This window comes from Dipteris shenzhenensis, chromosome 20 (genome assembly GCF_047967505.1).
Source record: "Dipteris shenzhenensis isolate YYH24624 ecotype China chromosome 20, Dip_SZ_1.0, whole genome shotgun sequence".
In the NCBI taxonomy this organism is placed as follows: domain Eukaryota; kingdom Viridiplantae; phylum Streptophyta; class Polypodiopsida; order Gleicheniales; family Dipteridaceae; genus Dipteris; species Dipteris shenzhenensis.
In genome coordinates, this window is record NC_141615.1 from 30,324,527 (window position 1) to 30,547,984 (window position 223,458).

At 45.1% G+C, this 223,458-nt stretch overlaps 2 protein-coding genes and 1 pseudogene across 5 annotated transcripts; all 3 read left to right on the plus strand.

Annotated features, from left to right (window-relative positions):
• The first annotated feature begins 2,156 nt into the window (after positions 1–2,156).
• Positions 2,157–3,129, plus strand: LOC147889523 (elongation factor 1-alpha-like; annotated as a pseudogene).
• Positions 3,130–12,973: 9,844 nt separating this feature from the next.
• On the plus strand, positions 12,974–30,005 carry LOC147889524 (transmembrane 9 superfamily member 7-like). The gene is made up of 7 exons (XM_087391212.1): positions 12,974–13,299; positions 13,874–14,038; positions 14,197–14,309; positions 14,612–14,717; positions 14,799–14,911; positions 28,140–28,290; positions 28,390–30,005. The coding sequence occupies exons 1-7, from the start codon at positions 13,195–13,197 to the stop codon at positions 29,545–29,547; spliced, it is 1,911 nt and encodes a 636-aa protein (XP_087247338.1). The 5' UTR covers positions 12,974–13,194; the 3' UTR covers positions 29,548–30,005.
• A 12,740-nt stretch (positions 30,006–42,745) lies between these two features.
• RAD51D (DNA repair RAD51-like protein) lies at positions 42,746–201,541 on the plus strand. 4 transcript variants are annotated; one of them, XM_087391945.1, is made up of 11 exons: positions 42,746–42,866; positions 64,778–64,857; positions 64,983–65,098; positions 72,923–73,004; positions 84,566–84,697; positions 84,799–84,915; positions 137,469–137,568; positions 145,455–145,525; positions 187,829–187,978; positions 201,129–201,214; positions 201,353–201,541. In XM_087391945.1, exons 1-11 carry the CDS (start codon positions 42,785–42,787, stop codon positions 201,372–201,374), a joined length of 1,038 nt encoding a protein of 345 aa, XP_087248071.1. In that variant the 5' UTR covers positions 42,746–42,784; the 3' UTR covers positions 201,375–201,541. The 4 variants fall into 4 exon arrangements, 3 of the variants coding, with proteins under 3 accessions (XP_087248071.1, XP_087248072.1, XP_087248073.1); XM_087391946.1 differs by having other exon boundaries at positions 201,132–201,214; XR_015542943.1 differs by lacking the exon at positions 201,353–201,541 and having other exon boundaries at positions 187,851–187,978; positions 201,132–201,209.
• Positions 201,542–223,458: the final 21,917 nt, after the last annotated feature.

Sequence of the window (223,458 nt, forward strand, 5' to 3'; positions counted from 1 at the left end):
GAGATGGAAGTTCAACTTTGGGAGGAAGGAAGAGATGGAAGGTTAATGGAATGAAAGGAGGAGATGGAAGGTCTCAGAGCCATGGGTTAAGACTTAGCCAAAATTTCAAAAGCCAATCCAAGTATGCAAGGTGAATTCATTAGCAATTTAAGAATCAAAGATTTACCTTCAAATGGGGAGTGGTTGAGGACTTTGCCCATGCAAAGCACGGGCTCAGTACTCATTATTATTATTCATCGTGTTACGTGCATTGATTCAATGCATGCAACAAGATGAATTTTTTTGCAGTTGTGTCAAAGCAAAGTTCCTTATTGAGGCCTCCCTTGAAATGCTTTTGCAAGAAACACCCATTGCCTATGTACTTGGTACATATTGCCACTTCTTAATATTTTATTTCTCCTTGGGCTTTGGGATTTAGAAAAATCTCCCCTAGCTTGTTGCTATAGAAAGTTCAAGTGCCCTATAGCCTCTTGAAAAAGTTACATGGAATGCACACATTTAAAAGATTTGCATGGCTTAGATTTTAGTGTTGTGAGATTATGGTCCCTTAAATGGCTTTTTTGAATAGCACAATACCTTGAGAGATGGTCACAAATCAAATCCACTAATCGTCACTGATGGCTCTCTATATTTCATAGTCCTTGGTATGTATTTGTTTATTCATTCATTGCTCTCTCGCTATACTTCACAGTTTCATTTTTGCCATGGAGCATGTAACTACTACTTCAAAATAGAACTTGGATCCTATGGTTTGATGAAATTTTCCTAAAGGAAAAAAAAGAATGAGAAAAAATATGATGAGACATGACACAGGGTCCATCAGGACCCGATCCTCCCTACAAATGTCAGGGGTAATGTTTTGTTACTGTCTTAATGTTGTGCAAAGATTTGTGTCTTTTGGTAATTGAAACCCAACAAATACATGAACAAGATTACACTCACAAAAGCTCATAATTTATCCTTGGTTGCAACCTATATAATATTGTGTCATGGACTACAACAGTATGAATTATCATCATTTGATCTTGTATCCAACTTAGCTATCTCTACGGCTGATTCCAAATCTCACCTCGCATCGAGTACATGCATCAAAAGAGAGGAATGTTGTAAGAATTCAGATTCACACAACGTCGAGAATATTAGAGTCCAATAGTATTGCAAAGAAGTCTAGAATATTACCTGAATATCAATAGTCGTATTTTTATGGCAATTTGAGAAATCAATATCATGCACGCACTAGTCACACAGGTTTCTTTGACAATCTGAAAGCATTAAAAATTATATCCAAAATAGAAGGCAAAAATCCACTATTTGGATGAAGGCAGAAGAAGAAGCTTTCTCAGTAAAAAGAATGATAAAAAATATGCAAAGAACAAGAACAAACAATAGCTAATACCTAGAATGCCACGAACTACGGGTTGGACGCGATCACCACCGCACATTATCGAATGTAAGTTTGCAAGATAATTGGCAAAATAGCTCTTTTGGCAGCATATAGTTTTGCAGAATAGCTTTTTTGGCAAAACAACTTTTTCAACAGAGCATATTTTTTGGCAATTATATATAGAATTTGTGCCTTTTTTGGCAATTATATATAGATTCGCAAAATAGCTTTTTTGTATCACTCCTTTTGGGAGGCAACAGCCTTTTTAGGAGGCCAAAATCCCTTTTCCAGAGGCAAACAACCCTTTTCGAAGACAAGCAAAAGTCCTTCTTTTAGTAATGGCTTTTATGATTACAAAATAGCTTTTTGGATAGTTTAAAGTTTTTTGAATAAATTAGCTTTCTTGGTTTTTCAAAAATAGCTTCTTAGAAAATAGCTTTTTGGATAGCAGTTTTTCAAGCAACAACCTTGTTAGTAACACCTTTTGGGCAAGAGGATAGTTTCTGTACTTATTCCCTTTGAGTCTTTCTGGAGCTCAAAAACACACATACGGGGAATGCAACTCATAAATACTCTTATGATAACCCTACTAGATTCTCCATATCCTAGTCATGCAACTTTCCAAGTGGGGCTTAAGTCCCTCGTGCCACTAACTTGGTTAGAGGCCTTTTGTGGCTGTGCTGAGTGTTTTCCAACGAGCTAGTTAGTATAATGCATTCATATCCCTGTGTTGGCTTTTATCCTCAATGCTAATTCGTGATCTATTGTAGCCATGGTTAAGGAAAAAACTCATATCAACATCATCTTTATTGGTCACGTCGACTCCATTAAGTCAACTACCACTGGTCATCTCATCTACATCCTCGACGGTACCGACAAGCATACCATAGAGCGGTATGAGAAGGAAGCAACTGATATGAACAAAAGGCCCTTCAACAAGGACCCGTTTCCATGCAGGCAGGTGTTGTGTGGGTGTCAACACGGAATGGCGGAACGAGTCCACGAATTCTTGGTGGATCCAATTTTTGAACAGGATGCTCAAATGGCCACCTCATGTGGAAACTCACTCACCTCGATGTGCTTACTTGAATGCGAGAATTTAGCCCTGCATGGAAATAGGATGCAAGCATGCCTCCGTGCTAGAGAAACTCAAGGCCGAATGTGAGCTCGGTATTACCATTGATATATCGCTCTTTTCAAGTTCGAGTATTACCATTGATATATCGCTCTTTCCAAGTTCGAGACTTCGAAGAATTATTGCATTGTGATTGATGCCTCAGGTCATCATGATTTCGTTAAAAATATGATCATAGGAACACCACAGGTATGGCTTGCGTTGTCTCATATGTCTCAGGGACTTCATCTTTGTATATTGCAATGCACTTAAGCTGTTAATCCACAGGCTGATTGTGCGGTTCTAACTATCCAACAGCCACGTTGAGGCTGATATCTTGAAGGATGGGCAAAGCTATGAGCATGCCTTATTGGCCTCCACTTTGAGTACACTTTGTTTCATTTCCAAGGAGAGTTTGTTTGGGAAGGCAATAGTTTCTTGCTTGCAGATTTCCTTCGACTCATTTGAGACTTTTGGTGAAGCTACAATGCATCTATTTCAAATTGTAAGATGCAAAAAAGTGACGTGCAGCTCACATTTTGACAAAGCCGTAGATGATTTGGAGTCAAAGCCTAGGATTAGATTGGCAGTCAGGACAAAAGTGCCACCTCCCATGCCACCCCAATGCTGACGAGCGCAGCTCCAAGGTAACTGGTGATGGAAGCAATGACGGAACACGCCAATTGAAGGTGAGTTCCTATAGCATGCATAGGGACATGTCGCCTTCAGCAGTTGAGGAGACTCTGAGAGAGCTAAAACATTAGCTCTATAGTACGATCCACAACAAGGAGAGGAAAGAGCAATTATCACAGAAGCTATGTATGAAAGCACAACATTGGCTCTGTAGTATGATACAACTACTACACTCGGACATGTCCGTATAGTAGAAATAAAAAAAGCTCACGCAGATCTAGGCACTAAACATCGATTTCCAGCATCCTCAACAAGTGTTCAAAGAACACCATCTCTCATGGTATCATAAGGACTCCATGGTGATCAAACCCAAATTCATCTTTAGTTTTCTGCAAGAGCACACGGAACAAAGCATGATTGATGTAATCAGCTTTGATGACGAACCTCTTTCGTTCTTTGCACAGATATAAAGCAAGATGACCTACACGCACAGTAGGAGGAGGAGATAAGGACTTGGCAAGGTCACTCAAAGCATGGAGATCAGCAAAATGGTTTTAGCGCTCCTTCTTTGTGGGGTAGCTTCTACCACTTGGTAAGGACACAACCTAACGATTTTTGCTGGAGGTTGTGGATTTTGATTGAATTCATGGGGGAGGAGGGAAAGGGATATATGCATAAAAGAATCTGAAAAGCTAGGAGACTAACAATATCCAGTGTTGGCTCTTGTTGCTGCTTGAGCTCACCTCAATCAATCCATTCAATCTTCATCTCTATGTTGCTAGGCAAGGAGAAAACTGTGATCAGGGATTGGGACAGAGCTCCAATCTGAAAGAAGAGTGCAAGTACGATGAAGATTAGTGATCCTAGAAGCTAGCTATGGCGGAGAAGGGGTAGGGAGAGGCCATGGGGAGGCCTTTCCCTCATATGAAAGTGGCGAGCAGTAAATTTGCATGTCACTTTCATATGAGGGAGAGGCCAACCCATGGCTTCTCCCGATCGTCAAAGTCATGGGGCAAGGAGTTGACACATCAACAATTAAAAGGTTGATGTGATGGGCAAGTTAGGAAGATTTTGACACTTTAGCATTTAGGAAAGTGCTTTGGTATGATGTGATGGGTGGGTAGGTAACCTTGTGACACATCACCCAACTCATAGAGCCCACCATTTTCCATGATTTAGGGAGACTTGGTCCAATGGTTGAGATCTCATCTCCAAACCCCCATGACTTTGACGGGAAGAGAGAGAGCAAGAAGCCAAGCCCCAACCCCCAAAGCGAGGGGAGGGCATTCGGGCACTTCCCAACAAAAGCTAGAAACAACCCAACCTACATTTTTGCTAGATTCAATCGATTTGTGGTTGAGGAGATCGGTGGCTTGTTGCTCCAAATCTAGAGATGGTAGTCATTAGGAAGCTTGATGAACGACGTTTGAGGGGAGAGATCGAAGAAATGAACAAAAGCTGAACCCAAGACCCATGCAATTACCAAGCAAAAGCAAGTAGAAGCACCAAAAATAGCACCACACATCAACAACAATAGACAACGTGCACATTAGTAAAGCACCAATAATAGAACCATGCAAAAAATTCTCCCTTTTCTCGTGAAATAAACCACATCTTAGACCTAGTCAACTGTATTTTTTTCACACAAAAAATATGACATGGATTTTTACACAATCGCACTGTCTCTGCCGAGACAGTGCAATAAAAGAAAATCCATGATCATTTTCTTGGATTGGGGTTCACCTCCTGAGTGGCTCTTGTAGTTTGGCTTCACAATCATCCCACAGAGCTCATCATGTCAATACTTGGGTTGCTTAATAGGATTGGCAATCTCTATGCAACAGAGACTAGATTGGTGCTTAAACAAAACTAGGTCCAAGTTTTACAAATGAATTAATAAACAGCTCTCTACTTTAGGCAGGGTTACTATGCTCTAGCATTTTTTCACTCCAATGTTGGTTTACTCCTCCATCTTAAGGTGGTTCTATTACTTTAGGTGTTCATCCTAAGATACTTGCCACCTATTCTTGGGGGTGCCATGTTACCAAGTCAGTGTTGTCTAGTGTTTTGGGGTATTTGAAGCAATCCTCTGCGGCTTGATGTAAGTGGAGGTGAATTTTTGCAAAGCGTGTTTGGAGCAATCCTCTATGGCTTAAATGTAAGTGGAGGGGAATTTTTGCTGGGTGTGTTTGGAGCGATCCTCTGTGGCTTGATGATGGAATTTTTAATGGCGTTGTTTGGAGCAACCCTCTGCATCTTGATGTAAGTGGAGGGAGAATTCTGATGGGGGTCCTCAAAGCGATCCTTTGCAGCTTGATGCAAGTGGAGGAGAATTTTTGTTGGAGGTATTTGGATCGATCTTCTGCAGCTTCATGTAAGTGGAGGGAAATTTTCGCTGGGGTTGGTTGGAGTGATCCTCTATGGCTTGATGTAAGTGAAGGGGAGTTTTGGCTGGGGGTGTTTGGAGAAATCCTTTGTGGCTTGATATAAGTGGAGGGGAATTTTTGTTGGTGACTCAGAAGGATTCTCTGGCTTGATGTCAGTGGAGGGAAATTTTCTATGGTGACCCACAAGGGTTCTCTCCGACCTTGCTTGCATGTTGGCCCTTTTTTAGGGCAGTAGTGTTCTTATCGATCTGGATAGCATAGAATCAGCTCTGGTTTATATGGTGAACCAGATTATGGCCACTAAACTAGGCAAATAGTACAAGGGTTGAAGGTTTGACTTTAGGATATCAACATGTCGTCATCAGGGGTAAAGTGATGTTACAAATTCTTACCTTATAATACTTGATTTACTTCACTATTTGCATGGTGTATTTCAAATTTAAAGGCAAATGTTTCAATAAGCATTTGATGTATAAATGAATCAGTAGGAGAGACAGGATATCCATAGTTTTCCATTATATTTGGTATATTTGGATACAATTTTGAGAATATATTGACTTTAAAGGATTCACTTTTTGAATGTTTTTTATCATTTTTTTCTTGATGTTCCAAACATTTGGATGTGTGGAACCTTGATTTTGCATTAAACTTGAAAAGTTTTCATGGACTTCCTTCAATTCTTTGACTAAAGGGTTTTGATTTCAATCTTTGGGTATTCTCTTCAAGTACATCCACAAATGGGATATGCAATTGAAGAATTTCATCCACCCTTGGTTCTTTCAAGATAAGCCTCAATTGATGCACCATCAACTATACTTACAACTTTTTTCACCTTGGAATCTTCTCTAATGAGGTTTTCTTTTGCAAACTAGATAATAAACAATATCCACACCAACAATAACAATTTCATCAATGCGACATAAAGGAACATCAAATTTCGCATCATTATTCTTAGCAACCTTGATTCCTTCTCTAGATTTGTTGGAAAAGTTTTGAGCTCAGGGTGATTATCACAAGGTCATGCACTCGTGAATTTATAAAGCCAAGGACACACTTGTAATATAAAGGAACATGAAATTTCACGTCATTATTGTTTGCAACCTTGATTAAGTTTTTGGCCGAACTGATTGTTGCAAGACTGTGAGCTCATAAATTTATAAACCCATATATGTAACAACCTTGGATCCTAGGAAATCCAAGGCTTCCAACATGCACACGTGCCTTAAGGAGAGACCACATTTTCCAAGGGACTTAAGCTTGAATGACACAGTGAGAAAATGATTTTTCATTTTAAATACCATAATGTTTGGTGAAAATGTGGATTTTTAAAATGCTTCACAAAGTCTTTTTTCACACAAAACCATTGACCTCAAGACATCATTGCTTTTGTGGGAAAAAAGGGGGAAAAAAGGACCACATGCCACCTTGGCATTAAAATTTCCATTTTCAACAAAACTACCACAGTGTTAAGGTGTTAACATGTTGCCCAAAGTTGGGCTATAGAAGCTTGGAAGGAGGTGCACACCATGTTGCAAAATATTATTGGATGTGCAAGAGTAGGGTGGATTGAATCTTGGGCAACTGTCCATCCCCTCTCCATCCCCTACAGAAGTCTTGAGCCTTGAATGCAATTAGCAAAAGACGAGAGTTCAACCAATAGGTCACAAAAAACGTGCTAACTGATGTCGGACGCATTCGTGGATTTCTTGAGTCCATCCCTCAATGTGTAAAGCATACTCCCCATACCTCAAGCGGATGGGCAGGCATGAGGCACCCGATGTATGAACAATAGGCTATAGTAAACCTGCTAATAGATGCAGATCCCATTTGTGGTTTTCCTAGTCCATACCGACACTCTCTAATACACGCCTCCCATCCCTCAAGTCGTCCCATGGCGTGCATGACCAATAGGCTATAGCAAATGTGATGACTTATATAGGGCCCATTTGTGGATTTCCTAGTTGATCCCATGATTCTATTAAACATACCTCACATCCCTCAAGCCATCCACTGGGTGCACATCCACCCATGCCTCTCATAAGGGTTTATGCAATATACATGAATCTAAGGTTTTCTTGAACACTGCTTTACTAGTCCACCTCATTTGAGGATGCCTAGTGGCAAAGAGTCTCTAGAGAAGGGTGCAAAATATTATCCAAATCTCGGGTCTTATGGCTCGGTTTTCCATTTATGCTAACTCATGGATGACCTTGATAGGTGATACAAAAGGCCTTCCCTCTACAATGGCTGCGTGTTGGCCTTAGTTGCCGGTGTCACTTTTGATAGCTCTTTGGATGGGACGGAATCAAATAGTTTTTGGTAACAAGCCTGCTTCAGGATTTTATCAGAGTTTTCTTCTTGGACTCCTTAGGGGGTATTTGTGTGATTTGAAGCAATCACAAAGGTCAAAGTCCCAGTGATCAGTCAGAATTTATCTTTGGTTCACTCCATGAGGGAGAAGTAATGGTTTTGTTGCCTCAGCAGCGTTGGCCAAGGGCAGTTTGCCCAATAGGATGGGCCCCCTTTTTTTGGTTGTAATGACTATTGCCCTTCTCGATAATACAAGCCGGCATCTTTTGTGAAAAAAAAGTTTGAAATTTTCTTAGTTTGTACCTTTCTAAGGTTCTTTCTTAAGTTCCTTGGTCTCTATCTTAAGTTTCTAAGTTTCTTGGTCTGTATCTTAAGCTTCTAAATTTCTAAAGTTCCTGAGTTTCTAGGTTTTTAAGCTTTCACAATTTCTATGTGGTTTTCAATGCTCATCTTGAAGGAAGTCTCTACTCCTCATGTGAAAAAAGCCACTCCATGAATGAGTAAATACCTTTAGAGTAGAGCTTATCTATGACAATGTCTATGCTCCTTCTACAAAACAACTTACTTCAACTAGCATAGCTTGGACTTATAATTTCTTTCCTTCAAAACGTTTAAAATATTTGTTCCCGCTATCTTGCATGGTCTCGATTTTCTAATTACTTATTAACCTTAACTTTTCTCTATTTCTTTTTAAAGCTTCTGTAAGCATGTGGTTTTGATTAAATTTTTATTGCAATCTCGATAGCAAGGGAGGGGTGTTTATCACACCTCTCTTCCCAACTAAGTCAACATTGTTTCTCACCCTTGTTTCTTGTGGGATGGTGGCAGGTACCTAGACATACCTCTTCAGTAAAAACTTGATCACACTATGTGCTTTGAAGCTCCTTATCCTTTACAAACTCTTTTTAATTTTTTGAACATATTTAAAAAACTATTTTTGCAAAATTATGTAGATGGATGGATGGATCAATAGATAAATAGATAGATGAATGGATAGATGGATGGATATAGATAGATAGATAGATAGATAGAGAGAGAGAGAGAGAGAGAGAGAGAGAGAGAGAGAGAGAGAGAGAGAGAGAGAGAGAGAGAGAGAGGGGGGGGAGAGGGAGAGGGAGAGGAGGAGAGAGAGAGAGAGAGAGAGAGAGAGAGAGAGAGAGAGAGAGAGAGAGAGAGAGAGAGAGAGAGAGAGAGAGAGGAATCACATGAGAGTTGGTCGGGCAAGGATATCTAGCTTGAGGGCAGTGGGTGCTTGTCTTGCTATGATCTGGTTGCAAACACATAAGTAACAAAGATGAGAAAAATTTGCCAAATCAAGGAAGTGAGATAACAGACACAAAAGTTGCATAACCAAACAACATCAATTCAGGATTGTTAGAGGAGCTTGAGACAATTGTGAGCTGATTACCTAGTATAACAAAAAAGGGGGATGGTGCAAGCCATGGTGCTTTCCACGATGTAAATAAACCTAGGTCTTTGTTTTGAATGCATGGAATCATTACGGGAGCCACTACAATCTCACACCTTGCAAATGAAAGAATGCTTATGGTATTGAGAAATCCACTCCACTAACTGCAACATAAAAAAGTAAAAGATGATGAGAAACATGAAACGTATTAGCTACATAAAATAGCATGTTCCTCATCCTAATTCTTGACCATAAATTGTTGAGAGCATTAGAAATTTATAATTATGTCCATAACATTAAGTAGGAGAGCAAACATCACAAATGTAGAAAACATAGGCTTCTATATAATGAGAGACGGTTTGTTACAGCCTGTTATATGATTGCCCTATTTTGACTTCCTTGCAGTTCAAGTGCAATAAGAGTCCTGCTTCTAAAAAAGTTTGTTGGGACAATTGCAATTTCACATGCATAACATCAAATAAGCTCTTTCATGTTGTGTTTCAGGGGCTTAAAGAAATATTTGTGTACATATGCACACACAAAGAAGGTAAACATTGATTCCTTAAGGCATACTACAGTTGCTATTGGCAACATGTTCATAACCTCTTTCCAATAGCTAGGGATTGAAAGTGGCTCTCCATCAGAAAATGGAGATAATGGCTTGGTTGATAGCTCCAAGAAAAGCGTGGGGCTTGATGGTCCATGTAGGAGGGGGTGAGAAGAAATGACAAAAAGAGTGCGATAAAGGTTAACGTTAGGCATGGACACAACTTGAATGAGATAGAGAAACACAATTTGATATCAAATTCACTAGGGCAACATGGGTTGATCAGATGTCACGAATTTAATCATTGTACGGAGAATAATATCCAATGGTAGCATTGATATGTGGCGAGTGCAACTGTTAACAAATGAATTGAATTGAACACCAGGGAGATGCTCTCAACATCAAGGGCCGAGGTCAGTGGTGGAAGAGATGTGTAAGAATTCCATGAGCTGAAAAACGTTAGATCGAAGAGATGTGCAAGCATTCCATGAAATAAAAAAACAGTTGACCAGACTACCATTTGACACATGGAAGATCTAACAACCATGCCATGTCATCTACCAGCTCGCGACATAGTCGATTGCAATGTTTGATCACGTTTCCAACAAGTTGTCTGATAAATTATCATACCATGCCAAAGCTGGTTCCTTTATAATCGGAGTGTCGAGCAAGAACCTAGGAAGCTTTTAGATTCAACACTACTTTGTAATGATTCCACCTAAGGAGAGAAGAGCTATGAGCATTCCAACAACTGGAAAACGATAGCCAACAAGATTACCATTCAAAAAGTGGAACATTTGACATCTCACACTTGCTGGTCGTGCCATCTTGCCATGTCATTTGCTTGCCTCATCACATCAAGGATACGGTTTGATTGCGCTTCTACAAGTCACTACATTGTCTAGTAAACATTCTAACTATCAAACCAAAATAACCACTGCATACCACAAGTGTGGAAAATGAATAAAGCTGTCATGCAGTAGGTTGGCCATTGCAGAAGGTAGTTGTAATACGTGGCAAAGTTATTGTGTCACTAGTAAAACCACAGTTAAGACCCTCCAGCTAGACATTGATGGACGAGAAAGTGCTCCGATCACACGTTTGTGGTCGAAAAGTGCCCAGAGAGCGGCTTGTATCTCACAAAGTTAGTTGAAGATGTTCACATGCTACAAATTGCACAAGATATGAACATTAGTATAACAAACAACATTTCGAGCTCTTCTATTTGTAGGATCTTTTTGCCAACAACTTGAACGTGTAAGAAAAGTAATGTATTTTAAGACAACGATGGTAGCAGGTCACTCTGCTTCCCATGACCTCCCATAGCACTTTTCCTCCAACCTTCAAGCTACAAGTGAAAGGTATAAGGAGGAACTTCCTAGAAAAGTGAGCTCTGCTCACGGTCTAACTTCGATCGTTACAATTTGTTGGTTTTCTTTGATGCTCAATGAATCAAATGGTTTGGCACTTTTGGCAAATCTGAGCCTATGGGTTGTTTTTGCATGTTGTTGGTCAAGTTGACTAGGTTAGGGAGAATGGTTAGTTCTAATTATGTGTTATTCGTTAGGATCATGTTTAGCCCTAATTGTCAACACAGAGTTGAAGTTGTCCTTTAGCAATAGCATTGCCACATATTTATTGTCTAGCCCTACATGGAACTTGCATTCATCGAAGAAGCTTACATCAGATCTCTTTGGATTTTAGAAATACCGTCAACCACTTTGAAATAGAATGGAGAACTCCTCAAGGGATATGTCCTCCCAGAAGACACACCTATGACATAACTGAACATCAAATTTCACATTATTATTCTTAGCAACATTGATTTCTTCTCTCCATTTGTTGAAAAAGTCTTGTGCTGAGGTGATTATTGCAAGAATGTGCACTCATGAATTTATAAAGACAAGGACATGCTTGCGACATAAAGGAACATCAAATTTCACATCATCATTCTTAGCAACCTTGATTCATTCTCTCAATTTTTTGAGAAAGTTTGGCTAAGGTGATTGTTGCAAGAGTGTGCCAACTGAAGTTGGATGTAATAACCTTGCTTTTTGAAACACAAGTTTTGACATCGTGCTCTTTTCATACCAAAAAGCAAAAACATAATCTAAGGCTTTAAAGCCTTTGGATCATAGGAAATCCTTGGGTTCCAACATGCACACGCGAGAGGCTAGCTTTTCCTTTAATGGATTGTGGACTTACGCCTTAATGACATGGTGAGAAAAGGGTTTTTCACGTTAAAATATCATAATGTTTGGTGAAGATGTGGAATTTGCAAATGCTTCAGAAAGTCCTTTTCCCCACAAAACCGTTGACCTGGTTATGTAGGAAAAAAGGGGGGGACCACACACCATGAAATTTCCCATTTCCCACAAAACTACCACTTTGTTATTTACATATCGTTTGCCCAATGTTGAGCCTTCGGAGTATGAGAGGGTGGATGGCACGTTGCAAAGTATTATTGGATGTTCAAAACCATGGTGGACAAAATCTAAGTCCCTCGTCCATCCTCGCCCAAGTCTTGAACCAGGGACCCCAGCAGAAAAGATGTGAGTTCAATGAACAAGTTATAACAAACCTGCTGACAGATATAAGAACCATTCATGGATTTCCTCGGTCTGTGCATCAGAGCTAGAGTAGATGGGTAGGCATGGATGAGAAAAAAGATAATAGCAAACCTACTTACAGATGTAGGACTGGAATTCTTGGTCCATCCACGTGCCATCCACTTCCCCTCCCAATCCGGAGAAGACGGGTGGGCATGGATGGACCCCATGAGCAAAAAGACAGGGGCAAACCTACTGATAGACGTAGGACCCGTTCGTGGACACCCGCCAGACATCTCATGGAGAACTCGTTCCCCCCACCTTATTTATTCGGCACCACCTCAAGTGTGGACCTTGTGAACCAAACAAACCTCAGACAGCGGAGGAGGCACAAGGACCCTGACGGACGCAGGCATGCGGGGAGTGCCTCCAACCCCGAGGCCGCCAGCTGGCCACCAACCACGCAAAAAATCGATAAATGGGTGGTGACAGGTGTTCGATGTAGAGGGGTGCGATACCGATACCGATACGGGGTGTGGGCGAGGGCGACAAAGCAAGCCGTGGGGTGGGTGTGAAAGGCAGGCAAAAAGGCGATCCGTCTAAGAAGGGTTTATGAAATATATAAAATATAAATGGATGCAAGGTTTTCTTGAAAAGGGTTTGACGATGTTGCAGTTTTGTTGAAGCAAATAGTAGAAGAAGAAGAACCGAAGGATTAGAAGTAGTGTTGGGCTGCAGAGCAGTGGAGATCAGTTTGCTTCGTATCCATCGATCTCTCCCTGCTCCTCCCATCTTTCCATGGATCCCTAGATCGCTCCCCCTTTCATCTTCAACACCATTTCATCTCCTGCTCTCCCCAACCATGGCCTCTCCTTCCCTTTTTTCCCTCTTCTTCCTCTCCTTCCTGCTCGCTTCTGCCTCCCATGGCTTCTACCTCCCTGGCGTCGCTCCCCGCGATTTTAGCGAGGTGCACTCTTCGTCTCTCATCTTCATTTCATCTTGAAAACCTTTCATTGGTGAATTCGCTGCACGTTTTGTCTCTTTGGCTGTGTTTACCTGTTTTGGGGATCCAGTCTCCCAGCTTCGTCACAAGCCTCTTGTTGCCCGAGGAGAATGCTGTGTGTCAAAAACTCTACTTCTCGTAGCTGGTGCCATTGTCTCCAATAGTTGATCGTCAAGTGGACAATAATTAGTAGATCTGCCACACCCGGGGTCTGCAGATCTATTAAATAGACAATCCGGCCTGTTGCCGTGATAAATCTTTGAATTCTGAGTATCTATTTCGGAATGGACGCCTCTAACCCTTGTATGCTCTAGCAACCACTCAGTGTATCGATCTCAATCCTGCCCGTTTGAGTTATCGAGATTATGAAACGTAGACGCCTTTGCGCACATATCTTCAAAAGCTCATATTCTCTCCTGCTTTCAGAATGGGTTGATATTGCAGTCTAACTTTGCTGGATCATTTGTGGAGCTGCAGAATTTTTGGTTGGACTGCAAGAGTAACTCGTTGAGTTTCTGGTCTGCCTGTGTGGATGCAGGGGGATGAGCTCCAGGTCAAGGTGAACAAGTTGACATCCGTCAAAACACAGCTGCCCTATGAATATTATTCTCTAGGTTTTTGTTCTCCTGAGAAGACTGAAAACATTGCTGAAAATCTAGGGGAGGTTTTGAGGGGTGACCGCATTGAGAATTCTCCATATGTGGTAAGCCAAAAAGCTTTTCACACCAATCTGGATCCAGAGATGTCATTTTGGGCTTAATCCCTTTCCTACTTTTTGTCCAGTGGTTGCAGTATAAGTGCGCAAAATGATCGGGTGTATCTAGATGTTAGTGACCAGTTTGCTTTATAATGACATGGCAGTTCCTTATGAGGGATGATAAGCTTTGTAATTTTGCTTGCAAAATTGACAAGCTGGAGCCTGATACTGCAAAGAATTTCAGAGAAAAAATTGATGAGGATTACCGTATAAACATGTGAGCTACATCTGCCATTCTTTTTCTATTGTGAAATTTATGAGTCAATAATATCTACTAAAGCTGATGTTAACGATTTTGATGAAGATTGATGCAGAGTAATCAATTTTCAATCAAATCATAGGCTGCTGCACATAAACCTAAATCATCCGTGAAATGTAATCTGTTGGTCTGGATATCTTTTGTGCACATGGACTTTTGTGATGTTATGGTTTATCCAGATTTTGGGCAACTGTGCGTTATAGCTTGTGAGAGCTCTTTTGGGTCTTATATAAAGATGACATGATCAATGTGATTGTCAGGATTTTGGATAATCTGCCTGTAGCAAGAGTATTGACAGAGAAGCAGGATGGTGTAAATTATTATGATCGAGGTTTTCCCATTGGCTTCAAAGAACCAGCTGCAGATGTAGGTTCCAAGGGTTAAGTCTTCCATTTGCAACGACATCAGGCATTTCTGTTTGTGCTGACAGTTTTTTTGCTATTGCAGGGAGCTGAAGAAAGGCACTTTATTTTCAACCATCTTTCCTTCACAGTTTTATACCATATGGACAGTGATAGCAGGGCTTCCCGTGTTGTTGGTTTTCAGGTCACTCCTTTCAGGTATCTGTTTACAGATAGGCTGTCTTTTGTGCCATGTTCACATGGATTTAGTCTGAGTTTAAAACAAGCACTTTGAAGTAATGCTACTCTGTACTAGACAACCTTTTGGAACTATGCAAAATAGCATGTGGATTCACAAGAAGAGATCACTTTTACCCACAAACTGAAAATGTAGTAAAATTAAATATATAGAAAAGCAGTCTGGTTTCCCTATGGGAAAAGGGTTTCTATCTGCAGTTTTGAGTGCTTTTGCAATGAAGAAGCTCAAATAGACATTCCTTAAGCAATGCATGGTTATGCATTGTCAGTTGGGGCGGATGGAGCTTAAGGGGCCTTTGATATATGTTTGTTCTGCAATGCTCAATGTTGCAGCAAAAGGGATCTCAGATAGCTACCTTCTCACTGCTTTGTGTAGGTTTTGGCGTATGAAAAGGTATCCTGGATACATTGAAGCTAGCTTACGTTTTTTTTTCCCCCCAGAAATAGACTTCTATTAAGAAAAACCTGCGAGAGTAAGCGCAAAGCGGAATACATCATGAAATCGTGAGGATAAATAAAACCCCCTCAAAGTGAGGTGGAAAACAACCAAGGCTGAGGCTGAAAGTGCCACCTCAACCTTGTGGGAGTCTCAGAGAAGAAAGGAGAATCCTTCCATTCCTTGAAGAAAGAAGCCCTCCTAGCTGAGGCTGCACGGGAGTCTCCCTGCATACTCATCCATACGGCCATCAAAGTATGTACGGTGTCTGTCTAGATACTAGCTAAAGTGTGCGAGGGATGAACCTGAGTACCCTCCATAGCCTCTGTGCATTTGGCTCTCCAGATCTGCCAGGATGCTATGCTCGCTAAAATCTCCCAAGAAGTATCCACAGAGGCATGTACATATGTAAAAGGAAGGTGTGGTACCACATCCAACGAAAAGGACTCAATCTGATGACGTCGAACCAAAATGGCCCGAGAGGAGTGAAGTCTCTCATAGAATACCTGAGGCCCTGTAAGAGAGCCAAGCCACTGAGCCCCATGTCATAAAGAGTGGGCAGTGGGCAAAGTGACTGAAAATCCTAGCTACTCCCATCCAAATCATCCTTGCCTATCTGCAATCCCATAAACAATGCTGAATAGTCTCCAAAGCAGAGAGGCAACGAGGCCATAGTGATATCAAATGTCTCCCAATGAGGAACTCTGGAAGGTCTCCAACCTCTACTACTGAGCTGAAATCTCCTAGCATTACTAACCGTGTAATGAAAGAAGGGGATGCTCGGCTCTCGATGCCCTGCGTCAATCCACTCCCACTCTCCAAGGTCCCACTACAAATACCTAATGGGAACTCCCCCGTAGAGCCAAAGCCTCTAAGACCCGGTGGAGAGTAGCCGGGGGTTTGGGTTGAGGAACCAGTTTGAATCTGATCCCTGCACCAAAAGACCTACAACCTTGATAGGCTGAAAAGCAGACTCAAGCAAGATGTCATGTGTGGATCTGAGCAATCTGCCACCATCCTGCACACTAAAAACTAAAGCATCCTCCTGTGTATCTCGAAAGGCCAAAGCCTGAAGCGGAACACCGCCTCTCGTAAAAGTACCTGCCCAAGTGGAGCAAGTGAGTGGCATATCATCTGTCTACCTAATCCTCTGGAAGGGCTGCCTCAATCTGCAAGATCCTCCCTGCATCCCTCTGAGATGTCCTGTCAACTGAGACTTGGTCTCCTCTGGAAGCCTGCGGAAAGCTTTCCAAGACCCCAAAGATGATGCAAGTCCCCTCTCCCACCTGGGCCACCGCATGTAGAGTGAGGCACCAAGTGGTCTGCCATGATCATCAAAAATATTGTCATTCCACATGATGGGTTGCCTATCAATCTCTTCACGAGAGGGAGGAGGAATCCTCCGAAGAGTGCTCCTGAAACTGGCCCATGTTTTAGCTATGTTGGACTTCTGAAATATTCATGTTGGTCCACCACAACTCCGTCCTCTTGTTGGTCTCTTCCTCATTAAGAGGGGCCACAAAGTTTTTGCGAGAGCAATGGCAATTACGCCAAAATGTACTTTCTAAAATTTTTTTGGGTAAACTCTCGTGCCTTTGCCTCATCATGTTTATCACAAAGCGACCCATTGGTGAGAAACCGCACTAGAGAGGAGTCCAGGTTGTGCCTTGAAAAGCCTCTCCAAAACCATGTAGATGTATATGAAGGGGGTCTTGTCTAGCTTTAAAGTCTCCAAGTCACTGTTTGCCCTTTACATAGTTAACAAATTTGGCTTCTACGTGATAATGTTGTCAAGCTTCCTTGTTATCTCCATAGCTACCCTTCACCCAATCTAACTCTCCCACATACTCAATTAGGTGCTCCAAGCAATGGGTTGAATAAGGAGCATAGTTCAATGAAACATTTCAGTACTATGAAATGTGAAACGTTTCAAAAAACCAGGGGGGGATTCAAAAAGTTCAGTTTGTATTTTTGGTTTCAAAAATGCAAATTTTATGCCCTCATACATTTAGTATGCTAAAACTATGCAAAACAAGTTAAAAACTCACAAAAGAACTTCATACAATGCCTATAATGCCAACTATCATTGATTTTGAAAGTATTCAGAAGTGTAGACAGAAATCACTATTCATCATTTAGAGAAATGATAAATCATGAAGTCTATACTCTAGAGACAAGATTTAAAGTGTGGATAGTAGTAAGTACTTACAAAATCAATAATATATAGAGTGTAGACTCTATACTAGAATCTAGAGACTAGTTTAAAAAGCTCAAGCCTGAAACGTTAAATTTCAGATTTCAGTAAAGTAGACACAAAGTGAAAGCTCAAGTTTTAAACTTTAAATTTCAGATTTCAGACTTCAGAACTGTAGACAGAAATCAGTAAATTAACAGAAATGATGAAATCTAGACTCTAGAGACGAAGTTTAAAGTGCAAGTTGACTGGATAGTACTCACAAATTCATTTAACATACAGAGTCTAGACTCTAGGCTGGAATCTAGATTACAAAGGTCAAGCCTTAACTTTAATTCAAACTTTACTGAAATCTAAAATATTAAGTAGCAAGTTTGAAGCCCATATATGAAGTAGCATCAAGATTCAAAAGTCTGAACATTGAAGTCATTAAGCAACTCAGCAATGAGTACTCAATGACTCATGGCTAATTAGTAATGATTGAATGTTACTCCGCAAGATCTAAAGCTGCTTGGGAATCTTCTAGTCTATTCTGTTTCTTGGTGTGTATAGTTGAGAACACACTGCAATTTATTTCAGAGGTGCTAGATGATGTTGGGTGCGGGGAGCAATGGAACGGAGATGGGATGCAAGGGAGCAAACAACAAGCTGAGGAAACGAGGAGTACTTTCAAATGGATAATGAGAAAGTACAAGTGGTGGCTAATATAGGCCCCAAAATCAACCAGAAGTTTGATCAAAACAGAAGGCTGTTTTTTACAGTCCAGCCAAGGTAAAGGGACATGCTCTGCAAAAACCACATCTCTACTGACAATCACCTTGCTTGTGCTAGGCTGAAACAACCTATATCCTTTGGGTCTTTGAGGGATTTAGAATCTCAAGGGAGCTATGCTGTCAAAAAATTGCAAGGGCTCTATGCTTCCTTGTCAAAAATTTACCATTGCTCCGTACTTTGTCAATCACCAAGGACATCCAGGGAAGCTTCTCTATGTCCTCTAAAAGAAGGTCCAAACTATGTGCAGCACACGGAGTCCAAAAAATTTGTTGATAGTCACTCTCTAGAAGTGCACCCATGCGTTGACAATTATTTGCATTGCCTGTGACAACTTGTACTAGATTCTCAGGCCCCACATACTCTACTACCTTCTTGGTGTGGCTGTAAATGTAGACACCTGTATGGGAGTCATTTGATGAATCAATAGATCTAAAAAATAGTACCCACACAAGATGAGACAAGGATATCAATGAGAGGGCATCTCCTCATGGTTGACTACCTATCACACAAAATAGAGCATCCATATTTATCCCACGATGCCTTAATAGGATGCAGCTCTTTCCAACTTCCAATACCTCTGGTTTCAGCTCGCGAGTGCGTAATGTCTCTGGAGATGGAGGCCTAAATGAAGGTTCAGCCTCTGCCAATGCCTGCACAAACTCCTGAAAAGCTGGAGTACGAGCCAGGTTAAAGGAAAGATCACACTAGAAAAAGAGCTTGGGAGTTGCCCAACGATAGATGCAAACAAAGTTGTGACCTAATAGGCTCGTAGAGTCCGTGGCCTGGGTGGTACCCTCAATGAATTTGGGAACCTTGGAGTCCCCACAAATTGCACTGGTGCACGTCTAGCGGAAACACTAGCAATAGAAAAAGCAGCACCTTGTGTAGGTGGTGAAAGTAGAGGAGGGGGTCCACATGCGATTTCACAATGGGACTCCAAGGAGAAGATCCAGGACCTGCTGTGGGATGTAGGCTCAACTCTTGCTCTCTTTGATGGCACACTTGGTGTGCGTCCCGAAGAAAGAATGACATCATCTGGAACTTCTCCTGCACACTGATTCACACCCTTTTCAAGAAGATGTGCTCTCATAGGAGGTGCACTGCCACAAAATGAGGCGCCACAGTGCTTGCACTTGCATTGCTTTGAGCCTGAGGTGCCTATTGTAGCTCCACGTTCACTTGCTCGCCTCATCTCTAACTGGCTGTTGTACTGTCCTTGGAATTGGAGTCACCTCTGCAGCACAATGAATTGTGATAGCTATTAGCAACCAATGCTTAGAGCAGCTAGCAAATAGGTAGCTACACCAATGAGCAGCATGCAGCTAGCTGCTGCATGCAACGACAGAGATGTACAAAAAGAAAGAAAAGAGAAGCGAGTGTACGCAGGGACCAAGGTTCAGCTATGGCAAACTGTCAACGGACAAAGCACTGTGTCAATAATGCGCTGACAATTAGTAATCGCTGAGAATTATTTCAAAGCTGCTTGTAATCGCTGTGGACAATGTTAGTTGGTGCTGTACTGTTCGTTGCTTGAAGTGGTGCTGTAGCCATGCGAATGAAACTGTCACTTGAAGCAGTCGTCGTAGGTAGCCTGCAAGTACTAGGTACTTGATAGTAGATTGTGTCTTGAACCCTTTGCAAGGTCGCTGGCGTCGGATTGGATGGTCTCTTGGAGTTGGACTAAAGGGAAGCGTCACTAGTGGTGCAGCTATGCTTGGTTGCAAGAGCTTGCTTAAGACTTTGCAATATCTATGTGCAGGGGTGGTGGCTGGCCTAGTTGAGCCTGCTAGGCCAGGCTTTGCAGGTAGCGGGTGATAACGAGAGCAGGGCTGTGCAAAGGTGCCGTCGGAAGCACTATTTCGTCTCCTGAAAGTACAAATATCAAATCTAGGTAATGTACCCTACCCATATTTCTTTGAACCTGAAACGTCTCTGTTTCCAAATGTTTCAGATTCAATGAAATGCGTTCCATGATAAGGAGTCCATACGATGGATGACAACTCTTCCTCCACCCATCCTTCCCATCGCCTTCCAATTTGAGGCATTGTCTGTGACTACTTGCACTATATAGTTCACCAATATCCAGAATGGCTTGCTTGAATGGTGGTAAATAAAATCTCCAGCTATCTTGGTACATGCAACTCAAACGTGCTTTGATACGTAGGGCACTGCCACCAAACTCGAAGTTGCAATAATTGCAATCATTTTCGTCACTCCAGAAGTGCCATATGAGCTCATTATGGTGACTTGAGAGTCTAAGTCTCATCTTGGATCAGCGGCATGTCCTGTTACCTGTACAAAGTAAGCCAAGGTAAAGGTATTAGGTAAGCCAAGATAGAGCCTACAGCTGTTATCACTAAACAGAAAACAGTAAACTGTTTGCTCGTTAAGAGTAAGCTGTTTAACAGTAAACTGTTTGCTCGCTAAGAGAAAACAGTAAACTGTTTGCTCTTTTAGAGTAAGCATACGGAACTAGTCCATGTTGCTGGATAGAGGCTGTATGGGGACACCTGTTGCATGGAAAGAATTGGGGGTTGGGGCGTTGGAGGATTCAAGGCAGTCTAGAATTGCGTTTTGAAAGGTTGGAAATGTTACAATGTTTGGTTCATACCCAAGCTCTTTTTTCTGCAATCATATAGGCAAGATATTATTGTCTTTTCATTCCCAGTTACGCGGATATGAGCAGATTCATTGCCTACCAAAGATCACATAGCCGCTACTAGACAAGGTTTGGATACCATATCAGAAACAAGGAGAGCTTACTTGTTACAGCCGATATCCTACAGCTTAAGACTTCTCCGAGATTACACAACTTAACTTGAGACAACAACTCACTCCGTGTGCATGCATGCAGATGTGCTTGTCTAGCTCCAGCTTTGTACTTGTACACCAACTTGGAACATAAGTACGATCCAATGCAGCACCGATCGTGAACATTTGTGCAATCCAATTACCATCAATAGGTTCACCTACCGAGGTCACCATCTCGTCAATTGCACAAATGCTAATGCGATCATCCATCTAAGAGATTACCATCTGGCCGCCCCTCTTAGAAATTGAGGACAAGATGGATGATACAAAGCACCTTTCTTCGAGGCTCTTCTGGCCACATATTGGCACGATTTGTAACTTTGTATTTGAAATCTTGTGCAATGAGATTCTGGTGGCTGTCCACATAGATACCCACGCATTTCGAGTGGCTGTATGTTGGAAATAGAGGATAGAATCACTCACACCTCACTCCCGATCTAGCTCATACAACTTTCAAAGAGACGGAGAAAGAGATAGTCAAAACTCAGATATGTTCTTCCACAATCGTGGGGAGACAAAAGCTCACTGGGTGAGCATGTACAAAGAGCCAAAGGTTGCTGTCAAGTGCTGAGCCACTTGTCTCCCTTTGCGCGCTTGCTTGTGTGCAAGGCAGTCTGTGTAGGTGATGGAGAGTAGTGGGGGAATGAAGCCCCTTTTATAGGAGGGCAAGGAGCCCTGGAAGTTGACTGACCAGGCCAGTCTGCTGCAGCCGACTGGACCGACCTGGTCAGGGCCCTTTTTGGGGCTGTAGGTGGGCCGACCAGACCTGGCTGGTCTGGCTATAAGTAGAACCCCTTTGGAGGCCTTTTGCTGCTGCTGGCTGGTCCTGGACCTGCTCCACGTGCCACCGTACCATGCTAGCACAATCTTCTATGTAGGCGCAGTCCTCCATGCAGCTAGGTAGCCATTGCCTCTTTCCCCCTACAGTCTCTTGTCCCTTGTCCCCTCAAAACGGGGGCTCACAGGTGGGGCAGTGTCTTTTCTGGGCCGATCCCCATGCGTCGTATGAGGTGTTACATCTGCTGCTTGGGAAGCACCTTTGTGAAGACATCTGAGATGTTGTTGGTCTGGCAGTATATCACCTCTATGACTTCTTCGTCGATGAGTTCTCGAACAAAGTGGTAGTGGACCTCGATGTGCTTCGTCTGTGCGTGGAACACGGGGTTGTGGGCTGTGGGCGATCACTATGCAACTCTGGTTGTCGCACATAACCGCAGTTGCATCTTCTTGGGCCACATTCATGTCCTCCAAGATCCGCCTGAGCCACAATGCTTCACATGCCGCTGTACAGGCAGCCCTGTACTCTGTCTCTGTAGTTGAAAGGGCGACAGTAGGTTGTTTCTTACTCAGCCATGACATAGCTCTTGATGAGAGTAAAACAATATCTAGAGGTCGATCTCTGGCTATCAATGTCACATGCCTAATCACTATCACAGAAACCTCCCAACTCAATGTCTCTGGTATAAGTGATGCCGTAGGTGCAGGTATCCTTTAAGTACCTTAGCACCCTCATACTTGCATCCCAATGAGCCTTCTTGGGTGTGGCGGAGAATTGACAGAGCAATCCAACTGCGAAGGAAATATCTGGTCGGGTATTGGTGAAGCTCCCCACCAAGCGTCGATATAGTGATGAATCAATCGGCTGAGATGGATTACGCACACTCAGCTTCAGACTAGTTTTCATGGGAGTCACTGTTGCTTTGCAATTTTCCATCTCAAAGCGTTTGAGCAGTGCCCTGCAATATTTCTTCTGTGAAATAAAGATACTGCTCTTTCCCTGCTTCACCTCAATCCCAAGAAAGTAGTGAAGTATGCCTAAGTTAGTCATCTCGAACTCCTCCATGAGAAGTCGCTTGACCTGAGCAATCTTCTTCGTATGATCCCCATTAATGATGAGGTCATCTACATATAGAATCAATACCAGCTGCAAATCCCTCTCTGTGTCGAGATAAAAATTTGATTTGGATGGACTACGCTGAAGCCCGATCTTCTGAAAGAAAACATCTATCTGTTGGTACCAAGCTCTGGCGGCCTGTTTCAACCTGTATAAGGCCTTCTTTAGTTTGCGGACTTTTGATGGGGGTTCTGGAATCTGAAATCCTGGTGGTTGTGCCACATATACCTTCTCCTCCAGGTTACCATTAAAAAATGCAAACTTGACGTCCATCTGAAAAATAAGCCAACTATGATGAGCAGCGAAGGCAATGACTGTCTGAATAGTCACCATCCTAGCTGTGGGGACGAAGGTCTCGTCGAAGTCAAGTCCTTCTGACTGTGCATAGCCTTTCACCACCAATCTTGCTTTGTACTTGTCCAAGCTCCCATCTGACTTGAACTTAAGCTTGTACACCCATTTAGTCCCGATGACCTTCCGCTTGGTTGGTTTGGGCACTAAATCCCAGGTGTCATTTTTCAAAATGGCATCCATCTTTGCTTGCATGGCTTTCTACTATTTTGGTATATCCTTCGCTTCCTGGAAGGAATGGGGCTCCGCAAGCTGAGCTACCAAAGCAAAGTTCATGGAGGGAGTTTTCATGTTTCGTTGATTTCGCCATGCTCCGGAACTGCTCTCGGGAATGTCTGTGACCCGAGAGTCTGCTAATGTCTTTAAATACCATTGAGGTAGCTTCTTCTCAGATGGAGGTGCTTTAGATGGAGTTGACTTGGGAGTTGGCTCTGGAATGGCATGCTCCTCCTCCTCCTCCTCCTCGGGGTCTTCAGTTGGGTCCACCTCTCGGATGGTGACTTTGAATGGGGGTAACGCCAGAAGTTCTATAACCTCTTTTACAGGTTGTGGCTTGGTCTCTTCAAAGATCACATTCCTACTGATAAGGATCTTTTTCTTGTCCGGGTCGAATAGGCGATAGGCCTTGGACTCTTCGCTGTATCCCACAAAGATACAACTCCGGCTATGGGGATCCAGCTTTGTCCGCTCATCTTTATGTACATGCACAAATGCTTTAGAACCGAAAACCCTTAGATGAGATATGATGGGCTTATTACCATAATAAGCTTCGTATGGAGTCTTTTCATCAACAGCCTTGGTCTTGGTTCTGTTGAGGATGTGAACGGCAGTGTTCACGACTTTACCCCAGTAGGCTTTCGTGTGATTCCTCCCTCGCAACATGGTCAACCCTATCTTTGTGATGGTCCTGTGCTTCCTCTCAGCAACTCCATTCTGCTGAGATGTGCGAGCTGTCTCTTAATCCCGTGCTTCTTGCAAAATCCATTGAACTCGGTACAAGTGAACTCTCCCTCTCTGTCGGTGCGGAAGGCTTTGATTACCTCCCCGCTCTCCTTCTCTACTTGGGCCTTCGAGTCTTTGAATTTCTCGAAAGCTTGAGATTTCTTGGCTAGGCAGAATACCCACGTCATGCGACTGAAATCATCCACTAATAAGAGAGAATACCGCGAACCAGCGAATTAATTTGTCGTCATGGGGCCGCAGATGTCGGTGTGAACCAACTCAAGTGGCTTCTTGGCCCGTGATGAGGCCTCCTGTGGGAACTTGTCCCTGTGTTGCTTGCCTTCCACGCAAGCCTTGCAGACACGATCATTGCCTGCAATCGGTGGAAGTCCATCTACCATCTTTTTCTTCTGCATCTTGGAGAGAGTGCCATAGTTGACGTGACCGAACCGCTCATGTCATAATCTGGATCTTCCATGATCCCCGTGCACCAATAGAGCATTGAGCTGATACAGCCCATGCTCCTCGACACCTTGAGCCACCACCTATCCGTTTGCCTTGGATGTGACATTGACCTTGCCGTTGTCGAATAAGACCGACATATTGTGCTTGTCCATTTGACTGACAGACAATAGGTTCTTGCACAAATTCGGTACCGTTGGAAAATAGAGGATAGAATCACTCACACCTCACTTCCTATCTAGCTCATACAACACTAAAAAAAAAACTGAAAGAGAGATAGGACAGAACTCAGATATATTCCTCCACAATCGTGGACAAACAAAAGCTCAAGGATGAGCGTGTACAAACAGCCCGAGATGCTGTCAATGATGCTGAGCCTATTCTTCTCCTGTGCGCTCAAGGCAGTCTGTGCAGGTGATGAGGAATGAGGAGGGAATGAGGGCTTTTTATAAGAGGGGCTAGGCCCCCTCAATGTGGCCGACCAGGGAGTCGGCTCCTTGCCCAATGCACCGAGCTGCCAGCCCATCAACCGACCAGACTGGTTGGCCTTTGCTGGATCTGGCCAGCTTGGGCCAGGCCTATATAAGGGCCCATGAGCAGGGCTCATGGGCTGCTGTTGCAGCTCCCAACGCCGCCCGTATGCAGGTCCAAGAGGCGCCTAGGATGCCGCTCCATCCTTTGCTGCTGCGCGGGTTCCTTGCCAGGTAGGTCTGCTGTCTTTTACCTTCCCCTACCCCCTATGGTCTTCTGCCCCCTTGTCCCCTCAAATCGGGGGCTCACAGGTGGGGCAGTGACCTTCTAACAGGTACATACAGTACACCGGAAATCAACTCCTCGTTTCCTGCAATCGTGATGAATGGAGTACTACCGACACCCTTCACAAGGCATGACCGGTTATCCCCAACAGTGACCTTGGAATGGGGATGCGTACTTTCCATGGTTTTGAACCACTCCTCCTTGTTGGACATGTGCTTTGAAGCTCCATTGTCCACATACCAACCTTCCTCTCCTTCACTGACTGCATAAGCGGAGAAGTACTCAGTGATGATGAAGAGAGCGCCGGTCGTGACGTTTGCCGATTCGGTCTTTGGCTCCTCCTTGGACTTGGACGTCTCCTTCTTGAGGTCTGCCTTCTTCTTGCGGCACTCTTTAGCAGAATGACCAAGCTTCTCACAGTAGAAGCACTTCTGCCTCTTTTCTTTGCATCCTCGATCTTGCTTTTGTTCTTAGTGTCTTTGAACTTACCCTTGTCGGGCTTGTCCCTTGCCACGAGAACCTTCTCATCTGATTGAGTTAACAACTTTTCCGGAGCCTCTTTCTGCAATAGTAAAGGCCCAAGCTCCTCGAAGGTGAGAGGCTTGGTCCTCTATCCTGTAGTGACCGTAGTCACTAAACTCTTAAAACAGTGCCAGTCGACTTGAATCTACCTTTTGACCAATTGCCGCGAGTTGGTCCCTTACTACCTTGACTTTTGCCAAATGGTCATGAACATTGTCTGCCTCAGTCATTTCCAGATTGTACTGTTGATGTTGGAGCATCAGAATTCGAGTTGTATTGTCAGTGTCATACAAATCCTTCAGGATAGCCCACGCCTCTACAGACGTCTCGGCTATTTGGATATGTGGAAGAACAGAGTCCGCTGTGGTCCTAATTATTAATGCTAGGGAGTGGGCATCTCTCTCTTCCTAATTCTCAAGCTCTTCACCATCCACTGGAATGACAATCTTCCCCTTGCTGTCCAGCAAGTATTCCAGTTTTGCCTCCACCCCCCTTGTTAGCTTCCACAACTTCCGGGCCACAAGATGGATCCGGATTTTCATCTTCCAGATCGGGTAGTTTGACCCGTCTAGCTTCCCTGACTCTCCGAAGTTCGGGATTGTGAATGAGAGGAATCTGGAGGAGGAGGATGGAAGAGAAGGGGCTGACGAGGCAACAGTAGAATCTTTATCCGCCATCCTTGCTGTAATAAAGAACAGTAAACTGAATTTACAGCGGAGAACTTGGCCACGCAGCAAACCTGAGTGTCGATTGGAGTTGCCTACTTGCTTAGGTACTCCGATCTAGAGCTGTGAAATTCCATGTTGGAAATAGAGGATAGAATCACTCACACCTCACTCCCGATCTAGCTCATATAACACTCAAAGAGATGGAGAAAGAGATGGTCAAAACTCAGATATATTCTTCCACAATCGTGGGCAGACAAAAGCTCACCGGGTGAGCATGTACAAACAGCCAAAGGTTGCTGTCAAGTGCTGAGCCACTTCTCTCCCTCTGTGTGCTTGCCTGTGTGCAAGGCAGTCTGTGTAGGTGATGGAGAATAGTGGGGGAATGAAGCCCTTTTTATAGGAGGGCAAGGAGCCCTGGAAGTTGACTGACCAGGCCAGTCTGCTGCAGCCGACTGGACCGACCTGGCTCCTAGACCTGGCCGACCCAGATTAGTGTTGAGCCAATCCAGAGCAGGCCGAAACGACTCCCTCATCTGCCTGACCAGACAGGGCTGACCTACCACCTCCCTACGTCTGCCCACCTAGTCTGCTTGCCTGCTGGTTTGGTCTGGTCTGGCACTAGGCTGAGAGCCTTTGCTTTGCTGGTGTGTATAAGACCCATCTACCAGGGCCGTATGCTGGGCTTACGTGCTGCCCCTCTATCAGGTTATTTTCCAGCCTTGTATGCAGCCTTAAACAAGGACCCACAACCTGACATATGCTGCCTGATCTGCTCCCTCGGGTCCCTAACATCTGCCCATGTGGCAGTCCGTATCACTGCCCACATGGCATATGTTGCTCTTTCTTCTCTATCAGATCTGCCCGTGTGGCAGCCTTCTTTTATGCCCATGTGGCTTCTCTCTGACCCCAAAAGCCTACTGCAGGTCATCCTCCTCCTGTGTCCTCATTTGCGGCCTCACAGGTGGGTTGGCGACTACTGTATATAAATTCGTGGCTGGTTTGGTTGCTGACTTTGGGTTGCATAAATCTTGCTGTGAGATGGTTTAGTTTTGGTTGACGCACACAAGATTTCAAACTCCCTCTTCCCTCAGTGAACTTGTGTTAGGTCATCTGAAGCTGTGTTTCGATTATGCAAACTCTTGTTATTTGGCTGTACTAAATAAAACTCATGCTGTCTGCATGACGAGTAAAAGAAGTAAATTTTCTTAATGGTACATTTCATAGCCTTTGTAACAATGACATGGAATTCAAGACTGAGCTTTGTTAATCTATTACTTGTGCTGCACTGAGCAACCAAGCATCCCTTGCATAAGTCGTGTGACAGCTAAATTACATTGACATATAAGAATCACAGTTGACCTTTCAAACTGTCCATGCAGTGTCAAGCACACATACGAAAAACCTTTTAACAAAGAGAAGCCGCTTATCACTTGCAATCCCGATACAAAGCAGGTAGTTACAGGCAATCAACCTCGCCAAGAAGTCAAAGACAATGAAGAAATTATTTTCACCTACGATGTGAATTTTCAGGTACATATACATTGACAAGTTGCAATCTATACCTTTTGTCACATTCTTGATCATGTGGATTTTCATGATTATTTTTAATCTCTTTTCTCTTTATTGCAGTCAAGCAATGTCAGATGGGCATCTCGCTGGGATACCTATCTATATATGTCAGATGATCAAATTCACTGGTTTTCTATCATCAACTCTCTTATGATTGTATTATTTCTGTCTGGGATGGTTGCAATGATAATGGTGCGCACCCTTTATCAAGATATTGCCAGGTACAATCAGCTGGAGACGCAGGAGGAGGCTCAAGAGGAGACAGGGTGGAAGTTGGTTCATGCAGATGTTTTCAGGCCACCATCTAGTCCTGGACTCCTCTGTGTGTATATTGGTAGTGGAGTTCAATTACTGGGAATGACAATTGTCACCATGATATTTGCTGCTCTTGGGTTCCTTTCTCCAGCCAATCGTGGAGGTTTGATGACAGCTATGTTGTTGCTCTGGGTGTTCATGGGTATATTTGCTGGGTACTCTTCCGCACGTCTATTGAAAATGTTCAAGGGCACAGACTGGAAAAAGAACACATTAAAAACAGCCTTCCTGTTTCCAGGTGTCATTTCTTGTATATTCTTCTTTTTGAATTGCCTCATCTGGGGGGAGAAGTCCTCTGGTGCTGTCCCATTTGGGACCATGTTTGCTCTTATCTTCTTGTGGTTTGGGATATCGGTGCCTCTGGTATTTGTTGGGAGCTATTTTGGTTATAAGAAAGCACCAATTGAGGATCCAGTTCGGACAAACAAGATTCCCAGACAAATACCTGTGCAGGCATGGTACATGCGCCCAGCCTTCTCCATCTTTATTGGAGGGATCCTTCCTTTCGGCGCTGTCTTCATCGAGCTGTTTTTCATATTAACATCAATTTGGCTGCACCAGTTCTACTATATTTTCGGTTTCCTATTCATAGTCTTCCTCATTTTAGTTGTCACTTGTGCGGAAATTACAATTGTCCTTTGCTACTTCCAACTATGTAGTGAGGACTACCACTGGTGGTGGCGGGCATATTTGACTTCAGGGTCATCGGCACTGTACCTGTTCCTTTATGCAACCTTCTACTTCTTCACAAAGCTTGACATCACGAAATTGGTATCTGGGATACTGTACTTTGGCTACATGATCATCATTTCCTATTCATTCTTCGTGCTCACAGGTGCAATAGGCTTTTATGCATGTTTCTGGTTTGTACGGACCATATATGCTTCTGTCAAGTTTGACTAAGGCTGTGTGAAACAACCAGATGTATCTGATCTTGGAGATGGAATACATTTCTCATTCAATTGGGCACTCATCTGGGTGCATGTAGTTGTGGCCTAAAAGTAACGCTCTTAGTTTGGGAAATGGACAAAAATTTCACTTATTACTTACTCAAAGGTGCACTCATGATAGAGGAACATATACTCACAGTGATCTGAAGTTAATGGGTGGGAACATTTCCCGTATACAAAAAAGCTTGCCAAGATCAAAGGGGTAGCTTTTAGGCTTGGCAATTTTTTGATTCGACTTCAAGCTGGGATGGAAATGATAACGTTTAATCCCTTTGTTTTTGTAAGGTGTAGCAGCTCTGGACATTTCATTTCAGGTTGTTATGTGATTATTGCAGGATGTTTGATGTGCAATAATCTTAAATATTCTTTTTGAGTTCTTGTCATCAACTTAGCCCTATGTAAATGCATGAGTCATTAATTTTATATATGACAAAAAAGAGAGATGTCTAGCTCTTCCAAGTTTGCCTTAATTTGGCAGCATATGTTTCCTGTAATATTATATGATTCCAAATCAGAGTTTGGAGGGCATGTATGAAGTGATTTTTTTCAGAGGGTCTTTCTACTTATTACTTGCCTGTCCGATAGTTTGGCATTTGTTTGCTAATGATTTCAACGCGATTTTATGGAGAGTTTGGAGGGTGGAGGAAATAGGTTTTCAAAATTTTATAACAAGGAAAGGATCAGATTTATTGTTTGGAAGAGAGAAAGAAAGAAAGAAAGAAAGGTGTATTAACGTCTTCAGGAGACCTCGTGGGTCTATGAGACAAGTTACAAGATATATGTAACCCATACAAGCCACTGTGGGCTGAAGCAAAGGGCTCACTAAGGTCCTTGCTGAGTGCTAAATGCTAAGAATGCAAAAAACCTAGTACAACTAGTACAAAACATAGTAGGAAAAAGAGGGCAATCGATTGCTCAGAAGTAGAGGTCCAAGTAAGTGTGGAGGCTCTATGTGGCCCGGCGTCCTTTCATGTGATGCAAAAAACTCACGTATTTGTGTCTGTTGGGCTCTCGCGGTGGTGGGGGGGTGTGCTTTCCTAGATCTCTGTATCCAATGGGTTACATCGAGAGTAATGCCTCGTCTTTGGTGGTCCCCTTCGAGGAGCGTTGAGATAGGTCAAGTGTCAATCGTGCATGCTTTGGTTGCCTTACGTGTTGTGTGGTCCCGTATCTCTCGTCCAACCATATCGTGGTGATGATGGGTCTCATTGTTGATCCATAGTGCTCTCGTCTCCTCGAGCTCCTCCCCCTCGATCTCATATGGTGTTGGCTCGGATGCGTAAAAATTAGGGATGCGGGTCTGGTGCTCGGTCTAGCTCGGTGTCTTGAGGCATCAGTTGTAGTTGATCTTTGGCTATGGCACAAGGGAATCTGTGTGTCTCCGCATCTCAATCAGGTAGAGCCAAATGTAGACCTGGTGAGAAAAATGTATTAGTCGTGAGTGGTTTGAAGCTGAGCCCCTCTCGAAAGAGACATGTGGTATTGCCCTTGGATCTCATAATAGGTCGAACAAACACATAGAAAATGCTCCTCTGTTTCGATCATCATGTATAGTCTACAGACCCGCTGCTCTCTAGGTATGTTGATTGCGCTCTCAGTCTCAATCCGTAGTTGATGGGATGAGACTCGTATGTGTCCAATAGCAATCCGTAAGGCATGTGAGACTCCTATCCTCCAGGTATTGGGGCTTGATGATGAGACCATGCTCCGAGAGACTCTAGCAAGCTTAGAATATTTGATATATTTGTCAGTACTAGGGAGTCTTGTTAGATTTACTAGGTAGATCCTTTGGGAGTAGGCTTGAGAATCTAGATACTACTGCAGAAGTTGGTCACATCGAGAACTTTAATCAAAGTTATTGAAAGCAACCAATGATGTTATTTCAATCTTGTTTCTAGATCTTTTTAGGCTTCCCAATGACTAAAGCCAGAGAAGTCAATGTCAGTTGTACGTGATGTCATCATTTACCTTTGTGTAATTGCACAGAAATAGTTGCATCATTTAAAGCCTCCCTTTTTTAAAAGTAATTCAATTGTTCTGAGGTTGGGGTTATCTAGTGGGAATGTGCTGTAGTTGGCTTGGTATTGCTCACGTTAGCACTTCATTAGGAAAAAAGAAAACTCATTTTGGGGCCTTTAGCTTGGAAGGAAAATAGCCTTCCACCAATCGGCGGAGGGTCAACGTAACGTTGAAAAAATACAATAAAGGAAGCAAAAAGAAATATTGTCAAGTTTGCATTCAATGAGGATACTTGAGCTACTTTATTATATTTGACACACAGTGTTGAATTCAGTACTTTTGACATCACCGATGCGTTCGGAGCGGGCAAAAACCCTTGGAACGACATTTGAAACACTGAAAACGGGCACCCAGAGGCTCGAAAAAGGCAAAAAAGGCTCCTTAAAAAAATGTACTAAAGAAAGCGATTTGATAGGTTGGTGGGGGGCCAACCTGTCAAATCGCTTTCTTTAGTATACTTTTTTGCGGGGCCTTTTTGGCCTTTTCCGTGCCTTTGAGTGCACGTTTCTAGTGTTTCAAATGTCATTTCGGGGTTTTGGCTCACTCTAGAAGCACCGGTGATGTCAGAAGTATCGAATTCTGCATCGTGTCAGTGGAGTTATGTCGTATTTTAGTGTTTGAGGAAAGAAAAATGAAGAAATTGTGAATTTCTCTCAGGGCCCCAAAATGAGCTCCCTTTTTTCCTAATGGCACTTTTGGTGAAACTGTTAGGGTTTGTTCTTGGATGTCCTTGTTGGTGAGATTGCGGAACTGGGACTACCTTTCTCTCCTTTGGTGTAGGCAAGTGGCATGTGGGATGCAAGGGGACTCGTACCGCTAGGAACTTTGTTGGGAAAGTAGATCATTCGATACTGGATAGTTAAATGTAGGTGTGATCCTTGGGAGGCATGCAGAACATCTTGGAGAGGGTAGAAAAATGCTTCATACCCTCTTTGCATGCATAGAGTAGCTTTCTTGGTTTAAATTACATCTCATGGTTAAAAGAATGGAAAAGAATTGTTGCATGTGTTGCTGTCAAAGACGAGCTACATGGAAAATTTCATGAGAAGAACAATCTTTGTTCATTATATCTGTCTGATGTTGCTTCCATCAAGAAACACTCTTGTATGTTTTATGAACTCCTGCATAGCTTGAAGAAGGAAGTGCTACACCATCATATGCCCCTGAAGTCCTTTTCCAAAGAAATTAAGCTTCATTCCTTTCAAGTGTCTGATTATGTCCTACATTGCTTGCTAAGGAGAGAGTGGAATACTTGCGTAAAACAGCTGGAGCCTAAATGTTGGTTACTCCAAAGGACATATTTTTACATCTTCAAAATTTCATTTCAGACGTAATGTTTTGGTTAAAAGGACATAACTTTGGTATGCCACGTTAATGAATGGGCCTATATAACAACATTCTCCTTCCCCTATATGCTTAGTATAAACTTTTAGCTTTTTATTAGCGGTAAAAATCCTTATTTCTTAGGATGAAGGGTGGCTCTGATGGAATATTGGGTGTTCTTACATAATTTTCACCTTGATTTGATTACCAAAAGTAGTTGTAGCAATTCTTGGTTGCATGGGTTCTCAATTCGTCATCTTTTTCACTAGTGATCATTTCAACAAGGTAGTAGTAAAGAGCAACTTCTCCTTTCCGGTAAGCAAATGAATCTATGCACTCAATAAAGTAAAACATTTATTCAGACACGTTTAGAAGATGATTTTGGACCAAAATCGAGGCTGATATGAGTACCTTGATCTTCACAAAAGCAGGCTCTTCAATAAGTTGGGAGTGTTGCAACCTTTTTTAGATAGGGTACACTAAGATGAAAACAATTCCTAGGAACTCTCAATGCACTGCAATTCTTCGTAAACTTGTGTGTTATACACTTGTTATGCACATGCTACTCATTTCATGCTAGTTCTTGTTATTGGACTTCACATACTTGTTGGTTATCTTTAGCAAATCTGATATGTTGGTCTTCATCAGTTAGAAAGATCCCTTTCCATAGTTTTCACCATGAAGCTGCACCATCTAGCTATGGTTGTGGCACCTTTGTGGTGGTAGTTGTAGGTGGCTTCTTTTACATTCCATAACTAGCAACATAGCTGACATTATATTGGAAGCTAGCTCCCATTGATGTTCTTTACACATTTGAATTAGTCCTTGACATCTTTTTGGTGCCATGGTTATTGAGGTTAGAATGAGATTAGTTAACATGTAAGATATATGTAACCACATATCTTGTGAATATTCTCTTGCATGTTACATGATTATAGTGTTTACTCATATTAATATCCAAAACCACATATCTTGTTAATGTTCTCTTGCATTCTATAGATAGTGCACATCAAAACACAACCATTAATTTCACTAGAATGAGTTACGACAAATTCTATAGATAGTGCACAACTATTAGTTTCACTAGAATGAGTTGCAACAAATTTGCTCAAGACCCAATGCTTCATTAGTTGTGTGAATGGGTAGGGGTATCAAGGGGATTTAAAAAAAAAGAAATACTAATTTTCAAGTAATTAAAGTATTGTTACTTTGTGTTTTTTAATAAATCCTATTTAGGTTATGATATTTATTTATTTAAGCCTTAGATTTTCACATCTTTCTTTATCATTTCAATTTTTCGAGATACTTCTTGTTCTTACCTAGTGTTTACTTATTCACTCCTGTTGCTAGTGAATTTCGATTTGTGCTAGAGCTGCCCAATTGCTCTTCTCATCACTTGATGCATTCGGCCATCTCCCACAGCTTCCAAGCGCTTGCTTATAGGTCCAAAACCTTCTCTCTCTACTTATGATTGCTTCTAGGAAGTGTGACCAAATTTGCCAGTGAAACATTGAATTGACTCCCTTTGAACGTGAGCTCTTTGTTGTTGTCCTCTTGTCACAACATATTTGCAATTTAGTTTTCGGCCACCTAGAACTTGTTACAAAACCAACACTTTGTCTGAGTATTAGTCAAATTGTTTTGATCACACATCTAGATTTCATAATCATTTGATATATGAATTCACCTTCTTTAGTTTTGTCTTGTCACACATAGAATTATAGTGAAAGTTCATCCATAACATCTATTGTTGCTATTTCGAAGTCCAAGAGTAGCCTAGACTAGTTGTGATTTGCACAAGAGCTTGCTCTTGCAATTGTAATTTCATTTGGACACTCTTCTTGGCTTATGTGTTGACCTAGGGCACATTTATATCAATTCTTAGTAAGCTGTTTGAAAGTTCAAGTGTTTCTAATTGCCGGATCTTCAATTTTTGCTATGCAACTTTTATAGATTTTGCTCCTGCGATGATTTCTCGCTTTGGTTGGAGATGCTTTTCCTGTTTGCTTCGATATTGATGTTACTAATTGTGGTAATGCGGCTATGTTCTTGGCATTTGACATAGTTGGAGGAGCTATTCATGCTTGGGTTCACCAAGGATCTTTCGGAACACTACTACATCAAGTCTATTTTTTTTGTTAGACATTTTGAGATGGCTAATGAAAGGCAAGCATCATTAAAAATAGAGAAATATTACAAGGTTTATCTTGAAAGGGGATAATCCTCTCAATCAGGCTATTGTTTCCCTATTTTCTCTATATACTCTGTGTGTGTGTGTGTAAATTTCCAAAAATCTAAGTTATTGCCTTTGCATTCAAAAGAGTAACATACTCTCTATGGTCGGGGGAAATTGTCCAACCCAATCAAATGGTTCGTCATTTGGGCTATCCTTTGGGTTGGTCGATTACAAGTCACCAACAAGCTGACTGGATATTAGCAAAATTGAACAAAAAGCTTGAATATTGGAAGCTGGCACGTGGCCTCTACATGTCAGGTTACGCATTGTTCAATCAATTCTGGTGGCCTATATTCAATTTTACTTACCTCTAATAATGTTCAAAAAGTTAGAACTTTCTTCTTTTATGTCCAATGTTTTGGAAACTTTTTGGTGTTCTAAACATGGCAAGAAGAGTTTGAGATTACTCTTGCTACATCTCTGTTCGCCAAAAATGTACGGGGGTTGAGTATCTCTAACATTTAGGTGCATATTCTTGCCCACATGGGAAAAATGATGTTGCAATTCTTGCAGGGTTCTCAGCCTTGGGATGCTATGATACGCCATTTACTTTTACAGCTCACCACTCCTTTTGGATATTGGTAGCCTACACACTGGGATTTTATTTTGGGTTGTGTTGATGGCAAGATCAAAGGCAGCCCTTCGGTCTCTCATATCTTACTGGATTGGAAGCATGTCCTCTCTCACTTGGAATGGCATAGTTGGGATTCATTGTAGGGAAACTCTCTGAGAGCAGAGAACATACATTGGTCAAAGGATTTTACCCCCCGTCGGTAGTACAAGAGCCTCAACGCTCTTATTTCCTTAGCTTGAAGGGGATCCACTCAGTTGCAGATGTCATTCATGATAATGAAATTCCCCTTACTTTTCCTTTGGCTGCTGCAAAATTTGGTCTTGGTATGCATTACAGATTCATATGGCAAACTATTATTGGGATGCTTCAGTCTTTTTAGCCCATTCCGCCTTTAGAGCTTGAGGACCATCTCAAGGACTGGACTCTTTCTATTCCAGGTCCATCTTCTTGCCCCTTGCAACTTTCACATATTACTATCTCTTGTTTATACAAGATGCTTTTGCCTCCACCATGGGTTCCCCACAAGGTGAATTAGCTTTGGCGAATGAATCACACTGTCAAGTGGTGGTGAAAGAGATTGACACAGATTTGGAATTCAAAAATTCCACTCTGACAATAGGTCTTTTGGTGGCGAGTTTTATTGGGATTAGCATGCAGGAATATCGCTTCGGCTATTTGTCACAGATGTTTGGCTCCACGAGAGTCAGTGCCTCATATTCTTTGGCATTGCTCCCATACTCATGATTTTTTGGGATTCCTTGGCTAGAATTTGAGAACCACATTTCCGAATGCGATCCAACTTTTTCACTTTTCTCCTTTTTTAGGCACTCTTTGCAGCAATCCTTTTATGATCGTCTACAAACTCAGTACATAGACTATGATGTATACTTGTCATATCTTGAAATCGTCGCTTGAGGTATTTTGAGCACCTCCCCCTTTTTGAGATAGTGGAATATAACGCAAAAGAGTTTTTTAAAAAAAATGTGTGTGTGTGTGTGTGAAGTATGGAATTCTTGTTGTTTAAGTGATATAATTGAATGGCCATTTGTTTTTATAAGTGTTAATTAAGCGAGAATATTTGGAAAGAAGCTTTCATTTTAGCATGACTGACAAGTATTAGAGCTCACTTTCTTTCCAAGAAGTTTTTTCTTGGTTGAACTTGGAAACATAGCCCTAGATTCCCTAGGATTTCATGTTTTCATTAATGCTTCATTCATGAATGTCATTTATGTTCCTAAATAGCATGAAAATTATGCCATGATGTTGTAACTGAAAAAACAGAGCCGTTATATTGGACAATATTACTATTGGTAGTGGGCCTACTTCTGGTGGTAATAGGCCTATCACCAATGGTAAAAGGCATATTATTGGTTATACAAGCCTATTATTGACGATAAAAGGCCTGCTAGTGGCGGTAGTAGGCCTATTACCGATGAGATTAGTTAATTTATTGGGGTTAGTATGCCTATTATCGATGATAATATGGCCACTATTGGTGGTAATATTTCTTATTTCCTTCTCATTTTTTATATACAAAATGCTTGCAAGAGTAGCAAGTGCTTTTCATTCGGCAAGATTGTAGTCCATAGCTTCTATACCTATCATGTAGGGTAAGGTGAACCACAATTGAGTCATGAGAGAATAAGTGTTCGTTGTTCTTGCAAAAGTGGTTGATTGCTCTAATATCTTGCATGTTGTGGTGAGTGTTTACCACAACTACAAGCCAATGAAGGCGATTGTCAACATGGAGTAATTAGTGAGGATTTTGACATTTTTTTTCTTGAAAAGCTTGATTGGATTCTTGTAGTCCATAGCTCTTGTATCTGGTATGCTAGGGTAAGTTGGACCACAATTGAGTCTGCAAGAATTAAAAAGAATGCTCTTGTACATAATGTGCTAGGGTAAGATAGACCACAATTAAGTTGCAAGGATTTAAGAGAGGAAGTCTATGATAGATGGAGTGTTCATTGTGCTTGCTATACATTGAGTGATGGGTGAGGTTGCTACGATTTGTATTTCTTTACCTTGAGAGGTTGGAGTGTGACTTGTCCATGCTCGTTGTGTGTGTGCATGTGTGTGTGTGCGTGTGTGTGTGTGTGCGTGCATGCGTGCACACATCCACGTGTGTGTGCCTATGTGCATGCATGCATGATCATGCACACTTGCCTATGTGGATCTCAATCTACCTTGTAACTTAACCTTGTGCAAATTATTCACATGTACTACTTAGGTAACTAGTCTTTTGAAAAAATGTTGTCTTTAGTCAAGCGCTATATTTCTTTGAATCAATCTTAGTTTTTATAAAAATGTTCAAATTCTTTCTTTAGTCAAGCGCTATATTTCATTGAGGAAATCATTAAATGTTTAATATTGTGCAAATGTTCATGTTTCATTGCATTAATGGAATTCTATAATTCTTAGTTGAATTTTATGTTTAAATATTGTAACGATGCAAAATGTGTAATGTTTGTTTGAATTTTTCTTTGTGTGATGCATGGATGTAATTGCATTATAATTCAATTCTATATCATATGAAAATGCAAGAATAGTATGTTATGCTGATGTGTTATGCATTATTGAATATATTAATGGATGGAAATGGTCATATTTCAATCTTCTTGTAGTTCTTTGAATCATAAGGTGGTGTATATAAAGCATATGCTTAAAGCTATTCTTCTTACATTTTACATGTCACATAATAGTGGCCATCTAGATATAAATTGTGAAGCCCTGAAACCTATATATTCACATGCCATAGAGTAATGGACATTTGGATACCAATACTAAACACCCACAACCATATGCAACTTATTAGCATCATCACGGGTTATCATGAGGATTACTGGCAATAGTGTGGTGACTAGCTGGAGGTAATTAGCCTACTGTGGTACTAAGCCTATTAACTATGGGAATCAACATTTTCCTAGTGGTAATTGTCCTACTACTGATGTTCATCCCATAACTACTAGCCGTAGTCATGACATTATCCTGGTGGTAATTGTCCTACTACTGATGGTAGTGCCATAACTACCAGCCGTAGTCATGACATTACGGGTGGTAGCCCACCACTTTCAAGGTAATTGTAACTAAAAGGTACACATGCATGATTGTCCCCCTCATTACGTGAGAATGTCATGCATGTATATAAATCACATCAAAAGGGCATGTGTTTATGTGAATAATAAATCTCTGGTTGTGGTAAACACAAGGAACCAAAGTTCCTACAAAGAAGTAGGAGTTCATGAGATAATGTTTGACAAGGAGAAGCCTGTTGATGTGGACAGTGAGGAACAAATGCTACCTAAGAATAGCCAGAAGAAATATTTCAATTACATTCTAGAGCCAATAGGGATTTAGGACAATTTTTTGACTCATTCAAGGATTATATTCAAAATAAATTTTACAATAGGAAGGCCTCTCCAAGACTCTTGGATGCCAACCAAGTAGTTTCAACCAAGGACGAAGAGAAGCCAAATTGAAAAGATGTACCAAAGGAAGGTTGAGACAATCTATTCCTCGAGGGTTGAAAGGTATTGAGACGATGTTCTATTAGGTGCAGCTCGAGGTTAACATTGGTTTATGAGGTGTAGCCAAGGTTGATGATGACTTTGAGATACTAGTATTGAAGCAAAACTTGTGACATAATCCTTGTACAAGGACTGTATCAACACACATACTTATTAAAGTTTTAGCATTGCTGCCTCCCTATAGATCCAAGAAATAACTCGAGTCTCATAATATTATGCAACTTTAGAAGGAAAATTTACAATTGAGTACCTCCAATTAGTGTTGTCAGTTGTTGCAAATCACTATTTTAGCAACGAGGCACTATGATGTGCCTTCATTTCCATTGATTAGCTTGTTGTTGATGTTGCTACCTATGATGACAACATAGACTGTAATGATGTTCCTCTTCACATATGCTTTGTGATTAAGTTTACGCCTTGTGAACCCTTGTTATCTAAAGTTGTGTTAATCTTGTACCAAGCCCATGGGGCTTTCTTGAAATCATATAGTGCCTTCTTCAATTAGCATAGCAAAATTTCAAAACCCTTGTGGCTACCTCATGTATACCACTTCTTGTAACTCTTTAGCTAGGAAAAAGACGTTGCCATTCATCTGGTACAAGTGTGATGCCATGCTTCATTAGGAGAGGGTATATAATGGATGTCCATCCCAATGAATAGTACAAATGTCTCCTTGAAGTTAATTCCCTCCTATTAAGCATACCCTTTGCAACCAATCTCACCTTACACTTATCTACACTTCTATCATCCTTATGCCAAGCCTTGTAGACCCATTTGTAGCCTATGAAATTATTTTCCTTCGGTAGCTCCACCAACTCCCAAGAACTGCCATTATATTTTTCTTCTTTGGCATGTAGCCAGTTAGGGATAGTGCTGCCTGTTCTTTCACCCACCACGTTATACCTATAAACCGCTTCTTGTCCTCTATGCTTCATGTCCTTTCCAACGTCTTCTACTTCATTAACTAACCAATTGGCCCATTTGAAGTTGATATGGTGAAGTGGATTTGTAGTTATTATGACCATGAGATCTACTTTGTGCTTGTGAATTTGTAGACTACCATGGGGATGCTCCCATTTTCTACTGAGACTACTCCTACTAATGCTAAGTCCAGATATTCTATTTTTTCTTTGAGAAGACTTTTTTTTTTCATTTTATGTCTTAAAAGACATGCAATATCCACGTGAAGATTTGATTACGCATGGTTCAACTATCACATAAGATAATTAGCATGAACACAACTTGTTTAGCTAGTACAATTGATAAATAAAAAATGAAAAATAGAAGAAAAGAAATTCTAGTTGTCTGGTAACCCTCCAACTGGAGCTTTTTTGAATTGAGCGGCTTTTAGCTTTCTCCTTCACTTCCTTCTGCAACAATAATGTAGACATTTATGCATCTAAGGAGCTCTTCACTTCCCCTGTGAGCTTGTCTTGGATTTGTCCCTTGAGCTTCTTATGCATCTCTTCCATTTGGATTGAAACCGGCCTTCAGTAGACCAAAGGGTAGTAGGCTATAATTGTCTTAGCATTCACACTATTTATAGCCACATTGCATCTTTTCCAACCACTTCCATTAGTTAAACATCACTTAGAAACGACCTTTTAGTTAAACATCACACTTAGAAACAACCTTTAAAAACACTAAAAGGGAGCTATAGTGCCCCCACTCAAAAACCAAATGCAAGAGACGCAGATTGGCCCCAAATGCTTTGGCACCCCTTTTGGTATTTATTTAATTCCTCCGATAATGGAAAATAATTTTACAACAAGGGTTCACTCCCTTGCACTCTGCTTCACACTGTCTAAGCCAATTCTTGGCTTCAAACTGCATCCAATCCCTAGTGCATACTAGAACCCATTTGCCAAGGCAAGGCTGAAGCATTCACCACTGTCTGTGTCCAAATGTGAGTGGCAATGCATTCCACAAGTCCCTGAAATGCTCAAGTGACCCCAAGGTGTGAATGAAATTACAACACTATCCCTTTGGCACTAATCTAGGCACACCCTCTGTGATTGGGTGTTTGCCAAACCTGAGTGGCCAGGGAGAAACTTTGAACAACCAAAAGAGCAACAACAAGCTAAAAAATGACAAATGAAGTAAAAAAGAAGGTCAGAACTATTATACCCACTGTCCATGGAAGAGAGGCGAGATATGCCCTTGCACCTATCCTTTATCCTGGTCCCCACCAGTAGCGTATAGAAGACCTTCAATCACAATGGAGTAAAAAAACAACCAATGGAGTTGAACCAGCTCTAGATGCCTTCAACCAGCTCCCAGTGCTATGTTCCAAGCTAGAACACCTCGAAGGGGCAATAGATTCACAAGGTAGGAGGATAGTTGGAGAAATTGACCAGATAGGGCGAGAGAATAGTCTGTTTAGCTGCAAAAATGCTTCGAAAAGAGTGCCCAGTAGGTCCATACAACAAGGAAGACTGCCTTGAGATGCGTACAACACAAAGAAAGGCCCCAAGAGCATGGAAACAAGGATGTACAATAGGAATCTTCCTTGATTTGTGTGCAAGCAGGTCATATAGCAACAAATGGAGGCATTCGAATGCGTTAAGCTATCCGTACAGTGAGGAATCTCCACCTTCGGAGGCATGAAAGAGAGAGAGAAAGCAAGAAAACCTCAAAATACGTGAGGGAGATAGAGAATGAAATCACAATCAGCCATACAACACGTTTAAAAGAGAGTAGGGGGGAAAGGAGAGGAGGAGGTGCATGGTCTTCTACCATTTGGCATAATTGGCCCCCCCCTTCATTAAAACTACACCAATGACACACTTAAATGCTCTAACCCACTCATTAATGGCACAATTTAGCTTCTCTTAAGGATCCCATGAAGACCATTGGTACTAAACCCATCCATCATGAACATGAGAGTGCCCTATCTCCACCATAAAGCCTATGCTTAGAGACGTTCACTTAAAACCACATTTGTTCTTAGGGTGAGCTCATACCACCCGTCCGGCTGTGGATGAAGAGAGGATGGTCCTAGGGTATATAGTTCACATGACTCGGCAGTCAAGTTATATAAAGAGGTGTGCCATTAAATTACACCAATGTTCGACCGTGGATGAAGAGAGGATGGTCGCAGGGTGTACAGTTCACATGACTCGGCGGTCAAGTCATATAAAGAGGCGTGCCATTAAATTACACCAATGTTGGATTGGTGGAGTGGATCTGTTAGCCCGTGTGGGTTCAACCCTCAATCGACGCTGTTGGTGGGTGAATCTATCCAGCTTAGAGTCGGGGCCCCCATTTCTTATTCGTCCAAGCACGACGACAAACGTTTGCATGCTTTTTTGTGGACGGCCGAGCGGGTGGTTTGAACCCCACCTTAGGGCCCATTCTCGTGCGTGGAGGTGCGGTGGGGGGTGTTGGGACCGAGTGTGCGTGGGAACAGCTTCTTAGTGAGCTTTAAAGTGAGATCAACTCCTAAAATCTCCATGTAAAATTGAGTAAAATGGCGGGAACTATCTTGTGAGCTCTGTGACGATGCATTCAAATGCCTCGGTTAAGCTCCCTCGGTTTGCCCTCACTCTCGCCAGCGGCTTTGTCTTTCCTCTCCAGTCTCGGTATCATTTCAGGTTTGTTCTTAGAATCCCGTCACTTGCGTTATGTTCTTATGCCTAGAAAGTTATCCATCTGAGGAAATTTAGCGACTTCCAATACCTTGTGATCTACTTAGATTGAAAGACTGTTTATATGTCATAGCGATCATAGCTCTTTTCCTCTTGTCCCAACTCTGCAAACCGTCTGAACTAGGTGCATTGCGTTAAATATGCTAATGACGGGCGTCACCGGTCACTAATAATGTAACGCTGTCATCGATTTTTGTACAAAGCGCAAGGTATTTAGTTCTTATCATCAGCCTTGGTGTTGCACCCATTGATGGTAAAACTCTGCAACTGGCACGGCCGAGACGTCACACCTCAATGCAGTCCTTTGAAAATGGAAAGTTGCGCTCTCGTCTCATTTCCTGCATGTTGGAATGAAAACCTAAGCAAAGAGCTCTGCAAGGTGCTCAAAGAGCAGATGAGGATGGTGTACCAAATGCACCAAGGCAAGCCATGGGGCCAATGAATGCCTGTCAAATACTATGAATTTTGAATGAGCAAAGGACCTTTGAGATTATCGGGGGAGTAGAAGTGATGACCATCTAGACTGATGGCATTGAAATCTCGATACTGAATTATTTGTGATGTATACCTACACGAAGCAATAGAAGTAGATGATGACGTTCCACAAGAATTGAGACTAGGTGATGGAGCTAAACATTTTTGGCCTGCCACATTTCGAGTGGTAGCCTTATTGACGGTGGGTGAGCTTGGCAAAGCGAAAATAATTTCTAATCCATTTTTTGTGCCCTTCTCTAATTTCCACGTTCCCTCTTTCACTCTTTCTATTTCAAGGCAAGGCCCCTCCCCTCCTTTCTCTCTCTTCTCCTTGCTGCACATCCAAGTCCTCTCTCTCTCTCTCTCTCTCTCTCTCTCTCTTCCAAGCTGTGCATATGAGGCAGGCCTTACAAATGCTTTATGAGCATTCATCTTGTTCTTTTATGCGGCTTATGGTAGAAAACTGTCGAGACTTACCTCACCGGGCTTTTAGCTGTCTTTTGTGTTTGTCATTGAAGAAGTGCACTTCTCTTGGTTGGATAAAATAAAGGGAATCAAATAAGTAAAAAAGGACTTGATAAAAAGGACTTGGTGTTCAGCAGAAGATGAAATAAAGAGAATCAAATAAGTAAAAAAGGACTTGATAGATTGAAATACAAGAAATTCAAAATAGAAGGAACATAGTAGAAAACGAACTATGATATAAAATAAAGAGGCACAAGCAAAAGCAATTGCCACATGCTGCAAATGAAACAATGAAAGGTGGGTAGAAATAGCAAGAAATGAGATACATGCAAGGGGTACTTCGGGTGCACATACCCATCCGGCTCATGCATATACACTTCTTCTAGCAAGTTATCATTCTTTATGCCCCGTTGGCGAGTTTGTTGTACCTCTCGCTTTGGTCATCAGCTTCGTCGTCTCTATGGGGCTTGTTGATCTGTGCTATTTGGCTGGAAAAACACAGTGATCCTACTTTGGGTGGAGTTTGGCTATACACCCTGATCTCACCTATGTTTCTTGAGCAGATGCTCCCCATGTCGGATAGCCTCATGAATGAAAGTCGCTACGCATCTTTGATAGCTTGATAGGGATCCCAAACCATCCCTGAAGAGACAATGATGGCGACACTAGTATATAGGGCGGAGTGCTCCTTCGACTTGATCTCTTGCTAATCACATAAAGTATAGATGTGACCCTCTCTAGGTGTGCCCTCAGCCTATCCACCCTCAATGCTAAGTTGGTGTGATGAGACATGAATTGCCTTATCAATATCCTCAAGCAGTGGAGGAGGTGGATCTGTGTATGTTTTGGTGAGTCAATGAAGCACTCTCCTTGTAGTAGAAGTTGAGGTTCAGAGAAAGCTCGCGGGGTGCCAGCCAGGTTCTGAATGAGTGTAGCTGTAAGAGATCTATCCATATAACCTGGTTGACCTTGGATATGTGGGAACAGCGGGGGCCTCAATGCTCTACTGGAAGGGGGTAATATGTCCATTTGCAGCTCCAAACTCTCAAACCATTCGTGTGAGGTCATCTCTGTTCACCTTGAGCTACCAAAGTCATGGATTGAAGATAGTGCCAACCATGGTAACCTATGTTGGTATAAGGTACAAGAGCCATACTCCTTGACATGGTAAAGGTTGGATGTCAAGCTGTAGTGGGGATGCTCCAAACTTGGTTGGGAATATCTGATGTGGGATTGACGGCTTGCTTTCATCTGGCATCGAGAGAACTTGAAGCATCTCCACTCGAGCTCAATCTGTCTCTGATAGGTCATGTTCCCAACAAGGGCTGCCATACGTGCTTGTTGGGCGGACCAAGGAGTCAACGAGAAGAGACTTGGCTCAAGGATCTCAAAAATGAGATGGGAATGGATAGTACTAGTGGATCTTCACTTTAGCCCATCTCAAGGATCTTGTCTTCCCCTTTGATGGATGCTATCGTGAAAGCTTGCGATAGCTTCAAGAGTACTCTTATGAGAGTTCCCCCTTCCTCTCGGGACGAGATTGATAGGCAATGTGCCATGTGGAATGGCAATATACTTGATGATCATGACATGCCAATTGGTACTTCTCATTATATGAAGTGACCTAGATGGGAGAGAGGTCTTGCTTCCTCTGTAAGTTCATGGAAGGATTTCAAACACCTTCCAGATGATTGGAGACTCCAATCACTAAGTCATTTCATAGGAAGTGCAGGGAGAATTCAGTAGATTGATGTAGCTTACCCTTTGATTTGGTTCTTCCATGTGACAGGCCTCACTCTCGGTCTACTTGGCGTCCTTTATGAGAACATGGATCCCACTTCAGATCAAAGGACTACAACAATCAATTGGAAATCCCTTGGTCTTTGATGCTCTTGCTGGGGGCAAGTGTTCAAGTCTATAGGCAATATACGTCTGCATATTCCATTTCAGCTTGTCATGGTCGTAGGTTATGTGGAGCAATGTTTTACACACACTGAGAAGGAGAGAAAGGAGAGAGAAAAGGCACAAGAGAACTGCAAGTGATCTGAGAGCTCGGGACACACAGCTCAACAGTTGGGTGAATAGGGAGCACGAGGGAGTGAAAGGATTGCTCCACTACCCTGCTCCTCAGGTGATGCTTGAAGAGACATGGAGGTGGGAGAATGCCAAGCTAACTAGGAACGGAATGGAAATATGGAAAGCATAATGGAAAGGCAAAATGAAAGCAAATGAAAGAACAAGTGCTAGGCAATGATAACCAAAATACTCACATGATATAAAGCTTGATGTTGACTGATGTAATAGACAATAGACAAGAACAACACTATATAGTGTGCCACTAGACTCTAGAAAGTCACAATGTCTATGGGATATCTCCCAATATGACACGTGGCATGTCTAGGACTCACTAGACTATAAAACCACACCTAGACCACCTAGAACACTCATTTTAGACTCACTTTGGCTTCATATTCCAACACCCCCCCATGAAGGCAAGGTGAGAGACTACTGGAATGGAAGCAAGAATAGAACATGACAATGACAGTCATCAAACTGTGCACCCTATGCAACTCAGAGGCTAAAGTCTGAGCGTGTTTAGAGGTTGATCCAAGCACTCTCATGGCTTGAGGCTCAACATGCTCAGAGGCTCATGTTTTAGCATTGCTACATGGCCAGGTCATAGGTCTAGGAATACACCACCATCTTGGAACTTGGCCAGGCTCGATAACGAGACCTATCAAAGCCAATACATATGGCTCCCACAGTACATCCCCCCTTGGCTTCATAACAGGACATGTTAGAAAAGCCACACACCAAAATAGGAAAACCAATACATCTTTTTAGGAGGACTATCCAAGGCAGAGGACCTTTAGACTCAATGAAAACCAAACACTCAATACATATCATTTTAGGGGGACTACCCAGGGCAGAGGACCCCAAAATACATCAAGTTGTAGGAATAATAAAAATAGATCTCTTTGAGTAAGAGATGTCCTCCAAGCAGCTGGCGGCACATATGAGTGCCCATTCCTGTGTGTCGATGAAGCACTACGCAGGAATGTCCCAATAAAGATGTCGGTAAAGTCCATGGGGCAGCTACATGGAGCACTCACATGGTGACTCTCAAAATGCCGGTCGGAGAATCACCAGATGTCGGAAAGAAGCCTCTATTTGGGTTAATTTTGCTTAAGGTAGCAAAATCCCCAAATAAAAAATACAAATAAATGATGATATTACATGGATTTTGGAATCCCCAAAAAGATTTACATAGCAAAGGCTTCAATTATGCCAAGGGAAGATAAGAAACATAAAAGCCCTAAAATTTTAGGGAGCTAACTCATCAAAGTATCCAGGAGATTGTGTGCAGCAAATAGGGATGACAACCTCGAAAATAATCCTTCTCCAAGCAAATTGTGACGTAGATTGTAGGCACAAGATAGCGAGAATGAATCAAGTTGTTGCAGAAGTCGTGGAGGTCATACTCCACCTAGGATCGAGACGGCTCCTCTAGAAGTGGCAGTTGCTTGTGGTGTTGAACAGCTAGACCAAGTTTAGGAGATTTGGAGCAGAACTACGTGGGCAGCAGCAGCAGTGTGGGTTGCTAGATGGCGGGCAGAGAGCTCAGATGGCAGATCGTACGGCAGATTGTACGGCAGATCGTACGACAGTTGCAGAGGTCAGGTTGTATGACAGATTGTACGCTGTAGGTACGGTGGTTGATGAAGGGGCTTCCGGGCTGACTAAAGGATTGGCTGTTGGTGAGGCATTTGGAGTGGAAGGGATAGTTGATAGTGTTAGATATGCTCAATGCCCCACCCTCTTGGTAACCACCAGTGGTCCAAGGTGCTGAAGTTGTAAGGCCCCCATATGAGGAGAAGCCATGTGTGAGCCCGGGACATTGGATGGATCCTGACTTGCATGTTAGATGAGGTCTATCAATGAGAATGTTGATGGTAGAAAGGTGATTGTGTGGGAGCCCTTATTCTTGCTAGGGCCTGGGGGCTAGTTGGCCCCCAGCTGGTGGTATAGGGAATATTTTTTGAATATTCCATGGTCGACTGGTTGGCTCCACTGACTAGGCCGACTAGTCGGCTCCACCGACTAGGTCGACTGGTCGACTCCACTGACTACGTTGATCCGACTACCGCCCTTATAGCTATAAAGAGGCGACCTCCCCAGTCCATTGTATCGGATCAGTTCAGATCAGATCAGATCTTCCAGCTAGTAGCTCTTCACCTAGTATCTGTCTAGATCGCCATCTAAGCTCCATTGTGGGAGCGCACGGGTGGATGGAGCCATCATCTGTACTACATCAGTATTGAAGGAAAAGGTTGTTCCTCTCCAGTTTGCTGTGTACTCTCTATTCTTTGTTCAGTTTTTGTTCCGTTGCGTTGTGTAATTTAACATGGTATCAGAGCCCAGGCGGCTCTAAGGATCGAAGAATAGAAGAGAGGCGAGGGCTTCAACAGCATACAGAGTGATGGCAACAGGAAGCGGCTCCACAGGAAGCGGCTCGGTACTCAGAACCACAAGGAACCCCCTGACCCAGCAAATCCGGGGAGTATGATATCTTCTAATGCTGACCTTCTACGAGCTTGGAAATGCAGGAACGCAGATGCTCTGTGTGCCTTGGTTACAAGTACTACTGATAGTGTTTTGACCTTGATTCAGCATACATCTAAGGCAACTATGGCCTGGAACATATTGAAGAGTCAATATGAGACGCGGAATCAGACAAGGATCCAGAACTTGGAGAATCAGCTCATAGGAGAGAAGTTTAATGAAGGAGAGACAGCGGAGGTGTTCATAACCCGAATCAAAAATCTGCGTGACCAGATGGTTGGTGTTGGGATACAAAAGACTAGTGAAGAGCTTGCTCGGCAGTGTCTCCGGATATGTCCACCAAGGTTTGATGGACTGGTAACAGCGCTTAACACTTAGGTGAGACCCCAACCATTGTCATTTGAGGAGTTCTGTGCTTTACTTATGGAGAAGGAATTGAGGCTTAAAGCTCGAGATGGAGGCGGGAATGGGGATGCTGCTTTCTCTGCCAGTGCGAAAGGCAAAGGTGGTTCCTCCACCAAAGGTGAGTCCTCTACTAGTGGTGATAAAAAGAAGAAGGGCGGCAAGAAGAAGTTTCAGGGAGAATGCTTCTACTGCAAAAAGAAGGGCCATATGATTGTAGATTATTGGGTCAAGAAAGCAGATGAAAAGAATGGTATCCAGAAGAAGACAGATAAGGGGAAAGAGACAGCTAACACAGCGGAAGCAGAGTTGGATCTATTTTCGGCCATTGAGAAAGAGTGTTCCTCAGTTCAAGAAGCTTCAATCATTGATTCATGGGTGTTGGATAATGGTGCCTCCTGTCACATGACCTGCAAGAAGGGTCTATATTGTTCCATGCAGCCTCTACAGGAATCCATCACCGTGACGGTTGGTTATAACGCAAAATGCCCTGTTGAGGATATAGGTACGGTTTCATTTGTTTATGTGAATGGAGATGTTAAGAAACTATCTAATGTGCTATATGTTCCATAAATCAAGAGAAATTTGCTATTTGTTGCTTCCATAATTGACCTTGACCATGAGGTGAGGTTCAATAAGACAGGAGCAAAAATTCTGGATAGTGCAGGCAATCTTGTTGGCACAGGAGTAAGGAGGAACAACCTGTATGAGCTAAGTGCTCTTACAGCCACCGCTGGAGTGGGCACAAGCAGACTTTGGCATAAAAGATTCGGCCACATCGGATTTGCAGTGCTGAAGGAGATGCAGAAGCAAGGTATGGTTACTCACTTACTTGCAGTCACATAAATCAAAGAATCGTGTGAAGCTTGCATGATGGGTAAGCAACAAAGAAAGACATTCCCACAAGAAAGCAAGAATAGAGCAAACGCTCCTCTAGAGTTGGTGCATGTTGACTTGTGCGGTAAGATGCCTACACAGGCCTTGGGGGGATCTTCCTATTTTTTATTGATTATCGACGACTACAGTAGGAAGATGTGGGTGTACTTTCTTCGCGAAAAGGCTCAAGCTTTTGATAAATTTAAAGAATGGCTACAGCTTGTTGAAAATGAAACAGGGAGAAAAGTGAAGAAAATCAGATCGGATGGTGGTGGTGAGTTTGTTTCTACAGAGTTTGGAGATTTTTGCAAGAGCAAAGAGATCAAGCAACAAACGACGACACCACATACGTCTAAGCGAAATTCGGTTGTTGAACGCCGAATGTGGTCCACGGTGGAGATGGGGAGGTGTATTTTGAAAGGTGTTGGACTGTCAAACTACTTTTGGGCTGAGGCTGTCAATACTGCGGTTTACATCCTTAATCGCAGCTATACAAAGGCACTCAAAGGTAACACACCACATGAGGCTTACAGTGGTAAGAAGCCATCTGTCTCCCACTTCAGAACGTTTAGGTGTGAATGCTATGTGCATGTACCAGACAAAGAGAGAAATAAGCTATAACCAAAAAGCACCAAATGTATCTTCTTAGGCTATTGTGATGAGAAGAAAGCCTATAAGTTGTATGACCAAGAGGCAAAGATCATAGCGAGCCACGATGTGGTGTTCAGGGAGCAGCCACATGCAGTGGAAGCAGAGAAGAGCTCTTCCACTTTATCATCAAGCGAAGAGGTAATTCACTATGGACCTGTCCCAAGAGCTATAAAGGAGGAGGAAATATCAGATGATGAAGGTATAAGTCACCAACCTGTTGTTACACCACCGGAAAAGCCATTGTCGCGATGGGTAAGGTAGCTCTACGACCATGATAACCAGATGCTTATGTCTGTTGAGCAGCACGCAGATGGACCAAGGCGGTCTCCGAGAATCGAGGAGCAAAGGAGGGCTTCTGCTCACATAGTCAATATGGCCTTAATGGCTGAGATTATTGCAGAAGTAAAGGAGCCTGCGAGTTTGGAGGAACTTGCAGACCGAGATTGGAAAAATGCCATGCAAGTAGAATATGACAGCATCATGAAGAATGAAACTTAGGAGCTGGTAGATCGACCACCTTATAGAAAGGTTATTGGCACCAAGTGGGTTTGGAAGGTAAAGTACAAGGTCGATGGGACTTTGGAAAAGTACAAAGCTAGATTGGTTGCGACGGCCCCTGCTGCTGCTCCCCGCTCCCTCCTGCTGCCCTCCTCTCTGCTCCCTCCCTTCCCTCCTTGCTGCTTCCTCCCTCCCCCCTACCCTCGACTCCCCTCCCTCTCTTCCGCTGCTGCAGCCCTCCCTGCGTGCTGCCTCCTCCCCCTTGCGTGCTGCCTCCCCCTTGCGCGCTTCCTCCTCCCCTCTGCGCGCTGCTTCCCCCCTGCGCACTGCCTCCTCCCTCCCCTCCCCCTTGCCTGCTGCTCCCCCCTGCGCTGCTGCAGCACCCCCCCCCGCTGTCTCTCCCTTGCGCGCTACCTCCTCCCCTCTGCGCGCTGCCTCCCCCCTGCGCGCTGCCTCCTCCCTCCCCTCCCCTCCCCCTTGCCTGCTGCTTCCCCCTGCGCTGCTGCCAGCCCCCCCCTGCGCTGCTTCAGCCCCCCCTCGCTGCTGCGAGCCCCTCCCCCTCCCTCTCCTCCACTCCTCCTCTCCTCTTTCCTCCCCTCCTCTTCCTTCTTCCTCTGCTGCCCCCTCTTCTTCCTCTCCTCTACTTGCTGATCCTTGCTCATTCCTCTCTTTCTCTCCTTCCTTTCACCCTCTCCCCTCATCTGGAGTACCCCTATTTTTGTTAGGGGTCTCCTGGGCTTCAGGAAAGCGGACAGAGTTCTTTTTTTGGTTTTGAATCGGCCTTTCCCACCTCGATTGACGAATGGGTTCCCATTCAGTCAATCCGTTACTGCCCACACCGGCTGCGAGAACCGTCACTTTCTCAAAAGATGAGCTGTAGCAGCTGCACAAGGATTTGGAGCATGAGTGTTCCACTACTCTCTTCGCACGCATCCATGGCGCCCACCCTTCTAGGTCACAAGCTAGAGATTGGATGCTTGCGGCACTTCCCGGAGCTCGCCCCCCACCTTAAGGATGTTCGTTTGTTGGGACGAGGTTTCTTTCAGGTGTGCCTACATTCCCCGGACGTGGCGAGAACCCCTGCTACAGGCTGGTTTTCTTTTTCTAGGCTTCAGGAGGATTTTTTTGTTTCCCTTTCAACTGGGCTTTGACCCAGTTGAAGACTTCGTACACCCTCTCCAGGACTGGCTCAACGGAACTCCTTTTTCGCTTTGGAGGACCTCTCTGAACTCCCAGATGATGATTTTGTACCTTCTACTGTCGGAGAGCTAGTTATTGGCATCCCTTGTGAGAGATCCTTCTCTCTTTCACCTGTGGACTTTCCTCCCCTTGGACCTCGTGTGTATGGCAGGAGGTCAGCTCTGGCGGAGGGTTTTTTTTCTGCCACTAGGTCGGGTAAGGTATTCCAACCCGCGTCCTTCCGCCGATGAGGATAGCCAGTTGGAATATACAGGGATTGGGCGGCATCCCTCATCGCCGTCGCAGACAGCTGATCAAGAATCAGCTCCATCCAGGTGTTTCAGGTGGTTCCCTAGACATTCTTTTTCTTCAGGAACACAAATTGAATGTCAGAGATTGCTCCAAGTCAGGTAAGTTGCTTTCAGGCCGGACTTTTTAGCTTTCTGCCTTGGGAACCAGAGGAGGTACATGCATATCAGTTTCAGATTCTATTCTCCCTCTGATCATTGGACACGGCACCATAACCCCCTCTAGGGCCTAGTGGGTTTTACTTCTGATTGACGGACGTAAGGTTGGTTTCCTCAACCTCTATGCTCTGAACAACAGAGGGGACCGTGTTCTGTTCCGGAAAGAGTTGCTCTCGTGGGCTGACATTGCAGATTCATGGATTATTGGAGGTGACTTCAACATGGTTGAGGAACCTTCTGATAAGCAAGGGAGCAGAGAAGGTGGTATTCATTCCCTCCAGAGAGCAGCTTGGGATGCCTTCTTATTGAGATTCAGTGACAGAGATGTTTGGTCAGATGATGCATTTCATATTCAGTCTCAGTCACTTTTGTTTTCATGGTCGAACCATAGGGTGCATATGCCTATCCATGCTCGGATTGACAGATTCTATGTGGATGACTGGGCTCTTGATAGAGGGGGGACAGTTTGCATTGTACCTGGTGTTTCCACTTCCGACCATTTTTCAGTAGTTCTGTCCATCTCAGAGGCCCATCTGAGAGGACGGTCTCACAGTATCAGGATCCTCGATGCCTTATACATGGATGTGACTCTCACAGAGGCAGTCTTGGAGATCTGGGTTTCTCACATGCAAGGGGGGTGGCCGGTCCTTCACATGTGGCCACAGCACTTGCCAGTATCAGCGACTTTTATCACTCCGTTGCTAGTGCTCGGCGAGGTGAGATACTCAGGCGGGAGGTTGGTATCCGCCGGCAGTTGGCAGCCTTGCAGAGGGAGGAGCAGAGACGACCATCAGATGCTTGGATACAGGAGCGCCTTGCTGCGGCAAGGGCTCACTTGCAGACATTGCTTGATCAGAGAGCAGAGTATGCCTTCCATGCACGGGAGTCATTTTGGATACAGATGGGAGGGAGAGTCAATAAACACTTTTTCTCTACACTTGGTCCCAGACATAGTAGAGAGAGTGTTAGGCAGCTTATTGACTCTGACGGCGTTTTGCAGTCTCATTCGAATACCGTCTTGCACTTAGCGACAGCTTTCTATGCCTCCCTTCTTTCCGCAGATCCTGACACAGGCCAGAGATGTGGCTAGAGAGGAAGTTTGGCAGAGGTTACCTGTGTTGGTCTCACCAGAGATGATATGCTTACTTGATGCACGCTTTACTAACACAGAATTCAAGTCGGCCCTCTCCGCCCTTCATAAGGGAAAAGGCCTTGGTTCCGATGGTATTACTCCTTCTTTCTTTATAGCCTTTTGGGATATGATAGGTGATCCTATTACTTCAGCCTTGCAGGGCATTTGGGACTCGGGTGAGATGCCTGGCTCACTGACCGAGGGACTCATACACCTTATCCCGAAAGGTGGCAACATGAATTTTGTATCCCATTGGAGACCCATCACTCTGTTGGGCACTTTATACAAAATCCTTGCCAAGGCTATCAACATCCGATTGCAGCCCCTTCTTCTAGACCTAATCCATGATACTCAGACAGGCTTTGTGCATGGCAGGAGCATATTTGACAATATCTTTTCCTTTTGGGAAGCCATTGAGTGGGCTATGTAGAGCGGGCAGAGGCTGGCAGTTCTACTCTTGGACTTTGAGAAAGCCTATGACAGAGTAGATTGGGGCTTTCTTGAGGGCACTCTTCTATGTTTTGGTTTTTCAGATGCATGGATTAGAGGGGTGGCCTCCCTTTATAGATCAGCTCACAGCCAGGTTTTGATTGGAGGGGTAAGGGGTGATAGATTTCAGATTTCCAGATCAGTTCGTCAGGGATGCCCTTTAGCCCTCTTCCTCTTTCTTTTTGTGGCAAAAGCTATGAGTATCTTCCTTAGATCTCAGGCTGAGCTTTTTGGGTTGAGATTGCCCTTGAGACAGGAGCAGGAGCTTCTTGACTGTGAGTTGATCAAATGGATGTTAAATTAACATTCTTGAATGGTGACCTCAAGGAGGAGGTGTACGTGGCTTAGCCACCTGGGTTTGAGGCCCCTTGTTTTGGGAACAAGGTATGTAAGCTGAAAAGGCTCTGTACGGGCTGAAACTGGCCCCAAGAGCATGGTACCAACGGATAGACAAATTCTTTCATAAATTAAACTTCAAAAGATGTGCCTCAGATGCTAACGTATATGTGTACAGGAAAGGTGGAAAAACTGCTATTATTGTTCTATGTGTGAATGATCTCCTTATTACAAGTGACTATGAAGACATGATCCAGCAGACTAGAAAGGCGTTGAGCACGTAGTTTGAGATGACAGACTTAGACTTGATGCACTACTGTTTGGGGATTGAAGTTTGGCAAGAGCCAGGCAAGATCTTCATCTCTCAGCAAAAATATGCAAGGGAGATCTTGAAGGCATTTGGTATGTCCGAGTGCAAGGAGATAGCTACACCTATGGAGGTAAATGCGAGGTTGTCTATGGAGGATGCCTCACCACCAGCAGACATCGGGAGGTATAGGAAGTTGGTCGGCAGTCTCATCTATCTGTGCAACACCAGATCAGACATCAGTTTTGTTGTTGGCGTTTTGAGCAGGTTCTCCAATAAGCCTCGGGAGAATCATTGGAATGTAGGGATGCGGGTGCTCAGGTATGTGAAGGGTACTCTTAATTATGGCATCACCTATGGTACGTACGGGCACTTCCTTGGCTGGTCATTGTGACTCAGGGGCTGGAGATGTTGATTCCAGAAAATCAGTTTCTGGATATTGTTTCTCTTTAGGTTCATGTATCTTCTCTTGGATCAGTAAGAAACAACCAATAGTGGCATTGTCTTCTACCGAGGGTGAGTACAAAGCAGCATGTTTTGTTGCATGTGAAGCAGTGTGGCTGAGGAGGATCTTATGACACATGGGAGTGCAAGAGGATGAGGCAACTGTGCTAAGGTGCGACAATCAAAGTTGCATGGCCATTGCTAAAAATTCAGTATTTCATGCGCGCATAAAACATATAGAGATTCAATATCACTATGTGCGTGATTTGATCGAGGACGGGATAGTGGAATTGGTCTACTGTCCAATAGAGCAAAATGGAGCAGATATCTTCATCAAGGGGAAGGATCAGCTTCAGGGTCATCTTTAGAGACTCGGCATTGGGTCGAGAAGGTAGTTCACCTACGGGTGGACATTGAGGGGGGATGTTAGATATGCTCAATGCCCCATCCTCCTGGTAACCACCAGTGGTCCAAGGTGCTCGAGTTATAAGGCCTCCATATGAGAAGAAGCCATGTGTGAGCCCGGGACATTGGATGGATCCTGACTTGCATGTCAGATGAGGTCTATCAATGAGACTGTTGATGGTAGAAAGGTGATTGTGTGGGAGCCCCTTATTCTTGCTAGGGCCTGGGAGCCAGTTGGCCCCCAGCTGGCGGTATAGGGAATATTTCTTGAATATTCCCTGGATGACTAGTCGGTTCCATCGACTAGGTTGACTGGTTGGCTCCATCGACTAGGTTGATTGGTCGACTCCACCGACTACGTTGATCCGACTACCGCCCTCATAGCTATAAAGAGGTGACCTCCCCAATCCATTGTATCAGATCAGTTCAGATCAGGTCAGATCTTCCAGCTAGTAGCTCTTCACCTAGTATTTGTCTAGATTGCCATATAAGCTCCATTGTGGGAGCGCACGGGTGGACGGAGCCATCATCTGTACTACATCAGTATTGAAGGAAAAGGTTGTTCCTCTCCAGTTTGCTATGTACTCTCTATTCTTTGTTCAGTTTCTGTTCTGCTGCGCCGTGTAATTTAATAGATAGTTGATGGCGAGGCTAAGGGTTTGGAGACTCTATCTAGGAGGAGAGAGGAGCTTCCATTTGCGGGCTACTCTCATCCTCTAGGTAGAGTGAGAAGAAGGGAAAAGTGGAAAGCTAGCTCTGATATCGTATGAAGAGACATGGAGGTGGGAGAATGCCAAGCTAACTAGGAACGGAATGGAAATATGGAAAGCATAATGGAAAGGCAAAATGGAAAGCAAATGAAAGAACAAGTGCTAGGCAATGATAACGAAAATACTCACATGCTTGATGTTGACTGATGTAATAGATAATAGACAAGTACAACACTATATAGTGTGCCACTAGACTCTAGAAAGTCACAATGTCTATGGGATATCTCCCAATATGACACGTGGCATGTCTAGGACTCACTAGACTATAAAACCACACCTAGACCACCTAGAACACTCATTTTAGACTCTTTTTGGCTTCATATTCCAACAATGTTGTGGGCTGGCTCTGCACCTTTGCTAGGCTCCACAAGATGCACTGCTGGAACGACTGCTCCAGCTCTAGAAGATGAGAAATGAGGGGAGGGGGGAGGCACATGTATAGCCCCCAGCCCCCCCTAGTCGGTTAGCCTGCTAGGGCACCGACCTGTTGCATATAGGGGGTCGACCCCAGTGTTGTAAGTGGGCCGACCCACCTCTAGGGCTGCCCACAGGCCTATAAGATGGGTTGGCAGCAGCCCTACTGCTCCCTGAAACAGGGCTGACCAGGTTGCTTCTGCCTCCAGATAAGGGGCTTACCCCTACTTGCATATGACGGCGGTTGGGCAAAAGCCCTCTAGGGCTGACCAGCCCCTCCTCTACATAGAGGCTGCTATGCAGCTCTATAAGGGGGCTGTCCTCCCCGCCTAATGGCCAACCAGGCTAGGTGATAGGGCCGACCCAACACCCTATACGAGGGGTTGTTGGAGCCTAGTCTCCTGCCCCAAAGGCACTTGCCAACACAAGTAGATCTACCCTCATGGGGGTGGGCACACCCACAACAAAAGCCCTTTCTCTACCTACGCTAGCCTCACTCACTGGGAGGGCTCACCCACAAGCAAGGCCCTCTCTCTCTACGGTGACATGAGGAGATGACCTCTAACATCCCTTGGATGGAACAAAGACGCCTGGGAGCTGGGTGTGTTGTTGGAACAGGTGGAGGAATCCATCGTGTGATGCTCCATTGCTGAAGACTGCCACAGGTAGTGCCGAAGAAGTCCCCTCGTGGCTCGAACCGCCTCAGCACGATTACTGGAAACCTGGAACTATTGCTTCCAGGCCATTGGTGCTAGGTACACTCCTCTGGTTTGGTACTGATACACTGGGTCAACTGGTTCAACAATCCAACTGTTGGTACTGGTACATGACTCCAACAGAGGATCTTGGAACAATAATCCAACTGATACTGCCTTCGGTGCAAGGTCTGCTTCTATGCATGGGCAGCTGCATTGTAGAGCTAGATAGCCCCTTCTGAAGCCCCCTTCAAGTGCAAACTGGTATACTATCGCCAGATCGATGAACTTTAGTGCTCCAATGGCAACGGGCATATAACAGCTCACAAGGATCAATCAATTGTGTGTGGGTTTCCGCACTGGCAATCTACTAACCCATCTGGATCTCCAACAACATCAGACAATCGCTGCAGCAGAACATTAGGAGACACCCTTTGGATCTGCTAGGTCATAACATCCAAACAAAATACAAACTAGAAACATACTACCACCTGAGTTAGCGGGAACAACTCCTCGTGGCTCGAGGTCCGCCTGAAAGCCTACCTCGATAAATGACTCCTTGCTCGCTCCACCTAATCGGCAGGTCTAGCTACCACAAACAAGCAAGCAATCCTCCATTTGGATCTGGAAAGCCTGCTGGCAGCTTCTCCCAAGTGCTACTAAAAGGTTCGAGTAATCGTGGTTGTAGCAGTCACACTATTGGCCAATTGGTTACTGGATCGCTTTGCGTTCCTTTGGCGACACTAACGCCAATAATGACCTTTTTGGCCACATCGGTTACACGTTCGGGATGCCTTGAGAGCTTCTCGTTTCTCAGGTGTCAACAGCTTTCTTTGTTTTTGATCAGCTGTCAAAGCCTCAGGCTGACTGTCATAGGTACGATCGAGTGCTCCTCATGGTCAAGCACCATGGGGACCAATTCCTCCCAGGTCAACTCATTCACCCTACCATTGGTGATCAGGGATGAATAGAAGGCGAATTTCATGAAGTCACTATCGAGTGTCAATCTATTAGCTCATGGAGGCTAGAAGAAGAAACATATAGCAGCATCACATAGCCAAGATGATCTAGATTAACTTTGCCAATCACACATCTAGTTGGGAAGGGCTATTATCCGGATGAACCGATCGGCAAAAGCGAGCCATCATTCGGATAAAACTCGGGTCTACTGACACATATGTATATAAATAATACATAGATAGATATGATATATAAGAAGATCGAAGCGGGGGGAACCGACTGGCAAATGTGAGCCATCACCTAGCTTCGATCTTTACTATACTATTACAAACATCAGTCAAGGCGAGGTGAATCTGACCGGTCGAAGGGGATCATCACTGATACACAAACATGCATCTCTCCCTCTCTCTCTTTCCCTCTCTCTTTTACTCTCCCTCTCTCTTTTCCTCTCCCTCTCTCTCTCTCTTTCCCTCTCTCTCTCTCCCTCTCTCTCTCTCTCTCTCTCTCAAACTGAGAGGATAATTGGGACAAGAGAGTTATGGCCATGTTTGCTGATGAAATCTACTTCCGTGCTTGGAGGATCTCTTGCTGAAGTTCTTGTAACTTGTTGATGTGTTCCCACATCGATGAAGATTTCTTGGGATCCAACTACCTCATCTTGACCTCCTGTGGAACCCTCTTCATGGGAGAGGTTCGGTTATACATGGACGCCAAATGCTCCTGTATACTTTTGGCCACTGTCATATGCTTCACATGATTAATCACTTGAGGAGTACAATTTAGGAAAAATGAATGATCTTACCCTAGCATTAACACAGTTCCATGGTTGGGATAGAGTCTCGGCCTCGTCTCGGCCTCCTTCCGAGCTAGGATGCCAAGGTCCTCTGCCAGGGGATCTGGTTGTGCAACATATATCAGGATGAAATCTGCCATGTCGTATGATTGTAACATAGATTCCATCATCACCGGGAACATGGGTAACACTGGAATTCTTGTCTTGTTCTCTGCCATCTCGGACAAAGTCGCCATGTCGGAGTGAAGAGGACGATGAACTGAAAGAGAGGTGGACACTGGATGGGATGGAAGGGACTGAGGGGGTTGAAGAAAGGATAAGGCGGAAGAAGAGGATGAAGGGGCTGACAGCCCAATGTACCTTTTCACCTCGCTTTCCATCCCTTGGAAACACCTCCTCTCTGATCTGAAAACACCCTTCATAGTCACCCCTTTGCTGGTCACCTGAACAGTCCACTCCTCGAATACGCTCCTCCTCAAAGACACCTCTGAACAGCACTCTAATCCTCCTCTCTGTGTGTTGGCTCAACACTCCCTCTGCCCCTCGGGTCTCCAGCCAATCGTGGCTCTGATACCATGTGAGAAGTGCACGGAAATGAACGGAAGAGAGAAAGAAAGCACGCCTCACACACACACACTGAGAAGGAGAGAGAAAAGGCACAAGAGAACTGCAAGTGATCTTTGGAGAAAACCCCGCTACAACTGGGGGAAAACCCCACAGGTAAATAGGGAGCATGGGGGAGTGAAAGGACTTCTCCACTACCTTGCTCCTCAGGTGATGCTGTGGGCTGGCTCTGCACCTCTGCTAGGTTCCACAAGATGCACTGTTGGAAGGACTACTCTGGCTCTAGAAGATGAGAAATGGAGGGAGGGGGAAGGCACATCTATAGCCCCCTTCCCCCCCATCCCCAGTCGGTCAGCCTGCTAGGGCACCAACCTGCTGCACATAGGGGGCCGACCCCACTGCTGTGATTGGGCCGACCCACCTCTAGGGCTGTCCACAGGCCTATAAGAGGGGCTGGCAGCAGCTCTACTGCTCCTTGACACAGGGCCGACCAGGCTGCCTCTGCTCTACGAGTCCAAGAACACTTCCAAGATTCTCACACTAAGAGACCAAATTAACCAAAGTTTTCGCAACATTAGTGAAATTAATCATGCTTATGTACTCATGATTAAAGATTATGTACAATCAACTTGCAGCAGGAGAGACCATGAATCCTGTAGAAATGGTTCAAGTCATATAACAACACACAAGCCTTTAGAGGTGGTACACGTCATTAGGGATGAGATAGTTGGAAAGTCATACTTGGCTTGCAAGCATATTTATTTTGTGTTTATGCGAGCCTTTGGCCTTGATCCAGAGCAGCATAGGTTTACCCATCAGCCTGTGTTGAAGATGCAAGAAGTGAGGCTTGCCCTCACAAGAGAGAGAACTTATTTGTAGAAGGCCATGACCATACCTGCATATGATGGCTGGGAAACCGCCCTCTAGGGCTGAGCTGCCCCTCCTCTACATAGAGGTTGCTACGTAGTTCTATAAGGGGACTACCCCCCCGCCTAATGGCCGACCAAGCCAAGTGATAGGCCTGACTCAACACCCTATACGAGGGGCTGTTGGGGCCTAGTATCCTGCCCCAAAGGCACGTGCCAACACAAGTAGATCTACCCTCACAGAGGCGGGAACACCCACAACAAAAGCCCTCTCTCTACCTACGCTAGCCTCACTCAATGGGCGGGCACACCCACAAGCAAGGCCCTCTCTCTCTACAGTGACATCAGGAGATGACCTCTAACAACTTAGAACCTAACCCAGATCAAATTCCCTTTGGTTCATGGAGTGTTTGGCTCTATGGAGGTGTCCCCATAAAGTATTTGCAATGGGACCTCAAGAAGTGGGAATGGATTGATTCAGGGCATTGAGAGAAGAGCCTCCCCTTCTTTCACTACATAGTTAGTAATGCTAGGAAGTTTCAGTCCACCAAAGCTCCTCATAGGGGAGTTCTCAGATTTCTACTGATTTGCAGAAATCCTTTTGAAAGAGACTCTGGAATCCCTCAAGAATAGAAAAATCACTCTTTTCTTTTGGCTTTCTATTTAGTGGAGGTCCGTGTTCATTGCAGACACCACTTGTGCTCGTTGCGTGTCTGTTGTGGAGTCTATTCAACACCGCCTATAAGATTGCAGACATGCAAGGGTCATCTCGGAGGGGATTGCTAGCTTATTGGCTCCTTTATGCTCTCCTTTCTTCATGACCTGGCGCTTAGTAGCTTGGCTTTACCTTTCGAGGCCTCAGGTGTTTTATGAGAGACATGACTCTTCTTGGGCTTTTTTGGTCCGACGACATTTGGCTGAGTCATGCTCTTTGGATGACTTTCTTGCCTACCCTGATAGACTTGCACGTGCCTTTGTGGATACATCATGGGAGGCATTGGCAAGCATATCAGTGTGGCATATTTGGAGATCTAGATGCACAAAGGCCTTGGATGACTCTCAGGTGTATCCTACACACACATTGGCTAGTATTTGGACAAATAATGTACACACCTTGGTGGCCATTTGTGTCACATGCATCGGCGACATCAACAAGTGCTAAGTAGATCATTGAATAGGTGGTTTTGTCGTATGCTGTGACCCCTATGTGAGCCCTAGTCCAAGGACAGTCAGGCACGAGCTATGTAGGTCAGTTTCTCAAAGCCTTAGATCACGTTCTTGTTCACTGGTACCTACCGGAGAACAGTAGGATATTGTTTGTCTTAGGGTTTAGGTAGGTCTAGCTCCTAGCCTAGGATAGGAGCCCCAAAGGGCCCCCCAAAGGCTGGCCTATGATGAAGAGGAGGTGCAGCCATGGTAGGAGCCCCCAAAGGCGTGCAACAAGCGAGGGAAAGGGGCTGGGGAAGGTGCCTTTTGTAGGTGGTCTTGGCCCTTACCAGGTTGGCTCCTAGGGCTGCTCAATTTGAGCCCTACTAGCAGCCAACCAGCCGACTGGCTGGTTGGTTTGTTTAGGCTTGTTAGGTGGGCCCTACAGCCCCTATCTAAGGGGGCCTCCATATTGGCATTCAGCCTCCAGCCTACCAGCAGTTTTTCAAGCCCTTGTGCAGCCTCAGCCAGCTCCAGTCAGTCTCCATACAGAAGCCCAAAGCTGCCGTACAGATCAGGCCCTAGAGGGTGAATTGGCAACACGACAGTTCGGGGTTTGGACAGCAACATCAGTGAGGTTTGGGGTTCTGTTTCAGCAGCTTTTCCTTCCAATTTTACAGCTCTTTATTCGCTCTTTCCACAGCTCTTTCTCTCAGTTCGCTCAGGTCTCATCTCTCAATTTCTCAACTCCATATCTCAGCTTTTCTGTCCTCAGTTTCACCTCCGTTCACCTCTCTCACTCACGCAATTCTACTGCATGCCCGTGGACAGCTCTAGCCACTTTGATAGCCTCCATAGGGCTCTACAATGTCAGTGTGGGCAGCATTGAAGCCTTGGTTGTGGCTGGACTGTTTCTCAGGCTTTGTGAGTTAGCTCACTGTGTTCAAGGCGTCAGCCGTTAAGTTGCATGCGGTGCACTCAAACCTTGCTGTCTCATAGAGTGCCATGACTGCTCAGATGATCTCCTGACCATACCCCAGCTGTTGCAAACGTCTGAGGTGAGCTCTTAGAATTGTGTCAAAGTCTTTGTAAATTTCCGTGCTGTGGCTTCCTTAATGATGCCTCTGAGTGAGTATGTGATCTAGAGTCCCGTGATCAGCCTGAAAGCCTGCCGATTCCTTGGCCTTGAGTCCCTGAAGCTCTACAAATCGGGTAGCCTCTGTGTCGAGTACTAATGCATAGATCTTGGACATGATATGCTCAATCACAATGGTCTGGGCTCATGGGGTCCCCTGCCTTCTGGATGGGAGTGATGGTGTCTAGGTGCGAGGGAAACCGGTGCAAATTGCTTCATTTAAAAGCTTTGCTATATCGGGGCCATAATATTTATTCCATATGCAATGGAATCAATATGCAGGCCGTTATGAAGCTTTAAAGCTGTGTGTTTGACACCAACGGTTGTGAAAAGTGTGCAGGACGTGGGCCCTGATGCGTGTGAGAAGTCGAGTGCTGGCTAGTTAGGAACGTCATAAAGTAGCGTGCATAGGAGTACCAGAGTGCAGTGTCTGTGAGAGGAGATGGGGCTCGTAGCTCGAGCAACTTCAGCCAAAAGTCTTTCTAAACAAAAGGCTTATTTTTCTCGTTCTAGCGAACAAAAGCTTGCTTCTTCTTGCACCAGACAACGGTACCTACTCACTTGGAAGATAATGCTTAGTCTCGAATTGGAGTTGATGGCATAAAGCCTTACACTCATCATCGTAGCAGCTGTTGGAAGATATTGAGCCAAGAGGCGGCGGGCAAGTTGGAGTGGTGGTGTGAAGGTGTGTAGGGCGGCTTCATGGGAGAGCAGGTGATTAGGGCAGTTCGGTCCTCTAGTAGTTGAAAGACTATGATAAAAATGTATGTAGTGACATGTAGTGTGGGTGAGCAGTGTTGTAAGATGGGGTATGGTTATACTAAAAAAGAGATAGGTGTGGTCTGCTCGTGGAGGTGGTGGCGAGAGAAAGAAATAGGTGATATGTGAGGTGAAAGCGGGGGATCCTATGAGATAGTCAACTACGTGGGAGCCCCCCCAACTGTGGGAAACAAGTGAAACCACCTGAGGAGGGCCATGGATCCCTACCATTATAAATGGCAAGATCATGTATCCTACTCATGTCGAAGAGTGCTGCATGACCATAGGATGTGGCTAGGGCTCCCATGTTTGCAGATATTCGGGACATCCTTGCATCATCAACATTTGGTAATAAGATAGACTTCTCCCAAAAATCCGGAATCGATACCTAATGTGTGCCCGTCCTCACGTTGTCCCCAAAAAGGAGAACTTCCCCGAGGCTCGAGAAATCCATGATGTCTGGGTATAGGGCTGCATATGGTGAAGTCTCAGCCTCCTTGCGAGGTCTCAAGCAAAGTGTGAGGTCAGTAACGTACTGCAATAAAGAGGTCCTCTTGAGAAGGGCCCTCGATCTGAATCCATGGAAATCCATAGAGAGCTGGGCTGTTGTGGGCTGCAAAAGGAGAAGGTACACAGTCTGGAGGAAGAGAAATAAGGTAGATGAAGGTACGTGCATGCAGGAGGGGGCAGTAGGCAATGGCATGGGGAAGTTTTCAATATCTTTGTTATTCTATCCAATCAACTTACGTCAATTTGTAAGCGTCATTTGTGCTTGAAGTATTTTCTAATACTTAGAAAGAGTGAGGTTCAGTTTGGAAAGTAGATGTGCAAAACTTAATTTGTGTCCATACATGGCTTTGAAAATGGCATGATGAATTTCACTTGCTGTGCATAAAATGGCTCATTATATGAAGGTAATCATCTGGAACTATAACTTGATGGAAATATTTTGGAGCACACTTTGGAAGTATCTATGGCCTTTTACTATATTAAATGATTTTCTTGTTATGCCTTTTCTGAACCAATACATTAGCTAACTTCCGTTTTTAAATTGCATGTTGAGCCAGTTGAGGATTTTCTGGTCCACGATTTGTACAACCTGGTTGCTTTGGCTGGACATCAGCAGGAATCAGATCAGTATAAGCAGGTAAGACCTTGGAGAACCTATTTAGGTTCGCACAGAGTCTGGACTGTTGGAAAGATTTTGTAAATTTATGTAGAACGTTGGATGATATCATCTCTGTATTTGAACATTTTAGGTGATGTGTGTAGGCTGTCGCAGACATCCTTTTATATTTGGAGGATAATCATGCAACATGGTGTAATGGTGTTGATTTGCTTGATATACTTCAGCTCACAATTTCCATTCTATCCACAGGCTGTGAAAGGTAATGATTTCCAAATTTAAAGGCTTGTTCCCTCTGCATGTAAGAGAAAGTTTTCAGCAAATTCAGCATCTTGAGTTGTTGCAGCATGTTCCCATCGAGGCCTTTTGTTGTCCATTGGTGGCTCTGCATCTAGTACAGAAGTTTGCTGAACTGGGCCTCTAAGTGGTATATCCTTTTTGTAAACCTCTTAAATGCCAACGAGCAATCTTACCAGCATCATTCCCCCTGCAGATGGAGTCATTCATAATAGAACGATAGGCAAAAGGACAAATTCAGAGATTGTTTCTTCACAAGTTATTCTTGGTTTACTGGCTGTCTCTTTAGCTTGAGATGGTCTAATTGATGGTATGAATTACCAAATGGAGATTCCTGGTTGGTTGCATACGACTGTTTGCATACAAATGTGGCCTCAAATAATGGATTGAACGCAGCTTTGAAATCTTACATGTTTTTCTTAAGTGGCATGTGTCCACATGATTGGCCTTTTTTTTTTCTAAATTTGCACTGACATGGGGGAATATTGAAAATACGATCACAATACGGACTTGTTTTTGGAACGTAAAAATAGAAGAAATGATACTGCATAGCTGCAAAAATGAAGGAGAAGGTTATCCTGACAGTGGTGATTCATTTCTGTACATGCTCAAGCAAGTGATTGTGAGCTCATCCTGTCGAGGTTAATGTGAGCTAAAGGTACAGCCTCGCCAAGCTGCATGCATTATTCTATATACTTGTACAAACACCTTTTTTTGCTTGCATGGAAGGTGCATACTTGGAAGGATCCCCCATATAATGCTCCTAGTCTGACTCGTTACCTAAAGAGGAGGGCTTTCGTGTGCAAATGCTGAAAGTGTGTGTAGAAACAATGCCTTTCTAATCTTGCCAGTGAGTCTCTGCTAGTGCTGAGCCATTTCCCTCTCAATATATCCACAGAGGATGCAGACTCGCTAATGTGCAGACCAAAGAGGGTGGTGGATAGGGGGGGGCATATCTTGAGTGTTGCATTCTTTTTTGCTCAAGTTCCTGGATCTCCAACTGCAGTGGTTTGATGGTGGCAGATGCTTGACCTCGCACTAGTTTCCTTTGTCAACGTGCAGCGGAATATGCAACGAAACAAAGAGCAGATCTGCTATTGGAGAGAACAGAGAATCATGGCGAGAGAGAGAGAGAGAGAGATTTTATTAGAGTCTTCGGAAGACCGATGGGTCTATGAGATTGAAAGAAAACCTGATACAAATCACAGTAAGGATGGAGCTACTGAAACGAGCATCATTACCCATGCTGAATCCTAAGTTTGATCATACATAATCAAATCAAATACATCTGGATGTAACAATGAAAAGAAAAGGATTGGAGTGGAGCGGAATCCTTCGTATGTCATGTCACCCTAGCTGGTGCATAGCCGGTGATGGGACGCTGGTGCCCGTCAAGGGGTGTTGTATGTCTTGGTCTCCTGGATGAGGCTCCACGCAAGACCAGAGCCACCGTGACTCCCGTGGGACGTATCTCGGGTTTAAACAATGACGGGAGGTCCCCTAGAGTGATCTGTGTGTCCCCTCGATGTATCGTGTGTCGTGTTGCGGTCGTTGGGTCGGGGTCTCTGTCATGTCTGCAGCTAGAGACTGGATGATCAATGTCACTTGATGGGAAGAACTCTGTGATCTTGCTTTGAGAGGTGTCTGATGATGTGGCCAAGCCCCGTCGCCTAAGTAAGTACTCTCTGTGTCGGACCCCCTCGTGAATGAAGGCCGCGAGGCATCTTTGATCTGGGTAGGTGAGGAATCTGGAAAGGAGCCCGGAGCTGTCTTCGAAGAGGCAGTGGTAGCGACCTCGGATCTCGTAGTACACTGGGCACCTGAAAATAAAATGCTCCTCCGACTCGACCTCTCGACAGTCGCACAATATGCATAAGCGATGCTCCCTAGGAATCCCCTCTGCTCTGCCGCTCTCTATGCGGAGGCGGTGTGATGATACCCGAAACTGTCCGATGGAGATCCGTAGTGAGTGAGGCATATGAAGCTCAATGTACGCCGGTGGTGTGATGAATCCCTCCTTTGAAATACGAAGACAGTAATCTCTGTAGAAACTCAGCTTCACTGGAAGCTCCCTCGGCTCCAACCAGGTCCTAAAGGTGTGTAGCTACAGGAGATCCTCACGAATGACCTAGTTGGTGTGTGGCCTGATCGGGATGGTGGGTGGGAGTATCGGAGGGGCATCTAAACTGTACTGAAAAGGAGGTATCCTATCGATGTGGAACCCGAGTCTCACAAACCATCTGTGAGTCCGTGCATACTAGCATTGCTCGTCTCCCTCTGTTGCCAACCTCATGGAGGAATCGAGAGCCAACCATGGCAACCTTTGTCTCCTTGACGTGCAGTCCCCATATGATCTAACCCGGTGTAGATATATAATGGTTTAAAAGGTTGCATCTAGCTGGAGTGGAGAAGCACCAAACTCGGCCTGAATGATGTGATGTGGTACAGACGGTTTCCCCCGGATCATCCGTCAGAGCATGAGGATCTGCAGGTGCTCCACCCGTGTCCACTCTATCTCTGACATGTCAGGCCTCCAACAAAGGCTGCCATACATACCGGCTGGTCGGACCAAGGAGTCAAAGAGAAGAGCCTTAGTCCAAGGGTCCTGGAAGTGGGAGTGGAAGCATTGTCTCTCTAGCCGAGCTAATGAGGCGTCCCCTACTCAGTCTGGCCTGCATAGCTGGTCTTATCATGAAGATCGGGCCGGAGAAGATAACCCCTAAGTAAGTGTATGAGGATACGATCTCAACTGGTGACCCACCGAAAGTAAAAGTAAACTGCTTCCGTTGCATGTTTGCTTGAGAGGTGTTAAAGATCATGACCTTGGTCTTGGTAAGGTTGAGCTCCAAATCATGGGATAAACAAAAAGCCTGCTGTGCATCCAGGTGTCACTGGAGCCCCTTGGGTGTGGACGACAAGAGTGCCACGTCATTTGCATAAAGAAGAATCCTGATGATGATCCCGGCAAGTGAGCAACCGGTCCCTCCGAATGCCCCCATGAAAGTCTCAAGCTCATCGATGTAGAGGCAAACAGGGTCGGTGATAAGGGACAACCCTGTTTGACTCCTATGGTACTCAAGATCTCATCTGTCCAACCTGCGCCTATCCGAACTCGGCCTGAGACTCTCATACAGTGCCATGACTGCCCAGATGATCTCCTGATGAAATCCCAGTGTCTGTAGGCATGTGATCAGACGAGCTCGAGGTACTGTGTCAAAGGCTTTGCGAAAATCCACAAAGCAGTAATATACCCTCTCTTTCCATGATCTGGCCTCCTCAATGACACTCCTGAGTGTGAGTATGTGATTCATAGTCCCATGGTCTCGCCTGAAACCGGCTTGACCCTCTGCTCTGAGCCCTCTCATCTCTGCGAATAGGCTGACCGACGCATCCAATACAGTTGCATACATCTTGGACATCACATGTCCAATCATGATAGTCCTGTAGTTACTCGGGTCCATGGAATCCCTTGCCTTGTGGATGGGGGTGATGGTGTTGAGTGTCCAGGTGCAGGGGAAGCCAAGGCAAACAGCGTCATTGAATAGCTTTGCTAGGATCGGGACTAACGTGTCGATCTTATATGCGATAAACTTAGTGCATAGCCCCTTGTGATCCTTAGCTTGGCCATTGTGCAGTTTCAATGTCGCGTCCTTGACTCCCCCTGTGGTGAACAACGAGCAAGTGGTGGGGCGACGTGTGTGTATGAGATCTGGAGTAAGCTGGTGTGGGACATCATAAAGATGGTGTGCATACGTGTGCCAGACTTTCGTGTCGGTGAGGGGTGATGGAGACCTACGCTCAAGGAATCTCCGCCAAAAATCCTTAGAGTTGTTGCTGTACAAGATGTCCAGCAGCTCCTCCTCATTTTGACGAAGAAATGCTTGCTTCTTCCGACATACAAGATGTCGGTACTTGCGTACCATGTCTGGTGTATTCGGGAGGTGACACATTTGGTTTCAAGTCGGAGCTGTCGACGATAAGCCTTGCACTCCGCATCATACCAATCGTTGCAGGGTACAGAACCAAGAGGTGGTGGTCTAGTGGATTGTGTAGTGTCGAGAAAGATTTGGAGGACAACCTCGTGGAGTGTGCGACTAATCAGGGCAGCATGGTCCTCTATGAGTGGTATGTGATCGATGTAGGTTAGGAGTCTGTTTAGGCATCCAGAGTAGGCCGGTGAGAGGCTATGATCAAAGTGTATGTCGTGGTAGGTGTCATGCTTCCTATGTGGTGTGGCTAAGCGTGGGGTGGCGATAGTGAAGAATAGGTATGTGTGATCAGCTCCTGGAGGGAGTGGTGCTACAGTGAAGTTGGTGATACATGAAGTGAAGGTAGGGGATCCCATGATGTAATCTACTACACTAGTGCCCCCCCCCCCCCGTCTGGGAAGCAAGTAAAGCTACCCGAGGAGGGTCATAGGTCAAGCCCGTTGTAGATGATGAGATCATGCATCCTGCCCAGATCAAGGAGCGCGTGCCCATATGGTGTAACAGGCTTGTGTCGGTCCGATGAGGTCCTAGTCATACCTGCTCCGTCTAGGTCCATGTCTGGTAGCATGATAGAGTTGTCTCGGAAGTCCAGGAGTGGTGCCTGGCGCATGCTCGTCCTGGCGTTGAAGTCCCCAACAAGGAGAACTTCCCCGCGGGCTGAAATGTCTGGGATATCCTCCTCTCGTGCCACTTTGGCGAAGTGGGATGTGTCTGGCGGGAAGTAGCATATTGCTATGAAAAGGTCACTGGTGTCAGTGTGTCGGATCCGGATCCACATGAATTGGGAGTGTGCGTCCTTCCTCTCAATGGAGATGGCTCCAGCGAGGGAAGACCTATACAATACTGCGACCCCGCCCGATTCTCGAACTCCTCCTGTATCCCTCGTCTCATCCCTGAAGGCTGACTCCCATGTGTAGCCACTGACTATTGGTAGTGGACGCTCTGGGCTCTGGTGTGTCTTCGTGTAAAAGACTGTCTCGTCTTATATAAGACTATGAGAAGTTCCTTGGGTCGGACCATAAGGTACCATTACAGTTCCAAATGGTGCAATCTAGGGTCTCGGAAACCTGAGTCTCATAGGCCCCCCGTCCCTCTAGGGGGTACGGGTGGGAGCCCGATGGATGCCGGTCAACAACCTACCATCTCGGACCACGGCCCATTTTCCCTCCTTGCGGGCAACATCCCGCTGCTGCAGTAGAACTCGTCGCTCCTCAATCTGTAGTGGTGTCAAATCCTCGTCCATGGACAGGGTGGGATGCTCTCGTAGAGTGGCTCGGCGTCGGAGTGTCGGTAGTCGAGCATGTGAATCTTTGAAGCGAATGACCAGGGACTGCTCTCGGTTGGGATCTCTCCCAACACGCCATGCTCCCTCTATGCCATGGTCGGGGACCCCCATGGTAGTGGTCACAAAGGTGATTGCCTCCTCCATGGGCGTCTTAGTGGTGCTGGTGCTATCTCGCGTGATCCCTTGTATCCGGATGTTGAGGGCCTTCGAAGCCCTCTGCTGCTGCTCCTGTATGGCGGCTGAAACAGTTGCCTTTGTGGGCTCCCGTTTCGCCACGTCCACCCATCTAGTCATCTCTGCTATAGCCGACTGTATCGTGGCTATTTGTGCCTCCATCTCTGTGACTGGGATTCCTCCAGGTGCTGCTCTGAGGGTCCCGAGCTCCTCTCGAAGCTGTGTGATGTCGTGCCTGAGTCCCTGGATAAGGGTGCCCTGCTCGTGTATAATGCGGGCCTGCTCCTGGGTGTATCGGGCCTGCTCCTGGGTGTAATGTGTCGGCTTTGCTTGACGGGCCCAGATGCTGTGTATCTCAGCCAATATAGGGAGTCCCAAGCGGGGATCTTCAGGAACACTCTTCGAAGGGTTCCGCCCTCTACCCTTGAAGAGATTGATAGGCAGCAGATCATTTGGAACGATAGTATACTTAATGAGCATGGTAGACCTCTGGGCACTTCCCATTATATGTAGTGGTCTGGATGGGAGAGAGGCCTCGTCTATACAGTAGGCACTTGGAAGGCTTTTATCAGGCTACCAAAGGATCAGAGGCTACAGTCCGTGAGTCACCTCAGAGGGGTAGCACGCAGGATTCAGCAGATAGATGCACCCATCCCGGTGGATTGGACAGTTGAGATGCCTATTACTTCCACCACTTGGATGGGAGCTTTTTCGAAGACAGCAGTTCCTCTACAGGTGATCGCTCTTCAAGGTCTCGGGGAAGATGCTCTGGTCTTTGACGTTGGGGATGGAGGTATACTCTCTAGATCCACGGATGATATTCTTCTAGAGGTTGCCTTTTAGCCTATCAGGATTGTTGGTTTTGTGGACCATGGAGCGGGCTTGCAGTGGTACTTAGACCCCGACCCTCTGCTCTTGGACCTAGGATCCTGGAGGTTGTGGTTATTTGGAGGTACATCTATCAGTTGCTTGCAGTGGGACCCAGGAGAGTGGGAGTGGATAGATCATGGGCACTGAGAGAGGGGGATTCCCTTCTTTTGTTTCACGGTTGGTAATGCCAGGAGATTTCAGCTGAGCAGTAGAGGTTGGATTCCCTCCAGAGCCCCCCATTGGGATAGCTTCTTCATCACCGCAGATTTGCGTAGGAATTTCTGGAGGAGGCTCTGGAAATCCCTCAGAAATAGAAAGATCACTCTTTTCTTTTGGCTTTCTATTCATGGAAGGATTGCAGTGAACCTGTGGAGATCACGATTTGGGGCTGATCCCACTTGCCCTCGCTGTCAATCTGCAGAGGAGTCAGTGCGACATTGCCTTTGGGACTGCAATCAAGCGAGAATTGTTTGGAAAGGAGTTGCTCGGATACTCAACATTTTTCATACTTCCCCTTTCTTCATGACTTGGGGCTCGGTCGCATGGTTATCCCTTACTGGGCCCTAGGTGTTTTATGAGGGTGAGCCTTCTTCTTGGGCACCCGCCGATAGGTGATAGAGCCTTGCTCTCTTCAGGATGTACCACATATTCCTTTCAAAGCTTCACATGTTTCAGTGGACACCTCTTGGGAGATTTTGGCTAGCATTTCCTCTTGGCACATTTGGAGAGCGAGATGCACAGAGGCCTTGGATGACACCCAGATACACCCATCACAGGTGTTCACGGGTATTTGGAGTGACACGGTTCACACTTTGATAGCCATATGGGCTAGCATGCAGGGCCCTTCACAGGCAGCCTCTTCTAGGAGGACTGTATTTCTTCGAGTTTGGAGAGGTTCTCCCTTTTTATTGGAGGTTGCTACCGGATTGAGATGGCACTATCAGCCCCAATCCTTTCTTTTTGGCCCTTAAGCTTTTCATGCATTGCATGGTGTATCCCGTATTCCCGTATGGAGCTTGCTCTAACAGTTTTCTTTAATACTTAATAGAAGTCTCTTTTTTGCAAAAAAAAAAAAAAAAATCTTGCCAAAATTTCTTACAGTCAAAAGAAATTGGGGAGGTCCCATAAAACAAGATGGCTTCCTATTGTGAGCAATATCTAAAAATAGGAACAGAGGTGGAAACCGATTTACCTCATACCATCTCTTTGAGAAGAAAGACCACAATCTCCCTCTTTGAGAAACCTAGCTGTTTGATCGTACCAAAAAAAGAAAAGAAAATGGATCTTGGAAAGGGAAGAATGGAAAAGAAATGCCTCTCCATATAATGCAGGAGCAGGTTGGCATCCCATGGAACAATGTGCTCCTGATGCTGTGATTGTAGGTTGGGAACACCATAAGTTCTCCTTTGTGTATTTATGGAGCATGATGGACTGTTTTAAGTTATACGATGCTCATATGGTCATATGCCAGTTTGGATGGCCTCCTGGAAGGTGGACTGCGGGATGGGACAGTCACGGAGCTAGTTGGCACATCAGCCTCTGGTAAATCCCAGGTATATATGCATTTCCATCTTTATTATTTTAAGCCGTGCCAGTCCTCTCTTTTTCTTATGCCATTGTCACTGAGGGGGTCAGTTTGTACATTTTCGCCTGCAAAATCATAATTTACCTTGTTTGGAGTTGGTTGTTGTTTTGGGGAAAGAGTAATTATGAAGATATTTGGTTTGTGGCCTGTTACTCATTGGCATGACTTGAAGATTTTTGTTCACTCATGATGCTCTCTGGCTTATAAAGGCTGATTGTCTGACCCGTCACATTATCTTACCTGCTAGTCTTTGCTGCATTCTGCTCAAGTGTTGGATTCCATTATCTAAAGTCCTTGTCTGCTCACCCTTCCCTCTGAGCTGGGCTTAATATACTAACTTCAATTAAATGCCGTTCAATGTCGCGTTCTTGTTTGCTCAGTGGAACAGGATTCTAACTGAAGGGATCATTTTTCTGACACCTTTTCCCATCATGCAAGTCGAATAACTGCAGTGTCTGTAATCGCTATTCACAGATGGAGCACACTTGGGGTTATTTAATCCATGAAGCGTGGCCATTTGCAAGAGGAACCTCATTTTACACTGCATGTCTTAGTATTTTAATACTCACTTGTGAAAGAAATGGAGAGGAGAAACCACATGGTTCAAGAAAAGCTGATGTGAACTGCACAAACTTGAAATTACAAGGAATGTGAGGGTCTGTAACAAACCCTAAGCGGTAATCGAGATTAAATCCTGGAGTGACATGTGGCAAGCCACATGCACATCGATCATTCATGAAGCTAGGAGAAACCGTACCAAGGTTGATTTCTTCATGGACAACATGATGCAAAGCATTGAAGTTGTCCCCCACCTTTTGTGTTGTCAGGCCTCCGCTTCCGTGCCTCATGCCGCCTCGCCTGCTCGCAGCTGTCCGCGCCCTCCCTGGTCATGGCTGGTTGTGGTTGCAGCTGGTTGCAGATTCCTTTCCCCCTTGCTTGTCGCTGCTGGTTGTGCCAGCTCTGCACCAGCTGGCTTCCAGCCTGCACTGAGCTGCAGCAAGGCTTGCCTTGGCTTCTATGTTTTCCCTTTGCTTGGTACCAGGACAGCAGTGGCTGTTGCTGCTGCCTCTACCCCCTTGCCCCTTCTTTGTCTTCCTTCCAGGCTGTTTTGCTGCAGAACCTTCCCTTTCCCCCCTCTTTCCATCCTCCTCTTTTTGTTACCTCCGTTTGCCCTTTTGCCTTTCCCCTTCAGGCTGGCTTAACAGCCAAGCCTTCCTTCCCACCCTCCGCCTTTCCCTGCTTTTCCCCCCCTTTCTTTGCTAGCTGGAGTGGCTCTCATTTTGATTGTTGATTGAAATATTGGTGGTGACCTTTCTAGTCTGGCTAGAGAGGCTTTTGTGGCAGCTCCCTCAACTCCCACGACCGTTTGCATTTCTGCCTCTCTAGAGGGCAAGCAGCAGGTGCAGATTGCGATGCAGTCCCTTATAGACAGAGCAATGGTGGGCTGGATTGTAGGCCTCATGCCCACTTCGAGTTAAGTTCAAGATTGGATCTAGTCGGGTTTGGCAATAGATAGAGGGTGATCAATGTAGGTGGTCACCATCTATGGGAGAGGTGTTTTCCCTTCTCTAGATGAGTCCCATCGTTCATTACCAAGGCCTTGAGGAGTAGAGACCTATCTTCCTTTGGGTCTACATCTGATTTTCTTCATACTATTGTACCATGGTTTCACAGTAGATGACATGGTTTTCTTCATACCATGGTACCATGGTTTCACAGTAGATTACATGGAGGCGACACAATATGTACTGAGATTTCCAGTGGCGCTACCCTTCCCAAGGCTTCCAAAGTAATATCTTTCCATTTAGCGTTCCATTGGAACTTGCTTCGGAACTGTGCTAGAGTCCCCTTGTACAACAACCTCGGTCTGTGCGAATGATGGTGTTCCACGGATTTGGTTTATCACAGAGTTGCTAGAGTCCATGCAGGAGATTCTTCTAGAGATGTTAGACAAGGGTGAATTCAAGCATGAGGCCAATGCCTCAGGTGCAGATAGATAGGTCACTTGGCGAGAGCTTGCCCCTGCAGTATAGGTCGCAGCTCCACCCACTTGCAACCTCACCGAAGTCAGCATCAAGAGAGTTCAGAGGATAGGCCTCCCTTAGCACAAGTTGTAGATCCCTTGCGTTGAGCCATTTTAGAGGGTTTGGACTAGCATGGAGTATGGTTATGGTCCACCCTCCTTGCCTCTAGAACCCCTCCTCCCTCCACCCCCACCCTTCATCGCCCCGTCACCTTATTCCTTTTCTTCTCCTCCCTACCCACTCATCCGCTGCCCCCGCCACCTTCTGCTGCTAGAGCAACGCCTCTGGTCACCACTCTCATGACCTGCTCTCCAGTCATCCCTTTCCCTCTCCCTCCTCCCTCCTCCATAGCTTCAACTTCCCCTTCCCCTCTCCGTGCTCTTTTGCATCATAGCATTCACTCGAGCCTAGGTCCTCTGGCTAAGCTTGGATTCCTCATCACAATTCTAGCTAGCTCCTTCACATCTGGCTAGAGCATGGCTCCCATAGTGCCAATATAAGAGACCACTCTACTCTGTGATGTGGGCAGATAGACCACGGGAGTGACGTTAGCACTTGTTAGACAACTAGCTTTGTCTTGGAGGCTACAGAGGAGAGAGAGACTTGGACAATCTATGCATGCTGATCAGCAGCAGCAACGATCCATCGCTGATTTTCGTCCTCTGTGATGCCATCCATCACTAGATCAAGAGCCATTGTCAGATGAGCTCATCTTGTATATCCTCAGCCGACCAGTCGAGTTGGTCCCCCATCTACAACATACATAGGTGCAATCATCCGGATGGATAGTTGATTTGTTGGACGATAACCAGTTTTAGCATATGGGTGACCGTTTTTAATACCCCTTAGCTTTAATTATATTTGGTCCTCTTCAGTCTCATAGACGCTTTGGGCTTTCATAGACATTGAAAAACTTTTTTGTGGTGGCCAAAGCCTCACCTAGAACAGCCCATCCCGCGAGAGTTCAGGCTATTGGGGCCTTGGAGCTATCTTGATATCCCAGATGATTACCCTATCACGTGGGAGGTATTAATCTCGATCTTGCAATCTTACAATAAAGGGGATATAGTTGATAGTTGGGATCCCTTCCCATCGGTTTTTCCGACTTTAACTTCGCGGTCACAAGAGAGGAGCAGTGGATCACCCTTCTCTTCGATTGTATGATGTGTGATTAGATGTTCCACATTTGGATCACCAATGGTTATATTGCCAATTTTCAGCTTGCTTTCTTGAGAGACATGCAAGACTTGGGTTTTGCAGTTGCTGAGGCTCAAGAAGTAGCTTTGACAAGTCATACATAGACCGTTGAACCAGTGCGTCAACAAGCTAGGAGAAGAGACCTCCTTCTTGATGCAATGGGCTATGAAGTTGGGCATTGAGTAAGTCATACCTTTGGCACATTGTCGCACGGGCACAAACTACTCCCCGTCCAATCCCCCACCGATGTCCAAGAAAACACAACTGTCACATTGGCTTCCACTCGTAGGAAGGCCTTGTTTGCCACACCCCCTCCCTTCCTCCCCCCTCCCCATGAGCTGGACCATGGCGAGGTTGAATGCGCATGGTCTACATGATGGTGCACATTACAGCTGACACTTCGCCAAGAGTTATAGCATGCTTTGGTGGGACAGTCAGTTGACATTCTTGTATTTCAAGAGCATGTGTTTTCAATTACGGATATTAGGTGACGGCACCATCAATTGAGGGAGGTTTGAAGATATGGTCTTCAGCTGTGGGCATGACATTTTAAAGCTCAGAGACTCTAGCCCTTGAGATGTTTGATTAGGGTGAGCTCATAGGAGGACCTGCGGTGTGTATTGGCTTGAGGATGGGAGACTCTAGGATTGGGATCCTAAACATGTATGCATCCTTTTGTTGGCAACAACGTACATCTTTCTGTAGGCGGTTTATCGAGAGTGTCCCCGATGTGGACACTTGTGTTTTTGAAGGAGACTTCAGGAGGACAAGCAAGGAGGAGCCTCTTTCTTGGCGATGTCGTTGTCAAAGCACATCACATGGGAGCAATTCATCTTCATGGTTAGTGGCCGGGATCATTGGCGAGAGGCAGAGTTCTCTAGACTCTTGAGTAGCCTCTGCTAGTCCTTCACACAATGGCGACATGATGGGCTACTCTAGAGACCAAACATATTTTACATGGGGGATTGGGCTATGCATAAAGGCGGAGCCATGGGCATCTTGGTAGGAAATGATGATGTCAATCTGGTCCTCGCTGGTGCTTCACTTGGAGCAGCCCCATTGAGGAGGATTGCCTCAGATTCTGTTGATTTCCGATACATTCCTATAAGAGGAGGCAGTCTAAGAGGCCATAGTAGAGATTAAGCAGTAGATGGACGATCCTGCATCGGACGATCGTGCGAGATGGGTAGCAGATGCGATCAACTGGAGTAGTGTTGAGCTACAATCGTAGGTATTTTAGAGATGACACTCTTATTCGTGAATGGGAGAGAGCATTGGGATGAGAATTGGCCTTCATAGAGTCACTCAAGAAGTAGTATCTTGCCTCGTAGTGGTTTGCAGTTAGATATGAGAGTGTGCCGCTTGACCTCCAGGCCACAGAGATCCACAAGGTAGGGTTTTCTTATCAGTCCTCCAGGGTTTGTCGGGTCCAGTGGGGGAATAGGAGGACTAGGCAGTTCCTCTAGGCCATTGGTCCACGATCGGCAAGAATCCAATTACAGCACGGCTACGAGATGAGAGTGGCCTAATGTGATCGGACCCCTAGGATGTTGTTGATTGGGTCCGTATTTTTGATTTTTGGTTGTTATGGAGGCAATTCTCCCTTTAACACTAGCGACCACAAGGTTTCCCTTTTCGTGACAAAGACCAGTGCTCCTTTCGTGAGAAGTCTTCGAAGATAGACTTTGCTTTGACCTCTAGAGAAAGCCCCTCATCAGAGCAGCGTTGCTGGTTAATGTTGAGGCTGTAGTGGAAGCTCTCTCTGTCTCATTCATTCGCCTTCACCTATAAGCTCTCTTCTCTATTTTGGCAGTCCGATTGCTTCTAGACCTCATGAATGTAGTTGCTCACAAGCTTCGACGCTAGCCCACTGAAGCAATGTCAACATCAAATGTAGGAAAGCGAGGCGGACACCACCGGAGGCTAGAAACAAAGGATTGGAAGGGAAGTGATAGATTGTAGTGCTGCATAAAAGAGAAGAAGGCGATCTTGGCTGGCGAGATGGAGCTCGATCTCTCTCACGGTTGGATGATGAATCCCTTTGGCAAGACCTTCGGTCCCTTTCTCACTTGGATCTCAAGAATTGCTTTTGTTCGTGGATGCAAATGAATTTGTAGCTCCCACCTCCACAACTTAATAGAGACCGTGGTACTTGAAGTTGCTACTGCCATCATCGTTACGAGGATATTTTTAAATTGCCGCTTTTCTTTGGATCTTCATCTAGCGGGTTGCTGTTCCTGTCGGTTGAAGACATCTGTCGACGAAGGACAAGATCTTGCAGCCTCAATCAAGCCGCCATACTCTGAATAGCTGATGTGGACGTCTCTAAAGAAGAAGTAAGGTTGTGCATAAATTGTGACAGGTAGAAGGGCGCGAAAGACAGAGTAAAAACACAATGGGGACAATCTGGGCTGTTGTTTCATGTGGGATATTTCATCTTTTCTTCTATATCAAGGGAATAATCACAACCAAATAGCCAGGCACAACTTCTTTGCGATCCGCTGTGACCTTTGTCGCCTTCACTCAACATGGCAACATCTCTATTCTTTCACGGGCAAGTTTTTGTACAAAATTTTCAAAACCCTTTGATGTGTGACATGTGGCAGTCCCGACCTGAGCTCCGGAGTTTGACCAAGGTCTGACCTAAGTTCCGACAGTTTGATTTTTGTCCGATCGATATGACTTTCAGGTTGAGTTTCGAAATCCGACTAGATTTCGACAATTCCAAATAGTTTCGGAATCCAGATGGCTTTGACACTTTGACATTCTCAGCTTCCTACTACTCCTTGTGACACTTTGTTTCTGACCATGCCTCGAATGTGTCACGATTCTGCATTGGCGAGTGTTCAACCACTCTTGGCTTGTTAAACAGATGCTGCTCGCTCACTTTTACACAGCCGGGGGTCCTCTCCACGCAGTTGGGACACGTACATGATTTATCTATGGTTTTATTTATTCATACTATATAGTTTTTGTTTCATGACATTGTATCTTATGGGTTGCTAGCCCTGGCGATCGGTCCTAAAATGGTGTATGCCTTAGACATTTGGATAAGGCATTGGACTCCATGTATGGGTTTGATGGATTTTATTCCGTTCAACGTGAGTGCCAGTGTTGATCGGGTCTGTACGACCATAATTATGCATAGAGGCATAGAGTTAGGCACATAGGATAGTAATCTTGGCATTTATGGAGAGGCAGCCCACTTGTGTGGAGGAACGTTGGAGATGGATGTTGTAAGAGTCTCCACCTCTATCATTTATGGCCTTTCTCATTTTCAGCACATTGTATATACCCAAATTTGGGATTTCTAGTGATATAGAGCTTTGTATTTAGTTTCTTCGACTTCTTTCCTTTCTCTTTTGATTTTTGTTTGTTAGGGAGGCAATATCCCTTTAACACCGGTAGAGAAGACCACTTCCTTCTAATGATAACTTTTCCAGGTTGAGAAGGAGCCCCCTCAGGTCCTTTCAATCGGGGAGGCAATGTGTGGGTGCACATTCCTTCAGTGATCACCTTGTGCATCAGCATTAAGTGGATGTCCCTTTCACAGATGAGGAGCTCTTGGGGGCCCTCAAGGCCCTCTTGCCACAGAAGTGCCTAGGTGAGGATGGCCTGACACCATCCTTTTTTCCGTGCTTTTGGGAGTTCATTCATGCTCCCATGTGGTTGGTCTTTCTGGTTATCTTTGATTCAAGATTGCTCCCTCAGTAGCTCAATCGGGATTGGACTTGTTTGATCTCATGGCCACCAATAGGAAGCTGATATGGGCTGATTTGGAGGCTGATTCGTGGAATAATAGAGTAGGAATAGACGTGTAACAGGTGGGCGGCCTTCTCAGGACAGATTTCGTGACTGAAGGAGGCGAGACGATGAAGCAAGATTTGTGATAGGAAGGCTTATATGTTGGTAGATGCTAATGCGCAGGTAGGGGTTGATTCTCTGGGTGACAGGTTGGAGGCTGGCAGAGGTTGATGTGCTAGACAAGGAAGGAGTAGGAGCTCAGGCTAGTAGTGAATCCTGGAAGAGGGTTGGCCCTTAAATTTTTGGGAGAGTTAGGACTAAGGGCTTTTCTAAAAATATGGAAGTTGGAGGGAGAAGCAGATAAGTTAGGTGCCCAAGGAGCTTGAGGAAGAAGTAGGAAATAAGCTAGGTGCCTAGGTAGCTTGAGGAAGAAGCAGGAGAGCTAGGCGCCAAGGTGGAGAACCAGATAAGAGCACTTTTCATAATTTAATAAATTTAACTTTATTCTAAACCACTCTACAACATTAATCAATTTAAGGCCTAGGACCCTAACTAATTCCAAAATTTAATTAACTCATAACTAGCCATAAACAACTTTGGCTTCCCTCAAATTGAAACCATTTTGTAGTTCTCGAGAGCTCTACAATCTAGCACTCAAGACTTTGGTTTTGAAGATCACTTCCACCTCACAAAAGCTATGTGATCTTGATGTGTCCTTATTAAACTAAGCATCACAACCTGACACACCAAGGCTCACCCCCAAGGCCATTGAAGGTGTTAGGAAAAGAGCTGTCGGGTATGGAAAACCCTTGTGGATGTGCGGAGCGTCATCAGTCTTGTACGACATGTTGATAATCTAATATTAGGTGGAGGGTGATCTATTAGGATGGTCATTCGACTCGTAACTTCTCGTAGGTGAAGTCCACCTCAAGTAATAGCTTCTGACATCTTGTCACTGGATGTGACTATCATGGATACTGGAGATCTATCACCATATTGCAGATGGTCCATAGTAATCTATTGAAGATGGCAACAATAAACCATTCTAAAGATTGTAGATCACATTGAAGGTGATAAAGTCATGTTGAAGCTGACTAGTCACATTGAAGGTGACAAGAGCTTTCATAGCTGATAGAGTCATAGTGAAGGTGACATGTGCTATACTGGGCATGCATGGTGATAAGCCATGAAAGAGTACTCTGGACTGCAGATGAGTGTGTACAAGATAGCGAAAGATGCCTGGCCGAGATGTGGAGTTCTGTAACTAGAGCTCACATTCAGTAACACACACATGTGATTAGTAAGAATGAGATTCCAGGAAAATAAATAGACAATAGTAATAATGTTTAAAAAATGTGGTAGCATAAAAGAGCCATGGTTACACCTTGCTTATAAGACACCCAAATCTGCAACACTGCCTCAGTGAGGTCTTGCTCTGCATAGAAGGCATCTGGAATCTTGATTCTGGCACTGACATGAATTAGGAAGGTATCGTCTAGGTTGCTCTCTCCAAAGAATGAATGTCGCCTCCTCTACTCCCCTTCTTGTCTAAAGGCAACCCATCATGTTGAAGTCACCTCCAATAACCCATGAATCTACAATGTGTTCCAAGAGAGAAGTTCCTTTCAGAAAAGGACGTGGTCCCCTCGATTGTTAGCGGCGTAGAGGTTGAGAAAACCAACCTAACGTCCCCCAATCAAAAGAATGATCCACTAAGCTTTGGAGGGAATGATGATACCATGTCCAACCACCAGGGAGAACAGAATCTGAAACTGAAATGCAAGTCCCACCTCTAGTGGCCAAAGTAGGTGACCAAAACGTCTGACCTGAAAGCAATTTACACGACTTTGCACAATCTCTGGCATCGAGCTTGTATTCCTAAATAAAAATAATATCAATGGAAACCCCTGTAACACGATGATGGAGCTGAATACGAATAAGCTGTGTGTGGTAGTGATGTTTTTTCAACTAACAATCCTCATCGGTTGGAGGAAGTAGAATGGAACACTGTATCCAGCCTAGTGGCCGAAATAAACCCCTGCATGGGGGAAGATCTTCTGCTTGAGGAGCGAGGGAGGGAACCAAGTGGAGGAAAATCCACGCGGGAAAGAACTCGTCCACTTGAGGAGGAATCACCTTGTCAAAAGGAATACCAATGATTGCCTCACCGCAGGTAAAGGGCACAAAATACTCCTCAAGAAAGTCCGCTAGATCTACTTAGATGAAAACAAAGTTCCTAAAGATCAGGTCTGGTGTTAGGATATGTAATAGGAACCCTCTGTCGAGGTCAAGGAGGAGCTGTACTAGAAGGCTGTTTAGGCCTCTTTTCTTCCCTGGGCAATCCTTGGCAAAATACCCAAAGGTCCTACAGATCTTGCATTGATCCTGTCTGCCTACGATCTTGACTCTCTACCGAAAGAAAGAACCATCAGGGTGATGGAGCATGATATGGTCTCATCGGATAAGTTAGATGCCACCCCAACTCTAGAAACTACATCTGATCTGATTGCCTCTGCTGCTGAAAAGGGTAACCGGGGAGAGGGGGCAAAGGTAGCTCCAATCGAGGTGAGGAGCCGATGATATACTGAATCTGATGAAAAGAGAGAAGAACTGGCTATCCTCTTCTATTGGGTCAAAACCCAACGTGAAAGGTCCCAAAAAAGTCCTCTTGGACCCCAAGTGCAATGGGCTGGCTTTAAGCACAGTGCTTGCAGCCTCTGGAGGATCAAAGACCACCTCAAAGAAACCGCATTCCAACAAACAAACATCTTTAAGGCATGGAATGAGGTTGGATGGTTAAGCTGCAAGCATTTAGTCTCTGGTTTGAAGCCGAGAGGGTGGGATCCATAGATGTGAGCGAAGAGGGTGGTGGAAAACTCAAATTCCACATCTTTTTGAAGCTGCAGCAACTTGTCTTTTGAAAAAGTGCATATTCTTGCTTCTGGTGGAAGTGGACAGGGGATGACTGAATGCACCATTCGCCAATCAAGGACGAGAGGCCGATGCAAACTAAGATTATAAGGCTCTGTTTCTCTAGAAAGCTGAAGGGAAGGGGGAGAGGGAAAAGAATGAAAGAGGAAGGGGAAAGGGGCTGAGAACAGAGAGAGAAGAAGCAGGTGTGGACTGAGAGAGAGCAGGAGACAAGCAGGGAGGGGAGGCAGGGAGGGGGCCTGGGGAGGCTAAGAGGAGGTGGGGAGGCAGGGAGGGGGCACGAGGAGGTTGAGAGGAGGCGGGGAGGTAGGGAGGGGGTGCGGGAAGACTGAGGAGGGGGAGGCAGGGAGGGGGGACGGGGGGGGAACAAGGCAGGTGGGGGGGATGAGAAGGGGATGGGGGGCAGGGAGGGGAGGCAGGAAGGCAGGGAAGGGGGGCGGCTGAGAGGAGGCGGGGGGCAAGGAGGGGAGGTGGGGGGCAGAAAGAGGGGGTGCGAGGGTTGAGAGGAGGCAGGAGTTGGGGGCTGAGGGGGAGGCGGAGGGCTGAGAGGGGAGGAGGGGCTGAGAAGTGGGGAGGGGGGCTGAGGGACTGAGGGGGAGATAGGGAGGACCTGCAGCTGGGCTTGCACAACCAGAGATTTTGATGGTGTGCCGCATCGCCTTGTGTATGCACCTTAGGAGTAGCTACCATATGGGAAGTGTGATGGCTGTACAAATTCATCCCAAAGGGATATAGGAACCTACAGGAGTGATCCAAGGGGGGTGGACTCCTTTCCCATTGGACGTGCAGATCTCTTTCTCTCTCCATTGGCTGGCCCTTTGTCTTCATCTCTCCTCGGATGCTCATCGTCCGTCCTCAAATTGTTGGTCTTGCTTAGTGCCTCGTGCTTGTACTTGCTCACCTGTGCTATGTCTGCAGTGTCGGCATGCACTGCTACCTTGGCCACTCCTTGTGGATGTGTCTTCTTGCATGGATGACTTGCCCCTCCTGCTATATGATCCCTCTCTAAGCTCAACCCTGTTTCTCTCTTGTAGTTCATGGTCTCCACCTGTGGTTTCCATGTGGTTGCTTGCCTGTCACCTGCTTTTGGTGGTTTTCCATCCACCATGCTTTTGGCATCCGCTTGGCTGCTTACGTGCCACCTACAGCTCACCGTGCCTTTGGCCGCCGATTGTCCACACGAAGATGGCCTGGCTTTTGGTGGCGATGTGTCATCTTGAAGGCTGCTGGTTTTCCGCACTTAGGCGGACCTGCCTTCGTCCATAGTCAACCCACAAGCCGCCGTATAGGTGACGTTACCTTGATGTGGTGGCAAGGCCTCCCTTCTCCCTGTAGCCATACAATAGGTAAACTATCAACGTCAACACAATAAGAAACTCAAGGCTTGTCTGCGTTTCGCCTAATTTTTTTGGATATTCAAGACATTTTTTTAAACCTTCTTGTCTCCCAAAGCATGTTTATTATTTCAAGTTGTAGATAACTGCATCTTATAAGATTACTTTTTTTGTTTGGTTGGACTCACTACATTAAATGGGACTCACTAAGATTACTTTTTTTGTTTGGTTGGACTCACTACATTAAATGGGATTGTGTTCTTCTTTCTAGGGTATTCTTATTATATATGCTGGTGCAGATATGCATGCAAACTGCTGCCAATGTTGTTTGTCATGGAGCGATGGTTGCTTACATAGATACGTGCAATTCTTTCTCGCCAATGCGCTTGTCTGATATGCTATGCAGTCTCATAAAGTCTGGAAAATCTCAGGTTAGGTGTTCTGATATGAGATTAAGTAGACCCTATTGCAAAGCTCATAATTGTGAATGTGCGACCTTTTTTTTTTCTAATTTGGTGTTTTTATAATGTAGGACCATTGGGACCCTGAAAAATCTTTGAAGTTTGTGCTCTGTTACAGAGTGTATGACATTCATTCATTGTTGGCATTGCTTCATCAAATAGACACAAGCTTCACTGCTTGTGCCAAGGTAGAGTTGCTCTCTTTACAACCCCCTCCTGCATGACACACACCCTGTGTGTCCGCCTCCGTCCTGAAATAAAGAAAGAAAAAGAGAAATAATAAAAGAAAACATGGATCAAAAAGGTCTTCTGTTGATCTTACATATGTAGAAACAGATTAGTGAAAAGGATGCTTCTTATTAAATAGGATACAAAATACAACATGTACACCTTTTCTGTGAAAGCAATTTGTCCTTTATTCGTTGCAACATTTGATTTGCACGTATGTCAAGGACTGTCCTCTTCTTTTTTTGGTCAGTGTTGCCTTTATGTGGGGATAAAATAGAACCTGTTCTCATCCATTCATAAGATGGTGCAAGGATATGCCATCTTGTGATTGAATAAGACGTATAATATGCAGCATATCCCCCCTCCCTCCCTCCCGCCCCCCTTCCAACCCCCCTCCCTTCAAAAAAAAAAAAACACGTGCACACTGCTCTGCCCACCACAAACATACACACGCATGCTGCACTTGCCCCAGGAAAGCTTGGAACAATAGTGTTTTGGGCCCATTTTCATCAATGTGAATATGAAATCCCTCCTTTGTGATTCTCTAGGCAGACCAGTAGCTCTATACGCAGGGACCGTTTGGGCAGTAGACTGATGAGTAGGTTGGATACAGGTCATTATGCTCTCATGCATATTTCAGTGGAAGAGATGCACTCCACATGATATCATAGTGGCAAAGTTTGTAGTGAAAACCTTGCACACAGATGCCTACTATTCCCTTGGATGGAGCCCTTTTACATGAGTTGGGGCAGATTTGGAATTTGATCAGAGACCGACTTTGGATTGCGCCGTCAGAGAGAGAGATTTGTGTCGGTGTCACTGGCACCCCCTCACTTCCATCCGATGTCTAGGTTGTCCATCATTTCATGAAATGTGAGAGGACTGAACGGCCGCAGATTTACCTCAGATGCAGATGGTCGTAGATCAGGTGTTCCTAGATTGTAGTTGCTTAGGGACTCCCTTCGGTTTATTTCCTCAGGGTCCCCTCCAGACATTGTGCTTATCCAGGAGCATAAGCTCTCCTAGGACAGGATTGATAGATGTAGATCCTTACTCAAAGGATAGAGCCGGACATATTGGAGCCCAGCGGATGGCACGAGGGGAGGAGTTTGCATTTCAGTTTCAGCCAGGTGGGCCTCAGAGATCACCCAAGAGGGTACACTAGTGGAAAGCAGGGCATGTTATGTTATTCTTCAGATTGAGAGCACAGCAGTTGGTGTTCTCAATGTGTATGCCCCCACGGATTCAGCCCATAGACGTGCTTTTTGGAGACAGCTCAGAGAGTCCCTTCCTCAGGCCGACACCTGGATTGTTGGAGGAGATTTCAACATGGTTGAATTCTCTGAAGACAAGTCGGGCCAGATAGAGGGTGGCCTTTCTGACAGGGAGAGAGTGGAGTGGGATAGTTTTGTTTTGCACGCTGGACTTCACGATGCAGCTCGATTGGATGACTTTCGTCACTTGGCTGACAGTCTTCAGTTCTCTTGGTCCGGGGTTTGCCATGGCTCTCTTTCTTTGGTCAGACTTGATAGGTTTTATGTTGGCCAATGGGGCCAGGCCAAAGGAGGACATATTGGGATCCGCCCGGGTTATGTTTTATCTGACCATGCTCCAGTCCTATTGCAGATTCTCCCTACCTCTCGTTTGGAGAGCACAGGCTCTGTGAGAGATCCGGACTTTGTTTTTCAGGACGCAGAGTTCGTGGAACGGTTGAGAGGGGCTTGGTTGTCAGAGGACACTCCTGTGGATCAGGGCTGGTTGATGTGGGTAGAGAGGGCTTTGGCTAGAGTCAGCCTGGCCTGCCAGTTGAGGGCAAAAGAGGAGAAGGAAAAGCTCAGAATCAGAGATCGGAACGCAAGAGCGGAGGTATCCAGACTTCAGAGATTGATTCAGAGTTTTCCTCATTCTCTTTTCATCAGAGGGCAGCTTTCGGAGGCTCAGGAGAGACTAGAGGAGATTTAGGGCAAAAGGGCCCAGTTCAGGTTTTACTCCCAGCAGACGTTCTGGATCTAGAAGGGGGATAGATGCTCTAGAGAGTTTTTTACGGCAGTGGGTCAGAGATACTCTTCGGACAGTCTTCGTAGACTTGTGGATGAGGTCGGGTATCTTCAGACGGACCCTCACCGTCTTGCTGTTATCACTTCCGATTTCTACTCCACTCTTTACACTGCCGATCCAGTCACCGAGGAGATGATCAGAGCCAAAGGGGAGATTTGGAGCCATGTCCCCCAGATGGTCTCAGACAGGATGAGTCATGTTTTAGATAGCCCACTATCACTCCTGGAGATCACGGACGCGTTACATGAGCTGCCCAGAGATAGATGCCCGGGGAAGGATGATTTGTCGCCAATTCTTTTGAGAGCTCTTTGGGATACGATTGGGTCTCATCTACTCTCTGCCTTTTCAGAGGCTCTCGATACAGGATCTTTGGGCGAGACATTATGCACAGGTTTGATTTGTCTCATCCCGAAAGGGGGTGACAAGACAGTCCTACGCAATTGGAGACCCATTACACTTCTAGGGACAGCCTACACGATCCTAGCGAAGACCTTGGCTCTTCGCTAAAAGTCTTTGCTGCCAGATATCATCAAAGCTACTCAGACAGGTTTTGTCCAAGATTGGAGTATCTTGGATAACATCTTCACCTTTTGGGAGGCCACTCACTGGGCGCAGGAGAGTCCGCAGGAGATTGCAGTTCTTCTTCTCGATTTTGAGAAGGCTTATGACAGGGTGGACTGGGGTTTCTTGGAGGGCACTATGAGGAGGCTAGGCTTCAGTGATAGATGGATTTCTTGGGTCTCCTCACTTTACTCTCACTCTTCTAGCAGGATGGTGGTCTGTGGAGGCAGAGGACCGGCTTTTCAGCTATCCAAATCAGTACGACAGGGATATCCGCTTGCACCTTACCTTTTCCTTTTCGTAGCGTAGGCTATGGGATACTTTATGCAGGCTACCAGTCATGGCACTTTGGCCTTCATCTGCCTATCCGGCAGGAGCAGGAGCTTCTGGACACTGAGTTTGCTAATGATACGGCACTGATAGTCAGAGGAGATGCATATAGTCTTGCTACTGCTGCGGATTCAATTGACAAGTTCTGCCTAGCTTCAGGGGGACTTGTCAATTGGAACAAATCAAAAGTCATCTGGACTGGAGCTCAGCAGGATACCCCAGCATTGGGAGGAGACAGAGGCTTTGTATGGATACCCAGAGGCACCTCCACGAGATATCTAGGCTTCCAGGTTGGCATTGAGGTGTCCCTGACGCAACAGTTTGCCCCAGTTCTAGGCTACGAACAAATCCACCTCTCACATGCTGTTTGAATAGCCGTGGGCCAGCTTTGGACGTCTTGCTACTAATTCTAGATCTAGACCGTACGAGAGTTTGTAGCGACACGCATGTCCAAGACTTGAGGCTATGTACTTTGTGTGACATGCATGAGAGAGAGAGAGAGAGAGAGAGAGAGAGAGAGAGAGAGAGAGAGAGAGAGAGAGAGTTTATTAAAGTTTTCGGAAGACCGATGGGTCTATGAGACTGTGAAAATCTTGATACAACAAGCTGTGGTAGTGGAGCTACTAAACGAGCATCCATACCAATGCAAAATGCAAAAATGCAGAATGGCAGTACTAAGTCCTAAGTACAACATAGTCATGTTGATGGTCGACCATATATCAATCTCAGCATCATCATCAATATCATCATCATCATTGGCAGCAACAAGTTATCAAGATGGATGAGGCAGTGGAGGCATGAAGTCGGCAATAGAGTGCTATCGGCCACTCAGAGGTGCGGTCCTGGCACGTCTCTTGGTTGTAGCTCTGCGTCTGACCAGGGCTACTACTACACAGGAGGCCTCGCGGGCCTATGGGACAAAGTACAGAATCAAGTAACTCATACAGACTACTGTGGGCCGGGGCAAAGGGCTTGCTAAGGCCCTTGCTGAGTACTAAAATGCTATACTAGTACAAAATAGTAAAAATGTAGCAAAATAGCATGAGGGTGGCATGAGAATATCAAGTGCTCAGAGCTAGAGTTCCAAGTGCATGAACTGGCTCCATGTATCCAGTATCCATGGTGGCTCTCTGATGAGATGCAAAGAGCTCACGTATCTGCATCTATCGGGTTGTCTCTCGTGGTGGTGGAGAGCGTGGTCTCCTCGATCTCTGGATCCGATTGGCTATGTCAAGGGTGACGCCTTGTCTCGGCCGATCTCCCCTGAGGAGAGCTGAAATAGGTTGAACCACGATCGTGTGCGCTGTGGTCCCTCATCCAGCAATGTTGCATCGGCTCTCTCCACGGATCCATATCTCTCATGTCGGCTAGCTCCTCCTCCTCTACCCCAGAGTGCCTTGGAGTTGAGTGAAATGCATAGAAATCCGTGACCTGTCTCTGCACTCAGTCTACCTCAGTGCCTTGTGGTGCGGTGGTTCCATCCTCTTGCTCTCTGATATGTCGTAGTAGCGTTTCCCTGTGTCGTCGCATCTCCATCAGGTAGAGCCCAATACAGACCTGGTCTTGGAAGTGGATCAGTCGTGAGACTGGGCCAAATATGTGCCCCTCTTGAAAAGGGCAGTGGTAGCACCCTCGGATCTCATAGTAGGCTGGGCAGACACATAGAAAGTGCTCCTTCGTCTCGACCACCCCCATCGTGCACAACCTGCAAGTCTGCTGCTCTCTAGGTATGCTTGGAGCTCTCCCTGCCTCGATCCTCAGCTGATGGGACGAGACCCGCATCTATTCGATGGCAATCCTCAGCGCGTGTGAGACTCCTCTGTCCTCGAGATACCGAGGTCTGATGATGAGCCCATTCTCCGATACTCTCAGAAAATGGTCATAGTAGAGCTGGGTCTTGGTGGGGAACTCTTGGTCCCCTCCCCAAGTGCGAGATGTGTGGAGCTGGAGGAGATCTAACTGTATGATGCGGTTAATCTCATCCCGTGGGATCAACTCGGGCGGTGCATCCATACTATACCGAAATGGGGGAAGCCGATCCATCTGAATGCCGTGATTGCCAAACCATGCAGTGATGCATGCAAGCCATGCTGTACCTACCCCGCTCTCTGCTAGTCGTATGAAGGACTCTAGTGCCAGCCTTGAAAGTCTCTCGCGAGGAAGGTCCCAAACTATGTGGAGGAATGTCGTTGTCTGAAAAATGGCATCAGGCTGGACTGTACTATCTGATGGGGGATCGAGGGCTTACTCCGAATCATCCTAGAGCCCATAATCACTTGTAGCCGCTCAAATCTCCTCCATTCTACTGCTGAAAGATCACACTCCCAAAAAGGTGCCGCATACATGGCAATCGGCCTTAGTAGAGTATCAAAAAGCCAACACTTCGTCGGTGGATCCTGGAAGTGCGCTTGGAAGCATTTTGTGCCCTCGTGTGAGTCATGCTCTGTTGGCTGCGTGGGTCATCGTGAAAACTGGCCTTGTGAAAACTGCACCCAAGTATGTGTAGGACTGCACAATCCATTGGCTGACTCTGATATGTAAAGCTTTGTCATTGAAGCACTGTGTAAGAGGTGTTGAAGATCATGACCTTGGTCTTACCAAGGTTAACCATCAGGTCTCTCTCAGCAGAAGACCTCTAGGGCATCTAGATGTCACTGTAGTCCCTCTGCCGAAGATGACATGAGGACTATGCCATCCGCGTATAGTAGAATCTGTATCATCAAGTCAGCTAGTGGTGCTCCCTCGATTCCTAGACGGTCTATGAAAGATGTAATCTCATCAATGTAGAGCCCGAAGAGAGTCGGTGCTCCAGTTTGCTTCTTGATTGGACGCACCTCCTCTCTCATCTGGAATGGAATGGTCGACAATTTTTGATGGGTAATTCTTTGCGAGCTGAAAGCATTCAGTGGTTGACAGTTTTTCAGTCTTCACTGGCTTTACAGGAACCTCGTCGTTCCTATTTTGTTTCTTTTAAGGGCATCACTTCTATTGCTGATGTTATTCATGATGATGGCTGTATGCTACCTTTTTCTTTGGTAGCTACATGGTATGGCTTGGGCTCTCATTATCGTGCTTTGTGGCAACAAATTGCTTATATACTTTCACCTTTTGTTTCGATTCCTCCTCAGGAACTTCAGGACAGGTTGGAGGATTGGACTTTGACTTCACCAGGGTCCTCTTCTCGCCCTTTGAGGCTATCTCAGATTACGGTGCCTGCATTGTACAAAATCCTTTTGCCTCAACCTTGGGTTTTAGAGAAAGGCAATTCTATTTGGCGAATGCATCGCACAGCCAAGTGGTGGAGAAAGAGATTAAAGCAGCTTTGGGCTTACAAAACTCCTCTTCGACAACATGCTTTCTTCTGGCGAGTGCTTCTCAGCATTTTTCCATCTGGACAGATGTTGGCCCGTAGACACATTGCTCTTGCTCATTGCCACAGATGCGTGAGTCCTCAAGAGACTGTGCCTCATTTATTCTGGTTTTGTCCATGTTCTCGTGAGTTCATTGATCTACTTCGTTAGCGCTTGTGAGCGAGATTCCTGACTAGTCTTTTTGGGAAGTTTTTCTGGCTCTTTGGTTTTCATCCACCCAGACTAGAGATTCATATTTTCTTTGTTTGGGTTCGCTATTGGGCACTTTGGACTTTATGGACAGACAGGAACTGTAAAGTCTTTGGTGATCCCATATTTTCCTTGTTTGGTTTTTGAAAGCGTTCTCTGTAGCAATCCTTCTTTGATTGCTTGTAGACGCACTGCATAGATCATGATGTATATTTAGCATACACTGAGATTTTCAGTTGATGTACTTTTGGCTGTCTCGTTTTGAGGTTGCTACTCTTGTAATATAATCAATCAAAAGTTTTCACTAAAAAAAAAAGAGAGTTGGGCATTCTTGCTTTACTGCGATCGTGTTCTCAACCCAGCCTGATAGGCTTCCTGGCACACGAACTCTCCCTTTGACAGACTCGTATAGGCTTACCACTCCCCAGATCAGAACTTTTGGAATCTGCATATCCTGTAGTCTTCTGATCATGCGGGATCGCGGGACAAGCATAGACTTTCTGGCGTCTCGACCTCGCCTCCTCAATGATAGTCCTTAGGGTGAAGATGTGGTCTAGTGTGGAGTGGTGTCTCCGGAAACCTGAGTGCCCTAGAGCACGTTGCCCATGTGTCTCTGTATGGCTGTTGATCTCCCTCTCCAGTATCGAGATCCATAGATCTTGGCCAGTGTGTGGCCAATCATGAGAGTGTGATAGTTCCCAGTATCCATGGGGAAACTTGCCTTGTGTATCGGTACTATGGTGGTGGTACTCCATGAGGGTGGGAAGCCATGACATATGGTGTGGTTGAACATTTGCGCTAAGACCGGAGCCAAAATCTCCTATCCATGATCGAAATGCTCAGTTCGTAGCCCCTCATGGTCCTGTGTTCTCCGGTTATGAAGCCAACTGAGTGCAGCCTGCACATTCTGTGCAGTGAACAAGTGGCAAGTGGTGGGCCTGTGCATTGTGGACATATCAGGTGGTGCTTGGATCGGTACATCATAAAGAGAGCATGCATAAGTGTGCCAAACACCGGGGTCTGTGATGGGGATAGGTGGCTTCCCCTCCGATAGAAGCCCCCAGCCAATGGTGGGATCCCCCCCTCGAAATGAACTGATCACCTCGTTCATTCTGTGAGTGAGGAAGGCCCGTTGCTTACGGCTTGTCAGTCGCCGTGAGATCCGCTGTGCCTTTCTTCTTGGGCACTCTTCTAGAGTGCCCAGTGTTCCGGTGTTTCTGATCAAGAGCCCAGTCACCCACATAGAATCTGTCAATCCGAGCATGGATAGGCATCTGCACCCTATGGTTCGACCATGAAAACAAAAGTGACTGAGACTGAACAAGAAATGCATCATCTGACCAAACATCTCTGCCACTGAACTTGAACAAGAAGGCATCCCAGGCTGCTCTCTCAAGGGAGTGGATACCACCTTCTCTACCCCCTTTCTTATCCGAAGGTGCCTCAACCATGTTGAAGTCACCTCCAATAATCCATGAATCCGCAATGTCAGCCCACGAGAGTAACTCTTTCCAAAACAAAACACGGTCCCCTCTGTTGTTCGGAGCATAAAGGTTGAGGAAACCAACCTTACGTCCGTCAATCAGAAGCAAAACCCACTGGGCCTTGGAGGGGGTTATGGTACCGTGTCCAATGACCAGAGGGAGAATAGATTCTGAAACTGAAATGCATGTACTACGACGACATCTACTTGAGCCTTCTTCTTGGGCACTCTCGGTCCGCCGGCAGGGTCCGCCGGCAGGTGATAGAGCCTTGCTCTCTACAGGATGTACCACTTACTCCCTTCAGAGCTTCTCATGTTTCAGTGGACACCTCTTGGGAGATTTTGGCTAGCATTTCCTCTTGGCATATTTGGAGAGCCAGATGTACTGAGGCCTTGGATGGCACCCAGATACACCCATTACAGGTGTTCACGGGTATTTGGTCTGACACGGTTCACACTTTGATAGCCATATGGGCTAGCATGCAAGGCCCTTCACGGGCGGCCTCTACTAGAAGGACTATATTTCTTCGAGTTTGGAGAGGTTCTCCCTTTTTCTCGGAGGTTTCTACCGAATTGAGATGGCACTATCAGCCTCAATCCTTTCTTTTTGGCTCTTGAGCTTTTCGTGCATTGCATGATGTATCCCGTATGGAGCTTGCTCTAACGGTTTTTCTTTAATACTTAATAGAAGTCTCTTTTTGCAAAAAAAAAAAACTAGATGTCGTCCATACTCTTTCACCTGTGGTGCATCTGCAGAGTGTCTCACTATCCCGAGCTCAGTTGCATCTAGTTTTGGTACTATGAGGGAATCCGATGCAAAGTCCAGTAGGCCCACCTGCCTGTTCCCTGTGCGTGCATTGAAGTCACCAAGAAGGAGGATGTGTCGCGCATGCTCCTCTCTCTGTGCCACTGATATGAGAGGTTTGGCCCCGCACACCAGTGTCTTTCCTCGTCTCCTTCCTATGAGATGACTCCCATGTATATCTTGTCACAGTGGGCAGTCCTCTCTCGCGGCTCTCATGTGTCTCAGACCATGTCTCTATGAGCGCAAGTCTCCGAGAAACCACCCAGATCAGACGAGAGTGTGCCATTGCAATTCCACACTGCAATTATCAGTCCACTTTGTGTCCCATTGGCCCGACACCGTCATACTTCACCCTCTTCTTTCTCTTCCTTTTCTTCCTTCTCCCCCTTGTCCGAATCTCCTCTTTCTCGGATGATCACCCTACCATCCCTGTATGCAACCCATTTGCCTGCTTCTCTCGCTGCCATGACGTATACCTTCCCTCCGGTGTTCCTGCTGTAGGAGGGTGAGGTCATCGTCCAAGTACATCTGGGTTCCTTTCAAGGTCACGCTCGTGCTCATGAGGGTCTTTCTATCCATGGCTGTTCGGAGCATCATCACAAGTGGCCTTTTGGGTGCATCGGGCTTGCCAACTCTCCAAGCTGTCTCACATTTTAGTTTCACACCCATTTTGGTGAACAAAGCTTTTGCATCTGCCATAGGAGTTTCTCCTACTGTGAGACCTCGGACTAAAACATTTAGGGCTTTACTGTTTCTCCTTTTATCCTCCTCTAGAGAATTTGAAATGAACTTTCTTGGGGACAGCAGTATCTTTCTTGACCACATCTCTCCATTCCAAGATTGCAGCCTCTCCTTTCTTGATCTTCTGGGTGAATTCAGCATGTGTACCCTTCATAGTGTCTTGCAAAAATGCCAAGTCTTTTCTGAGTTTTTCATTCTCAGATTTCAGTTCATCTATGATCTTGCATCCTTCTTCTGAAGTTCCCTTTGTCCCTTGAGCTGCTTCATTTGTTCCCTAATGATGTTCAGCTCCTCGTGTAGGGATGGCTGAAGCTCCCCTTCATCTCCGTGTGTATTTGCCTTCAGTTTTACATTCTCATCTTAGAGACTAATCACCTGAGCTTCCAGGCTCTCAATCTTGGATGTAAGAAGACGATTTTTCATGTCCATATCTTGCATCATATCCATCTGCATTTTACCAATTTGTTTTCCCCATTTTGCATGCATTTCTTCTTGGCATCCCTTCATGTTGTCATTCATTTGAGCACGTAGGTTTGAAAACTCATCCTTCTTGTATTCTTCCAATTTCTTTCGTAAGCATTCATTTTCAGCGTTTTGTAGCTTACATACCTCTTTGATAGTGGATAGACATGCTTTGGCATTCCCATCCTCTACTTTCTGTCCTTTGGTCCAAATTATGCTGTATTTCCTGTCTTTTTCCCCTCTGGTTTTTAGATCAGGTGAGCTTTCCATGGCCCCTTTTTCTGAATTTACTGATTTTTCTGCTCTTTTTTTGTTTTTGGCAGGCCCTTCTTGGTTGGACTTCCCACCACCTAAGGGATGCCCATAGCAACCCTTGAGCTGCCAAGAACACAGCAGCAAGGTGCTGAACGCTCTGGCGCAGGTTACAGCAGCTCACGATGAGCTCACGGGGGGCTAAGGGTCCTAGATTCGATCACACAAGGAGCTCACGGAGGGCATAGAGCCCTGGCGCAAATCGCAAACAGCACGGGGGCCTTGGGGCTTAATTTGCAGATTGCGGGGGACCTTGGGGTCCTGTTTGCAGGTTGCGGGGGGCCTTGGGGCTGATTCGTTGTAGGCGCGTATGTTGGAGCCAGCTCTCAGAGCTGGTTGGTTGCTGGCGGGGTTAGCTGAGTGTTGGCGGAGAACCGGATGGAGTGGAAGATGGGTGGCGGACATAGCTACGAGCGCTTGAAGGCTAGCGCGGGGGCCTGAGGGGTGGCGCGGGTGGCTGAGGACTGGCGCGGGTGGCTGAGGGATGGTGGGGGGGGGGGCTGAGGGGTGGCGGGAGGGGGGGCTGAGAGAGAAAGAAAGAAAGAAAGAAAGTTTATTCAAGTCTTCGGGAGACCGTGAAGGTCGATGAGACTAAAGATGACTGATACAATGAGCATAACGGTGGTGGTCTCAAAACGGGCCAACCAACCGTTTCTACAAAAAAAGAGGTTATGAAGGACTATGTGTCTAGTCCTGATACAAAAAATATGTGTCTACCTCCAAGTGATACAAAGAAGAAGAAGGGGGGGGGCACAAAAAAGTGGGGCAGAGGGGGGAGATACACTATACATGTGCAGGTGGTGATCGTCAGAGACCAATCATAGAGGGGCCGTCAAATGGAAAGTCGGAAAAAACCCTGCGATAGATGATTGGCCTCTGACGTCACGCGGCCTAGTCGAGCTCGGTTGTCGGGGGCGGCGGGTGGCCCTGTGGATGAGGGCAACTGTAACCCCAGTGGGGCGGGCCGAGAGCAGAGACGAGATGTCATGGACCTGGATGTGTGAATCTGTCCACTGACGCAACTGTCGTGACTTTGGCTCTCGCTCACGTCCGCGTCGTCGGCTAGACTGAGAAGAGGTATCCTGTGGTTGAAAGAAGTCAGTGATAGGCCGCTGGATATCCTCACACTGTGTGTGCTGCTCGTGTCGCCGTGCTCGGAGAGAAGTATCTTGGTGGCGGGTCATCTCATGTAAGAAAGCGGCAAGGCACCGCTGATCCGGGAATTGTAGCATGTGTGAGAGGGAGCCGAATCCGTTGCGGAAGAGGCAGTGGTATCGGCCTCGAATGGCATAATAGATAGGACATCTGAAAGCAAAATGCTCCTCCGACTCGATCTCCTGTAAGTCGCAAAGTGGGCAAAGGCGGTCCTCTCGTGGGATACCCTCTGCGCGTCCACTCTCGATCCGTAATCGGTGTGACGAGACCCTAAACTGAGAGAGAAAGAAAGAAAGAAAGAAAGTGTATTATTGTCCACTAGAGGCCAAAATGGGCCCATGGGACATCAAGAACTCTGCATACAAGATAGCACAAAATCAACGTGCCCCAAAGAAGAGGCATCGTCGAATATCATCTAAGTGCTACGCAATATAATGCTAGTGAAAGCACATAATGTCAAATCTGAGCCTAAATACAGAGTAAACTAGACCGCCCCCGGATGCAAAATGGGGGGGATGAGCACAATATGCCAATGCAAAGATACAAGTCTAGGTGTCAATGAGTCTGAGAACCAAAATAATACTGGAAATCCTGTCCATCGACTCTGCCTCCTGCTATGAGAGTACAAATCTGGGCAAAGGTGAGGTGAGCGGCTGGTGGGGCGAGATCTCCATGAGTAAGTCTCCTCCGAAATGCTGCCATCATCCTGGATCGTCTGGAGATGAAGCGGCGAGTACGTCCCCTATGTAACAAGATCCTGCGGCGTCTACAAACCATCTCATATGTACATCCACATGGTGGAGGCATGTGTCCTGTGTGGGCTCTGCCGTCCTCGTGCTCCTCCTGGTCTCTGTCCTCTGGTATGGCGTGTGTCTGAGCTCTATGAGACTGGGCTCTATCACTCTCCGCTCTGTGCTCTCTGAGGTAGTCTCGCCGAAGCATAGTGGCCTCCCTGACATAAAGGGCTAGGCAATGCTGATCCTCGTAGTCCATCACTCGTGAGAGAGGTCCAAAGCCATCCGTGAAGAGACAGTGGAATCTACCTCTGATCTCATAATATAGCGGGCATCTGCAAATGAAGTGCTCCTCTGACTCCACCTCTCCCATGGTGCAACAAGGGCAGATCCTGGTCCCTCGGCCTGGTCGCCGTCCATCCTCCATGCGTCGCATCCTACCAGCCTCTATCTCGAGCTGATGCGAAGAGACTCTAAGCTGGCCGAGGGCAATCCTCAGTGAGTGGGACATGTGGGTACCTGTATAGCCTGGTGGGATGACAAATCCATCCTCTGAGATCCGAAGGAAGTGGTCACGATATGTGGCCATCTTCACCGGAAGCTGCGTGGGATAAACCCAAGTGCGATACGTATGAAGCTGCAGCAAGTCTGCTCTCGTGACCTGGCTAAGCTCGTGGCGAGTCAACTCAAGATGAGGGGCATCTATGCTGTATCGGAACGGAGGCAGTCTATCCATGTCTAGTCCAAGGGATGTGAGCCACCTAGTGAGTCTGAAGTACCAGCAGTATCGGGTCCCTGATCGTGCCAACTCCATAGAAGATGCAAGTGCTAGCCATGGCAACCGAGCTCTGCCTGCTGCTGAGTCTCCAAACTCCCTGACCCTGTGCAGATACATGACTGATTGAAACGCTGCATCCAATGCAAGGGGAGTAGCTCCAAACTGTGCTAGTATGATCTCGTGCGGAACTGTAGCCTTGGCCCTAATGAGCCGAGAGAACATGATGATCTGTAACCTCTCTACTCGTCTCCAATCTGCAGCGCCGAGGTCTCCTGCCCAGAAAGGAGCTGCATACATCGCAGCTGGTCTCACCAATGTATCAAAAAGCAAGGATTTCGTATCGGGATGCTGAAAGTGGGACTGAAAGCACTGACGCTCAAGATGAGCCAACGAAGCATACCCTTTACTAATCCTATCTCGTGCTGCATATGTCATGGTGAAGACCGGTCCCCTGAAAACTGCCCCCAAATAAGTGTACTCTCTAACAAGCTCAATGGGCTGTCCGTCATAAGTGAAGTGAAACTCATCCATGCTGTAAATACGATCAGAGGTGTTGAAAACCATAACCTTGGTCTTGCCAAGGTTTACGGTCAACCCCCTATCATGGCAAAACCTGTGGAGTGTCTCAATATGTGCCTGGAGGCCCTGAGCAGTAGAGGAAATGAGAACCACATCGTCCGCATATAGGAGGATAGGAATGGAGGATCCTGAGAGAGTAGAGCCCACACCACCTGTCATCTGTACAAACATCTCTAGCTCATCAATGTATAATCCAAAGAGAGTGGGAGAGAGCGGGCAGCCCTGCTTCACCCCAATCGTGCTGCATACCTCCTCTGAGAGCCCCTCACGTGTCCGAGCTCGACCAGTGACCCTCTCATACAAAGCCATGATAGCCCACTGTATCTCTCCACTAAAGCCCATCTGGCGAATCCTCTGAAACAATCTGAATCGCGGAACTGTGTCAAATGCCTTCCTGAAGTCCACGAAGCAACAATAAAGCCGTTGCCTTCGTGACTTCGCCTCCTCCACCAGTGCCCTAAGTGTGAGGATGTGGTCAAGTGTCGAATGATCCCTACGGAATCCAGCCTGCCCTCTGGCTCTGAGTCCTGTCGTCTCGGCATGGTCATTTATACGGCTTTCCAAAACTGATGCAAAGATCTTGGCCAACATGGCCGATCATGATGGTCCTGTAATTCGACGGCTCCATAGGGTCCCCCGACTTGTGGATAGGTACTATGGTATTGCCTAACCAGGACTGTGGTAGGCCTGTACAAACAGACTCATTGAAGAGATGGGAAAGAACAAAATCTAAGGCATCAATCCCATGGATTACATACTCCGCTTGCAATCCATCATGATCCTTAGCTCTCCCGTTCTTCAATCGGTGGACTGCTGCACGGACACTCTCTGGTGTGAAAAGAATAGATGAAGCTGGCCTAGGGGAATGGGATAAATCGATGGCTGGCTGATCTGGAACATCGTATAGAGCTGAAGTATATGCCGACCAGACACGTGGATCTGTAAGGGGGCTCTGAGACTTCGAGCGGAGGAATTTTCGCCAGAATTCCTTGGAGTCACAGCTGAAAAGCAAGCTTCTCAGCTCCTCCTCATTCTGGGCTAGAAATTGGCGTTTCTTGCGCCTAACCAACCACTTGTAGTCTCTCTTGGTTTCGGTAAGGAGGGGAGACTTCTCCTTGGTCTCAAGGTGAAGTTTCCTGCGGAGTTCCTTACACTCCTCGTCATACCAACCGTTGCAAGGAACAAGGCCAACCGGTGGGGGACTAGACGAATGACACGTGGCAGGGAAGGACATGTGGGCAGCAGAAACGAGTGAAGAATGTACAAGTTCCCACCGGTCCTGCGTGGATGGTAGAGCATCTAAAATATGAGGACGGAGTAGGCGGCTGAGGTTCTGGCTATATACATCATCGAATTGGTGGTCGAAATGAACCTCATAATAGGATGTGCGGTCGTGATGACGAGGGGGGGGTGGGTCATGGGAGACATGAGTCAAAGTAAAGTGGATGAGTGCATGGTCGGCAGAGGGCATGAAGGGGCTAACAGTAAGGCTATGGATGGAAGGGACTAGAGTCGGGGGACCTATGATGTAGTCGATCACGCTAGTGCCACGCCCAGAAGCAGAAGAGAATGTAGGCATGGAAGACTGTGGCCACCTGGACAAGCCGTTATAAATGACCATACTGTGCGAGGTGAGGAGCTCCAGTAACTGACGTCCCTGATCTGTGGGCTGTACTGTGCAGTCTGATGAAGTCCGACAGAGGCTATCATTGTGAGATGCCGGAAGTATGACCGGATCCTCCATGAAGTCATAGGTGAGGGCCTGTTTGTTTGAGGTCCGCGCGTTGAAGTCCCCTAAGAGGATGACTTCTCCGCGATGTGAAAAATCTGCAATGTCCGCTGAGAGATCCTCAAATATGGACTGGCCTGGTCCAGTGGAAGAATAAAACGACTGCGCCGGGGGGAAGTAGCAAACTGCAATAAAGAGATCTCGCTGAGAGGCTCTGCGGTGGATGCGTACCCACAAGAATCGGGTATGTGAGTCCGCTCTCTCCACTGTGATGATCCGATCGAGATGCTCTCTGTATAAAATGGCCACTCCTCCAGATCCTCTCACTCCAAATGCTCGAGTGTGCTGTCTGAAGGCAGATCTCCATGTATATCCTGTCACTCGTGGCAAAGGTCTCTCTGGACTCTCGTGTGTCTCTGTGAAAAGGATGATATCTCTCCCAAAGAAAGCCCCCCGTAGATTGCCTGGCTGTGCTGTAAAAGAACCATTGCAGTTCCATACAGCGATGAGTAGACTATCTGACAGGTGGTGTGTCCCATGAGCCCTGTCCCGTCAGGCGGTCGGAGCAGGAGGTGGAGGTGGGGCCATATCTGCTGGTCTGTCATCCCTAGGCACTGTGGGAGCACGCCTCAAGGTGCCTGTGATGAGTCTGCCATCCCTGATCACTGCCCACTTGCCCTGAGCTCGGGCTGCGTCTCTCTGAGGCAAGAGCGCCTTGCGCTCCTCAACCTGTATCTGAGTCAGATCCTCGTCCATGGAAATCTGTGGGTGGTCTCTGAGTGTCCCTCTCCTCCTGAGGGCAGCTAGACGTGCCTGGGCATCTCTGAATCTGATAATGAGGGGCTGCTCTCTAGTACGATCTCTCCCGACTCTATATGCTCCTACTATGCCATGATCCTGTACTCCCAATGTCTGAGAGACAAAGGTCACAGCCTGTGTCATCGTGGACTCTGTCTCCGAGGGCAAGATACCACGAATGCGAATGTTGAGGGCCTTTGTGGCCCTCTGCTGTGACTCGGCCAATGTAGCTGATACAGTCGATCTCTGAGGCTGTGATGGCTGACGACGGACGACATCCACCCACTCTGTGGCTCTCTGGACCTCTGTCTGAAGGGAGGTCAAACGCTCCTCAACCGCTGCTACTGCTGTAGTGGGAGATGTGTCTATGTGCTGAACGCGAGTCTCGATCTGTTGCACTCGCTCTGTGTGTCCATGAATCTCTCCAGCAAGAGTCCTATGAGTCGCCTGTAAGACCTGAAGATCTGTTCTAATAGACAAGATCTCCCGATCCTGCTGTGTCCCTCGATCAGTAAGAGATGCAACCTGAGCTGTAAGGAGAGCAATGGTCTCGTCCTTCCTGTGAAGTATCTGAAGGGCATCTCGGAGGTGGGCCTGAAAGTGCTGAAGCTCTGGTAGGATGTGTTGGCAAGGACAAATAGTGCAAGGCATGGAAGGCGAAAGAGAGGGGGAAAGGGGGGAAACCGGTAAGGTGGGTAGCGGGGATGAGGGAGAAGGCTGGAGAGGGGGAGAGAATGCGGGTACCGAGGATGGAGAGGAGGGGAAGGCTAAAGTTGGAGAAGGGGTAGGAGAAGAAGTGACCTGAGAGGGGAGGGGTGAAAAAAACTGCGGGTACAAGGTGGCTATGGCTGGAAGATGAGATAATGAGGCTGAAACCGGTGTACCTGTGACTGGGAGTGCGGCAAGTGCGGGCACTGCGCTGGGCGGAAGATGAGATAGTGGAGCTGAAACCGGTGTACCTGCGACTGGGAGTGCGGCAAGTGCGGGTACTGCTCTGTCCTTTGAAGAGGATGCAAGTCCTCTTCTACTATAGTGCAGCATGTCGGTCGTGGAGGCCATTGATGTTGCTGCTGTTGCTCCTTCTGTAATATGCTCGACGACGTCGGCCATGTTTAATTACTGAAAACGGGAAACTGGCGGCATTGAGAAGCAGGAGATGGCGAGCGCTGCCAATGCGCGATGAGCGGGTGAGCGGGGTGGGGGGCCTGAGCGGCTGAGCTGCGAGGGGGAGGGTCTGAGCGGGGTGGGAGGAGCTGCGAGGGAGCTGCGAGGGGGAGAGAGGAGCCGCTGCGAGGGGGGGGAGGAGCTGTGAGAGGGGGGGGGGAGGAGCTGTGAGGGGGGGGGCGGGGAGCTGCGAGGGGGGGGAGGGGCTACGAGGGGGGGCTGCGAGGGTGCGAGGGGCTGCGAGGGGGGAGGGGTGAGCTGCGAGGGGGGGGTGAGGGGCTGCGAGGGGGGTAGGGGTGAGCTGCTAGGGGGGCAGCGAGGGGGGGGTGAGGGGCTGCGAGGGGCTGCGAGGGGGGGAGAGGGGAGCTGCGAGGGGGGGTGAGGGGCTGCGAGGGGGGGTGAGGGGCTGCGAGGGGGTGTGAGGGGCTGCGAGGGGGGGAGAGTGGAGCTGCGAGGGGGGGGTGAGCTGCGAGGGGGAGAGAGTGGAGCTGCGAGGGGGACTGCGAGGGGGGATGAGGGGCTGCGAGGGGGCGAGGGGCTGCTGTGAGGGGGAGAGTGGAGCTGCGAGGGGGTGAGGGGCTGCGAGGGGGTGAGAGAGAAAAGGAGAGAGAGAGAGAGAGAGAGAGAGAGAGAGAGAGAGACTATTAACGTCCATTGGAGACCAAAAGGTCTATGGGACAACAAGAAACCCTCTTGAACAACTTCTTTAGGGAGGGTGCATGGCAGCTCCCAAGGAGTGCAAAAGCAACCCCCATTTATTTAGAGTACCTACATAATAGTCTGAAAGAGTAATCAGCCATACATCAGTTTAAGATGGAGAGTCTTTTGTTTTTTGTTTTTTGTTTTTTTCAAGAAAGAGACCTCTATTTTGTAAGAGAAAAAACTCGCGAGAGCAAGCTCAAAGCGGAATACATAATGAAACTATGAGGATAAATAAACCCCCTCAAAATGAGGTGGAAAACAACCAAGGCTGAGGCTGAAAGTGCCACCTCAACCCTGTAAGAGTCTCAGAGAAGAAAGGAGAATCCTTCCATTCCCTAAAGAAAGAAGCCCTCCTAGCTGAGGCTGCACGGGAGTCTCCTTGCATACTCGTCCATACGGCCATCAAGGTATGTATGGTGTCTGTCCAGATACGAGCCAATGTGTGTGAGGGATGAACCTAAGTTCCCTCCAATGCCTCTGTGCATGTGGCTCTCCAGATATGCCAGGTTGCTATGCTCGCCAGTATCTCCCAAGAGGTATCCACAGAGGCATGTACAGCTGCAAAAGGAAGGTGTGGACTCAACCTTTTGACGTCGAATCGAAATGGCCTGAGAAGAGTCAACTCTCTCATAGAAGACTTGAGGCCTCGTAAGAGAAAGCCAAGCCACTGAGCCCCATGTCATTAAGAATGGGGAGTGCACAAAGTGACTGAAAATCTTGTCTACCCCCATCCAAATCATCCTCGCTTGTCTTCAATCCCATAAGCAATGTGAATAGTCTCCAAAGCAGAGAGGCAATGAGGGCAAGTAGGGTCGGCTCCGAATCTAGATCTCCAAATGTTCACTGCAATCCCACCATGGATAGAAAGCCAAAAGAAAAGAGTGATCTTTCTATTCTTGTGGGATTTCCAAAGTCTCTTCCAGAAGCACCTCTGCAAATTTGCAGTGATATCAAATGCCTCCCAATGAGGAACTCTGGAAGGTCTCCAACCTCTACTACTAAGTTGCAATCTCTTGGCATTACTGACCGTGTAGCGAAAGAAGGGGATGCTCTTCTCTGGATGCCCTGCGTCAATCCACTCCCACTCTCCAGGGTCCCAATGCAAGTACCTAATGGAAACTCCCTTGTAGAGCCAAAGTCTCCAAGATCCAGTCGAGAGAAGCCAGGGGTCTGGGTCAAGGAACCACTCTGAATCTGATCCATGCACCAAAAGACCTACAACCCTGATAGGTTGAAAGGAAGACTCAAGCAAGATGTCCTCTGTGGACCTGAACAATCTGCCACCATCATGCACATAAAAAACCAAGGCATCCTCATGTGCATCTCGAAAGGCCAAAACCTGAAGAGGAACACCCCCTCTTGTAAAAGCACCTGCCCAAGTGGAGCAAGTGAGTGGCATATCATCTGTGTCTACCCAATCCGCTGGAACGGCTGCCTCAATCTGCAAGATCCTCCCTGCACTCCCTTTGAGATGTCCTGTTAACTGAGATTTGGTCTCCTCTGGAAGCCTGCGGAAAGCTTTCCATGATGCTAGAGATGAGGCAGGTCCCCTCTTCCATCTGGACCACTGCATGTAGAGTGAAGCACCAAGTGGTCTGCCATGATCATCCAATATACTGTCATTCCACATGACCGGTTGCCTATCAATCTCTTCACGAGAGGAAGGAGAGTCCTCCCAAGAGTGCTCCTGAAGCTGGTCCATGCTTTTAGGATGGCAACCATGAGAGGGGACGAAGGAGACCTGAGGTGTGCTGCGGTGAGGATCCATCTAATACTGCCTATCCAGTCTTCTCGTGAAGAAGGTGTGCACGTTTGTATGCTGCTAATAAAAAATGCCTTCCACGGCTCTTGCCCTGACATAAGTCCGTGCACCACCATCTTACAGAGTAAAGCTACATTGTAAATCTGGATCAATAATATTGAGACCCCCTTCCTGTGTAGGGAGGATTAGGGTCTCCCAAGCCACCCTGGCTAAAGCATTTGCTGTGCCATCAAGCCCACTCCAAAAAAAATTTCTGACCGGTCTCTTGAGCTGAATGATGCAATCTCTAGAATGGCACTAGCAAGAACAAACAAACCAGGCCGTGGCCAAGAGGACTTGGTTGACCAGCACAACTCTAGAGGCTTGGTCCAGCTTGGCTGAGCTCCAAAAAAGGAGCTTCCTCCTGATGCTTTCCAAGACGGGAGCAAATTGCTACCTGGAGGAAATATCCAAGCCGACTTGGCAGCCAAAATATCCAACTGGCACACCCCTCTAAACCCAAGTGAAACCTATGTCAAGCCCCCAATCTGGAGTGTCCTCGTCATTGATCCTATGCCAATTTATATGCGCCCCTGTCGCCAAGCAAAAAAAATCAATGCTGTGCTGAAAGAAGTGAGCGTCTCTGGTGTGGCATCCAAGTAAACCGTCGTGTCATTTGCCAACGCAGTGTCAACAAGCTCCTCTTCCCGTTTGATGGGAAGTCTTAGCCCAAAGATGTCAGCTTGAGATCTAATATAGATACTCATAGCTTCAGCGACGAACAAAAAAAGAAAAGGAGCGAGGGGGCATCCTTGACGTACTGATCTGGAAATCTGAAATCTCTCACCCCTTACCCCACCAATAAGTACCTCGCTGTGGGCTGATCTGTACAAAGAGGAAACACCTCTGATCCAAGCATCTGTAAAGCCAAATCGTAGAAGGGTGACCTCCAAAAAACCCCAATCTACTCTGTCACAAGCTTTCTCAAAATCCAAGAGTAGAATGGCTAGATTTTGGACGCTCTGCATGGCCCACTCTGAAGCTTCCCAAAAGAAGAAAATGTTATAAAAGATGCTTCCGCCATGCACAAATCCCGTCTGAGTGTCATGAATAAGATCTGGGAGAAGGGGCTGCAATCGGAGGCTGATTGCCTTGGCCAGAATCTTGTAACATGCCCCCAAAAGTGTGATAGGCCTCCGCTAGGACACTAAATTTCTGTAACCTCCGTTCGGGATAAGGTGGATGAGACACTCTATAAGCGACCCGGGCATCTCGCCAAAGTCCCAAATGCCCTGCAGGGCTGATGTAATGTAGTCTCCAATCATATCCTAAAATGCAATGAAGAAAGGACTGAAGAGCAAGAACTTAAAGTGTTATGGTGAGGCCATCCGAACCTGGCCACTTGCCCTTGTGAAGGGCTGAAATTGCAGTCTTGAACTCTGTGTTGGTGAAAGGTGCATCAAGCAAAACATGCATATCCGGTTTCACCAACATAGGGATGCTCTGCCAAATAACCTGCCTAGCATCCTCTCTATCGTGTGTGTTAGGATCTGCAGTAAGAAGGGCGGCTTAAAAATCTGAAGCTATGCGCATGATGTCATCTGGTTTTGTTTGTAAAACCCATGTGAGTCAATAAGCTGGGATACACTCTCTCTACCATGTCTAGGGCCAAGATAGGGAAAACAGGAATAAAACCATATTGCGCAGGATGCAACCCATCATGTAAATAGCCTTTCATCCGATCAACAATCATTTTTGTACTAAATTTGTAAATGACTGGCATAAGCGTGATAGGTCTCCAATCAGCCAAAGATTCACAAATTTGCTGTTTTGGAAGGAGTTTAACAACACACGCACACACTTTTTTTTTTTGTGGGAAGAAATCTTTTATTGCTGTAAAATAATTACATTCATAGTTACTTCAAAAACGAAGTAGCTACGACTCAACTAAAGATCTCAGTATAAGCTGTATACACATCCTGATCAATCAAACGAGTCTGAAAACAATCGTAGAATGATTGTTGCAGAGAGCGTTTGAAAAAAAGAAAGGATGAAAATAGTGGATCACCAAAGACTCTATGATTTCTATCCATCCATAAAGTCCATAGGGTCCAATAGCGCATCCATACAAAAAATAAATCAAAACCCTGTCTCTGTGGATGAAAACCAAACAACCAGAAAAATCTGCCAAAAGTAACAGTAGGAAATCGCTGTCGAAGCCTCTGTCTGATGAGAGCAATGAGATCAGAAGTATTTGGGCAGAACCAAAAAATATGAAGCACTGATTCAGTAGAGAACTGGCATCTGTGACAAACAACTGAAGCAATATGTCTGTGTGCGAGTAACTGTCCGGATGGAGAAATGCCAAGGAGAACTCGCCATAGGAAAAGCTGTTGTCGAAGAGGGACTTTGTAATGCCAAAGGAGACGCAGCCTTTTTCTCCACCACTTCATTGGACGATCCATATGCCAAACAGTATTTGCTCTGTGGGAAATCCAAGGTGGAGGTAATAACACTTTATACAGTGATGACACTGTGATATGTGAGAGCTTCAAAGGACGGGCGTATAAGGAAGGAGAGCGTAAAATCCAATCCTCAAGCCGATTCTGAAGTTCCAAATGAGGTACCGGCAAGTACGGTTGGAGCATTGCTGAAATTCTATGCCATAAAGGGCGATAATGAGCTCCCAAGCCATATTTGCGAGCAGCCATAGAAAAAGATAAAATTGTGCCATCATCCTGAAGTACATCCGCCACAGATGAAATGCCTTTGAAGGAGAGAAAATAAGAACGTCGGGGTTCTTGTATGGCCAAAGGAGGGTGGAATACTTTAGACCAAAAAATATTCTCTACCCTCAAAGAGTTGCCCGAGAGAGAGTCCTGCCCCGTCCCTGCCATGCCATTCCAAGTGGGATAGAATGTGTTTCCAATCAAGAAGCAGACGAGAGACAAAAGGGCAGCCTCTGATCTTGCCTTGGATAGAGCCAAATAAAAAATCCCACTTAGTAGGCTGCCAATTCCCAAAGGCAGATGTATGAAGATGTAATAAGAGAGAGCGGATCATGAAAGCCCAAGGCTGATCTCCATGCATAAACTGTATCATCATTTTTCCTCTGTGAGCAAGTAAATGCATTTGAATATTGAGAATGTTCAGATCCCCGTGCATCTTTGGAGAACAGAGACGATGCATAGAGAGTAATCTGAGACTTTTCTTGCCATGTTTTGAATGCCAGAAAATTTCCATGATAGCTGACATAAATGAAACCAGATCTGCCTTAGTGAACATAGTGAGAGGCAGATAAAATTGTATGTATGCTATCAAAATGGATTGTGTAATTCACAAACAAACATGTAATGGCCAAGTTGCAAGCTTCCAATATTCAAGTTTTGCCCTTAACTTTACTAGCACCCAATCAGTTTGTTGTGAACGGGTGAGTCCCCAGCCTAGAGGATAACCAAGATGTCAAATGAATTGAGAAGCGGGGACAATTTCCCCAGGCCACAGAAGGTTGTGCCATTCCTGTGCATGTAACGGCAGCAATTTTGATTTCTGAAAATTTACCCGAAGGCCAGCAGCCAATCCATATGTAGAAAGATCATGCATAATCATGGACAGATCAGCCTGAGTATTTTTTGGAGTAAAGAATGAATCATCAGCATATGCCTGAGCAATCATGCTATGACTGCCAAGAATCTCCAAACCGTGCAACTGGTCAGTGTCGAAGAGGTGATCCAGATATTGAAGCAGTGGATGAGTGGCTATGGCAAAAAGTAAAGCACTCAGGGGACATCCTTGCCTGACAGAACAAGCAAGAGTCCAGGATGGAGAAATATCTCCTAAAAGTATGCAGGCAGCTTCACTATCTTGATATGGCCAAGTGATGAGTTGCTGCATTTTTGTGCCAAAACCCAATGCCTGCATAGTCGATGAAATAAAATCCCACTGAACAGTATCAAAGGCTTTGGCAATATCAACTTGCAATAACAAAACATCCTGCTGTGTGTATTTGGCATATTCAATTCCAATGTAGGCATTAGCAATGTTATCTGTGATATGCCTACGCGGGACAAAGCCATATTGAGCAGGATGCAACCCATCATGTAAAAACCCCTTTAGCCGATCAACAATCATTTTGGTAGTGACTCGGTAAATTACGGGCATAAGAGTGATAGGTCTCCAGTCTGCCAAAGACTCACAAATTTGTTTTTTGGGAAGGAGTTTAACAAGATCTCTCTTCCATGTGTCCGGCATTTTCTGATTTTGCCATGCAGCATTCACCATATATAGCAATGAATGCTTCAAAATAGGCCAATATTCTAGAAAAAACTCGACTGTTAAACCATCCCATCCTGGGGATTTCCATCTGCCACATGATTTGATCGCATCTGACAGTTCCCTCTCGGTAAAGGGTTCCTCCAATTCCAAAGCTTGAGTAGGGGAAATGATAGGAGAAACATGTTGCAACAGTAAATTTCGTGCAAGCAAAATCTGTTGCGAGGGAGGAGCTGCAGAGCCAAATTGCTGAGAGAAATGATGCACACAAACAGAAGCAAGCTGTGACCGTGAAGTAGTCCATGATCCATCAGGCATAAGCACCCTGCAAATTTCTGTTTTGATTCTCCTCTGATGTAAACTTTTGAAAAATTCTTTGGAAGAGCAACCTTTATCTGTAAAGGCTCTTTGTCTTGCTCTAGTCTCCCATTTTGCCAGTTTCCTGTGATCATTTAGTTTAAGACAATGTCTGGCCTGGCATAGTGTTGTTTGCTCATGCATGGACAACGAACGATGATGACTGAGTTCAGTGAGGTCTTGACAAGTGGATTTGGCCTGAGCAATGGTTTCCCTCAGAGTCTTCATGTAAGACTTGCCATAAGCTCTAATCACAACTTGCATTTTGGAAATAAAAGAATCCCAGGCATCATCAACATGAATATGGTTGCTAGAGGAAAGACAATGAGCTGCTTTAGTAACCATTGCGTTGAAATCAGCATGTTGCAAATAACTATTGTTTATGATTAGATGTCTCCTTTGTGGCAATCTATCATCTGGCATATTATGAAAAGATAACCGCAACCATAGTGGTGCATGGTCTGAATGCACAAAGGCATAGTCAATCCACATTTTGCATGTAAAATCCCCATTTTGTTGGGGAGCGACACTATACCATCGATCCAGACGTGCCTGATAAGCGGAAAGAGCATTATGTTGAAAAGTGTAGCCCGGTGACAAAGGCTACAATATCTTCCAAAGGTCAACCAGATCCAGATGCAAAAGTAGTTGAGACCATGCATGCCTTTCAGGAGATACCATATGGTCATGTCTGGAGGTGTTGTCTCCCTGTTGTGGAGCATTATTGAAATCCCCACATATGTAGGCATGATATCTCCACGGATATTGTTGCATGGCATCCCAAATTGGAGTTCTTTCTCTAGAGGACTGAGGTGCATAAACTGAAGCAAATTCAAACACCTCTCCTCTAATAATGCATTGGAGAACAAGCCATCTGCCTTTGTTGTCATTTAAAGCAATGACTGGTTGAAGCTCATGTTTGATCAGAAGGACAACCCCTGAGAAAGAGTGCTCTCCAGCATAGAAAATATCATATCCACAGTAGTGTCCTGTCTTGCCTGCATAAATATGTTGGTTGTGTTCTTGTAATGCCACTATGTCAGGCTGAAATCTGTTGATGTACAGCCACACAGATTTCCATTTCCTACTGTCACACATGCCCTGGACATTGAGTGTAAAACATTTGATGTGAGCAGTCATATGTACAGGTATTTATAGTAATGTAACAACTATGTACAGCAGCAAAATTTATGAGGTCAGCCTTGCATTTCTATCTCAGGGTCGAGGCCTCGCCCCTGAGAAGAAGTAGCCACCTGAGAAGTAGACAGCAAAGCAGCAACCTCTTCTTCAGGGAAGAGTGTTCTGCTGGCTGTTACTGCAGCCCATGTAATCCCAATTCCTGTATTTATCTCTGGGGTATTTCCGCTAGAAGATGCACCATTCCAAGTGCGGGGGGGTGGAATTCTTCGAGCAGAAATAACTTTTCTTGGACTCTGCCAGCCATCAGTTGAAGGTTGCTGTCCTTTGGTCGAGGATTGAATAGCAGGAGGTGAATGTGAAGTGAGATTCCCATTGGGAGCCACTGGAGCTTTGCCTTTATCCTGACTCCCAGAAGGCTGTCTACTGCTTTTATTTTTGTTGGCAACTGGAGTAGGAGCATCTTTGGTAGGCATTTGAACTGGCAAAGTGGTACGAGGCATTTTATGCTGATTCATTGGACACTGTGAAGCCATGTGTCCAAACTTTTTGCACTCAAAACAAGCCCCTGCAAATAAACCCCATTTGAGTTTATAAAAAGCACTTCCCATGTTCACATCATTCACCGTGATTTAATAAGAGTCCGGTGTGGGATTATCAGTATCCCAAAGAATGCAAAATCTGTTTGAGTTGCCATTTGGCCGTGGTGGGCAGACCACTTTACCTAAAGATGCTGCAATTTTAGGCAAAAATGAGGCCATACATTGTGGGAAATCGACAACTTCAACCCAAACCGGGCATCTGTGTCGGATTAAAGCCTGAAAGTCCCTTGTGGGAGACCATGGCAATACATGCACCATTTGCTGCCCAAAAAAGAGAGGTGAATGTTCCAAAAGCATTTGTCTGTGGATCTCATCCACCATGATAACCTCAAAAAAGCCCCTGGCTGCATAGTGTACTTTACGAACAAAAGAGCCAGCCAATGTGCGTGTCAACCAGTTGCCTATCTCTGCAGCAGGTGGTATCCGGCCTGGAAAAATAATGTGACTGCATTCTTGGCATATTCTCGACTGGATCCACAATTTCATCGACCTCAACCATGAGGCCAACTGAAGGAACCGAGTCTTTGCACTCTTTTCTCGTATCTGCAAATCCTTCATGCATGACATCATATACCAGTTGAGCCTCAAGAGTATCATGCATCGGGTCATGTTGACCCTCAACCTGCTTTTGCTTCTTGCAGGGAGCTGAGCGCTCCTTTTGAAACGTTTTTTCATATGAATATTCTGCCATGACTTTGTAAGAAAGGGAGCTTGGGAATGAACTACCTGTAAAAGGGTAGTGAAAGCCAAAAAAACCAGTCCCAAAGAAATATCCACAGGAAGCCCACAAGAGAGGAGAAGAAGAGTATAGCTAGTAAGGAGACAGCAGAGGGAAAGGTAAGATTTTGGCGGAAAACACAGGACTGTTAGGGAAGACACCGAAGCAAAAAACCCCAAAACTTGTACGGCAAGAGGTACTAGATTGTACGGACGACGATGAGCTGTGCTGAAGTATATACGGGCTGCACGGGGGGGAGTCTGACTGTACGGGAATATTGAGTTGGTACGGAATCGTACAGACGTACGGACGCCGTACGGCGACCATACAGTTGTACGGACGAGGCTGCGTAGGGTTCTTGGCGAGGACGAAATACAGGACGGCGTACACCTCACTGAAATCACACAAACATATCGCGAACAGTGCACACACACCGAGGGGATTGTACAATAGGTACGGAAGAGCAGCAGCAGATGCGAGCCTGTACGGAACAGCTGAGGCGGGCTGAAACCTGTACGGAACAGCTGTACGACCTGTACGGGTAGCTGTACAGGTGGTATGGGAGACTGCAAAGGTCGCGACGGTGGCTGGAGGGCACCGGACTCTAACAAGGTCGCGGGGATGGCACGGTCGTGCTCCTCAGCTCCTGCGCTTCCACATACACACACCCACACACACACACTCACACACGGCAAAACACACACACACACACACGAAATGTACACACATACACGCACGCACGCACACACACACACATTTTTTTTTTGGGTGAGAAGAAATATTTTATTGCTGTGAAATAATTACATTCATAGTTACTTCAAAAGTGGAGTAACTACTACTTAACTGAAAATCTCAGTATAAGCCATATATACATCATGATCAATCAAATGAGTCTGAAAGCAATCATAAAGTGATTGCCGCAGAGATTGTTTGAAAAAAACGAAAGATGGAAAAGTAGGATCACCAAAGACTCTATGATTTTTGTCCATCCATAGAGTCCAAAGTGCCCAATAGCGCACCGAAACAAAAAATAAATCAAAACCCTGTCTAGCGGGATGAAAACCAAATAACCAGAAGAACTTGCCAAAAGTAACAGTAGGAAATCTCGCTTGAAGCCCCTGACGAATGAGAGCGAGGAAATCACAAGTATGTGCACATTGCCAGAAAATGTGAAGCACAAATTCAGCAGAATGTAGACATCTGTGGCAAACAGCCGGGGCAATATGTCTATGTGCGAGTAACTGCCCAGATGGAAAAATGCCAAGTAGGACTCGCCAAAGGAAAAGCTGTTGCCGAAGAGGGACTAATGCCAAAGGAGACGCAGCCACTTTCTCCACTACTTTAGTGGGCGATCCATATGCCAAACAGAATTGGCTCTGTCGGAAACCCAAGGTGGAAGTAGCAACACTTTATACAGAGAAGGCATTGTGATATGTAAGAGCTTCAAAGGATGGGCTGAAGAAGATGAAGGATGGAGAGTCCAATCCTCAAGCCTATCCTGAAGTTCCAAACAAGGTACCGGCAAGAAAGGTTGAAGCATTTCTGAAATTTTATGCCATAAAGGACGATAATGAGCTCCCAAACCATACTTGCTAGCAGCCGCAGAAAAAGATAAAAGAGTGCCATCATCCTGAAGTACATCTGCCATAGAAGAAATACCTTTGAAAGATATAAAATAAGAACGCCTGGGTTCTTGTATAGCCAAAGGACGGTGGAATACTTTGGACCATTAACTATTCTCAGCCCTCAAGGAATTTCCCAACAAAGAATCCCTGCCATTCCATTCCAAGTGGGATAAAATATGCTTCCAATCAAGAAGCAAACGAGAGACAAAAGGGCAGCCTCTGATCTTGCCTTGAATAGAGCCAAATAGAAAATCCCACTGTGTAGGCTGCCAATGCCCAAAAGCAGAAGTATCAATATGCAACAAAAGAGAGCGGATCATGAATGCCCAAGGCTGCTCCCCTTGCATAAACTACAACATCATTTCCCCCCTGTGAGCAAGTATATGCATTTGAATATTGAGTATGTTCAAACCCCCGTGCATCTTTGGAGAACAGAGACGATGCATAGAGAGTAATCTGAGACTTTTCTTGCCATTTTTTGAACACCAGAAAATCTCCATGATAGCAGACATAAAGGAAACTAGATGTGCCTTAGTGAACATGATGAGAGGCAGATAGAATTGTATGTATGCTATCAAAATGGATTGTGTTATTCGCAAACGAACATGTAATGGCCAAGTTGCAAGCTTCCAATTTTCCAGTTTTGCCCTTAACTTTATAAGCACCCACCCAATCAGTTTGTTGAGAATGAGTAAGCCCCCAACCTAGAGGATAGCCAAGATGTTGAATCAGTTGAGAAGTTGGAATAATTTACCCAGGCCAGAAAAGACTATGCCAATCTTTAGCATGCAACGGCAATAATGGAAATTGACACGAAGACCAGCAGCCAAACCATATGTAGAAAGAGTCCGCATAATCATGGAGAGATCGCTCCAAGTATTTTTTGGGGTAAAGAAAGAATCATCAGCATATGCTTGGGCGATCATGCTACGGCTGCCTAGAATTTCCAATCCATGCAACATGCCAGTGAGCAAGCCCGTGAAGCCCATATTTATCACTAGAGGTGGTCCATATATTGAAGCATTGGATGAGTGGCTATGGCAAAAAGTAAAGCACTGAGGGGACATCCTTGCCAAACAGAACAACCAAGAGTCTAGGTTGTAGAAATATCCCCTGAAAGTATGCAGGCAGCTTTACTATCTTGATATAGCCAATTGATAACTAGATGCATTTTTAGCCAAATCCCAAGGCCTGCATAGTTGATGAAATAAAATCCCACTTAACAGTATCAAAAGCTTCGGCAATATCAACTTGCAATAGCAAAATATCCTGCTGCATATATTTGGCATATTCGATTCCAACATAAGCATTTGCAATGTTATCTGTGATATGCCTACGAGGAACAAAACCATATTGTGCAGGATGCAACCCATCATGTAAATATCCTTTTAACCGATCAACAATCATTTTGTTAGTAAATTTATAAATGACCGGCATAAGCGTGATAGGTCTCCAATCAGCCAAAGATTCACAAATTTACTTTTTTGGAAGAAGTTCAACAAGACCTCGCTTCCATGTATGTGGCATTTTCTCATTTTGCCAAGCAGAGTTCACCATATGCAGCAATGCATGCTTCAAAAGAGGCCAATATTCTAGAAAAAACTCAACTTTAAGACCATCCCATCCTGGAGATTTCCATCTACCACAAGATTTGATTGCATCTGACAATTCCCTCTCAGTAAAAGGCTCGTCGAATTCCAAAGTTTGAGTAGTGGAAATAATAGGAGGAACATGCTATAAAAGTGAATTTCTGGCAGACAAAACCTGCTGTGAGGGAGGATCTGCAGAACCAAACTTCTGAGAGAAATGATGTACACAAACAGAAGCAAGCTGTGACCGTGATGTAGTCCATGAACCATCAGGCAGAAGCACCCTACAAATGTTTGTTTTTAATCGCTTCTGATGCAAGCTTTTAAAAAATTGTTTGGAAGAGCAGCCTTTATCTGTAAAAGCTCTTTGTCTTGCTCTAGTCTCCCATTTAGCCAGTTTCCTGTCATCATTGATTTGAAGACAGTGTTTAGCTTGGCATAGGGTTGTTTGCTCATGCAATGACAATGGACGAAGATGACTGAGTTCAGTGAGGTCTTGACAAGTGAATTTGGCCTGACTGAGTTCAGATGTCGCCTTTGAAGCAGTCTATCATCTGGCATATCATAAAAGATAATCGCAACCATAAAGGTGCATGATCAGAATGCACAAAGGCATAGTCAATCCACATTTTGCAGGTAAAATCATGATTTTGTTGCGGAGCTACACTATACCAGCAATCCAGACGTGCCTGATAAGAGGAAAGGGCATTATATTGGAAAGTGTATCCTGGTGACAAAGGCTGCAATTCCTTCCAAAGATCAACCAAATCAAGGTGCATCAGTAATTGAGACCATGCATGCCTTTTAGGGGTTAACATATGAGTATGTCGTGATGTATTGTCACCCTGTTGCGGAGCATTATTGAAATCTCCACATGCAAAGGCATGATATCTCCATGGATATTGCTGCATGGCATCCCAAATTGCAGATCTATTCCGAGAAGATTGAGGTGGATAGACAGAAGCAGAGAATGACCTGTCTTTCCTGCATAGACATGTTGATTGTGTTCTTGTAGTGCCACTATATCAGGCTGAAATCTATTGATATACAGCCACACAGATTTCCATTTCCTACTGTCACACATCCCTTGAACATTAAGTGTAAAGCATTTGATATGAGCAGTCATATTTACAGATATTTATCAGAATTGGAATAGAGCGGCTCCTCTCCCCGTGAGCTGCTGCCCCCCCCCTTCTCCCTCTTTCAGCCAGCCCCCTCTCCCTCTCTCTCCCTCCTCCTCGCCCTTGCTGCCCGCCCTCTCCCTCCCCTTGCTTCTCCTTCTCTCCCTCCCCTTCGCCAGCCCCCTCTCCCTCCTCCCTCCCTTCCTCCTGCCCGCTCTCCCTCTCCCCCCCTGCCAGCCCTCCCGCCCCCTCCCTCTCCCTCCTTGCCCTCCGTCTCCCCACCCACTGCCCTCCCTCCCCCGCCCCCTCCCCCTCGCCCGCCCCCTCTCCCCCACCCTCTGCCCCCCCGTCCCGTCCCTCCCCCGCCCCCTTTCTCCCCCAGTCTCCGTCTCCTGCTGCCCCCCGCCCCCTCCTCCTTCCCCGCCCCTTCCCTCCCTTCCCCCTCCCCCGCCCTCCCTCTCCCCCCCTCCCGCTGCCCCCCCCGCCCCCTTCTCCTCCGCCCCCCCGCACCTCCTCTTTCGCCCCCCTCCTCCCTCCCCTACCCCACCCCCTCCCACCCCCGCCCCTTCCCCCACCCTTCCTCTAACGCCCCCGCCCCCTCCCTTTCTATCCTGCCCCCTCCCTTCCTCTCCCCCGCCCACCTTCTCCCTCCCCGCCTTCAACCCCCTTCCTCCCTCCTAACCCGGCCCCTCCCTCCCTCCTCAACCCCCCCTCTTTTCCTCTCCGTCGCCTACCCTCTCCTTCCCCGTCAGCCCTCTCCCTTCTATCCTATCTTAGCTTCCCTCCGCTTCTCCTCTCCGTCCCTCCCCCTCTCTCCTACCCTCTCCTTTTCTCCTTCTTCCTACGCCCATTTCAGGGCGTCCTGGGTAGTAGTTTCACGGACGGAGCTTTAACAGTGTTGGAATCGACCTTTTCACTTTGATTGGCAAATGGATCCCCATTCAGTCACAATCTCCGTCCACTTCGACCGGCCGCGAGAACCGTCATTTTTTCAGAAGACGAGTTGCAGCAGCTCAAGAAAGATGTGGAATTAGAGGGCTCCACATCACTTTTCGCCCGCATCTTTGGGTCACATCCTTCCAGATCAGAGGCTAGAGACCGGATGCTGGCGGCGTTACCAGGAGATCTCGCCCCACACCTCAGGGATATCCGACTTCTGGGACGTTGATTCTTCCAAGTGATTTTCGACTAGCACGAGTCCACAGCCCTTGTTCTCAAAGCTAATCCGTTGGCTTTGGGTTCGAGGAGGATTTTTCTTTTGCCCTACACCTTGGGCCTCGATCCGGTTGAGGAGGACAGTTAGGTCACATCACTATTCATCAAGTTTCCTGGTCTTCCTCAGGTTTACCATCGACTTCTTGCTACTATCGGAGCCTCTTTCGGAGTGGTCACTGATATTCCTCCCCTTCTTAGAATGCCTTCTTGCTCGGCAGAGGCAGTCAGAGCGGACGGGGTGCCTCGAGTTAGGGTCATTGTCTCTGACCCTAACATCTCAGATGACCACATCATGATTCAGCGTCTAGATGGCTCTCTCTTTCGATAGAGAATCGAGATTACAGGTAGACATGATCAGTGCAAGATTTGCAGGACCCTTGGGCACTTTGCTAGAGATTGCCCAAGGAAGAGAAAAAGACCCAAGAGGTCTTTTGGTGCGGCTCCTTCACGTACTACCCCGTCTGCACCTCCCCTGCGGCCTTTACCACGCTCTCCAGGACATCCAGGAGGAGCAGGGCGCCTTGCTTCCCGCACCTCAGGACCACCAAGAGCAGCAGGGCGCCCAAAGCCTGCAGCACTCCCAGTACCACGTTGGAGAGCGATCAGAGTGGCTCCTTTACCTCAGGAGGAGACCCTTGATCCGGTTCAGACAGATGCCATCCAGACTCTAGAGGTGGATACTGTTGCAGCCCTAGATACTACAGTTCCACATCAAGAGGGGACTTCAGATGCACAAGCCCCAGTCATTTTCGTTTTTGATCACGAGGGGGCTACCGATACTTCTCCCCTTCAGAGTGTTCATGCCACAGCTGAGGGAGTGTTTGCACAGATGAGGACTACAGATCCTTCTTCAGCCCAGCCACAGGCCTCCTTAGCTCCCAGCTCCAGATCTGCTGATAGAGGCCTGGTAGATCCTTCTTCTCCTTCCTCCACGAGTGTACATCTTCGTCGCACTCCTCAGCTAGACTTGCTTCTCAGGAACTCTTTTTCGACACTGGCTGATTCGGTGACTTTCATGGATGATGAGGAGTTTGTGCCCTTCACCTTAGGGGTCCCGGTCATTGGGATTCCTTTTGACAGGGCCTCCCCCTCAGCAGGTGTAGGGATCCTTTCACTTGTTGAGTTTCCTGCCCTTAGCAGGAGTGTTTCGGTCGAGGGGAAGCTGGTCTCCTCTACTAGGTCGGGTAAGCCTTTCCATCCAGCATCCTCCTGTTGATGAGGATAGTCAGCTGGAACATACAGGGCCTAGGCGGAGTTCCACACCATCGCCGTAGGCAGCTGATCTGGAATCAGCTTCATCCAGGTGTCACTGGAGGTGCTAAGGATATCCTTTTTATCCAGGAACACAAGTTGGATGCCAGTGATTGCTCTAAGTCTAGCAAACTGCTTTCTGGTCATACTTTTTGGTCACCTGCCTTGGGCACCAGGGGGGGCACTTCTATTTCAGTTTTGCAGTCAATTCTCCCCTTGGTTGTTGGAGACAGAGTCATTATTCCCTCTAGAGCTCAATGGATTATTCTCTTGATTGGAGGGTGTAAGTGTTAGAATTATTGTTGCTATAATTTAGCAGTGACCAATGTAATGTAATAAGTAGGTTAGGGGCACTTTTTCCTCACTTAGAGGTTTTTCCCCCTAACCACAGTTAGTTCACTAACTATGGTTAGTGAAGTGATAAGGTTTTGTCACTTAGACAAAACCCATCACTCAGTTCAGCTTTCAGCTCTCACTCTCTCTTGCTTCTTGCTCTCACTGTTGCTCTCTCTCCCATTCTCACATTTGGCATCAGAGCCTCGTTGAGCTCTTGCCTCCAGCTCCAGCCTAGCCCGCAAGCTTCAACCCCTTCCGTTCACCCTCCGTACAGATCGTCTGTACAATTTGTACGACTGATTCCGTACAGTCCTGAATATTACCTGCACTGCCATTCGTCATCGTCATCGTACAGCTCGTCGCCGTACAGTCTGCAGCTGTACAGCTCTGTACAGCCTGCAGCCCCGTACGTACCTGCGTCGTACTACTTGCTCCGCAGGTATCTTCGCCGTACAGACCGTACGGCTCCTGCACCAGATTCCGTACATCGTCGCCAACCTTCGTTCATACAACCCGCACGTGTATCCGCACGTGTGGCACCGTACAACTTGCGTCGACCGTACAGTACCTTTTGTACTTTCTGCATGCAGCCACCTTACAGGTCGTACAGTTGCATTTGACCTTTCCTGCAAGCACTCTTGAAGTTGCTCGTTTGGTAGGTACACTTTGTAGGAAGCCATTGATTGTCATAGCAATTCTTTGGACAGATTTGAGCACATTCTGTGAATGGGGCATTTTGTTAGATTTGGGGCTTTTGTCCATTTTTTGACACACATTGCAAGCAAATTGCAAGGATTGGCCAAGAAATTTGGGCTTTTGCAGGAGATTAGCTATTTGGGTGAAATTTGGCTCAATTTCAACTCGAAATTTGGGGTTTTTTTTTAGAAATTGCAGATTTGGGGCTTTAAGTAAATTTGCCCCTTTCTGGTTGCAATTTCAAGCCACAAATTGGGGCTTTTGTGTTGGGAGAGCAATTTGATAGATTGCAGTTCACACTGCCTTTCTGTGAGTGTTTTGAAGCACTCTTGGCAGGTTTTGGGAGAGATTGGATGCTCTGGCAGATTTTTTACAGAGACATTACAAAGATTTGAGTTGCATTTTTAGCCAGTGTTTGGCTGTGTTTTTTTGGGATTTGTGTACTCCATTCCCAACAAGGGAATTCAGATTTGCATTTGATGTATTTTCTTTCTCAGACATGGCCCAGCAAAATCAGAATGGTTTCGGTTTCAGTGGTCTCTCACAAGAGGACAAGCTGGATGGTACCAACTACTCCCTCTGGAGTTTTATGGTACGCAATATTCTCATTTCTCATAATTTGTGGGACTATGTAAGTGGGGATGAGTTCCGGCCAGCAATTGTGGCACCTAATACCCGTCCCCAACAAGGAGGAGGCAGAGGTCGTGCACAGGGTACAGCTGCAGCACAAGTTATTGTGCAGTTATACCTACCACTCCAGAGCAGAAGAGATGGGATTCACGTGATGCTTTAGCTTTGTGGTGTATTTCTCTTTCAGTGAAAAGATTCATCATTCCGCATATCCGGTCGTGTAAGACCTCAAAGGCAGCATGGGATATTTTGGAGAGCATGTATGCAGCTCGGAATGATGCCAGGGTGTCTTTTTTGAAAAGAGAATTGTCTCATACACATATGGAAGAGGGTGACTCCATGTCAGTGCACCTCACAAAGCTACAGGATTTACGAGAGCAGTTGTTGAATATTGATGAGATCATTCCTGATTTAGAGATGATTACCACTACTCTGAATTCTCTTCTTGAGTCTTATCTCAGCTTTCATACCTCGCTGAATTTGTCTTTGAGGGGGGGTGCAAATCCTCTCACTTTTCACGAGTTGATAGGACTTCTGCTGCAAGAAGAGCAGACCAGGAAAAACATGGCTTCACGAGCAGGTGAACATGCCATGCTCTCAAAATTCAAGCCCAAAGTAAAGGGACAGGCAAAGACTTCAGCAAATCAGCCTTCCAGTGGTTCAGGACAGCCTTCTCAAAAGGCTAAGGGTGATGCAAGTAAGATCAAGAAGAAGGGAATATGTCACTACTGCAAAAAGCCAGGTCACTACATTGGAGAATGCAAGAAAAGGCTTGCAAAAGAAAAGAAAAACAGCTCCGGTATGGCTGTCTCAGATTCAGCTCCTCATGCATCTGACAATGAGCAAGCTACAACCAACTTTGTGGAGCACGACTACGCCTTCTTGTCTTGCATTTCAGACTCTCAGTTGGCTGCTCGGGATAGTACAGCCACTTGTAATGATGACACTTATGCTTTTCTGACATGCAGTTATGATTCTTCCAAGGATGCATCAGCTTTCAGTGTCAATGAGACACATAATTCATGGTATTTTGACAGTGGTGCCTCAAAGCATATCACTTCCAGAAAGTGTCTCTTCACATCTCTGCATCCACCACTTGTTGGTAAAAAGGTTACATGTGCCAACAACTCCTCCTATTCAGTCCGTGGTACAGGAGAAGTTGAACTTACAGCCATTGATGGCTCAACATTCAGAATTTCTGATGTCTTGTATGTGCCTGGTATCACAAAAAATCTACTTTTAGTGTCCACTCTTAACAGAGCTGGATTTCAAGTCATTTTTGAAGATGACAAGTGTGCAGTCCGTGATAGAGAGCATGACTATGCTTTGAGATTGTCTTGCACTTTGTTGCGTGGTCTTTTTCAGCTTGACATGTATGTGAAAAGACCAGCACATGCTCTTGCAGTTTCCACTCCTACTGCGGCTATGCAGAATGCGGAGTTATGGCACGCGAGATATGGACACATGAATTATGGCAGCTTGATGACGCTTCAAAAACATGCCATGGTTGATGCATTGCCTCCTTGAAACACCTCCTCCCCATGCCTGTGAAGGGTGCATTCTTGGTAAAATGCACAGATCTCCTTTTAAGAAGGATGGATCAGTTAAAGCTGTTCGAAAATTACAGCTTATCCATAGTGATGTCTGTGGTCCCATGAGGACTCCATCATTGGGTGGACATCTTTACTTTGTCACTTTTATAGATGACTGCTCCAACTACACTTGGGTTTATGGGCTGAAATGCAAATCAGAAGTGTTTATGGTCTTCAAACACTTTGCAGCCATGGTTGAGAATGAATCTGGACTCAAGATACAGACATTACGCACAAATAGAGGAGGGGAGTACTCGTCTGCAGATTTTGATGCTTTTTTGAAAGACAAGGGCATTGTACATCAGCTTACAGTGAGGCTAACTCCTCAGCAAAATGGGAAAGCTGAGAGAAAAAATCGTACTCTTATGGAGATGGATAGATGTATGCTGAAAAGCAAAAAATTGCCTCACAAATTTTGGTTTGAAGGTCTCATGTGTGCCAATTATGTTTTAAATCGGGCACCCACAAAAGCTTTGAAGACCAAGACTCCCTATGAAGTTTGGCAAGGGAGAAAGCCTTCTATGGATCATTTCCGTGTCTTTGGATGCCTTGCTTATGCTCATGTGCCTGTTGAGTTTCGGCATAAGTTGTCTGATAAGGCAATCAAATGCATTTTTGTTGGGTACAGTGTAGAGAGCAAGGGCTATTGTCTCTACAATCCTGTCACACGCAAGATCATTGTCAGTAGAGATGTAATATTTTCAGAAAATTCAGCTCACACTCAAGCTGAATTTGATATGCCTTCTTCTTCCGGTGATGTCTTTGAGGGGTTACCACCCATTGCCTTGGGTTCCCCTGCTGATATATCTGATGAAAAATTTTCAGATACCTCCACATGCTCCGATTCAGCCACAAGATGTCATACCACCTCCACAAGCAGTGGAAGAGGTTGTTCAATAAGAAATTATGACACTAGGCAGTCCACAAGAGGCTGCTCTTCTTCTGAAAACTCAGAACGTTTATCCACCTTATTCCGCCGTAGATTGCATAGAGATAGAGTTCCATCACCACTAAGAGCAAGTAGCTGAGACGTGCTGGGAACATACTCCAAGTCTGAAATATAATCATCATGGACACTAAAACTATTGCAGCAAGTGTTCTGCCGGGTATCCCAAACCTTGATTGCCCCATCATCATCTCCTGAAGCAACAATATTTTCTGAAAGATTGACCAGGCGATTAATCGAGCTCCCGTGTGCATTAGCTAAACGAGCAATAGCCTAACCAGTCTCAACATTCGTCGCAAGGATTGAGCAGTCTGGGACTTGTGGAAGAGGCTGGAGATTATGACACTAGGCAGTCCACAAGTGGCAATTGTTTCTTTTTGGGTAAAGCTTGTATTTCTTGGTTGAGCAAGAAACAATCTACAGTGGCTACCTCTTTATGTGAAGCTGAGTATAGGGCAGCTTTCACAGCGACAGTTGAATTTGTTTGGCTGCGTCGTTTATTTGTTGATCTTCATCTTTCATTGGAGGGTCCTTCTCCAATTCTCACTGATAGTCAGAGTGCTATTGCAGTGGCAAAGAATCCTGTGTTTCATGCTTGCACGAAGCACATTGAGATTCACTATCACTACGTCAGAGAGAAGTTGCATGCAGGAGAGATCAGCATGATCTATGTATCAACACATGACAATGTTGCAGAGATTTTCACCAAAGCACTTCCACGTGAAAAGTTTGAGGCATTTCGCAGCCCTGAACTTATCTCCTTTTGGTGATTGATGATTTCCTTGTACATGACATTGGCACTGCAGGGGGGTGTTAGAATTATTGCTATAATTTAGCAGTGACCAATGTAATGTAATAAGTAGGCTAGGGGCACTTTTCCCTCACTTAGAGGTTTTTCCCCCTAACCACAGTTAGTTCACTAACTATGGTTAGTGAAGTGATAAGGTTTTGTCACTTAGACAAAACCCATCATTTAGTTCAGTTGTACTACACTCATCTATTTGCGACTAAGCTTTCAGCTCTCACTCTCTCCTGCTTCTTGCTCTCACGATGTGTCTTTCAGCTTAGGAGGTCTATCAGGCAGGGCTGCTCGCTACCTCGCAGCCCCCTCTCCCCCCCTCGCAGCTCCCTCTCCCCCTCGCAGCTCACCTCTCCCCCTCGCAGCTCCCCTCGCAGCCCCCTCTCCCCCCCTCGCAGCCCCTCGCAGCCCCCTCTCCCCCCCTCGCAGCCCTTCGCAGCCCCCCCTCGCAGCCCCTCGCAGCCCCCCCTCGCAGCTCCCTCCCCCCCTCGCAGCTCACCTCTCCCCCTCGCAGCTCCCCTCGCAGCCCCCTCTCCCCCCCTCGCAGCTCCCTCTCCCCCTCGCAGCTCACCTCTCCCCCTCGCAGCTCCCCTCGCAGCCCCCTCTCCCCCCCTCGCAGCCCCTCGCAGCCCCCTCTCCCCCCCTCGCAGCCCTTCGCAGCCCCCCCTCGCAGCTCCCTCCCCCCCCTCGCAGCCCCTCACACCCCCCCCTCGCAGCCCCTCACACCCCCCCCTCGCAGCTCCCCTCTCCCCCTCACAGCTCACCCCTCCCCCCCTCGCAGCCCCTTACCCCCTCGCAGCCCCTTACCCCCCCTTCGCAGCTCACCCCTTCCCTCGCAGCTCCTCCCCCCCCTCGCAGCTCACCCCTCCTCGCAGCTTACCCCCTCGCAGCCCAGCCGCTCAGGCCCCCCACTCCGCTCACCCGCTCATCGCGCATTGGCAGCGCTCGCCATCTCCCGCATGCCGCCGCTTTCCCGTTTCCCGTAATTAAACATGGCCGACATCGTCGAGCATGTTACAGAAGGAGCAACAGCAGCAACATCAGTGGCCTCCACGACCGACATGCTGCACTATAGTAGAAGAGGACTTGCATCCTCTTCAAAGGAGAGAGCAGTACCCGCACTTGCCGCACTCCCAGTCGCAGGTACACCGATTTCAGCTCCACTATCTCATCTTCCGCCCAGCGCAGTGCCCGCACTTGCCGCACTCCCAGTCACAGGTACACCGGTTTCAGCCCCATTATCTCATCTTCCACCCATAGCCACCTTGTACCCGCAGTTTTTTTCACCCCTCCCCTCTCAGATCCCTTCTTCTTCTACCCCTTCTCCAACTTTAGCCTTCCCCTCCTCTCCATCCTCGGTACCCGCTTTCTCTCCCCCTCTCCAGCCTTCTCCCTCATCCCCGCTACCCACCTTACCGGTTTCCCCCCTTTCTCCCTCTCTTTCTCCTTCCATGCCTTGCACTGTTTGTCCTTGCCAGCACATCCTGCCAGAGCTCCAGCACTTTCGGACCCACCTCCGAGATGCCCTTCAGATGCTTCACAGGAAGGACGAGACCATTGCTCTACTTACAGCTCAGGTTGCATCTCTTACTGATCGAGTGACACAGCAGGACCGGGAGATCTTGTCTATTAGAACAGATCTTCAGGTCTTACAGGCGACTCATAGGACTCTTGCTGGAGAGATTCATGGACACACAGAGCGAGTGCAACAGATTGAGACTCGCGTTCAGCACTTAGACACATCTCCCACTACAGCAGTAGCAGCGGTTGAGGAGCGTTTGACCTCCCTTCAGACAGAGGTCCAGAGAGCCACAGAGTGGGTAGATGTCGTCCGCCGCCAGCCATCACAGCCTCAGAGATCGACTGTATCAGCTACATTGGCCGAGTCACAGCAGAGGGCCACAAAGGCCCTCAACATTCGCATTCGTGGTATCTTGCCCTCGGAGACAGAGTCCATGATGACACAGGCTGTGACCTTTGTCTCTCAGACATTGGGAGTACAGGATCATGGCATAGTAGGAGCGTATAGAGTCGGGAGAGACCGTACTAGAGAGCAGCCCCTCATTATCAGATTCAGAGATGCCCAGGCACGTCTAGCTGCCCTCAGGAGGAGAGGGACACTCAGAGACCACCCACAGATTTCCATGGACGAGGATCTGACTCAGATACAGGTTGAGGAGCGCAAGGCGCTCATGCCTCAGAGAGACGCGGCCCGAGCTCGGGCAAGTGGGCAGTGATCAGGGATGGCAGACTCATCACAGGCACCTTGAGGCGTGCTCCCACAGTGCCTAGGGATGACAGACCAGCAGATATGGCCCCACCTCCACCTCCATCTCCTGCTCCGACCGCCTGACGGGACAGGGCTCATGGGACACACCACCTGTCAGATAGTCTACGCATCGCTGTATGGAACTGCAATGGTTCTTTTACAGCACAGCCAGGCAATCTACGGGGGGCTTTCTTTAGGAGAGATATCATCTTTTTCACAGAGACACACGAGAGTCCAGAGAGACCTTTGCCACGAGTGACAGGATATACATGGAGATCTGCCTTCAGACAGCACACTCGAGCATTTGGACTGAGAGGATCTGGAGGAGTCGCCATTTTGTACAGAGTGCATCTCGACCGGATCATCACAGTGGAGAGAGCGGACTCACATGCCCGATTCTTGTGGGTACGCATACACCGCAGAGCCCCTCAGCGAGATCTCTTTATTGCAGTTTGCTACTTCCCCCCGGCGCAGTCGTTTTATTCTTCCACTGGACCAGGCCAGTCCATATTTGAGGATCTCTCAGTGGACATTGCAGATTTTTCACATCGCGGAGAAGTCATCCTCTTAGGAGACTTCAACGCCAGGACCTCAAACAGACAGGCCCTCACTTATGACTTCATGGAGGATCCGGTCATACTTCCGGCATCTCACAATGATAGCCTCTGTCGGACTTCATCAGACTGCACAGTACAGCCCACAGATCAGGGACGTCAGTTACTGGAGCTCCTCACCTCGCACAGTATGGTCATTTATAACGGCTTGTCCAGGTGGCCACAGTCTTCCATGCCTACATTCTCTTCTGCTTCTGGGCGTGGCACTAGCGTGATCGACTACATCATAGGTCCCCCGACTCTAGTCCCGTCCATCCATAGCCTTACTGTTAGCCCCTTCATGCCCTCTGCCGACCATGCACTCATTCACTTTACTTTGACTCATGTCTCCCATGACCCACCCCCCCTTTGTCATCACGACCGCCAATCCTATTATGAGGTTCATTTTGACCACCAGTTCGATGAGGTATATAGCCAGAACCTCAGCCGCCTACTCCGTCCTCATCTATTAGATGCTCTACCATCCACGCAGGACCGGTGGGAACTTGTACATTCTTCACTCGTTTATGCCGCCCACATGTCCTTCCCTGCCACGTGTCATTCGTCTAGTCCCCCACCGGTTGGTCTTGTTCCTTGCAACGGTTGGTATGACGAGGAGTGTAAGGAACTCCGCAGGAAACTTCACCTTGAGACCAAGGAGAAGTCTCCCCTCCTTACCGAAACCAAGAGAGACTACAAGTGGTTGGTTAGGCGCAAGAAACGCCAATTTCTAGCCCAGAATGAGGAGAAGCTGAGAAGCTTGCTTTTCAGCTGTGACTCCAAGGAATTCTGGAGAAAATTCCTCCGCTCGAAGTCTCAGAGCCCCCTTACAGATCCACGTGTCTGGTCGGCATATACTTCAGCTCTATACGATGTTCCAGATCAGCCAGCCATCGATTTATCCCATTCCCCTAGGCCAGCTTCATCTATTCTTTTCACACCAGAGAGTGTCCGTGCAGCAGTCCACCGATTGAAGAACGGGAGAGCTAAGGATCATGATGGATTGCAAGCGGAGTATGTAATCCATGGGATTGATGCCTTAGATTCTGTTCTTTCCCGTCTCTTCAATGAGTCTGTTTGTACAGGCCTACCACAGTCCTGGTTAGGCAATACCATAGTACCTATCCACAAGTCGGGGGACCCTATGGAGCCGTCGAATTACAGGACCATCATGATCGGCCACGTTATGGCCAAGATCTTTGCATCAGTTTTGGAAAGCCGTATAAATGACCATGCCGAGACGACAGGACTCAGAGCCAGAGGGCAGGCTGGATTCCGTAGGGATCATTCGACACTTGACCACATCCTCACACTTAGGGCACTGGTGGAGGAGGCGAAGTCACGAAGGCAACGGCTTTATTGTTGCTTCGTGGACTTCAGGAAGGCATTTGACACAGTTCCGCGATTCAGATTGTTTCAGAGGATTCGCCAGATGGGCTTTAGTGGGAGATACAGTGGGCTATCATGGCTTTGTATGAGAGGGTCACTGGTCGGGCTCGGACACGTGAGGGGCTCTCAGAGGAGGTATGCAGCACGATTGGGGTGAAGCAGGGCTGCCCGCTCTCTCCTACTCTCTTTGGATTATATATTGATGAGCTAGAGATGTTTGTACAGATGACAGGCGGTGTGGGCTCTACTCTCTCAGGATCCTCCATTCCTATCCTCCTGTATGCGGACGATGTGGTTCTCATTTCCTCTACTGCTCAGGGCCTCCAGGCACATATTGAGACACTCCACAGGTTTTGCCAGGACAGGGGGTTGACCGTAAACCTTGGCAAGACCAAGGTTATGGTTTTCAACACCTCTGATCGTATTTACAGCACGGATGAGTTTTGCTTCACTTATGACGGACAGCCCATTGAGCTTGTTAGAGAGTACACTTATTTGGGGGCAGTTTTCAGGGGACCGGTCTTCACCATGACATATGCAGCACGAGATAGGATTAGTAAAGGGTATGCTTCGTTGGCTCATCTTGAGCGTCAGTGTTTTCAGTCCCACTTTCAGCATCCCGATACGAAATCCTTGCTTTTTGATACACTGGTGAGACCAGCTGCGATGTATGCAGCTCCTTTCTGGGCAGGAGACCTCGGCGTTGCAGATTGGAGACGAGTAGAGAGGTTACAGATCATCATGTTCTCTCGGCTCATTAGGGCCAAGGTTACAGTTCCGCACGAGATCATGCTAGCAGAGTTTGGAGCTACTCCCCTTGCATTGGATGCAGCATTTCAGTCGGTCATGTATCTGCACAGGGTCAGGGAGTTTGGAGACTCAGCAGCAGGCAGAGCTCGGTTGCCATGGTTAGCACTTGCATCTTCTATGGAGTTGGCACGATCAGGGACCCGATACTGCTGGTACTTCAGACTCACTAGGTGGCTCACATCCCTTGGACTAGACATGGATAGACTACCTCCGTTCCGATACAGCATAGATGCCCCTCATCTCGAGTTGACTCGCCACGAGCTTAGCCAGGTCACGAGAGCAGACTTGCTGCAGCTTCATACGTATCGCACTTGGATTTATCCCACGCAGCTTCCGGTGAAGATGGCCACATATCGTGACCACTTCCTTCGGATCTCAGAGGATGGATTTGTCATCCCACCAGGCTATACAGGTATCCACATGTCCCACTCACTGAGGATTGCCCTCGGCCAGCTTAGAGTCTCTTCGCATCAGCTCGAGATAGAGGCTGGTAGGATGCGACGCATGGAGGATGGACGGCGACCAGGACGAGAGACCAGGATCTGCCCTTGTTGCACCATGGGAGAGGTGGAGTCAGAGGAGCACTTCATTTGCAGATGCCCGCTATACTATGAGATCAGAGGTAGATTCCACTGTCTCTTCACGGATGGCTTTGGACCTCTCTCACGAGTGATGGACTACGAGGATCAGCATTGCCTAGCCCTTTATGTCAGGGAGGCCACTATGCTTCGGCGAGACTACCTCAGAGAGCATAGACCGGAGCGTGATAGAGCCCAGCCTCATAGAGCTCAGGCACACGCCATACCAGAGGACAGAGACCAGGAGGAGCACGAGGACGGCAGAGCTCACACAGGACACATTCCTCCACCATGTGGATGTACGTATGAGATGGTTTGTAGACGCCGCAGGATCTTGTTACATAGGGGACGTACTCGCCGCTTCATCTCCAGACGATCCAGGATGATGGCAGCATTTCGGAGGAGACTTACTCATGGAGATCTCGCCCCACCAGCCGCTCACCTCACCTTTGCCCAGATTTGTACTCTCATAGCAGGAGGCAGAGTCGATGGACAGGATTTCCAGTATTATTTTGGTTCTCAGACTCCATGACACCTGGACTTGTATCTTTGCATTGGCATATTGTGCTCATCCCCCCATTTTGCACCCGGGGGCGGTTTCCTTGCATCTAGTCTACTCTGTATTTAGGCTCAGATTTGACATTATGTACTTCCACTTGCATTTTATTGCGTAACACTTAGATGATATTCGACGATGCCTCTTATTTGGGGCACGTTGATTTTGTGCTATCTTGTATGCAGAGTTCTTGATGTCCCATGGGCCCATTTTGGCCTCTAGTGGACAATAATACACTTTCTTTCTTTCTTTCTTTCCCATTCTCACAGTAAGGTTGGTTTCCTTAACATGTATGCCTCCAACATTAGAGGGGAATGTGTCTTTATGTGGAAGGATCTACTCTCCTGGGCCCCCATTGCGGATTCATGGCTGATTGGAGGTGACTTTAACATGGTTGAGTTACCGTCAGACAAAAAAGTGGTAGAGAAGGAGGACTTCACTCTTTGGAGAGAGAAGCTTGGGATGCCTTCCTTTTTCACTACTGTGGCAGAGATACTTGGTTGGACGATGTCTTTCTTATTCAGCCATAGTCCCTCCTGTTCTCTTGGTCGAACAAGAGGCAGCAGATGCCTATTCATGCACGCATTGACAGATTCTATGTAGATGATTGGGCACCAGACAGAGGTGGATCAGTATGCATTGCTGCTGGGATTTCCACTTCAGATCACTTTCTTGTTGTGCTGGCTATCTTAGAGCCTCACTTGAGAGGTTGATCTGCCAGCATCAGGATTCCAGATGCCTTGTACACAAAGGAGGACCTTACAGAGGCAGCCCTGCAGATATGGGTTTCTCATGTCCAGGGTGAGCAGCCATTACCATCACAGGTAGCTGCTGCCCTTTCTGGTATTAGCGACTTCTACCTCTCAATTGCTCGTACCAAGAGACGAGATATTCTTAGATGTGAGATTGGTGTTCGCCAGCAGTTGGCAGCTTTGCGGAGGGAAGAGCAGAAACGCCTTCAGATGCTTGGATTTAGGAGCGCCTTGCTGCAACAAGGGCTCATCAGCAGGTTTTGTTTGATCAGAGAGCAGAGTATGCCTTTCATGCACGGGAGTCCTTCTGGATTCAATGGGTGGTAGAGTTAATAAACACTTTTTCTCTACTCTTGGCCCTAAACATAGTAGAGAGAGTGTATCCTAACTTATTGACTCACATGGGGTTTTACAGACAGATCCTGATGATGTCTTGCGCATAGTTTCATATTTTTATGCCGCCCTTCTTATTGCTGATCCTGAGACACGGGATAGAGAGGATGCTAGACAGATGATTTGGCAGAGCATCCCTTTGTTGGTGAAACCGGATATGCATGTTTTGCTTGATGTACCTTTCACCACCACAGAGTCCAAGACTGCACTTTGAGCCCTTCACAAGGGCAAGTGCCCAGGTTCGGATGGCCTTACCCCCTCTTTTTTGATTGCATTCTGGGATATGATTGGAGACTACATTACATCAGCCCTGTAGGGTATTTGGGACTTTGGTGAGATGCCTGGGTCGCTTACAGAAGGTCTCATCTACCTTATCCTGAAAGAAGGTTGCAGAAATCTAGTGTCCCAGTGGAGGCCTATCACACTTCTAGGGACTTGTTACAAAATTCTGGCCAAGGCACTCAGCCTCCGATTGTAGCCCCTTCTCCCAGATCTTATTCATGACACTCAGATGGGATTTGTGCATGGAAGAAGCATTTTTGATAACATTTTCTCTTTCTGGGAAGCCTCAGAGTGGGCATGCAAGAGTGGCCAGAATCTAGCCATTCTACTTTTGGATTTTGAGAAAGCTTATGATAGAGTAGATTGGGGTTTTTTGGAGGGCACCCTCCTACGTTTTGGCTTTACGGATGCTTGGATCAGAGGTGTTTCCTCCTTGTACAGATCAGCGCACAGCCAGGTACTTATTGGTGGGGTAAGGGGTGAGAGATTTCAGATTTCCAGATCAGTCCGTCAGGGATGTCCCCTTGCTCCTTTCCTTTTTTTGTTCATGGCCGAAGCTATGAGTATCTATGTTAGATCTCAAGCTGACATCTTTGGGCTGAAACTTCCCATTAGAAGGGAAGAGGAGTTACTTGACAATGAGTTGGCAGATGACACAGCAGTTTACTTGGATGCCACTCCACAGACGCTCACTTCTTTCAGGACAACATTGGATTTATTTTGCTTGGCGGCGGGGGCGTAGATAAATTGGCATAAATCCAATGGCTTTTGGATCAGTGATGAGGACACTCCAGTTTGGGGGCTTGACATAGGATTCACTTGGGTTCAGAGGGGTGTGCCTGTCAGGTATTTGGGCTGCCAGGTCTGGCTTGGATATTTCTTCGACGCATCGGGAGGAAGCTCCTTTTTTGGAGCTCAGCCAAGCTAGATCTTGACATAGGATTTTCTTAGGCTCAGAGGGGTGTGCCTGTCAGGTATTTGGGCTGCCAGGTCGGCTTGGATATTTCTTCCACGCAACAGTTTGCTCCTGTGTTAGAGAGGATCAGGAGGAAGCTGCTTTTTTGGAGCTCAACCAAGCTAGATCTTGCGTCTAGAGTTGTGGTGGTCAACCAGGTCCTCTTGGCCACGGCTTGGTTTGTTTGTTCTTGCTGGTGCTATTCTAGGGATTGCATCACGAGACCGATCAGAAATTTTCTTTGGAGTGGGCTTGATGGCACAGCAGATACCTTAGCCAGGGTGGCTAAGGAGACCCTCATCCTCCCTACATAGGAAGGGGGTCTCAATATTATTAATCCAGATTTACAGTGCAGAGCTTTACTTTGCAAGATGGTGGTGCGGGGACTTATGCCAGGGCAGAAGGCCTTTCTTATTAGCAACATACAGAGGTGCACATCTTTTTCAGGAGGAGACCGGATGAGCAGTATTAGGTGGATCTTCACCACAGCACACCTCAGATCACCTTCGTCCCCTCTCATGGTTGCCATTCTGAAAGCATGGGCTAGTTTCAGGAGCACTCATCGGAGGATTCCTCCTTCCTCTCGTGAAGAGATCGATAGGCAACCCATCATGTGGAATGATATTATTTTAGATGATCATGGCAGACCACTTGGTGCCTCACTCTACATGCAGTGGTCCAGGTGGGAGAGGGGACCTGCATCATCTTTGGGGTCTTCGAAAGCTTTCCACAGGCTTCTAGAGGAGACCAAGTGTCAGTTGACAGGACATCTCAGAGGGAGTGCAGGGAGGATCTTGCAGATTGAGTCTGTCCTTGCAGCGGAGTGGGTAGACACAGATGATATGCCACTCACTTGCTCCACTTGGGCACATACTTTTACGAGAGGTAGTTCCGCTTTAGGTTTTGGCCTTTCAAGATGCACAGGAGGATGCTTTAGTTTTTACTGTGTAGGATGGTGGCAGATTGCTCAGATCCATAGAGGACATCTTGCTTGAGTTTGCTTTTCAGCCTATCAGGGTTGTAGGTCTTTTGGCGCAGGGATCAGATTCAGAGTGGTTCCTCGACCCAGACCCCCGGCTGCTCTCCACCGGGTCTTGGAGGATTTGGCTCTACAGGGGAGTTCCCATTTAGGTATTTGCAGTGGGACCGTGGAGAGTGGTAGTGGATTAATGCAGGGCATCGAGAGAAGAGCATCCCCTTCTTTCGTTACACGGTCAGTAATGCCAGGAGATTTCAGCTCAGTTGTAGAGGTTGGAGACCTTCCATAGTTCCTCATTGGGAGACATTTGATATCACTGCGGATCTGCAAAGTTGCTTGTGGAGGAGACTCAGGAAATTCCACATGAATAGAAAGATCACTCTCTTCTTTTTGCTTTCTATCCATGGTGGGATTGCAGTGAACCTTTGGAGATCCAGGTTCGGAGCCGACCCTACTTGCCCTCGTTTCCTCTCTGCTTGACTATTCAACATTGTTTATGGGATTGCAGACAGGCGAGGATGATTTGGATGGGGGTAGCCAGGATTTTCAGTCATTTTGCCCGCTCGCCATTCTTTATGACATAAGGCTCCGTGGCTTGGCTTTCTCTTACAGGGCCTCAGGTATTCTATGAGAGACTTGACTTGTCTCGGGCCGTTTTGGTTCGACGTCATCAGATTGAGTCCTGTTCATTGGATGTTTGGATGTGGTGCCACACCTTCCTTTTACAGATGTACATGTCTCTGTGGATACTTCTTGGGAGATATTAGCGAGCATAGCATCCTGGCATATCTGGAGAGCCAGATGCACAGAGGTTATGGAGAGTACTCAGGTTCATCCGTCGCACACTTTGGCTAGTATTTGGACATACACCATACATACTTTGATGGCCGTATGGATGAGTATAGAGGGAGGCTCCCGTGCAGCCTCAGCTAGGAGGGCTTCTTTTTTCAGGGAATGGAAGGATTCTCCTTTCTTCTCTGAGACTCCTACAGGGTTGAGGTGGCACTTTCAGCCTCAGCCTTGGTTGTTTTCCACCTCACTTTGAGGGGGTTTTATTTATCGTCATGATTCCATGATGTTGCAACCTGTACCAGCTCAAGATTCCCTACCTACTTCAACTGCAGGGTCAGCGTGGGAGATCATTTCCAGCATTACCCTATGGCAGATATGGTGTTGGCGATGTTCTTTTGTCCTTGGGGGCCATTTATGCTCGGAGGCTGACACTCTCGCTTCCATTTGGACGGAGATTATCTTCACTCTCAGGAGTCACTGGGAGCGGTGTACAGGCACCTCGTTGGCAGCTCGTGGGAGACTTATATCCTTCATGAGGACATGGGATTGCTCCTTGTTTTTTCATTTGACCCCTTTTGGGATGTCGTGGCATTTTAGTCCACCACCATGGCTTTTTTGCCACATTCTTGAGTCTAGGGATAGAGTACTTTCTCTCCCACCTGTTGTATGATTTGTTTTGAATAGAATATATCACTCTTTATTTTAAAATTTCTTTTTGAGGTTTGTGAGCACCCAATCGGTTTGTTGGCAAGGAGTGACCATCCACACCAAGGGATAGCCTAGGTGGTGAACTAGTTCACGAGGCAAATCAGTTTCACCAGGCCGCAAAGTATGATGCCACTGGTCATTGGCATGTAATGGTTGGAGCTTAGATTTTTGGACATTCACCTGCAGGCCAGCAGCCAACCCATACAATGATAAAGCGAGCATGAATTGCGAAAGATTCTTTTCAGTTTTCTTAGGAGTGAAGGCGGAATCATCAGCATAAGTTTGCACAACGATGGCTTTCTTGCAATAATCTCTAAATCAAGCAAAGTAGCTATGACTATGAGGTGTCCATGTATTGAAGAATGGGATGAGTGACTATTGCATACAATAATGCAATAAAAGGGCATCCTTGTCGTACTAAACAATGGAGACAGCACTGCCCAGAAATAGCCCTAGATAGAATGCAGGCAGCTTTACTGCCAGAATATAGGAAAAAATAACTACATTTTTCCGCCAAAACCCAAACAATGCATGGTCTGCAAGATGAAGTCCCATTGAACAGTATTAAAAGCAATGCCTACTTGTAGCAAAAGTAGATCTTCTTGAGTCTACTTTTGCATCCCAATTCAGGCATTTGCAATATTGTCTGTGATGCGAGGAATAAATCCATCTTGGGCAAGATGTAGACCATCATGCAAAAAATCTTTGATAAGCCAACCGTCTTATAGATGACAGACATAAGAGTGATAGGTCTCCAATCAGCAAATGATTCACACAAGCAATTCTTTGGGAGCAACTTAACCAGGGCTTTTTTCCAAGCATCTGGCATTTGCTGATTTTCACCAAGCATCATTAATCATACACAAGAATACAGGCTTGAGGGCATACCAATAGGCAAGAAGAATTCCACACATTGAGGCCATCCCAGCCCGGAGACTTCCGTTTACCACATGATTTTATTGCATCGGTCAGCTCTCTTTCTGTGCAAGATGCCTCAAGCTGTTTAGCTTGTGCAGGAGAAACAATAGGACAAACATGCTGTAAAAACTCTTGTTGTGCCGACAGTACCTCCTGTGAATGAGAATCCAGATGCCCAAATTGTCGAGCAAAGTGAGTCACACAAGCCTGAGCTAGTGGCACGCGAGAGGAGGTCCAGCAACCATCAGGTGTCAGAACTTGACAAATGTTTTCAGATTGCCTCTTATAATGCAGACTTTTGAAAAACTCAGAGGAACAACACAATTATTACCTTCATTCTCCATGGGTACTTTATAACTTTAAGATATGGCAAAGAGATGAATGATGCAACCTTGTGTGTAATTCTGGTGAGGGCTGCCCTGTCTTCAGCCTGTATGTCATGTCCGTTGTGGGAGGTTCTAGCTGACATCCCCCCTTGCTTGTTTATTTATCGTAGTAAAATAAATCTCTATTACAAGAAGAAATAAGTGAGCTGCCTGTCACTGTATCATTTTGAACTGTACAAATTCCTCTTGTATGCATGAACAATAAAAAGATTAACAGTCCACTGCTCTAGTGACTAAGCTAATCCAGAACCAATATGGAATGTATCCCATGAGGAGACGCCTCCCAATGAGGATCTGATCAGTAGTCCATTGGGGAATGGGAGAATCCCTAAGCATTGCATTTGCATTTGGCTCTTTTCTAAGCAACTTGGTTTGCCAAACCTCTCATTGACAATTTGTACTGTTTTTCACTCAAATGTATAGGACACTGCTGAGTGCATGCCCTAGACATGTTGAAGATCTGACCTTGGTCTTGGGGGTGGATGTTTTAATCAGATTTTCACCAAAGGTGAGACTATGGAACATTGTGACAGCCACTAAGTAGGCCCTCAAGGATGACAATAAGGGCTTCCAACTCATTGATGTGAAGGGAAAATGAAAATGGGAAGGAAGGCAACTTGGCTTAACCATTATGGAGCTTCTTTCCTATGATGCTGACTATTGTGTGGTGAATTGCCTAGTGCGCAGACCCTGCGTATCATGTGCTATTGGCAGCATCATTTCACCTGCCAGGATTTTTGAAGATCTGAAGAATGCATGCTCTAGGAATCATGTAAAGGGCCTTCCAAAAGTCAGTGTGACTACACCTTCTAATGCGAACTTGCAACTCTTCAAGGATCATTATGAACTTGAGGACTTCGTCCATAGTGGAAGTTACTATGCAATGTCAAGTATATTTTGTAGCCTTGCATTTTGCCAAATTGGTCTCATCAATGCGGGTCTCTAGGGCGGGTCTCTAGGATAGGCCTTTGCTTCTTAACTGTCATGTGGCTGATTGAGTTGTGCTTTCAATGCACTCGATCCTAATCTTGTGGAATAGGTTGAATGATCTTGGACAGTCAGGTGTGTGTAGGGATGGGAGGGAAATGTTCAGTGACATGTGGAAGAAATGCTGTGATGATCTTTAGCTATTCATATGTAGAGAGTGCTCTTGAAGTTTGTGCAGTGTGCATGATGTCTAGTCATGATCAGCATGTCAGAATCATCAATTATTTATCAGCCTTTAAAATTTTGCAGAACTCTATAGTAAATATTGGTCAATTAAGAGCTCAAAAAGCTTATGTCTACCAATTATGATGGGATTTTATGGTATAAATCAACAATTTCTTGATACATCAGCATGAAGGAATCTGAAATGTGGGTGCCTGCCTTTTGAAGATATTGAGTATACATGCGCTCCAATATTGCCCTCATAATGGATGAGTTTACATTATGGATTTTTAGTGGACCCTTAAAGTCAGAGAGTGCATACTGCTTTTTGTCTGTGTATGCTGCAATCTTCATATCAGTATTATTGACCTTTTCAGTATAATTGTAGCAAATGAACTTACAAACATGTTTTGTTTGTTATTTCAGGGGGTAGATGAGAGTTCTGATCTAAAGAATGTGAGGCTTTTGATCTTAGACTCTGTCTCATCAGTGGTTGCTCCAGTTCTTAGTAACATTCAAGTGCAAGGCATGTAATTTTCCTGCCAGAATATAACTGCCGAAAGCTGGTCCACCTTTTACTTACCTCTGTCTTTGAAAATGGGCAAAGTCCTAAGTTGACACCCTGAGCGTACAATATCTCTTGGATTTAAGGAATACCATTAGTATACAAGCTTTAATCATTCTGATTTATGACTGATGCAGACTTTGCAGCTTTTGTCTGTTTTACAGTAAATGTATGTCTTCTCCAAAGTACCTGGAATAACTCATTGGATTTATTCTCAGAACACGAATTATTTGCATTCATGAAAGCACCATGTTTCACCTTTAAAGATACTGTTCCTTCATGAAGTAGTTGGCAACAATGACTAAGATTTCTAATGTCATCTACTATCCAGTCCTTTATTCATGAAGTAGTTGGCCACAATGACTAAGCTTTCTTTATTCTGTCCTTTTTTAATGTCATCTACTATCCAGTCTGGATTGTTTATATTGTCTGTAGGTCTTGTATCTTCCTTTAGTTGCTTCTTGTGCATGCTCAGTGTTTTGATGAATATGCATATGTATAATATCTGACATATACATATACATATACATGGATTCAGGAGCGCCTTGCTGCAGCAAGGGCTCAGCAGTAGTCACTTTTAGATCAGAGAGTAGAGTATGCCTTTCATGCTTGAGAGTCATTTTGGACTGAGACGGGAGGTAGGGTCAACAAGCAATTCTTCTCTACTCTTGGCCCCAAACATAGTAGGGAGAGCGTCTCACAGCTTGTTGGTTCAGGCGCAATTCTTCAGACACATCCAAATGCCGTCTTGCAGGTTGCCACCGATTTCTATGCCTCCCTTCTGACAGCAGATCCTGACACTCAGGCCACAGATGATGCTAGAGTGGTTATTTGGTGACACTTACTTGGGTTGGTGATAGGGGATATGACTGTCTCACTTGATGCACCCTTCACCAACGTAGAGCTCAAGACTGCTCTCTTTGCCCTTCACAAGGGCAGGTGTCCTAGTTTAGATGGACTTACCCCCTTATTTTTTATTACTTTTTGGGAATAGATTGGGAATCACATTACCTCAGCCCTGCAAGGTATATGGGACTCGGGTGAGATGCCAAACTCACTTACTCAGGGCCTCATTCATTTGATTCCGAAAGGGGGTTGTCCACATTGCAGTATGGACTATTTTATGAGGCTGGGGTTCAAATACAGTTGCATGGATATAGTGTCTTAGTGATGACTGATTAGCTTGCTGGGTACCTTGTACAAAATCCTAGCTAAAGCTATCAGCCTTCGTCTGTAGTCCTTTCTCCCAGATCTTATCCATGATACACAGCCGGGTTTTGTGCATGGCGGGAGCAGATCTTTGATAACATCTGCTCATTTTGGGGGGCTTTGGATTAGGCCATGCATAATGGCCACAGGCTGGCCATTCTACTCTTGGACTTTGAGAAGGCTTATGACAGGGTAGACTGGGGCTTTTTGGAGAGCACACTTACTCGCTTTGGTTTCTCAGATGCATGGATCAGTATCAGCCCTCTACAGATGAGCCCATAGTTAGGTTCTTATTGGTGGAGTCAGAGGGGACAGGTTTGAGATTACCAGATCAGTCCGTCAGGGACGTCCCTTAGCTCCCTTTTTATTCCTTTTTGTGGTTGAGGCTATGAGCTATTACATGAGAGCTCAAGCTGGGATTGTAGGGCTCAGGCTTCCTCTGAGGCAGGAGGATGAGCTCTTAGATAATGAGTTGGCAGATGATATGGCTGTTTTTTTGGATGCCACTCCACAGACACGGACTTCATTCAGGATGGCATTGGATTAGTTTTGCATTGCGACAGGTGCACACATTAATTGGAACAAATCCAATGGTTTTTGGATCAGTGATGAGGACACTCTAGTCTAGGGGAATGACATAGGGTTCACTTGGATTCAGAGGGGAGTCAATTTCAGGTATTTGGGATGCCAAGTTGGGGTAGGCATCTCTTCGGCACAGTAGCTCGCTCCCGTGTTGGAGAGTATCGGGAGGAAACTCATCTTTTGGAGTACAACCAAACTTGACCTTGCATCTAGAGTTGTGGTTGTGAATTAGGTATTATTGGTCACTGCCTAGTTCATTTACTCATGTTGGTGCAGATCTAGAGGTTGTCTCGCTCAGCTCATCAGACCTATCAGGAATTTCCTATGGAGCAGTTTAGATGGCACCTCAGATGTTGTAGCCAGGGTGGCTTGGGAGACCCTCATTCTCGCCACAAGAGGAGGAGGTCTCAATATTATTTACCCGAACTTGTAGTGTATGGCCTTGCTTTGCAAATTTGTAGTACGTGGATTGATGCCTAGACAGGAGCCCTGGAAATATTTTTTCTTGTGCAACATTCAATCTTCTACCCCTTGTCATGGGGGAGATTGGTTGGACAGCAGCAAATGGATCTTTATTTGAGCCCATCTCAAATCTCCCCCTTCCCCTCTCATGGCTGCTATTTTGAAAGCTTGGGGCTGCTTCAGAAACACACTTCGCAGAGTTCCACCCACCTCTCATGAAGAAATTCACAGGCAGCCAGTCATGTGGAATGACTCGATTTTGGATGACCATGGCAGGCCACTTGGAGTGTCACAGTATATGCAGTGGTCTAGATGGGAGAGGGGACCCGCTTCTACAGTAGGCGCTTGGCATGCCTTTATGAGACTTCCAAAGGATCAGAGACTTTTAGCAGTTGGTCACCTCAGAGGGAGTGCACTCAGGATACAGCAAATATAGGCAGCCATTCCGCGAGAGTGGATTGACATCGATGACATGCCGATCACAGAGTCCACTTGGTGGGGAGCGTTTTCAGGGACGGGCATTCCGTTACAGATTATTGCATTGCAGGATGCACATGAGGATACCCTTGTCTTTGATGTTCAGTCGGGAGGCAGACTTATCAGGTCTTCTGATGATATTCTTTTACAGGTTTCATAGAGTGGGGCAGGGACTCACAGTGGTATCCTGACCCGATCCTATTCTCCTTGCATTGGGTTCTTGGAGACTTTGGTTGTATGGTGGCTCCCCTATTAGGTTCTTGCAGTGGGACCCAAGGGAGTGGGAATGGATTGATGAGGGGCACCGAGAGAAGAGCTTCCCCTTCTTTCGCTACACAGTTAGAATTGCCCGAAGGTTTCAACTCAGCAGTAGAGGTTGGAGGCCCTCCAAAGTGCCCCATTGGGATAGTTTTCAGATTTCTGCAGTTGTGTGGAAAAATTTCTGGCGTAGGCTTTGGAAATCCCTCAAGAATTGAAAGATCACTCTTTTCTTTTAGCTTTCTATTCATGGAGGGATTGCAGTGAGCTTGTGGAGATCCAGGTTCGGGGCTGACCCTACTTATCCTTGTTATCACATGGCAAATGAATCAGTACAGCATTGCCTTTGGGAGTGCAGACAGGCGAGGACGATCTGAAAAGGTGTTGCTAGGATTTTCAGCACCTTTCTATATGACCTGGGGTTTAGTAGCTTGGTTATCTCTTACTGGCCCTCAGGTGTTTTTTGAGAGACATGATCCAGATCCCAGGTCCAGCTCTCATTGTACGATGACACTCAATGGAGTCTTGTTCCCCCAGGATGTTCCCTTCACTCCTTTTAGAGCTGCTCATGCCTCATTAGACACATCTTGGGTCATGCCTCATTAGACACATCTTGGGAGATTTTGGCTAGCATTGCAGCTTGGCATATGTGGAGAGCCAGGTGTACAAAGGCGATGGAGGGTATCCAGGTTCACCCTTCCCAGGCTATGGCCAGTATTTGGACCGACACAGTACATACTCTGATGGCCATATGGGTGAGCATGCAGGGAGTCTCCAGAGCAGCTACTGCCAGGAGAGTTACTTTTTTTAGAGTTTGGAGAGGATCTTCTTTCTTCTGTGAGTCTCCCTCATGGTTGAGATGGCATTTTTAGCATCTACCTTGGTTTTTTATTAGCTCATTTTGAGCTGTTTTTTCCTCATGAATTGCATGATGTACTCCCGCATTTGAGCTCACTCTCGTAGTTTTCATTCATACTTAATGAAGGAATTTTCTTGGGGGAAAAAAAAAATTCTGGACATTTGGCATTGTGAAGGGTAATAAGAGCAGTCCTGAACTCTATGTTGGTGAAAGGTGCATCAAGTAAGACTCTCATCTGTGGTTTCACCATATAGGTATACAATGCCAAATAGTTTCCCTAGCATCATCTTTGGTCAGGATTTGCGGTGAGTATGGAGGCATAAAAATTTGTAGCAATGTGCATAATGGTATTACAATCTGTTTGTAGAACCCCATCTGAGTCAATAAGTTGTCAAACACTTTCTCTACTATGTTTGGGGCCAAGAGTAGAGAAAAAGTGCTTATCGACTCTACCTATGATCTGAGTCCAGAATGACTCTCTGGCATGAAAGGCATACTCTGCTCTTTGATCTAACAATGTCTACTGATGAGCTCTTGTTGCAGCAAGGCGCTCTTAAATCAAGCATCTATAGGTCATTTTTGCTCTTCGCTCTAAAGAGTTGCTGATTGCTAGCGAATACTAACCCCTCGTCTGAGAATCTCACATCTCCTGATACGAGTAATTGTGTGATAAAAGTCGCTAATCTGAGCTGCAGCCACATGTGACGGGGACGGCTGTCCACCGGGCTGTCCACCGTGTATGTGAGAAACCCAAATCTTCAAAACGGCCTCCGTGAGGCTCTCTTTTGCATAAAAGGCAACTAGAATCCTGATACTGGTAGAGTGGCCTCTCGAATGAGGCTCCAAAACCATCAAAACAACTGAAAAGTGGTCTAAAGTGGACACGCCGGTGCTAATGCATATTGACCCATCCAGAGCCCAATCATTGACATAAAATCTATCAATCCATGCATGGATAGGCATCTGCACCCTCCTATTCGACCATGAAAACAGGAATGAATGTGACTGAGTGTGAAAAGCATCATCAAACCAAACATCTCTGTCATAGAACTGAAAAGAAAATGCATCCCAAGTTGCTCTCTCCAGGTGAGGGGGCGGAGAGGGGGAAAGAAGATGGCGGGAGTAGGGGGAGGAGAAAGGATGGAGAAGGGGGGAGGGCAGGCAGCGGGTGTAGAGGAGGGGGAAGGGGGCGAAGAAGGAAGGAGGAGGGGGTGGGTGAAAGGGCGAGGGAGAGGGGTGGAGAAGGAGGGGGCGGGTGAGGGAGGCAAGAGAGGTGCAGGGAGGGGGCTGGCTGAGGAGAGGGAGGACGGAGGGCTGAGGAGGGAGGAGGGGCTGAGAGGGGGCAGCAGAGGAGCTCGGGGAGAGGAGCCGTGAAGAGAGCATTTGGCCCCGGTCTTTTGGATTTGATTTAAACTCTTTGATGAATGCTATACGTTCACAGTATACTGCCCATTTTATTTCTTTCCTAGTAGCCTTGACCTTGGCTAATACTGTTTGCTTATTCTTCAATTGGGCTCGTGTAAGTTCCTCGGCTATCCATACATTGGTCCCTTTCAGCTTGGTAGATTGTCTAAGAAGTTTGATCTGCAAATTCTGTGAGCTAAGCGTAATAATAGCATTTTTCGGATATTAGTTGCTCCATCATCACCCTCATCGTCAACCTTCCATCAATGTTGGGCATGGCTGCTTTGACATGTTATAAAGTCTCACTGAAAGAATACTCGTCTTTGTACAGTCTTCAGGGAGTGCCCTATTCTAATCTTCAATGCATTCTCATGTCCAGCTTTGTGTTGCTTGATCTCTTCTTGAATATCAGCTTTACTTGCCTTTGTAGCAACCTCCATGGTCACTTCCTCCTTAATTGTTTATACCTCAATATGAACTAGGTCTTTAAATGTAGAGACTAGTTGAGGGGTAAGGGGAGAGGCCTTACAAGACTGCAGAACCTTCTCAATTACTGCCTGCTTCCCAGGTCCTTCAAGGACCTGAAGCCTAGCTGTCACATCTGCTAGTTGAATCGTCAACTCACTTACTTGTTGCTGTAGATAAAAAATCTTCTTATGGTGCCCAATAATGGGTCGATTCTGCATATAGAGAGGGTGCCATGGCTGCCACTGTAGCATATCGAGTCTTCCTTGTTGAGGTTGCTAGGGTTGAGGGGGATTTCGAAGAAGAGAGGTTTAGCAATTCCATGCTGGCCATATTTGCAGTTATCCCTGACTGAGACTACCCCCCTGGTAGGGCTGGGGGTTCAGGCCAGCTAGGGGTTAGGAAAGGGAAAAGACAACCCCCCTCCCAGCCCGCTGCTGCAACCTTAAAGCTCTTGTTGGAACTAAGGTGAGCTGAACCGCAGCGTGACCTACACACTTCAACGACCGATTGTTGTGAGAAGACGGGCTGTTAGGTGGAGCTAGGTGGCTGAGGTGGAGGTGGAGCTAGATAGGAGTTGGAACTAGGCGGCTGAGGTGGGAGGTGGAGCTAGGTGGCTGAGGCGGGAGGTGGAGCTAGGTGCGCATGATTTTTTTTTCTTTAAGTGAAAACTTTGAAGTCTTTATATTACATGATAGCTATTCGAAAAAAACTGGTAAGCCAAAAGATTACATCATGATCTATGTAGTGAGTTTGCAGACAATCAAAGAGCGATTGCTGCAAAGAATGACGGAAGAAAACAAAAGGTAGAAAGAACTGGATGACCAAAGACTATGATTTCTATCTTTCCAGAGAGTCCAGAGTGCCTAGTAGCGAACCTAGGTAAAGAACAAGTCAAAATCTGGCCGTCGAGGATAGATCCCAAACAACCAAAAAAGCCACTCTTTTCTTTAAAAAAAAAACAACCAAAAAAGCTTGCCAAAAGAAGCCTGAGGAAATCTGAGTCTCAATCTTTATCGAAGGATGCCCATGCCCAAGAAAGTCCGTATCTCGGGGCAGTACCCAAAAATATGAGATACAAATTCCCTTGGAGCTAAACGCCGACGACAAATAGCTGGAGAAATACGTCTGCGTGATAAAAGCTGTCCAGACAGAACAACCCCCAACAAAACACGCCTTAGAAAGGCCTATTGTCTTAGAGGGACCTTGGAGTGCCAAAACTTTTTCAATCTTTTTCTCCACCATTTGACTGGATGATGCAAACACCAAATATGATTAGCCATGTCTGATGCCCATGGTGGAGACAACAAAACTTTATATAAAGATGAGACTAATGTATGAGACACCTTCGAAGGACGAATGGACGAGTGTATTGGAGGAAGAGTCCAATTCTGATGCCTATCTTGAAGTTCCAAAGGGGGTACTGGCTGAAATGGCTGAAACATCCGAGTAATGATCTGCCATACAAGACGATAATGCATTCCTAAATTTTCCAGAAGCCAAAGGGAAAGATAAAAGAGTGCCATCATCATGAATGACATGTGCCACAGAGGAAATTCCTTTTGAATTAAGAAAATACGAGCGTTTGGGCTCCTGTAAAGCCAATGGCTGAGAAAAAACGCAAGACCTGTGGATGCTCTCAGCTCTCAAAGAATTACCTTGGAAGGAATCCCAGCCATGCCAAGCCAGATGTGAGAGAATATGTTTCCAATCCAAAAACATTTGAGTAACAATAGGGCAACCTTTGACCTTGCCTTCAATATTGCCCAACATAAAATCCCACTGAGAGGGTTGCCAATAGGACGCCGCGCGTGCGCACGGAGATAGAGAGAGAGAGAGAGAGAGAGAGAGAGAGAGAGAGAGAGAGAGAGAGACTCTTAATGTGGTTTGTGCATTTGGTCTCTTTGACATAGTGCTTTCTCTAGTTGCTGATTTGAAAGCTCCCAACATAACTTGGTTCAATATCCATGTGAATGTAAAAATGGTGGTATCTTACTTAGAAGTTAGGATTCATTAGCTTACAAAATTGAATTTTATAGTTGCCTATATATAATATTTGGTGCTTTGGATATATTGGAATATAATTATTATATTAGTTTGATGAGCATCTTTTACTTTGTTATCATTGTAGGGCATGCATTGATGATGAGCTGTGGGCAAATTTTACGAAAGATTGCAAATGACAATAGCATTTGTGTTATGGTAACAATGCTCTTACCTCTCAAGTGTTTTGCCAAGACACATTTTTTAGAGAGAAAGTTGAAGAAATTGCATTGGACTCATATCTGTTAATGAGTATCTAGAATCTTTGCTACAATGCGTCACTACGTTGGTTCCAAATAATTCTAAATATTGTACTGTAACAACAAAAAATGATATTTTGTTTTGAAACCTGTGGGAGGATTTGTGGGACCCGCAAGGTGACAAAAACTAGCCATGGAGACAAAGAACCAAGAAGCGTGACGGAGAAGTTGGTGGCGGGAGACGGCTCTTTGCGGCTACTCTCGTTGCCGCTTGTCAATCTTTTGATATCGACTACTTTATTTCATGTAATCATTAATGTGGATTTGACACTAATTAGACTAATTAGTGAAAATGATTGCAAATGTGATTATGAGTGAAGTGCATCATGGTAAATACCACGGGTATGAATTATAAATACCTTGGTATAGGGATAGAATGGTTTGGGAGATATATTATTTGCTTTGTAATTGGGAAAATAGAAATGAGTCATGTATTTTGAGTGGGCCAGATGACTGCATGGCCTCCATAATGTACTAAAATAATATGGAGATCACATGCTAAGCACATGGAGGGCATGTGGAGGAGTGTAGAAGAGTGTAAAGTCAAGAGGAATCCTTCTAGAATTCCAAGGTGGTATATGGAGGATGTTGACATATGGAAAAGAGAGGGTCCCTATGGGCCCCCAGGGGAAAGACTCTTGACTTTCTCAAATTTTAAAGAGTCATGAGGATCTTGTGACACTTGTCAAAATGTGCCCAAAAGGACATTTGATGGTGACCCATGTCCTTATGTCACCAAGGGGTGAAGGAATCTACTGGCTGAAAATGTAACAAGGTGAAGGAGGGTGAGAATTGCTCTATAAAAGAGACCTCTCTCCTCTCTCTCCACCATTTGGTTCTTCTCCTTGTAGTTATGCCATCACTTGTATCTAGCTTTGCCTATCTTTTCCCTTCTCCCTACAGCATTAGGCTCACTTTGTATCCTCTTCTTGCTTTTGATGTTTTGAATAAAGTTCATGCTTCCTTTTGCTCATCCTTTGTCCATCTCCTCTCTCCTCACTCTAAAGCTTAGTGTACCCACATGAGTGAGTTATTTCTAGATCTGTTTTAAGGGTATGCTCTACTTCCCTGGGCGACCTCAATTTGCCATGTATCTTGAAAGCTTCTTCTCTGCTGAAGGAATCGTTGCCCTTTCCATAACTGTACTCGGTATGGACAGTTTTGACAGTCTTCCGTAAAATGGTCATAACTTTCTACTCTGAGCTCTGTTTCGAATGAAACTTATATCAAAATCTTCATCTTTTCAAGATCTATCTATTGATGTATTCAGATTTAGTAGAATAAAAGTTATTGTTGTCTGAGTGGTCGGGTCTATTATTTGGAGCAGTTTTGAGAACCTTTCGTAAAACCGTCATAACTTTCTGTTCCAAGCTCCGTTTTGAATGAAACTGATACCTGAATCTTCGTCTTTTTGAGATCTATGTTTCGTCCCAACAGTCCCATTCAGCCAAATCAGCCCTATCAATTCACTCCTTTCACATCAGTTCACATTGTGTTGAGTCAAAAGATGTTCTTCTAACAACGGCTCGCCCTTACTTTTGGGGCTGACTGATCAGCTTAAATCAATGCTTCTCCTCAGCCTTTCTTATTCCCAATGCTAGAGTACAACCTCACCTTTGATGTCTATATCTTTGTTTTGATTTGAGAAGATAGAGAGTGAGTGTCTCTTTAAGCTTCATCTAATGCCCAAATCTCTTCTCTCTTCTTCAATTTGTGGATTGAGACGTGACCAAAACCAAACCCCTGGTTTTGTGTCACAGTACTACTATTCTTAAATAAATCTCCTTGGCATTAAGACCATTACGTCTTGATACTTAACGAAACTGATGCAAAAAATATGTTCTAGTGAAGGTTTACCTCATGTCTCAACAAGAGAAGCATAACTAAAATGGCAATCTTGTTTTAAAAGTCGTGGCATTAATTTCATGTAAGTTGTTGGGCACCAATCTCTTGGCAATGTATTGCTTCTCTTCATAGAACACATCCACTTCTTGATAAAATCATTTATTACATCTCTACTCCTTGAATTTTTAAGTTGTTTAAATAAGGATGTTTGCCAAGAGGATGCACATGTTTTCCTACTGCTCAGCTAGGTACTAGTCGGCTAAGGGTCTAGCATTTGAAGGTGGACCCCCATTGAAGGGATTACGGGCTCTAGTGTCCCACAAGTCAAGACGTAACTCTTTTTGAGAAATGTAAACACCATACCAACATGAGTAACCAAATATGGGACCAATAAAATGTATAGAATGCATACTGACCCAACAACTACTAAAGAGAATGTTTGTAGTAGCCTTGGGTGTGGTCCTATGAACATGAAAGAGTCAAAGAGATACAAGACTTTCCTGGCCTCAATACGTTAGCCCGAAATCATGAGTATCTAGAATCTATGTTACAATGCCTCATTACGCTAGCCCCGAATCATGATAATTATGGTACTGCCATTCTTAAATAAATCCCCTTGGCAATAAGACCATTATACCTTTGATATTTTTCTAGGTGATGCATAAAATATGTTCTAGTGAGGAGTTTTACTTCATGTCTCAACAAGAGAAGCATAACTAAAATGGCAATCTTGTTTTAAATGTCGTGGTATTGTATTCGTACAAGTTGTTGGGCACCAATCTCTTGGCAATATGTCACTCGTCTTCATAAAACACATATCCACTTGCTTGGTAATTAATTTATTTCACATCTTTATTTTTTGAGAATTGAAGTTCTTTAAATTAGCATGTTTGCCAAAAAGGGTGCTATGTTTTCCTACTGTTCAGTTAGGTACTACCCGGCTAGGGTCTAGCATTTGAGGGTGGTCCCCACTGAAGGGGTGTCCCAGAAGTCAAGACGTTACTCTATATGAGGAACGTAAAGACCCCACCCCACCCCACCCGAGTACCCAAACACGAGTCCAATCAAAATGCATAGAATGCATACCGATCCAACAACTATTAAAGAGGATGTTTGCAGTAGCCTTGGGTGTGGGCTTGTGATGAACATGAAGAGTCAAAGAGATACAAGACAAGACAACAAACTAAATAGGCCTAGTAGGCTATGTGAGAAGGCCAACCAAACCCAAACTAATCCTAGACTAGCCTTTTTTTTTTTTCCCAAAAAAGAGACTTCTATTAAGTAAGAAAGAAACTCGCCAGAGCAAGCTCTGTGCGGAAATACACCATGCTAAGCATGTAATAAAAACACCTCAGAGGAATGAGGTAGAAAGAAACCAAGGTTGAGGCTGAAAATGCCATCTCGACCCTGTAGAAGTCTCAGCAAAGAAGGGAGAGTCTCTTCAATCTCTGAGAAAAGTAACTCTCCTGGAGGAGGCTGCTCGAGATGATCCTTGCATGGTCGCCCAAATGGCCATCAGAGTGTGTATCGTATCTGTCTAAGTACTGGCCAAGATCTGAGAAGGGTGAACCTCAGAACCCTCCAAAGCCTCAGTGCACCTGGCTCTCCAAATGTGCCATGCTGCAATGCTAGCTAGGATCTCCCATGGAGAGTCGACCGAGGAGTGAGCAGCCTTGAAAAGAGTGGCCGGAACATCCTCTAGAGAGTACGACTCCACAAGGTGTCGTCGGACGTGAAGAGCCCAAGAGGAGTCAAGTCTCTCAAAAAATACATGGGGCCCTGAAAGAGTAAGCCAAGCCACTGATCCCCAGGCCATATAGAAAGGTAGGCGAACAAAAGTGCTGAAAAGTCTTGCAATCCCCTTCCATATGATTCTCACCTGTCTGCAATCCCATAGGCAGTGCTGTATTGTCTCCAAAGCAGAAAGGCAGCGAGGGCAAGAAGGGTCAGCTCCGAACTTGGATCTCCAATGGTTCACTGCTATCCCACCATGAATAAAAAGCCAAAAGAAGAGAGTGATTTTTCTATTCCGGTGGGATTTCCAGAGCCTCTGCCAAAAAATTCTCTGGAAGCCAGCAGAATTCTGAAAGTTCTCCCAATGAGGAGCTCTGGTAGGCTTCCAACCCCTAGACCTGAGCTGGAATTTCCTGGCATTATTGACCGTGTAATGAAAGAAGGGGATGCCCTTCTCTCGGTCCCCTTCATCTATCCATTCCCATTCCCCAGGGTCCCACTGCAAAAACTTAATTGGGACACCTCCATAGAGCCACAGCCTCCATGAGCCAAGGGCGAGGAGAAGCGGGTCAGGATCCAAGTACCACTGTGAAAGAGAGCCATGCTCCATGAAGCCCACTATCTTGACTAGCTGAAACGGTACCTCCAACAAGATATCGTCTGTGGATCTGGACAGCTTGCCCTCCGAAGAAACATCAAATACTAAGGCATCCTCATGTGGGTCAAGAAAAGCAATCACATGTAAAGGAACTCCCAATCTGGAAAATGCCCCCATCCAGGTGGAGCAAGTAATAGGCATGTCATCTGTGTCCACCCAATCCAAGGGCAAGGCTGCATCAATCTGTTGGACTCTCCCTGCACTCCCTCTGAGATGAAGAACCATCTGGGCCTGTTGGTCTGCAGGAAGCTTCCTGAAGGCTTTCGATGCTCCCACTGTAGATGCAGGGCCCCTCTCCCATCTTGGCCACTGCATGTAAGGAGAAGCTCCAAGTGCTCTGCCAAGCTCATCCAAAATCCTGTCATTCCACATGATAGGATGCCTTTCAATCTCTTCACGGGTGGATGGGGGAATCGTGCGAAGAGTACTCCTGAAGCTGGCCCATGCTTTCAAGATAGCAACCATAAGAGGGGAAGAGGGAGACCTGAGGTGGGCTGTGGTGAAAACCCATCTAGTACTGTGTGTCCAATCCTCTCCTGAGTGGGTGTGCGAGACTATATGCATCTGATTAAAAAATCCTTCCAAGGCTCTTGTCCTGGCATAAGCCCTCTCACAACGAACTTGCAGAGTAAAGCTCTGCAATGTAGATCTGGGTCGATGATATTCAAACCCCCTTCTCTTGTAGGAAGAATCAAGGTCTCCCAAGCCACCCTGGCTGTAGCATCAGTTGTGCCATCTAGACCACTCCATAAAAGTTTCGTACAGGCCTCTTAAGCTGAGTGATACAATCCCTAGAGTGGCACCAACAAGAGCATACAAACCATGCTGTGGCTAGAAGAACCTGGTTAACCACCACCACCCTGGAGGCCAAGTCAAGTTTGGCTGAGCTCTAGAAAAGGAGCTTTCTTCTGATGCTTTCCAACACCGGAGCAAACTGTTGTGAGGGAGAGATGCCCACCCCAACCTGGCAGCCCAAATATCTGACGGAGACGCCCCTCTGTACCCAAGTGAAAACCAATGGATTTATGCCAATTAATGTGTGCACCTGCAGCCGTGCAAAACAAATCCAAGGCTGTCCGGAAGGAAGTGAGTGTCCTGGGGGAGGCATCCAAAAAAACAGCCGTGTCATCTGCCAACTCACTATCCAGGAGCTCTTCTTCCCGGCAGATAGGAAGCCTCAGCCCATAAATATCAGCTTGAGATCTAATGTAGATACTCATAGCTTCCGCCACAAACAGAAAAAGAAACGGGGCAAGAGGACATCCCTGGCGGACGGGTCTGGAAATCTGAAACCTGTCCTCTCTTACCCCCCAATTGAGCAACTGGCTATGGGCTGATCTGTAGAGAGAGGATACTCCTCTAATCCATGCATCTGAAAAACCAAAGCGAGATAGAGTACCCTCTAAAAAATCCCAGTCTACTCTATCGTAAGCTTTCTCAAAGTCCAAGAGTAGAATGGCCAATCTCTGGCAGCTCTGCATGGCCCATTTTGAGGCCTCCCAAAATGAGAAAATATTATCAAAAATACTTCTGCCATACACAAACCCTGTCTGCGTGTCATGAATCAAATCTGGAAGAGAAACCTGTAGCCGCAGACTGATGGCTTTCGCCAGAATCTTGTAAAAAGTGCCCAAAAGAGTGATGGGTCTCCATTGAGACACAAGATTCCTATTACCCCCCTTTGGGATGAGATGAATGAGACCATCTGTAAGTGAGTCCGGCATCTCACCAGAGTCCCACATGCTCTGCAGGGCTGATGTAATGTGATCACCAATCTGCTCCCAAAAAGTATTAAAAAAGGAGGGGGTAAGTCCATCTGAACCTGGGCACTTGCCCTTGTGAAGGGCAAGTAATGCAGTCTTGAATTCTGCATTGGTGAAAGGTGCATCCAGAGAAACATACATCTCATCCTTCACCAATACAGGGATACACTACCAAATAACCTCTCTGGCATCATCAATGGCCTGTGTGCCTGGATCTGCAGTAAGAAGGGATGCAAAAAAATCTGAAGCTACACGCCTGACAACATCAGGATTTGACTGTAACACCCCGTCTGAGTCAACAAGCTGCGAAACACTATCTCTACTATGTCTGGGCCCATGAGTAGAGAAAAAGTGTTTGTTGACCCTGCCACCCATCTGAATCCAAAAGGATTTCCGTGCATGAAAGGCATACTCTGCTCTCTGATCCAACAATGTCTGCAAATGAGCCCTTGCTGTAGCAAGGCGCTCCTAAATCCAAGCATCTGTGGGTCTCTTCTGCTCTTCCCTCTGAAGGGACGCTAACTGCTGGCGTATACCAATCTCACATCTGAGAATCTCACGTCTCCTAGAATCAGCGATTGAATGATAATAGTCACTAATTTTGGATAAGGCTGCAGCTACCTGAGATGGATGGACAGCTCCATCCTATATGTGAGAAACCCAAATCTGTAAAATATCCTCCGTGAGGCTCTCCTCTGCATAAGCATCCGGAATCCTGACACTGGCAGAGCATCCTATCCGATGAGGCTTAAGAATCTGCAACACCACTGGAAAATGATCTGAGGTGGAAACCCCAGTAGAAATGCATACAGATCCTCCTCTGTCAAGTGCCCAATCGTCTACATAAAATCTGTCAATCCGTGCATGGATGGGCATGTGTATTCTCCTGTTCGACCAAGAGTACAGGAGTGACTGTGGCATAATATGAAAGGCATCATCCAACCAAGTGTCTCAGCCACTGAACTGAAAGAGGAAGGCATCCCAGGCTGCCCTCTCCAAAGAATGAATTCCACCCTGTCTGCCTCCCTTCTTGTCTGAAGGCAACTCAACCATGTTGAAGTCGCCACCCATGATCCAAGAATCTGCAATGGGGGCCTAAGAGAGTAACTCCTTCCAAAAGGAGATCCGCTCCCCTCTGTTGTTGGGAGCATAAAGATTGAGAAGACCAATCTTACGCCCTCCAATCAAAATAATGATCCATTGAGCTCTAGAAGGGGAGATAATACCATGACCAGCAACCAAGGGGAGAATAGAAAGGGAGACCGAAATGCAAGTACCTCCCGTTGTGCCCATAGCAGGCGACCAGAAGGTATGTCTTGAAAGCAGTTTGCCAGACTTAGAGCAATCACTGGCATGCAGCTTGTGTTCGTGGATAAGGATATCAATAGCACCTCCAGTGACGCCTGGATGAAGCAGCTGCCTACGGCGACGGTGTGGAACTCTGCCTAGGCCGTGTATGTTCCAGCTGACTATCCTCATTCACAAGAGGATGCTGGATGGAAAGGCTTACGCGACCTAGTAGAGGAGACCAGCTTCCCCTGGGCCGAAACACTCCTGCTGAGGGCAGGAAACTCAACAGGTGAAAGGATCCCCACACTTGCTGAAAGGGAGGCCCTGTCAGAAGGAATCCCAATGACCGGGACTGCTAAGGTGGAGGGCACAAACTCCTCATCATCCATGAAAGTCACCGAATCTGCCAGTGCCGAAAAAGAATTCCTGATAAGCAAGTCTGGCCGAGGAGTGCGAAGAAGACCTGCACTCGTGGAAGATGGAGGAGAAGGACCTGCCAGGCCTCTATCATCAGAACTGGAGCTGGGGGTTGAGGAGGCCTGTGGCTGGGGTGAAGAGGAATCGGGAGCCCTCATCTGCGCTTGCACTTTCTCGGTTGTCCTGACTGTGGCAGAAACAGTCTAGGGAAAGAAGTACCTGTAGTCCCCTCATGGTCAGAAACCAAGGGGTCAGAGACCAAAGTGACTGGGGCTGGTGGATCTGAAGGCCCCTCCTGATGTGGAACTGTAGTGTTTCCCAACAACTATACTCAATTTTCAACGCAAAATATAGCAAGTTTTGACATTGTGTCTGCATATCTTTTGAAGTTGCATCATGGAACTGGAACCACGCAATTATGCTAAATCAGAATCTCTTTTCCAAAGCATTAGCTGAGTTTTACTGATGTGTGAAAGCAGTGGTAATTGTGCAGGCATCTTTCCTCAGGATTGGAGTGCCCTTGGAGCGTGGAGCACTCTAGCTAGGCTATTGTTTGAGGCACTATTTATGGATGTAGACTTACTGCTCAGCCTTGAGCTTCATTTTCATGCCTTGTACATAGTTCATGCTAGTGTTTGAGTCCTTAGTTTAGTCTCGTGTTTGAAACTTATATCATTGTAATAAAGAGCTTTGATAAGGGTTGGACCGGGAGGGGGACCCGGGGGGGGGATGCCTTGGCCCCTTAATCTCGTGTTCATATTTTCTCAAGCAAGATTTTACATTTCAGTTTCTCTTCATTCAAATCTTTGAAGTAAAATGATATTCCACAATGTTACGCACTGAAATATTTTGTGGATCGACTGCTAATAAATGCTTAATCTCCCAAATTTGATATATATATATAAATATGTTTTTCAAGAAACTGACTTCTATTAAGCAAGAGAAAAAACCCGCGAGAGCAAGCTCTAAGCGGAATACATCATGAACTCATGAGGATAAATAAACCCCCTCAAAGTGAGGTGGAAAACAACCAAGGCTGAGGCTGAAAGTGCCACCTCAACCCTGTAGGAGTCTCAGAGAAGAAAGGAGAATATTTCCATTCCTTGAAGAAAGAAGCCCTCCTAGCTGAGGTTGCGCAGGAGTCTCCCTGCATACTCGTCCATACGGCCATCAAAGTATGTACGGTGTCTATCCAGATACTAGCCAATGTGTGCGAGGGATGAACCTGAGTTCCCTTCAATGCCTCTACGCATCTGGCTCTCCAGATATGCCAGGATCCTATGCTCGCTAGAATATCCCAAGAGGTATCCATAGAGGCATGTACAGCTGCAAAAGGATGGTGTGGTATCACATCCAACGAACAGGACTCAACTTGAAGATGTCGAATCAAAATGGCGCGAGAGGAGTAAAGTCTCTCATAGAATACCTGAGGCCTTATAAGAGAAAGCCAAGCCACTGAGCCCCATGTCATAAAGAATGGGGAGTAAGCAAAGTGACTGAAAATCCTGGCTACCCCCATCCAAATCATCCTCGCCTGTCTGCAATCCCATAAGCAATGCTGAATAGTCTCCGAAGCAGAGAGGCAACGAGAGCAAGTAGGGTCGGCTCCGAACCTGGATCTCCAAAGGTTCACTGCAATCTCACCATGGATAGAAAGCCAAAAGAAGAGAGTGATCTTTCTATTCCTGTGGGATTTCCAGAGTCTCTTCCAGAAGCACCTCTGCAAATCCGCAGTGATATCAAATGTCTCCCAATGAGGAAATCTGCAAGGTCTCCAACCTCTACTACTGAGCTGGAATCTCTTGGCATTACTGACCGTGTAACAAAAGAAGGGAATGCTCTTCTCTCGATGGCCTGCGTCAATTCACTTCCACTCTCTAGGATCCCACTGCAAATACCTAATGGAAACTCTCCCGTAGAGCCAAAGCCTCCAAGATCGGGTGGAGAGCAGCCGGGGGTGTGGATTGAGAAACCACTCTGAATCTGATCCCTGCACCAAAAGCCCTACAACCCTGATAGGTTGAAAAGCAGACTCAAGCAAGATGTCCTTTGTGGACTTGAGCAATCCGCCACCATCATGCACACTAAGAACTAAAGCATCCTCATGTGCATCTCGAAAGGCCAAAACCTAAAGAGGAACACCGCCTCTCGTAAAAGTACTTGCCCAAGTGGAGCAAGTGAGTGGCACATCATCTGTGTCTATCCAATCCGCTGGAAGGGCTGCCTCAATCTGCAAGATCCTCCTTGCACTTCCTCTGAGATGTCCTGTCAACTGAGATTTGGTCTCCTTTGGAAGCTTGCGGAAAGCTTTCCATGACCCCAAAGATGATGTGGGTCCCCTCTCCCACCTGGATCACTGCATGTAGAGTGAGGCGCCAAGTGGCCTGCCATGATCATCCAATATACTGTCATTCCACATAATCGGTTGCCTATCAATCTCTTCAGGAGAGGAAGGAGGAATCCGCCGAAGAGTGCTCGTGAAACTGGCCCATGCTTTCAGTATGGCAACCATGAGAGGGGACGAAGGTGATCTGAGGTGTGTTGTGGTGAAAATCCACCTAATATTGCTCATTTAGTCTCCTCCTGAAGAAGGTGTGCACGTCTGTATGCTGCTAATTAGAAATGCCTTTCACGGCTCTTGCCTTGGCATAAGTCCCCGCACCACCATCTTGTAGAGTAAAGCTCTGCACTGTAAATCTGGATCAATAATATTGAGACCCCTTTCCTATGTAGGGAGGATGAGGGTCTCCCAAGCCACACTGTCTAACGCATCTGCTATGCGATCAAGCCCACTCCAAAGAAAATTTCAGTGAATCCTATGTGAAGCCCCCAAACTGGAGTGTCCTCATCACTGATCCAAAAGCCATTGCATTTATGCCAATTTATCTGCGTCTCCATCGCCAAGGAAAATAAATCCAATGGTATCCTGAAAGAAGTGAGCGTCTGTGGTGTGGCATCCAAGTAAACTATTGTGTCATCTGCGAACTCAATGTCAAGCAGCTCGTCTTCCCTTCTCATGGGAGGTCTCAGCCTAAAGAAGCTAGCTTGAGATCTAACATAGATACTCATAGCTTTAGCCACGAACAAGAAAAGAAAAGAAGCAAGGGGACATCCCTGACGGACTCATTTGGAAATGTGAAATCTCTCACCCCTTACCCCACCAATAAGTACTTGGCTGTGGGCTGATCTGTACAAAGAGGAAACACCTTTGATGCAAGCAAGAGTAAACCCAAAACGTAGAAGGGTGCCCTCCAAAAAACCCCAATCTACTCTGTCATAAGCTTTCTCAAAATCCAAGAGTAGAATGGCTAGATTCTAGCCGCTCTGCATGGCCCACTCTGAAGCTTCCCAAAAAGAGAAAATGTTATCAAAAATACTTCTGCCGTGCACAAATCCCGTCTGAGTGTCATGAATAAGATCTAGGAGAAGGGGCTACAATTGGAGGCTGATTGCCTAGGGCAGAATCTTGTAACATGTCCCCAAAAGTGTGATAGACCTCCACTGGAACACTAAATTTCTGCAACCTCCTTTTGGGATAAGGTGGATGAGACCCTCTGTGAGCGCCCCGGGCATCTCACCAAAGTTCCAAATGCCCTGCAGGGCTGATGTAATGTAGTCTCCAATCATATCCTAAAATGCAATGAAAAAAGAAAGGGTGAGGCCATCCGAACCTGGGTACTTGCCCTTGTGAAGGGCTGAAAGTGCAGTTCTGAATTCTGTATTGGTGAAGGGTGCATGAAGCAAAACATGCATGTCGGTTTTACCACCAAGGGGATTCTCTGCCAAATAACTTATCTAGCATCCATTCTATCTCATGTGTCACCATGAATCCACAATGGGGGCCCAGGAGAGCAAATCCTTCCACATAATGACACGTTCTCCTCTAATGTTGGAGGCATACAGGTTAAGGAAACCAACCTTACGCCCTCCAATCAAGAGAATAATGTACTGAGCCCTAGAGGGAATAATGATTCCGTGTCCAATAAGTGAGGGGAGAACCGACTGCGAAACTGAAGTAGTGCCGCCGCTAGTGCCCAAGGCAGGCGACCAAAATGTATGGCCAGAAAGCAACTTGCTTGACTTGGCATAATCTCTAGAATCCAGTTTGTGCTCCTGAATAAATAAGATATCAATGGAACCCCCAGTAACACCTTGATGAAGCTGATCCCGGATCAACTGTCTACGGCGGCAATGTGGGACGCCACCTAGGCCTTGTATGTTCCAGCTAATAATCCTCATCGACGGGAGGATGTAGAGTGGAACACCTTACCCGACCTAGTGGCGGAAACAAACCCCTCAACAGGGGAAGACCTCTTGCTCAAGGAGCGAGGAATAGAACCAAGTAGCGGAAAATCAACAAGGGAAGAACCCTGCCACCTGACGAAGAAGCCCTGTCAACAGGATACCCAATCACTGGCTCACCAAAAGTAGAGGGCACAAACTCTTCCTTTGGGAAATCTGAAGCATCTGCCAAAGCTGAAAATGAGTTCCTGTGAATCAGGCCAGACACTGGAGTGCGAAGGATTCCTTCTGAGGGAAAAGGATCAATAGTGTAAACCATCCCCTTCCCCCTATCCAAGGGAGGAAGTGAGGACTGCTCTCGATCCTATGTTTGCCTAGCCGCAGAGACCTCTATGCCTTTAGGAGAGTGTCTGGCACCTCTAGTTCTAGGGAAGAAGCTGCAACCGGGTAGGAGGTCGTAGCTGAAGCGTCTCGGACTGTGTGAGGTGAGATTGGAGGGATAGCCCAAGGTGAAGCGGAGTCTCCTAGTGTATCCTTGTGAGCTGAAGGAGGAGTCTGCACATGAATCGAAACCCATTGGTATGCGTCGGGTGCCCCTGAGATAGAAGGTCGAGAGGCACCTGAGGTAGAAGATGGCGGTATCAAAGGAGTGCTTAGTGGAGAAGCACTCTGGTGAGTAGGAGCTATACCACCATCCTGAGGAGGACCACCATGTGGAGGTCGAGGAGCAAGTGCTAGACCTGCACCAGCCCCCTGTCGAGACCAAGGAGCAAGTGTTGGACCTGTACCACCCCCCTGTCGAGGCCGAGGAGCAGGTGTTGGACCTATACCACCCCCCTGTCGAGGCTGTGGGGTGGTAGCTGTACTAGAGGGCTTCTTGGGCCTTTTCTTCTTCCTTGGGCAATCCCTAGCAATGTGTTCGATGATCTTGCATATTTTGTACTGGTCCTGCCTGCCTGTAATCTCTACTCTCTAGCGAAAAAAGGAACCATCCGAGCACTGGATCAGAACATGGTCCATTGTGAGTTCTCCTAGAAGACGAACATCTAACAATCGTGGAGTGAGGTTTGGGGGGAGAGCTGCAAGCATCCAGTCTTTTGCTTGGGATCTAGAAGGGTGAGACCTGAAGATGCGTGCGAGCAACGTGGTAGAGCATTCAATCTCTACGTCCTTCTTGAGCTATTGCAACTCATTGATAGGAATTTTATGTGCGACTGGTATTTTTTGTATCAGATAAGAAATGCTATGTAAATCACAAATAAGAGCACTCACGTGTAGAAGGCAGTATCACTAATAGGCGCAAATGTAGCTAGCATGGATAGGATAGAAGATAGTAGTTAGAAAATATCATGACATTGGCCCTCTCTATTTTTTTTGGGATGATTTTTGTATTGAACATATATTTTAAAATAACTATGCGCTTGTATGAAGAACCCTGATTGTAGGAGATGATGACAATAACTTTGCGACCAAAGTGATGATTAGATGACCTATGGACCTTGGACGTTGGACCTTGCACTGGCACATGGAATGGGTGATGGAAGGAGTGGTCACCAAGTCACTAAAGAAGGACTGGTACTTTTCTCAAGGAGACTACAGGTAAGGAGTACTTTGCATGGCAATAACAAAAAGTAGAGGACCATAAAGGAAGGTGGAAAGTAAGAAAAAGGTCTAGTTCTCATTAGTTGATGGAAAGAGCCAATCAATGGCCAAGGTTTTGCATGGAAAAGGAAGGACGTGGGTTAATGGAACTACTAGTTGGATCTCTATATGAAGGGTGGTGGGATTGGTTCACAACCATCTTCGTGCTCATCTTGAAGGTGAAGAGGGCAGTTGGTCTGGTTTCATGAGCGTTTTGCTCAACTCAGTTATGATGGGGATTGCCCACATTAGTTGAAGTGTTGGTTCAGGGGTCACGAAGCTGACCATCTTGTGTTCCGGTTGATTTTTGTTGCTTAAATGCAAGAGTCGACAAGAGTAACTGATTTTTCTGTGTGAGTTTATTGTTTGCCACTAGATTGTTAAAAGGTTCAAAATGGTCGCGGTAATCTTAAATGATTACTCTTCTCAGCTTTAATACTGTGAGGATTTTTTTCCACCTAAGATCGTAAGAGCTTTCTGGCTGCGCCATAAGCAATAGTTCTATTTCCGCGAGGAAGGAAGTTGGTGACCAGAAGAGTCAGTCTTGCAGCAGATCTGCAAAAGAGCAAGGAGACTACGTGAGTGTGAGAAAACGAGGGCGGAGAGAGCAGTTCTTTGAGGAAAGATGTAGAAATGGAGGAGGCAAGTCACGATCGTTATTCTAGGACAGTAGTGTGCATGCTGAGCTTCTGAGTATACGTAAGGCTTGAGAAGGCTCATATTAACCAAACTGCGAAGCTATATGCATGATCACGGAGGTCTCTGGAGACAGACGTCATCGAGCTACGGCTCCTATATTTTCAGGATTAAGCTGCAGTGCAGCAGTGGATGTTTTTGATCGTGGGCTTCAACGCTTCTCATCACCAGAGCTTCCGTAAGAGGTCGCCTATCTTTTGGGCGCCTATTGACCACCACAACAAGTTTCTCCAGCTCTCCTCTCCAAGCCCGTCTGCCCGCTGTTCTTCAACTCTGCTCCTCCTTTCCTTCGTTTCTTCTTTTGCAGCTTCCTGTAGTTCTTTTCCTGCTGTCTTTGGCTTATGCGGACTCGCGGTGTTTTCTCTTGGGTGGCATGTGACCATTTCTGTGTGTGGATGGCGACAAATGTTTGTGGAGCAGTTGAATAGCGAAGAAGATTTGTAGAAGGAGGAGCTCTTCTCGTTTGATTTGTGAACCAAATCTGCAAAAGGAAGAGCTATTTGAATATGAAGAATCTGCACCAGCGACTGTATCTTTTTTGGGTTGTTTTTATTAACGAGAGCATTTTCTTTCTTGTAAAAAAACTGTTAGATACAAAGATTTGGCTTGTTGGTTAAGGCCACAATGAGATGAGGAATTTGGCGACCTGCAGTGAGTATTTTCTGCAATGCAATACGTAAATGAACTTTGTTGATCGTGAGGCAAAAATTTATGCATCGTGACTGGGTGTTATAAGTCTAGCTAGTGTATCAGGTTCAAAGCACGACCGTATGATTGAAAGAAAAATCGAAGTCCTGACTACATAAGATCCAAGGATGTTTTGATCATGGGCTAAAAAACGTAGAAGATGGTTAACAGTCCAGCTTGTCTGTTGTAGAGAAGTGATGTGAATGGGCCATATGTATTGAGGCAAACTCCCCTCCCTCTCCTCTTAGACAAGCTAGGACAAGTTAAATAATTAAGAGGCAAAGTGTCTGTCTTTGAGTGCCAACAACAGATCCAGTACATTTATAAGCACTTGTAGAGAGATTGGATAGTATTGGGAAACAACTGCTGACTCTTGATCCTCGAGGTCAAGCACCCCTAGGCACATGTGCGATAGGTTCTTCAATGTGTACTAGCATGCATTCTGTTTGTGCATCTATTTTTGTCTTACTATTTGGGAGGAGATATCCATTTGTTGTACAAGATTTATCCACTCATCCATAAGTAGAGCTATATTGACAAATCAAGGAAGGAAAATTCAACAAAGAGGTTGGCTAACATATGTATTGAGGCCATTGAGTTGTGGGTGCAAGCAATGTTATTGAGTCGGTTTTCAATGGTGAGAACTCCAAGAGGACAACATAGAAGATTCTTGAGGATAAATTCTCATATTACTTCCACTCCCTGCATGTTTGGAAAGACATTGGTAAGTTTGCTTGCTATATCAATGGCAATTGCTCCTTTTTACCAAGAATACCTATCGAGTTAGCGTGTAATTGATAGAGAGTGCTGAAACCTTCTCAACCATGGGCAAGGACCTAGCGGTGTTTTAAGGCAATAAGTTCAACATTTCAAGATACAAAATTGTTGCCATGGGTGGAATGGTCTATAAGAGAGTCTATGTGTGCCAGCTGGTGAATGCCACAGTCTGATGAGAAGTGGAACTGTGAACTCCGCACTCTCATCAAAGCGTCGTGGGCGATGTTGTCTTCTTGCATCAAGCCTTATCCCTTCGTTATGCCCCACGGGAATGCCTTCCTTAAATGCATCAACGTCTCTTGCACCCTCCATGTTCATCAGCACTCAACCTTCTTCCTCGTCTACCGTAGTGTCCTATTCGTTAGGTGCAGCAGCTTGCGCACAATGCCTCTACTCTTATCGCCATCCAATGCAGCAGCTTCTTGTCTCCTCCCATTAAGGTAGATAATAAAGTTGTTACGTTCATCACTCTAAAGCTATCCCCAAAAATCTCTGGAAGTGTTTTGACACACGCTTTGCTTATAATTTCATGATGTTGAAGCGGCTTTATAAGCTGAAAACTTATTGGAGGCACCTCGTTGTTTCTTTTGAGTGGAATGAATGGCGTGAACGTAATTCTACATGGGCTGAGAGACTTAAATCTATTTTTCAAAATGACATTTTTTGGGATGATGTTGGCATATTGCTTCATGTCACAAAGCCTATTCTCATTATGTTGAGGCTTCTTGATGGGTACGACCCTTGCATTGGGAAGGTGTTTGAATGGTTAGACATGATGATCGAGAAAATTCAAAGCTTAGACGATTTGTATGGTTGGAGGAAGGAGTTGTCAATAGTAGTTGTGACTTCTCAGCGGATGCAACATTATTCACCTTTTGAGGCTATAGCGTTTTTTTTAAATCTAGAAAATTATCAAGGGAAAGGGCAATAAACAGATATAGAGGTGGTGCAAGGATGAGAGATGATGTTAGGATGACTCGTCTCAAATGCGGATGATAGAAGTTTCCTCCGTTTGTTGGTGGGAGAACTATGGGGTAGCAGCTCCATTGTTGTAAAGATTGTAGATTAACATACTCAGCCAGGGTGCTAGCTCTTTGCCTGCTAAGCACTTTTGCAAAGCAATTTTTTTTTTCCCCAAGAAAGAGACTTATATTAAGTAAGAGAAAAAACCCAGAGCAAGCTCAAAGCGAAATACATCATGAAATCATGAGGATAAATAAACCCCCTCAATATGAGGTGGAATACAACCAAAGCTAGAATCCTTCCATTCCCTGAAGAAAGAAGCCCTCCTAGCTGAGGCTGCACGGGAGTCTCCCTGCATACTCGTCCATACGGCCATCAAGTTATGTATGGTGTCTATCCAGATAGTCTATCCAGATACTAGCCAATGTGTGCGAGGGATGAACCCGAGTTCCCTCCAATGTCTTTGTGCATCTGGCTCTCCAGATATGCCAGGTTGCCATGCTCGCCAAAATCTCCCAAGAGGTATCCACAGAGGCATGTACAGTTGCAAAAGGAAGGTGTGGTACCACATCCAGAGAACAGGACTCAACTCGATGACGTCGAATCGAAATGGCCCGAAAAGAGTCAAGTCTCTCATAGAAGACCTGAGGCCTCGTAAGAGAAAGCCAAGCCACTGAGCCCCATGTCATAAAGAATGGGGAGTGGGCAAAGTGACTAAAAATCTTGGCTACCCCTATCCAAATCATCCTCGCCTGTCTGCAATCCCATAAGCAATGCTGAATCGTCTCCAAAGTAGAGAGGCAACGAGGGCAAGTAGGGTCGGCTCCAAATCTGGATCTCCAAAGGTTCACTGTAATCCCACCATGGATAGAAAGCCAAAAGAAAAGAGTGATCTTTCTATTCGTGTGGGATTTCTAGAGTATCTTCCAGAAGCACTTTAGCAAATTTGCTGTAGAGCAATTTTGAAAACATTGCATCGAAAAAGGTTATTGCCTTGTTGGATGCACATGAGGATACCCTAGTCTTTGATGTTCATTCGGGAGGCAGACTTAACCAGATTTTGTGATGATATTCTTTTAGAGGTTGCCTTTGAGCCTATCAGGATTATAGGTTTCATGGAGTGGGGCATGGACTCACAGTGGTATCTTGACCTCGATCCTCTTCTCCTTGCGTTGGGGTCTTGGAGACAGTGGTTATATGGTGGTTCCCCTATTAGGTTCCTGCAGTGGGACCCAGGGGAGTGGGAATGGATTAATGAGGGGCACCAAGAGAAGAGCATCCCCTTCACTTGTTTTTACAGTCAGAAATGCTCGGAGATTTTAGCTCAGCAGTAGAGGTTGGAGGCCCTCCGAAGCCCCTCATTAGGATAGTTTTCAGATTTCTGCAGTTGTGCAGAAAACTTTAGGCATAGGCTTTGGAAATCCCTCAGGAATAGAAAGATAACTCTTTTCTTTTGGCTTTCTATTCATGGAGGGATTGCAGTGAACCTGTGGAGATCCAGTAGGTTCGGGGCTGCCACTACTTGTTCTCATTGCCACATAGCAGTTAGTCAGTATAGCATTCCCTTTGGGAGTGTAGACAGGCGAGGATGATTTGGAAAGGTGTTGCTAGGATTTTCAACATCTTTCATACCACACCTTTCTATATGACTTGGGGTTTAGTAGCATGGTTATCTCTTACTGGCCCTCAGGTGTTCTTCGAGGGACATGATCCAGATTCAGCTCTCATTGTACGGTGACACTCAGTGGAGTCTTGTTCCCTCCAGGATGTTCCCTTCACTCCTTTCAAAGTTGCTCATGCCTCAGTAGACACATCATGTGAGATTCTGGCTAGCATTGCAACTTGGCATATTTGGAGAGCTAGGTGTACAAAGGTGATGGAGGGTACCCAGGTTCACCCCTCTCAGGCTATGGCCAGTATTTGGACCGACACAATACACACTCTGATGGCCATCTGGGCGAGCATGTAGGAATCCTCTAGAGCAGCCATCACTGCCAGGAGAGTTACTTTTTTCAGAGTTTGGAGAGGATCTCCTTTGTTCTCTGAGTCTCCCTTAGGGTTGAGGTGGCATTTTCAGCCTCTACCTTGGTTTTTTATTAGCTCCTTTTGAGCTGTTTTTTCCCCTCATGCATAGCATGATGTATTCTCGCATTTGAGCTCGCTCTCATGGTTTTCATTCATACTATTTTCTTGAGAGAAAAAAAAGAGAGGAGCTTTAGAAGGCTCTTATGAATGTGTCATAGCCACTTGTCCCTTTTGCTGCTCCACCTCCACTTCTTCCTAATCCCCTTTTGCCTCAAGCTCTTGCATGCAATACACTCAAGCCCTAGGTATATGTAGGTTATGGCTGGTTCTAGGGATTGCCCCTTAAATGTGAAGGACATTTGCTTGTTTCTTGTTCTAATTACCATGACCTTTGTCTTTGCAATTGGACTTTCATCCTTGAGCCATCGGCGGTGAAAAGTGTGCAAGAAGTGGGACGGGGTAACTACGAGAGGTCAAGTGATTGGGTGAGGAATGCTGTGCAATGTGCATGCATAAGAGTGTGAGAGTGTGGTGTTTGTGAGAGAAGAGGGCTAATCGCTTGAGAAACTTCTACTAGAAGTCCTTAAAAGTGTTGCTAAGCGGAATGTCATTGACTCCTCATTTGGGAAAATAAAGGCCTACTTTTTTCGGTGGGCCAGGTGGTGATACTCGCGTATTATCTTTTGCCTCACTTGGAAGGTGATTCTTAGTCTTGAATTTGAGTTGATGGCATAGAGCATTATAGTCATTATTGTACTAGCTATTGTAAGATACCGAGCCAAGAGATGGCGGGGGAGTAGAGTGGGTGGTGTGTAAGGCGGGAGCCCCAGGAAGGGAGTGGGTGATCACATTGGCTCAATCTTCGAGAAGCGGGATGTCCTCAAGATCTATGAGTAAATAGGAAATGGGTGCGAAGTAGTCAAGGAGGAGGCTATGATCAAAGTGGATGTCATGATATGTAGTGGTGTGGGTGGTGTTGGGGTGTGCATATGGTAGCAAGAGATGGATATACTAAACATAAGATACGTGTGGTTAGCTCTTGGCGGGGATCGCATGAAGTTGTTAACTATACTGGGCGGTGAGAAAAATAAGTCTGATATGCGAGGCAAAGCTAGGGGATCGCATGAAGTAGTCAACTATACTGGAGCACCCTTGTGTGGAAGCAAGTGAATCCGCACAAGGGCCATCGATCTAGACGATTATAAATAACAAGATCATGTATCTTGCCCATGTCTAAGAAAGCGTGCCCGTAAGATTTGAGCAAGGTTCTCCCATCTACGGATACTCCAGATATCTCTGCCTCATCTAGAGCAATATCTGGCAATAAAATATAGTCATCTTGAAAATCCAAAAGTGATACCTAACACGTACCTGTCCTTGCGTTGAAGTCCCCAACAAGCAAGATTTTCTCGTGGCTCAATAAATCCATGATGTTCGGGTGGAGGGCTTTGTACAGTGGAGTCTCAGCCTTCTCTCATAGATCTCTAGCAAAGTGTGAGGCCTCGCAGGGGGGGTGGAGTATCATACTTTAATGAAGAGGTCATGTTGAGAGGGGCATCGGATTTGAAAAATCGGGTATGTGTGTCACTCCTCTCAATAGAGATCATCACGATGAGAGATGATCTATATATTATTGTCACTCTTGATAACTGTGCTCCACCCGTCTCCCGAGTCTCATCCCTATATGTTACCTCCCATGTGTATCCATTGACCATGGGCAAAGGGCGCTCTGGGCTCTCATGGGTCTCTGTGTAGATAGCTATACCTCATACTATGAAAGGCTCTGAAAAGTTCCGTGGATTTGACCATAAGGTACCATTACCATTACAATTCCAAAAAGTGCACATCAAGGTCTTGGTGCTCTAAATCTCATAGACCTCGTTTCCTTGTGTAGGGGGGCCACCAAAGGCCTGTCAAGGGCCCATCAGAAGCCGCCCATCTCGAACCACTGCCCATTTTCTCTCCTTGCGGGTTGTGTCCCGTTGTGGTACATCTCTCCTCTACTTGCAAAGGTGTGTGGGCCTCATCCAAATGGATCTTGGGGTGATCCCATAGAACTATACGCATGTGTAGTATTGCAAGGCAAGTGTGATCGTCTCCAAGTTGGATGATAAGTGGATCCTCTTGAGTGGGGTCCCATCCTATGTGCCATGGACCCTCAATCCCATGCTCCGAGGCTCCCAGGGTGGAAGCCACAAAGTCGATCACATCGTCTATGACAATGGTAGATGTCGAGGGATCCCCTAACTCTCTTCCAGAATGATAGCTGAAACATTGGCCTCCACAGGCTCTTGTTTTGTGATGATCAATCCATCTAGTGGTCTCCGCAATGACCTATTTCTTGGTGGCAATTTGTGCCTCCATTTGTGGTCCACTGCTAGGGGATGTCGCTATACGGCCGTAATCTCCTTACGGAGCTGTAGTAACTGACGACCGAGGCTATGTATAAAAAGATCCTTCTCTATCTCTCATGCACGTAGGCAATGAACCTTCATGACGAGCTGCTCCCAAGCCTCATGTGGAATTTGGTGTGCCTGTATGGGTAGTGTATGAACGGAGGCTAAGTGATAGGGGATAGGCGTAAAGGGGTGATGATGAGAGAAGACAAAGTGGTGGGGCACATTTGGAAGATGGTTGAGGTGAGCTTGGTTGTAGTGGGAAGGGTGTCTGGCTAAAATGAGCCCGACTATAGAGGAGAAGGGTGGGTGGCTAAGGGGAAGGGGTGACAGGGAGGACTGTAAGGATGCATAGGAGGGTATTGTTATTGTTGACATGTCGAGGCCAGTACTAATGCGGAGCCAATGCCAATGCTGATTGCAAAGTTGGTATCGATGATGATGATGATAATGCTGCTGCTGCCATGGATTATGACAATGACATCAGTGAGGCTAGGGTTGAAGCTGAGCCTACTGTGGCTGCAAGGTTCTGCACTGCTGTACTATTCGTCTGCAAACGGCTATGATTGTGGCGGTTTGTTGAAGTCATTAATCTGTCCTTTCAGCTGTTGTTTGAGCTACTAATTTTTGGGCTTCTCTTCCTTCTTCTTACCTTTTCTCCTTTTGCCATATCGTTTTGTTGTTTTTTTGCTGTTTTTCTGCAGGTTTCTTGATGAATTTACGGTGGGGAGAAGGGCACAAAGCCCTTTACAGCCTCCATCCCGGCGGACTTTGATAGGGTAGCAATGTGGCAATTCAGGAGGAGGAACTGAAAGGGGTAGGAACTGGGATGGAGGGGGGAGAGGCTGGAAATGCAGGAGTGGTAGGGAGTGGGATGGAGGGGGGAGAGGCTGGAAATGCAGGAGTGGTAGGGACTGCGATGGAGGGGAAGGCGGCTGGAAATGCAGGGGGGAGAGTAGTGAATTCAGGTGGGATAGCTAGGGGGGCGGGGGGGGGGGAAAACCAGTGAGGGGGATCTGGGAATAGAGCAGAATGGCAAGGTGGTTGGAGGGGGAGGGGGGAGGAATTGAGGGCTGAATGGCAAGGGGGGAGTGGAATGGCAGGGGGGTTTGAGAGAGGAATGGCAGGAGGGGGCTGGAGCGGAAAGGAAAGGGGGTGGCTTGAGGGGGTGCGGGGTGGATGGAAGGGCCGTGGAGCAGGTAGGATGGAGAGGTGCAGTGAGTCGGGGGGGGAGCAAGGAGCGGCATGGGAGAGCCAAGCGAGGGGTAGGAGAGCAGGCACGGGAGGAGAGCAATCAAAGATGAGAGAGAGAGAGATGTATTAACATATGCAGGATGCCTCACGGGCCCATGAGACGAAGCGCACACAAAAAGGATAAACACCAACATCAGTTATAGACTGAGAGTCTCTTGGAAGTGCACATACCACTCCCAAAGTTATATCCATTTGCGGAAATCTAGAAAGAAAGAAAGAAAGAAAGAAAATGACGTACATGAAACAACCGAAGAATCTGAGGTAAAATATTGTCCCAGTTTCTTCTAGAAGTATGCAGCATGTATCCATTTTCTCCTCTAGGGCAATAATTATATGATCGTATTAGTGAAGTAAGCTGCCCTTTTTATCTGCAAATGTTCATTTTGTTGTGGCAGCTTGTTCTCTTTCCTCTCCAATATGCTATGTTTGTCTAGTTTATCAAAAGGATTATGGTACTTGCCCTTGAGATTCGCAATTGAAGCCTTTTTTTGGAGAGGTGGGCATTCTTTTGTAAGAGATTACAAAGATATGGTGTTGTAGGCATAAAGTCAACCTGATGGTTGACCAGTAGTACTTGGGTACTATATATACCAAGTACTTGTATTGTTTCATTTGAATATTTCTATTGGAGCTTTCTTGTGTGTGCACTCTTGCTCACTTGTGTTCACAACCTATCTCCACTTTGTTCCTACATTTGGTATCAAAGCGCTTCCGTCTCTGGGAATAGAGCAGAATGGCAAGGTGGTTGGAGGGGGAGGGGGGAGGAATTGAGGGCTGAATGGCAAGGGGGGAGCGGAATGGCAGGGGGGTTTGAGAGAGGAATGGCAGGAGGGGGCTGGAGCGGAAAGGAAAGGGGGTGGCTTGAGGGGGTGCGGGGTGGATGGAAGGGCCGTGGAGCAGGTAGGATGGAGAGGCGCAGTGAGTCAGGGGGGGAGCAAGGAGCGGCATGGGAGAGCCAAGCGAGGGGTAGGAGAGCAGGCACAGGAGGAGAGCAATCAAAGATGAGAGAGAGACAGAGATGTATTAACATATGCAGGATGCCTCACGGGCCTATGAGACGAAGCGCACACAAAAAGGATAAACACCAACATCAGTTATAGACTGAGAGTCTCTTGGAAGTGCACATACCACTCCCAAAGTTATATCCATTTGCGGAAATCTAGAAAGAAAGAAAGAAAGAAAGAAAATGACGTACATGAAACAACTGAAGAATCTGAGGTAAAATATTGTCCCAGTTTCTTCTAGAAGTATGCAGCATGTATCCATTTTCTCCTCTAGGGCAATAATTATATGTTATCGTATTAGTGAAGCAAGCTGCCCTTTTTATCTGCAAATGTTCATTTTGTTGTGGCAGCTTGTTCTCTTTCCTCTCCAATATGCTATGTTTGTCTAGTTTATCAAAAGGATTATGGTACTTGCCCTTGAGATTCGCAATTGAAGCCTTTTTTTGGAGAGGTGGGCATTCTTTTGTAAGAGATTACAAAGATATGGTGTTATAGGCATAAAGTCAACCTGATGGTTGACCAGTAGTACTTGGGTACTATATATAAAAAGTACTTGTATTGTTTCATTTGAATATTTCTATTGGAGCTTTCATGTGTGTGCACTCTTGCTCACTTGTGTTCACAACCTATCTCCACTTTGTTCCTACATTTGGTATTAGAGCGCTTGCTTCGAGACTCCCGCAAGCTTGATGCTCCAATGCGCGTTCCTGGTTCTCACATTCAGCTCTCCAGCTTTCATTTGAGGTAGCTCCAACAGTCCAACAACTATTTTTTGACCTTTTGATGTCCGATTTCGACGTTTTTCAAAATTTTTGAGCTGCCTGCATACAAATAAGCTTGTCTCGCACCATTTTAGGCGGGAGGATTAAAAAAAAAAAAAAAAACAAATAAACAAACTTTTTTTTTGTTTTGTCCGTATCGTCCGTACGGATCCGTCCGTATCGTCCGTACGGATCCAGTTTTGTGATGGTGTCGAGAGTCTGTACAACTTGTTGGAACCTGATTTCAAGTCTGTACGACTTGTTAGAAGGCGATTTGAGCAGTGCTTGGTGTTTTTGCTCAGATCTAGACTCTTTTCAGCTCCAGCCTCTCCCGGGTTTGTTCCAGCAGCTCTAGGCGTCTCCATACTTCTCCAGGCTCTTCTTTACATGTGTATTGTATTCATAAGTACTCCTGACAGCTTCATTCAGCTCCAAACAGCTCACTTCAGCTCCTTTGTCATCTCCAGCTTGCCCACAGAGTCAGTGAACTGTTTTCGGGTGGTTTGGGCCAAGATGCACTTTTAGTAAGTATTTTGAGCTGTGTATTTCGCTTCGGGACTGTTTTTGCAGCCCATACTCTTGCACTGTCAGGTGCATTTGCAGATACTCTGCATTGTTGGGTGCATTTGCAATTACTCTACAATTGTGGATGCCTTTGAGCTTCGTTGGATGCATTTGAGCACTCATGGGTGTGCTATTTCAGATTTGGGTTGTGATTGCACTTCAGATTGCAGCAGAGTGCAGTGATTGGTTGATGCCATTTTTACAGTGATTGCATTGTGCAGTCAGTGGCATTTCAGAGTAGTCAGTCGTACTTTGCATTTGCAGCCAGTATTAGTTTGGGATTTGCAAGCACATTTGCGGCGAATTGCACTTTTGGAACTTGCAGTTCTTTTTGCAGGTACATTTGTAGCTTGTGGGTATCCTATTTTACGTCATGTTGACTCTTTCAGACAGTTTTGGCAATTTGTCCGAGGGTGACAACTTGGATGGACCAAACTATGTCTTGTGGTCATTCATGCTTAAGAACATCTTGGTTGGTAAGGACTTGTGGGATATTGTTAGTGGGGATGAGGTGAGGCCAGCATGCTTATCTATATCCAACACAGCTTCTTCGGGTCAAATTACAGGCAGACAGCAGACTGTTACAGCCTCTCCTGCTAGTCCCATAGCATTGACGGAGGAGCAGAAGAAGTTTGACCGCCACAGTGCCCAAGCAATGTTTTTGATTGCCACAAATGTGAAGAGGCACATTATGACGACTATCAAGTCATCCAAGGATGCAAAGGCAACATGGGAAATATTGGCAAACATGTATCATGTTAAGAATGAGGCAAGGGCCATTGCCTTGACAAATCAGCTCAAGGATCTCGAGATGCAGGAAGGCCGGGCCATCACTGATCATATTGCCAAGATCACTGATCTACGTTGATAGGATAAAATCTGTATATATTTTTCTCCACATAGATTGTGCATGAGGGTAGACACTGAACACATGATAGTGTTAATTTGCGGGTTGTGTGTGAATAAGCCAATGTAACTGGCTGCACATGTAAAAGACCTTTTTATTTTGAACTTGAAAGACTAAAAGTTTTTTTGCACGGACTTATTAGGGAAATGATGAAATGCAATGTGGTTGTACCAGACCTCCAGAGCAAGGGTGTCCGGTGTGTGGTCAAATGAAATGTTTTTGGGGTCATGTAAAGTCAAGTCATGAAGGGTTCTTTTATATTTTCCTGAGTCACTGTGGTCTTATATGTTATGGGAATTTGATGTGTTTTGGTGCCCATGTCAAGGGGCTTTTCATGTGTGTATATGGGGGAGCATGCAAGCTTTAATGTGCATGCTAATGTGTGTGGGAATTGTGTGACTAAAGGTCCAAAATGTGCATTTAATGTGATTTGGGGGAAATGTCTTGAGAGTGGTAAAATGTCACTAGTGAGGTGGCAGATTAGGCTGAGGTGGCTGGACTGATTGAGAAGGCATCGTGCTCATACATGTGGCTACGTAATAGAAGAGGGAAGCTTCTGGTTGATGAGCGAGCATGGTACGTGGAGTCTTGGGCTTGCAGATAAAGGAGAAGAGGCAGGAGATAGCGGAGGGAGGAGTCTGTGAAGAGCGGACGAGCTGTATGAAGAGCTGGTGCGATGGTGGGAGGCTCCTAGAGTGAAGAGGAGAGCAGCGCAAGGATCGCAGCGGTGTTGATTGAAGGGCTACATTGTAGAAGAGGGATTCCGTAGATGAAAGGGACTGTGAGCATGTGCATAAGCGAAGGGTGAGCGCCTATGAGCAGTATGGGCTGGTACGGAATCTGAAGCGTGGGCTTTGTACGGTCTACAGTACGAGATTGTACGGTGTAATTGTTGATTGGTACGGGCTGGTAGTACGGTGCCTTGATTGCAGGCTGAACGGGCACGTACGAGTTATTAAAGATGTCTTCTACGAGCTGTACGGAGGACAATCGTCATTAAATGCAGACTGTACGGATTACTGTGTGGTTGTACGGGCCTGCTGTCGTACGTATAATTGTACGGCTGCTTGTGCGGTGAATGTACTTACAGATTTATAGATGATGGTACCCGCCGGTTCCTCTTGTGAACAGCTGGTGAGCTTGGGGGTCTAGCTGGCCAATGAGCAGTGGGCTGTGGATCCGTGGTATTCTGAAGCTGATTGTTTTCTGAGTTTTTTTTTTGGGGGAAGTTCAGTTCTGAGTTCAGTCTGTCTCGGGCTGTGTAGGCTTTCCCCTCTTTTAAAGAGTCTGGGTGTGTTCTAGTCAGATTGTGTGGGAGGTTGACTTGTTACTTGTGTGGTCTGGATACCCGCTCTGAAAGTCGGTGCATAAGCTCTACCTTGAGAGCTACCACATTACAGTACTGATCCCGGGGAAGTCCTGAAGATACGATTTTGTCTCTAGAGTTGGATTCTGAAGAAGTGGATATGATTGTATGGGGTCAGCAGTAAAGTACTGAGTCATTTTGTGTTTGTCTGAGGTCAGTCCTGTGTTTCTTTTTTTTTAACATCATTGTGTTCGCGATCCTGCTAGGGACAGTCTTTGTTTTGGTCAGTGAAAGTCCACCCAAGTCAAGGAGTACTCAGTGATCTTGGAAAATGGCTCAAGATTTTGCAAGATTTTATGGTTTATCCAATGAAGACCCCGAAAAGTTTATTGAGAGTATGGAGTTCACAGCTCTTGTAAAAGACAGAAATGCACCCGAAGTGTTGCTGCAAATTTTATTTTTTTGCTTGATGGGAGAAGCCCGTACATGGTTTCAGGATTTTCAGGCCAGTTTTCAAAATGAGCAAGGAGAACGCAGGAATCTCACTTATGGAGAGGTAAAAAGTGGTTTTTTAGCATGGTTTGCATGTACCAGGGATGCAGATGGAGTATGGAGGGAGTTATGTGCTTTGTATCAAAGGAAAGACCAAACTATGGATGATTATGTGAGTAGATTTATGGTCATGTGGAATAAATGGCAGTCAATTCTTTTGCCAGAAGTACCACCTCGTGTCATAAAGAAGGATAGATTTATTGTAGGAGTAAAGCCTGAGATAAGGGTGAAGGTTGAGGTGAAGGACCTGCCAACTTTTGAGGAAGCCCTGAGAGTGGCTAAGGAGAAAGAGAGGAAGCAAAGAAGGATAATTCAGTTGGAGTATGGCGTGCCCGTTGTTCCTTGTGTTATGGAGATGCCTGTGTAGAATGTAATTGAGCCAGTGAGGCCAGAAGAAAAGAAAGAGGGATCAATGAAGGATGAAATTCATGAAATGGCTGAATTAATGAAGAATCTCAGTTTAAACCTTATGGCAGGAAGAGGACGAGGTCGGACTCCAGGTGGTAGAGGAGCAGGTAATGCATCCAATTCAAGTGTTCAAGCACCTTTGCAAGACGGGAGAGGACGGGGAGTGTATGCTCCGTATGTGCAATGCTTCAATTGTCTAGATTGGGGACATTATAGTACACAATGTGATAAGCCCCCCAGAGTTGGCGGTGATGTGTACCCACTTCCTTCAAATTTAAATGATAGGTCAACTGATCATGGAGTGGAGATAAAATAGCCTGGACCTTCAAGTAGTAACGGAGTAAAGAAGGTTTCTTTTGAAGATAAGGGGAAAGGTAAGTTTGTCAGCGTGCTTGGATTGGAAGAGAGTGATTTGGATGTTTTGCCTCTTGGGAAGAGAGACAGGGATGAAGAAGGAGAGCCAAGTGTTAAAAAGAGTAAGCAGGCTGAAGATGTTGCTACTTACCAGATATTGCTGATTTGTCTAACAGAAAGGTGGATATTACTTTTGCACAGATGGTTGGGCTCTGTCCAAGGCTGAAGAGAGAATGGAGGAAAGCTGTAAATCCAGGTAAGAAGAGAGTTGTGCATAAAGTAGCAAAAAATATTATGTCTATTTCGGAGCTTCCTGATATTTGCCCTTCGGTGGAGGCATGGCATAAAGGATATGAGCTTGGAGAGGCATACATTGATGAAGGTGCCCAGATATGTGTGATGACTCAATCTTGTGTTGAGAGGTTGGGTTTGGAGGTTATTGATCCTTCTCACTTCCGAATAAGAATGGCCAACCATGCCAGCATTGAATCACCTTTTATGATCAGTCTTTTTATTCGGTTTCAGCTAAAGCAGCATATTCAGCTTCATTATTACTGCTTACCTTCAAGGGAAAACCTGATTTCCGAATTACCTTACCATCAAGATCATAGACAACCATTCCACCGGTTGCTTTGTCAATACTCTTCCTATAAGAACCATCAAAGAACAAGGTATAGCTGTCTTCTAAACTTTTTTCCTGCACTCTTTCAGTATGATCTTCCACTTCCTTGACTAAAATAGGAGTATCTTTGTAAGTAAGCAAATCGGCCAGGGTTGCTCTGGTTGAGTTCTCTACCAGGAAAGTAAAAGTATGCTCTGGTTGAGTTCTCTACCAGGAAAGTAAAAGTATACTCCTGCAATTCTGTTACCCATCTCACCATACTTCGTGAAAAATTAATACCATTCACAAGTTGTGGCAACAGAGTACAACTGGTAAGTACCACAAAAGAATGAGGCAATAAATAATTCCGAAATCTTCTACATGCAAATACAAAGCTGGCTAATACCAATTCGTGTGGAAGATAAAGCATGAACATTTAAAGAATTGGGTTAGCATTGTTAAAAAGTTACTCAGACATTTTGATGCATGGTTGTTACAGCATGTGGACAGAAACTTGAATCATGAGGCACATGATGCTGCTTGTGGAGAGGAAAATGTTCAGGTGTGTGTAGTAAAAGTTCAAGAACCTTTGTACAGAGGGAGAGAGTATCTTTCGAATGTGGAGGCTTTCTTGCTCACAGGAAAAGTGCTAGAAGAGGTTCCGAAAGAAAAGAGGTATAGATTTGTTAAGACTTGTGAGCCTTATTGTCTTATTGACGATGTTTTGTATATGAAGGGTGCAGATTTAGTTTTGAGAAGAATCCCATGGCAAGCTGAGATCATGCATGTGCTTGAGGCAAATCATGAGGGGATTTGTGGCGGACATTTCGCATTTAAGACAATGCTAAGAAAGATACTAATGGAAGGGTATATCTAGCCCTCTCTACAGAGAGATATAAAGCATTGGTGCAGATCTTGTTCACAATGCCAACAGATGGGAAGAAGAGTATTACATCCAGAGTTGAGAAATCTCATCATAGCATACAACATATTCGAGAAGTGGGGGATTGATGCAATCGGTCCACTTCCCATGACTTCAGGAAGTAAGTGTTACATTCTCACTGCGGTAGAGTATCTTTCGAGATGGGCAGAAGCACGGGCAGTTGCTTCAGTCAATGCTAAACAAGTGAGCAAGTTCATATATGAAGATATATGTTGTAGATTTGGAATGCCTCTGGAATTGGTAAGTGATAAAGGGCCTGGATTTAGGAGTGAGTTGGTTGACTTGTTGTGTGATAAGCTCAGAATTAAGCATAGATATGCCACTCCTTATTATCCTCAGTGTAACAGTAAGAATGAATATTTCAACGGAGAGTTGATTAATATGATGAGTAAGATCATGAAGATGCATGGGAAAAGCTGGGATCAAGTTGTGCCACAAGCACTGTGGGCTTACCGAATAGCAGTCAAGGAAGGTACACAGTTTTCTTCTTTTCATCTTGTATATGGAAAAGAAGCTATGTTGCCATTGGAAGTAGAAATTCCACCTAAGAAGTTGCTCATGAAAATGGATGAAGAACCTAACACCGAGTATGAAAGAAGGTTGGTTGAACTACAGGAAGCTCAGCTTGATAGAATGAAAGCAGTTGAACACTATGCTCAGACTCAAGAAAAGAATCAAATGAAAGCTAATTTGAAGTATAAGGATAAGAACATCAAAGAAGGAGACTTTGTATTAAGATATGATAGTAAACTGGATAGTACTTTCAAGACTAAATTTGTGACAGTGGGTGGGTCCTTTCAGTGTGTTTAAGAAGTATTCAAATGCATCTTATCAGTTGAGTGATTTGGATGGAAGTTTGCACACCAATCGAGTGAATGGGTACCGGTTGAAGAAGTATGTGATAAGAATAATGCAAGTGTCAACATGTGGGCCAGTTGTGATGGAAAAAGATGCATCCAGTGAAGTTTTGACTAAAGATATACTTGCTGCAGTGCAGTTTATGTTGGCTTCAAGCTGTCAAACATGAATGTTTGCAGCTTTTTGGTTGGGCTAATATGATAGGATAAAATCTGTATATATTTTTCTCCACATAGATTGTGCATGAGGGTAGACACTGAACACATGATAGTGTTAATTTGCAGGTTGTGTGTGAATAAGCCAATGTAACTGGCTGCACATGTAAAAGACCTTTTTATTTTGAACTTGAAAGACTAAAAGTTTTTTTGCAGGGACTTATTAGGGAAATGATGAAATGCAATGTGGTTGTACCAGACCTCCAGAGCAAGGTGTCCGGTGTGTGGTCAAATGAAATGTTTTTGGGGTCATGTAAAGTCAAGTCATGAAGGGTTTTTTAATATTTTCCTGAGTCACTATGGTCTTATATGTTATGGGAATTTGATGTGTTCTGGTGCCCATGTCAAGGGGCTTTTCATGTGTGTATATGGGGGAGCATGCAAGCTTTAATGTGCATGCTAATGTGTGTGGGAATTGTGTGACTAAAGGTCCAAAATGTGCATTTAATGTGATTTGGGGGAAATGTCTTGAGAGTGGTAAAATGTCACTAGTGAGGTGGCAGATTAGGCTGAGGTGGCTGGACTGATTGAGAAGGCATCGTGCTCATACATGTGGCTACGTAATAGAAGAGGGAAGCTTCTGGTTGATGAGCGAGCATGGTACGTGGAGTCTTGGGCTTGCAGATAAAGGAGAAGAGGCAGGAGATAGCGGAGGGAGGAGTCTGTGAAGAGTGGACGAGCTGTACGAAGAGCTGGTGTGATGGTGGGAGGCTCCTAGAGTGAAGAGGAGAGAGCAGCGCAAGGATCGCAGCGGTGCTGATTGAAGGGCTACACTGTAGGAGAGGGATTCCGTAGATGAAAGGGACTGTGAGCGTCTGCATAAGCGAAGGGTGAGCGCCTATGAGCAGTATGGGCTGGTACAGAATCTGAAGCGTGGGCTTTGTACGGTCTGCAGTACGAGATTGTACGGTGTAATTGTTGATTGGTACGGGCTGGTAGTACGGTGCCTTGATTGCAGGCTGAACGGGCACATACGAGTTATTAAAGATGTCTTCTACGAGCTGTACGGAGGACGATCCTCATTAAATGCAGACTGTACGGATTACTGTGTGGTTGTACGGGCCTGCTGTCGTACGTATGATTGTACGGCTGCTTGTGCGGTGAATGTACTTACAGATTTATAGATGATGGTACCCGCCAGTTCCTCTTGTGAACAGCTGGTGAGCTTGGGGGTCTAGCTGGCCAATGAGCAGTGGGCTGTGGATCCGTGGTATTCTGAAGCTGACTGTTTTCTGAGTTTTTTTTTTGGGGGAAGTTCAGTTCTGAGTTCAGTCTGTCTCGGGCTGTGTAGGCTTTCCCCTCTTTTAAAGAGTCTGGGTGTGTTCTAGTCAGATTGTGTGGGAGGTTGACTTGTTACTTGTGTGGTCTGGATACCCGCTCTGAAAGTCGGTGCATAAGCTCTACCTTGAGAGCTACCACATTACAGTACTGATCCCGGGGAAGTCCTAAAGATACGATTTTGTCTCTAGAGTTGGATTCCGAAGAACTGGATATGATTGTATGGGGTCAGCAGTAAAGTACTGAGTCATTTTGTGTTTGTCTGAGGACAGTCCTGTGTTTCTTTTTTTTTCACATCAACGTGATCAGCTCGTAAGTATTGATGAGGAAATAGAAGACAAGAAGCTCGTCTCTATCACTCTCAATAGCTTAGCATCCTCATATGGCACATTCGTTACTTCATTGACCATTGTTCTTAGGGCAGCCCCGCTCTCGTTCGATGAGTTAGTTGGGATTTTGTTGTAGGAAGTGGAGATGCTCAAATTTTGCCAAAGTCTCTTGTCAAGGTGAGCAAGCGCTTGCCATGGGTGGAAAGGGCAAATTTCAGAAAAAGTTTGAGCCAAAACACAGCCATACAACTCAACCCAAGGAGAGCAAAAATCAGAAAATGGGCAAATGCAATTATTGCAAGAAGCCAGGGCATTACATCGCAGAGTGTCAGAAGAGGATTGGCAATGAAAAGAAGAGGCAAAGGGACAGCTCTAGCAGTAATTTTGTTGCCCCTACTGAAACTCGTGCTTTAGATGCACATGGTGAAGCTCATCTTGCCCAAGGTGATAGAGATTTTGTGTTTTCTGCATTTAATGAGAAGATGGATGCCAGGGGGGATTTGAATGCTGAAAATCAATCAGGGGATGCTTCCCTTATTGCAAGTGAAACATGGTATATCGACAGTGGTGCTACTAAGCACATGACTCAGAGCTATCCCTTTGTCTCTTCTTTTCATTGGCAATCCTTTTCTGACACTCTGCGATGTAATGCCTTGGCTTCCTCGCCAAGAGTGGTTTACACCTGTTCATGGCAGACAGGTTACATGTGCCAATGATGCTTCTCAAGACATCATCAGAGTTGGGCACATTTCCATTCAGCTTGATAATGGGAAAGTTAAGTATATCCGAGATGTTTGGTATGTTTCAGATTTGAAGGAAAATCTTATTTCAGTTTCAAACATTGCCCATGATCAACATATGTTGATCGAATTTCAGGATAACCAATGCAGGATCAAGGATCCAAAGAAAGGGCATGAGGTTGTAGCAACAGGCACATATGACAGAGGCTTATACAAGCTTGATGCTCAGCCTTATGATCAGAAGGTATTGGCTGTAGCAAAAACTTCCCAAGCTGATTTATGGCATGCCAGGTTTGGACATGTCCATCGTAGGGCATTGTCCTACTTGTACAACAATAATATGACTCAGGGAATGCCAAAATTGCAGCAACCAGCAAATGAAGTGTGTGAGGGGTGAAAGGTTGTAAAGGAAACCAGGCTGCTGCTCCTCCCCACTCCCTTGCTGCCCCCTCTCCTTCAGCCCCTCCCTCAGTCCGCTCCCTCGGCCTCAGCCGCTCCTCCTCCCCCGCCCTTAGCCTCTCCCTTCCTCCCCCTTCTCTCCCTCTCAGCCCGCCCCCTCACCTCTCTGCCCGCTGCCCTTCCCCTCCTCTCCCTCTCAGCTCGCCCCCTCCCCTCTCAGCCCACTCCTCCCTACCCTGCTCCCCTATTCCCTCTACCTTGCTTCCCCGCTCCCTCTTCCCTACTCCCCTGCTCCCCTCACCCCTGCCTCTACCCTTGCCCCGGCCTCTACCTCTCCCCCGCTCCCTCTACCTCGCTCCCCTCTCCCCCGCCTCTACCCTTCCCCTCGCCTCTACCCTCCCCCTACCCTTCTCCCGTCTCTACCTCTACCCTTCTCCCGCCTCTGCCTCTACCCTTCCCCCGTCTCTACCCTTCCCCCTGTCTCTATACCCCTCCCCTATACTCGCTCCCTACCCCCGCCTCTACCCCCCCACCTCTACATCCCTCTGCTCTATCCCCTTCTATCCTCTCCCGCTCAGCTGCCCCCTCCCCTCTCAGGGCGCTTCCCCTTCCTTGCTCCCCCGCTCACTCTACTCTACTCCCTCCCCTCGCTTCTGTCTCAGTCCTTCCTCTACCCGGCTCCCTACCCCCGGCATTTTTTCCTTCTTCCTGTCTCCCCCCTCTTCCTTCTCTCGTAGCGCCTGAGTGATGCAATCCCTAGAGTGGCACCAGCATGAACAAACAAACCAGGCCGTGGCCAAGAGGACTTGGGTGACCCCTACAACTCTAGAGGGAAGATCCAGCTTGGCTGAGCTCCAAAAAAAGAGCTTCCTCCTGATGCTCTCAAACACGGGAGCAACCTATTGCATGGAAGAAATATCCAAGCCGACCTGGCAGCCCAAATACCTAACAGGCACATCCCTCTGAACCCATTCCGTCAGCCAATCCTACTCTACCTCCACCGGTCACAAAAACCATTACTTTTTCTAAAGACGAGCTGCAACAGCTCAAGAAGGACGTAGATTGAATGCTCTACCATGTTGCTCGCACGCATCTTCGGGTCTCACCTTACAGATCCCAAGCCAGAGATTGGATGCTTGCGGCTCTCCCCCTAGACCTCACTCCACGATTGTTAGATGTTCGTCTTCTGGGATGAGGTTTTTTCCAGGTTGTTTTTGACACTCCATAGACTGCGAGCACTGTGCTCAAAGCTGGGTTTTTACACCTGGGACACATGAAGATCTTCTTTGATGCCTTTGATATTGGTTTCGACCCAGTGGAGGTAGATAAGGAAATATTTTCGCTCTTTATCAGATTTCCGGGGCTTCCCCAGGTTTACCATTGACTTTTTTCTGTTTTTGGGGAGCATTTCGGCACGGTTGCTGAGATCCCACACCTCCCTGGGTTGCCATTGACTACAGCAGAGGCAACCAAGGCTGATGGGGTACCCAGAGCTAGGGTCCTCTATAAGGATCCTAACCTCACGATGGACCATGTTATGATCCGGTGCCCGGATGGTTCCTTTTTTCGCCAGAGAGTAGAGATTACAGGCAAGCAAGACTAGTGTAGGATATGTAGCACCATTGGACACTTTGCCAGGGATTGCTCCAGGAAGAAGAAAAGGCCCAAGAAGCCCTCTGGTACAGCTACCGTCCCACGCCCTCGGCAAGGGGGTGGTACAAGGCCAACACCTGCTCCTCGACCTCCACATGGCGGTCCTTCTTAGGATGGTGGTGGTATAGGTCTAGCACCTGCTCCTCGGCCTCGATAGGGGGGTGGTATAGGTCCAACACCTTCTCCTCGACCTCCACATGGCGGTTCTCCTCAGGATGGTGGTATAGCTCCTACTCACCAGAGTGCTCCTTTGATACCGCCACCTTCTACCTCAGATGCCTCACGACCTTCTATCTTAGGGGCACCCGATGCATACTAGTGGGTTCCGGTTCGTGTGCAGATCCCTCCTCAAGTTCACGAGGATACACTAGTGGACTCTGCTTCATCTCAGGCTGTCCCTTCAGTCTCACTTGGCACAGTCCAAGACACTTCAGCTTCGACCTCCTCCTCGGTTGCAACTTCTCCCCTAGAACCAGCGGTGCCAGACACTCTCCTTGAGGCAGTAGAGGTCTTCGCGGTTGGGCAGATACAGGATCGAGAGCAGTTCTCACTTCCTCCCTTGGATAGGGGGAAGGGGATGGTTTACACTATCGATCCTCTTCTCTTAGAAGGGATCCTTCGTACTCCGGTGTCTGGCTTGATTTACAGGAACTCATTTTTAGCCTTGGCAGATGCTTCCGATTTCCCAAAGGAGGAGTTTGTGCGCTCTACTTTTTGTGAGCCAGTGATTGGGTTTCTTGTTGACAGGGTTTCTTCTTCAGGTGGCAGGGTTCTTTCCCCTGTTGATTTTCCGCCACTTGGTTTCATTCCTCGCTCCTCGAGCAGGAGGTCTTCCCCTGTTGAGGGGTTTGTTTCCGCCACTACGTCAGGTAAGGTGTTCCACTCTGCATCCCCCCGTCGATGAGGATTATTAGTTGAAACATACAGGGCCTAGGTGGCGTCTCACATCGCTGCCGTAGACAACTGATCCGGGATCAGCTTCATCTTGGTGTTACTGGGGAAACTGGATTCTAGAGATTGTGCCAAGTCAGGCAAGTTGCTTTCTGGCCATACTTTTTGGTCGCCTGTCTTGGGCACTAGGGGGGGGCACTTCTATTTCAGTTTTGCAGTCAGTTCTTCCCTTAGTTGTTGGACATGGAGTCATTGTTCCCTCTAGGACTCAGTAGATTATTCTCTTGATTGGAGGACGTAAGGTTGGTTTCCTTAACTTGTATGCCTCCAACATTAGAGAGGAATGTGTCATTATGTGGAAGGATTTGCTCTCCCAGGCCCACATTGCGGATTCATTGGTGATTGGAGGTGACTTTAACATGGTTGAGTTACCATCACAAAAAAGAGGGTAGAGAAGGAGGACTTTACTCTTTGGAGAGAGCAGCTTGGGATGCCTTCCTTTTTCACTACTGTGGCAGAGATAACTTGGTTGGACGATGTCTTTCTTATTTAGCCATAGTCCCTCCTGTTCTCTTGGTCGAACAGGAGGCAGCAAATGCCTATTCATGCACGCATTGACAGATTCTATGTAGATGATTGGGCACTAGACAGAGGTGGATCGGTATGCATTGCTACTGGGGTTTTCACTTCAGACTACTTTCCTGTTGTGCTGGCTATCTCAGAGTCTCACTTGAGAGGCCGGTTTGCCAGCATCAGGATTTCAGATGCCTTGTACACAGAGGAGGACCTTACAGAGGCAGCCCTGCACATATGGGTTTCTTATGTCCAAGGTGGGAAGCCACTTTCATCACCTGTAGCTGTTGCCCTTTTTGGTATTAGCGACTTCTATCTCTCAGTAGCTTGTACCAGGAGACGAGATATTCTCAGACGTGAGATTGGTGTTCGCCAGCAGTTGGCAGCTTTGCAGAGGGAAGAGCAGAAACGGCCTTCAGATGCTTGGATTCAGGAGCTCCTTGCTGTAGCAAGGGCTCATCAGCACATATTGCTTGATCAGAGAGCAGAGTATGCTCATGCACATGAGTCCTTCTGGATTCAGGTAGGTGGCAGAGTCAATAAACACTTTTTCTCTACTCTTGGCCCTAGACATAGTAGAGAGAGTGTATTCCAGCTTATTGACTCACATGGGGTTTTACAGACAGATCCAGATGATGTCATGCGCATAGCCTCAGATTTTTATGCCGCCCTTCTTACTGCAGATCCTGACACACAGGATAGAGAGGATGCTAGACAGGTTATTTGGCAGAGCATCCCTTTGTTGGTGAAATTGGATATGTATGTTTTGCTTGATGCACCTTTCACCAACACAGAGTTTAGGACTGCACTTTCAGCCCTTCACAAGGGCAAGTGCCCAAGTTCAGATGGCCTCACCCCTTCTTTTTTCATTGCATTTTGGGATATGATTGGAGACTACATTACATTAGCCCTGCATGGCATTTGGGACTCTGGTGAGATGCCTTGGTCGTTCATAGAGGATCTCATCCACCTTATCCCGAAAGGAGGTTGCAAAAATCTAGTGTCCCAGTGGAGGCCTATCACACTTCCGGGGACATGTTACAAGATTTTGGCCAAGGCAATCAGCCTCCGATTGCAGCCCCTTCTCCCAGATCCTACTCATGACACTTAGATGGGATTCGTGCATGGCAGAAGCATTTTTGATAACATTTTCTCTTTCTGGAAAGATTTAGAGTGGGCCATGCAGAGCGGCCATAATCTAGCCATTCTACTCTCGGATTTTGAAAAAGCTTATGACAGAGTAGATTGGAGTTTTTTGGAGGGCACCCTTCTACGTTTTGGATTTACTGATGCTTGGATCAGAGGTGTTTCCTCTTTGTACAGATCAGCCCACTATTGGTGGGGTAATGGGTGAGAAATTTCAGATTTCCAGATCAGTCCGTCAGGGATGCCCTCTTGCTCCTTTTCTTTTTTTGTTCGTGGCCGAAGCTATGAGTATCTATGTTAGATCTCAAGCTGACATCTTTGGGCTGAGACTTCCCATCAGAAGGGAAGAGGAGCTACTTGACAGTGAGTTGGCAGATGACATAGCAGTTTACTTGGATGCCACTCCACAGACACTCACTTCTTTCAAGAAAGCATTGGATTTATTTTGCTTGGTGGCGGGGGCGCATATAAATTGGCATAAATCCTATGGCTTTTGGATTAGTGATGAGGACACTCCAGGTTGGGGGCTTGACATAGGATTTTCTTAGGTTGAGAGGGGTGTGCCTATCAGGTATTTGGGCTGCCAGGTCGGCTTGGATATTTCTTCCACGCATCAGTTTGCTCCCGTGTTGGAGAGCATCAAGAGGAAGCTCCTTTTTTGGAGCTCAGCCAAGCTAGATCTTGCCTCTAGAGTTGTGGTGGTCAACCAGGTCCTCTTGGCCACGCCCTGGTTTGTTTGTTCATGTTGGTGCCGTTCTAGGGACTGCATCACTCAGCTTAGGAGACCGATCAGAAATTTTCTTTGGAGTGGACTTCATGGCACAGCAGATGCCTTAGGCAGGGTGGCTTCGGAAACCCTCATCCTCTCTACACAAGAAGGGGGTCTCAATATTATTGATATAGATTTACAGTGCAGAGCTTTACTTTGCAAGATGGTGGTGCGGGGTCTTATGCCAGGGCAGGAACCATGAAAGGCATTTCTTCTTAGCAGCATACAGACATGCACACCTTCAGGAGGAGACTAGATGAGCAGTATTAGGTGGATCTTCACCACATCAGACCTCAGATCATCTTCATTCCCTCTCATGGTTGCCATTCCGAAAGCATGGGCCAGTTTCAGGAGCACTCTTCAGAGGTTTCCTCCTTCCTCTCGTGAAGAGATTGATAGGCAACCGATCATGTGGAATGACAGTATATTAGATGATCATGGTAGACCACTTGGTGCCTCACTCTTCATGCAATGGTCCAAGTGGGAGAGGGGACACGCATCATCTTTGGGGTCTTGAAAAGCTTTCCGGAGGCTTTCAGAGGAGAACAAATCTCAGTTGAGAAGACATCTCAGAGGGAGTGCAGGGAGGATCTTGCAAATTGAGGCAGCCCTTCCAGCGGATTGGATAGACACAGATGATAAGCCACTCACTTGCTCCACTTGGGCAAGTATCTTTACAAGAGGCAGTGTTCCTCTTCAGGTTTTGACCTTTCGAGATGCACATGAGGATGCTTTAGTTTTAAGTGTGCAAGATGGTGGCAGATTGCTCAGGTCCACAGAGGACATCTTGCTTGAGTCTGCTTTTCAGCCTATCAGGGTTGCAGGTCTTTTGGTGCAGGGATCAAATTCAGAGTGGTTCCTCGACCCAGACCCCCGGCTACTCCCTCAAATGTTTCAGATTTGCAACCAATTAATGAGAATAGACCGCCTCATGTTTGGAGGCATTATGAACGTCGTGAGGCCACTAAAGATATTGATGCAGCTCCGAGTGGTACAGAACAGAAATCTATTCCACGTTGGTTAAGGTTAACTATTCAAGATGCTAAGGATCAGCCTACTTTCAGAAAAATAAAAAAAAGGTCAATTTTTCTTTGATGACCTCAGTGATGGAAGTTGAAAATGAGCCTCAGAGCTTCAAGGATGCTCGGCATAATCCGGCATGGCAGAAAGCTATGGAAGCTAAGATTAAATCCATTGAGAAGAATGCCACATGGGACTTGGTTGATGCACCCATTGGGAAAAATGTGGTTGGCATGAAATGGATTTATAAGGTGAAATACCATTCAGATGGCACAGTTGCGAAATACAAAGCCCGTTTGGTTGCCAAGGGGTATGCACAAGAGGAGGGAATAGATTATGAGGAGACTTTTGCTCTAGTGGCCAAGATGACCACCATTTGTTCTATCATCTCTCTTGCTGCGTTTGGTTGCCAAGGGGTATGCACAAGAGGAGGGAATAGATTATGAGGAGACTTTTGCTCCAGTGGCGAAGATGACCACCATTCGTTCTGTCATCTCTCTTGCTGTGTTTTATGGTTGGTCAGTGTACCAGAGGGATGTCAAGACCACTTTCCTCAATGGAAATCTTAAAGAGGAGGTCTCTGTACATCAGCCCCAAGGTTTTGAGGTGAAGGAACAAGAGCACAAGGTATGCAAGCTCAGGAAGGCTCTATATGGGCTGAAGCAAGCACCTCGTGCGTGGTATCAGAAGATAGATCAGCTTTTGTTGTCCTAGGGCTTCATAAACACTCATACAGAGCCAAATCTGTATGTTCTGCAACAAAAATCAGAATTAGTCATGTTGGTACTATATGTGGATGACATCATACTCACTGGCAGTGATTTGCAGCAAATTACAGCAGTGCAGTCCGCTTTATGTCACAATTTTGACATGACAGATTTGGGCCTATTGCATTATTGTCTTGGCATTGAGTTTTGGCAGACCCATGATGGGATCTCTATGTCACAGATAACGTATTCGAAGGGGTTGTTGCAGAAATTTAAAATGGAGAATTGTAAGCCTGTGGCTACTCCATTGGAAAAGGGACTCAAGTTGAGTAAGCATGATACTGCTGAAAAGTTTGATGGCACCTTATACAGGCAGTTGGTTGGCAGTTTGATATATCTATGCTCCACACGGCCTGATATTGCCTATGCCACAGGGCTTTTGAGCCAGTTCATGCATTGTCCCATGATCACACATTGGAATGCAGCAAAGAGGGTTCTTAGATATGTCCATGGCACTCTCTCTCTTGGCTTGCATTATGCTTCAAATTGTGATCTAGCGTTGAGTGGTTTCACCGACTCAGATTGGTCAGGGGACATTGACGACAGACGGTCCACTACTGGCTATTGCTTCTCATTGGGTTCAGCCTATATCTCATGGCTCAGTAAGAAGCAAGAGCGAGTCTCTCTTTCCTCCAGTGAAGCAAAGTACAAAGCTGCAAATTCAGCCACTACGGAGTTAATGTGGTTAAGGAAGCTTTTGCATGACTTGCACCATGCATAGGATGGCGAAGCAAACTCTATCTTTTGTGACAACCAGAGTTGCATTGCCATAGCCAACAATCCTGTCTTTCATGCTCGCATGAAACACATTGAAAATCATTATCATTATGTACGGGATTGTATTTCTAATGGCTTCAATGATCTCATCTATTGTCCATCTAAGGACAATGTTGCGGATATCTACACCAAAGCCTTGTCAATAGATCTTTTCTTATGACATCGACATGGCTTGGGGATCAGAGACATTCTCACAATGTCAAGGGGGGTTGTGAAGAGATTCACAATGACATTGTTTTCATGTACTCCCATAGGTTGCATATTTATCTGGATGAATTTGTGCAACCATGGTACTTTAGGTACTGTAGGGTACACCTGAGATGTTTTCAGGGTACTTTCAGCCATATCTTTGAGGGGAAATTTATAAGAGACTACAGAGATATGGTGTTGTAGGCATAAAGTCAACCCTATGGTTGACCAGTAGTACTTGGATACTATATAAAAGTACTTGTATTGTTTCATTTGAACATTTCTATTGGAGCTTTCTTGTGTGTGCACTCTTGCTCACTTGTGTTCACAACTTGTCTCCACTTTGTTCCTACATCTTTTAGTTCTTACCCTTATTTTGCGCACATGAAATCTTTGTGGCTGTTTTTCCCTACTTTGATAATTTTTCTTATTTTGCACTGTCAAAATTGTACTGTTTTTTGCTGAAGAGAGAGAGAGAGAGAGAGAGAGAGAGAGAGAGAGAGAGAAAGAAAGAAGTGTTTATTAAGGTCTTCGGTAGGCCTCATAGGCCTATGAGACAATACACGGCCAAAGAGAATCGAGGAGTGCACATGGCAGCTCATCTCGAGATTATTTAGTAGATATCTCTATTTTAGTCCTACATTAAAATAACCTTGGTCCTTCATTACAACCGTTTAAGAGAGAGAGAGAGAGAGAGAGAGAGAGAGAGAGAGAAAGAAAGAAAGAAAGAAAGTGTATTATTGTCCACTAAAGGCCAAAATGGGCCCATGGGACATCAAGAACTCTTAAATGATTTGGTGAATCTTATAGGTCACGAATCACATGGTGACAGGAGAAAACGGGATACCCAAGCCAGCCCTTGGAGAGAGTTGGAAGACAGTAGCCCATGTACGTCTACTTCTTTCACGAGATCCTGCTAGTGACATCTGCAGTGTATCAATAATCAAACATAGCTCCATGGTATGTATTGCTCAACCTTTTGGAAATGGTGCAATATTTGGTTATCCATGCTTTGATGTTCAGTTATAGGTTGCTATGGAATTTTGTTGAGATCGTGCGTTGTACCTATCTATGAAGACCCTTAGATGAAAGGCTACACTTCAAAAAAAACCAAATCTGAAAACTGTAGGTTTAGGATGACCAAAGCAGAATAAATGAGGCTACAAGCCTCAGATTAATGAAGCATCAGCACATCACACCTCCTGACTTGAACAATGACGTGAATGTGATGTAAAATTCGTGATTCTAAGCAACATTTTGATTCTACCAAAGTCCTCTATCGAAATCAAATCCTGTGTCGAGGAAGAGACCAAACGTTACAACAGGGCATGAAAACCTTGTAAAAGTTCAGAGTACGAACTGAGGGTAGCACCATGTGTAGCCATGAGCAGCCAGATTAAAGATCCATAGCACAAGATTACTACAGTTATTAAAAAAAAAACCTCCACCAATGGTCTTAGAGGACAAGCTAAGTAAATCTAGGAGCCCCATCACCCTACAGCACGTCTTAGAGTGTTCCAACTGAACAAGTTTCTTGGCATTTGCATACTTTAGAACGGCTACCTTTATTCTAAATGGAAGCATCCTATCATGATTCCGGGAATGAAATAACACTGAGTTATTGAAGATGAAGGGCAGCTGCCATAGCATCAAAATTTTGTTTTCCTCTTCACAGTGACTAGTAGAGGCCATCTACCCTTGCAATATTAGTAACCAATCCATATCCATTCTGTAGAAAATTCTAAATTAACCCATTTTCTGTGTATGTGTCTGTGTGTGTGTGTGTGTGTGTAATTGCTCTTCGATTGTTTGCAAACTTGCTGCATAGATCAGGATGCATATTTGTCCTATGTGGACACTTCTGCTTGATGTATTATTTCGGCTTGCTAGTTTTTTTTTGGGTAGCTATCTTGTAATATAAAGCATTCAGAGTTTCCACTAAAAGAAAGTGTGTGTGTTTACCCAATACTCTCATGGTCTGCGAGATAAAATCACATTCGATAGTGTCAAATGCTTTAGCAATGTCAACCTGTAACAATAAGACATCCTGCTCAGTGTATTTGGCATATTCTATGCCAACATATGCATTGGCAATGTTATATGTAAGATGCCGATGAAAAATGAAACCATATCGTGCCGAATGAAGGCCATCATGCAAAAATCCTATGATTTTATAAATAACGGGCGTGAGAGTGATAGGCCTCCAATCAGTCAAAGATTCACATAGTTTCTTCTTGGGAAGAAACTTAACGAACCCTTTTTTCCATGAGGCAGGCATGCATTGATTTTGCCAAGCAGAATTAATCATACACAGCAAGGTAGGCTTAAGAAAATCCCAATACTCAAGAAAGAATTCCACAGTGAGAGCATCCCACATGATGTTACTGCATCAAACAATACAACTCCAAATCCTGCACAAGAGAAATAATTGGATTGACATGATGCAATAAAAGGTCTCTTGCTGAAAGAACCTCATGAGTAGAAAATTTGAGAAAAATGATCAATGCAAACTTCAACAAGCTGTGCTCGAGAAGAAGTCCAAACTCCATCAGGCAAGAGAACTCTGCAGATATTTTCAGATTGTCGCTTGTGATGTAAACTATTGAAGAACTCTTTAGACGAGCAGCCTTTGTCCAAAAAAGCCCTTGGACGTGCCTTGGTCTCCAACTTAACAATTTTCGTGTGATCATTGGATTGAAGACAATGTTTTGCCTGTCATAAGGACGTGTTTTCTTCAACTGATAGAGCACGAAAGTGTGAGCTCAGTCAAAGATTGACAAATGCTTTTGACCTGAGCAACAGAGTCTCTCAAAATTTTCATAATATTTTTCCCATATTCACGAATAACTGCTTGCATTCTAGCAATAAAAGCAGTCCAAGCATAATCAATGTCAATGAGACTCTGATGTGAAAGAGGCTGAATGGCATAAGAAACCATGGCCTTGAAAGTATCATGCCCCAAGTAATTATTATTGATTACGAGCATCCTTTTTTGTGAGAGCCTGTCATGGAAAGAAATCCTGAGCCAGAGAGGAGCATGATCTGAGTATGTGAAAGCATAATCAACCCATATTTTGCAAGTAAAATTATCATAATGTTGTGGATCAACTCAATACCAGCGATCCAAGCGAGCCTGGTAAGAGGACTGAGGCATTATGTTGGAAGGTATAACCAGACTGCATGGGCTGTAATTCTTTCCAAAAATCAAGAAGACCAACATGGAGTAAAAACTGAGACCAACTCTGCCTTTCAAAGGCCAACATGTGAGTATTGTCAGAAGTAATGTCACCCTAATGTGGAGCATTGTTAAAATCACCACAAATGAAGGCATAATGTCTCCAAGGATAAGAGTGCATGGTATCCCAAATCAAGCCTCTACTCCAAGAGGATTGAGGTGCATAGACAGAAGCAAATTCAAAAACCTCTCCCTAGATGAGACACTGCACCACAAGCCATCTACCATGTGGATCATTAAAGGTAACAACTGGCTGAAGATCATGCCTGATTAGAAAGAGTACACCAGAAAAAGAAAGCTGTCTTGCATAAAAAATGTCATAGCCAGCAAAGTGTCCTATCTGGCTTGCATACACATGCTGATTATGCTCTTGAAGTGCTACAATATCAGGCCGGAGTTTAGTAACATATAGCCACAGCAACTTCCATTTTCTACTGTCACACAGACCCTGTACATTGAGAATAAGGCATGTGATATTCCTGAAGCATATTTACAGATATGTAACAGAAAGTGAGAAATATATACAAGGCAACCAAAAACTGTTCAAGACTGCATGTCAATCTCGGGATCTAAAACTCTTCCCTGAGATGAAGAGACTGCCTAAGGAGAAGAAAACAAATTAGCAACTTCCTCTTCTGAGAAAAGAGTGCAACATGCTGCCACTGCAGCCCATGTAATGCCAATGCCCAAATTTTTTTTAGGAGTATTACCATTCGATGACGCACCATTTCAAGTGCAAGAAGGCAAAGGTCTCTTGGCTGAAATCATTTTCCTGGAATTTTGCCCAGCATCATTCAAATTTTCCCCTCCTCGAACCTGTGCTGGAGAAGGTGAAGGTAAGGAAGAGGATACATGTGCAGTAGAGCCATTAGAAACAATCGGCACTTTGCATTTGTCTTGTGCTGCAGAAATCTGCTTATTGTTTTTATTTTTGACCACATAAGACAAACCAGTATCTTTAGCTGGCATCTGCACAGGCATGGGTTCCTGATGCATTTTCTGCACACGTAAAGGACATTGAGAAGCCATATGACCAAATTGTTTGTAATCAAAGCAAGCTCCCGCAAACAAACCCCACTTGAGTTTGTAAAAGGCACTTCCGATGTCAACATTATTCACAATGACTGAATAAGCATGGGATGATCAGTATCCCATAAAATGCAAAAACGATTGGAATTCCCATTTGGCCATGGAGGTCAAACTACTTTGCCCAAAGAAGCTGCAATTTTGGGCAAAAGGGAAGCCAAACATTGTGGAAAGTCCACAATCTCAACCCAAACTGGACAACAATGCCAAATGAAGGCTTGGTAACGGTGACCATGGAATCACATGCACCATTTGCTGCCCATAGAAAAGGGGAGAATGCTCCAAGAGCACCTGCTTATGTTCTTCATATGTCAATATAACTTCAAAAAAACCCCTTCCTGCATAATGGACTTCACGAACTAAGGAGCCAAGGCTGTCCGCTCAGTGCACTTTTGTATGCTATTGCCACACGCCCGATGCTTCAATACCTGGATCACTTGGTGGCTACTGATATGCTCCATGGTTTGGAAATACAAGGGAGTCGCCCAATGATTGCTCGAGCTTATGCTGATGATTCTTTTTTTACCCCTAAGAATACTAAGACAAACCTTTCTTCCCTTATGCATGCTCTCTCTATATATGGCATGGATGTTGGTCTTCATGTCAATTTTCAGAAATCAAAGCTCTTACCATTGCATGCTAAAGACTGGCATAGTCTTTTATGGCCGGGGGAGATTGTTTCACCTACTCAGTTAGTTCGTCACTTGGTTATCCTTTAGGTTACCCGTCGTCAACAAACAGACTGGGTTCTTGAAATTTTTGAAAAAGAAGCTTGAGTATTGGAAATTGGCGACTTGGCCATTGCATGTTAGGCTCCGGATAGTGCAATCTATTTTGGTGGGTATTACTTGGGCTGCAATGACTGCAAGCCATACTTTGTTCATAACAGATGAAGACACTCTCTAATTGCCTGGCCATCCTGTAGACATGCAGTCTTGATCACTATTTGAGGTGCTACGGTTTGTACATACTTATAAGTCTATAAATATGTTGTCAAATCTATTGTGTTTGACATATAATGTACATTGTGTGATTTGCGCAAATGGAAGATTATATGGGCTTATGTCAATAGATTGCAATCTCATATAGGGGCCTTGCAAGAGCATAACCAGCACAATTATGTAGGCCAGATAGGGCACTCTACGGGATATGACATTTTCTATGCTGGTGAAAGTCCTCTGGAGCAATGCTTCTTGTGAAACATGCCCTTCAGCCAGTCATGGCTTTTAATGACCAGGCTGGTCGTTGGATTTCTGTGCAATGCCTTATACAAGGAGATAGATTTGAATTTGCCTCAGTCTATGCAGGTTGCGTCAACTTGGTAGGAGCTCCTTCAACATGTCAATCCAATTTTGTCTCCACGACAAACAGGCCCATGCAGCTTGAAATTCCTTTCAAGGAGAGAGAATTGAACGATGCCATTTGAGGATGTGGGAAATGGAAAAGCCCGGGTTGTGGGATGGTCTCACGGTGGAGCTTTGTCTATAGTATTGGGATGCTATCTCACATGCATCATTATATATGGTAAGTCGTGCGTGGGAAACTCAACAGACACCAGCCTTGGAAGAAAGGCTTGGTGAAAATATTCCCCAAAAAGCTTTTATGTGAATCCTTTACAGATTGGATAGATCAAGGGCATTTTGCATGATGGGTTGCATTGTAATCAGTAGGGTTTTATTCCCTGTAGACATGATACAGAGAATATTGCCAATGCCTATGTGGGGATAAAATATGCAGAGTACATTGAGCAAGATGTTCTCTTATTAAGTGGATATTGCTTAAGCCTTTGACACGGTACAATGGGATTTCATCTCACAAACGATGAAGGCTCTAGGATTTGGGGGAAAAATGCAGCATCTTATTTATTGGTTATATCAAGATAGTTAAGTTGCTGGCATTCTTGTAGGTGATATTACGGACTGGAGTCTTTTTTGTTGAGTACGATAGGGCTGTCCTCTCAGTGCTTTGTTTTACGCCGTTGTGTGGATAAAAATGTAAATATGTTTTCCGCTTGTTGCATGCTGATGGCTAGGTGCATAGCTATGTACATAGCTAGTTGATGGTGGCTTTGAGCTATGGACACTCTCATAAAAGACTTTACACTGATGTTCTTGAGATGGTAGATACTTCTATGGGGACTTTTGGAAAATGATGAAATGCAATGTGGTTGTACCAGATCTCCAAAGCATGGGTATCCAGAGTGTGATGGTGTTTTACGACTTGACCAACGAGCTCCACTCAACCAGCTTATGACCTCCATGAAGCATTTCAGTGAGCCAAAGTGGCATCTAAGGCCTCTATCGGACAGTCGAACTTCCAAACCTTAACACACAGCCCAAAAAGACGGCCGACTCGACAGAGGCTTCAACGGGTAGTCCCGAACTCCTCCTCCCACGTAGTCCTCCTCACTACTGAGCCCCCTTTCCCTCAAAGACTTCCTGCGCTCCCACGATAAGCTTCCACACAAGCAACCGTCCCTCTAGTCCACCCAAGCTCACGGACTCCTTCTCTTTCCCTTCACATGAAGATCCACAGCAACGCAGCTTCTCAGAAGTGACGCTCCAGCTAGCAAAAAAACTCCCACACAAGCCACCGTCCGTCCCTCGACTCCTTCCTTCTGAAAGATCCCTGGTCTCCCTCTCTCTCCGCAATCCCCCACCTTCAGCCATTCTTGGTTCCTGTCAACTCACCTATCTGCGAGCTCGTCGACGAGAAGCTTCCCTTCCAGCTTTACGTAGCATGCATGGCCTCCCTCTTTGAAAATTAGCCACGTCATGCTTTCCTTTTTTACCACTCTTCCACTCTCCTTTAAAACCTTAGACCAAGGTCATTAGTGCCTATATTCCAACCTATACACACCACATTTGCACATAACCTTCAAGCAACATTCAATGTTTATTTCCATAGGCTATCACATATGATGAACCCATTCCTGACACACGGAGGATTTACCTGACACCCACAATACAGGAAAATGCTCATGCCACTATACACATATGACTCCGGATAACCATGAAGAACACATGTCATCCCTATGTTGTTGTTGGAGCTCTTATGAGCTTTTGTGGCTGGCAAAGGTGCTACTGGCTCAGCTATAGATTGATGCTGCTGGTTGAGGGAGGTTGATGCTTGTGAGATCCCGTGAGTGCCACCATGGTACAGATTTGGTAGATGCTGCTGATTGGAGCTCTTGTGTAGCTCACGTTTTAGAGCCGGCTAGTGAACCTTAACGTTGACGATGGGAGGTGGAGGTCTACACTGAATTCGATGGCGGTTTGATTGGCTCGAGTCTATGTTGGTTCAGCCGTTTGCCCACGTAGGTCCATGAGCTAAGGAGCACTGAGGTGGCTTTTAATCGAGTTTAAGGCGCAGTTCTAAAGCAAATTGTAGCAAGATAGATGGCCTTTGAAGGAAGTTTCATTGATGAGCATGTTTTAGCATTGGCTAGATCTCATATGCTCGCAGTGTTCTAGTGTGGGTTTCCCTCTCAAGATATCGGTTGTTGGTCATGCTGAGAAGGCAGATGGTGTCTTGCTCTTGCATTAAGCTTGTGATAATTCTCGAAGGCAATGGTTTACAGACAGAAGATGTGTGAGTTCCTATGAACAGTCTTGCGTGAGACTAGAAGGGCTGAAAAGACTGATAACCTTGGCATAATTGGAGAAATGTTTTTGGTGTTTGAGATGAGCCATAGGGTGGAGGCTATTATTGTACCACGACATGTGCAGTATGAAGTGATATTCAATGAAGTTACAAAAGACCGGTGGGTTCTTATTCTTCAGATAACAGACGAGGAAGCTGCAAGATTGGATTTTCGTAGGAGCCAGTGGCCGAGAGATCTATTTTATGAGATAGATATGATACTAAAATATGAATTTTTCTGAGACTAGAGTGTAGAATTATATCAGAGTCATTTGAGTGTGGGGTTTGGTTCTGTAAATACTTTTGTGGAAGGAGATAGAGTAATACCAGTAGAGGATGTTACTGGAGAAAATGAAAAAAAAACAAAAAAAATGTATTTTTGTTCAGAGGTGGAATCACATTTTGACACAATGTGCTTCATTTGGAACTTTCAGTTTGAAGAAATCCTCAACTTTGAAGCACAAGGTGTGTGGCACCTACTGTTGTATGTAAATGATGAAGAGTGGCAGGGTGTTGTGTTACCAGCAATGGAAGACCTCCCAGAAGAAATTCTCTGGATGAGTCTTTGTACGGATGTTGAGTTTGATGAGTGGATATAAATACTAAAGGAAAAAGAAACAGGAAACTGTATATTCATGTACTTGATCTTAGAATTGGGCCCATCTGTGCAGAGCATTGGATTTGGAAATGATATACATGTAGGAATCTTATACTCTGAAGTACATGATCGTATTTGATCAGTCTTAGCATATGTGAAAAAGGAAGAAAGGATTAATCTGCTATTGCCATCAACAGGACCTCTTTTGGATGATGTGTTTTGCTTGAAACTTGTTCGGGATGAAGACTTCTAGGGTTGAGGGAGTATATGGTGTCTGGTGTTTGGGGAAGGGGTGAGTATATGGAAGAGGTTGCAGTAGTTATAAAGGCAGTATTGTGCTCTATCTTTTTTGCAATCACCGTCACCACTCATCCCTTGCTACAACACATGGATCATTTACTAGCTACAAGTGTCCTGCATATTCTGGAGATACATGGCAGCAGACCTTGGATTGCACAGCCTTATGCTGATGCTTCCTTTTTCTTGCCTAGAAACATAGAAAGGGATGCCTTATGTGTACTTTATCTTTAGATGATCTGGCTTCTGGTCTGCAAATAATTTTCAGAAACCCAAACTTCTTCCTCTCCATGAGAAAGCTTGGCATTGTATCTTATGGCCGGGGGATATAGTTTTTCCCACGATTTATACATCATCTTGGGTACCCTTTGGGGTGGTCTATCAGTCGACGTCAGTAAATGGATGGATTGGGTGCTTGTCATGCTTAAGAAAAAACTGGAATCTTGGAAGTTGGCCACCTAGCCATTGTCATATAGTTCAACCAATTCTGGTTGCGAATTTCCAGTTTATTTGCCCTTGATAATGTTTGCCTAGCAAGACATCTTTTTTTTTATATCTAATGTCATGAAGCTTTTCTGCCGGTTGTGCTTTTGCCAGAAAGCTCTGAGGTTGCTTTCATTGGATCACCTTTACTCACCTTAAATGCATGGGGGACTGAATATCTAGAATGAATATTCATATGCATATTCTAGCTCATAAGGGGAAGATGATGATCATGGAAGTTGATCAGCCATGGATATTCATGATGCAACATTTGATTTTGTACTCTGTCTTTTGTAGCTTTTGGTCGCTGGCAGCCCTCCCATTGGGACTTTCTCTTGGGTCACATTGATGCATAGTAAAAGGATGCCCTTTTCTGCCTCATATGCATTCAGATTGTAAGCACATACTCTCCCATCTTAAATGGAATGGTAGTGATTGCAGGAAACTCCTTGCGTGCTGAGAACCTCCATTGGTCGAATATGTTAACACCTCCATTGGCTTTGTAGGAACCTCATCACTCTTATTTTCTTTGTCCAAAGGAATTTTTCATGTGGATGATGTGCTTCATGCAGCTGGTATGGTTCTCTCTTTTCCTACTACTGTCAGATAGCATGCTTTGGGATAGCATTATAAGCCTCTTTGGTCTTTATTGTCACAGATGTTGCATGCTTTTCAGCCAAGGGGGTCTTGAGATTCTTGACCGCCCCAAAGCTTGGGTTCTCCAACCGAAGGATCATGTTTGCCGTACACTATCGTTGGCTGATATCACGGTTGCATCTTTATAGAAGGTCTTGCTGCCCCCCCCCTTGGATTTCTCTTCATGCCAATCGCATCTGGTATGATATGTGTTGGAATATGAAGCCAAAGTGAGTCAAAAATGAGTGTACTAGTGGTTTTATAGTCTAGTGAGTCCTAGACATGCCACGTGTCATATTGGGAGATATCCCATAGACATTGTGACTTTCTAGAGTCTAGTGGCACACTATATATTATTGTACTCGTCTATTGTCTAATACATCAGTCAACATCAAGCTATCAATACATTGTGAGTATTTTGGTTATTGCCTTGCACTTGTACTTTCCTTTCTTTCCATTTTGCCTTTCATTATGCTTTCCATATTTCCATTCCGTTCCTAGCTAGCTACCATGTCTCTTCATATGGTATCAGAGCTTTCCTTCCTAGCCCTTCCCTTCCTCCTTGCTTCTCCATGAGGTAGAGGGTGGCCGGAAAGAGAAGCTGCCCTCTCTTCTCTTGGAGGAGCTACCCTTCCCTACTCCTCTCCATTGAAGGCTTCATCAACATTGGGATTCTCCTCCAACGTTGTCTTCTCCAACTTGAGCTTCTGCCACCCCTCTTCCCTTTCCTTGGTGAGCTCTTCTCCTTCCTTCAGCTACAAAGACGTCCTGGAGTGTTGTTGTTTCTGTTGCTCTCTCTATGACTTGTGGATGATGTGACGCCTCTATCTGGATTTGGAAGCAGAATCACGACTTTGTGTCTTCAGGAAAGTTGTAGTACTACAATTTTTGTTTTTACATCATTGCAATCCGAGTTTTCTATGAAAAGATATAGCTCCTGCAAAAAGTGACAAAAATTATTCCTGCATGCTGATTTTGTTCTTGACTTCACGGGATGATAGTTTCCAGCCTACTGTCACTATCTTGATCTCCACCTCCATCTTTTGCTGCTCCAGTTGGTGCCCATGAAGCTAAGCTGTAGCTGCCCACGCAGCTTCTCTTGCTACCCACATAGCTATCCTCTTTGCCCTCCATCTAGCTGCCCACGCAGCTGCTTCTGCTGCTCACACTTCTGTTGCCCACGAAGCTCTATCTTCTTGCCATTCGAGCTACCACATTGCACACCTCATCCAACTTCTATAACGGTGTGAAGAATCCACACTAATTTGCAGCAAGAAGATAAAGAAAAATGATCTTGATGCGAGGTACGGTTACTTCCCGGCTTCTCCGATTACTTCTCTGATTGCTCGTGGTGCTAGGCTTGCACATTGAGTGACTCTACTAGTCCTTGTGGTACCTCCGGCCTCTACATTGATTTTTGGGTGATTCTCCATCTTCTATCTTGAGAGTCATGCCATGCCCGCTCCATGTAGCTACCCCATGGACTTCACCAACACATATTTTGGGGCATCCATGCCTAGTGCTTCATCAACATCGTCATCGATTCACAGGGATGTGCACACATGTGCAGTGGCTACTTAGAGGACATCTCTTACTCCTAAGAGATCTATTTTTATTATTCTTACAACTTGATGCATTTTGGGGTCCTCTGCCTTGGGTAGTCTCCCTAAAATGATATGTATTGAGTGTTTGGTTTTCATTGAGTCTAAAGATCCTCTGCCTTGGATAGTCCTTCTAAAAAGATGTATTGGTTTTCCTATTTGGGTGTGTGGCTTCTTAACATGTCCTATTATGAAGCCAAGGGGGGATGTACTGTAGGAGCCATGTATTGGCTTTGATAGGTATCAGGCCTGGCCGAGTTTCAGGACGTTGGTGTATTCCTAGACCTATGAGCTGGCTATGTAGCCATGCTATAACATGAGCCTCTGAGCATGTTGAGTCTCAAGCCATGAGAGTGCTTGGATCAACCTCTGAACATGCTCAGACTTTAGCCTTTGAGTTACATAGGGTTCACAGTTTGATGGTCGTCATTGTCATGTTCTATTCTTGGTTCCATTCCAATAGTCCCTCACCTTAGACCGTCATTGTCATGTTCTGTTCTTGGTTCCATTCCAGTAGTCTCTCACCTTGCCTTCATGGGGGGGTGTTGGATTATGAAGCCAAAGTGAGTCAAAAATGAGTGTACTAGTGGTTTTTATAGTCTAGTGAGTCCTAGACATGCCACGTGTCATATTGGGAGATATCCCATAGACATTGTGACTTTCTAGAGTCTAGTGGCACACTATATATTATTGTACTTGTCTATTGTCTAATACATCAGTCAACATCAAGCTATCAATACATTGTGAGTATTTTGGTTATTGCCTTGCACTTGTACTTTCCTTCCTTTCCATTTTGCCTTTCATTACGCTTTCCCTATTTCCATTCCGTTCCTAGCTAGCTACCATGTCTCTTCAATATGCTCGTCTCGGTGGTGGTGCCAAAAATTGCAGCACATTTGAGCTTCTAAATTCACTCTTCAGCAAAAGTTCTTCTTGTGGTGAGTTCTACTTGGAGTCCTCCCACTTGGACAACTTTTAGCTTGTCATCATATTGCTCCTGCCACTTGTCGACGATGTCTGCCCTTGTGGGAGTCTAGGCCTCATCTACTTTGGCATTGCCTTTAATCTCATGATTTCTTGCTATTACTACTGCAAAGACTCCGGCTCGCGTTTTCCTAGTGCTTGCTTTGATAAGCGATCTGGCTGTTTGGATTTCATCTAGTAAGGCAGGGATATGATCTTTTTTATTGGGTTCGTTAATTGGCCACTATGGACTCTATGTAAGGATTGTAACCATCGAGTCTTTGGTGATCCATCCCTGGCTAAGTATCAGCTCTCTCGGGTATGTCTACGGCAATCATTTTTGATTGTCTACATGCGTAAGATCTAGATTATCCTGCCTTCTTGTTATATAATGATATCTTGTGATGCTTATAACTGGCTGTCCCTTTCTTTGGGACTGTTTCTTGTAATAGAATGACAAATGGGTTTTACCAAAAAAAATGTGTGTGATCTATGCATGTATGTATTTATGTAGATATTTGTTTGTTTTTGTTTTCTTTGCTTGCTATGTTGTGATAGGTACTTGTTGGAGATGGGAAGTATGGTGGTGACAAAGGTATTAGAGTAGTAGATACATTGTTTGTTATTGGTTGTATGAGGTCGTTGCAAAATTTGGTAGATGCATATGAGGTTTTAGGAGGCAGGGTGCCTCTAGAATGAAGTAGAGAAGTTGTCTAGGCACTTCCTTGAGTATTTAATTGATTTGAGGGTGCGTTGGCTTTCCATAGTTATGGACGTGTTACAGGAGAGTGGCAAAGATTTATGCAGACTGCTTTCTCTATCTTCAATTTAACGAAACTTAATAATTCTCTTTTGAAGATGGTAAAAGAATATGTGTGCGCTGTTATTATAGTCTGACTCTGTTCGGGAATTGAACTGATTTGATTCTTTACAAGCTGTAATTGTTTCATTCTTATGTATCAACCAAGTCTTCAATTGATATCAATACTAAACAAATTGTAACAGAATTTAAACATTATACCATACCTTTCAGGTTTCAGAAGCCATTTCATCTTTCAAGAGAATGAAAAATCGATTAAGGGGTTCTTGGAATTATTTACTATAGGTTTATCTAAATTGTTACTCTTGAGATGCTAATTTTTCTATGTTTATTTGGCTTAATGCAAGAGTCTGCATCGTGGAGTAATTATGCAAATGCCCCTTAGATTAAGTTTTTACATGTGTTTAAACGTTTGAGATTTAGTATGGTTTTAGGGAGGTTTGGAGACCAGGCTATATCTAGACTCATGTCTAATGTGGACATGCCATATATTGATCCTCATACCTTAACAAAGATTGAATGGATGATGGAAGTGACATAATTAATCATTTTATGGGGATTCTTCAGAAAGTTGTAAACGTGGTCGATCAGTGCTGTCTGTTGGCAAGATGCTTTTATTAGCTCAGTTCTTCTATATATGAATTTTGAATATGTGTCACAGAGCCATCTGATGTAAAAAGCTTGATTCTCAAGAATAATGAATCAATCTAGAATTTTCCTCCCACAGACTCACCTGTTTGCTTATTTAGCAGGTATGCAACAGGCAAGGATCATTTCGCTTAGGTGGTTGTGGTTTGCAACCAATAGAGGCACCACACGTAGGAGACATATACATGTGAGCTTTGCTGTTTCTTCTGTAGCTGGTTGATAAGATATGATATCACTGCTGTTTGTGGTGGCATTGTAAAGTGTCTTCTACACCTGTAAGAATATTACTTCTCGCATGATTTTGCCTTTTTGAAAATATGTGCAGGCCTTTGATATTTGCCAAATAGACAGCATTCTTTGTGAGAACACATGCAGAATCTGTATTTGTTCAAAATAATATGAAAACAAATAGTATCAGCTCAAACATCTATCTAAGAGTTACATGGAGAGTGATAACCACATTTGGCTTACATACAGGGGATGTTGCCCATGGCTCTTTGAATGAAATTCACTAATGCAAGCTTAAATGTGTACGATTCTGAGAAGTCCGTTGTTGCATACAGGATGGTAAAATAGTGAAATTTGACAAATTTGATACTACATGCTATTTGTCCTCCCATGCTGTTTATGTCTGCATACATAATTGCACTATGTGATATGTGATTGATCAGATTGTAGATCGTTAAGACAGACGAATGGAAACTTTTATGTATCTGCATTACAGAGACTTATCTACAAAAGTGGCATGACTGGAGATACTTTGTTTCAAGATGAAGATCCTCCACATGGAATAATAGACACAAGAGCTTTCAAAGGAGATTAGAGAAAGCATACTTCATGGCAAAGGCTTTAATGCAATGCTTTGGAAAGACAAAAGTCACTTCAAGGAGTGCCATATTACACGAAGGTAATGTCTTTATACAAAAAGGGGAAGTAGAGGGAATATTAACCTCATTTGCTTGCTCAACATGAAATGCTCAGACATTTTGTTGGAGGTTGCCAAGATCATAAAATATAGGGGTTTGAACAAATGAGCAAATGAGCTAGCTAGATGGAATGATACCTTTTTTGTTGAGCAACAAAAATCGACTATAAATTAAAAAATGTAAATTAATTAATAATAAATATATGTAAATACATATATATATAAACTTATTAAACAGACATAATAGTCATTACAGAGGCATTGTAGGCTAGTCATCCAAGAGATCCAAATATCCAAAACAACAGTAATATCTAGAGATATGTGTCTGAAGCCACATGGTTTGACAACATCATTCATGTTTACGTAGGGATTTGAAGATGGTTTTCTATATACTTTTGTTGCTTTTGGAATGAAGCGTGAATGTCCCCTTTAGTGACTAGTGGGTGGGCACAAGCCAAAGCCACATCCTAATCGAGTTTCGTGGAGATCCAATAGTAGTCATCAGTCTTTTATTATCTTTTTCAGCTCTTGTACGTCAATCACCAATGCGAGATTAGAAGCACGTTATCAAGGAAAGATTTATTACACACCATTGCATTTGTTCATGGCCATATGAACCATAATACTTGACTTTTGATTAGTTTAACACCTCCTTTCTTTTTGTAATACCATTCTAATGTGGTGTATATTTACATGTAAATGTTTTATGCCATAATATTTTTAAAGTCAATTAAGCTCACTTGGCTTGTATTCTTTCCACTGTTAGATCTTGCAATTTATTCAACCAAAATCTTTGAAGGCACTCAATTTATCTAATTTTGTTTCAAGTGCCTTTGCATGTAACATGAATAGTATATCAAGCTATTTCAAATCCATGATTTCATCATCAGTGAATGTAATGAAGTATAATGCTTTTTTACTTTGTTAAAAAATTTCTCCAAATAATTTAGGAATGATGCTATTGTTTTACTATGGAGCTAGGAAAGTTGTGGCTTTTTATTAAAAGCCTTGTATTATTTATGTCCTCTTATTATTCATTAAATACTCCACATCACCATGCACATAATTAATTTATTCTTTAGCAAGTGTCAACCTTGTGTCGATAAGGGTCAAAAGCATAGTCAAGTACAATCAACATTAGATCATTGTATATGTGTGGAGTAGTAGTAAAGCTCCAATTGTAGTAGCTCTATAAGAATATTTGATAAATCTAATTGGATCATATAGCCAAAACACTCTTTAAAAAGATGGATATGAACACTTATCCATTGTTGTTTAGTATACCATGGTTAAAAAGTACCAAGGTATTGCAAAACCATAGTCTAGAAAGAAGAAATAGAATAGCTTTGATACATAACACACTCATAACAAACCCACACAGAGTCGTGACACACAGTTGTAAGGTGAGTCGTATAATTTTCCCTCATCCCAAGCATAAACTTAGCTTTCTATCCACAAGTTACTGCACAAAACCAAGCTTGTTGGAATCTACAAAGGACGATCTAAAAGACTCAAACCTTTGCTAAAAAGCTCAACTATTGTTTTGAGAGAATAGGCACATAGGTCAACTAGAGACAACCTAACACACAAGCTTACAATGATCCAAGACTCTGTGGCAACACATTTAGCACGAATGTCTTCTCCCACAAAGGACTTAGATCAATTAGGAGAAATCCGCCACACAGGCTCTCAAAGAGATGTTGCCAAGAGATGTATATATGCATAGCATTCTCCTTGTATAGATTAGAGGAGTTGGGTAGAGGAGTCATCTACAATCAACCTCAAGAAGCAAATCCAGCATCATGAACTAATCAACTTCCATGGTTTTGTAGCCAAGCACCGAAGAGGTGGGATTTGTTTCCAGGTTGCTAGAGGTCGTTGGATCTAACTCTCATGGGGCTATCATGAACCACTTGGAAGAGAGAAGAGCTAAAAGGCTAGAGGACCTCCTCAAGGACCATGTCTGAACAATGCAGGGAATAAATCTAAGTTTCTACCTTTCCCTCTAGAGATAAATGCTTGATTATGGTTTTTAGTATTAGCGTTTGCACCTCTTCTTATTGACTCTTACATAATCATGTTCAACACGATCTTCAAGGGTGCTTTGGTTACCATTTCCATCGCAAAGTGATCGTGGTCTCTGTCTAGGCCATTGAGGGAAATCTTATTGATCATTTTGTTTTGATCTCTTGATCAATGGATGTTAGTTAATCTCCAATGTCATTTAGCTTGACCAAGAAATCTAGACTTATATTTGTCTACAATTCAACTACATTTGTAATTGCCAAGTCCACAAATTTATGAGCCACTAGAATCATGATAAAAAATAACCAAAAAACTATGAACAAAGGGAAGGGCATAAGGGAACAAGGAGAGAGTGATGTTGCATTGGATCCAATCTGCATCCTCTAGATCGTAGCACTTTCTTTCCATCTAGAGTATTTATATTTATGTATTCCAAAAGCAAAGAGCCAATAATAGTGCATCCAAAGGCATCCCTTTTTTTCAAAGTAAGGGACTACATTTTGGGCTTTTCTTATCAAAAAATGGTTTATGTCTTCTACCATAAATATTGCCGAAGGTTTACAATATCAATGAAATACAAAGTTGGAATATGCATCGTGCGACACTCAATGGGTACCCTCACACAAACTCTAATCCTCGTTGTTAGTTCCATCAGGTATATAAAAGAAGGTAATTACATTAGTTGTTACAATCAAACACCAAATCAATCAATCCCAATGTAATTGCTTTCAAGGTAACATAATTAAACACAACACCAATAACACTAGCGAAATCAATATTAACATGGAATCACCCACTACACTAACCATCTAGCATGGCAAAAGATAGGTTAGTTAGGCTTCACGAACTAAACCATGCAAAAGAATCCACTAGGTCCCTGTCGTGTCCGATACGATCCCATGGAATACATTTCCATAGTCAATACAACTAAAAATAAAATAATATCCATACCATTATTCAGTTGATTTTCAATAATAATGATTATGTACATGTTGTTTGTGTAGGAACAAGAATAGAGATGGATTTTGAACACAAGAGAACAAGAAGTGAACACAAGTGAACTCCAACAACTCTAAAATAGACTAAGTCCTAGTCTATCCTACACCACCATATCATTGGTGATATATCTCTACAAATCCCCTCTCAATGATATGGCTGAAATGCTTTGGAATGATCTCTGAAGCACCTGCGATACCTAAAGTAACATGGTTGCACAAATTCATCCACATGTGGATATAGCAACCTAGGGGAGTACAAAAGAAAAAAATGTCATTTTACAACCCCCCTTGACATTGTTTGAATGTCTCATATCATCATGTGAAGAGAGGTGTTGATAGGCTTTTAGTGAAGATATATGCCACATTGTCCTCAGTGGAACAATGTGTGAGATCAATGAAGCCATCTATGTGATACAATCCCACACATAATGATAGTGATTTTCTATGTGTTTCATGCGAGCTTGAAATACATAATTGTTTTCAATAGCAATGCAACTTTGGCTATCATCACTGAAGATCGAAATTGCGTCACCATCCTGAGCATGATACAAGTCATGCAAAAGCTTCCTTAACCACATACATTCCATAGTGGCTGAATTTGCAGCGTTGTATTCTGCTTCATTAGAGGAGAGAGACATGCGGTCTTGCTTCTTATTGAGCCATGAGATGCACGCTAAGCCCAATGAGAAGCAATAGCTGAAAGTGGACCTGTGATCATTGATGTCCCCTAACCAATTTGAGTCGGTGAAGCCACTCAGAGAAATGTCACCATCTGAAGCATAATGCAGCCCATAGGTAAGTGTATCGTGTACATATATGAGAACCCTCTTCGTTGCATTTTAATGCATGACTGTGGGACAATGCATGAACTGGCTAAGAAGCCTTGTGGCATAGGGAATGTCTGCCCATGTGGAGCGTAAGTAGATCAAACTACCAACCAATTGCCTATACAATGTGCCATCAAACTTTTTAGTTGTATCATGCTTACTCAGCTTGATTCCCCTTTCCAATGGAGTGGCCACAGGCTTACAGTTCTCCATCTTAAATTTGTGCAACAACCCCTTCGAATATTTTGCCTGTGACATAGAAATCCACTCTTGGGTTTGCCAAAATTCAATGCCAAGATAGTAGTGTAAGAGGTCCAAATCTATCATGTCAAATGTCAGGCACAAGATGGAGTGCACTGCTGCAAATTACTACCAGTGAGTATGATATCATCGACATAAAGGACAAGCATGACCAAATCTAGTTTTTGTTGCAGAACATATAAATTTTGCTCTGTATGAGTGTTGAAAAATCCTTGGGACAGCAAGGACTGATATATCTTATGATACCATGCACGAGGTGCTTGCTTCAGCCCATACAAGGCTTTCTTGAGCTTGCATACCTTGTGCTCTTGTCCCTAAACAATAAACCCCTGGGGCTGATGCACATAGACCTCCTCCTTGAGATCCTCATTGAGGAAGGCGGTTTTGACATCCATTTGGTAGTCATCTTGGCCATCAGAGCAAAAGTCTTCTCATAATCTATCCCCTCTTCTTGTGCACACCCCTTGGCAACTAAATGGGCTATGTACTTCTCAACTATACCGTCTACATGATACTTTAGCTTGTAGATCCATTTGGTGCCAACCACATTCTTGCCAATGGGTTGATCAACCAAGTCCCATGTAGCATTCTTTTGAATGGATCTAATATCAAGTTCCATGGCTTTTTGCCATGTCGGATTGCCCTGAGCACCCTCAAAGTGCTGAGGCTCTGTTTTAGCTTCCATCACTTGGGTCATGAGAGCAAATTTCACCTACTTCTTAGCATTTTGAGTGTCGGCCCTGGTTCTCCCCAATAAGGCTGAGCTTTAGCATTTGCAAGTGTTAACCTAACCAATCTAGGAACTGAATTCTCAGCTAGGGTAGCATCCTTTGCACGGCGCTGATAATGCTTCCAAATATTGGGTTGTCCCTCCCCGTGAGGTGGCTACAAATCTGAATTATTTGAGGGAAAGGAACCCTCAACATGTGGCAATCCTACTAGAGTCTGAGAGGTAGAGGAAACATCAATTAGAGATCCCAAATCAGCATCATCCTCAAACTGAATGATGTCCAGAGGTGTATTATCATATGGAGGAAACTCCTCACTGATGGGTTGGATGCTATCATGTTCTGTAAACAAAACATCCCTACTTATGATTACTTTCCTTGTGGCTGGATCATAAAGCCTAAAGCCTCGACTGTCAGTGCTATACCCAACAAAGATGCATTTAATGCATTTTCAACTGCCTATACTTAGGTAGCAAAACATGAGAGAGGTATGTTTGATGCAAAGTGAGACATGCATTACATTTGAAAATGCAAAGAGCACAAACAAGCTATATAATCCAAAAACCCACAAAGTGTTGGTTGCTTCTTGTGATGTGGTATTCAATGAGAAAGCAAAGCAAGCTACTTAAAATGAGGATTATGAGCATAATGGAAGAGCAGACCAAAATTTAGTTTGATGATAATGGAAATGATACAAATTGCAAACAAAGATAGAACCTAGAATATCTAAGACTTCTTCATTATCTACAACCCCTCTCACTTGTTCTTTACTCCTCCTCTTGGCTGTGCTAAACTCCATGGTGGCCCAGCTTAGAGGTGAGGCCTTATCTTGGAACTTTGATGAAGTTGATCTCCCTAATAATGAACCTTAGGAGGTCCCTCTCTAGCCATCATTCTGCATCATCTAAGCCAAAGTTTATTGGTACTCTTGATGAGTTTTTCACAGACAAAGAATAGAGCATAAATTTTTGAGGTTCTCTTAGATTGCTTTGAAGTTTATTCCTTAAAATATAAGCTACACTTTTGTCTTTTGGTTCAAGTATAGATATTGCATCATTTGTCCATTGTGAGAGTCACTCGCAAGAAAGGGTGGTACTGGCAAACTCTTTCCTTTTTGCAACGAGCGTCAAATTCTCCTTCTCAAGAATTAGAACAGTGAGCTATGCATAGATTTCAAGATATGAAGGAGGGAGTGAGCTAAAGGACAGATTTTGAGGTATCGATGAGAGAGTGAAAATGGGTGTCCAAATTGAACAAGCCAACTCTCCACTCAATTTTAGATGATGAATTAGTTTTTATCCATGTCACAAAGACCTGACATTCGTAATCATGACTACTTTGGCTTTGGGGGACTAGCCTAGGCGAAGCGACAATTCCCAAAGTCCTCAGGTTCAATCCCTAGATTCACCCACTAGGCCCAACTACTAGGCCAAGGCAAGGAAAAGAGGGGTCTAAATGTTGAGCCCAAGGAATGCTAAAGTGTGTCATTGGTGAGTGGGTTAGATCATTTAAGTGTGTCATTGGTGTAGTCGGTTAGGACTTTAATGAAGGGGGGGCAATTGTGCCACATGGCAGAAGCCCATGCACCTCCTCCTCTCCTTCCCCCCCTACACTCTCTTAAACATATTTTATGGCTAACTATGATTTCATTCTCTCTCTCCCTCGTGTATTTTGGGGTGTTCTTGCTTTCTCTCTCTTGCACGCTACAGATTCCTTGTTGTGCAAATAGTTTCATGCATTCCAAGGCCTCCATTTGTTGCTATATAACCTATTTGCACACAAATTGGAGTGACTACAGCATATGTCCTTTTACAAGGAAAGACTTCAGGGTCCAAGGGCAGTAACTAGGAAGCTCAAAAGTTTAAGGGCAATAAGCAAGAAGCCCCTAAAAAGTTTAGTAGGTGTGAGCAGCCCACTGAAACTCGATTTTTATTGCAGGATAGAGGCAAGTACCACCTCAGTTGAAGATGACAGCATCAGCAGCAGCTGAAGAGAAGCAAGCCCTTTATGATGCCAATAATTGTTACATATGCAAGGAAGAGGGCCACAGAGCATTTGATTGCCTAAGCAGAAAGAGGAAGCTCCCTCGCCAAAGTAGGGTAGAAAAGGGAAGAAAAGAAGGATGACCAGAAGGCTAAGAAGCCCAATCGCACTACTGGTTATGCATGTGTGGCTAGAGCCACACAAGATGTGGATGCCATGGCACTATGTAGAGCAAAATGTGTGACCACACAACTTTCTTCTTCTTTGATCTAGGGTCCCATGCTAATTTCATCTCTCCAGAGCTAGCCGAAAAATTGGGCATTAAAGCAGAAGAGATGGGGCCACTTTCTGATGCAGATATGGCTTGTTTTGTGTAGTGAGGTAGTCACTCCAATAATTGGCAAGCTACACATGCACTTTCAGAGTTATGTGGACACCGAGCAATTCTATATCATGCCTTTGAATGGATGCAATATTTTGTTGGGCATACCTTTGCACCACAAGGTGGGGGCACTTATTTTTTGGCGATTTTGCAAAAATTTCCACCAAAATTAACAATTTTTTATAATATTGAGTTTGATAAACACAATATTGAAAAAAGACATTGATGAATCTTGAGGCAGTCTAGGTTACGAGGTGCGTGTGCACTTACATACTACTATCCAAACAAACTAGGTGTTAGAACATCATAGTTACATTTGGGTAGACATGTAATGCCTATTTTCCTTGGCTTGTTATCGCTTTACCTAAGAATATAGACAACCATATGGATTCTTAGATAATTTTTTTAAAAAAAAAGTCACAAGTGGAGTAAGGAGCAAATGTGTGCATGGGTTGAGAAGGGATTAGAGGAGATCTGGGAGGATTAGTGTGCTTGGTGTGTGGGGTGGTTAAAAAGAGAGTGTAAATTGGAGATTTCATGGGGGTACATAAAAGAATAATTCATAGTTGGGGAAGTATACATGTGTGCACGTGCATATGTGTGTAAATAAATAAGTGTCTATGTATGTGAGATACATTTACTAGTGTGTGTGTGTGTGTGTCAACCTAGAGGGTAAGACCACATGGTGGGATAAGCCCACCATGCAGAGGTTACTCCCCACCTATTGATAATAAGTGAAAAAATGTAAATTTGTATGATAAGTGTCAAAATAAAAAATAATACCAATAGTAAATGCATAAAACAATTCTATAGAATAGATATAAAAGTTAGTAAAAAATAAGATGGATCACAAAATAACTAGGGATTATCCATGCTAAAGAATTATCCAATGGATCTAAATTAATTGTATGTCACTAGCTTCCGATGCCTAGTTGGAAAATCAAAGTGTGTGTTTAGATTAAAAAGTCCCATCAATGTTGAGCCATACAATTAATTTCATTAATTGGATAAAAAGTAAAAAAAGTGAAACATATAAGGAAAAAATGTTTGAGACATCTAAGTTGAAAAATGCAACAACTAGAGTTTGCAAAAATTTCCACCAAAATTAAGAATTTTTAATAATATTGAGTTTGACAAACACAATATTGAGAAAAGATGTCGAATCCTCAGTCAATTAATCGTATGAATTCTTCAATAATTAAAAAAAAGTTTAAGTCACAAGTGAAGTTTAATTCACAAGTAGAGTAACGAGCGAATGAGTGCATGGTTGAGAAGGGATTAGAGGAGTATGGGAGGATTAGTGAGCTTGGTGTGTGGGGTCGTTAAAAAGAGAGTGTAAAGGGGAGATTTCATGGGGGTACATAAAAGAATATTTTATAGTTGGCGAAGTATACATGTGTGTGCGTGCATGCGTGTGTGTGTATTGAAATAAGTGTTTGTGTGTGAGAGATACATTTACTAGTCAAAATTATTGTGTGTGTGGCCCATATGGTAGGACCGTATAGTGGGGAGTAATCCCACCATGTGGAACTTACTCCCCATCCACTGATAGTAAGTGTATAAAAGTTGATTTATATGACAAGTGTCAAGAGTGAATAAATTATTCCAATAGTAGATGCATAACCTAATTTCTACAAAACAAAATATAGAAGTCAGTATAAAATAAGGTGAATCACAAAATGACTAGGAATTATCCTAAAGACTTATCCAATGAATGTGAATTAACTGTATGGTACTAGCCCCCCAGGCTAGTTGGGAAATCGAAGTGCGTGTTTAAATTAAAACATCCCATTAATAATTGAGCCATACAAATAATTCCATTAATTGGAAGTTAAAAAAAGAGAAACATATAAGGAAAAAATGTTTGAGATATGTAAGTTGAAAATTGCAACAACTAGAGTTTGCAAAAATTTCTACCAAAGTTTACAATTTTTAATTATATTGAGTTTAAAAAACACAAGATTGAAAAAAGAGTTCAAATCCTCAGATAGTCCACGTTCTGAGGTCGGGGTCCACTTACCTGCCACCATCCAAGAGAAACTAAGTGTTAGAACATCATAGCTTCATTTGGGTAGACAAGTAATGCATGCTTGCCTTGGCTTGTTATCACTTTTACCAAACAACCAAACTATCTTCTAGATTCAAAAGTATGAAGTATTAGGTGTGTTTGAATATCATTCATTATTCTTGTGAAAGCCTATTATTGGGAGGGTGATCTCCCCCATATTAGGATCCCCTAAGTGATTAGAGTTTAATGTTATCATAAAAACATTAATAAGTCATAAAAGAGTTAGGTGTGATTCCCAAGAAGTGCTCAATATTTCCTATTTAGGTTACTTTCCAGATTAAGGAGAATCCTCCAATTAATACATTACGGTTGAATTTAATCTAACTTGCATCTTGAATATTATATAAATTCACCATAATTAGAAATTCATTCAAAATGTTAAAAATATACCTAACTATAAACATTTCTAATAAAGTAAAAGGATAAGAGAATATTTGTTCTTAAAAAATACACATATAGCTCTATATATAAGAGAACTTTTTAACAATTATCTATTACTATCTATAAATCACTATATATAACTATATAACTATATATATATATATATATATATGTAACATAAAAAGAGAGAGAATCTATAACGTGAAAAGAGTCAGGTCAAATAATAGAGGCATGTGGTAAGGATGCGCAGCCCAAGCAAGAGTGCTTATGAGTGCTTCCACTAGTTCGAGGCAACCATGTAGAGAGGGTTGTAAAATGAATAAAGGATGATGCACTACTAGCTTGAGGGAACAAGAAGGATGGAAAGGCGTAAAGTAGCAAACTAGATAACCAGAGCAACCAAGGTGACAATGAGGAGCTCAATGTCCACTGCATCTAATAGCTCAGTCAGGTAGTCAACCTCTAGCCAAAGAGCTGACCACCAAGCAAGTAAATGAGTGAGAAGAAAATAACAAGTCTGCCATGAAAAGCTTACATCAAAAAATGTTATAAACCATAAGTAAACACACCAAAAGTGTGAGCAAGGGAGCAGTGTGAAACCACCACGTCCTATGATCAAGGAGTGCGAGCACACACATTAGCCAGTAGCTTGAGCCAGGCAGAGAACAAAAAGGTATCATGATTCACTACATAGCTAGGGCCAAGAAGGGTCAACGTAGAAGTATAAGCACCAAAATAAGCTAGTGCCATGAAACTTGATTGTAGGAGTAGCCGCCTATGAAAAGGTACATGCAAGCAAAAGCGAAGAGTTTTGCAGAATCAAGAGGTGCCATGTGAGTAGTTAAGGCTGGTCTATGAAGGTTGGCAATGAACAGGGTGGCCAAAGTAGAAGACTAAGCATAGAAGAAGAGCCGTAGGAAGAGATGACAATAGCACCCTACCAAAAGGAAGAGATGAAGCTACATGAGAATTCAAAGACAAAGCTCCAATAAGACAATGTAAGTAAGGCTAGCCAGCGAGAGCGCATGCACCATCAAAGTAGGCAAGCCATCATTATTGGACATAAAGTAGAAGGGTTTTGTCAGGCAAGCCAAACCAACACTGCACAAAGAGAAGGAAGACGTAGAGGGGAATCAAGATGATGATCCAACCCATGAATGGCTAGAAGGAGCCAAGAAGCCAGGATATAATATTGAGGCATAGGCCATAGCAAAGACTTGCAGGAGGTTGGGACAAATAAGATGATCTTAGTGAAGGAGGACTAGGAAGGTGTGAGGGTGAATGGAGGTGAGCAAAAGATAGCCTAAGAAGGTAGAAGCGTTTAGCATAACAGAGGATAAGAGTCCATCCTAAGCAAATGAGGTCATGGAGGAGGCTCACAAGCAATTGGCACCAAGCACAATGAGCTGTGAAAAGAAGGAGATAGCAACAAGGTCCAAGGTAAAAAAAAAGAGAGGTTGCATGGAAGTTGTGGGGCGCGGAAGTTGTGGGTAGGAAGATGCAGCTTTAATGGCCACACATGTGCGCAAGACAGCCAATTGACGATGAAGCAGATTTAATGGTCAAGCATGTGCATGAGATGGCCAAGAACATGGGTAGTGGGAAAGAAAAGAGTATGAGAAAACGTGGCATGGTGGGATAGAAAACAAGTGAAAGAAATGAATGACTTTTGTCATAAGGCCTACCCAAAATGTAAAACAAAGGAGGTAGTGAATGGAGATAGAGACTCAATGACAATAAAAATGAGGGCCCTAAGTCTTGAATGCTCACTACCAAACTCATGTCAAAGCCATTAGTGCACTTAGCTCCCACTTGACAGTAGCCAATCAAAGCATCACACCTATTTTAGAAGCAAATTAATCCTAAAAATCCCAAATTTCTGCTTTACAAAATGAGAACCATTGCTAAGGCTACCTAGAGGGTAGGCCAAAAAAAGACCAGGGGGAAGGAGTTGGTTATAGAGGAAACATTATAGGTAGGTAGGCCATAATGTGATTAGGTAGGGGACAAAAGAAGGGGTGTAACCTAATTTAGGTAAGGAACAAAACGAGGGGAAAGGTTGTATATTCCAAGTATATGTGCGTAAGTTGGGTTACAATCAACATATAGGCTCTTAAAATGCATGAGAAGGGGGGAATATGTGAGTCCTATAAGAAATTTAGGAAGGGTAATAAGCATATGTGTGTATGTAAGCTAGGAAGGAGGTATAGAAGTGTGTGCAAAAAAATGATTTGCAAAAATTCACATGGAAATTTAACATACGAGATTCACACAAAATTCATGAATATAATGCCATACCCATAAAGAATATAATGCTCATACACATAATGAATTTTTATCAATAGAGCTACATAGCATAAAATTATAAAACTCAAGAAAAGAGAAGAACATGGGCCACGTTCGGGGGAGGGGGTGAGGGAGTGGAATAGTGCATAAAGGAGGGGAAAAGAATTTGACATATAAAGTTAGAACTTATAAGCTAGGGTAGGGGTTTGTATAGCTCAACAAAGAGGTATGGGTGGGAATTTTTGCCTATAATGAAAGATAGTGTTATTGGAGAGGGTAAAACAATGGCATTAATAATTTTACATCTATAAGTGGTGGGGGGGGGGAATGAGGGTGGTCAAAAGTAGAAGAGAGACAAGGGTCTCTTCCTGGTTGCTTTTGGGGCTGCGCGGGGGGGGGGGGGGGGGGGGGGGGCGGGGGGGGGGGAGGGGAATAATTCATACTTGGGGAAGTATATGTGTGTAAAGAAACAAGTGTATGCATGCGTGTGATATGAATTTACTCGTCTAAATTATTGGGTGTGTGCATGTGTGTGTGTGTGGCTATGTGCAGGCGTGTGCGTGTGTGTCTATGTGCATGCATGAGTGCCTGTGTGTGTGTACAAATGATATCGAATACCATTTTTGCATATTAAAGGACAAGAATCGAGGAGAAAAGTTCTATTTCAAGACCAAACAAAGCCACTTTGAAAACAAGTTTGCAAAATAGGCAACAGTTCTCGAAAATTTTTTCAAGAGAGCTTTAAAGGCAACTAGCTTTGACAAGCTTTTTATTAAAGGAGGGCGTTTGAGTATCTACGACCATCTAGCAAGAAAAACACGAGTGAGAACAGGTGTTGTAAACAACCCCCCTTGTTATCGGGGTGCAAATAAAAAGGTACTAAAAACCATATGTTAAATAAGCTTAATGACATTGAGTGAAAATGTAGAGTATATAAGTAAGAGAAGAAAATGGCTTTGCAAAGTAGATACTATATACATATTGCTATTACAAAGTATAAACGTTTTGCATAAAAATCTTTGGCACAATGCATTGTTTCAAGAAGTTGAATCAACTTTTTAGATTTTTATGCAAAACGTTTATACTTTGTAATAGCAATATGTATATAGTAAATAAGGACCTGGCTAGGGTGGGATGAAATCCCATAATAGTCAAGTAACTTTGGGTTCAATTGGATTCCGAACGGGCAAGTTATAAGATACCTTGTACACCCTCTTGGGGTTGGAGTGTCTCTAAAAGACAAATTTAATTGGGCATTCCAGAGAATCAAAGGAAAAATTGATAGATGGTCTTGGAAGACTTTATCCTTAGTGGGTAGAATCACAATTGCCAAGCATATGCTTGAATCAATGATGGTCTATGTTTTATCTGTCCTGCCTTTTTTCAAGATAAATTTGAGAAAGATGGACAAGAACATTTCAAATTTTATGTGGGAGGGTGGGTGGCATGCAATGATCCAGGAGGTAATGGCAATGCCCAAAGAGGATGGGGGGTTAGGACTTGTATCCATGAAAGAGAAGAATGGGGTTCTATGCACTAAATGGCTTCTTTAGTTAGAGTGCAGCCAGCCATGGGCTACAATTGCCAAGTACTTTATTTGTTTGAATGCTCCAAAGGGGATAAACTATCCCTAACAAGATGTGATTTTATCAGTGTTTCCAGTCAAAGTACCACAATCGAAAATACTTTCAAGGTTGATTTAAATATGGAAGACTAAGTCTAAAGGCAATATATGGGGAGGGTGTCAATTCATGGGGATGCATCCTCAGGTAGATCGCTATGGCTCTCAAATTGGCCATTGATCAGTGGACCTACAATTCTTTAGAGTCACCAGCGACAGCGGCAGCTAGTTGCTAGAATTTTTAGGAGAGACTTTGGTATGTTTAATCAATCTTTTTTTTTCCCAATGAAAAGACTTCTATTAAGTATGGAAGAAACCCGCCAAGCATAAGCTTGAAAGAGGAAGTACATCATGCAAGCATGAGAGAAAAAAACTCCTCAAAAGGAGCTAGGAAAAAGCCAAGGTGGAGGCTAAAAATGCCACCTCAGCCCTGTAGTCATCTCTGAGAAGAAGGAGGGAATCCCTCCATTATCTAAGGAAAGAAGTCCGCCTAGTAGTGGTAGCCCAAGAAGAACCCTACATGGTAGCCCAAATGGGCCATCAGAGTGTGATTCGTGTTCGTCCAAATCATGGTCAATGTGTGAGATCCCTCCATGGTCTCAGTGCATCTGGCTGTGCAAATGTGCCACGCTGAAGTATTAGCTAGTATCTCCTAGGAGGAATCTATGGAGGCATGCACCAATCTGAAAGGTAAGGTGGGCATAACATCTAGAGAGCAAGACTCAACAATATGCCATCGAATCGAGAAATCCCATGAAGAGTTATGTCTCTCGTAAAATACAAAAGAGTAAGCCAAGCAACTGAGCCCCAAGTCATGAAGAATGAAAAGGGTATGAAGGTGTTGAAAATCCTTGCAACCACTTTCCAACCTATCCTCACCTACCTACAATCCCATAAAAAATGCTGGATGGATTCCTTTACATGCAACAAGGACACCTAGCATCTGCCCTAAACCATGATCTCCACACGTTCATTACAATCCCTCCATGGATAGAAAGCCAAAAGAAGGAGTGATCTTTCTATTCCAGAGGGATCTCCAAAGCCTCTTCCAGAAAACCCTCTACAAATCTTGAGAAATCTAAAAATTCTCCCAATGAGTAGCTTTGGAAGGTCTCCAGCCTCTACAACTAAGTTGGAATTGCTGACCTTGTAATGAAAGAAGGGGAGGCTCCTCTCTTGGTGCTCTTCATCTATCCACTCCCACTCCCAATCCCTAGGGTCCCATTGCAAAAACTTTATAGGGACACCTCCATATAGCCACAATCTCCAAGAACAGTGCAATAAGAAGCAAGTCAGGATCAAGGTACCACTGTGCATCAAAACCAAGCTCCACAAAACCTACGATCCTCACAGGTTGAAATGAAACCTCCATCAAAATATCATTTGTGGCTTTGGACATCCTGCCTCCCGTGTGAACCTCAAATACAATGGCATCCTCACCTGTACATTGGAAGGCAATAACCTGGAGAGTGCTGCTCACTCTAAAAAAAGCCCCCATCCAAGTGGAACAAGTAATAGGCATATCCTTTGTATCTAACCACTCCATTGGTATGGCTGCAACAATCTGTTGGATCCTTACTGCACTCCCTCTGAGATGACCCACCAAGTCGTCTCTACTGGCAAGTGGCATTTTCCTGAAAGCCTTTCAAGAACCCACCAAGGAGGTAGGTCTCCTCTCCCATCTGGACCACTACATATAATGAGAGGTGCCATGTGGTGTGCCATGCTCATCCAATATACTATCATTCCACATGACATGATGCCTATCAATCTCTTCTCAAGAGGATGATGGAACTCTTCAAAGAGTGCTCCTGAAGCTACTAATCCAAGCCTTCAGGATAGCAACCATAAGAGGGGGAGAGGGGGACCTGAGATGAGCTGAAGTGAAAATCCATCTAGTACTGTCTGGCTAATCTCCTCCCGATGAGGGTGTATGAGACAAAATGCATCATATGAAAAAGTCCTTCCATGGTTCTCGCCTCGGAAAGAGTCCCCTCACCACCATCTTGCATGCCCCTGCTGCCACACAAAACAAATCCAAGGCTATCTTGAAAGATGTTAGCATCTGCAGAGAGGCATCCGAGTAAATAGTCGTGTCATCCGCCAATGTCAGCTTGAGCTCTGAGAAAGATGCTCATAGCTTCAGCCCCAAAAAGAAAGAGAAAAGGGGCTAGAGGGCATCCCTAGCAGACCAATCTGGAGATTTGAAACCTCTCTCCCCTAACTCCACAAATAAGTACCTAGCTGTAGGCTGATTTGTACAATGCGGAGACCCCTCTGATTGAAGCACCTATGAATCCCAAACGATGAAGGGTACCTTTCATAAAATCCCAATCCACTCTATCATATGCTTTCTCAAAATCTAGGAGAAGGATGGCAAGCCTCTACCCACTCTACATAGCCCACTTAGTGGCCTCCCAAAGATATTATCAAAAATAGTCCTGCCATGCACAAAGCCCGCTTGTGTCTCATGGATAAGGTTTAGAAGAATGGGGTGCAAATGCAAACTAATGGCTTTGGCCAGCATTTTGTAGAAAGTTCCCAAAAGACTGATAGGTCTCCATTGGGACACTAAGTTTCTGCACCCTCCTTTTGGAATGAGATGAATGAGACCCTTTGTGAGTGAGTGAGGCATCTCACTTGAGTCCCAAATACCCCGCAGGGTTGATGTAACATTATCCCCAATCATATCCCAAAAAGTAATGAAAAAGGAGGGTGTGAGCCCGTCTGAATGAGGGCACTTCCCTTATGAAGGGCAAGAAGAGCAGTCTTGAACTCTGCATTGGTGAAAGGTGCATCAAGTGAGTCTCGCATATTAGGTTTCACCACTGTAGGGATACACTACCAAATAGCATGTTTGGCATCATTTTTAGCCTATGTAATAGGATCTGCTGTGAGAAGGGAAGCATAAAAATCTGAAGCTATATGCATGAAAACATCCGGATCTATCCGCAGAACCCCGTGAGAATTGATAAGCTGTGAAACACCCTCCCTATTGTGTCAAGGGCCATGAGTAGTGAAGAAGTGTTTGTTAACTCTCCCTCCCATCTGAGTCCAAAATGACTCTCATGCATGAAAGGCATACTCTGCTCTTATAACTACTAATGAGCCCTTATTGCAGTAAGGCACTCTTGTAACTAGGCATTTGAAGGCCGCTTCTGCTCTTCCCTATATAGAGTTGCCAACTACTACCATGCAACTATCTCAAGTCTAAGAATCTAATGTCATCTAGTACTAGCAACCGAGTGATAATAGTCACTCATATTAGATAAGGCTGCAGCCACATGTGAAGGGGAGGGCACCCCCTATTCATATGAGAAACTCGAATCACCAAAACTGCCTCTGTGAGGTCCTCCTATGCATAAAGGGCATCTGGAATCCTGATACTAGCAGAGCGTCCTCTCAAATGAGGCTCTGAGATCATCAAAACAATCAAAAAGCGATTTGTGCCTTTCTAAGATGGACGTCCCAGGAGGTGGGAGCAAAGGAGATCGACTCTCTTGACCTTGCTTGTCTTGAGCATGACTTGCAGAGGATTAATCTTAAGAAGTATGTGTGCTCCTGTTGGTTCAGTTCCAGAGATTGTATCACTCAGCTTATAAGGCCTATCGTGAATTTTTTATAGAGCGGGCTAGATGGTACTACCGACACTATTGCTAGAGTAGCTTGGACACCTTGATCCTTCCAACACAGGAGGGGGGTCTAAACATCTTAGATCGAGACTTGCAATGTAGGGCCTTGCTTTGCAAGTTTGTGGTTATAGGACTTATGCCTAGGGATGAGCCTTCTAAAATTTTCTTCATTCATGGTATTCAGGTTTGTAGCCCCTCCTCGGGGGGAGATTGGATGGACAGCACCAGATGGATCTTCACCTCAGCCCATCTCAGGTCTCCTTCCTCTCGGCTTATGGTTGCGATTCTGAAGGCTTGGGCCAGCTTCAGAAAGGTCACTCTATTTTTTTAGTGCTCTATTCATGGAGGGATTGTAGTGAATAGGTGGAGGTCTAAATTTGGGGCAGACCCCACTTGTCCTAGGTGCTCGTCTATTGTTGAGTTGGTTCATCATTGTCTATGGGACTATAGGCATGCAAGAGCCATTTGGATGCGAATTGCCAGGGTCCTCAATACTTTTCTCCAAAGCTTCAGATGCCAAGGCTATGCCACACTGGGCTTCATCTCTTCAAGGCCCTTGCTATGCTTATGTGCTAGCACCTGCTTAAACACAAATCCATCTTGGTTGCTTATAGATGCTTAGCACCAAATACTAGAGACTGGCCGACTTTCAAACCTCATCGCAGTGTCTCTATTGTAGCTAATGTGATGCGTGGAGTGATAGACAGATAGATAGATCGATCAACATCATTCCCATAGAGCTCTAATCATTCAATTGTCTCGCAACCTCAAATCTATAACAAAAAAATATCGAATGCACATTGACTGGGAGAGAATCTTACCTCGGAATCTTGGTTGAAGACACTGCAAGCAACCAAACCTCTCCATTGTTGCTAGAAGACATAGACAATGCTGACAATCATGTGCTTGTTACGAATTATATAGATTTATGACAGAATCACTTCTATGCTTTTCTCCCATTCGTTTGATAAAAAGCTTAACTATGCTTTTGCACCTTGCTTTTCACACCGTTAGATTTGCTTTTCACATCCTTAGATTTGCTTGAAATCAATGCCCACAATTGTGACAAGTGGCTCAAGGAGAGCTCAAAAAGCTCAAACTTCCCCCTACGCTACCTCTTGTAATTAGTTTATAGTTAACCTAATGAATTTGTTACGCTTTGCGCTTTGTGATCACTCAAGAGCCAACATTTTTCCTTCCTTCCAAAGGAATTCCATCTTACCAAGACATATTTTACAAGAATCTGCAGCTTACAAAGTAAACTCATTAAACTCTGGAATGACTTTGCTTGTTACGACCGTTTCTAAGCTAAACTTGCTGAATCATTTACCTTACAAAAACCCATGTTGCTCACAACAATGAACTGCCCACGCAATTGGGTTATACGGTTTCTAACCTTGTTTTTATTAAAAAACCCAAAAAACTTTGTCATCTTCCTCACGAAAATTGACACAAAACTCAACAGGTTTGAAGTTTGCAGCGTTGATTATGCTGAACTTCCGCCACTCGATTCTTTGATGTGTATTGGAACCTGTGCTCAAAAATCGTTCTCTACCCTTTTGCCACAATCTTGGAGCCTGTGCTGGGACATTTTGGTTCTCCTTCTACCCATTTGCACTGCTCATGAATTTGAACTATGTCCACGACAGACAGAGAGCTTTGGTCGCTCGTTCACATTATCGCATTGCAAGGAAATGGAAGTAATTTGAAGGCTCACATTGTGCTAACCATTCACGTCATCCTAACGTGTAAGAAGTCATCTTGATTCCTCACGTGTATGGCAGCCAACGAGCATTGAGAAAATAGAACTGGAGCCTTCAACGTGCTCTTCAATCGTGGTTGATTATTGGATTGTCCTGGCTTGCTAAAGACGCATTTGCATTGGGGATTGCGTGCTAGAGGCACAATTGCAAAAGAGAGTCCATACATATGCAACTGTTGAACTGGCCAAGTAGCTTCAAAGGTTTTGCTAGAGATTCCCAAGGAATCAAGAACACTCAAGTTGAAGGGGCGTGAAAGTCACAGGGAGCCAAACACACTGAGAGAGTGTGTGTGAGAGGCAGGATACGAGCTATGGCAGCTAGGCGACAGGCATCGTCAAGGAAAGCGAGCTCAGGCACAGACAAAGCATCACAAAAGTGACAAAAGAGGATCGCAATTCCGTTGTATCTCTTCCACAATATTGATTGGACAAACAAAAAAAATGACTTGCAAGAATTCTCAGGCTAGGATAAAACAACATAGACCTATTGATTTAGCTCGTGGCAATTCTTACTTAAAAGAATAGCTTCGTGGATTTGTCAACTATTCGTTGAAGATGCTGCACCTTCCACCAATAAGCCCAAACTTGCAAATCAAGTAGACTATTTCTTCAAATCTAATAGGTTTGAAATGTTTATATAGTCTTTTTATTGTGAAAAGCACCTATATGCTTTTAGTGTTTGAGTAGGAACCTCAGAGTCCATGCCGATAGATACAATGAAGTTGCACAAACTGCAAGCGATGAGGTAGTTAGAGGGTGAGATAAAGTGGGTGGATGAGTTGTGCGTTGCTAGCTACATAAGAGAACAATTTCGAAGGAAAAGGCTACAACATTGAATCTTCTCAAGAGGGAGGACGTTGAAATAAGGCGAGAGAGAGCAGGGTGATGGATTATTGATCGTTTGTCAGAAATAAAAGGTTAGGCTATAGTTTAATTAAACTAATTTACAGTTGAAATAGAAGGCCAAAAAATTAGTAGTTGAGTATATCACTAGAGGTCGAAGGCCCAAGAAAAGGGTAAGGCTGTAGAACCATGCAAAGGTTCACATGGAGGAGAGAGTTCATAATTTGTGCATGTCTTATTTTCTAAAGTTGTGTTGTGATTGGTAGAGAAGTGGGAGATAAGTAAAAGATTAGTGAAAGGATGGACGATAAAAGAGGATTAACCATGCATGAGGCGGCAAAGGTAAGGTACGCATAAAGAGGGACAAGATAGATTAGTTTGTGTGTGTATGTGTATGTGTGTGTCTACCCACCATTTCCCACATTATCTGAGACAGTAGGTCATCACCTAAGTGTATGACCTATTCTCTCTATAAGGAGTAAAAGTTTAAGTCCCAATTCAAGTGTGGGAAATGATGGTGATAAAATTCACAGTGCGATTTGTAGAATAGTAGGTGTAGCGCATGCAAACCTCTAGTGCAAGGAAAGTGACCACAGGGCTTATCGTAGAAGGAACTGATCAAGGGAAAATGGTTACAATTTTGGTAAAATTTGTAGTGCGATTTCTAGAATAGTCGATGTAGCACATGGAAAGTGACCAGAGGGCTTCTCATTACAAGGAAAGTGACAAAACAGTTCTCATATAAGTTAGGTGATTGGATGGCTTTTGTTATAAGGCAAGTGAACAGAGGAGTTTTTGTACAAGTAAGAGGTGCACATGAAAAATGATGCCACCGAAGAGCTAGAGAATCATTGAAGGATGTCATTGAATGACAACAAAACTTTGACATACTTAGGGTATCCAAAGTCATTAAGGAATCGACCAATGGAATGTTTGGGGAGGTATTGGAAGTATAAATGAAAGTGGAGGGGAGCCATACCACTAACGGAGGGGGAGGCATTCTTGCACCAATGGAGGATTTGGAGTCACTCCAACGTGGCATGTTAGCGCTATATGAGGAGTTTAGGGAGCTCATTGATATGGAAATCGCATGATCTTAGGCCAATATTGTGGACATCTTAGAAAGAGGATGATGTGTAACCCAATGACAGAGCCGCCCCGTGACACCACTTTCATCTCTTTTTGCATGAATGTTTTGTTTTTATCTTCTTCCATAGCGAGCTTTTGCTCTAGGATAGTTTTCAACTCCAAGAGCATATGTGCAATACTTTCCCTTTCCATTAGTGTTAGTTCTATTTGTTGAATTTTTACATTAAAAATCCATGCTTTGTATATACAAGGACAAATTCAATTTACATATTGTACTCCTCCTCATATTCAGTGGGATGGTGAATGATAGTAGCAATGGAGATGATGAAAATTTGGAAGATGATCAAGGAATTTTTGGTAGGTCAGGTGACCAGAGGCCTCTAGTAGGTAAGTGACCAAAGGGCTTCTTATACATGTTAGGTAACCAGATGATTTTTTATAAAGCCAAAGTGATTGGAGGACTTCTTGTGTAGGTCAGGTGACCAAGTGACCTCTAGTAACAAGCCAATTGGCCAAATGGTCTCTTGTACATGAGGTGACCATACGACCTCCCGTACATTGACTAAACGGCTTCTACTTTGAGACAAGTGACTAGATGTATATGTGGCACAAGGCAAGTA

Bases quoted from the DNA above. Each gene is read 5' to 3' on its own strand.
- LOC147889524 (XM_087391212.1), top strand. From the start codon at position 13,195: ATGGCCTCTCCTTCCCTTTTTTCCCTCTTCTTCCTCTCCTTCCTGCTC. The intron at 13,300-13,873 runs GTGCACTCTTCG...GTGTGGATGCAG, and splicing joins CTCCCCGCGATTTTAGCGAG to GGGGATGAGCTCCAGGTCAA. The intron at 28,291-28,389 runs GTACATATACAT...TCTTTATTGCAG, and splicing joins CCTACGATGTGAATTTTCAG to TCAAGCAATGTCAGATGGGC.
- RAD51D (XM_087391945.1), top strand. From the start codon at position 42,785: ATGCCTCGGTTAAGCTCCCTCGGTTTGCCCTCACTCTCGCCAGCGGCT. The intron at 65,099-72,922 runs GTAATGATTTCC...GTCATATGCCAG, and splicing joins CTATCCACAGGCTGTGAAAG to TTTGGATGGCCTCCTGGAAG. The intron at 145,526-187,828 runs GTAACAATGCTC...TGAATCTTATAG, and splicing joins ACAATAGCATTTGTGTTATG to GTCACGAATCACATGGTGAC.